The 227,866-nt window shown below is 40.2% G+C and overlaps 8 protein-coding genes, 1 long non-coding RNA gene and 15 other non-coding genes across 34 annotated transcripts; 20 read left to right on the top strand and 4 right to left on the bottom strand.

Moving 5' to 3' along the window:
* Nucleotides 1-11,193: 11,193 nt before the first annotated feature.
* dscama (Down syndrome cell adhesion molecule a) lies at nt 11,194-112,213 on the top strand. 3 transcript variants are annotated; one of them, XM_008428267.3, is made up of 33 exons: nt 11,648-12,599; nt 39,614-39,931; nt 40,099-40,248; nt 75,862-76,008; nt 77,122-77,400; nt 77,545-77,820; nt 78,075-78,371; nt 79,951-80,226; nt 81,774-82,052; nt 82,191-82,310; nt 85,698-85,877; nt 94,819-95,015; nt 95,524-95,620; nt 95,704-95,832; nt 95,940-96,107; nt 97,104-97,174; nt 98,289-98,532; nt 99,497-99,643; nt 100,620-100,775; nt 102,125-102,258; nt 102,369-102,522; nt 102,838-102,955; nt 103,509-103,672; nt 103,762-103,860; nt 103,942-104,130; nt 105,601-105,891; nt 105,979-106,155; nt 106,244-106,274; nt 106,648-106,763; nt 106,844-107,002; nt 108,940-109,137; nt 109,280-109,582; nt 110,947-112,213. In XM_008428267.3, the coding sequence occupies exons 1-33, from the start codon at nt 12,557-12,559 to the stop codon at nt 111,324-111,326; spliced, it is 6,087 nt and encodes a 2,028-aa protein (XP_008426489.1). In that variant the 5' UTR covers nt 11,648-12,556; the 3' UTR covers nt 111,327-112,213. The 3 variants fall into 3 exon arrangements, with proteins under 3 accessions (XP_081472078.1, XP_008426489.1, XP_008426490.1); XM_008428268.3 differs by having other exon boundaries at nt 11,649-12,599; nt 106,844-106,993; XM_081615952.1 differs by lacking the exons at nt 81,774-82,052; nt 82,191-82,310; nt 85,698-85,877; ... (20 more) ...; nt 109,280-109,582; nt 110,947-112,213 and having other exon boundaries at nt 11,194-12,599; nt 78,075-78,364; nt 79,951-80,067.
* Nucleotides 112,214-117,376: 5,163 nt separating this feature from the next.
* LOC108166850 (calmodulin regulator protein PCP4) lies at nt 117,377-129,648 on the bottom strand. 2 transcript variants are annotated; one of them, XM_081615959.1, is made up of 4 exons: nt 129,529-129,648; nt 121,162-121,213; nt 118,800-118,832; nt 117,377-117,504 (listed from the first exon to the last, which is right to left on the bottom strand). In XM_081615959.1, the coding sequence occupies exons 1-4, from the start codon at nt 129,535-129,537 to the stop codon at nt 117,377-117,379; spliced, it is 222 nt and encodes a 73-aa protein (XP_081472085.1). In that variant the 5' UTR covers nt 129,538-129,648. The 2 variants fall into 2 exon arrangements, with proteins under 2 accessions (XP_081472085.1, XP_081472086.1); XM_081615960.1 differs by lacking the exon at nt 118,800-118,832.
* Nucleotides 129,649-130,789: 1,141 nt separating this feature from the next.
* On the bottom strand, nt 130,790-143,766 carry igsf5a (immunoglobulin superfamily, member 5a). Of its 4 annotated transcripts, XM_081615955.1 has the most exons (10): nt 143,634-143,743; nt 142,192-142,292; nt 141,830-141,927; nt 138,677-138,859; nt 138,093-138,168; nt 135,537-135,851; nt 134,172-134,462; nt 132,232-132,351; nt 132,056-132,080; nt 130,790-131,962 (listed from the first exon to the last, which is right to left on the bottom strand). In XM_081615955.1, exons 5-10 carry the CDS (start codon nt 138,151-138,153, stop codon nt 131,806-131,808), a joined length of 969 nt encoding a protein of 322 aa, XP_081472081.1. In that variant the 5' UTR covers nt 138,154-138,168; nt 138,677-138,859; nt 141,830-141,927; nt 142,192-142,292; nt 143,634-143,743; the 3' UTR covers nt 130,790-131,805. The 4 variants fall into 4 exon arrangements, with proteins under 4 accessions (XP_081472081.1, XP_081472082.1, XP_008426484.1 ...); XM_081615956.1 differs by lacking the exon at nt 142,192-142,292 and having other exon boundaries at nt 143,634-143,749; XM_008428262.3 differs by lacking the exons at nt 141,830-141,927; nt 142,192-142,292 and having other exon boundaries at nt 143,634-143,763.
* Nucleotides 143,767-145,373: 1,607 nt separating this feature from the next.
* Nucleotides 145,374-149,309, top strand: hmgn1b (high mobility group nucleosome binding domain 1b). Its single transcript, XM_008428263.2, has 6 exons — nt 145,374-145,545; nt 147,689-147,712; nt 147,887-147,916; nt 148,006-148,047; nt 148,126-148,233; nt 148,313-149,309. The coding sequence occupies exons 1-6, from the start codon at nt 145,528-145,530 to the stop codon at nt 148,358-148,360; spliced, it is 270 nt and encodes an 89-aa protein (XP_008426485.1). The 5' UTR covers nt 145,374-145,527; the 3' UTR covers nt 148,361-149,309.
* Nucleotides 149,310-150,085: 776 nt separating this feature from the next.
* Nucleotides 150,086-161,686, bottom strand: LOC103476137 (glucose-6-phosphate exchanger SLC37A4-like). Its single transcript, XM_008428264.3, has 10 exons — nt 161,532-161,686; nt 160,241-160,621; nt 159,030-159,262; nt 154,822-155,068; nt 154,026-154,178; nt 153,860-153,945; nt 153,671-153,784; nt 153,527-153,592; nt 152,508-152,646; nt 150,086-152,421 (listed from the first exon to the last, which is right to left on the bottom strand). The coding sequence occupies exons 2-10, from the start codon at nt 160,386-160,388 to the stop codon at nt 152,255-152,257; spliced, it is 1,353 nt and encodes a 450-aa protein (XP_008426486.1). The 5' UTR covers nt 160,389-160,621; nt 161,532-161,686; the 3' UTR covers nt 150,086-152,254.
* Nucleotides 161,687-162,341: 655 nt separating this feature from the next.
* Nucleotides 162,342-165,305, top strand: LOC145554962 (uncharacterized). The gene is made up of 3 exons (XM_081615958.1): nt 162,342-162,503; nt 163,016-163,108; nt 163,195-165,305. The coding sequence occupies exons 2-3, from the start codon at nt 163,020-163,022 to the stop codon at nt 163,526-163,528; spliced, it is 423 nt and encodes a 140-aa protein (XP_081472084.1). The 5' UTR covers nt 162,342-162,503; nt 163,016-163,019; the 3' UTR covers nt 163,529-165,305.
* A 512-nt stretch (nt 165,306-165,817) lies between these two features.
* LOC145554963 (uncharacterized) lies at nt 165,818-169,560 on the bottom strand. The gene is made up of 4 exons (XR_014091017.1): nt 168,392-169,560; nt 167,864-167,969; nt 166,282-166,454; nt 165,818-166,115 (listed from the first exon to the last, which is right to left on the bottom strand). It is a non-coding gene; the product is annotated as an uncharacterized LOC145554963 (long non-coding RNA).
* Nucleotides 169,561-178,097: 8,537 nt separating this feature from the next.
* Nucleotides 178,098-207,224, top strand: b3gat1b (beta-1,3-glucuronyltransferase 1 (glucuronosyltransferase P) b). 5 transcript variants are annotated; one of them, XM_008428260.3, is made up of 8 exons: nt 178,098-178,468; nt 185,578-185,758; nt 187,669-187,810; nt 201,673-202,175; nt 202,315-202,332; nt 202,504-202,611; nt 203,223-203,328; nt 206,106-207,224. In XM_008428260.3, exons 3-7 carry the CDS (start codon nt 187,699-187,701, stop codon nt 203,307-203,309), a joined length of 828 nt encoding a protein of 275 aa, XP_008426482.1. In that variant the 5' UTR covers nt 178,098-178,468; nt 185,578-185,758; nt 187,669-187,698; the 3' UTR covers nt 203,310-203,328; nt 206,106-207,224. The 5 variants fall into 5 exon arrangements, with proteins under 5 accessions (XP_008426482.1, XP_008426483.1, XP_008426481.1 ...); XM_008428259.3 differs by adding an exon at nt 187,334-187,415 and having other exon boundaries at nt 178,100-178,468; nt 202,315-202,611; XM_008428261.3 differs by lacking the exon at nt 202,315-202,332 and having other exon boundaries at nt 178,099-178,468.
* Nucleotides 181,822-181,894, top strand: trnar-ucg (transfer RNA arginine (anticodon UCG)). The gene has a single exon. It is a non-coding gene; the product is annotated as a tRNA-Arg (tRNA).
* On the top strand, nt 188,974-189,046 carry trnar-ucg (transfer RNA arginine (anticodon UCG)). Its single transcript has one exon. It is a non-coding gene; the product is annotated as a tRNA-Arg (tRNA).
* trnar-ucg (transfer RNA arginine (anticodon UCG)) lies at nt 189,850-189,922 on the top strand. Its single transcript has one exon. It is a non-coding gene; the product is annotated as a tRNA-Arg (tRNA).
* Nucleotides 190,382-190,454, top strand: trnar-ucg (transfer RNA arginine (anticodon UCG)). Its single transcript has one exon. It is a non-coding gene; the product is annotated as a tRNA-Arg (tRNA).
* On the top strand, nt 190,735-190,807 carry trnar-ucg (transfer RNA arginine (anticodon UCG)). The gene has a single exon. It is a non-coding gene; the product is annotated as a tRNA-Arg (tRNA).
* On the top strand, nt 191,978-192,050 carry trnar-ucg (transfer RNA arginine (anticodon UCG)). Its single transcript has one exon. It is a non-coding gene; the product is annotated as a tRNA-Arg (tRNA).
* Nucleotides 192,681-192,753, top strand: trnar-ucg (transfer RNA arginine (anticodon UCG)). Its single transcript has one exon. It is a non-coding gene; the product is annotated as a tRNA-Arg (tRNA).
* On the top strand, nt 193,034-193,106 carry trnar-ucg (transfer RNA arginine (anticodon UCG)). The gene has a single exon. It is a non-coding gene; the product is annotated as a tRNA-Arg (tRNA).
* Nucleotides 194,276-194,348, top strand: trnar-ucg (transfer RNA arginine (anticodon UCG)). Its single transcript has one exon. It is a non-coding gene; the product is annotated as a tRNA-Arg (tRNA).
* trnar-ucg (transfer RNA arginine (anticodon UCG)) lies at nt 195,683-195,755 on the top strand. The gene has a single exon. It is a non-coding gene; the product is annotated as a tRNA-Arg (tRNA).
* trnar-ucg (transfer RNA arginine (anticodon UCG)) lies at nt 196,036-196,108 on the top strand. Its single transcript has one exon. It is a non-coding gene; the product is annotated as a tRNA-Arg (tRNA).
* Nucleotides 197,279-197,351, top strand: trnar-ucg (transfer RNA arginine (anticodon UCG)). The gene has a single exon. It is a non-coding gene; the product is annotated as a tRNA-Arg (tRNA).
* trnar-ucg (transfer RNA arginine (anticodon UCG)) lies at nt 198,332-198,404 on the top strand. The gene has a single exon. It is a non-coding gene; the product is annotated as a tRNA-Arg (tRNA).
* trnar-ucg (transfer RNA arginine (anticodon UCG)) lies at nt 198,677-198,749 on the top strand. The gene has a single exon. It is a non-coding gene; the product is annotated as a tRNA-Arg (tRNA).
* On the top strand, nt 199,744-199,816 carry trnar-ucg (transfer RNA arginine (anticodon UCG)). The gene has a single exon. It is a non-coding gene; the product is annotated as a tRNA-Arg (tRNA).
* A 2,440-nt stretch (nt 207,225-209,664) lies between the features above and the next one.
* On the top strand, nt 209,665-224,722 carry LOC103476132 (beta-galactosidase-1-like protein 2). The gene is made up of 20 exons (XM_008428257.3): nt 209,665-211,214; nt 213,625-213,740; nt 214,121-214,315; nt 214,398-214,466; nt 214,869-214,964; nt 216,840-216,948; nt 217,032-217,124; nt 217,229-217,310; nt 217,380-217,444; nt 217,540-217,624; nt 218,589-218,726; nt 218,888-218,968; nt 221,066-221,178; nt 221,261-221,407; nt 222,927-222,998; nt 223,093-223,171; nt 223,276-223,363; nt 223,445-223,556; nt 223,741-223,857; nt 224,526-224,722. The coding sequence occupies exons 2-20, from the start codon at nt 213,649-213,651 to the stop codon at nt 224,610-224,612; spliced, it is 1,920 nt and encodes a 639-aa protein (XP_008426479.2). The 5' UTR covers nt 209,665-211,214; nt 213,625-213,648; the 3' UTR covers nt 224,613-224,722.
* The last annotated feature ends 3,144 nt before the right edge of the window (nt 224,723-227,866 follow it).

The raw sequence follows: 227,866 nt of genomic DNA, 5'->3' as shown, positions 1-227,866 counted from the left end.
TGAATGTTCTCATTTCAAAGCATAAGCAATGCTCCTTAACGCGTCCGAGGAGTCGCGTTGACGTTAAGTCTGAAGCACGGCGGGTGACGTGTAAAGACAAAATGACAGCACCGTTACTCGGGGCTAAATGCTAATCTAAGTGGAGGGAGGAAACTGCTCAATTCTCCTCTGCAGATATTTAACTAAAAAGAGGCTTAGCTGTGTGGCTCTGCCCCAGTTCTCAAGAGGAGTTTGTCAGTGCGTCATTGTGATGTTTAATTATGTGAGGGTGACAGAAAGTCCATGTGCACGAGTGTGTGTCTGGTGCTCACAGAAGCTAGTGTGCATCTGTGTTACAGAAATCTTGTCTATGTGGTTATGCACAGTGAAAACAGTCAATGCAACATTCTTCTGCAGCCAATGAGCATAGCGCCGCTGTTACTGGGCAGTTGTGTGTTTATTCCCCCTCCTGTTCCTTCGTGAGGTCGATGTCACACGTCAAGCCTCATAGCCTCATAGCCTCTCGGATCAGCGTGAGTCTTTACGACACACCGGGGTCCTGCAGTGATGGTGACCATCAGTAGTCTCGCTGGTTTTGTAGGTCAACCAGTTTTGAACAGGTGCTGCTTCTGTTTTCCTGTGTGAAACAGGAGCTATTCACGGATTCCTCTTCAACCTGAACACTGATGACAAGGCAAAACAGAAAGCAGATTTCTTTTTTTTTTTTTTCCGGGTTTGATCATATTTAATCAGCAACCAGACGTGAGCCTTATCTGGATCTGGGTATTAGCGTTGCAACTCATTTCACATCTTATTGGCCAAATCTGAGTTTGTGTCTAATATGTTCAAAAATATAAAAACTCGCTGTAAACAACAGAATCTAAAGTTTAACTTAAATATGTAATTCAGACTTAGTGTGGACAATTCATTAAACTGTCCACTGACAGATTTTAGCTGATTCAGATTTCTTTTCTAACCCTTACACAGACAAGAAATGATTTTATTACCATTTTCTGGTGTACCTGGGCTAAAATGACACATTTTCATGTTTGTTTTAAAAATAGGATCTTTATTTTTCAATGTAAGGTTTGAATCCCCCATGATACAATGACCAATTGTGGTATAAAAAAGTATTTTTTCCATTTTTGTAACAAATCCTAAAACATGCTAAACAGTGAATCAGCCATGTTACTGTACATTTTGCATTTAAAAAAATGCCGTGGCCAGATATTCTCCATTAGGATCTCTGTTTCAGAGGAAAATTTGTGGTTCCATCAATAATGGAAAGTTGTCCTCGTTCTGAAACTGTTCCTATTAGTCTTCATGAAGATTTTTGTTAGAAAATCTGAGACATTTGTTTGTGTTTTTTTGGTCACCCTTTCACCATAGGGCCAATGTATTTCTTATAGTTGAATCATGAAGACGGACGTGTAGATGTGGTTCTTTTGTGATCCTTTTCTCAGCAGTGTTCCATGTTTTCTCAGTTTGCTGGAATTCCAAAACCTTACAAATGACAGTAAAAGGAGCTCAGATTTATTTATCTTAATCACAGGGAGTGGATATTAATCACCTGACCTGCAGTTTTTCTAAATATGGTAGATTGTAGATCTGCCATATTTAGAAGATCAGATCATTTCCATTTTGGCATATTTATGTTAACTTATAACATCTGCCTTGTATCTGTTTTGCCTTATGTATAGATGGTATCTGGATAAGCACACAGTAACCTGATATTGTAGATATAATGTTGGATCAAAAATGATTTATTTCAATATTAAATTCTCTCTTTTACATATACACACTTTACAGTCTACATACACACACTTTACAGTCTACATATTTCCTTACCCCTCTGTACCTCCCTATCAATAACAGCTGCTGGCCACACGGTGGCGTCAGTTCTCAGTGACTGAACATACGTTCAGCACCTCTGATGAGCTTGGGTTTGAGAAATCCTCTTTGCTGAGGTTTTAATAGTAATCTCAACAATCTCTTTTCTCCTGTATGTACAGCCCATACCATCACTACAATGCAGAAAAACAAATGACTGATCCTTCCTGGATAAATAAGCTTGAGGAATAACAAAAGGATTTCCATGTAAGATAGCTACTTTCTCATAACAAGATCCCTCCATACAGCAAAACAAAAACATTTCAGTATTGTTTTCAGGGTAAATATGTGTGTATTATATATGTAAAAAAGTGTATTTTGTACCCTGTAGGGATGAATTTTTGAGTCAGAATGTAAAATGAAGCCTTGGAGATGGTGCGTTCTCGTTCCACTAAATGCCGTTTTCCAGGTTAAATGTTTGTCTCCCCAGAGTTCTCTTTGGTTGGTCACCATAGCATTGTCGTTGACAATTTTGTATTTAGGTCAGTGGTGCCCCCTCAGGGTCTGACAAAGCACGTTCTCCCAGAGTCTCCATGATTGACAGTTTTCCTTATCACAGATGAAGTCCTGCTCCTCCGGTTTTAAATTCTTGATGAGTAACATGTTATAAAATGCAAGACTAAATGCTGCTGTTGGTGCATCCTTGTTTTGCTATCCCTGAATACCATTTAGTTATGCCCTTAATGCCACTGACAATACTATGTGGACAATATTAGAATCTATCTGTGTGTGCGGCATTTGTGTTGAATGATGGGAGTGTATCTCCTAATATACCACACACGGACATGTTTCCCTCTGGGGGAGTCGCATCATGTTTTGCATAGACAGCAGAGCCATGTGACCGTGCAGAGACTATGGCTACCTGTTGTTCTCTGTGATCCGTCTCCTCCACACACCACACAGTCTGCAGAAAAGAAGCAGAATTACCAGGACATCCTCTAAGAACATAATGCCCGTCTTAGACACTGGGCATCTGGTGGCATTTCCTCGCTGTATGCTCCAAACAGGGGAGGGGGCTGAGGTGAGGAGGAAGCCTTAGGCTGGGATTATAAGGGAGGGGAGCTGCAACGGGGGATGGGTGAGGTTGAAGACATCGGGTTGACCTGAACCGACCACATGTCCCTTCCGTAAAGCGCTTTTCTTGTGCATTGGCCCTGTGCCCTGGACAGCCAGTCCAGGTCAGGCCTGGCACCCCCACTGAGCAGCACCCCATGCTGCTGTCCAGAGCCTTTGGGATCCACAGGTCTGTTCAGTGAGCTGGCCTGCGGGGCATTCTCATGCTCAGTCTTTAGACATTGTCTGGTCAGGTCTGCAACTTGGCATAGACTTGAATGTAAACGATCTTTGATGCAAAGAAAGCAGAATGTAAATGCTGTACTGCAATGACCGAACCAGGAAATCTTAAAAATCCTAACTTGTGTTTAAATTTAGATTTCAGCTGTAAGAATTTGTTTTAAAGTTATGCTGATGATTTCCAGACGAATAGATTTCGGCAAACAAGTAAGTTTGTATTTGACTAGGCATATGCCAATCAACATATTGACTACAGCCCCACTAAATGGTACAAATATAGTTTTATTCTAGCTTATCACTAGCTACCCTCATCAAATACAAAATAAAAAATAATAATGGTTTGAACAATGTAAAAAAAACCCCTGATTTTTCAGTTTGTATACCTTGACAATAGAATCTAAGACCTCATCTAAGGCTTATTCTTATGACTGACTGACTTGGTGGATTTCAAAGTGTTCAAATAGATTTTACTTGTGTCAATGTGACAAACTGTAGTTTGAAATTTGTAGTAATTTCTTGAAACAACCTGACATGTATCTTACTTAATCCTGCCGTGTGGTTTGGCAGTCAAACTGTCCGATATTGTTGGAACTGTTCAACTAAACAGAACTTATGCTGGGAGAAACCCTGCTCTTCCTCTTCACAGTGAAGAGGAGCAGCAGGACAAAGGACATTTTGTGTGTTTAAGACCGTAGGATTCATAGTTCAGTCGAGGAAATTCCTCATAATGAATGAGTATCTTTTTACCCATAATCTGAGGGGTCCTACTGAGTATTTTTACTTCTGGGAAATATTAAAGTCTTAATAGCCCATTGATGTCTATAATGAAACATTTTTTTTATACAAAAGTAAAACTGTCTTGACATCTAAATTAATTATCTTTACATCTGTGAGACGCCTGAAAGGCGTGGAATGAACTTGGCTGAAATTCTACCAAGAGTCTTTAATAGAGCAGTTGTACAGCTTATTTTGAACAAATTAGGTACAGTTTTCATGTAGCTCCACTGTCTTATTTTTTCCCATGTCTATTGCGAATGTGCTCAAGTTGCCCATTTCTCATCAATGTCCTGGATGGAGACTTTGTTTGACCAGACAGTCTCTGAGCTGGTATGGTTCTCGGTTACTTTGCTCTCATTTAATCAGAGAGGCAGTCAACATTGATGGTCTTGATGGTTTCTAAGGACCAACACTGGATGATGGTTGACATTCATCAGCTAAATAACCCCAGCCTTGCGCGGCGAACCCCAGTCTCCCAGGTTGGGGTCTGATGCCTCGCCAACTGAGCTGTCCAGCTGCTGGTAATGACCGACAGATCCAAACATTGTGATCATTGATAAGCAGCAGAGGAAAGCCGTTATGAGTGACTTAGCCATCCCAAATGATGAAAACATCAGAAAAAAGTAACATAAAACACTAGAAAAATACCATGGGCTAAGAGAGCCAAGAGCTAGAAAGATCCCAGCAGGCAAAGGATCTTTCTAGTGCTATGCTGCCATTATGTGAATATTTTTAGCATAGACTAAAACAAAAACTGTGAACCAGTATTTTCTGGAGTCAAGCATTGTTGAAACGGTAATGAAATAGGCTACTTATTTCCCCAATGATTTCCAAAGTCTACTTTGTAGTGTTTAAGTAATAACACCGATTGTGTCCGACTCCACCCCTGCTTTCCCCACTTGTCTCAACTCTGCATAAACATTCTAGAGAATAAGGCATTTTGCACAAGGTGACTTCCAGCTCCTGACAGGCTGTGTGCTGAGGAAACATTGAATATGCCCCAGGGTCAAACTACCAGCACCGAGGCCAGATGGGAGCCCCTACCCGTTTCTACCTGCCACCGCCCCTCCATCCCCCCGCCCTTCCACCACCTCCACCCGGTGCCAGTCTCCTGACAGCCCCTCTCTGCCATCTGTGCCGACCTGCCCCTAGCTGTCAACAGTTCAAGAGCGGCGTGCGACGCTTCGGCCCCGACAAACACAGCTGTACAGATGTTTTCGGGGAGAAAAGATGGCCACGGAGGCGACAGCAAGGCTAACATCTGTGCTCCCTGTGGGAACAACAGAGCAGCACTTTGTATGAAAGCCAGTCGCTGTGATAGTACGAGCTGACAGATGCTGTGTTTAATGTCCTGTGTGTTATCATTACTGCCGCTGCTGCTGGCTTATAAAGGCCTTGGAAAATCCCACACATGTGTACACACAAAGCCAGCGCTGCCTAGCGATCTGTCACTTCAATAAATATGTTTTGGGGATTAAATCCAGATTAAGACTCTAGAAACCACTGTGCACAGATTTACATCCTGTAAGTCTATCAGAGATTTGATATGGATAGTGGTGCAAACATATAATCCAAATATCATTATGGATTCCTAAGCCTCTATGTGCCTTTTTGTACTTCAACTAACATCGCAGGAATGTTCTAGTGAAACTAAACATCCTCTGAAACTGTGCTGATTTTCTTGTCGCTGGATGCAAACCCCCCACCGCCAACTCCTTATGCTGCTCCATGCGGTCTGTGGCATGTGTCAGGTACAGCCTTTCATTAACACTCTGCTGCTCTGTCTCTCTCTGTCTCTCTCTGATGCACACACACACACACACACACACACACACACACACATATGTACAAAGGACAGCGCGTTTAGGGTCTGTTCATCTGGACTACGTGTCTGTGTCGATGTTTGTGTGAGACAGAGGGAGAGAGAGAGAGAGGGAGAAAACGCAGCACACAAGAGAATATGAAAAAAAGGACTTCATACATTTTTATGACCGCACCGATAAGGTCACTCATGTGCTGTGGTTACTAAGCAACACTGACACCCCATGTTGGGCAGTTATGGACCGAAAGAGTCAAATTCAAAGATGTTTACTTTTGCTTTATGAATGACTGCTGACCAGTCGTTGACTTCTGGCAGGTCTGTGGAATATCATGCCAATAAGACAAATGCAAATATACAGAAACACGTCTTACTGCTGCTTCGATGTGATACATGCATTAAATCATCTGAGGGGAAATAGACTTGCATGGAAAATCATGTGCATGGGAATGGCAGGATTAAAATTATTTCTATTTGACTTCACCACACAGGAGTAAATTTAAAGACTAATGTGCCAAGACGTCACCCTTGGGGAACCTCAGAGATAACCGTTTCCTGACATTCAATAAAAAAAAGAGTAAAGAAAAAGAACACAAACTAAAATGCTGTAAATGTGATACATTGAAAGCAGCAGTAGAAACTTAACTTACCTAACTTATCTTAGCTGAAACTGAAGTTTTACTTTGAGGAGTTAGACACATTTCTTTGCTAGCACTAACCTATGAGCAATATGTTTGCAGAGAGCTAATATAATGGTCCAACCAATTACAACTACACTAAGAAGCTGAAATCAGCTTAGCTCGTTTTTGTGGATAACTAAAACTTGACAAGCACATGGATTTGAGGGGATAGACTGTTAAACCTGCATCTGCGAAGACACTTAACTCTCAACCTCAAGATGACCAGCAATATTAATATAACATTACCTTACACTGGCCAAAGAGGTTTTGGCTTCGTTTTATTCTTTTCCACATATTAGATGGTGCACATAATTAGCTAGCTAAATAATGCGTTCTAAACTGAGCAATCACTTGCGTCAGTCCACTTTCAACAACCAGTCTCCTTAAGAACTTTGTTTTATTAAATCATAAAATCTGCCCAACAGCAGTCCTGTGTTTTACTGATAATGTTTCAAGATGCTCAATCATCAGACTAATAACAATATTAGAAAATATTCATGCCCTGTCATTATTATTTTAAACATCCTCTATAAAATATCATTAAATAAATTACCATATTAACAGGGTTTATATATTGTTACATGAGTCTATAATTTTTCTTCATCTTTTACTTGTTCAGGAACCATTGAATGAAGATTTTTATCTTTGCTTTCATGCTAAATTGGGACAAGTGAAAATGGAAAAGGTCCATATTTGAAATAACTGCACGTTAAAATTGTTATTGTGAACATGCTTATGTGTTGCTAGCCCAACGCTCTGTCTACACCTTCAAAGTGACACTATTATCTTGTCTTGTTCCATTTTCAATCTAATGTCCAAATCTATCGAAAAGCAGGTTGAAGCTTGAAGGAAAAATAGCATTTCCATTCTGAAAAGGCACAGTTAGAAAAACAGTAACGGCACTAGTTTTGGAAAACCCCATTATATGAATAATCTTTAGTCATATTTGAACAGTTTTTTTGGTTGCTTAGAAAAGAATCAAAATGTTGTGCACTCATTTAGGGAAAAAAAAGCTTTCAGAAAAGTCATTTAATGAACAGAAAAATATAAAGAGATTAATGCCTTTTGATTTGATCATGACCTCACAACATGTTGGAGACCTAAAGAAGGGATTAGGCAAATAAGGTTGGAGCTCTGTTTGACCATACTGCCAGTGATTTTAATCCAATCTCTGTACAGCATCCGCCGGGATAAACGCCGGCGAGAACCATTCAGCATATGGCTGAAAGATTAGATAAACAAAACAAAACAAGAATGATTTGGAAGTGGATCAGATCACTTCGGGAGGAATGTTTGAGATTTCTGAAAGTTGGATAACAAAATCATGGTGTTGCTATTGACAGTTTTGGTGATAGTTCAGCTATGGATTTCTGGAATTAGAATGTGCCAATCCTGATTTTGTTTTGTTTTTTTCCGATACTGAACTGAGTCTTTCAAGATTAGAGATTTACCAATATCAAAATCACAGTTCAACATTTTGTCAAAATAAAAAATCAATGGCATGTGTATGCCCGAAAACTACGAAAATGAAACTACAAAAACGAAAATTACATCAGTGTAACACATATATACTTACCAATGACATTCCAGGCAGTCTCTTCAATCCACTGTACTTGAGAACAACAGACATTTTGTTTCTGTATTTAACTCGGTTAGGAAAGCTTCTGTATTGTTCCAATTGGTTCCATGGTGAGTACCCTGCTTTAAACTAGGCTAATATTAGCATGTTGCATTCTGTTTTGATATAACTCATTGATAATATAGCTTGTAGGATGTATCAGCTAATCAGGCTTGACAAAACATACAGAAAAAAATGTTATTTAGCTGAATAGACTTAGAGCTTTGATTTGATCAGAGTAAAATGAAATGCTTGGTCTCTGCTCAGCTCTCTGTCCTAAACCGAGAAAACGCAGTAATGGGGGACCCTGTTCTGCACAACATATGTGGTTAACCCATTAAATGTTAAAACAAATTAAGGAAAAATGAATTAAAGGGACATCTCAGTACAATCTCTATGGGTTGTGAGGATCCTAAAATCTTAATTTTACAAGCAAGATTGCCATTTCATATGTGTTTTTATTCAACTTTGAGTGGTAAGAACGCCATTTGGTGAAGTATGAATGCTGCAGCTGATTTCCAAACAATACTTTGAGCTAAAACTCTGGATTGATTTTGTTAAAATTGGCAGCAGAGGACTGAATCTGAAAACATTTTTACTCAGCTAAAGGGAATGAAATCCAAAAGTGGCAGTCCTAACATTCATTAGAAATAACATGTCTGTACTTGAGGCATTTTATGGCCTTCTAGGAAATGAACTTTAACTTAATAAAAAAATAAACCAGCAGAAAAATCTACCTTTGCATGCACATGTATAATGAGCAGTATTAGTAAGGATTTGATGTAGGTGTGTACGCGGAGATCTGTTTTGCTGGTGGGATGCATCGGATTGGTTTGTCAGTCGGCTGGAACAAAATAAAGAAAGCAGGGTTTCAAATAGTAATGTGTTTAAAAATGGATAAAGGGCATTGTACAGCACCAATCTGCAGATTAGAGCTGTGCACAATGAGGGGGGATTTGGTATAATCTTTACAAACACTGAAGCAAACACTACTTGCTCACACACACACACACACACACGCACACACACACACACACACACACACACACACACACACACACACACACAGAGAAGCACTGCATGTTTCATCCACGCTGTCTTACGCCTGGTGGCAGCAGTGATAATAATCGGTTTTATTTTGGGGGACGCCTGGCTGGGAGCGTATGCAGGGGCCAGACAGGCGGTGGCAGGTTGTGCATTCCTGGTGGAAAGAAAAAAAATGTTCATGTCTGGTGTGGATGCTGAATCTATGTGACTGATGTGAGGCTGGGTTTAGGGTTGGGGTTAGTTAGCGTAACTGGGTTGTGGAAATGTCACAAGTATTGCTTTTTTTGTTTTGTTTTTGTGTTGCACTTCTAAAAAGCTTCGTCGTTTGGTGAAATTCTGCCTTCGTAGTTTGTGTAACCAACTGAGTTTTTTGTAATAACGGATGAAAAATATCTCTCGTGTGAGTTTTGTGGGAAAAAAAACAAAAAAACCCCCCAGCCCCACAGCATGATGCTACCACAGCCATGCTAGGCAGATACGCTATTGTTAAGATTGAATTCGCCCAATTTTGATGTACAACTTAGACACTCACTTATAACATTCTTATAACACGCACATGTTGGGTCTTGGTTTGTTAATCAGCCTCTCCTCTAGTGTATAGTCAAATTCAACTAATCAGGAAATGTGTTCTGATGCGACTCGGTTTGTCAGATAAAAAGTATCTTTTGAAAATAACATCCTAAAAGTAGGTATTAAACACACTTTTCCATAAAGCCCATTTCTCTATTAAAAAAACGTGCAAGGTGTTTTGCATGAAGATGCTATTTTAGGCCTGAATAGTTTGGTTATAGGCCAACTCCTTTTAAACACAACTCAAACACAACAACGGTCTTTTCCAGCGTCCCATCAGATCGTTTTTTGAAGTAAAAATTAGCTCTCAGTGGGCCAAGAGAAGCGGCTTCGCTGTTCATCATCGTCGTTTGCGAATGCAGCGTGTGCGTCTGATTTAAGAGTGTTCCAGAAACAATTCAAAATTGTTCAGGCTGGAACCTTTGTATTTAGAAAAAAGAAGGGGGAAAGAAAGCAATTAACTGCATTCAAATTTTTAACACGTTAAGATCTATGTAATTTCTTTATTGAAATTAACACGCTAAAGTCCCAAACTTAGTTACAGCACAATGAGAGTAGTTGGAACAAAAGTTAATTAAGATGCAAGTAAGTTTACATTTTTTCAACAAAGAAATCAACCAATCATCAATTAAGTTTACTCAGATTTATTTGCATGGCACGTTTCATCAACAAGGCAGTTTGAAGTGCTTTACATCATAAAACCACAAACACACAAAGTCGTAGAACACACAGTCAACAACTGAAGCATCACAGTGACGAATAAAGGTGAAATTGACTATTGATTTCAACGTAAGAAGATATTTGTAAAAAAGAATAATAGATTTTATGCATTCCTAGTAGCGTTTAAGCAGCGCTGTTGGAACAGAAAAGATTCAATAATTTTACATCCTAATATCAACTCATATCTAGAGTTAGTGTTGTTAAAGTTGTAAATAAACAGACCGTGTTAGAGGAACTAAAAGGTCTGAGGATGATCACTTGATTGGCTGTAGAGTAGGAAAAAAACACTTTTACAGGATCCTGTTGTTTAAAACTGAGCCGGCGTTCTAGTTTCACAATCAAATTTTTTATTTTTTTTTACTTCATTCTGTGAAGTAAGGAGATTTAACGGAAAATATTAATTGCCAGGAAGTTGCCTTTGTACATCACACCAGTCTATTTCCCAAAGAGCCACCTGCTCATTACTAGCTGTGATATGTTAATGTGGAGGTCACCTCTAATTATTTCAAATAATCAACATTTACCTCGCAGTTTAGGCATTTAGTGTGCGTGTGAATCCCCTCTCATATCCCCCCCAGTCCTCATGTGCAGCTGGAATGGACCAGAAGTCATGGAGTGGGTCTGACATGGCTGCTGTTTGATGCCCCCTGCTGCAGAGGGGGGGATTGCTACTCATATTTGTCAAGGTCAATTATTGAATGCAAGGGGGTTACAGCTGGAAGGATCCCCCGGCCCCCCTCCACATACACACCCACCCCCCAAAACCGCCCCAGGGAGTCATAAATTATCCAAACAACACATTTATTTTAAAGTCAGGATTTAGATCTCTCCCCAATTACGGTAATTTAGCATGTGTGTTTTTTTGGTTTTTTTTGTTCTCTCTCCTAAATGCTTCCATAGCATCAAGTCAGGTGTAGGCTACATCACTACCCCCCTTCCTCCTTCCTCCAGCCCTACACACTAGCAGTGCCAGCAAAAAAAGAAAAAAAAAAAACCAGAAGGATGTCCTGAATTGCTAGATCTCTCTCACCTATTAAAGCAGCCCTGCCTCTGAGTGGGGCACCTTGATCCGTCATCTCTGTGATATAGGGAAAAAAAAAAAGAAAAATAGATTTTTTTTTCTTGCTTTCTAACGCTCCTTCAGAGGCTCAGCTGCGCTCCCCCCCTCCCCCCCACCCCTGCACCTTTAAGGCAATGGAGAGGGACAAAAGCGTCTGCGGAGAAGGAGGCGCGGGTTTATTCCAGCGCGCTCTGAGGCAGGGCAGGTTCTGAGCGCAGGGAACCACAGCAGTGCGCAGTGTGTGCGTGGAAGATGCGTGTGCTTGTTGCTCCGCGGACGGAGAGAGGCGGCGAAGAAGAGAGAAGGAGTTTCCAGCGCAGCTAACAATCAACTCCATCCTCTTGATTTTTTTTCTTCTTCTTCTTCTATCCAACTTTTCCCCTCTAACGGCTGGGATGACACATCTGGCTTCACGCTTCTAATTTTTATTTTTAAATCTCATATTATTTATTTTCCTTATTTTTAAAAGGCTTTTTTTTGGTTTGTTTTTATTGTTCTTGTAGTTGGGTGAGCGCAAAAAAAAAAAAAGAAAAAAAAAGAAGGTACTTTGTCCTATGCGTCTCCAGCCTCTGACTCAGCGGCAGCAGCAGCGGAGGTGTCGGCACTGCTCACCTGGACCGGAGCGCACCGAGCCGAGCTCGCTCATGTTCCCCGCAGAGCAGCGCTCCGACACGGGCGGACGGCTGCTCTGAGGCCCGGAGCGGTGCGGTCAAGTCCAAACGGCGGCGTAGGGTGTGGAGGGGGGGAGAAGCAGAAGAGACGCTACAGTTGTGGATCTTATACAATATCTGCGGCTGTACCAGGAGACAATCACCAGCAGGAAGAAGCTCTAACCTCCTCCTCTTCATCTTCTTCTTCTTCTTTTTCTCAACGTGCAGGATTGAGGGAGAGAGAGAGAGAAAGAGAGAGAGAGACAGAGAGAGAAGGGAGAGGGAAAGAGATTTGCAAGCTCCGCTTTCTTTCATTGCAACTGACTTGTTGAAGGGATAATAATAATAATTATAATAATAATAAAAATTAAAAAAAAACGGAGAAACAACAAGAAAGAGTGCGTGGAGAGAAGAAGAAAAAGCATTAAGATTGGATATTGAACGGAGCGGGGCATGTGGATATTGGCTCTTATCTTTTCCCAGTGCATCTTGAATGGTGAGTGATGCTTATGCGCACGTCGGAACTTCAAGTTTAGCCTAATTATCACAGCGTCAGGCTGCGGTTCTGCACGGTGCCGGTGCAGGTCTGCGGAGAAAATTCGATTATTTCCTTTTTTTTTTTTTTCTTTAGTGGTGCTTTATAATCAAACGGATGAGGAACAGGCTGTTGCTATGTCCTGTCACAGGCTATGGGCTCTGTACGTGTGGGGGGCTCAGAGGGGTGGACTGACAGTTCAGTCCGCAGGAGCCCTCATGGAGCTCAAGTGTAAAATTGTTCCAGCATTTCTGCAGGTTCAACATTTACAAATAACCCTTTATGAAGGGAGAAGTGAAGCAGAAAGAGAGGAGAGGGGAGCAAAAAAAAGAAAAAAAGAAATGTAGGCTGGTGATAGGTGCAGCCTGTGCTGCAGAAGCAACATTATGTATTTCCAAAAATATTGTTTCAATTCCTCAATTAAACCTTAACTTTAAGGCTTGAATGACATTTAACAATTATTTAGCTTCATTATTAGCAGCTTCTGAGTGCGATTATTTAGTCCCCATGCTAAACATGCACAGGGCCTCAGTCTGTGTGGCTTTTCCTGCATTTGTTTGCAAATCAACAGCAAATAATCAATTTCTGTTTATAAAACCTGCCTCATGAAGGGATATTAATTGGCAAACAATTTTTTCCTCAATATACTTCAGTGCTTTCTTGGTGCAATCAGCAAATTGTTTAAATCTTGAAGCTGCATTTCTAATTTATTTCAGACAAATCAGTTGTGCCCCTCAGCCCCCCTTATAATTAGAACAATAATAATTGTTTGAATTCAACATGATAAATTGAGTCTGGAAACAAGCAAGTATTTTGGTGGAAATGTGATCTATTTACATGCATTATAAAAATACATGCATGCATTTTTATTGTTTTAGGTTGTTAATAAATTGCTGTAACATGGGATTGCATGTTTCCATGTTTGTTTTTTATTGTTTGTTTTTCTTGCAACATCCAGTGTGTAGCTTAAGAATTACGAATACATAGGTTGTCTGCGCTTTCTTTTTCTTTTTTTTTTTTTTCCGGCATTGCACCCGCCATATTAGAAGCACAGACGTGGAGTCATTTTGAATTGGGGGGGAAAGAAAAAAAAATAAGACAAACCCTTTTATAACCCTTGCCTAAGTGCATATCTAATTAAATGAATCCATGTATCGTTTTTGAGCACAGCAAAGTCCTCGAAAGACTGGCTGGATAAGAAGCTTTCTGCTCACTTTGGAATAAGGGTTACTTTTTATTATGATTGTTACGGCGAATACAAGAATTGAGGAAAGGCGGAGGCTGTGAAGGGGGGGGCAGTGGTGTAGTGGGTGGGATGTGCGTGTGTTGGGGGGCAGATATCAGTTAAACAGAAAAGAAGGATGTTTAAAAGCTCTTCTGGGAGAAAAAATTGAAAGAAAGGGCTTAAAAGTGGCCGGAGTGTGGACTGAGATCAGAGGACGATGCGTCAAGCAAACATGACAGGCAAACCATTTTGTGGCCATGCTAAGGGCTCAGCGAAGACAGACGTTATTTATTTGCAGGGGTAGACTTAGGGAAAAAAAAAAAAAATCAAACATGATTTTCTGGAAACAGATTCTGGAAACAAAAGAGGACGCCGCTGGTTGCTGCAGGACTGTCTCTCTGTACCGAGCTTAAAAAAAAAAATCCCTCTGTTTGCTTTGCTGGTGAATGGCTTTTTCAGTCTCTTTGGTCCAGGCAACAGTGTTGCAAAATGGCTGCTGCTACAGACACCTAGAGGAAAACTTTGAACGGCAGACACAGCCAGTCGTGCAATAGTGATAAATGTTATATAGATAAATGTTATATAAACCTTGCTCTGTTTGACGCAGACCTTCTGTGTCGAGTCGAAGAATTAAACGCAGCTTTTTTTTTTTTTTTAATAATGAAACACCCAGATGCACCATAAACAAGCCTCCCTTTGTATTTTCACTCCTTTTCTTTCATTCGCAATAAGAAGCTGTGACTGCTGATCTCTGATAGCTTTGTTTCTGCCGCCTGTTTGTTGTGCTTGAATAGGCCTGCAGAGATTAAGGGGCTGGTGAGCAGCCTCCATCAGAATGTTTTTTTTTTTCTTCCTTTTTTTATTATTATTATTTTGCACCTCTTCTGGACTGAGAGCTGCAGCTCTATGAAATGAAAGCTTTTAGAGCTCCGGTCCAGTGCCGGCTGCTGAGGTTGTCTCTATGGAGACCCAGGTAATGAGTGCTGCTGCAGTGTGGGCTTTGGGCAGGAGAAAAACGCTGCACTCCGTTCAGGTGACCCGAGCAACGCTTTCCACTATATTACAGCCCTTTTACTCCTTCCTTGCAATTACACGATGATTACCTTTCACTACTTGGTCTGATTTGCTTCAATGATCGCATTGATTTGTTTATATTTTGTTATGCCTTTTCATGAAGGAAGAAGGAAAAAAAAACATCTAACTCTGCAATGAGCATTTGTGAGCCCGTCACACGTATCCCCTCCTCGCCCTCCACATCGCCTCTTCCCCGTTTAGCTCCGAATTGCTATTTGCCAATTTGAGGACACATTTGCAAGCTCATCTCCAGCGCATATAAACAATCCACTGCTGCAGAGAGTGAAAGCTGCTGTGGAGTTCACTTCAGCGCCGCTCGAGCCTTTGAAGTGCTCTCGCAAAAGCGCCTATTAAAACCATAAATGTAATAGGAACAAAATATTCTGGTTATTAGGGGACAGAATGGAGGAAGTGGCATAATGTTGTTTTTTTTGGGGAGGGGGGGTTTTGCCCGGCCATGCCGGACTGAAGCAGATGCTCCACCAGACCCTAATAAGCTCTGTAAACATACGGTGGAGATCCTCTGTTGGCTTTTGAATACATTTGTGTCCAAATTTACCTTTCTGTGTGGAACTGAGAGACACATTACGAGATTAGATCTTTTATTATAAGTTCATCATGTAATAAAGTTGAATTTAGGTTGTTGTTGTTTCACTGCACTTGGGTTTAGTGACAGTCTCTGCAAAGTGAACTATTTATTGGATCGTTCATGTTAGGAAAATGCATCCGAGTTGTCTGTCATCAGTAGATAGACTGCTCCCGATAGAAACAGGGAACATCAGAGTCAGTGAAACCCAGAGACAGGAGACGAGGTTGGAATAAAAATATCTGAGAAATGGCCTTCTGTGTTCTTAGATTGGCTTCAAGGAACCTATTGATCACAGTGATTGGTCAAATGATGTGTTACTATGGTTGGATGGTACAGACTTAGGATTTTGTTGTGATTTTTTTGTGGTGCTATTGTGATAATGATAAAAATTATTATAAAAAGCCGATTGCTTTTTTTTTTTTTTTTAGGTAACTGTATATGTATATTACTGCATTGTAAATTCTTCAGAGCACCACAAACACATTCCAGTTTGAAATAGGCTTCTTTAGGATGTCAACTACTTACAGAAGTGTGATTTATTATGTCATCAAGCCACATACAGTAACTACATTTAATCATATTTTCAAATGTTCTGATATTTATTGATGCTCTCGTAGAACAAACAAGTGGAGAAAATGGTAAAAAAAAAATCTTTCCGATAATACTGTCAGTTTGTCCTTTTATTTTACGTCATTAATTGGAATTTATAGAGGCAACAATAAATCAGATTCTTATCACGATAAACGGTGTGATAACTGCCCACCCCTATGCGTTCCATACTGAATGTGTTTCTGACATGTTGACAGATTCGTGTTTAATTTGTTTCCCCATCAGTTCTTAATCCTGGAGAACAAGACTAATGTTCACTTTAGAAAGTGAGGATCTTACTGGGGTCGGGTATCTGTGCTCTGTGAACGATAAAATATGTTTATCGATACATTTCCTGCAATCCGATATAAGCGACACAGGAGATGCAGTTAAGCCTAAGGCTTTTATCACAGGAGGACCTTGTGTTATTTTCCATATCGGTGAACATCTGACTTCTATGAAATTTCTGCCTTAAAAGTGTAATTCTCAGCTTTTTGGTATCTTAGTAGAAAGCAAAAAGTTTATTTTCCAGATTCTCAATATTAAAGAATAGGTAAATCTCTTCGACACTGTTCATCGTGGAAAATGTCTCGACCTTTACAGAATACAAAAAGTGTTTATTTTTTTCAATTAAAGTGGAAAAAAAAGTTTTGATTCACCAAGAAAACAGAAAGAGACATAATTCAAAAACATTGACAGGAGATACTCGCATGATTTGCTTGATTTGGGTGAAATGGACTAAAGATGCACTTTCAGCTTTTATTTTGGCAGACTTGCTGTAGTTCTACTTCCAAACGGTAGGGGGTAGTGCTGAGAAATAATATTGATGTGCTGCTGGAAGGACGGCAGAAGAAAAGCCTCACAGCAGTTCATTCACAAACCCAGTTTTTCATCAAAATTATCAGATTTTACCAGAACAAACGATTCACGTATCTAGATTTCACCTCAGCATCTAATCATGGCTGCAGTGCTGATGCACTGGTGTTAGAAATGTGTCAGAGTTTTGCTCATATCTGGTCAGAAGCTACTAAAAGTGCATCAAATCATATTAGATTATTATTATGATTTTTAGGGTTGCACTGGCTAAACTTTTGTGGGCTGGTTCCAATATTTGAATATTTTGAAGTTCTGACTTTTCCAGATTTTTTTGTACTAGCTAAAGACGGAAAGGTAATTTTCTTCTAACTTGAGTTCAGCTACCTCTACAGCAAGTTTACGGTAATGGGCTTTTACATATTTTAGTAACAGGCAGCTTTACATGTAATAGCTAAACTAAGACGATTGTAATATTTTGAAGCAGGAGCCCAATTTTTCTTGGATGTTTTCCATGTTTTCTGGTTGAATTTGAAATTGCCTACATCTCAAAAGTTAATATATGTTTACTGAAGTCAAACAAAGTTAACTTAAACTTTGCTGATTGTGTCAAACACGGTTGTTTCATAAATTATGATTCATCAATATTATTTGGAAAACTTTTCTGTAAGGTTTCTTAAGAAACCACATGATAGCAACTTTGATTTTTCAGAAACCCAGGGCAGCCACTTTGATAGAAAACATTTTTCTACAGACGATGATCCCCGCTCGACGGTTCATTTCACAGCAATTGTTTTTTTTATTATTCTTAGATACCGTATTCTGTTCTATTTTATGGTTTTAAACAACTATCACCAGTCGAAACAAGGATGTCTAGAGGTCACGCGAGGGCCAGAGAGAAAGTGGGTCTCTGAAGACCCACGTCTTTTGGTTTACATCTGTCACTTTGCATAGAGGCAGGAAGGGTTGACAGAGTCGCGGCAACACACATCAGCAAACAACAGCCGAGCTCAGCTCTTCAGTCGCACTTTAAAATCAGCACACCAGTCAACTGAATGTAGGCCACGGGGAGCAAAGCTTCAAAACGCTCGGTCTGAGTAAAATGGTGGTCATATTTCCATTGGTTAAATACAAGAACACAGTGAAACAGGTTATTATTTTAAAACTGGACACAATGATTCATTCTTAGTCACTTTTGAGGATTTATTTAAGACTGCTCATGACGACGAATAAATTAAAGAGGCTTTAATCCTTCTGTAAACATGAGAAGTATCATAGCTGGTGCTCTAGGTGGCAGTAAGAAGTAAGACCATTTTTATTTGTTTTAATAAGATGCTGAAGATGTGACATCAGAAAGGATTAGTGACTCACTCTTTTCGTGGACAGAGCGGCGGACTAATCACTTCGGGATTTGTTGGTGCCGTCGGGTCAGGATTCTTTTTGGTTTCTTTGAGGCTCCGCAGTGCGTACGTGTGCCTCGACTTGGCTGTGAGCAGACTCAAGCATATGTTAATGGATGCACATTGAACTGTTAAAGGTTTCATTTAACCCAGACTGGAATGCTTAAGGAGATGATTGTGTGTAGTGAGGCAGAAAAAGAGGGGGAGGCAAAGGGGGGAAGACGGGACACGCAGAGACGGATCATCTTATTTTGCATCTAAAGCTCAAAGAGTCGGATCAAATCGGCTTGTTTTCTTTTTCTTCCAGAAACAAGATGGTGACACAGTCCTTATTCTTTGTACGTGTTATTGTAAATGCAGCAGGCCACCATCTGCAGGAACTACACTGAACATTGGTTGTTGCGCTTTTTACCTTAGTAGTGTGGGTTAATTTAAACAGAGATGCTCTTTTTTTCCTGTTGCTGAGGTGTAAACACTGTGTTGTGTTTTGAATTAAATATGGGAAAGATATTAGGTTAAATTTGCTAAATTGAAGTGAAATAGGCTAGAAAACAGCTTCCAGATGTTGTAGAGAGAAATATTGCAGATATTAGGAGGCTGTAAGCTTGGTTAGGTTTGTTAACGAAACTGCCCACAGTTTACCAATTTTGCGGTAAACCACCAAAATGTAAAACATAAACAAAACGTCTTAGCAGTCATTCCACCTTCTGCAAAAACTATGGAACATTTTGTCGCAGTTACAATAATGTTGTTTAAGGTATTTATTAATGTTGTTTAAGGTATTTATTTGCAGTGTTTTGATTTTGATAAATAATTTTGCAGAAGTCTGGAACTAACCCCTAATATATCTTTATCAAATAACACAGACATGAAAAGTTAATATCAGATTAATTGACTGGGCTTTTGGCTCAGCTATCTAGCCTGCAGTCTGCTGCTTGTCAGAGCTGCTGATTGTAGCTTGCCAAATATATCTTTAAAACACAATTTCCTGCCTTAAAACACAATGTAAAACACGCCTTAGTTTCCGAACCATATGGAAACATAAACTAGCCTTCTGGTTGGCAGTGTTCAGCCATTACTCGACACAGCTGATGAAAATTATTCTCACTTAATGACTTTCTCTTGCTCATTTTTCCACTTCAGCATGACTTCACTCAGCTCTGTGCAGTTATAAAGGTTTTCCCACATGCAATGTTTGTGTGGTACCAGGTCCATTTTTCAGAACCTGCTTTGCTGGCATTCTAAGAGTGCAGAGTCGGGCTGAAGACGCATCAAAAGACTGTTGGTCACCGATTGGCTAGAGGTGTAGTCATAAGGGCGACTCCCTTACCATAAACCAATACGCCATTTGTAAAAAGTCACAAGTGAGTCTGACAAAAAGCCATAGACTGAGCCAAATAGTCAACATGTCCTCCGTTGTTGGGTTGTGTTTTGTTTTTGTGTGGGTTACAGATCACGTCACGATGCTTCAGACTCTGGAGTCACCCAGCTAAATGAAAAACCCACCCAGGACCGTTTCTCAATCATAGCAGAGAACCATTTAAACTGTGTAGTTACTACTGCTATTGGCTGTCCTAAAAGTTGCTCGATGATGTCATCGACTAATCTGCATATTTCGTCATGGGCTTTAAAAGGAAAAAAAAATATTGACGTCGGTAAGACAAAACGTGATTAAAAATACTTTAAATATATGTTTGGTGAATAAATGACTGAGGCTGCGTGAATCAAAAGCATAAATTCATTTTAGTGTGGCAGTTTCAGTAAAAAATAAACATTAGGCAACATAAAAATACAAGTTTTAGATTATATTTACATTCTTTGTCAATCAGAGTGGGATCAGCAGTAGCTTTGCACATACATGGAATGGAGTTGATCTCCTCTCTGCCCTGACTGCAGGCTGGGTTTGCTGCACAATGAGGCTGCTGTCAGACTGACCACCTGCAGCTGTCGGGCTGGGAGGGTCTCAGTGCAGCTCTCACTGCCGATGTACGATTTGTTCTTTCATGTGCTGTTGCCAAAATCTCAAATAACATGGAAAAAAGTTGCTAGATTTATCTGTAGCTGCCTTTTTGAAAAAAAAAAAAAGTAGCTAAATATAGCAACAAAGTCACTAAGCTGGCACCGATGTGTAGAGTCGAGTTGAGTCTAGCCGTGCTGCTAGGTGCTTTTGGAAAAGGGCCAATAGAGGAATTTAACATGTAAGAGAGGTATGAAGGCGAGGTTTTGCAGTTTTGATACAGTAACTTTTACAATCTTCAGTGTATAACTGATAGCCAAGTCATGCTTAATACAGGTGCTCAGTATGGCTGACAAGACATATGTAGGGAAGGGCGTGGCATTGTGGACTTGCTGGGTTAGGCGAGGAACCCGTTGATAACTGCTTGCAGTTCTCGTTCTAACTACAACCCACGAGGCGATTTGCTAATCCTTGCAAACAGTTAACAACAAACTTGCATACAGAAACAGTAGAGCTTCCTTTCACTGAATTTTGGCTTGTGTGTCTCTCAGGATAAAGAGAGGTTAAAGTTCAGCGTGATGGCAAGCCTCATTAGTTGAATGTCTGTGAAATTTTCTGTGGTGTTCTGCCTGCTCTGAAAATGTCATGGCTGTGGCACCAAAAACAACTTGGTCCAGTCATGCGCTAAAAGGAAAGGTGACTTAACAGGATAACAATTAGGTGTGTTATTTATGTCTGTGGACTTTTACATAAAGTAGGGCAGTAGGTCAATGCTGCGACCAAGCAGGCAGTTGTTGTAAATGAAGGACCCGGTCACTTTTTCCTTCATTGTTTGATTTTCTTTTTCCCACAAAAGACAGATTTTAGTTGAACCTATCATGAAATAAAGCTTGGTGATTAACCTAAACGAAGCCATGTAGGATTCATTGTGCTTTCTTCAGTTTTTCAATCGATAAAACAATGAGTATATAATGGAATTTAGCATCCATCCATTTCTCTTACCTTCCCAATTCCTGGTATGGTTTTTCAGCAGTGATTGGGTAAAAATGTCACAAAAGATTTCTATGGCAACTCAGAAACAAACATCCTTGCAGACACACACATTTACTGTCATCCACCTGAGAGCCATGCCTGTTTTAGACGGTGGGAGAACTGGAGGGCCAGGGTACCAGCTGGAAACACTGTATCGAAAAAAATGGCAAAAGATTTACACCACAACTCTATCTTGCAGCGATCAGCAGTGCTAAGCATCACTCCGCCATGCTGACGTGAGTTTGAATAGCCAAAAATAAGTAGTAGAGTATTAACAATCTTACATATCTTCTAAGAACGTTGGCTGCTTTTGTGTTGGGGTGCTGAACTAAGGATACGATCACGAGTTTACACAGTCTGGAAATTTAACCAGCAGAAGGAGAAAAACCATCAAACATCACTAATAAACCAGTTATCTTGGACTAAGCTTCCAATCAACTGTAAATTATTAAATCTTTTATTGTATTGAACCTGAATCTTTAGAATAGTATGTAAAGTTCTGGGAAACATGTTGATTAGTTGATTAAAACGTGTTGCTGGATTATTAATTAATTTCCTCAAACACGTTTAGTAAATGTTTATTATTAAGCACATTTCTGTAAGATAGGGACTACTTCCTGCCGTCTTTGTGGTTTGCGCCATGCTGTGGCAACATCTGGTTGTTGATCATGTGACTCATGTGATGTTATCATTGCTGTTTTGCAAAACTTAACTAATTTTGATACAACCAAAACAAAAACAAAAAAAATACCTCATGCTAGTGCCAAAACTTTTATTTAAATTGAAAACAGGATTTTTTTATTTTTTTTTCAAAATGTGGTGTATTTCTTTTAAGTGAATTTATTTTTGAAACGTCAGCATTGTCCAATGGAAATGCATCTACTGTTCTCACCTTCTTCATTTACAAGATTGATCTCTTTTCCTAGTTAACTGTCTTTACTTCTGCGCCGTTGCGGTACATCTGGGCCAAAACACGTTCACTTTCATCTCCAAAATTGCAGCGGACACATAGAAGATGATGCGCAAGAAAAAGTCGGGTACTCTGGGGCTGATTTCGTGCCCCACTGACTGCCTTACTGGACATGTTCATTACGCAGAGGCAGAGCCAAACCCTCGATTAGCATTCCTAATCCAGCTCCGTTCCCGCAGCCGGGAATGTGTAACATTTTCAAACATTCTGCCGAATGTTTCATTAAAGCGCTGTTAGCCCCCCAGCTCCATTCCGCTCCAGTCTACGCTCTATCAGGCCTTACCCAGAAGTGATTATGCTAATTGCTGTTTGATCAGATGATTAAATTATAATTTGATTAATCCCGGGCACTAAACGCTCTGAAAACGTTGCTGTGTGTTTTTGTTTTCCTTTTTTTTTTTTTTTTTTGCTGCCTGGCGGTGTTTGCCAGGCCCTCTGTCGCCGCCGAGCTGCCGGTTTAGCGCAAGCGACCCAGGTGTCGGACGGGATGAGGGATGCGCGCCGGGCTCCGATGGGAGGCGGGGGCGGCCGTGAGTGAAACCCCCGGTTTCATGTGCTGCGGCTTCGTTATCACAGGAAACACGGCGGTTAATGAAAGCCGCTTCTCATCTCTGTGCAGATTGAGTGCAGCGCTAATGCAGACAGCTGCCATTTTCTCAGTAGCGTCTGTCTCTGTTGCTCTCAGCTGACAGTGTATCCATCAGGGTGATTTATTGTAGCGGTGCGTCAGGCTCCCTTCCACAGCGCTAAATGATTAGATTTCTAAACCATATTCCCAAATCACACAGTGGGCTTCTAATGCACCGTGATGTAAGGAAAATGCAGACAAAGTGATCTCGCTTGCTTTATGAATAACATAAAAGCAGAATATAGATCCACCCGAATTCAGAATGTACTCTGTAGGTTTTGCATGGTGGAAGTAAGTGAGGAATTGATCCTGTTGCGTTTGAGGGAAACGCGAGGCTGAAGATGGGAGTTGCTCTGAAAGTGGAAAGTCATCTGACCCACAATCCTTTCTTAACCCCAGGACGTTGATTTACCCTCCACTGTCACCTGTGTCCTGTTTTTTTGTTTTATTTTTATTTTTTACCTCTTTCTTTGTCTCCTGTAGATAGCATGAACTGCACTGAGGCTTCACATGAATAAGAAGCAAAGTGGTTTTATTAAAAGGAAAATCTGTTTCTTTGAAATAATTCTTCTTAAGCTAGAACTTTCTGATGCCATGAAAGCATCACAAGGACTTTCAAATCAAAAGAATAAGCACCAATCAGAGATTTGTGGCCAATTTTTGATCTCTGGTGTTTGTGAAGCTGTGACCCCACTGATACTGATGTTAGCTGAATTATCTTATAATAAATAGACTTGAGAAGCATCCAAATTGTTTTCTTCTAGACTTCCTATAAATGCAAAATCGCTCAGCGAGTCTGTGAGAGCTAATTTAATGCAAAAAGATAGGATTGGAAGTTAACATTTTAAACTGCCTTTAGTTCCATAAATTGGCTGTTGTACACTTTTAGTTTAGTAATCAAGTAATCTGTTGATTATTCTGACGATTTGTTGAGTAACCAAAACATTTTAATGCAGTATTATTCAAACCCTTTGTCTCAACCTTGAGTAGGAAAATTTTTCATCAACCTTTCTTTTACATGTGTGAGATGCCAGATTCTGCACCAACAATCAGATAAGTCTTTTGACGACAGGGAAACAAAACAATCACCTGATGCATGTAGCGGATTGTTCCTGCTGAGGTGTTCTTAAAGTACTTGATATTGTGAAATGCTGATTCCGTTTTGCTGTACACGCACCGAGTTGTGTTGTCTGTGTTCTTGGACTGTTCTTTAGTCTTCATGCTGTGATCGAAGCCAGGAATACTGATTAACCATGAATGGACGTGTCCAGACTCAGGTGTATTTATAATGCTATTTACTTGAGACCGTCACTGCACTCAGCTGATCCGTGAGCACCATTTGGCTGGACCTCTGTTAAATTAGGTCAGCCATTTGAAAGGGTGTAAATATTTTACACAGTCACTTGCATATTCTTGTTGTTTAAGTTACATTTTAATATATGTCAATATTTTGTACAATCTGTTTTCTGTTTGATTTTAAAGGAGAATTTGTTAATTTGTTTTGGTCAAAAACTGATTTTTGTTGCTCATGACTAATTTGTTAAAAGGGTATTAACGTCCAAATTGGTTCAGTACCTTTTGTAGGCAGTGTATTAAGAGCAGCTTCTTTACAGCTGCAGAAGCTGGTTCATCAGAAAAATGAAAATAATTTAGATTCTTGTCTAAAACACTTTCAAACCTCATCCTTATCTTCAGTAATGTTGCAACAAAATCATAATTTATCATTTGCAATTTTAATCCCTTACTTTACTGATTATTTTATATGAAAAGTAATCTGATAGCATGTTACTTCTAACATATTACTCCGCATCACTGGTTATACCTGCATTGCTAAAGGAAGACCTAACAATGCAGCTGCTATTATTGCAATTATATTGTAATTTGAAAAACGAGTGCTGGTGACAAGTTTCTTTCATGGAACGAATGAGCTTTAATTAAACAGATGACACCAAGAGTGGACAGACAAGCTGAACATTGCACTGTCATAAACATTTTCCGCTTGCATTTTAGGTGCCTTGGGATTAATTAAAACAGATATGGTCACAATCCGTCTATCCGTCCATAAATCTATGGGAAAGGAAAACCTGGACTTATAAGAAGCTGCTTCTCCACTGACTTCATAATTGCACAATTTGACATTTTGAAAAGAAATTTGCTTAATGGAAACACAACAATTAAAAAAAAAAAAAACTTTCTTTTTTGATTAAAAGCTGTGGCACTAGGATGAGGTGGAGATTTCTTTGGCAGCATCAAAATTGGTTTATTTCACAAAACTGCAATAGGAATAGTTTTTTTTTTCTCACATCATACGAGTCACATGATCACCAACCGGATGTTGCCACTGGCTCAAACCACAGAGAAGACGACAGAAAGTAGATGGACGATGATGACATGGCATATTTTTCAATGACTGGTCACGTTAACAAATGTATTCTTATTTAATCCCAATTGCAGAATTGTGATCTTTCGACATTAAGATTCACAAAGTTTTGTGCACATTTGTAATGGAAACGAACTTATTGTGCCTTTTTATCAAGAAAAGGAAGTCAATGAAAAGTGAACTTTTATAAACCGTCGTCTGCTGGCTTCTGGCAGATTAACGACACTGGAACTAAACATGTAGCGCCTCAGGTTATATTACGTATGTGCTGCAACATCGCTTACGTAGTGTAGATTATCTTCAAGTTGTCAGCCGTCCTCCTTAAGCTAATCTCTCCATTCAAACTCACACACTAGGTTTAATGTCCTCCTCCTCTTCCTACCTGATCCACTCTCTCCTTCCGTCTCTTTTTCCCCCCTCCATCTGCTCAGTCAGGCTGTGGTTTAGCGAGCGAGCAAATGTGGGTGGAATCTTTAATGAAACAGAAATAACGCCACTCATCCACTCTCTGAAAGCATGCACGGTGTATGCCGCACTTCAAAGTATTACATACAAATTTAAGTCAAGTACTGTCGAAAGGTTCAGAAAGTCAGAGACTAAAGAGGACATCTCTAGCAAAAATGCTCTGTGTGAAACGCGGCTCTGGTGGTGCTGAACGGAGGTAGGGAATTTAGGACTCCAAAGTTTCTGCACCAAAGCCAGCAAGGTGGTTGGATCAACATTGCTAATCGCCCATCGCGAGCGTGAGCGTAACCATGGCAACACACACGCAGGAATGCTGGAGAAAGCAACAAAGTCAGTTACTGAGTGAAATGAAAGTGTTTTTAAAGAATGGTTGGAATTTATTTGCAAAATAGACCCATAGAAGATGTCAGAGAGAAAATGTAGTCTGTCTTATGAGTCCTCAGGCTGCAGAGCGTTTAATTCATTAATGTGGTGAATGAAGCACAAAGTGTAGTTAGGAAATAAACTTGTCAGGGTTCTGTGTAAAACACGGCCGTTGTCACTAGGAAGGTAAGAAAATTCACAGCAAAATCACAAAATCTACTAAGTGTTTTTGGACTAGTTTCTAGTGCAAATATCTTGGCACACTAAGATAACAAAGCTAATCTAAAAGTAACTTTTCATTAAGAAAAGTTACTTAGAAATAGCACTATAAGTAAAATAACCTGCTAAAATGTCCTGTTAAACTGGCAGATTATGTCATTGAGTTTTTCAACAATATTAAGGAATTATTGACTTCAACAAGCTCCTGCATTTTGCTAAAAAGTTACTTGTAAGTCACTTTTGTCGTATTTCAATTGTACTCATAATATATTTGGACTAGAAACTATATCAAAAACGCTTGATAAGACTTTGTGCTTTTGCCGTGTTGACTGTTTTTGTTCAGATATTACGAACTAACTGGGCTAAACCATTATTTTCGAGACGTTTAAATCTTGTAAATAATTATCACTTAGACCTTGTGAAGCCTGAAGATGACCCAAAGACAATAAGCAATGTTACACTGGGAAAATATGAGTAGCAGTAAAACATGTAACAGGTCGGTTTATTTGTCTTTCCTTAAGGCGTATTTGTTTATCACAGAAAACATAAAGTATAACACCGTCTCAGGAATAACTTGATTTTTCAGCTGTTCAGACCGGAAATAAAAGGCGAGAGCTGCTTTCCCCAGAGGTAAAACAATCTGCCTCAAAAGCTCACCACGTTGTTTCATTTACTGAAGTAAATTGATGAACAGTTTTCGGTAAATTTGGCTGCTCTGGTGTGTTTTCTTGTATGTAGTCTACATTAACAATCTAAATTGGTCAAAAACAGAAATGCAGACATTTATTTTAGAACAGTGATTTATTTAAAACAAATTGAAATCCATTTTCATCCTACCCTGACTGTGAGGGAATCATTCACTGGACGGTTTTGCACATGCACGATTCATTTATGAGTCTGGACGAGGAGAGAGCAGCTCTGACTGGATCTGGGAGGCCGCTGCTGTGCGAGGACTGGGCCACCTGTGAGAACTCAGGGTGCATGAGGGGCCCAAAGCAGATGCTCGTAGGAAAGGGTAAGAAGAAACTGTGGTTTCACGTCAGTCTCCACTAATGTCAGAAAAGTCACCAGATCTGTCACTGGTTGCTTTTATTTAAAGGTGCAGATTTATGCGTTTTCCAGGCACATAGTGCCATTTTACAGCACAATCAATTAACTATGTTAATTTCAGTTGTTATAGAAATGCTATATAAAAGAAATGTGACATTTAGCACCTTGAAATTTGGCCTGTCTCTTTAAAAAATCCTGCTCTTTCCAACACTCCACCTACAGGAAGTCATCACATCACTCCTCTATTAACTGTTTAACATTTTTATCAGCGTTGCACTGAGAAGTAGCTCGTATAATGATGTGCAGATGTGCTCATCAGCAGATGTTCAGTTCCACCAGGTGTTTGCTAATTGTTTCTGGCTAGTCTGAAGGAGCTGAGTGGGGAAGTTGCAGGTTCGGGGTGCTCTGTGAGGCAGAATTGCGGAAGCTTGGAAACTGCAGCTGTTTTTGATGAGGAAATAACATGATGTAAAGCTCAAAGTTGTTTTTACGTAACACTGCCCCTTTAAGAGTCACTATAGGGGTTCAAAACTGGTGACCATGACTATGCATCAGTTTTTCTGTCCCAGTCAGACCATCTATATTTGTTTATCTGAAGTACAAGTAGTATGACTGCGACGCGCAGGATGTCTTTGATCAGCCTTCGACGGTCCTTAAAGCTCCTTTTGTCTAGAAAATGGAAACTTTCACTAATGTTATGAGATATAAGAATTCATAATGTAATGTTAACCCAAATGCAAAGACGTATATTTTATTTTATTTTTTAAGTTTTAGACCTTTTGGATAATGAAACCTGCTTTCTCGTTGTTCTGTCTGTGTAGAGGGTTGCTTGGGTTCATATTCCCAGTCTGTGACACAGAGTACTCTCCAAAACGCTGATGTTGGAAAAAGTTTCAGTGATAGTACTATCTGTGTCCCCTAGAGTTGTAGTCGTATGCAAAAATGATGGTTCACTACACACCCCAGTTTTAAGGGTCTAGTTTGGTGTGTTTTCAATGCATTACATATTGAATTACTGGAGATTTGGTTACCAGCTGTGGCTGAATACAAAATAGAAGGTCAACTGTCTGTGAAAACGTGTTTTATATATTGTACATAGGTAAACAATCCAGTTGTTGTGCACAACCCCAATAGTGCAATTCAATAGATCCAATAGAGAGTCCTAAACCAACATGGCTTGTGATGTCGTGAGTTTCTCTGGTCTCTACTGAGTGCTTGTGTCCTAACTCAAAAATGACTAGCGTCTTCTTTAATCAGCCTTTGTCCATTTGTTCAATTATTGGGGGTTCTGTCCTCAACTGTGTTTTTCTTTTTCTTCTTCTGTAATTGGGTACATCCACACCAGCCCTGTTTGGTCCACTTTAATTGAACTCTAGTTTGCTTGCCAAGCAAACTCTGGTTCGATTACAAACCTCAATCTCTGTTTGATTGGAGTGAACTCTGGTGCAGTCCGAATGCATATATGTGATTGGGCACCATTCCAAAAGCAGGAAGCGAACTATAGCGCAGGGCATTCTGGGTAAATGCAGTCTAATCAAACACTGTGTCTAGCACTAGCAGGAGAAATGGCTTGTGATCAGACATGGATTAAAGAGGAGCTAATATTTTATATTAAGACAAAAGAGAAATCCTACAACCCCTAAAATCTGACACCACTCCATTTTTGCCTACATTTCATAAAGAAGGAAATTGCGCTCAGTGTTTTCTTCAAATGTTTTTGTGCTGTTTCCTTCAGTGGTTCTTGGGTCTTAGATGTGAAAACACCCTCAGTCAGTTTGATGTCACACATTCGTTATATATATTTGATCAAAGTCTTCTAAGTAACAAGTGGTTGGGGACGTTGCTGTGCTCTGCTGGCGTTCATGTAAATGAGCGTTCACTGCCATAGACCACTCAAAGGTGACTCTTATTTTGCCCTCCAGAGAGCTGACATCAGAGGAAGGTAAAATTGGTTTTACATGGCAGCTGCATAGCGCTGAATGGGGATCTTAACATTATTCATGAGAGCAAATTGGGCACCGTTGATTTAGAAGAGTGGGGGGACTCTTGCATGCACGCATCCATGCTCAGTGCGGTGCTTATCTTTGTCGCTTATTGTGTAATCCCCTAGGGCGAAGGGGGAAAGGGTGGAGGTTTGGGATGTCATCATGAAAACCAGCCTGTCCTCCACCCAATCTCCACCCTTCCCCATCAACTGGCCTTGCCCCTTCCCCCATCACCCCCCCAGGCAGCTCCTTCAGAGTTCTGCCTTAATTACCTGATTTGCCTGCCATGAGCTGTCAGTGTGACTCAGTGCTATAGCTTACCCCAGTGGAGTCGCCCTAATGCCTTGATGCCTCAGTGCAAGTCGTAGCACAACAAAGATCTCTGACCTGGTAAGGGGCACAGTGTGGCTCTGAGCCAATCAGACCCTGCTGTTTCAAAATGTTATCAGCCTTGAGCAGGGAGGACATGTTAAGGCTAATAGCTAATTTAATGTGATAAAACCCAGAACAAATGGAGGAAACCAAGTTGTTGTGGCAGACAGCTAAGCAGTCAAACACAGTGATATGGCAGAAAGATGAAGCACCATGGAGGTTTTTTTTATTTCATTGCTACAGGAATACTGGAATACTCTGCACAGGTTTTGCATAAGCTGATTAAAGTCGTATGGTTGAGGTAAATATAAAATGAGCAGACTTGAATTCTTATGGGCTAATGTATGGGTTAATGTATAGACCTTTTTATGTTGCGTTTAAGTGGGATGTGTATTGATCAGATGCTTACTTAAATAAATTGGTGAGGTAATTTTGAAAGCAACCACTGATTGACACTGTTAGAGTGGAGGATAATGGGTTGTATACTGCAGGGTTCCAATGCCTTAAGGAAAAGATTGTAATATTAGTGTTATCCATGCCTGGATGCACCTGGGAAGAAAAAAAATTTAGTTTTGAAAAACATTTATATTGCCGTCCTTCCATCCATCCATCCATAAAAAGGTTTGTTATATAAATTAAAACTGTAAATTTTAGTTTTAAAAACTCTGGAACGTCATTGTGAAAAGTGCTTCATACAGTGATGCCAACATGCAGCAAACAGCGAAACGCACTGTGACACATGAATGATGTAAACAAAAATTCAAATGAAACAGAAAAATACTGTAAAATTTAAAAAATAATAATGATTGCAAGCGCAAAAAATGGAAGCTAAATCCTAAAAGCTGCAAAACAAATTAAAACAAAAAATGCTGCAACTGCAGGAAATAAAAGCAGAAGGGAAAATGCAGCAAATAGTAAAAACAACAGCAAATATGAGTTGTTGCAAACTCACTCCACAAACGGAGGTGCTTCAGAGCCCTAGCTGGAGTCGACGCCAAATCATATGGGACCAAACCCTCAGTAAAGATGGAATGTTACGATTTAATAGGATGTTCAGAAAAAAAGAAATAGGAAAAGTTGTTATAATTCATGGAGTCTTTTACAATATTATAGAGCTACGACATATTCACCTAGGTAATATTACTTACTCCATTGAGAAGGTAATCTTACTCCCCCTAGTGGTCTGAATGACTTCCGTTTAGTGGACACAGTGTTTGGTGTTACACATACTGATGTTTTTGCTATTTGCTGCATTTGTGTGATACTGCTATGGTGTTTAATACTCCACCAAAATACTCTAGCTATCTATAACTGTTATTATTATGGCAATGATAAAAAGTATATATGTGTGCGTGTGCTTGTGTGTGTATTCTGCTCCCATTTCCTGTGGTTGGAGCATTTTGTCTGTGGTTGCAACATTTTTTGTTTGCATTTGTTTTGTTGATAGTAGGTTTTTGCTACTATTTTCTGGGAGTGCAGCAGTTTTTGTTTTTCTGTTTCTTTTTTTTTCCATTTGTTTGTTATGATGTTTTGCCTTGTTTCACGTGGTTGCTTTACATTAACCTAAAACAAGAAGTGTATTTTTTAGCTTGTTTGTTCAGGAGCAGCCAGAACAAACTGGTGTAACCTTATTTCTAAGAACGTTGCATTGTTAAAACATTTCCTCATTCAGACACTTCTAGATGAATCTTACGATAGCAGGCTAAACCCAACAAGATGTCTCTCTACCAAATCTGACCTGATGTCTTGCCTGCACACCAAGCCCAAGTCAGTATCTATGTTTATCGGCTTCCAGACATTAACGCCCACCCCCTCGCACATGCACTTCCATCTGACACGCCTGCATACACTCTCCTTGACTGAAACACGTCTGGTGCCCTTGAGCTCTAAATGGTGTAGCAGCGGCTCCACAAAGGGGATGACTACACGAGGAGTCACCTGCAATCCACGATTAGAGGATTTCAGCAGGGCCTGCCACCAATAGGTGCTGACATGTGGAACTGTGCTAAGCATTATTCCACACAGCTAGTGGAGGAGACCTACTTCACTGGCCCAACAGGACCCCGTCTCCCTGCTGCTGCTGCCCCCTCCTCTGAGACTTACCAGGGCAGACAACGCAAAAAGAGAGTTCATCATTTATGCATGTGCGAGATTTATAATTGAACAAATGACTTCTTCTTTTTGGTGTGTTTTTCAGCAAAGCTAAAACTAACATTAGGACAGCCTAATGTTAGTCGGAAGTGATTTGATTTTGGTGTTTTCATTAAGCAATCAAAGGTAGACTGCACTTTAAAGGGGCAGTGTTATGTATTTTATAGCACAATTAAGTAATATTAACTTCAGTTGTTCTATCTATGATTTAAAAGAAATTTAACGCCTTGAAATTGGGCATTTATCTCTTTAAAAGCTCCTACTCTTTCTGAAACTCTGCCCCCAGGAAGTCATCCCAACAACACTCCTCTATTAACCTTTTAACAACATTTTTACCAGCATTTCACTGAGAAGTAGCTCTTATAATGAGCTCTGCAGATGCACAGTTTGCTAATTGCTGCTGGCTAGTCTGAAGGAACTGAGTGGGGGAGTTATGAGGGAAGGGTGCTCAGCCGAATGGTTGCGACGGGAGAGTAAATAATTTCTCAAACATGCTTGAAAGAATCAAAGAAACACTTCAGGTATGTTTTTGATGAGGGAATAACATTATAATATTATGTAAAGCTCAATAAGTTGGATGTTACAAAATACTGCCCCTTTAATGTGTCAATGTTGACAAAAGAAGAGAAGCTTTATGAAAAAAGAAAGAGGAAACCTTACTGTACGAAACTGTTTTCATCTATTTAATAAATGCAAAGAAACATGCTTCAGAGACAGCCTTCAGATATTTCACTATCAGCCTGAGAGCCGACCGACTATCGACAGAATCCACATGAAAATTTCATCACATCTCTCCAGATTTTGTTGCCAGCCCCCGCTTTTGATCTCACGCCGGTGTCTCCGGAATCATCAACGCATCTTCAGAAATGCGCTCCGCCACTTTTACGGAGTGCATCTGCGAGCGGCACATCTGTTGTGCGCTGCATCTGACTTTTCATGCCAGCCATTAACGAGATTATCATTTAACAGCCGTGCACACAAACACACTCGATGACAGCCAACAGCCGCCCACATGTTGTCTCTCTTGCTCGCGATCGTTATTAAAATAAATTGTCTGGAATTCGCAGCTGCACATTCGAATAATATGTCATAAAAATACAAATTGGGTTTATGTAATTTCTGCTTTATTAGATAATTCTCAGGGAAAAGTCACACACTGTTAGGGTTGTCTTCAAACAAACAATCCTTGTTATTTAACAATGAAAATGAAAAGTGTCTGCCTGCAGGTGTCTTTTTCATGTTTCTTCCCTTCTTCAACTCCAGGCTTTGTTGACATTTTTGCGCTCATGTATAAAATCTTAATATCTGGATGGTAGATATTAAGGTTATGGTATTCGCCAAAAAATATATGTTAATTGATATTAATTTTTGTCAGTTTTCACAAACCACACTGATAGGATCAGGTCACCAACTGACCCAGTGGTTCTTTTTTTCTTCATTTTGAAGCATTGCTGGCTCAGGAAAAGTGTTTATGCCTGAAATGTTCTGATATTTGTTCTGTCCTGCATTGCGCCAATGTATTTTGCTGAGATTTGAATACTTAGCCTAACTGTAAACACAAACCACATTAATGGAGTCAGAAATGCAGTTTAAAAGGTCTGTGGTAAGATATCTGAAGAAACAAACTGCAGCTTTTTGTTTCTACTCACTTTTGATCTGCTTGCTCCATAACATAAGCGATCCAGTCGATGATAAATACAGCTCCGATAAAATTTTTTATTTTTGTCGTTTTCTAAAACGGACATCTGCAGAAACAATGTTAATTAAATTTAAACATAGTTATATCTCCCTGCCTTGGGTTTTGCGAATGTTGCCTAATGTAAACGACGATACAACATCAGCTTCCTAAAGGTGGGATATTACTGCTGTCAGGCCAAAATGTTGCATCTCCACTCTTCAGCATGTTCTGTGAAAATCAGCTCAGTTGATCCTCATCCACATCTTTCTGTGGTTTGATTGGTGCACATCTATCATTGTTGCAATTAATCAATTAATCGCATAACCAATTAAAATGAGCTTGATCATTTCCACTCTAATGATTAATATGTTTTGTGGGCCAATTTTGTTTACAGACACCTGGCCAGGCCTGCACATCTGTTTAAAAGTATCAAAAACAGCATGTGACTTTGAACAAAAAGGATTGAATTTATATTTAGAAGACAAATGTTGTGGGGGGGTTTTTGTCTTGTTTTGTTTATTTTAACTTTTTAAAGGGAGGAAGGAGAAGGTGGAGAACCTTAAGCTGATTTTTTTTTTTTTCAACTTGAACTCAACTTGTCTCGTGCCATCCTGCCACAACATAGTGTGGAAAATACATATTTTTGTAAAACTTACATACTGCAGCTTTAATGTTTATTAAAATATGTGTTTTCCTTCATATTTAGACCCATGAAACATGTTTCTTGATATACACCTGAAAAATAAGAAATAGCAGCTTTATCAACACAGGTCATTCCAAGTCGTCTTCTTCTTTTCTTTATGGTCTTTCCTTTGTTTCTCCTTCACTGTTAGATTTTACCTACCTCCATTTTGAAAGCTTTCCTGTTCCCTCCTTGCCCTCTCAACCCCCCACACTTACTATTTTTCGTGACCCATAAATGCACCACCGATGAATCCAGGGTGAACCGTTGGGATCTGGGTGGGGTTCGCCTCCCCATCAGTTGCCACCGTCTTTACGGATCAGCCAGCTGTAAAATGCTGATGGTGGCGGCGGAGGTGGTCTCCATTTTTTATGAGTTGGTGCAAATCATTTTATTGAGACAAAAGCAGTTATGAGGCAGGCTCTCCTCTCCTCATCACTCAGTCACTCTTTAAACATGCTGGGACCAAAGCCCGCCTGATGGCCGCTTGTTCTCATTTGGAATACAATTTCTCTGATGGATGATTACAGCCAAATGCTACTATACTGGGAAGGTGGATGAATGTGAATACATTATTCCAATGTGAAGAGATAACGTACTCTAAACAGATCCAGACAGCATCTAAATTGGGTTGTTATTTCCTATGATTTTACGACGGTTTGTATTATTACAAACCGTCGTGATCCAGATCTGACACCTAAGGAATTTTCAGCTTTTTCTTGTATAAAAATGCTGATTGGCTTAAAATTTTAACTGTTTAAACTCGTTTATAATCAAGTGTGACAAATTGTAATTTTATGTCCTGTTTTCTTACATTACCGTTAAGTTATTTAGTCCATAAAACCACTTATGGAGTATTACCTGAAGTCACATAAAATTGCCCTCTGTCCCAGTAACAGGCAGTTGTGTTTGCTTTCGCGGGGCCAAGAGGACTCAGCGGTATTTAGGAGATCATTACCAGAAATGTGGGCAGATGGTGAGAGCCAATACTGAACCAGTCATACACATAAATGCCTCAAGCTCCCCGCTATTCCTAACAGATGCTGTGATTTTATGATCATCTTGATGGCAGATTTTCCTACTTGAGAAAACCCATGACAAGCTGTTACTCTGTGTGATTACAAGGCCGTAAATTAACCACCGAGAGGGCCCCCGTGCATCGCTGCAGGGAGAGCGCGATGTTTATTAAGCTCGCGTCTCTGATTTTGCCTCAAACGCTGGAGCTTTCTTGTGCCTAAACCCTGTTTATGCAAGAGTGTGGTACAGTGCTTGTCTGTCAACGCAGTCCATCTCTGCGAACACCCACAGCAAATAGTTCTTCATCTAAACAGTTCCTGAAAGCATAGCATGTGCAGCATTTTGTATTATATGAAATAATTTTTTCCAAGTCAGGATGATTTTTGCAAAATACAACTGCAACAAAAACCTAGTGCACAAGCTTGAACTCTCTGGATGTTCTCTATTACACACAATGTCAAAATGGCATGTAAAACCTCAAATATATGCTCACATTTCCCTAAATATTGTAGTGCTGCAGGTTCAACAGGGTCTTCAACATTAGGCCTTATTGTCATTAATACTCTCAAATGTCTGTGGCCTGTAGCTTATCTTGGTCCTCAAAAAAGGATTTGATTGCCACCACTCATTCGACTGACCAACGTGTAGAACAACAAGAAGATCTAAAGAGCTCAGTGAAGTGAAGGGGAACTTTATATTTATCTTAAAATGACAACTTCTTTTCTTTTCTTATAGAACACCTTTTGATTGACCGTCAATTGAAACAAATGTAGAGGTTATTCAGCTGTGTCACCCTTTCACAAGGTCCAAAACTGTCAACCTCAGATTAAAGGTGGCCTATTATGATTCCTTGGATGGGTCTATATGGGCTATATAAAGCATGTTCATTAAATTTTTTTGTGCAAAATCCTTCTTAAATAGTTATATTTTAGTCTAGTCAGTTCTGCATATTTGGAACTGCTTTAGGGCCTCCTGTCATTTTAAATCTAAATAAGCTGCTGCTAGCCAAACCCCCCACCAATATATTATACAGTATTAGGGATTATTCTGATTATGCATATGTATTATATAAATATTAATACTGAAATCAATTCAGAATGAGGACCCAAACTAGCAAAATACTTCAAAAGGTATGCGGTTGGATTGCTTGGAGTATTTAATCAAGTATTAGTGAAATATATGAATGTATGTGAGCCTCTATGTATAATTCTGAACCTGTATGTTTTAGAGAAAATTCACAATTACTTCATAAGCTCAAATTTTTGTAAGTCACTCAAGTTTTACATTGTGTAGTCAGCACCCCGGAAAAAGAACGGTTCAAATAAATCATTAAAAAGTCCAAGTTAAATATGCTATTCATGCCTATTACAAATGACTATGTCCAAGTTTGTACCGCGATTTCCTTTTCGCCTTCTTCGCCATCTTCTGACACCTTTTGGATCAGAAGCGGCAGCCTTGTATCTGTCGACAGGCCTTCCTCTCAACACCTCCGGGCCCGGCCCTCGGAGTACTGCATGTGTGAAGTGAGTCTAGCTCTAAATGTGCAGAAACATGTGTTCGCCACATTGTTTGTTTGCTGTAGCAGGTTGAACGACCAGTGGGTGGAAGTGGCTGGTGACTCGAGAACGCTCATTAGGAATTTATGAAGCGCTAAAATGTTTGGTCTCAAGGGAGGGGGGATTGGCAGCTGTCGCGCAGCCAAGCAAGTGGGCTGGCGACAGGAGGAGGGATCCCACATTAGCACAGAGCGGAGACTGTGGTGTACGGCAGCGGCGCCTGAAATATTTACAGTAGGTTACTGACACTGGTGGTTTATGCAACAGCTTTACAAGGATGCTCCTATCACAGAGCACGCAACGTAGAGGCAGCATTTGAATATTAACAGATTTTATGTTGTTTGTAGCTGCTCAGCAGATGGCATCAAAATAATTCACCAACTTCTGGGGTGTTGTAAATCCAATCGCTCACATGATCTTCAGCTTTGACTCTAAACATGCAATTATCCAGAATTATCGGATCGATCTTTTCAACCACTTTTTTTTGTTTTTGACAGATGTTTTGCAGTATTTATTAGGTGCACTGTAGTAAAAAGTTTAGTATTACTTGTTTAATGACCTTTATAAACTGCAATTTAAAAGACCTGTTGAGGTACAAAATGTCCAAAAACTGGGAGTATTTAAACAAAGTTTTGTTCTCAATCAACTAACTGGACAATCCTGCATTACCTTGTATAATTCATAGTGGTTACGGGCAATTGCTGTTCCAAGGTGAATAAGTGGCTTGATCTTTGTGGGTTGACTTCAGCTTACCATTCCACTTTGAGACCTTTTGACACTGATTTAATGGAAATGACTAATAATACATGCGATTTCCTGATAGATACCCCTTATTTTCAAAAGAACACGTAACACTGGAACTGATAAACTAAATAAAACCAAAAACAAAAATAAAATGGATTCTTAGTCTCCATTAACAAAAAACGTACTTCAATAAAAACTAAACAACATAAAGCCAAAGTGGAAATAAATACTGCATTCAACCAAAAGAGTACAGATTATAAATTCTATATTGCCCTTCAGTAATCACTAGATTTAAATAGAGAAGATGAGCACATCCCACAATCCTAATGCAATAGTTCATACTACACCATGTTTTTGCCCTTATGACAATCTTAGATCGTTGGCCGATCTAACCGATCATCCTGCAGTGTGTGGTGGGTTACAGGATTGTCCAGGTAGATAGTTGTGGCCGCTCCGATCTAAATCAGGGGGTTTCCCCGAATGGGAGCTTAACGCTGAATGTGACAGGTAGTCAATCAGAACGCGCAGATTCTCCTCCCCGCTTTCTGATTAGAAATTAAGGAGGGGAATCCCAAACAGCTAACACGGCGCAACACAAAGTCCAGCGGACATTTGAGATGATATATGGTATCATTAATGTTTATTCAACATTTCGTGCAAAGAATATAGAAATGACATGGGGAGGAGTTGGAGCCAAATTACTACCTCAGTTGATAAACCCGGTAGGTTTTCAGCTGTTCTTCGTTAACGTGACATAAATAGGTTATAATGGTTTTCATTCAGTCAGGACTTCACGCTGACTCTAGCCACATACATCACAGGTAGATTCTAGTAAAGCATTGATTAATGCCTGGTTTTAAAATTAGTTAACTGGACTTGTAGCCATCATTTTGTGCCCATGTGGCTGGACACCACACGGCACGACGATCCCGATCAAACCGTTATACCTGGGATTTCTAAGGTGTCTCTGAGGGTTTAAAAATGGGCCGACAACTCGTGTAATGTGCGCTGGACATTAGACTAAGGAAATAGGAAGGGAGGGTCAGTGGAGAGCACCGGAGTTGAGCCTTTTCTCATTCAGTGTCATCAACAGAAAGAAAAAAGGCTGGAAGAGACGATAAAGACAATAATTAAAATGAGGACAATAGGTTTAATTTATCAGTATAAAATATATATATATATGGATAGATGGATGGAAGTACCTTGACATTTTTAAATACATAGTTGCCCTTATCAAGTAAACGTCGTGCTTTGAACTCTTCAACAAATGTTTGACAGATATTTTTTTAGGCTGTTGTTTCTCTTGTGCTAAAAGTGTAGTAGGAGTATATTTAACTGTGGATCTGTCAATAATTGCTGACAGTTATGGTGAAGGTCCTGGCTTCACACTGGCAATGTGGGTTGACTAATGTATTCAGAAGTGTATCACATCACATTGACTGCTGTGAAAACGAGAGTCTTGGCTGCATGTTGTATGTATGCACTGTTAAAGAACTGTATTAAAGTGTGTTTTCTGTTCTCAGTGATTGATGACAGTAATCTTATATGCTAGTAATATTAGAGATCTGCTGAAGCTTTTGGACTCATCAGATTCCCTCGTGAATAATGTGGAGATTTACAGTAGCTCTAGCTGATGAAGTTAGAGCTCGAAAAATATTAACATCTCTACTGAAGAAACTTTTCATGTTTACATCAAAGCATCTGGTTGTGGGTACATTTTGCTTCGTAGCCAAAATGAGTTCACTCATTTTAGCTGGAATGTTTTTTTATAGAACAAGGATCCTTTTTCAGACAAAATAAGATGGTTGCAGTCTAAATCAACTACTTTAGTCCATGCAACATGCTGCCCTAAGTAGCATGTTGACTACGACACCTGAAGTAGTCAGCATGCTAGTAGTAGGCTACAGGTGGAGTCCTGCAGTTAGCACTAAAAAAACAATAAACTAACACTTTATAGGTTCAAAAAGCAGGATTAGAATTACATTTTCTTACAATTTTGTAATCTTATGTTCCCTCTCTTTCTCTCTCTCTTTGCAGTTTTCTGTGAAGATCTACGTTCCAGCTTATATTTTGTCAATGCATCTGTGCAAGAGGTAGTGTTTGCCAGCACCACAGGGACATCGGTGCCCTGTCCCGCTGCAGGCGTGCCCCCTGTCTCACTGCGCTGGTACCTGGCCACCGGCGAGGAGATCTATGACGTGCCAGGGATCCGCCATGTGCACCCCAATGGCACCCTTCAGATCTTCCACATCCCCCCTTCCAGCTTCAGCAAACTCATCCACGACAACACTTACTATTGCACAGCGGAGAACCCCTCAGGGAGAATCAGGAGCCAAGATGTCCACATCAAGGCCGGTCAGTTTTTTGTTTTCCCCCTCTCCTCTTTGAATGTCTCTGCCTCCGATTGATTTGCTGTAACCCTGGAAATGAACGTTGCACTGAAGAGAGGTTGTTTGTCTGAACTCTGCCTGCGTTGTTTTCTAGCGTAAACACTGCACACCTCTCTGTCCCTCTACCTGTAGTCCTACGAGAGCCGTACACTGTCCGGGTGGAGGACCAGAAAGCCATGAGAGGCAATGTGGCGGTCTTCAAGTGCATTATCCCTGCCTCAGTGGAGGCCTACATCACTGTTGTGTCCTGGGAGAAAGACACAATGTCAATCAATGCTGAAAGTAAGGCAATTCACCTCTTTCTTCTATGACAACCAATGCGAGGATGTTTGCTAGCCTGTTACAGGCTCAGATAGTGGTATACATGCTGATGGGAGTGCTTGGTGAGGTTTGTCTTGCTTGGACCTCTCGGACGTTCTGATATTGATATTTAACTTTTGGTTGTTTTTTTTTAATTCTCTTGAAATAACAGTGCTTCCATGAGTGTTACTGCAGAGAGGGCTGTTTCTCTACATCTGTCTGACCCGATGACGGGAGGGTCCTGCTCGCCCTCCTTTTGCCCAGTCTTCCACGAGAGCGCAGGCTGCCAGCCGTGTCACTTAGTCTCAGTGTATTGACCCATTTCTCAGGCTGATAGGATGCATTGCAGCGCGCCGATCATTCAAATCACTTAAATGGAACGCTCTTCTGCGTGATTGTTTCCCAGCCCTGGGGGGAAAATTCACTTTATGTGGGGCATTTAGCAAACTCAATAGACGAGTGCTAATGTCATTTTGCTTTTGGATGGAGGGCAAGTGCTGGCTAGCCATTGCTTTTCCCTTTTTTTTTTTTGTTGACGTTTCACATTTGTCCACTAAGGAAATATCGGCCATGTTGAAATCTATATCAATCTCTAAATTGTACACAAATTGATTTTTGTGCTAGCATGTTCTATGATGTCCCTGAACTGTTTGTTGTCTCGCTGCTAATGGTTTGACAGTGCAGAGTCTGAACTTGCCACAACGCTGCCAGCCGCAATTGTACTTCAGCTGCTGAACTTATGGACATAAAAGTTTGCTGAGGGTTAAAAAAATTGATGTTTTTCACTGTACTGCCCCACGTTTTTACAACCTTTTACTTAGATGCCAGATAAAGTGCCTGAGTTGTTTCCAACTGAATGTAGCACAGGTGTGGTAGGAGTGTTCCCTCTCTACCTGCTTTTTGCTGATGAGCTGATGGGAAGAAAAATATGGAAGACAAACTGAGATTTTTTAGGAATCTTTCTGGTCAAAATAAAACAGAAATACTTGTGCAGAAAGAAAAAAAAGATGTAGCACTTTTATTGAAGTAATGTTGTAAGTTTAGAGCTAGCAAATGAAAAGTTGATATGTTTGTTGATCGATGGCTCATGACTGGGGCTTAATCAGAATATAGCAGCTTATTGTAATCCCTGCTTTACCCCCGTCATTCTTTTGTACATCAGCCTTTCATTCCAATGGTGCCGGAAGAATATAAAACCCTACAAATGCCTTTACTTCTCTACCATACACAGGTTGTTTATGAAATTAGTCAGGATCCCTTTGATGTTTTGGACGAATGAAAACAATTCAACCACATGAGCATCTCAGCTCTCAGAAGTCCCATAAACTCCACCTTATCAATAAAGTTGTGACCCAAATCTATGAAAAATACACCGAAACGAACAGTATGCTTTTCAATACTTGTGTAAAAACTGCTCCATATTAAAACTTGTCTAATTGTGAGAAAAACATACGAGCTCACGCCTCGTGGAAACTAAAAATGTGAATCTTTGACTGTTTGAGAATTTGAAACATCTTTTCCTCATTACTTTTATAGTGAAAGTTGCACATTTTAACAAGGTGCTCATCTCTGCCAGTAAAAAAAAATCCTCCCATCTGGAGCCATCAGCCATGTAAATGCTGTCAAAAAAATCACCCAGCCACCAATCCACTGCTCTCTCCTGCATACTAAATAATGGATGACAGAAGCCTATGAATCTATGAGCAAGTGGTCTTTATTCACGTCTCAATGCACGCACCCTGCATCGCATCGTCCATTTCCCCCATTCTCTGCTACACAGTTTTTAAGTGCACTGTCTACGTGTGTGTGTGTGTGTGTGTGTGTGTGTGTGTGTGTGTGTGTGTGTGTGTGTGTGTGTGTGTGTGTGTGTGTGTGTGTGTGTGTGTGTGTGTCTGCGTGTGTGTGTGAGTGACAGCTCCACATAAGATGGCTCAACCCCTCAACCTCAAGACCAACCTAGGGCATTTCACAATTCAATTATTTAAAATTGTATCAACACTTTGACAAAGACAAAAAAGCTTTAAGAAATAAAGCTTTTCTGTCTCCAGCATAAATAATTGACTGAGACTCTTCACTTTAAGAGATAGAGCCCAGTGCGCTGCACCGGTTAGACATTCCTGCTGCCGGCCTCGCTGGACTGGACGTTCTCGAGCTGTCGCAGGGCAGACTAACTGAAGGCAAGGATCCTTTTGTGCATTTAAAAATATTTCCAATTTATGATGAAAAGCGCTTTAGGTCATCGCATACTGGCAAAGCAACTGACATTACTCACTTGTCTTTCCCTTCTTTTTTTCAATACAAAGAACCATCAGAAAAGTCTCTTTTTGGAAAAGATGAGTTTGATTTATCACAAAGTGAATCCCTGAAAAATTTTACCAGATTAGATCAAGAGAACAGAGTTGCCTGTTGATTTAAAATAGCAGTTCTCAGCGTGGGCGGTACCGCCTCCCGAGGGGCGTTCAGAGGACGGCAGGGGGCGCTGGCGGCAATTTTTACAAAATGGGGGCGCTGGGATTCCTTAGGGGAGCGTTTGATCGAAAGTAAACTTTACACCTTATATGCACAATACCAGTTTAGACTTTGAGCAACTTTGTAAAATTGTATTGTGTAACATTAAATCATGCTTGGCTGCAACTGTATCAATGGCAGCTCTTCTTCTCTTCAGTGTTTGTAGCTTCTTGGCGCAGCTTCTCTCCTGCTACTGGTAGCTTCACTGCATCAGTTCAGCGTTACACCGGCTGATGGCGTTGCTGTGATTCACTTTGTCTGGTATTTTTGTACATATGATTTGGCAGTTCTGTGATCATGTCAAAGCAGCAACTTATATTAAAAGGTGTTTTTAAAAAACAGATATATTGATACCACTGGCAGATTTTGGTTGGAGGAAATCTTTACACTTTTCCTCTGATTTAAGTGAATATTTTGGAGTTTCCTAGTCAGATTCCTAATTTGAATCTGATAGAAAATCTGTGGAAGGAGCTAAAGATGAGGGTGATGGCAGTGAAGCCTCCAGCCTCAAAATCTCTCAGCTCATCGCCAGGTAAATTGTGAAAATATAGAAAATATGCACACACAAAAAAAAAGATAATTAAGTTTGGCAACTGTAATGCTTATATATATATATATATATATATATATATATATATATATATATATATATATATATATATATATATATATATATATAAACTGGGGGAAAAACTGAATTTAAATCTAAATCTACCATGTGTATTAATAATTTTGGTTTTTATTGTAGGTTTTACATGTATTTGTGGGATTAAATCATGCTAGTTACCTACAGCTTCAACACCTTTATTGTGCACCTCAGTGGCACCATTCTGATGAAGCTGTTCCTGTTACGTGAACGTGGCTTTTTTAAAATGGATCTCCTTGTAGAAAATGGCTGGTGCTGGCAGAATGGTGGAAAAGCACAAGAAATTTGTGTGCATATGTAGGTTAGAATGAAAGGGCAGCAAATACTTCATTTTAATCATTTGTCCAATGTATTCCTTAGAAGTTAGAGAAAACAAAAAAAAAGCCCATCTAAATGCAGATTGTACCTGGTAGAGCTGTGTGCCTTGTCTGCAGGGTTGGCTCTTTGGATGTATTGGGGTGATGTGTGTGGCTGCGGCTGTGCTGCTGAGCAGGGCCATTCCCCCAGGTGCAGCCTTTGCTGCAGTCACTGAGGAGGCCTTGTAGTCATTTGCCCCAGCCTGATGCTGTCTGCTCTGCATTCAGCACCCGTCGGGGCGAGAGGGGGCCAGCCCCCCAGCAGTATACTGCGGACACACACACGCAGGCACGCACACACACACACACGCACACGCACAAGGGTCCTTTTTTTCATTCAGCACACGACCAAAACACAAAGGCCATTGGCCATCACACAGATTCTCTTTGCTTTGCTCATCTCTCCCTCCACTTCCTTTGGTTTCATCGTTCGGGTCTGAATTTATTACTCTGCTTCTCCAGCTTTTTCAAGCCAATATATTGTTACATAAACATAGTTCTAAAATCCAATTATATAAAATTGTCAAATAAAATTATGGAGGCTTATTTGATATCTTATAATAAGCGCCACTTTGCTAGCTTGGAGGTAGATTAGCATATCACTTTACCACTTTGATTCTGGAGCCAAATTGTTTGTTGACGATTAAGATACGGTATGTTCTCTTCGACCCCCAGTCCTTCACCAATGCCCCGAAGCTCCAAAGCATCCGGTACTTCTCTCCAGGTGTAGTGCACCCTGGACAGGTTGCCAATCCATCTCAGGGCAACATGGAGACATACTGGAGAAACAAAAATCAGAAGGGCAATGTAGCATAGCCAATTAACCTAACACGCATGCTTTGTGGAATCCAGAGTAGCCAGAGAAAACCTATGCATGCACAAAGAGAACAAGCCAACTCCTCGCTGATAGACGCTGTTTAGATAAAAGCAAGGTGCTTCTTGATGCAAGGCAACAGGGTTAACAACTGTTCCATCGTTTGCCTAGAAAGTCCACAGGACCATAGAATCCTGATCAGTTAGTAGCTTGGTGGTCTGAGTCCGATACGTATTTTAAGAAAGATTTCACTATTGAAGACTGATGTGGTGACTGGATCGCACACCAGTTTCTAAAACATGCAGTTGCACCGTTTTAATGTTTGCATGTGCGGTGGAAACTTTTTCTCCATTTGTAAATGAACTATCAAATTTTAAAGACTTTTTTTTAGCTTTACATCATCTTATAATGCTATTCCTTCATCAAAAACAAATCTGGAGTGCTGTCGTGATTCTCACGCATGTTTGAGAAATCTTGCCGTCTCCCATGGCAACCATTCAGTTGTGCAAAACACCTGTGTGGACCTCGTGTCACCTTCGAGGCGAGGCTCCTGCAGTTTCCGAGTGTCCAGCTTTCACCTCACAGAGCAGTCTTCCCCTCGCAAATCCTCCACTCAGCTCCTTCAGACTAGCCAGCAGCAATTCGCAAACATCTGGTGGAACTGCGCATCTGCTGAGATCATTATACGAGTTGCTTCTCAGTGCAACGCTGGCAAAAACTTTGTGAAAGGGTTAATAGAGGAGTGATGTTGCAATGACTTCCTGAAAGCGGAGTTTCAAGAGAAAGAGCAGACGCTTTTAAAGACACAGAGACCCGATTTCAAGGTGTCAAAAGACATTTCTTTGTAATTTAAGTCATATTTGATATGTACAGTATTTTTATAGTTGCGGAAGGTAACGTAAAGTAAAAATGCCTCACACTCTTTAAGATATTCCTGAAAAAATATGTTTAGCCATCTTCTGCTAACATGTAGAGGAGATTTGCCATTTATTCACTGACGAAATTTCCAGTAGCTTTATCGAAGTGTTTGTGAAATGCTTTGGTCACTAACCAATGTAAATACAGAAAACCCTTATGACCTCTTAGCTGTTCTCGATAGATCGAGTCTATTCTTGATTTAACTAGGAACCCAAGGCAGCATTGCGCTCCGATCTGAGAGTGAACAAAAAACAATTATACCACAAACACCAACAATACAACAACCAGCGATTCACACGTTCTTCTTCATGGCTACCATCGTTACAGAGCAGTAAATATATATATAGAAAGTAGGACTGGAGGTAATCCTCAGCCCACAGGTAGTGTGGGATAATGACCGGCTTTTGTTGAGGGAAGCTCTGCAGCTCACTCGCTGTCAGTTTTGCCCTTTTCTTAGAATTCATGTAGGAAGCGTCGCCATTGGCTGAGCACAACCTTGAGCTAGGGGGCTGGAGAGGGTGTGTAATGGCTTTACTGGTCCCAGTGTGGAAGGATATATATGGAGGGGGAGGAAGAAAAAGGATAACTAAGTCCTTCTTGCTCCCTTTTTCGTTCTCTCCTTCCTCTGCCTTCTGCTGTCGACAGGCAGGGTTGGTAATGTGACGTGTGACAGCCAGTATGGCGTTCTTTCTTCGGCGTTCGTCGTTCCGGCTGCTGTGACTGACCGGAGCGTCGTTATCCACTAGGAAAAAATGGGTCAGGTGACCTGCGGAGAATGGCGAAGGGGCGGACGTACCTACACATGCATCCCGCTCAGGGTGGGGCCGCGCCGCGCTGCGGAACGGCTCCCGACGTTGGAAAAATCAAAATAAATCCGGGTTGCGTTTGGCGAGCATGCGAGTTGCGCCTCTCCTCACACCCATTGGCCGGAGCTTGGCGAGATAAATACAGGGTAGCACTGAAAGGAGAGGGGAGGAAGAAAAAAAAAAAAGCTGGGAAGAAAATCAATACCTGTGTGCATAAATCTGGCTGCAGCTGCCACAAAGGATTATGGGAACATGACGGTTGGATACGGTGGGGCTGGGCAGTGTGCAGGCAGCATGATAAACACAGAATCAGGACCTGAAAACGACAGGAGATTAAAAATAAGACCTCTACAGATTAGGACTGAACCTTGTCAAGAATTACAGTAATGGTTTGGAAATCCAGATGGGTACGGTCGTTTGAAAAGTAAAATTTGCTTCCATGATTGGGTGATGAACTGCGTTACAGTGTAGCTGTGCTTTAAAAGGCTTCCTCCTGGTGGAATACATGAGTGCATATGTAACAGCCTGCCGACCCTCAGTGAGCTTTCCACATTACTGTTCTCCACGCAGCCTGCTGCTCCAGTCGTAGCCTGAGACTGACAGAGATATTAATTAAATTGGCTGATGCTCTCTCTCCTTCTCTCCCTCTCTCTCTTTATCTTTTTCTCTCTCTGCTGCAATGATCACGCTCCCACCTCCGTACTGTGCTGTTTGCTCGCCAATAACCGCAATTTGTTCTTTATTAAACTCTTGGGGCTGCGAACAATTAGGGTGTGAGCTGGAGGTGTGTGTTGGTGTGTGTGCGCGCATGCATATATTGGAGCACATGCTGGGCTGCAGCAGGAGGAGGAGGAGGGGATTTTGGGGGGGAAGAAGCTAAACACTGTTTAATCTTTGATAAACAGTGAGGTCTCCTTTGTGCGGCTGCAGTTTGGCACGTCTTCTTCACCATGCCGCTCAGCGCGGCGTTGGACCGGCTCATGGCTGCTGCCTTCGCGGCTCCTCAGCCTGGACGTGAGCCAGGTCATGTGTGGCTCCACGCCAGAGCACAGATTAGCTATAAGTGCAACATGAGCTAACAGTGGAAGGAGCCACCGATTAATTGGCACTTAGACTTTCTGCGGCTCATATGGGCTCAGGACTGCAGACTATCGCCTGGGTCATAGATGTCCTCTGGTTTCTAGACATGTTCTCGCAATGTGAGGGCTGAAAGTATGTCAAATAAATATTGCTGCTAAAAATAGCTTGAGTTTGAGGGTTAAAATTGCAGTGACTTATAAAAAAAAACCCATATGTTTATTTACATATCTGTTAAAGCTGTCACTTTGTCGAGACAGAATAATATGAGATGGATAAAAAAAAAACCTATTTTCTCTATCATCTCCCAGTGCTATCTGCACAAATACACCTCTCGGTCAGAAACAACCAATCAGAGCCAAGAGGCGGGTCTTACCGCTGTCAATCACCCCCTCCCCTGTGGCTACAGCCACTTCCACACAGCAGAGCCTACCGGTGGTCAGGCTATAGTTAGCATGGCCACCGATAACCAGGAGAAATTACTTTCCTGTAAAAGTAAGTTGTTTCTCCGCCATTAAGCACATTGAGCAGGGGATTCATGAGCATGACTGATGGCCCTAAGACCCTCCTCCTGGCTCTGATTGGTTGTTTCTGACCCAGAGGTGAACTTCTGCAGATGGCAGTAGAAGCACTGAGTGGAAGTGATTTTACACAGATTATCTGTCTGATACCAGACCAACACGAAATAGTGACATTTTTAATAAATGTGTAGAGAAAGCACCATCTTTTTGAATAAAAGCTACACACTGCAGCTTTAAAGGAATAACAGATTTGTCAAATGAGCTGATGTGAAATTAAACAAAAAACTTCACATTAAAGAAAGTAGGGGGAATCTCTAGATTTAGGCACCTGTTTTTGCTTATTTTAGTTATTTAAAGAAAAACACTGGACACATTGCCGGTCCATCACAGGGACTGGACAGTTGTGAAACAAATGACATGTGAACATGCAATATGCAAATTTTGCAGCGTAAAATTACTGATGTTTTCATGGTTCTGTAGTTCTCAGTAGATAATACAGACAGGTTAAGATGTTGTTGTTTTTTTTTTTTCACCAAGCCAAGAGTTTTTATTCATTTTTAAAGCAAAACTACAACAGCAGAACTTGAAGAATGAAGCGTTTCTTTTAAGGCTTGGGCCCTGAATATGGTAGGAATTTAAAGAGGTTATTTTTTTTAATTACCTTTTTTTTTCATCATAATCAAAGTCAGGAAAATTTCCGTAGGCCTGGTAAATATTTACCTTTTTTACAGATCATACAAATATCCTCATTGACATGGCATAGGCACAATATCTCAGGACACAGTGAATCTCCTCAAAATGCACCAAAAGGTCTTTTGGGCATTTACCCATAATCCAACAGAAAGTCGGCCATTTTGGACCGAAACCACCAGCTAATTAGTTTTGTTTTTTATTTTAATTTTTTTATTGTAGACATTGTGGTGAACTTAGGACACCGTCCTAGAAAAAAATATATAGTTGGCAAACATTTAGGTGCATAATTTTATGACTGAATCTTTACCAGCAAACTTCACATATCAGACTTTTTAAGAGAGTTCAAACCAACAGAAAAAATGTAGTAATGCTATTACTAACAACACAGTGTTTTGTATTTGTACATAAATGTATATTATTTGAAGTTACATAAGATCTCATGTTGCTACTGTATTTGGCTGTAATTCGTTTTGTTTAGTTCGGTTTTATTTCAGACTTGAGCCATTCCAGCAGCTGGAATATGACAGAAGCTGCAGCTGAAGGGAATCTGAAGCCTGTGCAGCTGCTGACTACATGCTGGTGATTACTCAGACACCAGACTTTTTCTTTTTTCTTTTTTTTTTTAACCAAACAAAACAAAATCATTTTCTGTGACTCCCATCGATTTATCACAAAGGCGGCTTGGAGTAGCCAGCACCGTGGAGGAACCCGCTGAGAGAGTGATGTGCGTCTCAGTCTGCGTTGGATGTGTGTGTGAGGGAAAGAGTATGCCGCTGTATGCGTGTGTGTGTGTGTGTGTGTGTGTATGTTTGTGTGTAGGAGGAGGAGGGGTTGGGGGGGCAGACTTGGCTGTGAATGACTGCTCTTATCGCGCGCATGCAGCTGCTGCAGTGTCTTTGAGAGACAGAGGGGCTGTCCATGCATGCCACTCACTCTGCCTATTCACAGCCATCCTCCCTTCCCCGTGTCCCTCAGCCTCTCTCCGTCTCTGTCCCCGTCAGCGCTGCATTTTATGGCAGGGAGGTAAACAAAAGAAAGACGAAGAGCAAGAAGAAGAAGATAAAAAAAGAGAAGAAGCAAGCAGGGCTTTAATGCAGACTCATATGGAGCAAACCCTGCGATGATTCTCACGATAAGGGACAGGCAAGAAATTAAATGTCACCAGACATCAACGCATCACCTCCTCTGATGTGTGACTGTTTGCACACCAGCATACCTCCCCTCCCACCCGCCCGCCGCCCCTCCCGTCTCTGTTTGACACGGACATTTTAGTGGTTCCTGGTCATGGAAATCCTTGGTCAGCCTTGCATGCAGCACATAACGTCTGATGATTGTGTTTATAGATTTCCTTCAAAGGAGCAAATGTTCAGCTGATGCTGCGGAGCGAGGGCAACGCATCGCAGGAGCAGAGCCAAGAGAGAGGGACGGAATATTTAAAAATAAGACGAGTTAAAGATGCTGGTAGGAAGGTGAAATAACTCAGAATTAGAAGAAGTGATAGGCAGTGCTCTGTGGCAGCGGCAGAGGAAGTGATGTCTCCATCCAGCGTTTGGTGCATGCGGCGTGCGTTCTGGTTTCTGTGAACCTCCCCCGCCGTCTCCCCCACTTTCCACCGTTCTGTGCCCACGTTTCCTGTCATGTACGGCTACCCTCCTGCGGCACTTTTTTTTTCTCCTTCTCTCCTTCTCTCTCTTTTTTTCTTTTTTTTCGAGCTGTCATATGTAACCTTGACTCTGGTGGAGCAGATGGTGAGAAAGGGTGATTATGAACATGGGTGGCTGAGAGGCCTGCAGAAAGAGACTTTGTATTTTTATCCAACGAGGGTCGCTGCATCCTTTGGTCGCCAGACTTTTTTCTTTTTCTGCAACTGCTACTTTCAAAACTGACAACAAAAAGGCTTTTTTAAAATATTCAAACGCTTAAGGAGTTTTTATTTATTATTTTATTATTACCCTCACAATTTGTATTAAATCTTTGATAGTTAGCCACTCAATCATTGTGTTGCTACCTGCTTTTTGCCATCCACTAATAACAAAAATATTAAATAAATTTGTTTTTAAATAAACACTTGACATGGAGTTGGATGTTTACATTACAAGTAAAGTAATTTTTTTGTTTCTTTGTTGTTTTTTTTCATATTGAGAGGATATCCTCATCAGGAACTTTAAAGTCTCTAAGCAGCAGAAGCTGGAAGCGGCGAGTAAATTATGTTTTGGATCATGAAAAATGAAACTCAGTTTTGGGACCTGGTATAAATAAAATACTGAACGGTGAATTTAAAGAAAGTCGTTCATTTCTAAGCAAAGTCTTTCTGGAAAACCTTGGTTTCTTTGACACATCCTGATATCTTTATGTGACAGTACCTTGATGCATACCACCTATCTAGAGATGGGCAGTAATCAGACGCTCAATGGAAACATGATAATAAACAAGTAAGAAAAAACTGGTAGGTTTGATGTCTGAATGGGAAAACGTCAATGTTTGGTTTCTGCGTGGCAGTGCTAGTACTGCAACTTATTTTTATCCAAATTAACAAAACATTAATTTCTGCAAAAGAAATCAAAGCAATTATAAATGTAAAAAAATTTTTGATCATCATTTTCAGTTAACACATCTGTTTTTATGTATTTATTTCAAAATAGTACCCAAATAATTCGTTTTTGTCCTCCTTTGATTTTTTAAAAATATTGTCCTTGTTTGATACAAACCATTTAAACAAACAAAAATCTTCAAATTCTTATTATTTCTAAGAAGAATTAGAAATATTTATGTTATTAATTTATTGTTGGCTGATTTTATGGTTCTCTTCACCTTAAACTAGTAGTACGAATTAAACCACATTAATTCGTTATTATTTTTATTACATTTGCTTAATTGTCAAATGGATTACAATTTTATACAGTTCAGCCATGAATAGACACAATTCTCTTTGATTTTATTTTATTTTTAAATTGAGCTTTATTGATATTTAAATGACAGAAACAAGAAGCGTTTTGTAGGAAACCTTTGTAGGAAAATTAAGCATTTTTATGTGCAAGCAAAAATAAATAAATGTGTAACATTTTTGCTTATTAAATAAATAGATGCAATTAATTATTTGATCTGAGCGACTTTAAGGCGACTCTTTGAACTGGGACCGTTTTTTGTTTTTTTTTCTCTCGGCCCTGCCAACAAACGACATTACTTTGTTTAAGTTGAGGAAACCTAATTTTTGTGGAAGTGCTTGCATAATCCTTTGGTTCCGCTAACACAACACTGAGGGGAGTGTGTGTAAGGGGGTAGGGGGCGGGGGGGGGGTGGACGATTCAGAGGACAAAAAAATAAAACTGATAAGCGAGCGCATGAAAGGTTGTTTGCATAATCCGAGTTAATCCACAATGCAGGAAAAAGTGTTTGTCATAAAAAAAAAAGAGCATCTTCCTCTACCTACAAAAAAAAGAAGGAGACATGTTTAATTAGCATGTCAGGAGCTGCTGCTCCTTCTGCAGACGGTGGTAATAATAATAATAATAATAATAATAATAATAATAATAATAATAATAATAATAATAATAATAATAATAATAATAATAACTAATTATTATTATTTTTATTATGTGAGATTTCTCAAGTCTGTCTTGACTTCCATTGTTCCTCATTCAGTGGGAAGAGGAATGCAGAAATCTTAAACTGTGGCAAAATTAATTTATTCTCTCTCTGTGTCTTTTTTTCTTTATTCATTTTACTAATTTCTCCTCATTTTGTCTGGGATTTGCTGGGTGAGCAGCGATGGAACCCAAATAGATTTTCCTCTTGAATACAGTAAATAGTCATATTGTTGCTGAGGGCCTGAGTTGACGCTGACAGCTGTACCTGATTGGCTGGAGCGCGCTATGACTCGTCATGCGCTTGGCCAATGCGGTTTGCTCTACCCCCCCCCACGCGCCACCACTCCTTACACACACGCACACATGCACACTAAATAAATTGCCTGGAGAAATTTAAAAAAAGAAAAAAAAATTAGAGAAAGGAGAGAGAGGCTTTCATCTAATTGAGAAGCTCATTTTAGCTGTGCTGGGAAGATAAGCTGCTCTCTCTCAGCAGCTATTAAGCTTACTGTTGGTTTGCCAGTTTCTTCCTTCTTTCATGTGAGTTTGATGTTTTTTTTTTTTTTTTTTGAGCTGTCAGCTCTCTCTGCTATCTGTGTCAGGCTTGCAGTTGCATGTGTAGGTCACCGATGGGCATCTTTGGGCGTCCCAGGTGGGTCTGGCGGGCCACCGTACCTGCAGACTGGTGCAACGCTCCAAAATGGAAACCAGGTCAGGTGACCAGTGCAGCAGCCTTTTAGTCATAGAGGGTAAAAAGAAAAGAAAAGGATGAAGAGTGCTGAAATATTCTCCTCTTATCCTTCTTTTAATTATTATGTTTTGAGCAAAAATCACAAATTTTCTGTTCCAGTTAAGCCTCTGCTGGGATTCATACCCTGTGGTCTTATTCTAAGGGTGCGGACCCTCCTCCTGCTCTTCCGTTGTGTCTTTCTGGTGCCTTGATCCCCTTCTTTCTCCTCCACCTCAACCCCCATTTGAGGATTACATCTCCACAATCTAATCCTGGTTTGGTGGCCTGAGGGTGGGGTGGGGGGTTCACACTCTAATGCCTGAAATGTCCTGGTGTGGAGGTGAGATTGTGGAAATTGTTGAAAGATGGGATAAAAAACAATCAGTCAAGACTGTTTGATTTAACAAATTAATTTGTTGATATTCTTTTGTCTAAAATAAATGCGTTTCAGTGTCAATGTCTATAGAACAACTTAAAAAACATTAGAATTTGACAGCTGTTCTTTTTTATGTGTTTATTGTTTAAAGAACATAAATATATATTGTTGTCCCTCGGTGGGGAGATTCATCTGCACCAGCAGCAAAGTGAAGCAAAACGGAAGCATGTAGATTCACACAAGTGTACAAAAAAATTGCAGAAAATTATATAAAATCATAAGACCTAACAGAAAACAAATTAACAGTTGCATACGTGGGTTCAAAGAGGAGATCTCCTGAGTAGCATAATTTAAAAAATGTGCAAACTGGGCCACTGTCTGAAATTTGAAGGTGTATCAGCTATCCGATACAAGCTTTACTGTAGTGGAAGTCTTTGTTGTTTCTTTATTTAAATAAAACTGTTGATCGATTTGCTTAATTTTAACATTAACTTTTGATGATGTTGTTTGGACTCGACAGGGACAGCTTTAAGATGTCAAACACAAAAAGAAAACAACTTGCTGTGTTATCTGTGACACACTTCACTCATAAATTGGAGTTTTTTGGAAAGTTGGAAAATGGACAGGAACGCTCCTCCACTCCTGGGCGTTGGAATCCTGATTTGGAAATGTTTAAATTGCGCATGTTATTTTAACTTATGACTGTCTCTATCTCCTTGAATCAGTCACACGTTTGGCGCCGTTCAAACTCTGTCAGTGAATATAGCTGAGTTTCCACTAGAAATGTGCGCAAAACTTTGCCTATTTCCACTAATGTAAAAAAAAAAAAAACAATTTTGCAATTGCGGTGCGTCCATTAAATAAGAAACACAATTAAAGTTGCACATAAATAAGTGTGTTCATGTGATAAACTGTTAAAAAACAACAAGTTGCGCTGTTGTCTTCCTTCCACTTCCTGTTGTTTCTGCCAGTTGTAACATCTGGTTGTTGCTCACATGACTCGTGTGATGCAAAAAAATGATTCCCTTTGCAAATTTGCAAAAATAATTATGAGTCAGCCGAAAAACCACTTGATCTGAGCTTTTTATCAAAAAAATGTATTTTTTTTATATCGGCACGTTTCCATTAAGATAATTTATTTTGGAATTCAAATTTGCACAATAATACAGTCGATGTAAATGCAGCTTGTGTCTCTGTAGCATTTGTCAGCATTAAATCCCAGGGATTGTTACTGACTTGTTTTGTTATCCTGATCACTGAGCACAAGAGTGAGTGGATGTTACAAATTTTAATTCCCAGATTAAGTTTGGTAAAGGAAACGTATTTTTAGCAATAAGAGACTCAGAAACTGCTGAGTATTAGTCTGTTTCTGACACAGATATGAGCTCTAACCCTTAAACAAACCTGGGAAAGGTCAAAGGTAAAGGCCCCTATTCTGAGCTGAAACTAAGAGGTTGTGTTACCACTACCTCCCATAAGCACACACACTCACACACACACACATCTATGCTCTCCAACAGCAGGTGCACTGCTCATCACTGCAAGTCACCTTCCTTCAGTTCAAACAGAGTATTTATCTGGCTGATAACAGCGGCGCTCTCACAGCAGTATTGTGTGTCTGCCTGAGGCCTGAGCAAACACGCCATTGATGGAAGTGTCCGTCGGCTCATTCATTGAGGCCTCTTGATGGCCGCCATCGTCCAGTCTTGTTTGCACGACGTTTTTGTGGCCTTGTCGTCTGGCAGATGTTCCACCAGGGATTAGACCTGCAGATGTAGAGATGTGGAGGGGAGAGGGCGGGCTTGAGGTTCACACAAAGTTACAACCATCATAAGAACAGTCGGCTGACAGAGCTACAGGTCATCCTTTGGAACTGATTGACGTTTAAGTAGTGGATAAAATGGCCAAAGTGTTAATTGATAACTGGTTTGTGCTCAAATTTCATAACTTCTAAGGGGCAGTATTATGTAAAATCCGATGTTTTTTAGCTTTACATCATGTTATAATGTCATCTCCTCATCAAAAACATACCTGGAGTGTTGCTTTGATGCATATTTGAGAAATATTTTAATCTCCCATGGCAACCATTCAGCTGTGCAAAATGCCCGGGTGGACTTAGCACCGCCATCCTCCTCAGAGCTGTTGTCTCCAAGCTACCGAGCTTGGAGACTCACAGAGCAGCCCTCCACCGCATCTCTCACACTCAGCCCCTTCAGACTAGTCAGCAGCAATTAGCAAACACCTGGTGGAACTGCGCACCTGCTGAGCTCATTAAGTGAGCTACTTCTCAGTGAAACGCTGGTATAAACATTGATGAAGGGTTCATAGCAGAGGGATGTTGTGATGACTTCCTGAAGGTGGAGTTTCAAAAGGGCAGGCGTTTTTAAAGTGTCAGAGGCCCAATCTCAAGGTGTTAAATTACAAAGTAAAATATATTTGAAGTATATTCTCATATTTTAGCAGTTTTTAACAATTGAAGTTAATATAGTTACTTGATTATACTAAAAAATGCATTACCTGCCAAGAACACACATAGTTGGAAGTTATATCAGTACCGCAAGGGAAGCTTTTTTGCTTGTGTTTAACTAGAGAGTGACAAAACCTGGGCCTTCAGTCTGTAATCACACTGGAAAGGCATATGTCCTGGATGGCCTAATCCCTAAACCCTCCACCCCGTCTGCCCCTCAACGCCTCAGTCACCCCCTCCCCACCCCTCAACATATGGAGACGGGTGGAATTAGTGCAGCAGAAGAAAATAAATTAGTTAAAGAGGCCAGAAGCTTAGATCCCTCAGTATTCATTCCTGGATGACCCGTCTGTGATTTCTTAGATAATGCAGTCAATGAAGGCGGCGGTGTGCTGCATGCTCCCTCTGGAGACGTTATGCTCTGAAGTGTTTTCAGAATCGGTTAACGCACAATATATCCACGATTGAATAAGTCACAAACAATTCTCCGTTGTCAGTGGCATAGCCCAGAAAAGGCGCATTGTTTTTGAAAAACACAATACTTTTGGTGGTGATACCCACAAACTAACAGCTTGAGCCCAACGGGCTCCTCATGTGACCCTGTGATTCGCCCCAGCCCAGTTTCAGACCAGATCTTGTTAAATAGGATTAGGCTGGCTACCTGCCACTGAGTGACTTGGACTGGACCTCTTATCTCCTGCCTTCAGATGGCTGCCAAGGACAACGTATTGGACAACGACCTACATTGAACAATACCTCATGCAGCTTTTGTAAAAGGCTTATATCTCACTGCCAGCGTCAGTATTGTCTTCGTGCTTCTAATTTTCCATGAGTCAGGGTAGGTTACTAGGCCACTTACATGCCTAATTGGGACCTAATGGCTGGGCTCTTGCTAAAAGGCACAGAGACTCAAGCCAATTAAATGTTTTGATGCTCGCCTTTACCACTCATGTGTAAATTTGGGTGTCTGGTCATTGATCTTGCCTTGGTTCTTTTCAAAGCCACCATTAACTGTATGTCATTTAACGCATGTACTCTGCACTCTATATACTGTACTTCGATAGTAGAGGTTTAGTCTGTGTGTTTAGTAGGACAGGACCCCGAGGGAGGCCGTTAACAGCAGGGGAGCCCGTGTCCTCCAACGCACATGTGACAAGTTTCGAGCAGCGCCCTACTCTCCCTCGAAGTAGAGGCACCAATTCAGTGGCGTAAGAGGCTTTGTGGCCAAATCCCCTGTTGATCTTCATAAAGTTTGTGTCTTACAATTAAGTGCAGATGGTTTGCAGCTGGTTGTAAGGCTAGTAAATAACTTGGGTCGCTGTTTTCGCCAAGGATTTGGAGGGGTAATCCCTCTCCCTGACAGTTTACCAGATTTAAATCAGTTCAGGCTTTGCTTTCCTTGCTCCATTTCTTCAATCATTTTTCTCTCTTCCCAGCCCTCCCTCGTTCTGTCTAAAGCTCCTTATCTTCATTTGAATATGCTATCTTTTAGCACACACACACCATTCGTTTCCACCTAACAAGACGAGGGCAAAAGGAGATTGTCTCCCAAGTTGAACGCCTTGTGTTGTAACAAGGCCAGGGTATAGTATGATATCCTTAACTTAAATACTACAGTTAAGATAAAAATGTACACTAAAACTAGAGATGATCAACATAGTTTGGACTAGTCTAATAAGGTTGTGCTAGTTGGGACATTTAGGAAAATGCCCCTAAAGTAAAGACGACCTGGCTTTAGGAGTCTTGATGATTCCACATTCTATATTGGATAAAAAGATAAAAGCATTATTCTTTGTAGCAACGTCACTTCATGAGTGTGAGAGGGGCCTTTTAACGGTTCAGTTACTAGTTTTTCACTAAAACAAAGTAATGACACAATAGACATTTTAAGCTGTCTTTAACTGCATAGTATTAGAAATTATCCTAGTGACCATGAAAAGCTCAGTCCCAAAGTTTTTGAGAATGCTAATCTTAATTTCATAGATTTCCTAAAGTTGCCAACATTTCCAACATGTTCCATATCAGAGATTCAGAGCTCAAAGGGTTAAATCAAAGCAACTTTGATGCTCACAGCTCAGTCCTTCCTGTTGTCTGCTGGACATCTGGCTCTCACTCATATCCTCACTGAGCTGCAGACATGTTCTGACGGACCATAAAAGACACATTAGCTTGCCACTTCTTAGTGCTGGGTCTCACTCAATTCTGAGCACATTAACGAAACAAAAAAATAGCTACCCTGGAAGCATCTTAGTTGCAATGTTACTGCGACAAAGTCGATAGTTTTCTTCTCTTTTCTCTTTCTTGTCATTTATCTCTCTTTTCTTATACCACAGAATTTACACTCAAAGTTACACATTCTTGTCTCCATCTTCAAATGTTGTGGTCACGATTGCTTCTGTTATGTTGTGATCCAGCTCTTCTCAAGAATCAATTGTAGAATTTTTCTCCATTTCAGCTCTGGTGACCTTTGATCTGGTCAGACTTGTGCATAGGTCAGACACTTTCAACAACAGATTCTTGAGTCTGTGTCAGGCTTGTCACTATACATGGCCGTAGAGTGAAAACGGTCAATTCTAGTCGCCAGCTGATTCCTCTGTGCATGGATAACTTCTATTCCACATTCTCATGCCTGCAGCTCAATGCAGTCTCTATCAACACTACCAGAAGTACGACTTTGAGTCATGGATAGGATTTTTTTTTCTTGTCATTTATCTCTCACAGTTGTCTGTCAACTGGAAAATCAGGGTTTCAATCCATGACTGAACAAGTCAACATTACAAAGAGCCCTTGGGCAAGAAAATGAATCCATCTTTTAATCTGGTGCATTCATTTGTTTTTCTTTGACAGAGAAAGACAGCGTATTGGAATAGTTCATGTAATGCAATTCAGCGTGCAGAGAGGACCGCCGTTAGGCAGATCTCTCTCCTGGGACTTTGCTGCTGCCAAAAGGCAGGCAAATTCTAATGAGCACATAGTTAGGGCACTCGTATATCTAGGCGGAGCTGTGATCATCAGCTGGGGTAAAGTAAATCCTCCCTAGGAAACAGCTTGACCTCAATGCTCCTTGTTTCTCCGTCTTGACATTGCTATTATTCAGACACATTTATAAATGTATATTATTCTTCATCTGCTGCAAGTCGAAGGAGCTGCTACAACAACACCTCATCTGCATAAGATGGGTAGGTAAGTGATCTAAAAGTGCCTTGGGACACGAACAGATGGGACTGTTTAGCAACCTTGCTCACCAACTAAAACAAACACACTTTCGCAAGAACCCACACAACCCTCGTTTGCCCCACCAGCTCCGGATATCCCTATCCAAATGTTCACTTAACCTGTCAGCTTGCTTCGCCTGAAATCCAAGATGCCATATGCCTCGCTTTTGACTTCCAATCTTCAACTCCCCCTTTTCTTTTTCTTCCTCTCTCTCTCCTTCATGGTGACATGAAAGCTCCCCTTGAAACATGAGCATGTGTCTCCTCCGTCGTTTGATTTGGAACGCGGGACTGAGATCACAGTAGATGCAGGCGTAGCTTGTCTTGTAGAATAAAAGAGGTCGCTCAGAGCCGCACCGCAGCACTGTGGCAGCCGACATCAGCGAGACTTTTGATAATTTATCTCACGGAATACAGTTGGAACAAATGGCGTGTTGCGAAAGTTATGTTGCAACACGCCGAGTTGTAAAAATGAAGGATGACTGATGAATGTGACGTCCTACGGGGAGTTCATGACGTCTCCTTCACAGGTGAGGTGACTAACGGTAAAACATAGCAGCTTGTCTTGTCTGATATTGTGTCTTCTGTGAACAGCGTCTGTCCCGTCCAGTGAATCTCGGGCCGTTTGCCCTTCCTCAGAGGGCATCTCCCAGCAGGCTTGGCTACAGCCATAGAATGTTGTTGTTTATAAGGTCATTTCCACCACAGGGGGCAGCATATTCATTACACCCACCCCATGCTTCTGTTTGTCTTTGGCAGTCTGTTTCTCTGTGGGTTTCTGTCATAAGGTCAGGTAGTTCTTACCGTCACCCCCATCATGTTTCGCAATGGGCCAGCTAAGTCATGATGGCAACAGAAGTAGAGAAATGTACGACGGCGTATGAGATGCAATAAAAAAAGGAGCAGGTTTTTTTTGTTTTTTTGGGGGGGGGGTTTTCAGATTTTCACACTAAAAAATCTGAAAACAGTGCCCTTTTTAGAGTTATGTACTACTTTGTTGTGTTTCGGTTTTAGTTTGAATGAAACATTCAAAACTTTTAGGAGAGCATGAACGCCTTGCAATGAACTTCACACGTTACATCGCCTTCGGAAGCCAGATAAGTTACAGAAATTCAAACATAAAATCGCTTCAAAGAGATGCACGTGAGCGGTTTTGTGTCTCGTCTCTGTGGAACAGAAACGGAGTAAGAGAGAGAAACAGAGTTGGGTATAGAGTCGGGGAGTGGGAGCTAAGTGAGGTTGTTAGGAAGCGGCGCTGACAGTCCAATCCAGCGCTGCGACCGTTCAAAAGACAGCTCCTTTTGTTTCTGCCTCCCCTTTTCTCTGGCAGTGCAGGAAAAAAAAGAGAGAGGGTGAATCTCTGTGTGTGCTGTAACCCACTGACACCTCCCTCTGATCTGCCTCCTGCACGCTAACCCCCTCCCTCCCTGCTGCATCCCTTCACCAGCACTCCAGCCTCACCTCCACCTCCCCATCCTCCCCCCACCCAATCCCTATGCTTATGCCATTGCCTAGAGTCACTCTCCTGGTTGCCACAGTAACCAAGCTCACCTCTCTTCCCCCTCGTAGTCTTCCTCCTTCTCACAATGCACCTAAACTAGAGAATCTGTCTCAGTCTGACAGAGACGCAGACGAGGGAAATTGGAGGGAGGCATATTTCAGAAAGACGGCTGTTGTGCAGTTGTCTTCCCGTCTCCCGCTCCTCGTCCGCACGTACGCACGCTGCCGAGCGAGACAAAGAAAGGTAGCAGGAGGAAGAACAAGGGGAACACTCAAAACACGGGGGGGGGGGGATAAAACAGGAAAGTGGAAACAAAGTAAGCAATCTGGGAGTGACAACCTTTTTTTGTGTGTGTTTCATCTCGTATTTTCCAGGCGCTGTAGGATAGGTAGCATCCTCCACCTGCTCCATCCACCCTGACCCATCCCCCCTCTACCATCAAGCCACCCAACTCCCCCATCGCTCCCAACCCCCACGTTGGCCTGTCAGGTGGTGGAAATGGTGTCCTCCCCTAGCCTCAGACACGTTGAGCACCTGAGCTTTCTGCATGTCTGTCAGCGAGCTCGTCCGCTGCCATCGCTCCATCTCTAATAAGCCCACCGCCCAATTACAGCCCTATTACCTCCTCATTACCCTGGACACAACAGCAACTGGTGGCACAATCACAAAGAGAGCAGAATGGAAATCACTCACATTCATTCAGACATTATTTGCTGATTTTTTTTTTTTCCTCTACTGGGTAGTGGCATGTTAAATGCTCCCACAGTGATTGTGGTAATTTAGTGCAATATGGTAATATGGTGTGCTGATGGCTATTTCTCTCCTCACCGACTCTCCGGTTTTTGTCCTTTTGTGAGCTGTTGACGGCCGGATTACATTGAAGACGTAATTGGGTATTTTAAATCGCAGTTGATGAACGATAGAAATCAGCTCAGTCATCATTGATTATCACTTCTCGGTGCACGCATCATAAATTAGGCCGTCATTTACTTGAGTGGATTCATTTGCATATAGGCTAAAACGGGATAGCGGAGCGCTGCCTGCTCTTAAAGAGGCGATCTGTCATCAGGGAGCTGTCCTAGCACGGCGGACATCATGTCTCCTGTTTGCATGTGCTTATGATTTGTGTATGTCATTAATGACAGTAAGCAAAAAATGAAAAGCTCTTTATATTCTTATGCTTATCAGAGTGTGTTGTATTTTACTGGTTGGTATTTATTACTTGGTCTGTAACAATAAATATTTAAACATAGTTACACGTGAAGATTTACTGTGTTGCTGTGCGTTTTTTATCCAAGTCCAAATCTGATGGTTTCAAACTAATATTGAATAAATGTTAGACATTTAGAAGTAAAAAAAGCGACATAGCTACATCCATCCAACCATCCATCTGTTGTTGCATCATCCATCCAGCTGTCCGTCTGTCTGTCCGTCCATCCATCCATCCATCCATCCATCCATCCATCCATCCATCCATCCATCCATCCATCCATCCATCCATCCATCCATCCATCCATCCATCCATCCATCCATCCATCCATCCATCCATCCATCCATCCATCCATCCATCCATCCATCCATCCATCCCTGCAGTCTTGTGTGTGGTGCTCGGTTGCTTCCTCAGCGGGCGAAGTCGCTTAACGAGAACGGAGGGACAGCGTGGCACTAATTGCAACGTGTGATTTATACCAGACTGGGCCCGCTGCAACACAGGCAGACGACGATACTCTGAGAGCAGCTGCTTTGCCCAATATTTACTTAACCCTCTGCCGGCGGGCCTGGCACTAGTGCGGCTGATGATGGGTCTGCGGGGAGTCGTTTCGCCACTGAGTGCTTTGTACAGCAGCCGGGCCAGGGCGGCGCGCGGGGACCGGCTCAGAGTGGGAGTGTACGGGCGGTAGATTGGAGCAATTAGCCGGAAGATTGTGATTGGTCCCCTGAGAATGTCGCTAATCCGTGAGGAATGGTTGCCAGGTGATGCAACATTTTTTTTAAATGCGCATAGCCTTCCAGCTGGGTTTGACAAATAAATAGAATTAAAAAAAATGTTTGTCAATGGTTTCACCTCTTCTTCTTTTTTTTTTTTTTCAAAAGAACAGAAAAGGCCTTAATGGTGAACAATTTTTACAATTAGCATGCTGCTACATTTGGCTGCATTATTTTAACCACATTCACTTCTCTGTCATGAGTTAGCAGTGACAGACACTTCCATCCCACGCCTGTCTGTGTGGCTCATCTGGAGTGATGGCCTGAAACATCCTCGGGTTGCATCTGCAACTCCATTAGTCACACCTCTAAGAAATTAGCAACTGGAGGTGGCAAAACGGTGTTAGAAGTTAAACTCTGTGTAAACATTTGCAGCCTTTATGAGGCTGATGATTTATTTAGACTTTAGAGAGGTGAACACACACTCTTGATCGCATTTTGCCTCATTGCAAGAACGATGTGATGAACGGGGGAAAAAAAAGAAAAGCAGAAGAGAAAGCGGGCGGGGTGGGGGAGTCAGAATCGGTCTCCACAGCAACGTTGATTGATATTCTTCAGGTGGAGCAGCTGTCAAGCGGCCTGACCGCTGCAAGCTAATGTGTTGTGGGGCTACAGGGAGCAGGGGGAGGGAAGGGAAGAAGACAAAAAGACCAAATAATAAAAAAATGGAAGGAAACAGAAGGGACCTGGTGTGAAATGGAGGAAGAGATGTTCTTTCACTGTGATTGTGAGTCTTTCTAAGAGGGAAGGAGCATTTCATGGCCACCTTTCAGTCAACTCACCCTGCAAAACAAAGGGAGTGTCTCCATTCTGTCCATTGGAGAGGCTGGACATTGAAATGTTTCTACATCAACACCGTTAGTTTGCTGGCATAAAATGGTTTTAGTTGGTTTTTGTACTTAAACTGGGCTGCAGTTCGCATCTGCTTCACATCTTGATAGACAATCATTCTGTTCTTGGAATGAATTCTAGGCTTGGAACTTGTTTGTTTCAGTAATTTAGAGAAGCACCAAGAAATTAGATTGTGACCAGAACAAGATGACTTTTCTTAGCTTGACTGGCCCACAGCCGCCATTCAGAAACAGGAAAAAAATTTACGGAATAGCATTAATACTCTTTGGAGGTGGAGAGGGACGGGAAAGTGAATGAGGAGGTCTTGAAACTAAAAACTGAAGTCAGAGGAACTACAGAGGTATCAAAAGTTATTTAAGGGAAACTGTGTTTTATGAAACACGTCGACACGTGACTGAAGTACATTCAGGCAGAAAACTGTTCTGTTTTTGTCTTTTTGAGCTTTCAACCTTGTCCTGTCAAACAACGTGCTAGATTTGGAAGTGTTGGCAACTTTTGGGAAATTCCAGAGTTAAATTATAGATCTATGTTCGCTTTAAGTGCTAACAGTTTGAATGTCATCTCAAATCCATCTGACTTTTTTAAATGTGTCAACTCCTGTTGGACGTACTTGCGTTACTTCTCCTCTGCTCCTAAAATAAAGAGAACATTATGTCTGAAAGCAGACGTAGCAGATGTATTTCTAATGGCTCTTCCACTTCTTTCTAAACCTGCTCATCTTTGTGTGGTCACAGGTCCAGATCTCTCCTATAACTTATTTTATTAAGAAAAAATCGAGATTGGCTTACAGTCTGTCTCAGGTTTTCACAGATGAACAAAACCTGTACATCAGAAACCTTGAGACGACCTTTTCCTCAATGTGTTATGGATTTGGTGTTTGTGCCTAAAGGTTGCAGCACTAATCGCAGTCGTGCTGTTTATATTTTTTCCATTTAAAACATTCCCATTGAAGTTGTTTTTACAGAATGTCTTTTCCAGAATTTTCAATATAGTTTAAACCCGTCAGATGCGTGATCAATTCCCCGAACACCCATTCAGGTGACTTTTAAAACCGGTGAATCTCACTGTGATTGGGAACTCTGTCTGGTTCAGCACCATGGACAGCACCAGCCAACCAATTGGGTCCTGCTGAGTCGAGTGTAGCAGCACAAATGCTAACTATCTATAACCCTCTGATTTAGTCACTTGTTCGTATCTTAAATGTTTATCTTCTGAATTGATTCACAACAAAAAAATTACTTTTTATCTCTTGACAGCAGCAGAAAGTCTAAATGGTTTCAGGACTTCAATGTAGTTAGTTTTTTCTGATGGTTCTCAGTGATCATTAAAGGTTAGTCCGCCACCCGGACCGCTCCTCTGTCCCAAAGCGCAGAGAGAGAACTTTGAAACTATTGTTTAAGCATAAAAAAAAAAAAATGAAAAAAACTGCTTAATTCAGATAAACAAACACAGCTTCCCATTGGCTCTCTGTTGTGCTGCAGAACCTTAATGCTAAGGCTAGTTAGCATGGCCACCGATGTCAGCTTATAAATGGGTTTCCTGTAACAGCAAGTTGTTTCTGCCATTAGCGGAGACAAAGCTGTCAATCAATCTTGCGTACACAATATTGATTGACAACGCTACGCCCCTCCCCCTGGTTCTGATTGGTCATTTTAAGACGATAGCAACCGAATATAACCGTCTCATGTTATATTGCCATGACATGGTGATACCTTCAACAAATTTGGAAAATCACATTTGTTGTTTTTTTTGTTTGTTTTTCTAAGTCACACACTGTAACCGTAATTACATAAAACAAGAGTTTTTATTTTATTTTTTTTTACATCTGGAATGAAAACATCTCGTCCTGACCATGTCTGGCTGCTCTTACCTCAGCATTGTTCCACCTCCTCTCTCCTCCTCACGGCTCTTCAGCCTCATCTCTCGGCACTCGCTTCCCCTCCCTCCTCAGTGTGGTTCCTGAATATTTAATAAGCTTGAATTACTGAGGCCCTCAACTGTAATGATGGGAAAATCAGACAATTAAAGCAGAAGGGCTCTGGCTTTAAGTCTCACCTCCCCCAGAGGAGCCAGAGATTATTTAAAGTGGCACACTGTTTGATTATCTAATCCTCCTCGTGCCCCCTCTGCTTTACTCACAGAGCAGCGTCGCCTTGCTCCACTTGCCACCACAAATTACCATGAAACGCCAATGAGCTCTGTGTTTAAACCCATTTTCACGAGCGGGAATGTTGTGCCAGGAAATCCCAAAGGGAGTATCCGTATATAGGTTAGCTCCTTTACATTTAGGTTACCCCTGTGCTGCTCCCGGCCTTCCAGAGTGTTCCTCCCTGATTCACACTTAGCAAATGCTGAGAGGTGCACAATTGAGTAGGAAAAGAAAAAAAAACGCGTTACTTGGAAAATTGACATTTTGTACGATCAGATACGTTTGCTGGTCGAAGAAAACGCTGCGTCTAGTCGATATATCTTTTTCCTCAGGTGGCACAAAGGCTATTTGAGCCTGTTTTTTTGTTTTGTTTTTTATTTTACCTATCTTCTTTCATCAAGCAGAAGTAAAAGCGATGTAGAAAGACAACTTTGACCTGCCGATGTGTCGTTTGAAGCTGAAGGACTGGAAACGAGCTCTGTTTTCCCTCCGACAGAGTCTGTTTGGCTTTCCCGATGAGCTCGAGTTATTTTCCGGACATAGTGATGGATCGTGATGGAGCAGACAGTTGCAGCTTCCTTAGTGTCTGCCAGAACTACACACACACACATGCGTACACACACACGCACACACACAGAGGGAGGTTTTCAGAACACGCAGATGAATATTCATGCTTGTACAGCTGAGGCTCAACACTGGCTCATTTAGTCTTGGCCAGAGAGAGACCAATGATACCATTGTAAACAAAACAGGGTTTAATAGCCGGACTCTGGCGCTGGCTAATTACCCTGCACAGTTCGTCATATAGTGGCACGCAGAAAAAGATTTGAGAGCTATTGGGGTGAGATTTCCTCTCAGATTTGACTCCGATTGGGGAAACTTCTTGTGGCCCCTTTTGGAATAAAAGGCGAGTATCCAGCTGCTGCTCTCAGTCTCAGGGAAGAGAGAGATCTTTTATCAGAGCTTCCTAATGAGTTCTGCACAAATGGACTCCAGTCTACAAATATCATTTGATTGTTTGCAGCATAATGGACGAAGTATCTGGCGAAGACTGCCGGTGTTGGTTTTATTTTAGACTGGGTTTCATGTGCAGAGAGCATTTCACATCCAGTCACCACGGACAGGATTGAGATCTACATTTTTAGCTTTTTAATTTATTTGCTAGGGTTACTTGATATGACGTGACTTTAATTAGTTTAAAAATATATATATAATTGGATAGGAATGTTTGAATTGACTTTGGATTTTCTTTATAGACCTACATAAGTCTCACATGCTCAAATATACTAGCGTTCACCTACGTGTTTAGGCTACTAACCTTTTAGTTTACAGCACTAATTTGATTGACCAGTACTCGGAACAACAATTTTAAACAAATTTCTAAATAACAGCAGACTGGATTTTTATAAGTTTACATCAACATGGATTGAGAGACTTCTGACAAAGAAATAAGCCTCTGCTCTAAAGGAAGCAGCTTGGAGTTCAGCTGCTCACGTCGACAAGCCGAATGTCTTCTGCTGTTGTTTTGTGAAATAAAGGCTGAGCTGTTTGGACAAGAAGCATATTTTGATGTCTGGTTTTGAAATCACACAGCACTGTTCAGGCTGTCCGACACGGCGGTGACAGCATCATGCTGGGGTTCTGCTTTGCTGCCAGCGGTACTGTTGCATTGCACATACTGAAGGGCATAGTAAAGAAGCTCAACTTTCATCTCATCTCATCTCAGGTCTACAGCAAAATAGTTTAATATTTGACATAATTGGATGTTTCAGAAGCACAGGGATCCCAAACACATCCAAACTGCTTTTGAAATGGATAAAACAGACCAATAAACAGACCTGGTCTCGACCCTGTTAGAAATTTATTGACTATGAGTAAAAACTTGATTGTGTTTGGAAAAAAACAAAACAAATTGAACAAATGTTACAAATTCAACCTGAAACCTGGGTGAAATTACGCCCAGCTTTTATTCTTGTTGTGTAAAAACGTACCGTTTACGTATTTGTTACAATTGTGTCTAAGTCATAACGGTGTAAAATGAGTCAGAAGGTCCTCTGGCTCCCCCTAGTGGTCTCACAGCTGTTTGCAGAAGCAGAAACAACCAATCAGAGCCAGGAGGAGGATCTTAGAATTGTCAGTTAAGCTCATGTACGCGCTGCTCACACCCTTCCCCTACGTTCACCGCGTAACATAATTTAAGCTGTGGTGGGCTTGTTCAAATCTTCAGCTCACTGTTTTCTCAGAACTTCCTACTGCAGCTTTAAGGGCCTTTTAACCAACCATAAATATATATATAAACCTAAATGTATAGTTTTATTCTGCATAAATTGAAGAAAATCCACATTAAATTCAAACTTTTCCACATATTTCGTCTATTCATAAAAGTTATATCACGCAACCCAAATATTGTAAAAAAAAACAAAAAAAAAAAACTTTAGATTTAAGACCCAAATTGAATGTATCATTCATGCATTTGATGAGTTTAGATTTCTAGCTCTACTCAGAACATGAACAGCTTGCGATTCGCTGAACCTTTAAATACCTGGACGTACCCTCCACCGTGCTCCTGGGTGAAGCTGTGAAGACGGAAGATACCTCGGCTCCCTCGGCCCTTTAGTTTGATACGAGAATGTGGGGCAACTGTGTGGCTTCGGGGTTTAAGCTTTCTTTCAGCCTGCTGATTTGAATATCATTCAGCGTCTATTTGCATCTAGTTTTAATAGCAGTTTACTCAGTGAAGCGGAAGATGACATCTTTATCTGCGGTTGACACACGAGGCCGTGCGCCTGCGGCTAGCGTGTGTCTAGTTAATGAGCAGAGGGATGCTGCTGCTGATTAGGGGCGGCAATAAAAATGAAAAAAAGGAAAAGAAAACGCTCAGCCTCCTGCACCGACTCGACTCCAGAGAAGGAATAAAACCGGGCCCAGGCCCAGACGGTTACAGACCGGGTACTGCAAAGAGGTCCGCTTGTTTTTCCCCGTTTGTTTAATTGATTCTGAAACGAGAATTAGAGAAAAGAATTTAAGATGATATTTAAAATTGTTGCTAAATGTTTGGATTTAGTCGTTTTAAAGGGAAAATGGTGAACTGAATTTCAGAGATATGCTGCAGATGTAGTGGCACTCCTGGTAGAGAAGTGTAAAAACATTTAATAATCCAACTTTAAATTTCAGTACTCTTATTTATGTAATATTTGAATTAAATGACATCGTGGGATAAAAGTTTATCCACAGATTGTTAAGAAAGGTGAAGGATCTGGTTGTTTTCTGAAGGTTATGAAAACCTTTAAGGTTAATGACGTCATGAACTCCTTTAAATATTTTAAATTAAGACTTAAAATTGAAAAAAACAAACAAACATATAGAATCAGTCATCACTGGGTCTTCCTTCATGGTAATGAACTAATACATGTATATAAAAAAGAAGGAGGAAGCGTTGATTATTTATGTATGTTTCTGTCCACTCTAATATTAGACTGGACAAGCCTGATTCCAGGTCTGCCTGCTGCTGCAGCGCTGGGAATACTGCACACTAAGCCCAACGTGTTGTCATGGCAACCGCAGCAGCTGTCAGAGCACCTCCTGTAAGAGTGACAGATGATTTTTATTACCCGGGCTGCGAACACCGGAAGGGTCCCCCTGCTTCCAGGGGCGTACGTATGCCAGCCTGATCAAATCGCACTTCCAATGCCAATGATTGAGACGAGGCCTAATTAAAGCCCAGGCCCGCCTGGGCTCACAGTCCACTCGTCGTTACACACGGCCCATTCTGGCAGTTCTGGCGCCAGTCCCCGTGTCACATTATCATACTGGGAAACAATGTGGCGTCGCATACGGCAATATTATAGCACCAATTACAGATTGATGAAAAGACAGCTGCTTGTAAATGTTTATTATCATGGATGAATTTCTACTTGTTATTCTGCGATATACTGAAGCTCATTATAAATAACCAGAATTTAAATTGGCTCTATTTGCAGTGAGCTTATATATTAGGCTGAGATATAAACTGCAACAGCACTAGCTATAAACATTGGCTATAAAACTGCGCAAACTGGAATTGCGAAAATAAATTTGCTCAATGGAAACATGTCAATTAAAAAAAAAAAAGCACTAGGATGAGGTAGTTTTTCTATGACTGCATACTAGGGTTGTTGTAGATAGAAAAAAAAATCTTAAATCTCAACAAAAAAAATCAGAAATTTTCAGACATATTTCTGAAATTTTGTAGAAAAAAATCCATGGACATTTCTGAATTTCAAAAGTCAAAAAGTTTAGAATTTTCAAAGTTTTTTATCGTAACGTGCTCCCCTTTTTTCCTACTTACTTTGCTGTTGGTAAAGAAAGTTAGCACACAAAACTTTTTTATATTGGGGTCTAGCATGTCAGTGTGTATTTAATTAAATCATATAGTTGGACTTGTGTGCTGGTGTAATGAAAACATGTCACATGGGTCTAAACGTAAGAAAATGAGCTGAATATCTTTCTCACTGGGTTCAGTGGGGAGAAATTCACAGTGTTCTTCTTGACAATATAATACAAACTAGTAACACACGTGTTGCCTTCACTGATCTGGAAAAGTTGGAATTTTTCCATTTTAGCCAGAAAGCAGCTGACTCAGGTTAGAGCTGTACCAGAAATTGACGCCTAGTTCAGAAACAAAATCCAGGATTGTTTTCAGCAGTTTGTGTTCTGATCTTCAATCAGTCAATCAGTTTTATTTATAAAGCACCCTTATATACTAAAATCAGCTCAAAGTGCTGTATAGATCAATAAAAACAAACCTACAATTGCCCAACTCTACATTCAGAAACACACATTTTTATTGAAATTGCACAAACTGCGTGGAGATGATCCAATTCTGGGAGTACAATTAAAAAAGACGGGTCTTGAGCCTGCTCTTTATCTTTGTAATTAAAATTTTCCCGCACGCACGTTGCAAAACACATCTCTAAACAAAAGGGAGGAGTTAAAAGGTTTGCTGGTAATTTGGCCTCAAGCTGCGAAAGCGCTGCGAATTATTATCCCCGGTTTTCTTCTCTCAACTGACTTTGAGTGGCCAAGGTTACGGTGACACCATGGGCCCGGGCTCGTCTCCTGAGACCGCGCTCCGCTCACTAGCACACTCGAAGACAGCTTCGCAGCAGGGACTCCGATAGCAGAGTGATGAGGAGGCACTTTTTATCCGTGTGGTTTGGCTGACTGCACCGGTTTCCCCGTCAGTGGGCTCCAGACTGCTGTTGATCAAGTTCAAGTCAAAGTTTTCCAGGCGCTCTGGGGGGAAAGTTACTGCCGCTTATTACTACCAGCATGTTTTTTGCAGATGTAATTACAATTCAAAGAATAAGCTTCCTTTCTGGTTTTTTTTTTTTTAAACCACACCACTGAGTTACAGTGAGCATTTGCCTTTTCGGCAGCATGTTTCCAGTTGGGGTGAGACTCGGAGAGATAGAGGTGGCGGGTTCCCGTTGCGATCTGTCAGACAGACAGGGCTGACACTTTTGTTGATAATTGCTCTGCCTAACCATGATCTGAATTAGCATATGAAAGTTGCCTCTTTTTTTTTCCTTTTCCTCCCTCCCCTCTCTCTGGAAGCGCATAGCTGTAAGCCAATTTGTAAGTCATTTAAGATGACAGAAAGTGGTTGTATCCCAGAGGTGCTCTTTTCCTCTTGATCTTTAATTTTTTTTGTCTCTCTCTCTCTCTCTCTCCTTCAGTGTGTTTTCACCTCCTCACCATCCTTCCTCTTTTCATGTCTCAATTAGAACCGCAGTGGAATGCCGTCAGCGGTCCGTTCTGATCCTTTCGGGTTAAAGCGGGGCAGTTCGGGGCAGATGGTCGCCCAGCAAGCTCGGGTCAAAGTGCTCAGCTACGCCGCCGTGTGTCATTGTGTCCCATGGAAACCCTCGCTCTCTCTCAGTCCTCGGTGCGCGTTTTTAACCTTTGTGTCTTCCGATGACACATGTGCAAACTGTCCTTTGTCAAAAAGTGCTTCAACAGCACACAGGCGGGATTCTCACTCTTTCTGTTACGTTTTCCGAGCAATTAGGGTTTCGGCGGCAAACCGCAAAGTGTCCTGGAGAACAAAACGTCTACTTGCAGGCTCAGCATGGCTTAAACAGGGATTAATTGAAGCTATTTAGTGAGGAGCCACAGAAAGAGACTTGTGTTTGCGGCACCAGCGATGCCAAAGCAGCTGGGTGGGCCGGGAGGAAGGGAAGAGGAGGCAACCGATGGTCCTGCAAGCCACCTGGGCCGAAACGAAGCCGTAATTTACAGAGCGTACGCACAGGTGTGAACAGAAACCCTCGCTCGAACGTCTGACATGTTCTAACACGGGCTGGAGGCGGGAGGGGTCAGGCGTGCGGTGGGCAGAGCAGGGAAAGGCGGCGGCGAGCATCTTCAGTCGTTATTATTGACCGTTGCTCCCTGCTGCTGCAGGAGGCTGTTAGCGGATTAACACTCTCTTGCACGCACACGCATGTGGAAATACACAGAAAAATATTAATATACAAACAGAAATCCCTACAGCCCTCCAGGACGCAACCACATGTTTGCGTCCTGGAGGGCCCGCTGTACGTACGTTTGGGCTGCAGCTTTTTGTGTTAGGGAGTCTGAGCTACTGCTGGGTAGAGAGGGGTGAAGGTTCATTCACAGAAGCAATGAAAATTGGTTGTAAAAAAAAATTGACACAATTGCACAAAATATTGATGTTTTATTACTAAAATGGGGTCCAAACTTCTTTCTACAGGAGCCAAAACTGTCACGTTGACAGTTCAGAACTTTTTTCTGTTTCTTGTTTTTCATTTTACCTACTTAAAAATGTACTTCACGCAAACTACCTTAATGCAACTAACTAACTTTTTATGAAAAAAAGGCATCTGTTCTGTAACACTCAACATTTTCCATTGTAAGAAGATTTTGTCGGTGAAAATGCCGAGGCCAGGACCTCATCACGGTGCGGTTCCACTCAGCTCTGGTGTGTGCATCCCCCATCCTTGTTCCTCTGGTTGCAACGACCAAGCACCTAAAAAGACGAACACACAGTTTCCACACCCGTAAACATGAAAGGCTTGTGAACTTCTTCTCCTGCTTCACCTGTCAAAGAAGAAGAAGACGGATGAGGATGAGGAGCAGAAAGATTAGGAAGAAAAATAATACTCACAAGCTAGCAGTCGACCAGGACAGATGAGAGCTCAGCCTGGATCTGCTGCCGGTTCAAACTGCAGTTTTCCTTTCCACTTTCACCACATGCATCCTCAGCAAGGGGGATTGTTGCAAAGTTAACTGTCCACTGTCAGCGCTTGTTTTAATGAGGAGGCAAAGTCAGCGACTCAATGCAAGTCTTCTGGATGCTTAGATAGAAACCTTTTTGCAAATTTAAGTTATAAAATAAATTATTTTATGGTAGGATTGAACTGGAATGGATTTAATTGACTTTGAACCTGTCTGTATGATTGGACTGAATTGTACGTTTTGCTAAAGTACTTATGGTATTGAAAGAAGATAACACTGCTTAGGTCTGTCTGTACATATGAGAGCAGATTCCTCTAATTGAACTAGAAACAAAATTAACTGCTCCTCATACTGGACTCCAAATATGATCTTTCAGAATTGTGTTTTGTCCCTTTCCGTATGTTACCATGAAAGCTGCTGCTGTTTTTGCTGATGCCAGACAATGTTCCTAGAAAAGGAAAGAAAGCGGGAAAGAGAGGAACAAGCAATAGCCTGCTGAATGTAAACACCCCCTCACATGTCCTCCTCTTCCTTCTGATTGCGTTTGTTGTGGACACTTTTACAGCGTCTGAACAACTAGCGAACAAAATACCCTGCAGGGTGTCAAATCCATGGCCTCCTGTTTCTAACTAGGTCAACACTTGCTTACAATATAATGGCCATGGCTCTTTACTCTTCTCCTCCACCAGTTTTATTCATTTTTCTGTCGTTCGTGTCTTTCTTAAAGCTGCGGTGTGTAACTTTTATTAAATGTTTGTTAAAACCGTCCAGTTTATGAGACAGACAAATAATCTGTGAAAAGATCAATCTCCGCCACCTCTTCTCTGAGTTGTGATCTGACGAAATGCACCGCTCCCGGTCAAAAACAGCCAATCGGAACCAGAAGGAGGGTCTTAGCGCTGTCAATCAACATTATGAAGGCACTGCTCAATGTTCTAATGGCGGAGAAACTACTTATTGTTACAGGTAAACCATTTGTCTGCCGTCATCGGTTGCATGCTGGCTAGCCTGAGGGTTCACACGGGTTGTGTTTCCTGAAGCCTAGCAGAGAGCGAGGAGGAGGAGAAAGGGGGAGATGAACAGCGCCACATGGACGGTCACAGGCAGCGCTAAGACCTGCCTCGTGGCTCTGATTGGTTGTTTCTATGTTAGCTCTAAGAGAAGGCAAAGGAGCTAAATTTTTCCACAGATTATGTTTCATACCATTCTGTCACAACAAAGTGGCAGTTTTAGCAAATATGTAGAAAATGTTCTTCATAAAAGTTACACACTGCAGCTTTCCTTCGCCAATAAACTCAAGATAGATGCCGTCGCGTGCTGCGTTTGGTGATCTATATTCCCTTATTTTAAGGATGTGCTGTGTAAGAGTCTCCCCCAGCAGTCTTAATCAGTGTTAAACTGGCATGACAGGACTAAACGAGGGTAATTCAACACCCCATAAAGTCTGCATCATGATGAGCCTCGCAGTACCTGCAGAATCCCCCCGCCATGCGCCAGCCTCATTTGATCACCCTCCCTGATAGGCCTCTCCATCATTCGTGACATAAAATACTCCGGCAGCCACCGGCTACGGCGCCGCACATCGCCCCCTCATAAATATTGACTACCTCAGTCTCCTTCCACGTGTTCATGCAAATTAGCGTTACATTACCGTCGTCCGACCTGCGCAGCCGTGCCGTATCAAAGAGCTCTGTGATCCCAGGCTCCTCGCACTTTAGTCTGGAGCGGGAGGAGAGAGAGAGAAAAAAAAAGAAGAGCAGACCTGTGTGTGAGAGTTTCCCCCAGGAGAGAGAGGGAAGAGCGATGAGCTACATGATAACGAGCTGTGTTACACTGCTACACAGCACACAGTCTTGTCACTGCGCCTCAGAGCTGTTCGGAGCTAAATGGGCTGCAGCAGATGTTTGGTGACTACAATCACACAGGGCTGCGTACCTCACTTGACTTGCAAATATTTGCTAAGTGACTTCAATATTGGATCTTCTCTGTTCCCCGCTTCTGCGATGTATAAGACGAAACGAATACACTCGGCTGTCTTTCTCCGCTACCGTCTGCGATTGTCACGTCTTCTTTTGTTATTATTATTATCATATAAAGCCAACCTTCTCCTGTGATGAAATCTGGAGGCAACTGGTCCTTCGCTTATTCCTTCCACATGTCGATCACGGTTCTTTAGACTCCAAAAGATGGCAGTCCATGAAAAAATGGACCGTCTTTTTCTCAAATGTCTTCTGGTATCCTCCAAATTATTGACCAAAACTAGAGCACCACGCTGAGCAATCCCAAAGCAATGCTTTGATTTTAATGATATTTGGAAGACCATATTGCTCGGATCTGTGGTGTGTTTACAAAGGCAGAAGAGCAGGCGTGAGAGCTACCATCCTGCAACATTTAGATGCATCCCTGCTTCAAAACACCTGAATCAAATGGTCGCTGGATACCAGGCCTCTGCAGATCTCAAATGAAGGGATGCCTTAAAACTTTGCAGCACAGGAATCCTCCAGGAACAGAGGCACTGGAGCCTCCGTTGTGATACTGGAGCCCATTGAGTGGAGCCGTTGTGTTGTAGGTAGCTGATGGCTCACCTGACAGTCGGTCAAATCAGGGAAGGTGACCTGGCAGAAGATGTTTTGTTTAACACATTTGGACTTACGGCCCCTTGGCTGACAGACTTCTGGTTTTACGAGAAATGCCGTACGTTTGTTTTAGTAGGTGAATCCTTACACCACGGTGCGTTTGTGTTTCTGTTTTGGTTAATTTCTTGGCATGAGAGTGACGGCGGCGGGCCAAACCACACGTGAGAGACTCCAGTTGTATTTGTCTAGTGTAATACAGTGGTTTACTATTTCTTTTAATGTTTATTGCACAAGACAATTAAGCTGAGTGGGAGCACAGCAGGGACTAATGAATCAAGAGAAGATGCTTCATGGGAAGAAACGGATAGCTTTTCCACACTTTGCAATGTGGTGCACTTACCTTGTGGGCAACATAAATACGTCACATGTTGTAACGGCTTCCACCACAGGCATTTAAAGCATTTATGGGTGTCATTTTATCATCTGTGTTTCACTGATTTTATGATTTCATTAAGGTACATCTACACTTAGAAATGCTTCATAGTGTGCTGATATTGCTTTCTGAATGTGTCTCCTCTCAGTGTCACGGTTTCTAATTACATCCACGGGTGCCCTGTATATCCTGGATGTGCAAATGGAGGACGGGCTTTACAACTACAGGTGTATGACACGACATCGGTACACAGGAGAGACCCGTCAGAGCAATAGTGCCCGTCTCATTGTCTCAGGTGAGGAACCAGAGTCTTAAACTTCTCCATCATCAGTGTAAACAGACAACTTTTCTAAAAGTGAGTCGATTCTTTTTGTTATCTGTTTACCAAGTAGAGATTAAAACACCAGCGTGTGGGAGATTTTCTGTCCAAATTAACAAAGATAAGATAAGATAAGATATTCCTTTATTAATCACGCAGTGGGAAAATTTGCATTGTTACAGCAGGACAGAACAGAACCAATATAAAAAATATAAAAATCTATATATACAAAAAATACAAGCGAATATAGAAATACTGTAACAGTATAGTAAAAAATAAGTAAATTCCAGGTGTATATGTTAAGGTAGGCAGATGTTACACATAGATTAAAGTAAATAAATAATAAATTAAATAGTAATGTAAGTCATATTGCACATTGACAAATAGGCAAGTTATGTTACACATGGTGAATTTTGATATTGCACACAGTTTAGCACTATACCAGTGAGAAGTGAGTAAAGCTAACAGGTTTATTACCTGGAGTAGAGAGTAGTGAACTACTGAGAGCAGCGCGTATGCTTTATACTTTTGATTTACAAATTAAAAGCATAAATATATGCATATGTAACCAAGGAACATTTGGCTGTAAAATTGTGCTAGTGACAAATCCTGTAGGTCATCTGAATAGAAATGAAGCTGACAACAGAAGAGAAGAAGACGTGCCATTAAGGTCATTTGAACTTGGGTGAGAGACAGCTGCGTCTCTTCAGCAATATAAAGGAGCAATTCTGCAAAATGGAACTGGGAAGTAAAGAAATGCAAGGATACAAAAAGGGGGTGCGAATTCTTAAAGATGTAAACGGATCCGAGTCTGGGGTTCTTGCTCAAGGACACTTGGGCATGTGGTCAGGGCAGAGCTGAATCTGAGCTCTTGACCTTGCGCTTGCCAGATGACTTATTTGTTCACAGTGTCCTCAGTTCATTGCAGACAAGTCTGGTCTAAAGTTCTTGGACCTAATGACCACCAGTTACTTAAAACATTTCAGTAGATGCTCTTGACGACCAAGACAAGCATCACACATCGGGCAAATCTCAACCTGTCGCAACAGAGTTCACAGCCCTAACTTACCTCGCTCTTCTGCCCTTCAGATCCAACCAACTCAGCACCGCACATACTGGACAGCTTCGAGCGTCGCGAGGTGATGACGAATCATCGAGTGGAGCTGCCCTGCAAGGCCTCAGGTCACCCGGCACCCAAATACCGTTGGCTGAAGGACAACCGACCGCTGGAACCAGACACACGCTTTAGGCAGAGCGTCACAGGCCTGTTGATAGAGCGAGCCCAGCCCAGTGACACGGGGGCATACGTGTGTGAAGTATGGAACGGCTACGGCAACGCCGAGGTTGTTGGCAGGTTGCACGTAAAAGGTCAGTGCTCAGTGTTGATCTGCTCACCCACCGTGGGGAGTTGAATCAGTTTTATCAGATATCTAAAGTGCGTAATGTGACAATGTGCATATTTCTCCTTCTTGACATCGATCACTGATGTTTCATTGCCTCCCTAAAACACAGAACCCCTGAAGGTAACAGTGAGTCCAAGGAAGGTGAAAGGCAGCGTGGGAAGCCAGGTTTCCTTGACCTGCAGTGTAACTGGCTCTGAGGAGTATCAACTGTCTTGGTACCGCAATGGAGAGCTCATCTACCCCAGCAACAGTGTCCGCATGACAGGCCAAAGCAGAGAGAACCTGGTTATGGCTGGAATGGCCAAGAGCGACGGAGGAGCCTATCAGTGCTTCGCCAGGCATGGCAAGATGTCCGCCCAGGACTTTGTTCAAGTGATACTGGAAGGTCAGAACCCGCAGAAATGAATGGGCGCTTGGGAGTTTGTATCAGTTTGTGAATCTGTGATCTCTGAATGCAACTTCTGTGCAGTTTTTAATCACAGTTTGCTGTTTTGAATAATTATTTCAGCACCGTAATGCCCAGTCCACTGAATTTTCAATACCATTTGTTCTGTAGATGTTTTAAACTGGATTTTCTAGCATTCTTTGATGACCTTAGCAGACACTGTGTGACTGTATTTAAATCCCGTCTGCGTCCAGATGGCACCCCAAAGATTCTGGTTTCATTCAGCGAGAAGGTCTACAACGTCAACGAGTTTGTGTCACTGTCGTGCACGGTGAAGGGCACGCCGGAGCCTCGGGTGACGTGGTCGCTGGACGACGAACCCGTGATCCGGGACAGTCGGCACCGCATCTCCTACTACGCCAACGCCGAGGGCCACGTGGTCAGCCACCTCAACATCACCCAGACCCAGGTCCCCGATGGAGGGGTGTACCGCTGCATCTGCAACAACTCGGCAGGGACGGTTTCCTACCAGGCGCGAATAAACGTAAGAGGTGCTTGTCAGATCAACTCTTCCAGCACACCATCACATACACACATCAACATGTCTTGAGACGTTTTGTTTTGATGCGACCCTAAAAGCACCGAGATGTGCAGACGCAGAAGGAGTGCCTCACTAAGTTTGTGGAAAGGGTTCAGGTCTTTGGGAGAAAGAGAAACATTGGTTTCAACTGAAACGGTTCAGTGCTGAGAAAGTATGTCGGTTATTTCTCTGATATCTACAGTTGTTCCAAAAATGATAATCTAAATAGGAGTTGAACTAAACTCCGCATGTGATCTCAGCTGTGTAATTTAGCTAAATATTTTATAGATGTGTGTTTTACTTGCTTATACAAAGTATGAAAGTTTATACCAGTGGATATTTTCCGGTAATATGGTTGGAAGGTACTCTCTTTTAGAGAAAGCAAAGGGTTGTACTCACTGCAGCACCAGACAAAACAACACACAAGTGAGTAGCGAACCAAACTTGGATGCAACACAACATTGAATCTTGTTTAAACTATTTCTGTTCAAGCTTAGACAAGCTACTTGGGGGTAGCTGTTTACTGGTTATATAACTACTAAACATGTTTAAGAAGTAAAATTCAAGTTTCTACATTATGCAAAAGTGGCAAAAAGAAAAAAACTGAAGATAAACAAAGATTGACATATTTGATGCAGTCATTTTTGTTCTTGGTGGCAGATGAAGAAGTGCAGTCAGAATTAGGCAGTTGGTTGCATTCAAATCACATCACGTTACTTTTTGGGCCATTTTGCTGTGATGATCCCACCCACATTGCAATGGAAATGACCCAACCTGTGTAGAGCCAAGTTGAGTTGAGAAGCGATATCATTGCTTTCTAATATTGCAACATCTTGTTCCACAACCAGAAACAATTGGATTGAGCACTAAAATGGTAGAAAGTTGTTGTTAAGAAGTCATATTTAAATATTTGTATTGTGCTGTCAGATGGACCTTGAACAAACATCTAATGTGTCATAAAAGCATCAAGCTCCACAGTGAGAACAAAATGCTTCCTGAATATCATGAGAGCCGGAGTTGATTCATACTTATAAAAGAAAAAAGGGTCATTTTTCAACACAAAACTGTTATGTACAACAGAAAGTGCCACCTCATAAACTCTAGAGTGGGACAGCCAATCCTTTCTGCAGCCGTGGAACTTGCCAAGTTTTGGGTAGTTCTGCTAATACAGAGGGAAAACCGTGTGGACATTAAGTGTCCTATGGAACCGGATGAGGTACGGAGTTAAATTTGTGTTTGTAGAAATGGAATTGTAATCAAATTATATAAAAAGAACTTCTTGCACGACTTATTTTGTGGTAGTGCAAACAACTCAAATCACGTTTCTAGCTGAGATCAACGCTTTTTCAACGTCGTGAAGTAAACGTAGTGAGGCATTCTGGAACGCCCTTGCAGGTTTTTGTTCTCTCACGTTGTTTTAAGAACAAACAAGGCATGTAATCTTTGTGTTGTTTTTAGAACAAACACAACACAGCACAGCTATCATTCAGCCAACCCCACAGGCCTCAAAATCATTTTAAGAGAGTTGTCTCTCCAATGTTGTCCTCAAGGGCCTGCCAGCATCAGACCTATGAAAAACCTCACTGCCATTGCTGGGCGGGACATGTACATCCACTGCCGCGTCATCGGCTACCCTTACTATTCCATCAAGTGGTACAAGGACTCCAACTTGCTGCCATACAACCACCGGCAGCGGGCCTTTGAGAACAACGGCACCCTGAAGCTGTTTGATGTGCAGAAGGATGTGGATGAAGGAGAATACACGTGCAACGTGCTGGTGCAGCCTCAGCTGTCCACTCACCAGAGCGTCTACGTTACTGTTAAAGGTAAGGCCCCGGTCGAAACTGGTGCAATGCCTGACATGCAGTTAGAGTGTCAGAAATATCACCGAAATGTTAATAATGCTATTTTTGATGCAGCAACAGTTTGTAGTTATTGCTTTCGCATCATGATGGATGCCAACATGTGGTGCTGTTTGGGGAACGTTGGTGGTGTGTGTGTATTTATGAGAAATGATGAGGTAAATGAGTGCACCATCATCAATGTCCCAAACTGTAGAGATTTCTCTGCATACAGGTTACACACAACCCAAAACGGCTTAATGGATTCGTGTAGCACATTTCAGCAGCAAGGCATGATGAGAACAATGACACCAACTTTGAAACAAGCAGTAAACACTATGTTTGTCAAATCCCATCATGTGTTATACTGAGTATATATTAAACAATTACCTCGTTGTTTTTAATCGACGGCAACTCGATTCTGGAAGGTTATTTCAGAGTAATGAAGCGCTAAGACTGAATGCTGCTTGGTTCTTGTTCTGGGGGATGCAGAGCAGAACCAGAAGACCTGAGAGGTCCGAAAGGTTTTTAATATGTTTTAGTGACAAGCCATTCAGTGATTTATAAACTAGGAAACATATTTGAAAGTTTTCTCCAAGGTTGAAAGCCTCAACATCCATTCTGACGGGTTTTTGCAAGTCTACAAATTTTTTTTTATCTGTGATTCAGAATGAGCTACTTAAAAAAAACAAAAAAAACAAGGATAAACATATTCTAAACAAACTTCAGAGTCATATTGTTTTATGTCTCCAAACCTTTCCTTTTTCTCACTCGCACAAATGAGTATTTATTATAGATCTATACCATGTTTAATGTACGTGATTTAGAACATGCATTTTATGGTTCACACAGAACAAACAGATATTTGTTGGTTGCTCTATGTAAAACACACATAGCAGCGCTCCATCTCCATCATCCCAGCCAGCCGGTTCATCTGAAATGCATCAAAATATGCGTCGGTGCTGAGCACAGCCAGATGAAGATAACCTCAGATGGCTCTCTTTCCTCAGTGACGCTGGATAATTTGCATCATTGGATGGGCAAGCCCGGCCCCTCCCTCGCTCTGGCGGGCCCTGACGAGCTAACGAGTGTGCGAAGGGGGGAAATCACACAGCGTAGGCAAAAGCTACACTGCGATTCCACCTTGGCTAATTTGCCTCTCGGCTGCTTAGCATTCCTCCGCTTGCGAGAGGGAATCCCCAGGAGCCTATTATGCCTATTTTGTTGTGAATTAAATAAGCACTGAAGTGCTGCTTATTCCAATGCTATTTTAAATCATTAATTTTCCAAAGGATCTGCTTCTCACGATGGCTACAGCGTCCCCAGAGAGCATAAAAAAAGGGGGAGGGTAGAGAATGTTGTCTCTGCGTGTGATTAGAGAAATTTCAGCTGATTCACAGAAAACAAGCAATTTTAATTCCTGCATGGGATGGGGAGGAGGAATGCGAACATGTGCTGATGTTAAACTTTAATGAACAGCATGTAAGCCACATGCCTGCAGGGGAAATACATTTGCATGTCTTCTTCCACAGTCCCACCTACCATCCACCCGTTTGAGTTTCCCCGGTTCTCCATTGGCCAGCGAGTCTTCATCCCGTGCGTCGTCATGTCCGGCGACCAGCCCGTCTTCATCACCTGGCAGAAGGACGGCCGACCGATCCCGGCCAGCCTGGGCGTCACCATCGACAACATCGACTTTACCAGCTCGCTGCGCATCTCCAACCTCACGCTGGCCCACAACGGGAACTACACCTGCATCGCTCGCAACCAAGCTGCCGCCGTGGAGCACCAGAGTCAGCTCATCGTCCGAGGTGAGGACAGAACAGGGGGACGATAGGTGTAGAGATGCAAGCAGTAGAAGTGCTTAGATTTGCTTTTTTATTTTGCTTCAGAATCCTAAACTAAAACACATTTCAGCATCAATAATGAGAAGTCTGTTTTACTTGCAGTTCCTCCTAAATTTGTGGTGCAACCAAAGGACCAGGATGCCATCTACGGGAAGGCGGTGATCCTCAACTGCTCAGCTGAAGGCTATCCAGTTCCTACCATCCAGTGGGAATACTCCAAAGGTAAACAAATGCTTGAGATGTGGCCATTTATGTGGATCTTTTGTAAATTTTAGTTTCTATCAGTTTAGTTTTTCTTTGGGTAGTTAGAATATACTTAAGTTAGTGTAAAACCAAAGTCTGTAATAATTTTTTATATTTGGAACTGATTAGATTACTTTGGTAACTTTTAGACCCGTCCATTCATTTAAGGGATTAAAAACACACCAGCTGTGTGGTGGTTGCGGTGCTTTTGTTTGACAAATGTCCAGAGTGAAGACGGGAGGTTTTCGTAAGATGAATTTTTTTGTCCACTTTTTGAACTCGAAACATCAGATTAAGTTAACTTTGATGTTCAACTAAATTGTAAATAATTTTTTAGTAATTGTCTAGATTTTTGTAAGAAATAAAGGGTGTATATTTTTAAAACAATCAAGTCGGAAGTGAGTCCAAGAACCTTTTTCCACCCACTGCCTTGATTGGAAATTTTTGATTTTGGATCTTAGAAGCTCAAACTTACATGAACAAAGCAAAGATGTGGAAAAAAAAAGTTGCTGGTGGCAGAATAAAATGAACTTTTTCATCTGGATGCAAAACATCTATGCGAGGTGGGAAACTCAGTGCATCAGCACTGTGAAACACGGTGGTGGTAGCATGATGCCGTGGTGATACTATTCTTCAGCAGGGGACTGAAGCTGGAGCTAAATACTGGTCAATTCTGGAAGGAAACCTCTTAAAGGGGCAGTATTATGTATTTTCCTGACATATAGTGCCATTTTATAGCACAATCGTGTAACTATTCTAGTTACAGTTACTTTAGTTTTTATGATTATGCTGTGTACATCAAAAACAACTTAAAAGGCATTGAAGTTGTTATCTGATGCCTTGAAATTGACTTCTGTGTCTTTAAGAAGCTCCTACCCACATCATCACAACAATACTTCTCCAATGATGGCATTTACAAATGTTTTTAGGAGCACTGTAGTTTGTATGACCAGCTCCACCAGGTGTTTGCTAATTGCTGCTACCGCTAGTCTGGAGGAGCTCCGTGGGTTGGGAGCTTTGGGTAACAGACGATACATTGTATGAACAGGGATTAAATTGCCCCCTAAGTCAGTGTTTCTCAACCTTTTTTGTGCCAGTGCCCCTCTAGCCTCTATCCAGGTCCCTCACCGCCCCCCACCAAAGAATTTGCAGGCTACTTTCCGCTGACCATTATTTTATAATTAATATTAATATCACTATTGTAGATGTTTTGATTTTTATGCTTGTTTCTGTATTTGCCATCAAAAATAATTTCCCAGAGAACAATAAAGCCATAGGAATAGAAATTATTTTCACAAGTGTATATGAAAAATGCAAAGAATATTTAAGTTAAAATTGGTAGGCCTAACAGCAGCCAATCAGAGTGGAAAAAATATTCTTGCCATTTTCTAGTTGTTAAATATTCCACAAAATGACCAGATAAAATGCCAATTTAAACTTTGATCTATTTGCAAACGACTGAGCTCTGCAACATTAAAACATGGATAGAACTGTAACTATATTAATCATAGCTCTTCTTCTCTTCAGTGTTTGTCGGTTTCTGGTGGTGCAGCTCTGTGCTGCCTTCAGGAGAATGGGACATCAGAGTATCATCCATAAAATTTCACCCACATGGCATTTATTGTGCAAACCAGAGCTTTCATTGGAAAAACAAAAGTCCCAGGTCCTTTAAGCCCCATACAAATAAATATGAGATAGAAACATGAATTATATCTTTATATAGACCTGTCTATTGATTTATAGATTAATAGTTTTACTGGACAGAAATTACAAATAACAAATCTGGTTCTTAATCAAATCCTAATGAGTCAAATTGAAAGTGTCATGGAGTCATCAGCCTACGACATTAACACTGACATGAAAAATAATATTGCAGAGATATATCAAATCTAATTAAAAACATAAATAAGTGATCAGTTCTTTACTGTTATGGTCTGTAAGTTATATTTATTCTCAGTACTAGATGTGGTCTCAACAAACCCATGACATTTCAACAATATTATTTTACCTTTTATGTGGAAATGGTGTCTGTTTATTCTTGGCATACAGTCCTCTCTATTAATTATTGCTCGAAAGGTCTTGCCATACCAGTTTATTCCTCTGTATTTACTTTAGTTTCTTAGTTTATTCTTGCATTTTGCTCTTCATTCATTTCCATTTAGTTTCATTTGATTAATTTTATCCTCTCTTGGTTTATTGCTATGTCCACTTTAGTTTCTTTCCTGTTGCTACATTTATTTTATCATTTATTGACGCTCACCATCAGTAATCTTCACTCATCACCTGCTGCGCCGCCTAATCGTCATGTGTTTCACATCATGTGTTGATTTTTCACTGTTCAGCGTCGGATTCTCTGTTTTTATGCCATAATTCACATCTAGTTTGTCGTTCCGTTTTATGTCCCGCTTCTCCTGTTTCAGAGTTTTGCTTAATGTGCGCGTCTTCTTTTTTTTTAAGCCCCTAAGGTGCAGGGTGGTCGGGAAGCGTATCGATGGGGAAAAGGCAAACTGACATAAACCTTTTAAAACAACGGAAACAATTTCTGCATTCTGATTATTGAAATTTAAAAGTGCTGTGTTGTTCTATCACACCCGTTTCATACCGGACCACAGTACCGGTGTTAACGCTATAAAATGAACGCTCTCTATCGTGGTATCACACAGGTAGGGATTTCTTTATTTAAATGGGTTCATTTTTCAAAGGGATACACAGTGAGGGTATCGTGATTTTAGTAATTACATGTTTATAAGAGCGATTTTCTGTTGTCCTCCCGTGGAAGCGGGCAGCTTTCAAACGGAAATAAAACACTTTTTAACATAAGTTGCTGCTTAACATGATCACAGAACTGCCAAAACATATGTACAAAAATACCAGACAAAGTGAATCACAGCAACATTATCAGTCGATGTAACACTGGATTGATGCACCACAGCGGTGCTCCTCTCTCCTGCTGCCAGTAGCAGGAGAGAGGAGCTGTGCCAAAAGCTAACAAACACTGAATAGAAGAAGGAGAAGAGTTGCCATCAATACAGTTGCAGCCAAGCATGTTTTAATGTTACACAATACAGTTTTACCAAGTTGTTCAAAGTCTAAACTGGCATTGTTGTGAATTTAAGGTGTAAAGTTTACCTTCGACCAAACGCCCCCCAAAGGAATCCCAGCGCCCCCCTTTTGTAAAAATGTCCGCCAGTGCCCCCTGCCGTCCTCTGAACGCCCCCTGGGGGGCGGTACCGCCCACGTTGAGAACCGCTACCCTAAGAGGTTGCCATTGGACCCCATATTAGCAGACGACACAAATATAAATTTTTTCACAATGACTTTCACAGTCTAACCCAAGTGACCGTCCTGCTCTGCTTTCTCCAAAAGGTGCCGGGGTACCTCAGTTCAAACCCATTGCCCTCAACTCAGGCTTTCGCATTGAGGTTCTGGTGAACGGCTCTCTGCTCATCAAGCACGTACTGGAGGAAGACAGCGGCTTCTACCTCTGCCGGGTCAGCAACGACGTCGGGGCCGATGTTAGCAAGTCCATGTATCTGAACGTCAAAAGTAAGTCTCACCTTCAAATGCCTCCGTTCTGAAAAGACTCAGGGAGCATTTTATGCCTTTGGGTGGTTTGTCCCTGTCTGGTTTTAGCTGCTGCTAAAACTCAGAGGTGAATCTGCATGTCTAGGAGATAGCACCCAGCCTATTGCTCTGTACAGAGTCTGTACTTCCTGTTAACTGCTGCTGTTGCATTGGTGAAAGTAAAGAATTTAGTTGCTGAGTGAGAAAGTAGGGATTTTTTTAAGTACTTTGGATTAAGCCCTGGATTCTGCTTATAGCCAGAAACTGCAGTAAGGACTTTTTGTGGAGCAGGCGTTTGAGAGAACTGTGGAGATTTCTTCACCTTGTATTTGCTAAAAGACAGAAACATTTTCTTGATGGTTTAAACAAACACCTAACAGTACAGCTTAACATAGAGAACGTCAAAGTTTTTGGGGGGGGTGGGGGTTTCCAGAAAATGCCAGAGTTGTTTTTTTTAAGCACAGTGTGCCATCTCCAGCTTTATTCTGGCTGGATGCACATTTTGATCAGTCATTGCTAGATGAGGCTTAGGACCCTGCAGCTCTTATCAACCTTAAGCAGAGGACTTCCTGCCGAGATCCTCACTGTCTGCTAAACGGCAGAGTTCTTCTGCAACTCTGTCTCACCGAAGGCTCAGAATTAGAACTACATGTCTAAAAATATTATAACAGGGCAACACTTTATGATGTGGTAAAAAAGTGTTGCTCCTCTTTGCAGATTTCTTTCTGTTTTGCTTTTCATGATGTTCTGATGTTATTCCCTCATCATAAACATACTTTCAATGTTGACTTGATTCTTGAGAAATTCTTTAATCTCCCATGGCAACCAGTCAGCTGTGTAAAACGCCTGCATGGATCTAGCTTTGCTTTCATCAATCAATCAATCAAATTTTATTTGTATAGCACATTTCAGCAGCAAGGCATTTCAACGTGCTTTACATAATTAAAAGAAAACAGCATGTGACATTGAATAAACAGTGAGAAAGAGAAAGAGATTTTGAAAAAAAAAAAAAGATTAAAAAAGATAAAAACATTAAAACCTACACCCCTTTTTGACCAGGGGGGACGACACCCGCACCATGGTGCGGTCTCCAAGCCTCCACCTCACTAAACAGCCGTCCCCCGCGACATTCCCACTCATCTCCTTCAGACTAGCCACCAGCAATTAGCAAACAGTTCAGTTGAACTGCATATCAACTGACCTCATTATAGGAGCTACTTCTCAGTGCAACGCTGGCAAAAACCTTGCTAAAGGGTTAATAGAGGAGCGATGACTTCCTGAAGGCAGAGTTTCAGACAGAGCAGGAAGTTTTAAAGAGACAGAGGCCCAATTTCAATGTGTTAAATTACCATGTCAAATTTCTTTGTTTATATATATATATATATATATATATATATATATATATATATATATATATATATATATATATATATATATATATATATATATACATACACACAGACCGGAACTCAGTGTCCGGTGTGCACAGCTTCTCCCTCACAACGACTGTGAAACACAGTTTTTATGTTACCATTACGTTCGCTTAGCATATTCTGCCTTATACCTTCTGATTTTAGTCACCATGGAGTTCTCAGCATTTTTTTGCAGCAGTGTTGACCACAGTGAGGCTGCTGGACGATTCGTTTGGCCTTTTTCTTGACAGAAACTTTTCCGTTTCCCACTTGCAACGCTAGCTTGAGGAGCAAAGCAACTTGACAATCAGCCAATCAGAAGGATGGACATTTCAGTAACTTATTTTATTTATATTGATTGAAAAATGAAATAGTTTCTTTTTTTTTTTTCATTTTCTGCCTCATCTTCTCTCTAATTTTCTGAGACCTCCAGAACTCCGTGTTTGGTCCCCCATGGGTCCCGCTACCCCCACTTTGGAAAACACTGTAGTGGAGTATCATCATAGTAGAAACTGTGAATAAAAGGCATGAAAACCCACATTAACTGTTCTCTTGGTGCAGACTGCTGCGTTCGCTCTGTCATGCTTGGCTGTTTTTTAGCAATAGATCTCCCAGAAGCTTGGAGACGCTTTCATTACTTTACCTTCTTTTTTTTTTTTCTATTAACCCACATTATCAATAACATGTCAAGTCCTGAAACCTGGGCTTCATATCACAGAGTATTGATCTCCGTTGTGTTTCCTGTTTTTTTTTCTTCCGGCCCTTTGTGTGTCTGTTTGAGGCCCCTCCGGCTCGTTCTCCGCTCCGGAGCCATCTTGCTGTTGTGGCACTTTTCCCTTCCTGATTTGTGTCTCCTCTCTGCAGGAGGAAGGCCCCTGGGCACAAGGAGAGCCACACCTTGCTGCATGTCCCCTGTGGGTGATGTGTGTGTGTGTGCATTCAGACAATGAGCTCATTAACCTTTAAAGCTTCTCCCTATGTTTTCTGGGTGTAATGTGGACCATCTGAAGCTATGATGTTCTGTACGCTGCGTGCTGTTTATCCAGGCCAGCCTACGCCACTCCATCAGCCCTGGCTACTTAAGAGGCTTAGGAGCCAATTAGGGTGGAACGCAGGCTGACGCGCTCATGTGATGGATAGCATGGTGCGTGTGCGTGTGTTACCGGCTGTCCAAATGTGGCTTGATGTGAGTAAACACACAGGAGAAAAATCAATAGAGCGAATCTGAGATGTATGGAACAGATGCATGGATGGCAGAGATGCTCTCAGGTGAGCAAACAAGCACAACACAAAGGCGCCCATTTCACACAGGAGCGCGCCATTTAACATAAAGAGCTGGCTCCGCCGCAGCCATTACAAAGGAATAATGGCCCAGACGAGCGAGCTAGCGCTTCCCCGTAGATCCCTCTCCGCCACGCTATTGTGGTGGACTCCCCAGGAAATGAATTGCTGCTATTCTGATGTCATAACTTGGCACTTTCATTGTTATGAGACGTGTGTGCGCGCACAAGCTAATGTCTCGTCACAATACGGCATGCACCGCGCGCCGGCTGCTCCAGCAGCTTGCCCTCGCTGCACCAGAATTAAAGCTGCAGTGTGGGACGTTTATGAAATGTATATCGTTTTTAAATGTTTGTTAAAACCGTCAGTATGATATGAGACAGATATTCCGTGAAAAGATCGATCTCCTTCACATCCACCCTGAGCTATTATTGCCGCTGGAAGAAGCACAACACTTCAGACCAAAAACAACCAATCAGAGCCAGGAGGCGGGTCTTATCGCTGTTAATTATCAGTATGCTAATGGGGGAGAAACAACTCACCGTTTAAGGACAAGGATTAGTGACCATGCTAACTAGCCTTAGCATTAACTACAGGCTCTCCTATCGGGGATGAGCAGCGTGTACATGAGGGTGGTTGATGAGCGCTAAGACTCTCTTCCCAGCTCTGATTAGTTGTTTCTATTTAGCACTGGGAGAAGGCAGGGAAGCTTGATTTTTTTTTTTTTTTCACAGATTATCTAAAAACATTATTTTATAAAAGTTACATGCTGCAGCTTTAAACCTCGTGAGAACTCGAACGAGCTCCTGCGTTTGGGTTTGCTCGGCCTCCGTCAGCGGCCATTTTTTTAGTGGATCCAGTTAGTCTCCAATCCGGCTGCAATTGGAGGCTTGAACTGATGGTTTTAACGCAATTTTCAGTCAAGCATCTCCAGTGAGGACCCAAAACAGATGCAATTGAGCCAATTCATTACCAATGCACAGTGGATGCTATCAGAGTCAGTCAGCAGCCACTCAGTGTTTATCAGAACCAATTAAGACCAATCAAGCCCGCTAGACATCATAATGTCTGAAGACGGTGATGAGGGCAGAGTGTATGATGAGGCTTTGGCAGAGAGCGGCGCTAAATGGTCTCGTGGTCACTGAGCTGTCCCTTAGATTTCCACGCTGCACCGCAAAAGTATTCACACCCCCAGAGGTTTTTTCACATTTTGTTTTACGTCCCAAGGAAAAGTAGGGGAGGATTTATTTGACGGATGACATCATTTTTAAAAATAACAATCTAAAAAGTGTGGCATGCATTTATTATTCAGTCTTCCACAAGGTTGTTTTTTGTTTTGTTTTGGGGGTTTTTTAGGAAGTCTACCAGCTTTGCTTTTCTAGGGACATGAAAATTTGCCTGGTCATCTTTACAAAATAGCTCAGACTCACTCGGATTGGACAAGAGCATCTGTGAGTCAAGTCTCAGGGGTTTTGATTTGAATTTACGTCTGGACTTTGATTAAGCCTTTCGAACATGCTTCAATCTCCATGTTTGGGGTTGTTGACCTGCTGGACGGTGAAACCTTAAAACCTTCAGACTTTTTTAACAGGTTTTCTTCCAGGATTGTCCTGCATTTAGCTGAATACAAGCTCACGCCTTTTAGGTCATTATTTGCCAAAACCTTCTTTCCACTTTATCATCATGTGCTGCCATTTGAATAAGAGTCCTGAAAATATGTGGTCGCAACATGACAAAATACGAGAGGTTTCAAGAAGATTACATATTTATCTGTGACCTTCATGTGATGTTATCATTATCCAGCCCTTCTCTGTGCAGCTCTACTGCCAGGCTACAGGCTGCTATCATGCTCCATGTCCGAGCCAATCGTGCAGCTAAGGGAATTATTTCAGTACATTGCAGACGGCCATTGAACCAGTCAATGATGTGCGATTTTGCTTTTTTTACCCCTGTCCCAACCCCCACCCCGCTTCAGCACCCACATACAGTCTGGCCCCCAGGGCAAAAAGCCGCATGTTCTTGTTCCCTCGCCTAGCGCTCTCCATGGCGCCAGGCCGCCGCCTGGCCCAACCTACGGACTCCCAGAATAGGGGAAACAGCTCAGCATGTCTACCAGAGAGTGTGTTTTAACAAAATTGGATATTTATTTTAAAACCAAAATCCAAACAAACGAACAACAACAAAAAAAAGACTACTCCGATTTTGCCTGACTTTGAAAAACGACATTTTGACTGTGATGTTTATAAATATTGTAAATATTTCTTTAAAAAAAAAGAGGAGAAAAAAAGAAAAAAGAAAAAATTAGAACATGAACACAGGCTCCTGCAGTGCGACAACAAAGATTATAATCTCAGATAGAAAGTAAAGGAGCAAAACCTGGAGGTGTAACCACTTAGTCACTCTATTACAGAAGCACTGTTTTAAAACTACAGCAGGCTAAAAATAGCATATTCTTCCTATTTAGGTTAAATGTAGATTACAGTCACACACTCACTTAAACTAATGAACAGTTGTTTATAGATGAATTATGTTACCTCTATACTGGTAAATTGTTTTCTGTTGTAGTAAGTTTATAAAAAGACACTTTTATTTATCTAAAAACTTTTATAATAATAATAAACTAACTGAAATCCAATCACCAAATTATTCAATTATAATGATTGTTTTTTTAGTATCGGTATCGGCGATATTAATCATACTTGGTATCAGATTGATCCCAGTATCACAATACCAACTGGAGAATTTGGTTTGTCAGAACTCTGTGTAATCTGCAAAGTGAAGAACAACAGAAAGGCAAATAAATGCCAAATTAGTAACGGAATAATTACTAATGAATGTAATGCTCTATGTAGCTTAAGCAAGAATGCACACTACAATTGGATCTTGTTAAATGTTTTTGTTTATATCGCTGTGAAGTCAGTGATTCGATGTAATCACCTGGGTTTCTTTAAATAGATTTTTATTAACTCTGCATTGTGTTTCAACTAGAACCAAGTTGGAATTTATTCTGTAATTGAAATATGTGTTAAAACCGACATATATTTGGATATAAATTGGGTCAGTTTTCCTTCTAAAGTGCCTTAAGGTGACATTAGTTGTACATTTTTCACTGTACAAATAAACTGAAGTGAATGAGGACATTTATAACCACGAAAGGCCACCAACGGTTGAAAAACAACAGATTTCTACAATAGCTAAGTGGAAATATGATGTTTCTGTCCTTTTGTTACAACTAACAACTAATCCCACTCAAATGAAGATGAAAATAACCATAATCTCACCCCAATCACCCGTGTTTTTTTTTTTTTTTACCTCCTGATCGCAGCTGAATGGCCTGTCACTGAATTAGCCATCCACCTGTAATTATGTCGTATCATTACCATCTTCCCGTCTGGCCCATCTGGATAATTTTGTTTGCCACATCACTAACACCGGCAGTTAGACACATTGGCAACATTTTTCTTTTCGTGATGTTTTTTTTTTTTTTTTTTTTTCTGCACTGCGACATTGCAGGACGTGATTGTGCAATCATCCCACTCCAGTGGAAATCAATGGCAGGTCCATTTTCTATTCCTGGCTACTAGAAATGGCCCTTTTTTGCCAGGAGTAGAGTCTAGAGAGAGAGGAGCCTGGGCGAGGTGGGGAGAGAGGAGGAGAGACTGTCCGATGCTGGTTGGCATGGTAACCTGGCCAGGTGAAAGGGAGCCTGGGAGAAGAGGGAGGGAGTATACAAGGGGGTTGTCTCAGGGGAGTAACCTATCAGCAGCCAGCCTATCCCCCACAATCCCTTGCAGGCTTAAGCGTATCATCACTGCCCTCTGGGTTGCTGTGGAGGAACAGGGCTCTCCTCACCTCCAAATAAAAGACACTTTGTGCTGCGCAGCAAACATGCGCTACACGTTCGGCTGTTTCTTCTTCACTTCCCAAACAGCCAAACTGCTGATGTGTCGCTCTGCAGCACAACGTGAAGGACATTCACCGCTCTCCAGATGTGTGTGTCAACATGAACACACCGGCCCACGAGGATCCAGGAGAACATAAACATTAAGTAACATTCAGTTAAGATATCTATATATCTATCTATATATAGATAGATATATAGATATATATGTTGATTTTGACTGTTGGTTTGGCGCCGTCCTGCGTCACAGCTCTTCTTTTCTTCTTCACTTTTCGCAATAATTCTGCAGCATATTAAAGAAATAAATCAGCACAACAATCACAGGGTCCAGCCGCTGCCTCAGGGCTGCCTCAGCTGCTCATGCACACACAGAGCACACACACTTTGCTGAATTTACATGCACACACACAAAGCACTTCCCAGAGGCCTCGCCATGTTCCACACACTCTGATTGTTGAGTCTTTCTTTTCTGCTCTTCATGGACGTCATTTTGGAGACGCGTTCAGTTGAAACCGAGGCCTTCTCAATGATGCCAGTGTCACAATTTTAATCGAGGTTGGAGAGTTTTGAGCAGCTGCTTTTAGGAATTATAAAATAAAATATCTTACAACCCTTGGTTTTCTTCTACTAAGAATATATGTAATAAATACTAATGTAAATATCCACTGATGTGTTTATCTGCGTTTCTGTTGTGCACTTGTACTTGTGCAATTTCACGTTGGAAATATAAATTTGCATAGTGGAAACTTGGCAATTTAAAAAAAAAAAATCTTTTATTTTTCAATAAAAGGTTTTTGCTCTAGGACGAGGTATGTTTTCAGCTGTATTTCACATTGGAATCACTTTTCTTCACATCAAGAGTCATGATCAACAACCAGATGTTGGTACTGCTGCATTGAGCCATTTTATACCACAGTCAAGTAACTACGTTACATTCAGTTGTTATGAAAATGCTGCATGTGTTAAAAAAAACAAACTTAAAACAAATTTGAATCTGCTTCAAAACTCTATAACAGTGAAAGCAAGATTAACTCTAGACGCACCAGTTTTTGGTGGAGGGAAGGATTAGGAGATGTCGGAGCAATCTGCCCTTTTCTAACTCTGATTGGATGAAATCATGAATATCAGCAGTTCATTGGAGCCTAAGATAAAAAGTAAAATTGACACAAGTACATGTTTTCATCTTGTGGAGGATTTAAGAACCGTTCTTAATATTCGGGCTAACCACAGTTAGTGATACAAGTCGATATTAACGTGTTTCTATGTTTAGAAACGCGTTAGTATCAAAAAAATTTACAAATTTATTAGTGGTAACTGATTGATGAGGCAAAAAAACACAGATTGTTACTGTTTTATAAACTGTGGCAGCCATGTTGAATTGTGAGGCTGGAGTTTGATATGTTCCAGTAGTACTGCTTCTGCTACTTCCACTTTTCAGCTTCTATTTAATTTTTTCTTCTGCAATCTGATCGTTTCCTGTTATGTCACACATCGGGACAGTACCTTGACAGACGGGATTTTCCCTTTTAATCCCCAAAGTGTTGGAAACGTGTGAAGTTCGCCCTCCGCACATCCTCTACAGACCTAATGGCTGGAAAACGTATCAGCCTCCCGTATCGCTGTCCCCGTATTTTGTCACCTAGCGGAGTACACCGCTCTGCCAGAGGTGTCAACAAATAACCGAGCCTCTTTCAGGGCGGGATCAAAGGAGCCGCGCTCGCTAAAACGAAAATGTTTACATAAAACCCAGGCAGCTGTTTCTTCCCCGCCGCTCGTCCCAAATGTGTCTCACGAAAAATTCATACTTGTCATGCAAAATAAATCAGCGTTTGTTTCCGTAGCCGAGCCCCAAATGGCGGCGGAGTGAATAAGAGATGAGGCTTAAATGTTTGCAACCTCTTGCCTGACACTTTCCATCACATCATTGGAGTTATGCTTTGTGTGTGTGTGTGTGTGTGTGTGTGTGAGGCCCAGACTGAATGTGTGCGAGAGTGTCTGGGAGTGCAGGCTTGTTATACACTCCGCTGTGGGTGTAATGAGCCATGCATGTCGTTATTGTGCGTTAAGTGTGGTGTCTTCAGAGGGTTGTTACAGCCTCCCTGCACCATTAAGGAGCCTCTGATACAAGATACGCAGCGGGGCCACACGCTTCCTTAAAGTCAGCATTAAAGCCAAACCTCATGTGTGCTTACAGCTCATTAACTATGCACAGGACTTTCAGAAAGTGAGCTGTTTCTGACCGCCTGCGAGCGAGAAAAATAGGATTCTTTCTGTGCCGCATCGGCATATGGAACCAATCCTGACAGACTCGCCTGTTTTGTCTCCTCAGTTCCTGCCATGATCACGTCCTACCCAAACACCACGCTGGCTACGCAGGGAGAGGAGAAGAAGATGAGCTGCATTGCCCACGGCGAGAAGCCCATCATGGTGCGCTGGGAGAAAGAGGAGCGCATCATCAACCCGGAGACCAGCCGCTACGTCGTTTCCGTTAAGGAAGTGGTCGACGAAGTCATCTCCACCCTGCAGGTGAGGACGGAGCGGCTCCCAGGTGAAGAAATGATGCTGGTATAATGATGGTGACACATATATAGATAGAGATATAGCTACATGCAGAGAGATGTATGGTTGGCTTTAACATCAAGAAAATTACTGGAAGAGAAGAAAGCAACTAAACTTTCATGCAATTGAATATTTTAAACCTAAAAACAAAAGTAAAATTGTTGATTTGGAAATTAAAAATCTAAGCAAATGTCCTATTGTTGATATTAGAGAAAACCATTATTTTGTTTTGTTGCTTTTATGGCTCTAGAAATGTTTTCGTCGAACTGGACCGAGATCTGTATCAATATAAATATCGCCGTATTTACTTCCGATCGATACCAAGAACATGCAGCATCACAGTTAAGCTTCCATGGTTTTACAAATAGGGAGAGAGCGAAAAAGCCTTTTTTTGTTTTTTTTAATCAAAAGCTGTTTGTACACCATCCACCTCTCAGCTGATGTCCGTCATAACGCCTCCTTCTGCATCCACCAGATCATGCCTACAGTGAGGGAGGACTCAGGCTTCTTCTCCTGCCATGCCATCAACTCCTTTGGTGAAGACAGAGGAATCATTCAACTCACAGTGCAAGGTAGAACTGACCCGCCGAGAACTTGCTCCGGTCAGATCCATAACTGAAACACTGCATAGAGTAAACGACTTCCTGCTTCACAGAGCCGCCGGATCCTCCCGAGGTGGAGATCAGAGAAGTGAAGGACAGAACCATTGCTCTGCGATGGACCATGGGGTTTGACGGCAACAGTCCCATCACAGGCTTCGACATCGAGAGCAAAAACAAATCAGGTGCAAAACCCAGTCCCCGGAGTCGTAAATATCTGGATCGGTGCTGGGATTTAACGGGACTTACTTTAATCTGGCCCCAATAAAAACCTCCATGTTTCCCCACTCAGCCTCCTGGGACACGGCTCAGAAGACCAAAGACGTTTCGCCTCAGCTGAACCAGGCGACCATCATCGACCTCCACCCCTCTTCCACTTACAACATCCGCATGTTCGCCAAGAACCTCATCGGGAAGAGCGAGGCCAGCAACGAGCTCACCATCACCACAGATGAAGCAGGTGAGTCGGAACGGACGGCATGTGTATGTAAAATCAACTTTTCAGCGTTAAAATGCTATTCAATCATCAGATGCGCACCTGAAGTGTCGCCTTGATTCGTCCATGAATGTTTGAGAAATCCTTGAATCTCCCTTGTCAACCATTTGGGTTTGTAAAACGCTCAGGGAAGCCACGCAGCTGCAGTTTCCAGGCCAGAGTTTGTGCCTCACAGAGCAGCCCTTTCCCCAAGCCTCCACCACTCTGCTCCTTCAAACTAGCAGTAGCACCAGTTAGCAAACACCTGGAGGAACTGCGCAAATGCGGGGCTCACCATACGAACGATTTCTCAGTGCAATAATCGATATTTGTAAACGTTTAATAGAGGAATGTTGAAGTTACTACTTGGAGACGGGAGCATCGGACGATGCAGGAGCTTCTTAAAGAGACAGAGTCTCAACTTAAGAGAAAGTGAGAGAGTTTCAATAAAATTTTGCAAATTTAATTTAAGTCATATTTGATATACGGCATTTTTGTAACAAGTGAAGATGACATAATTACTTGATTGATACTATAAAAGACATAATACTTTAAATAACTCATAGACTTGGTCTTCTTTATTAAAATTTTATTATTATCAACTATAATCACACAAATAAATTAGGTTTCAGAAATGAGAACCGAACTGAGAACATTTCCAACCCGGAGCCCCGTTTGCTCTGTTGCATTACTGAACACACGCTGACCCGGCGCTAAAAGCAGAACTTTTCAATTAGCGGCCGCAGTAGTAAATGTCACACCACGGTCGACAGATTGAGGCTGGACGTCTTTTTGCAAGTCATCCCCTTTCTCCTTCGTCTCACCCCTCTGTGGGCGCTGCGGGGCGCTTCTCCTCACCCCCAGGATGTACCAGCAAGTCCAAGCGTCCCATCTGTTCGCACACTCAGTCTTCATACTCTGTGTTTTCTTTTCTTTTCTTTTTTTTTCCATATCTGAACGGTGCGGATGATGTGATGGCAGCTCCCGATGGACCTCCTCAAGACGTGCAGCTGGAAGCCCTCTCCTCTCAGAGCATCCGGGTCACATGGAGGGTAAGTCCCTCCATGTTTCTACCAGACGCTGAGGATGCTAACGGCTGACTTTGAGAACAGACAACACATCCCATCAAGTGTTTGCAGAAACTGAGGATTTGTTACGTCACTGAGGAAGAAAGTTGGTGTTTCCTTCTGTGAAGAATTGTTTTAACTGAGATCCATTGGTGGGTTTTCCATCATGAACGCCCTGATCATGGTCATATTAGTCAGAAATAACTACAGAATTTGACTAGGACTTTCAACATTCTTCCTTTTTTTCCCTGTTTTAACCATTCAGAGATGAATTTGCTGGTGGTTGGATTAAAAAACTCATGAACTGTTTCGCTTTCAGGATTTTCTGCTGGAGAACAGAATTCACTGTTCCACAATTTACACCAGCAACCCAAAACCAGCGTACTGCCAACACTAAAGTTTGACGTTTCTGACATGTTGTGGTAATTTGCTCCAGATGTAACAGGACATTCGCCTTCCCAGAGTTTTTAGTTTTGTCCCAAAGTTCATGAAAATCGAGATTTTTTTTTTGTTTGCTTTTAAGGACAGGAAATCGATTTTAAGGCATTCAACATTTTTTATTGCAATTAATCACTTATATATATGCATTCAAGGGTTCCAGTCGGAACCTTTGTATTTGTGCATTTCTCATACACTCATAAATTAAAAACTTGAATCAAGTCCCACCACCAGTTTTTATTTTTTTGAATTATTTTTCAAATGTGAGACAAGCTGTTAGTCGACAGCAGGTTTTAGTTTTAAATGATGTTCTGGGGTCTTTTTGTAACCTCCAGGATGATGCTTTTTGGTGCAGGTTGGCCATTTTCGTTTTTTTTTCTATTTGTGGATAATGGTTCTCACTATGGTTTAAGAGTCTTAAAATTGGTTTTGTAACTCAACTTGAAGTGGGCGAACACAGGCATGCTTGTTTTTTTCTTCTAACAAAAGTATCATGAAAATAAAACACAGCTCGGTGACGAACTGGGTGGATTTCCTCTCCAGGATTTAAATAAATGCAAAGTACACACAAGAAAATGTAGGGAAAATACTAGTTTGTGGGGATCTGGGTTGTTGTGTGAAAAACCAACGTTCAAATCAACTTGTGTGATTTGTGTGCCAGCCGCCCAAGAAGCACCTGCAGAACGGGGCGATCCGCGGCTACCAGGTGGGCTACCGGGAGTACAGCTCCGGCGGGAACTACCAGTTCAGCGTGATCAGCGTGGAGACGACCGGGGACAACGCCGAGAGCCTGGTCCTGGACAACCTGAAGAAGTTCACCCAGTACGGAGTGGTGGTCCAGGCCAGCAACAGCGCCGGGACCGGGCCGTCTTCCACTGAGGTGGCTGCTACCACTCTGGAGGACGGTAGGAAAACATTTTCCTTTCAGACTAGATGAGGGCCATTGTACCGAAATGTTTCGATCGTTTAAAAAGCGGGATAGAATACAGTCCTTGTTTTAGGATACAGTTATTATACAGCATTAGACGGTTGTCCTTTAGAAGCCTGAGAACCTGTCGTCCTTAAAGTTTCGGCATGTAACTTTTACAAGAATAGACTTTTTACATATTTGTTAAAACTTTCACAATGTAATATGAGACAGATAACCTGTGAAAAGACGGAGCTCCTCAAACTCCTCCCTGAGCTACTGCTGCTGTCTGAAGAAGCACACGGCTCCCATCCAATCAGAGCCAGGAGGAGGGGTCTAAGCACTGCCAATCAAGCATGTGTACGTGAAACTCAGTGTGGTAATGGCAGAGAGAGACGGCTCACAATTCCAGGAAAACTGTTTATCTTCTGCAGTCAGTGGTCATGCTAACTAGCCTTAGCATTCAGGACAGGCACCGTTGTGTGTTGCTAGTTGTAGAGTGACAGAGAGAAAGGGGGAGGCTGTGAGCAGCGCATACGAGAGAGTTATTGACAGCGCTAAGATCCTCCTCCTGGCTCTGATTGGTTGCTTCTGACAGAGTGTTATATTTCTTTATTAGATGAGATTATCTGTGTCATGCGTTCACAACATAATGATAGTTTAACAAATGTGTAAAAAAAAAAAAAGAAAAAGAAAAACATTTTTAAAAAAATGTAAACCGCTGTTTTAAATCTTTCAAATATAATTGCTCTCCAAACTGGATATGATCAAATCAATTTTCAAACTTTCCCAGACTTTTTTAAACTATTCAAAGAAACATCCTAGTTTGCATTTGTTTAACACAGCTAATAAATGTAGGGCAGGAGGCTTCGATGTGTGAAGATCTGTCTCCATCTAGTGGCCGCTGGAGGGTACTGCCATGCATTCTGCCCTCTGAACCTGTCCTGCTTCTCCTCGCTCAGTGCCGAGCCGTCCTCCTGAGAACGTCCAGGCCGTGGCCACGTCTCCAGAGGTCATCTCCCTGTCCTGGCTGACTCCTCCCAAAGACGCCCTGAACGGCAACCTGCTGGGTTTCAGGGTCATCTACTGGGCCAACCTGCCTGACGGAGGTACGCAGTCACACTTTGGCTTTAAAAAAAACACACACACACACACACACACACACACACACACACACACACACACACACACACACACACACACACACATAAACACGGTACAGCTCTGAGAAAATATTTTTAAAACTGTGAACAAAAGCAGCTTAATTTCTTGATTCAGTTGGACGGTCGGTGTGTGTGAGATGTCCTCTGCTGGACGTCAGACAGCATGGCATGGTGCTGTCACATGCTGCGTTTGTGCTGGTGGGATTGGTTGTGACAGTGTGATTACCTTTGGCCCCTGCACTGTCACATCATGTTGGCCCGCCTGAGCAACATGAATGCTTTGGACTTGACAGCCAGAACCGGCTTGCATCGTAACAGTGGGGGAACACTCGCATTATAATGTTTTTAGATGATTATTTGACTGTTAAATGCAAATGAAACTCAGGATCAAGACATTTGGTATATTCTGTTTATGTACAACAACAAACAAAACTCTGAAAAGGATCATCTTAGCCACTTGCTTCCTCGATTGTTTTATTTGGTAGAGGATAAAATCACAGATACGACAGATATGGCCAATTTATTGCATTTATCAGATGAGCTTCCTGGAGGTCATCTAAGAGCACGTCTACTTTCAGATTGAGTAGAAGAAACAGTTTTGGAATCACTTAATGTTATCAGAAGTAATGCAATTCAGCTGCAATTAACTTTTGAAAGGCGAGGATGCTATATGTTGTGTAAACATATAGCAACAACATGTAGTTTTAGAGTTAAGAGAAGAAGTGGTGGGTACCTGAAGTGACATTGAAAGACAGAAAGTAGCTGGAGAACAACAGAGACCTGACAGACGTGTTGCTGGGCCAACGGTGGTTAGCAATATTGGTGTATTCCTGATTTCTGGGTCAGAATATAGTTTTGGCTGAGGAACAGAGTTTCTTACTGCCCTCTTTCACTCCTTCCTGTTCCTCCTTTGCCTCTTCAGAGCTCGGGGAGATCAGGAACGTCACGACCTCTAAGCCCTCGCTGGAGCTGGATGGACTGGAGAAATACACCAACTATAGCATCCAGGTGTTGGCCTTCACCCGAGCGGGAGACGGCGTCCGCAGTGAGCAGATTTACACCCGCACCAAGGAGGACGGTAAGGAAGACGAACACACCTTTTTACAAGAAAAATAAACAAGGCGGCTGTCAGATGGCAGGATCTGTTGTCTTGCAAATACAGTGAAGTTTTATAAATTAACTGTAAAGCAACAGTTTCTTAATGTTTTATTCAATTTCCTATGAAATTCTAACACTGAATATGTGAGAAAGTTTCAAAAAGCTTCACTCGCTTGTTTTGATTAAGGAGGCTTGAGTCGGTTGATTCCTCTCTGGATGTTTATCAGGAACACAGAGGCAGGTAGTCCGAGTTCAAACACTGACCGATTCCCGGCTGGAAAAGACAGTTTTCTAACATTCACATCTTAGTAAAATACCTCAGAATGACACCAAACAAGAAGAAAATGTTGTGTTAGTTTCACTGATGCGTAGTGTAACCAATGGCAGGATATAATCGGTGAGCATCTACATACATATTGCACATTATCAGTGTATATTCATAATGTGTTTCATTATTCATATGCATTGTCTGAACACTGTTTAGGATACACGGCCATCTTCTCTATGTGCTGCTGGTTTGTTAGAGCAGAGACAGACAAGCTGGCCAGCTATCTGTCTGATCTTACACGACTGGTTTGGGTCTTAAACTGGCACTAAGAAGTGTATTCATATCCTTCTTTAAGAAAAATTATCATTTTTCGAGTTCATCGTATGTTTAACAGGAGCTTTAGATTTCCTATATTCAGTTTCTGTGCACCTTTCATCTAATAGCTATTTTTTTTAACCAAATTTCATTTTTCTTCAAGAACTAGAATATAAAACGATATGAGAAGAGTTACTAAAGATGTTGTTTTTATAGCCACCCTGCGTCTTAATTTAGCATTAGCCTAGCCAGCACTGCAGGTTGTAGGAAAAAAAAATAGCCATCTGCGTCTGCATGTTCTGGAGAATATAGAACCTCCCTTTATCTCTGAGGTTGCCAAGATTTTCAGATTTGGGGTGTTTCACGACAGACAGAGGCTAAAAGCTCAACAGGATGTAAAAGCAGCTCAAGTTGACGTCCCTGTTATCTGCTGACAGCGATGCTATCTCACAGCGTGACAGAAACGCAGACATGTCTCAACATGTTGCATGAAATAGTTTCCACTCATATAGCTACTTGGATCTCTCGACTTCCTCTGACTAAAAAACAAACCTTGTGTGATCTTTTCTTAATAGTAACTTCTGCAGCAAAGACAGTTGTTGTCTCAGGGTTCTAGTAGCACAATGGTGCGTTCACTTATTGAAAGAAGACTGTTTGTTTATTTATTTTTTTGGTTTCTTTCTGGCCGGTCACTCATCAGGCCTCATTAAGCGTCTCTACTGTAACCAATCTCCTTCTGCTTTCAGTTCCTGGTCCTCCAGCTGGTGTGAAAGCTGCAGCTGCATCCAACTCAGTGGTGTTTGTGTCCTGGCTCCCTCCTCTCAAAGTGAACGGCATCATCAGGAAGTACACAGTTTTCTGCTCCAATCCACACCCTACGGTAAAACCGATTCCAACAACTCTCCTGTTCCGTCCTGCTGAGCAAATGGGATTTGCACCAGGTTCAGCACGCTTTAAATGCTTGTCCACCCCCCCACCTTCCTCCTGCAGGTGAGCAGTGAATTCGAAGCAGCTCCAGATGTTTTCTTCTACCGCATCCCTAACCTGAGCAGGAACCGACAGTACAGCATCTGGGTGGTGGCCGTCACGGCCGCAGGCCGCGGAAATGCCAGCGAGATCATCACCGTCAAACCCATGGCGGAAGGTCAGTACCAAACACATGCACATTTCTTTATCGGAGCCCACAGTTAAATTCAAAGGTGATCCATTATGGCAGACTGAGGTGGATGGAAGTAGAAATCTCCTTTTTTGTTTCTTCAGTTGAATGTAAATAAGCCTGCATTCATGTATGGTACTTGCTTGTGGTGTCTGGAGTCGTAACCCGCAGCTCCGCATTCTGCCTGATCAATGTTGTCTCCATTGAGCTTTGACTCGGTTGGCTTGAAGGGTCACAAAACGCGACCTGTGCTGACCCAGGAGGGGGCTGTGATGTCACAAACCTGCGTGTTTGTATTTGCAGCTCCGGCTCGAATCCTGACCTTCAACAGGACAGTCACAACTCCCTGGATGAGGGACATTGTGCTCCCCTGCAAGGCGGTCGGAGATCCGTCCCCAACCATCAAGTGGCTGAAGGAGATGTGAGTGCGGTACAAATAAGAACAAAAGAAAGAAAGAAAAAAAAAACAATTTCAGATTTTAATGCATTGTACCTTGCAAAAGCATTCACGTTCCTAGAACGTTTCATGTTTGTGATGTTTGAACTTCAATGTGAGCAACTGGGAGTTAAAGGGTAAAAAGCCATTTCTGTTCAGAGGTGCTACCTCTAAACAAATGTGTGATAAAGATAAAAACAAGGTTAGGCGTTATATTGTCTGAAAATGTATCAATTATGGGAAAACTACAACTAAACCAAGAGATGGCGGCCAAACTAAGCTGACAAGTTGAGCAATGTGACAGAAAAATAACTCTGGACAGTCCATCACTGTGGCCAAACATGGCAACCATAGCAACATGGAAATGCTACATCAGATATAGGATGTGTTGTACGTGCCGACAACACACGGACGTACAAACAGCCAATTACCATTTAGCATGGCACTGTAAACGTCCAAAACACTGGTTGTAGTTGGTGAATACATTTAACGTTGCTAGTTTCCGAATGTTAACTGTGAATATCTGTCTGCGTTCCAGCAATGGAACCCCTGCTCCTGTTGTGATAGACAGCCGGCGCAGCGTCCATGGAAACGGCAGCCTTGTTATTCGCACAGTGAAAGCAGAGGATTCTGGGAATTACACCTGTGTGGCCAGTAACAGCTTTGGCTCAGAGAAGATCGTCCTCAATCTGCAGGTTCAAGGTGAGCTTCACTAACCAGAGCCGAAAACATTGACGGGTCACTTGTCTAAAAACGTCCATGTAAGTCTGACTGCGTTGTGGTTCCTCTAGTTCCACCCGACCAGCCTCGCCTCACCGTCACCAAGACAACCACAACCTCCATTACCCTCTCTTGGATCCCGGGAGACAACGGCGGCAGCTCCATTCGAGGTCAGACGCGGTTCAGCGTTCCTGTTCCGTAGAACCGAGCTCGGCGGCTGACCGTTGTTGTTCCCGCCTGGCTCTTTTCAGGTTACATCCTGCAGTACTCGGAGGACAACAGCGAACAGTGGGGAAACTTCGCCATCAGTCCCAGTGAGCGCTCCTATCGGCTGGAGAACCTCAAGTGCGGTACCTGGTACAAGTTCACCCTGACGGCCCAGAACGCAGTTGGTCCTGGTCGCATCAGTGAAATCATAGAAGCAAAGACCCACGGCAAAGGTACCCGCTTTGTTTTACTTCCTGTACTTTATCAGGCATCTGCTTTGCTGCTGATTGGGATTGAGACCTATTAAGTGTTACCATTTGATTGAAACGGACTGTATTAATTTGGTATCTTAAGTCGATGGAAAATAGATTGAATTCACTTCTCTGAGCTTTTTCAACTAAATTTTTAGATGATTTGGTTTTCATAGCTAGGAGTTGGATTAGATTCCTGGATATCAGGAGTCTAATCCACTTGATAGCTAGAGGATCAGCTAATTTACATTACAATTGCTAATTTACATTAGCAATTAATGTAAATTTGATTGATAAAGATTGTATTTAATGATCCGAACTGCAATTAGTAGCATTATTTTATGAATAATAAATCAATGTCATGTATATGTTGAAAACTTGGTAGCCTTAAAGTGTGATAAATTAACGGAACACATTTTCTCACCACCACACCTACTGACCTTTGACCTTATGGATGTTGATGGATGGATGAAATAGATGAAAGTCCAGTTTCCTTTTTTTCTTGGCCGCTACTGATGTGTTGTTGTACCTGCTTCAGCACAAGTTTATGAGGTTCAGAAAGATACAATAATAAACTCACAAACACATCACCTGAGACAGATGCAGCTTTATTGACAGTTTTTAGAGACATATCTGATGAAACACACTTCACGCTCCTTCTGACCATTTTTGTACCGTATTTTCCGCACTATAAGGCGCACCTAAAAACCTTCAATTTCCTCAAAAGCCGACAGTGCGCCTTATAACCCAGTGCGCCTTATATATGGACCAATATTGAGCCACAACAGGTCTAGCAGCTACGGTAAGCAGCCGCCGACTTCATTTTCCCCCATAGAAGAAGAAGTACGCGGTGCATGCTGGGATAGTTGTCAGAACGCTGGTTTGTTAATAAAGTTTGATAATACATTTAAAGCCAGGGGGGCGGAGGGGCGGGAGAAGAGAGACAGAGACTGCGGCAGCAGCGTGTCGGTTGGTCTGTGTTACCCAGAAAGCAGTTGGACACAATATCACAACACCAACACCGTGAGTGAAACAACGACTGGGGCAGCATAGTATATAAAGTACTCGGGGACCACTTCTTTACAATATGGATGTGTAATAATAGAGTATGGAGCAAATTGGCAACCCATATGCGCCTTATAATGTGGTGCGCCTTATATATGAGAAAAGTTTTAAAATAGGCCATTTATTGAAGGTGCGCCTTATAATCCGGTGCGCCTTATAGTGCGGAAAATACGGTAGTTTATTGAATTGCTATGCTAACGTTAGCATGCTAACTCCCTGTATGATTCATTAGAAATGCAGCTTGTACTATCTTTTACTGAGTGAACTTTCAGTTCTTAATCTTTCAACAACCCTCCACCAAACAAGTTAGTGACAAAAGATCCTTGATGAGGACAGAAGCAACATTTTATATATATATTTTTTCTTTCTTCGTTGTATTTGCAAAAGAGCCTCAATACTCCAAGGAGCAGGAGCTTTTCACCAGCATCAACGCCACTCGCGTCAAGCTCAACCTCAACGGTTGGAATAACGGCGGGTGTCCGATCACCTCCTTCACCCTGGAGTACCGGGCCGTCGAGGCGCCCACCTGGACCACGGCGCAACGCACTTCCCTCACGAAGAGCTACATTCTGTACGACCTGCAGGAGGCCACCTGGTACGAGCTGCAGATGAAAGTCTCCAACAGCGCCGGCTACGCTGAGAAGAGAGTCAAGTTTGCAACGCTCAGCTACGATGGCAGTACGTCGTTTTCGGTGTTTGCAAAAAATTAAATAAAAAATTTAATTCAAAGCTTATCCTTAACGCCGCACCACAACCTGTCCACAGGTACCATCGCCCCTTTGGTGAAAGCGCCCAATGTGAGCGAGGATACGTCTGGAGGAGGCGAAGGCTTGAAGATGATGGTGACCATTTCCTGCGTGTTGGTGGGGATCGTGGTGATCTTCATCGGGCTGCTGGTGCTGAGGAGGAGGAGGAGGGAGCAGAGGCTCAAGAGGCTGAGAGGTGAGATGAACCAACGCTCAGGTCTCTTGCTGCTCGTTTGTTTGCTGCAGTTTCAAACACATGAAATACGATTCTTCTTGTTTTCCAGACGCGAAAAGTTTGGCTGAAATGCTCATGAGGTGAGTGTTGAACGTCATTGTCTTTTGATAAAATACGGCTGAAATAAGATGTTTCCATGCACGGGTCAGAAAGACGTACCTGTTTCTGTCTCGCTCTGATGTTAGACTTTTCTGGACCGGGTCAGGTAGGATCGACAGGATTGTCTCCATTTCCCGAAACGCCAATTTCAAGGTGTTAAAATAGAAAGTGAAATTTCTCTTGAGTCATATTTGATATATTTAGCATTTTCATCACAACTGAAGGTAACACAGTTACTTGATTGTGCTACGACATGACACAATCTGCAAACATTACAAGCTGTGTCTTTCTTTTGAGAACAAAATAAAACGCTCTTCACATGTTGCCGTTTCCGTTTGTTTTCGTGTCCCTCAGTAAAAACACGCGTCCGGCAGAACCAATTAACAAACAGCAACAGACGCTGCGTATGCACATCGACATCCCCAGAGCCCAGCTCCTCATCGAGGAGAGGGACACCATGGAGACCGTTGGTACGCGTCTCCCTGTGCAGCCGGTTTATTATTCACAAAGCTCTGTTTCGGCCCTGACCTCGTGGTTTTATGTCCCACAGACGACAGATCCACTGTGCTGCTGACGGACAACGACTTCGGTGAGACGCAGAAGCAAAAGTCGTCCACGGTCACCCACACCGTCCACTACCAGTCCCTCTCCCAAGCCACTGGTCCACTGGTAGACGTATCAGATGCTAGGCCAGGAACCAGTAAGTCCAGTACGGAATCTTTTTCTTTAACATCATTTCATGTAAACGCCGCCGGCTTTGCTGTTTTGCGCTGTAACTTTTCTTCTTTGTTCTTTTGAATTCATGTTTTTTGTTGTCTGATGTTTGCTAGGTACTTAGGATAATACTTTTACTCAAATAGTTGTCCCTTCTTCATGTTCGGGTTTATTGTTTGAAGTCTAGTTCCTTTGAATGTGAATGCTACTCCTTAGCATGTGGGTTTAGTGAAGTATCTCAGAAGAAACACTAAATCTTACAGAATTCTCTAAAATGATACATAGAAAAACTTTTGTGGTTCGTTTATCATCTTTCTTCCATTGAAACCATTTAATAATTTTTTTTATAAAATAAATTCTTATCTTTAAAAAGGAGTTCAGACACTCTTACCTTGGAAAAAGAGCAGAAATTTCCTCACCGAGGAAACAATCTGCACCAACCTGTCGCGCTTTCAGCCTTCCACAATTACTCTTAATAACTATTTCAAAAAGGTAAAGAACCACCTGATGTTTGTGAATATGGATAAATGTAGACAAATTCAAGCTTCAGCAGTTAAATTTTTTTTCATTGAATAATAATACCAAATTTCAACAGTAGTATGACACAAAAAGTACCTGTAGTCTGTTTTTATGCCCAGTTTTCTTGTCGTTAGGTTGGAAACTTTTAGCTTTTCCTTTGCAGAATTTTCCACAATTATTAACATCCCACAGAATAACATTTATTGACTCACTTTTTGCAAGCTTACTTTTTTATTATTATTTTAAAACCACAACAGTGGAAATAAAATTGCGGTTGATCAAATATGACAAACTTCCTGGATTACTAATCAAATCTTTTCTTTTTTTTCCAAACGGTGACTTAATATTTGTGACTCAACGAGTTTTATTTAACTGGACCGAAGGTAAAAATGGCTCTTTGCATTGTCAAGGTTACGGAGCCTTGATCAAAAGTTGAGGCTCCGAGAAGAAATGTCTCATCTAGAACAGATGATTTCTGTATCAGAGCTGGAATAGTTAGATCAACCACCTGAGGGCACAAGTGGTCAGTACAAGTAAACAATAGTGTTGTCAGTGGTGTCAGGCGTCCAACAGTCAGCAAAAACTGTGAGTAACACACAGTTCGACTTTCCTGCTCTTGTACTACCTTTTGTTTTGTTATTTTAACCCTTAAAGGTACCTGGATAATTGTTCTCTTCACCTGCCTGCCCGTCGTTAACAAGAGACCGTCCATGTTTTTTTGCTCAACATGGACGGTCTTACACTGTTTGCTCTCCCCCAGCAGTGTGTCATTTTACACCAACTGTCCCTTTATTGTTTGTTGAATTTTAACCTCTTCTGTTTGCTGCATGTTGGGGAAAATATCTCCTTGTAACACACTTACAACATGGTAGTGTTGGAGTTTATAAGTTCCTTATGCTTTGGTTTTTAACCACATTTTATGCGCTGAACAAAGACGTGATAATCAATTTATACCAGACACAAAAAAACATTTGGTAAGATGCTGTGTTTTATTCAACTAAAACACTTCAAAAGCAACATACAAAACATGACTGGAGCTGATGTTTAACAAACAGAACGTCATTTCTTCATATTTAATCCCACATAAACATGAATCGACATAAATGGCAGAATAAAAAACTGTGTGACTACCTGTACTCATAAGAAATGTTGAATTGGTTGTTTAATTTCTTAATATTGTCACCTTCTGAAAGTAATGACCTGAGACTTCTTCTCTTTGCCAAATGTGATTGTTTTCTTTTGTTTTGTTTTTTTGCTTATGTCACCTTTTGGCAACAACAATGGGGTGATTTTTTTCTTTTTTTTTTGTTAATGTCACTTTTCGCTCAAAGTGACTTGGGCCATTATTTTAGGAAGGTGGCGAGATCCTAAGTCAGACTCTGAATGAAGCTGGGCTCTCCTCTTTATCCTCAGACCCGACCGCCCGCCGTACAGCCAAAGCCGGGCCAGCCGCCCGCAACCGCTATGCCAGCCAGTGGACTTTGAACCGCCCCCACCCCCCCGTCTCCTCCCACACGCTCAGCACCGACTGGCGGCTGCCGACACCCAGGGTCGCAGGTTCTGTTGACAAGGAGAGCGACAGCTACAGCGTCAGCCCATCTCAGGACACAGGTGAGCTTCACATTGACCGCTGGAGCTGCTTTCTAACATCAAGCGCGTACAGTCGGATCCGTCTGTAACCGAGCTCTGAGGTTCCTTGTTCTGCCACTAACTCTCGGCACTAATCCTCCCACTAACTCCTCGCCGTGTCCAGACCGAGCGCGGAGCAGCATGGTGTCTACAGAGAGCGCCTCCTCCACCTACGAGGAGCTGGCCCGGGCCTACGAGCACGCCAAGATGGAGGAGCAGCTGCGCCACGCCAAGTTCACCATCACCGAGTGCTTCATCTCCGACACTTCCTCGGAGCAGATGACGGCCGGCACCAACGACTACACAGACAGCCTGACGTCCAGCACGCCGTCCGAGTCGGGCATCTGCCGCTTCACTGCTTCCCCGCCCAAGCCTCAGGACGTCAGCCGGGTCATGAACATGGCCGTGCCGAAGGCCCACAGACCGGGTGAGTCCACGGCGGTCCAGTTAGCGCAGCCTGAAAGGCCGCAGTGTGTCGGAGCTTCCTTACAGCTAAATAACCTCTAATACAGACATGTTCTACTAACACTAACTTTAAGATATCTCGCTGTTTATGGATTTAGAAAGTATCGCAGAATGAAGTGGAGGTTAATTTCTTAATGTGTCGTTATCAAGTAAGTTTTCAGGATTCAATTTTGTCTTTTTAAAGGGACGGTGCTTTCTAAAACCGACTTTTTTTAACTTTACGTCATGTTATAATGCTATTCCCTCATCAAAAACAGGAGGGGTGTTGCCTTGATTCGATCACACATATTTGATAAGTCCTTGAGTCTCCCGTGGCAACCGTTCGGGTTTGTAAAATGCTCTTGGGAGCCAAGCACCACCTTCCACGCTCAGCTCCTCCAGACTAGCCAGTAGCAATTAGCAAACATCTGGTGGAACTGCTGAGCTCATTATACAAGCTGCTTCTCAGTGAGTCGCTGGTAGAAAGGTTGCTAAAGGGTTAAAAGAGGAGATGGCTGTCGATCACTCTTGTTTGCGTCGGTAAGAAACGTCTGTCTTTTCATCTGTTAGGAAAATTAGTATTAAGGAAACATTGGAGGCAAAATCAAATCAGAGACAGATTCCCCCAAACGCTTGTTTCAAGGATTTTCTTGAACAAGAGGAAAACAAGAGTTCAAGTCATCAGATGTCTAACTAACACAGGAAATACTCTCATGTTTTAAGTGGGGCTCTAAGCAACACGTCCTTATATGTGGGACAAGTCTCTGTCTCATTATGGGAAATGATGAGTTGCTCTTCAGTTCTCTGTATTTTTATCGTCCTAAAACTGTACTGCTGTGGAAATATAAATAAAAGGGACTCAAGCACACAACAAGAACATAATGACGCAAATGATTGAGAAAATGAATCAAGTAAATGGATGTACAAGTAGATAAGTGTGAAACTAAATACTAGATGATTAAAACAAAAATAACAAAGGTGATCGATTGTAATTTTCTCCATATACAAAGTTGTTATTTGAAAAAATACATCAGTAGTATTGTTCTTTAGGGGTGATCTGATGTCACAATGTTTGTTTTACAGTAGGAGGAAGGATTGGGTCGGTCGGCATGCTTTTCTCTCTGTCTGCCATATTGGATTTAAAAAAATAATTTCTTGCATTTGCAGCTGATGGCCAGTAGTTGATGGTGTATTTTATGAAGCATTAGTGTCCACTTCAGTGGTCTGTGTGTATTTATAACATAAAAATCCACAAGAAGCACAAGAAAATGGCTTCTAGACAGCTGTCCACTGTAGTGACCACCATGCATGAAAGGGCTAAGCTAACTGTGCTGTGTTGTCCTGCAGGAGGCGAGCTGGTTCACCTTCCTCCGTACCTGCGCATGGACTTCCTGTTGAACCGGGGCATGTCCTGCTCGGGCTCCTCCAGGGGGACAGCAGGCGGCGAGAGAGCCGCCATGGGCCAGACCTGTCTGGAGCCCCAGAAAAGCCGCTCGCTAAAGCGGCCGTCCCGCATGGCGCCGCCCACGCCCACAGAGGCCCCTCAGGCCAGCAGGGACCCGGCGGCCCAGTGGCAGCCCGGCTCGGCGGCCACGCTGCCCCACAGGGAGGGCTCGGAGCTGGCCCAGGCCGCCAAGCTCAGCACCTCACAGGAGTCCCTGCTGGACTCCAGAGGACATCTGAAACAGAGCAGCAACCCCTACGCAAAGTCCTACACGCTGGTATAACAGCAGGGGCGCCTGGGGCGGGACCAGAACTCACTCTAACGCTGGACTTAACACTCAAGTGCAGTAAACTGACTCTCATCACGCAGTTCTGTATATACGTGCCCTCCCTTCATGGCTGGGGGGGGGTCACTTTTACTAATCTCCTTTTATTGATTTTAGAGTTTTCTTTAACAGTTTATTTGTATTTTTATTTTGTTTCACCTTGGGAGGAAAAATTCACCCATCCGGATCGACTCCAGGTGGAGTTTTGCCAAACTAATTGAGCAACAAGGGAGCATTATTTATTCTTGGTAATTCTTTATTATTAATCAGTGATTATTAATTAATTGCCAGCTATTAACGATCATTAATTACCAAGTACCAAATGATCTATCGTCACCATTACTGCTCTATGTTTTTTATAAGATCCAAGACATTGTTCATTCCTCTTTTTTTTTTAAGTTTCCTGCAGTGGAAGATGACAATTTGGAGTCATTTTTTTCCTACGGAACGTTTTTTTTTTCCCCTCACCCCCCGAGACGCCGAACGAAACCTCGGAGGGAACAGGGGCGGCGGATGAGAAACCTTGGAACGAAAAGCAATTGACACCAGTCCAAACTTTTCAGCTGCTCTCAAATTGTTACTTTTTTTGAAGAGAAAAGAAAAGAAAAGAAAAAAAAAATCTATTTCCTATGGATGCATGGGGACTGACCAACTAAAAAGACAATGATTACGGCCGCGGCTGGGTTGTCCAGTCAGGCGTTTTGTCACACTATGAAATGATCCAATGTGAAGATTTATTATTCTTATTACTATAAATATATATATAAAAAGAGAAATCACTTTTATTTGTGGATATTACAGGGAAGAATTTGATTTGGTTAATAAAGTCCTTAGTCATGTTTGCACATATCTTGTTTTAATTAGGAAATGGAGTCTCTGTTAATCTTTCTCTGTGTCCCATTCTTGATGGTGCAATATGATAAAAAGATAAGACAAGTATATGAAAACTATTGATCTATACTGTACTGTAATGATGAGAAATAACTATGTTGTGAGTATAAATACAGGGCTGGACGCTCTCCGGCTCTTGTCTTCAGGTGTAGTTTGCCACTGCTTGTTCGCCCGGGTGGTAAATGATGTTAGCTAGAACAGGGAGGCTTTAGAGAACTGAGGGTTTGCACTTCAAGTGTGTCCAGATAGATCCCCCCCCCTTGACCCCTGACCCCCTGACCCTCTCCTTACAGTGCACTAGGTAGAGTCGTCGTGGCTCTCTCTCCTCTCAGTAGATTTACCGTTGCTGCGTTGGCAGCGATGCTCCTCGACAGGGAAGATAAGACATGTGAGACAATCCAGCAGAAATCCCCAACGTCAAACCAAACTTCTAATGTCTATGGGAAAAAATAAAATAAAATAAATGAAAATAAAGATGAGAAAAAGAACATATGAATAATGTGGATATACATAAAGAAGCTGTTTTTAATTCCTGTCTGCCCTGGCCCACTTCTGTTTGTTTGTTTTTGGGGTTTTTTTTTGTTGTTGTTTTTTTAGTTAGTCTGAAGGGACAAGAGTTTGATACAAAACGCTGTGAGGTCATGCTGTCGGTTTCTACGATTAGTTTCTATTATTAACTGTCTTCATTCTGATTATACATTTTAACAAAATACAAAAAAAAAATGTCACTTTTTTTTTTTTAACATTGGTGTTCACCATGGTGGCACTGGAATAAAGAGAAACTAACACAAAGGTTCAAATTTGACTAATAAAATGGCTGTTCCCCAAAGTGTCCCGCGCAGGTTTGACATGACACCCCATGAAACTACAAGACTCTAAACATTTGCACACACTTCATAAGAAAACACATCTCCGTTATCTCCATCCTGTCAGGCATTAAAGTGAATGAAGATGTTTTGTACTTTAGTTCAAGTAGGACTATCACAAAAACATTTGCAAATGCCGGAATAATTCTCTTCAACTTCAAATTCAGAAGTTTATATAGTATTTTTCGGACTATAATCCACTACTTTTTTCCTAAGCTTTGAACCATGCGGCTTATAACCCGGTGCGGCTTTTCTGTGGATTTTTCTTCAACCACCAGGGGGCTCTTTAGCAGGAAGTGAATAGTTGGAAGTCAAAATTGGAAATCAAAGAAGAAAGTGCTGATTTTTATTTAGAACAAGCACATGCTAGCAGCAGGTACGACGGAGAAATTTCTTTAAAGTCATACTCCCTCATGGAAACAACTCGAAGAAAAAGATGCCGCCTTTAAGTTGACAGATATCGATCTGGTAGTACAGGAAGGAAATAGAGCCGCTGTACGTAAACTCGGTGTGAACAAATCCATGTTTCGGCGTTGGAGACGCAGGGCTGAGATACCAGCGGCTTATAACCTGGTGCTGCTTATATAGGTACGTTTTCAGGTTTTTTTGGGGGGTGCTTTTCAAAAAAATGTGTAGGTGCTGCTTATAGTAAGGCGGGCTTTATAGTCCTGAAAATAAGGTATACGTCCTCAATGTTTATCAGAATTGACTTTTAAACTTTGTGACTGGAGTCAGACAAATCTGGTTTCCTTCCACAACAGTTTCCTGGAATTTTGGCCCATTCCTCTGGAAAGAGCTGGTGTAACTGAGTCGAGTGTTGAGACCATCTTGGTTGAACACATTTTAAGCTCAGCCCATTAACCTTCTGAAAGATTAAGATGGGGGTTTTTGTGATGGTCACTCCAAAACATTGACTTTGTTGTCCTAAAACTACTTTGCAACCAATTTTGTGGCATGTTTAGGGTCATTGTTCATTTGGAAGATCAATTTGTGCCCAAGCTTTAACTTCCTGTTTGATGCATTGAGATGTTGTTTGCTTCAGTATTGCCAAATAATGTTCTTTCACCAATTCCACCAGCAGCAAAACACACACACACACGCGCGCGCACACAAACACACACAACATGATGCTGGCAACCCTGTATTTCATATTTCTGAAGGTGTTTTAAGTTTTGAAGATCCACCTTTTCCTCCAGGTGTAACAACTGTCATTATGGAGAAACGGCTTCAGTTTCACCAGACCACAGGTCACATCTTAAAAAAAAGTCTTTGAGTATTTGCAAACTACATATCTATATCATTATCAGTGTTTTTAAGGCAAGTTTTTAACAATTAGAAATCATTTTCCTTTTCTAAAGCTAATCTGAAGGGTCTAAAACAAGCCAAGTTGTGACTGATTTAATGTGAGGCAGTGAGGAATATACTTTTTTTTAATTGAGTGTATAAATACGTGGTTTCATCTGTAGTTTTGGAAATTAAGCTACATGTGGTTCCCTGAAACGCTGCTAGTTGAAAGTGTTTTGACAAAAACCTGAAGATAACTGACCTGCTGGTTGCTTATTATTGTTCTCCAGTCCTGTAGATGGCGCTGTTGTACAATAATTGAGCTGGTTTATGTGAGTGTAGTCACATAAACCAGATGCATTTTATAAATAATCAGCTATTTACAATAAGAGAGGGAAAAAAATGGTGATGCAGCAGCTATTATTCATATTCATGCTGCTGTGCATGTGCTGATCCTTCAGCTATGGACCCAGCTGCTAGTCTTAAGCAAGGTGTCATGACAGCAGTTTAAAACAGTCACATTACATTCACTGAAACAAACAAACGCAGTCAATAAACTGTTGTGATATGCAGACGCTAGCTGTTGAGCGAGCGAGCCAACGTACTACAGTAATGGTTGTATTAAAATGAGATGTTTTACCTGAGAAAATTAGAGAAGCAAAGTTATGATTTTTTTTTTTAATTAACACTTTTGTAATAGTTTTTGTATCCACAATAGTCAGATGGTTCTGGGAAAGGATAAATCCTCAAAGCAGATGAAGGCTAACAGCTATACAGGCAAACCTTGTTCCAGCTGATTTTAACTATTTAAAACTGAAAACATGTACATCAGAGGCACGCAGAGCCATATTAGCAAACATTAAGCACCCACGCTTTTTCTAAAGAAAAATCATTATAAAAATGTAAAAAAAAAAAAAGAAAGCACTTCAAACCCATTTTTAAATATAATGTAATGCTGTGTTCGTTTCCTAAAGGTCTTGTTAGAGTGGATGGCAAACTCTAGACTAACAGGAGATTTTCAATAAAACTCTGGTGGAGTTTGTCAAAAAGCTATAAATGGGTCGTCATAAGGTCTTTCAGCAGGGAAATTTGTATGAAAATATGAAAGAGTCCAACATTATGCTACCTGAATAACTTTTTCTTATACTAAAAGGTGATGAATGAAGCTGAGTTCAGCTGCAGGTCAGAAATGACTAAGAATGTGAAGCGACAGTCATAGTACTGGATCAAGGTGCATTTCTGTAACACTAGGCATTGTTCATGGACTTTCGTTGGATTTCAAACTCATTTTACCTAAGCTGTTAACTACACCAACTCACCTAAGTTTGTCGGCTACATCAGGATCTTGCTGGGGCTGAATGTGTTTTAAGTTGGACCGGTATCACAGTATAATTGGAAACTTCCACTTTGTTATCCGTGATTTGATTATTATTGGGCTTATAGACAAGTACATGTGAGTGAAAATTCAAACAACCTGCTAGTTTGGAGAGATAAAAAGTAAACTAAAAGATTTATGAAGAAATTTAACTGGGGTGCCAAAGGGTTGGAACCCAGAGTTCTGATGCTAAAAATTAGCATCAATGCTAAAGTCAGCTACAATGTACTCAAGAGCATGTAGAGTCACAAGCATGTTGACATGGACTTACTCCATTCAGTGTGTTCAGCTAAAATTAGCCAAAATGCTAATGCTAGCCTAAATGCTGTCAGTAGCATGTGGGGCATCACTTACGTTCAGTATACTAAAAATAACTAATACTTAGAAAACAGCTAAAATCCTTATTATTGCTCTAACTATTGCGAGGCAGTGAAATGCTAATTAATGCACTGCCTTGCATATTTGTTAAAATTATGTTGTGATAGTATAATGTGAAAAAAATCGAGCTCCTATTCCATCTCCCAGTATTAACTGCAGAAATACACCGTTCAGTCAGAAACAACCAATCAGAGCCAAGAGGAGGGTCTTAGCACACACTTGTCCCCCTTTGCTGTTTGCTATGCTAAAGCAGGTTCACCACAACGTAGCCTGCTACAAATGCAAAGGCTCGTTAGCATGGCCACCAATGACAGACGGCGGATAAACGGTTTCCCTGAAACTGCAAGTTGTTTTTCTATTTAGCACATCGAGCAGCGAGTACATGAGATTGATGGACAGCACTAAGATACTCTTCATGACTCTAATTGGTTGTTTTTGACCAGGAGTGGTGCATTTTTGCAGCTGTAATCCTGTCTGACTTCCTCATAATGCCAACACAGACATTGACATTTTGCCTTAACTAGTTGTGAAGCAAAGGAAAGCAACTGACTCATCAGCGTTTTTTAAATTTCTTTATTTGTGATTTTTTTCTTCTTCTTTTATGCATGTGTGCAAGCTTGCGTGCATAACTCTGTGTGTTTGTAAACTAAACATATACAGGAAAACTACAGGAACATTGAATCAGTTATGTCACAGCAGCAAAACACAACAACACACACCAGGAATTACGACATGACGCACACAGTGTTTGACAGCTGTGATGATGTTAAAGGGGCAGCAGAACGTTCACATCAGAACAACACAACGGCGTGAAAGTAAAAGCTGAGGCTGCTCATAGTTATAGCTACTCAGACATTCAGTGGATTTCTTTATTAAACCATTTATAATCTGAACTGCCAGCGACTTTGTTCTCCAATTATTCCCAATTATTTGCTACGTGTAAATTTGCACCTTACACGGTTCTATAAGACTCAACAAGAATGACCCATTCAGAGTGAAAACTGACCAACCCAATGATGCTTATATCAGGTGTTTTAGTGTTTGTAAAATGTACAGACTTTTACAGTGATATTTCCCCACCCACCCTCACCTCCAGGACCCCCTCATCCCCCATCTCAGCCTTCTCGCCTCGCAGCTCTGGACAGTGCAGCAGTTTGATCGACATGCAAAACCGAGACCATATCAGGAGAGCGACGAGTCTGACGACGTTTGCTCTACGACTTCACATCCTGCTTCTTTTTCTGGAATTTTCTGAACTGACACTGGATAGCCACGGCGGCCCTCTGCGTCTCGGGGTCGTCCATGTCGATGTCAAAGTCCTGGGGGACGTTGTTCTTTCCGTCTGGGGTAGACAGGAAGGGAAAGAGTGAAAAGACATGCTGACCCATTCCAGACCCGGAGTGACCGCATATCTGCGGACAAATGTCCAAACCTAAATGAACCCAGATATTTACATACACTGAATTTAAGAGAAAATCTTGTTTTCCTCAACTGTCCGACATTAAATCAGACTCATTGTTGAAGGGAAAGAAACTCATTAAACAAAATATGACATTCTTACATTTGGTGAACTGTGTATTCAGCTTGAACGACTAGATTTTGGGAAATGAAAAGAAACTTCTTTTATGGTTTAAATATAGATGTAGAAAAATTTATTCCAAACTGTCATTTTATAAACAATGCTGAGCCAAAAATACTCAGTGAATGAAAAAAGAAGTGTCTGAATGAAACATTAGACATCTAGGTGTCAGAACTGGTGAATCACTTCAGCTTCATTCAAAATATCTTTATGTTGAGTGGAACACAGTGTAATGACAGTGAAGAAGAAAACAGGAGCCGTTTGTTAGACACAAGACGTGTCTATGAACAGAAATTTAACATGCAGCCATTTAACATGCAGTAAACAAAGATATCTCCAAAAGAACCCGGAACTTAAAATAAGGAAACATTTTAAATTATTTTATTCTGTTTTCTTCTAAAGCAAACAGCTTAAGCTCTCGTGTTTGCATCTTCACACCACAGTTTTCTCCAGACATTTCGCAGAGTTACAGTCTGTAATGACGAGATATTTAAATTTTTTTGGCCATTCTTGAATCCTTTCGATGAAGGTTTCCCGTTGGGTGACGAGTGGCCCGTGTTTGAGTCCAGAGGCTTGTGAGCTGCAGAGATTCACGGATCTCGGAGCTCCAAAACCAAGCAGAGCCGCCTGCTTGGTTTACAGTAGATTTGGTCCCTCATCTTTTAAAACTTACATTTTTCAGTTTCATAAAGAGTGTTGACTGACCAAATAGCCCCAGTTTCTAAGGGATATCCCGTCTGAAACTTTGGGGCTGATCAACATGCATTTTGTAAAATTCCAGTCAAGCAAAGCCTCATTCTTTGTGCTTCAAAGGGTAAACACAGCGCACACGTTAAACTTAAGGCAGTGTTGATTGTTCACACATGCAAAATGTGATCAATAGATCAGAAAATATTCTGCATTTAGATCCGCGGCTTCACCGCTTCCTCTGTAATGTCTGTTCATGCATCACAGTGGGTCGTACAGTGCAGAGCTCCATGCATGCTGTGCTGGTCCTGGTGAAAGTGGCCCATTTGGCTGTAAAAGGGATTTTTTTCCCCCCCAAACGGTTTACTCACGTTTAGACGGAGCCTTTTGCTGGCCCTGCGTTGCTTGGATGACAATAAAAACAAAACCATATTTCAGAATCGCAGGGCAGACTCTCAAAACACGCACAGACTCTTCCCAACAGTCCCGTCTTCTCTGGAAGGCCAAAGGTCATCTCACTTTAGCTGGACTTCAGAGACCTGGCACACTTATCCAACACCCTTTGGAAAATAATTTTAAAGAGGGTTTGTGTGAGATTTAGTTATTTTTAATAGAGCTCTATCAATTAAAAAGGATTGGATTTTACCAGAGAGATGCACTAAGACGTCAGCTGGTGAAGGGAACCAGCGGATCGTTCACTTGATTGGAAATGGTACGTATGTATTGCACAAAATGCCTAGGAAAAGAACTGTTTATTACCTTTACATTTAAAAGCATCGACTGATTCTTTTGCATTTTTGGGCCAAAGTTACTAGAACACATTGGAGGGTCTAAAAGAGCCACGTGGAACTCTGCAGCCGCTCCCTGCTTCAGGGAATATTCAGGTTTATTAATTAACTGCACACCATTGGCGTGGTTAGCATTGCTAGCAGTAAAATAAAGGCTGAAGATAGTTCAGAATGAGAATTTTCTTTCATTCCGTCTTTGCTTATAAGATTGTACTTAAAGAAACAGTTCCTAAATGCAGACACAAATAAAAAATAAAAAAACTTTCATTCCCAGAATCAGAAGAAAAATTCAGCAAAATTGCATTTGATTTGATTATAAAACATCAGATTTTTTTTTTTTATTATTATTCTTTTTTATTTTGTGTAACATGTCAGAGTACCTTGCATTTAGCTCAATATCGGCAACTCGAAACCACGTCATGGAAGAAAACAAGAAAGATGACAAAAATAAGCACATTTCACACTTGTGGGAAATTGAATCAGCCGTCTCAGATCTCTCCCCATCGCCTCTGGGACGTGTGCCTGCGGGATGAACCTGTGCTGTAACGCCCCTTATCTACTGGGACAGAAACCCAATTGAGCAGCGGTCCTCTCAGGTTTATCAGAGAGAAGAGACGTGCTCCTCCTCCAGGTGTGCTTCTCTCAGTGGGCTGAGGTGATGGAGTCATTCAGCTGCCACTGACCTGCTGCATGCATTGTGTTAGCAGAAAGCTCTCTTGAAGACGCTGAGAGAATTACAACAGGAGATTTCGTAGTGTATTGATATGGAAAATAATTTAGCGACAGTAGCTGTGTTTTTATTGACCACAGAATTGAATTAATTGGAAAAATGTAAGTTTTTTAATAAAAAGTTTTTGTGCTAGGATCAGGTGCTTTTTTTTTTTTTTTTTTTTTGTCCGCATCAACATTAGTGTATTTCACTAAACTGCAATAGAAACACTTTCTTTGCATCACGAGTCATGCGATCAATAGCAGGATGTTACCGCTGGCGGAAATGACGAAGACGACGACAGGAAGTGGTGGGAGGACGACGTTTTTTAATGAGGGACCAAACGTGTTTCTTATTCAGTGGAAACACGGCAATTGCGAAATTTCTGGTGTTTTGTGCACATTTGTAATAGAAACGTGCGGAAAAATCTCACTGAAGGAATAAAAGTATTTGCGGTTATGAGACAAGAAATCCCACTAGAGGTGGACGGTTGTTCGTTTGTGTGAAACAAACTCGAATTTTAGTTTTTATTACATAAAATTAAATACTGTAGGAGAAAGAAGTTTTTCTTGTCTGTTCATAAAAGTCAATAAGCTTCAAATCTTTGGATTTAACGGCAAAAAATAAGATAAAAATATAATAAATATCAGCTGCACTGAAACGTGACCATGTTTTAGCTCATAAGTGAATGAAAGAATGTCTTAAAGGTGCAGTTCAAAGAACATTTTTATAAAACCTAAGCAATATCAAAGGGTTTTGTTTTACAAAAATCTTAAGAGTATAAAAATTACACCATAATTTAAAAACCACAAAAGGTGGAAATTATGCGACCTGTTATTAGTATTTGCTGATTCTTGATAGTTTTGTGATTCAAATGAGGCTGGAAGCAAAATAATTCACAAACGAAATGTTTTACTACATCAGCAAAACTTGGATAAAAAACCCCCTAAAGCATCTAGTAATGGAAAAACTGAACAGAAACAGACCAAGAAACTCAGGAACAGGAGAGACAGAAAACAGGAACTAAAGCGAACCACACAGAAATAAAAACAGGAAACTGGAAAGGAGAATCTCTAAATGCCACCTAGACCAAAACAAAACAATTACAGAATTATACAAAAACAATCCTCATCATCATCACTCTTAGTTTCAACCAGAAAGTTTTTCCAGAAGGGCCTTTTGTTCTCGATCCGTACCAAACCAAAACGAGAATAAAACATGGCGCTCTGAACATACCGTGGCCAGCAGATGGCTTGGTGTTTCCAGTCATTGCTCCGGGTGTTTTCCTCTGTAGAGTCAAAGAAGGAAGGAAAATGTTTTCAACATTTAGGGAGACAAAGAAAAAAAAAAAACAGAGCCAGGTATGAACTCAAGATTTTTCTCTCTAAGACATATAGTTATTCTAGCATGTTTAAAATTAAATCCAAACTTGGTTAAAACTTTTAGAGGTCATTGTGGTTTTTAAGTGATTTTCAAAACCAAGAGGCAGCCCAAGTATTTTTACTCATTTGTGCTGCATATCAGTGATATTCGATGGGCAAAACATTTCCAGTGAGGCGTTTGTTTCACACTGCGAGTTCCCCCTATTGTTAACCAAGGTGCACAGAGAAATCAGCTGGTGTGACCACTATTGGGTGATTGGTCCCGACTGATGAACAGAACTTCAGAAATCTATTGTTTTCGTTCCGATCACTGAACAAACCAGCGCTTGTGGCCAACAGCAGCAGGTAGAAGGTCGATAAAATCCAACCGAAATGGAAAAAACCTCCCAATAAAGGAAGTACAGACTTCTGCTTTCTTTCATTGTTTTCATTAATAATACAGGGAGAGAGGGAAACGGTTTAAACAAACCCTTTCCTGAATAGATTTGAAGATTTGGTCCTGTGTTAGAAACCAAATACCACTCACAGTTTGAAGCGATCACAACTGACCAGGACTGCTGATCATTCACCAATGTTGAGTTTGAATGGAGTGTTACAGACTGTGTGTTATTCTTCCTACAACGCCCGTCAAACAGGCTCTAAATATGGATTTAATTATTATGGATTATTAAAAAGCATCCATTGTGGACATGAATTGGGACTCCACCAGAAAACTGGCAGGTTGAATTTATTACAGCAAAGTTTCTCTATTTGAACCTCTGAATGTACAGAATTTAGAGATTGTTGTCTGTTTATGAAAGCACTTTACAGTTAATATCTGGTCATATAATATTTTACTCCATGGATATGAAGACATTTTGTTGTGTTAATTACCAGACCTGTCAGACTTCCCCTGCTCTGAGTATTTATGTATTTCAGTGATTCTTGAGAATAGGGACAAAATGGGTTTTAATTTTCCCTTTTTTTTATCATTATTTCTCAACCTTATGTATGCAAATATGATGAATTATGTTTTGGAAATGTAAAGATGCTAAGGTGCAAGTTCCCAGTTGCAACATTTTTTTTTAAATTACATTTTTAATCAACCTGACCCAGAACTTTGTCATCACAATCTGACAAAAATAAATATAAAATGATTTTTAAAATACCATATTAGTGATATCTTTGCTCGTTTTACAGACAAGAAACAAAATAAATATTATTTAAAACAAAAAACAAAAAGTCCATCTGATGGAGTTGACACTTCATGATGGAGTTGACACAGAACTGAAGGTGGTGACAAACTAGTGAGTAAAATGAAAAACTTGGTATATGTGAAGTATTGCAATTTATGTAAAATACATTAAAATGAATTAATTGCACATTTAAGTGAGATTTGTCAACAATTTCACTGAAAGAGTCACAAAAACTGATGGAGTTGACATCTGACGGAGTTGACGAAATGCCAAACTACCTCAATTTATATGATGTTATTCTGAAGGAGGCCATATTGTAGCTAATCAGGTCCATGAAATCTTTACAGTATCCTAAAATTAAGCTTTTATTTCACAAAATTTCATCAAAGTTTTGTAAATCGTCAGTTACGGAGTTGATGCATCATGGTTGTGACAAACAACTTAGGAATTAAAAGAAGAAAAAAACTAAAGAATAACTTAAGGTAACCAGAGCTAACTGGCCCTCTTAGCAAAGGAAGAGAAAGGAAGTGGTCATGGGGTCCTCAGAAGTTCTGGTGCCCCCCAAAAATACCAGATTTTTAAAAAAATTCTTTTCATTTCTGACGGTGTTGACAAAAACTAGGGACAAATTTCAATGGAGTTGGAAAATATATTTAAAAAATTTTTTAATTCAATTTATTGATACCTTTATAATTATTTATGTGACTACTTATACTTAATTGTCATAATATATAATTTTAGTATTTCTTTATTTGTTTTAAACTATTATAATGTATTGAGTTCTGCTCCTGGACAAGGGATTTTACAGGCATCATCTACAATGTTCAAAATTAAAAAATATTCAGCAAATACCTGGAAAATATACATTGTTGTGCTCACATGACCCAGGTTAGTTTAGTCAGATTTTTGAAAAATATATATTTTGTGTATATTTTATTACAATTTTGTGCTTCATCCATAGGACCTGTTTTGTCCCTGTTCTCAAGAATCACTGTGTAATATTCAGTAAATTAGGCCTGATGAGTCTTAAAAGTACCTTTTGAAAAATAACCTTAAGCGTACTTTTTAATAAGCCCACATTTCTAATTTTAAAAATATGTGGGGGTGGGGGTTATTGGTCTGATGTAAGATTCTACTTTTTAATTTGTTTTCATTAGCTATAAGTGGAAACGTATTAATAGAAATAAAGGCTTTCAAACATCCATCTGTGTGTAATCAATCTACATAATGTATTTCACTTAGTCATAAATCTACTAAAACAAATGGGCTTTACAATAATCTAATTTATTGAATGGATCTCGTCGATAACATTACATTTGCTCATAAATAATTAACCACCATTCATTCCAGGAAGGTTAGGAAAAGTAACTTATTGAGTACGGTTGATTATAGTTCTTAAGGAGAAATACTGAAACCAACACAGACTTCTCAAAGTTTGAAACCGCAGCTTTTGAATCCAGAACCCATCTGACAGCGAGTTTCAGACGTCCAGCATTTGCAAAGTAATCTCGTTTGCGTCAAGTAAGACCAGTGGCGCAACTACACATTATTCAGGTGGATGCGAAAACATAGATCGCCCCCTCCAGACGGGGTTTTGGCGCCCCGTCTGGTGCTGCGCCCCTATGCGTTGCATACCCTGCATATCCACTTTTTGCGCCACTGAGTAAGACAACTAATACGTCCTTGAGACTACTCAGTTTATACAAAAGCGCCACTAAGGTTGAACATTGAACAGGCGTCACGTGATATGAAGCGAATCATTTTTAACAGATGGTTTCCAGCTGAGATCGTCGTTTCATCTCACAATGTTTGACTTGAATTATTAACTCCGCGCTTTCACTTCCAAATGCCAAAGCACTTCTGATGTGTGCGAGTCAAAACGAGAACAAAGTCAAAGTAAGACCCGACATCTGCCTCCCGCTCCATCACGAGATGGAAGCAGTGCGAGCAGAGGAGGTTTGTTTGGCATGCAAAAAAATAAAAAATAAATAAAAATCAAAGCTAGGTTGTGCCGTTGGGACTCAGGGCGTCATGCCGACTTTCATCTGCTTAATATGCGCTGTGGTGATCAGTCGACAGACAGACAGACAGACAGACAGACAGACAGACAGAGAGAGAGAGAGAGAGAGAGAGAGAGAGAGAGAGAGAGAGAGAGAGACAGACAGACAGACAGACAGAGAGAGAGAGAGAGAGAGAGACGCTGCGCAACCAAAACATTTGTTATTTTGGTTGTTCATCAGAAAAATGATCCGGGTGAGAAAAGTGACTTGGTCTTCCATCGCTGTTGCTTGCGGATTCTGCTTGCGCGTCCAACATACGAGCGAGCCGGAAACGCGTGAGCACAAAGGTTCCGGCAGAAGGTCTCCAATGAAAAACTGCCATGGAAACATCCGGGTGTAGAAGTAAAAGTTGAGTCAGCGTGGTCTGATCTTCTCCTGCACAAATGAGTCGTGTTGGTTTAACGATTGCTGACGGGAACTGGTCAAATGAATAAACCACCTTGCTGGTGTGTGGCTATTTTTGGTTCTTTTACATGGACTCCCCAGGGAGACGCACCGCGCTGCACTCAGGATCTATTAAGAATTTAACAAGGAGAAAGAAAATGTAGGTCAGCGGCAGCTCATCCCAGCGCCGTCTCTGCTCCGGAGCGGCTCCCCCCCTCTCCCCCTCCCAGCGGCGGACTGGAAACGGGACGGCAGCGAGGCCAGGATGCGGTGGCTGATTGAACGATGGGCCGTCGTCCTCTGGTCAATAATTCATTCCACCTCAAAGGCAGTTTTAAAACATTTAGACAGGACACCACACACAGTTAGTTACAGATCGGGTTAAAAATAGAATTTAAAGATAAGAATAGATCTTGTTTGAGCTGAAAGAAAAGAATAAAAATTTTTAAAAAAAAAGAGCACATACTGAAACAACCGACTCAAACGGGACTGGGCCTTGTACTCCACAGTTTATTTGCTACATACTTATATCGTACCGTTTGACAACAGCTTGGGTGTTGGCTACACGGTTTGATGGCAGGGTTTAAACATCCAGTTTTGACCAAGAAGCAGATTAAATAAAGTACTCAGCCTTTATTTTATCAGTTAGTTCATCAAGCATGAGCCTCTTTCAGAACGGTACGGCCCACATTAGCTGCTTTCTGCCATTTAACATTTGCATGTATAAAACTGCGCCACGAGCGAGTTGTGTGTTCATTTTCATGAATACTTCATGAGGGTGTAGCCTTGCATATGATTGTGTTTATTTCGCAAACGATCACTGCTTTCTGTTTTTTTTTCTGTCAAAAGTTTGAGCAGAGAAACAAATAAAAAGCAGAAACTCTATCATGTAGTTTGCCTTTAATTTGATCCCGTTTCCTCTGTTTGGCTACTGTTTAAGTAATTACAACAGTCAGATTTATCACTAAAATTGCACAAGTTAGTGTTACTCCATCAGTTAAAAAAAATTTGAGGCAATGAGTTTTCCTAAATTTTATTTTATGTAGAGAACTAATTAGGTTTTAAAAGGAATGATTTGAAATGTTTTTGCTACCGTTATTGCAGGGCTCTGCAAATATGAGCCGTCACCATGGAATTACATTCAATCCCCCCCAGAAAAATCCCAATGAAACATTTTGATGGCTTTGGTATGAATTTATCCATATGGTTCTTTGCGAGAGCTCAAAATTCAATCCCGTTTTGGCAGTATGTACGGCATGATGCGTTCCATCTTAATCTGTTTTGATGATGTACACTGAGCGACGGTTGTCTGTTTGTGCAAAGCCCTGCAGAATCCAAGATTACCTAAAGAACAGGTTTCAGCAGCAGCAAAGCCTGCAGACGGTTTAGATGGATTACGGATCGAACTAGATTAATCTCTATCTTTTAAAGGAGGTCGGGGGGTCGCTCAGTAAATCACTATGAACCATTTCCAAAGCTGTATTCCGAATGTAAACAAAAACATTTTCGATTTCCTGGTTTTTCACGTTCAGTCACATTTTAATCTCTTTAAGATGTTTTGAGTTAGATTGAGGCAATATAAAAGAAATCAATGCGTGAACAGTGTTTGCTACTAACCGTGCAGGTTTTTTTTTTTCTACATTGCTCAGCATCTTTTAACACTCTAATATCATTAGACAAGAAAAAAAAAAGGAGGCCGTTCCTCTTTGGATGATGGAGCTAACGGCTTTGCCAAGTGGTCACCATGCCGCCCCCCTCCAACTCTTAGTGTAATTAAAGTAAAGGCTTTGCTAACGACACAGCAGGACATCTCAAGACCCACTCCACTCCAGAACTGGATGTTTTCATTAAAAATGTTCACAGGAATCTTTTCTCTCATTGCATTCTTTGACGAATTTTAAAGGTGTGAAAGAGAATTTGGTCATTTAATTGTCGAGATGAGTTCAATGTAAAAAAAAATAAAAACACCTTAATGATGTCACATGTGTTGGTGGATGGTCTAATGGCAGGCAGCACTCAACTCCAATTAACCTGCGGTGGAATTACTGCAACATTGTCAGAAAATTACATCTCAATTTCTGGTTGAAAACTTTTTGCCCGGGGAAAGTTCTCATGTGCGGAAATTTGATAGCAAATTATGTCAGCCGCACTAATGGGGAAGTAAAAAATACATCAGTTTTATTGCAGCCTCAGTGTTAATTTGGCAATGTGTGAAATCTCGCCAGCCGCTGAGATTTACAGCGTCACACACGACCAAATTAAAAAGATGGAGGAGGGGGAGAAGACGGATGTTAGACATTAAGTGTCTACAAGCCATGCAAGGAGTTTCTGGTGCAATATGGAAGTTTTTGTGATCTGGCCATTATTCGACATGGAGTTGAAGCAAAGGGTTGTTTTGCATTTACAGCATAATGGACATGGCAGCACAACAGCAGCAATACGAATACACTGAACTTACTTCACCTCTCATTACATTTCCAGACCTTTTTTGCAGCAGTGTTGGACAACTTTGTGATTTTAGTTTAACAATTTTGTAAAAATACGTGAATTAATTCTATAAAATTTGTAAGAGTAGGTGTTTTAAGCAGCAGACTGGTAAGTGTTTTTGTCTAATAATACTTGAACCTTGAAACTTTACACTATTTCACCAGTTTGGATGACAGTTGGATGAGTTCATGACATGGTTATTGTTTTTGAGTATCGTCACAGTATTCCAGGTACTGTGAACAGGAACAGTCTGAACACACAGCTCTGTGGAGCTCCAGCATCGACGATGTGAACTGGGGATGCGATCAGGCTGAGCTGTCAGTTTCCTGTTTGCCAAAGGAAATCGTGTGACTCAAATCAGTCAGGTGGGAATGATGAAGCGATGCAGCTTCTGGTTCATTGGGATAAATTAAAGGCAGAGCTGCAGTACCTTGTTTTTAATATCGGGGGTTTGCTGCTTTTGGAGTGACCAGGGTTTTTTTTTTTTCTCGGATGTTTCATTTTAAGGCTTTTGTGTTTTTATTTAAGTCATTGCTCAATTTGAAGGTTCATTCATGGAACCTTGGAGGTAAAAAATGTCTGATATTGCTGTTGGTATTTCACAGCTGCTAGCAGGAGATGAACATTTTCAACGCAGTTGTCAAAAATGTTGGACAATTAATTTATGTTGAAAAGTATATATGTTTGTAAAAACCCAGCATGGTTTTTGACTCTACCCTACATGTGGGCTGTTATTAAAAAAAACAAGAGGATGTGCATTTCTGGTTGAAATGACGGAACACAGCGCCCCCTACAGGCAACAAACTAAGCTATTTAAGAAAAAATGTTTAACTTCTAAGTAGGAATACTTAACCAGAAAAGAAACAAACTGAAGACTTAATCCTATTTTTTTTCTTTAGGTCTAACATCCATTTCTCTTTGACTTGCACACGGAAGACTAATTATTTAAAATTGAACCACTCAGCTACATTTGGTATCTAAAACCAGGTGGTTCAACTTTCATACCTTGAGTTTTAGATGACTTCTAACACCATTTCAGACCAGAGGAAACGACGGCAGCCATGTTGAATTTCTGTTTCGTTGCTTCTTTGCTTTCACGGAGACGAAAACTAGCCTGGCCAGGTCACGTTTCCACCATTTGTGAGAGTCCCAATGATCATAATGTTCTTTAAAATCCAAACTGAGTCGTAGATTAGGAAACTCATCCATTCTCCCGAGCATTCAAAGTTTCCTGACTTTTATTTGAACGTCACTCTGTAAGAATTGCAGGGAAGAGTAAAGAATAAAACCTCTATTGGATGTTGTGTCACATTGTACAGAAAGCTTAACACCAGACCACAAGCTGCTCCAAGGAGCAGCTGGGATGTTGGAGGAAAAAGATAAAATATGTATCCTCATGCTCTCAGTCAGCGGTGATCCTCAGGGTGAGCAATTCGTGATAAGGTCTTATTGGAGGCTGTGCTCACAAATGCACACTGACAGAATGAGTGTTTTTTTTTTGTGTTTTGTTTCTTCCTCCGGCTTCGCAGTTACTCTGAATAATTCAGTAACTGAGCGGTGTGTGTCTGGAGTCTCCTCTCGCTCCGCTCTCTCTCAGATCCTCCAAAGACAACGTGCAAAGTTTGATTTTTGGACCCCGATAAATGATGCATGAGCGCGGAGGTCGGAGCCATCTCCGCTTCATCACACCGGATCCGGCTTGAAATGTCACGCAGAAACATGTTCAGAACTTTATCGCAATGTTCTGGTAAGGAGTTGTTTGACGTCGACTTGTCCTTCAGATCTGCAGCCACTCGCATAATAATCTTGTGAGCAAATTTTATTCTGATTATAAAGCCAGAAGCACACCGAGTATATGGCTGGATTTTAACTTCTGCTTTCTATCAGCATAAATTTGACATAATTTTAAAGGAAAAGTTCAGTCGGCTCACTGTAAATCGGTTTGTCAGCTAAACTTACAACCACGTAAATAAGATTTATCACTTATAAAGTACAAAATGTCAACACCTGAGCCTGTAGTAGTTCAGCTGACTGCACAAAAGTCAAAGAAAACCTCATAGTCATGAATCTAATTTATAAAATGAGAAGCTTTGCAGCTCAGTGAAAGGCTCTTACCTCACTCATGGCTGAGCTGCGTCTCTCGGTGAGGATTCCAGCTGTGTGTGATGCTGTAGCTCAGGCCAGCTGCTGTAGATTCCCTCTGTGCTTCCATCTGTGTGCAGTGGATGCTTTTATAGTCTGCAGGGCCCCCTGCAGCCCGCAGCACATCCGCAACAATCCAATGAGCAGAGCTCCTCTGTCTGAGGAGCAGCCGTCTGTCCAATCAATCTGCTGCATGTTTGGCTTGTTTTGCAGATTCTGACGTGGTGACAGTGGAAGCTGACAAGATAAAAGTAAAAAAAAAAAAAAAAAAAAAACCTTCTGGTAGCCAAGAACCTGTGGTGAGATAAAAGGAAAAGATATCAGGAACCCCTCACTTTAATGTTTTTGCTTTGCATTAGAAATGGAAAAATAAAGACTGACATGTATATTTAACATTAATTCGTTTTTATAATGTATAATTTTATCAGATGTGTATAAAATGTGCTTATGCAAACATTAGTTTTTGAACCATTAAGCCATTTGAGATTTGGATTTACAAGAAAGTCAATGGTTACTTACAGGGAAATGGCTGTAGGAGGCAGTGCATCACCAATTATCTTCCTGTATGAAACGCACACTGAGAACAGATCATGTAGTTTGTTTTTTTTCCTTTTCTATCAGAGTGATTATCTAAGAGAATGTAAAAGGGAATAACTTCACTTCAACAATCCTGAACGATTCCTTCTTGTTGTGCTACTAACATAATTATCAAAGTGGACAAAGATTCGAGTTTCTTTTAACAAGTCCAAATTTCAATATTGTGATTTTTCTTTTTTTTACAACTCATGCAACCATATATCTACAGATTGTCATCTCACCAAAACCCAACCAGGCATTTAAAGCTACACAAAGAATGGTCACAGAATACAAAACACAAACTAAACAGGACCTTTTTGTATAAAAACCATTTGTCTCATTTAAACGAGTCGACCTGGCAGAAGACAAAACTGGTACTGATGTCATTTCCAGTTTTGAGACGTAAAGACAGCAGGTGATCAGATTTACGTTGCGTTTCTCAGACTGGAAGGGTTTTTACTGAAGGACGCTAAACCTCCGGCAGCCACACTGATAACGGCTGCTCCGTCTTTAAAAACTTCAGGAGTCATTAAAGTTTATATTTAAAAAAACAGTACAAAATTTTATATTATTTAAAATTTCTTTTCAGCTTTCAAGCAAAATGTTTTAGTGCACTTTTCAAAGGCCTCTTTCAAGATATTCAAGGACACAACACATATAAATATGAAAACTAAGGCATAAAATTGGCAATTAAAGCACCGTTACAGAAAATTAAAAAGTCAACAATACAAAGTCAAACAATCCAGGTAATTTTCCTTTGTCCATTATCATTTTTCCAAGCAACACATAAGATATGGTGTCATGTCTGTAAAGTGTAGAAATTGCGTTTCCTTGTTAACAAGACAGTAAAATCGTTAAACTACAACAAATATCTAACATAATCTTATTTAAGGAGATTTCTGCAATAATTTTCTAAATGAAAGTGAGATTTGTTGATATTTTTTTGCTGGCATGTAAAAACAGAAAATACTGAGGATTAGACCATTTTAAGGAAACAGTTGCAGACATCGATAACAGAACAGAAAACATTCTGTGTTAACAACAAAAATAACTTAACCATGAAAATATATTCAGTCAGAAATTTTCCCACAGTTCAAGAGACGACTGGTGTTCTTTAGGAAATTGTTTGGATTTTTCACACACACACTTTGGTTTCAGCTGATGTTAGCACATCTACACGACTCAAACCAAAAATGTTTTTATCTTTGGGGTACAGTGGTATATTAAACGTCTACACGTTCATAAGAGACTGCTACGTTTTGTTGCCATTTCTTCAGGTAAAAGTAGCTAAAACAGTCTTACAGCTGGAAGTCTTCCAACACTCTGAGGATTTCTTCAGCGTTGTGTGTTTTTATAGCCTTTTATAGCACAATGTATGTTACCTGCAGTAGTCATAAAAATGCTACATGTTTCAAATATGACTTAAAGGAAATTTGACTTTGTAATTGAATGCCTTGATATTGGTCCTCCTTAAAAACTTCTGCTCATTCTGACACTCCGCTTTTGGGAAGTCATCACAAATTTGTTCCTCTATTAACATTTTAACAATTTTTTTTTTTTTTATCAGCGTTGCAAATGATCTCTCCAAACTTTAAACAAAACAGCTGAAAAACTTTAAAGTTCCTTCGAAAAGCCTGTCAAACGTCCGTAGAGCTCTCCGTCCTCTGTGTGTCGTCACACGAAGGTCATATGTCTGTGTTTCATGAAGCCGGACTCGGTCCAGTCGCCTGTGTCGTTCCTCTGGTTCTCCGACTCGTAGTATTCATTTGCCTGTCCCCTGACCTGTTCGGTTGTGCTGATGACACTTAGCCGACTGTGTGTTCTCACTCTCCTGTCAAGACAAAAACATCTGACCATGAATCTCTGCAGCCCTGGACGCTTTCACTCACAAAACTGTGTACAGCAAACACACGTGGTCATTTACCTCATTTCATCTTGGTAATTTTGTTCTAGAAAGGAGCATAAAACAACACGTTACTGGATTTGTTAAAGACAGAAGAGAGCATTTTTTTACGTTTATTTTCTGAGAATGCGTTTTGGGATTACACCGATGTGCCATGCAGAGTGATAGGAGTTGGGCTAAGAAGGAAAGTCTCTTACTTTTTTCTTTCCTGTGTTTGTAGCAGATGACGATTCCGAGGATGAGAAAAACCAACAAACCACAACTTCCAAACGACACGACTATGGCTATCAGCACTGTCCAGTCTGGAGGTTTGGGAACTGTTGCAGGGAGGGGAATCAAATAAGTTAACGTCCCACAAAAGGTTTTGTTTTTCAACAACAAAAGCAGTAAAGCTCTGTTCTTACATCTAGTTAAATTCTCTAATGTAATTTCATTTTTTTACGTTAAAGTTATTCCTGTGTTATCCCTTTTTAATATTTAGTTTATTATGTATGTATGGATGGTTGAACATGTAAAAAGAAGCTATCTACGGTCTACATTTTTCAAAGACACCCAGGCTCAAATGAAGCCAGTTTTTTTTCATGAAGTAAAACTTTTTCGAAACCTCAGTTGAAATTAAATGTGTGACAGGAATCACATGAACTCATCAGATGAGACGGGGACAGAATATGAAACCAGCACCAGGGACGGCAGTCGTCCACTCCTTGTCCTCTGCGTTTGCTCAGCGAGCTCATCAGCTGCGCAACGAACACGACATATCCAAATCAAGACTGGAGGAGAAAGCCGGGGTTCTTCCCACCAAACCTGTGCTTCTCTTTTGAAATCATAATACTTTCTTAATGCGGATAAAAGTTACCCCAAAATCTGTGCTCAGAACTTTTTATTTTTTACACTTTGTGGCTGAAGGACGACTCCAGACTTCCTCTCTCGTGTCATCATTTCGTGATCAAGCTATTTCTGTGTCTGGCTCACCTGAAACCTGACTCTGGAAATGTAATTGCCACAGATCATATGTTGAGTGGATCCATTATTGAGTTAAAACTGATGCTGTTGTGTTTGTGTTCAGCCCAGCTGGGTTTTACACAGCTCACTCACAGGCCTCCTTACAGTCATTATCTAATTTACAGATGTTTTGAATGCGGAGAAAGATACGCACTATAAATGTTTCTCTTCAAAACCTCATCGCTTGATTAACAAAACTAAAACACATGGAAACCTGTTAGCATCATTCCTACTGAGAAATTACATATATGTGCTAGCAACGTTTTAATACTTTTATATTGCTTCGTGGTTCCAGCTATTGTTCTCGTTTAGTACCTTTAGAAGCTCTCCCCTCTTTCTTGTGTGTGTGTGTGTGTGTGTGTCTGTGCGCGTGCGTGCGCGTGCGCGGGTGGGTGTGTGTGTGCGCGCGCGTGTACCTTACTCTACACACAGTAAAAATAATTGAAAGATGTTTTTTGTAAATCTGCTTCCATCTAGATTCTCAGGGTAAACAAGCTTTTGTGCTTGGTCTGTTTGTTATTGACATGTCTCCAAACCCTGTAAAGCGTCTGGATTTTAAATGCTTTATAAATATGCCAATAAACTTTAAGCTTTAACCACATCTTAGAATTATTTACTGTTTTGTTTTTGTCATTGAATGGGAAATTTGAAAGGACAAAGCCAAACAAACTCCTGAAATTAATAAAAAGAAATAATTGTCTATTTTAATCCTAAAGCTTTTTTCTTGCCTTCATAGAAAGTTTACTGCAGCACTGATGTCGCTTTAATATGAATCCTCTTCTGCCCTCTGAGCAAAGGGCTTCTTCTCAATAGCTGCGTTTCCATAACAAATGTGCGCAAAACGTTGTCACTATTCCACTAATGCCCCCAAAAAAATTCCAACTTCGCAATTGATGTGTTGTGAGGGAATGCAATGGTTCACGCAAATGAGGATTATTCCACATCTTGATCCTCAAACTACATCCATTTGAATTGTGAAATTGCTCAATTATATGGTCAATGGAAACACGGGTATTGTCTACAGGAGATATATATCAAATCTCTTTTAGTCGAGCACAACAAAAAAACAATGAAGTCCCATTCAGTTCAAAACTAATTCCCAACTGATGGCTGGCAGCAGTTGTTCAGAACCTACCAATCTCGATGTAGACGGAGCTGGACCGTGGAGCGGTGAGCGTTGAGAGAGAAGCCAAACACTCCACTCTTGCGTTCCTGCTGGCCGTGAGCCGGACAGTGCTGGTGGAGTTGAAGGAATCCCCATGAGCTGTGCTGGTGGTGTTGTAGAGGCTGCTGTTCACAGCCTGACCGTTTTGGGTCCAGCTGATGGTCGGAGCGGGGAACCAAGCAGTCGTTACGCACTCCAACTCCACCTCCCCGCCCTGCTTCACCGTCACGTTCCCGCCCGGGATGCTGACTGTTCCACTCTCTGATAGAAAGAAAGCAAATACGGTTTTAGATTGAAGAACTTAAGCACATTTGTTAGGAATCGAATATTGGATTTATTTGATGCATTTATTTTAGTGTAAGGTAAAAAAAAAAAAAAAAAAAAAAAGGGATGTGAGCCGAGGTGGGTGCTTGGTGTCATATAAGGTTTACAATTTGCCAATCAAACAATGAAATGTTTGCAGATTTCTTTAACAAATTAATTATTCTACACATACCACAGATGTGTCAGCAACTGACACATATCTTACAGATCCTTTCCAAATTGTCTTTGGAAAATATTTTCCAACTGTTCAATTAATTTATAGACCAATTCTTTTTTACAAAGGCTTTTCTAAAAGAAATGTACTCATCCTCACGTTTATCTGTTCACTTAGATCAAATGTGTCAAACTCGAGGCTCGGGAGCCAAATCTAGATTTTAAAAGAACCTTCAAAGAACAGTTGTTTGCTTAAATATTTTTTTAATCAAACAAATCAAAATAGTTTTTATATGGCAAAACTACATCAATGTGAAAAGGAGTTTAACTTTATTTAATTATAAGAGTGCAGAGACAGACAGTATTTTAAGTTCAACAGGGTTTTTTTTTTTCAGGATATTCGTGGTCTTGATGTTGCCCAAAATGAAAATGAATTTGACACCCCAGACTTAGATTATTGCACACAAGCTATAATAATTTATAGCTTGATATCTAAACTTTATTGTGTTTCTTAAAAGCATTCTTAGCAAGGCTGTCGCATGTTCAGGATTATTGGATGGTTTCTTTAAAAAAATAAAAATAAAATAAATAAAATAATAATAATAATAATAGTCCTAAATAAACCAGCGCTATCACTACAGTAGTTTGTCTTTTGTGTTTTAATCTGTGTTTAACTATTTTTGGTACTTTTGATGAGTTTGCGTAAGAAGTGCCTCAGACGTGGAAAATTGCTCATTATTGACCTCTAGAGTATACCACAGGAACTACAAGGCGTCTGCAGCTTCATTTGTCATTTCTAAATTCAAGACCGTAAAAACATAAAGTAAAAATATAGAAAAAATAATGTAACGACCTCACCTTGTACATAAAGCTGGGCTGTCACTGGTTGATGACCTTGTACATTACACACAACTTCCCCAGCATCAGCGCGGGTGACATTATGGACAGTAAACTCCACACAACTTCTGCTGGTATTGACGCAGAATCTGGCAGAAAATCTGTCCTCTGATGGGATTATGCTATTTGTTGAGTTGATAATTGTGAGGACTTGAATCCCTCTGACACCCCAGTTCGTGACCTCCCAGTGTCCCTGAATGGTGGCGATAAACTGGACGTCAGAATCTCGCAGCGCTGTTGAGTTCAGAGGCTCCAGTTGGACCTTCTGCGACGCCGCTGGGTAAAGGACAAAGAAATCATACAACAACCTAGATGCTGAATTTTATCTTAGTGTAAATCCAGCTGACAAATGTAAAGTCCACATTTGTCAGCTGGATAGTAAATATAATTTTTTACCAAAATGTATTCTGTTAGATTTAGCTCCAACTCTTATGTTATGTCTATGGTTGCTAGCATAGACATAATATAAGAGTAGACCCCGCATTGGCTGCTCCGGCGCAGGAAATACGGCGGCCATCTTGGAGCGGTACTCCCTCCTACTTTGCTCAATCAAAACAGCAGAAGATGCCTCAGCACTGAGGGATATTGTTGTTCTGATCGATGGACCATTCATGTGAGGGCTCCACAGACAACATTTCACAAGTAAGATGGACATATTATTGTGTATATATTGTGATTCGAATATTACTTTACTGTATTTACGTCCACTGGCGAGATACCAGCTAATATTAGCTGCAGTGCTTGGTGTAATACTGGGTTCAGCCCCGCTATGAAGGCTAACCGAGATTCCGTAAATCTAAAAAAATTAATTATTCTCCAACATTGACTTAGATTATCTGACACAAGAGCCTATATTAGACAGACAGACATGTATCCAATATATATTATTCAGTATTAATCATTATTTATTTGTGCCATTATTAATCAATATTTGTGTTTGTATAGTTATATAAATATGTATTGATATTACTAAATAATTTATTAAATAAATTATGAACGGCTGTGTGCTTTGTAATATGCTCATCATACATCAATATCAGAATATTCCATTCTATTGTTATAGCCACTAAGCATATTTAAATATGTTGAACCATGTATTAAAAACATACTTAAACAATACAATTGTTTATAAATGTAGCTTTGATAGATGTTTGAATAAGGTTTCCAGTAACAAAAAAGCGTGTTATGATCGATTAAATGCGCTGATACGTCATGGTGCCTGCTAAACACATAAGCTGAGAGGAGTGGTGTACCGCTCCAAGATGGCCGCCCTAAATCTCGTCAGTGACAATAGGCGAGAGCGGTCCATGAGCTGTCTATCCTTATATTATGTCTATGGTTGCTAGACCTGTTGTGGCTCAATATTGGTCCATATATAAGGCGCACCGGATTATAAGGTACACTGTCAGCTTTTGAGGAAATTGAAGGTTTTTAGGTGCGCCTTATAGTGCGGAAAATACGGTAGGTTAAAATGTGTGCTTAAGAGGAATGTTACTGACAGTTGCGTGGCAACAATAGTTAAATTATTTTATGTTTTCAGAGTCATTACTGTAAATGTTAGGTCAGAGAATGGAAACAGGGAACAGGCAGCAGCAAACCAAGGAATGCTGCTTTGTTTACACTGTGCTTGAAGAAAATTGGTGTTTGCTATGTGAATTTAGCAAATAAATTGCTTTGTTAGCATTTGAATGGACTGAAAGTCAAACACAAAGTAATTCTGGAAACCATTTGTCCAGCAATGTCAAGTTGAGAAATATTTTCCGATTTGTAGAAGAATTCCATTGCAGTTCATTAAAAATAACTTGTAAAAGTAATAGTTGACTGGAAATGATGTATTGAGGGATCAAGTTCCCCCCCACCCCATTTGCTGGGAATAAAAAATATTTTCTGAATTTCAGCCATTACTTTTGCTGAAATATTTTGATTTTTTTTTTCTTTAAGAAACAGCTAGACGAAACAGCTAGATGTTTTCACCAGTCCTCTCAATTAAGATGGACAAAAAAAGAAATTTCAAATGTCAACAGAATGTTTCAAAACATATTTTTTTTAAAAGTGTTACAAAAGCTAAAACTGGTCGCAGGATTAGATATTGCATTGTTAGCTTTAAGCTTTGTTAGACTTAAGAGTTGAAATCAAAATAAATTTACTCCAAAGCAAACGGTGGAAAACAGAATTTTGATGCACGAGTCTGTTAAAGTCACACACAATCAAGGGTTTTTCTGCAAAATGTCAAATAAAGACAAAAATAGACCCTTGTTTTACAGTATGGTTTTTCTCTGAACAATAATATTTTAATTTAACTACAGAAGAGTTTTTATGGTCACATATCCATGTCTGCATTGACTGTCAGAAAATATCAACACATCATATTCTGGCAATAAGGTTATATCACACATCCCTCATTCTATCTCTATCTGCTCCGTCTTGTTTTTTTTAATATAAAGTCAAGATCTAGAAAAAGACCAATTCAACCGCACAATTTATACATTTCTAAATACATATAAATGAAACACTGACCTCTGCATTGTAGTAAACAAATGGACATGAGGCCAAAGCTTATTTTCCAGGAAGCAGTCATTGTAGTGTTGTCACTCTAAAGAATAAAAGCAATAAAATCAGTGTAATGACGGAAACATAGATGAATCTGAACCATATAATCTAAAATAATGAAGTACATTGTAACACCAAAAATCATTTGATAAAATCATGCATTAATAGAAATTATGGCAAGCTACAGGTGACACACATCAAGTTGTCCCCTGCACTTGGTTGGGAAAACAACTCGAGGGAAAAGATGCACACGGGAAAAATGTTAAATAAAATCCATACAAAGAGAGGATTCCATTATTTTCCTGTTCCAAAGGATCGATCTCACGTTTCATTTCAAATGAAAACAGCACAAAGTCTGTAACATCCAGCTGCCGTCTTACAACACCGTACCATCAAAATGTTCTTACGTCCTAAACCGAAATCAGTTCAACTACAACATTTCTGTTTATCGTATCTATGTATTAATCATTTTTAAGTTTCAGAGTAAAAATAGAAGAAAAAAAACATATCAAAAGTTATATTTTTCCACAACTCAAATGTGATCGACTTACTGCGTGACGATTCCCGCTGTGGACGGTGCTGCTGATCAGACCTGCATTTCCTGGACCAACAGGTGGGACTCAAACTGACACAGGAAACAAAGTCCAACCTTGGTTTCTGAAAGCCAACCCTTATCTGCTCTCCACACACGTCACCGAGTCATAAAGCCTCCGATGTTTCACCTGAAGACACACCTGACGGATGAAGTTGAGGTGTGACAAAAGGCAAGAAATTAAGTGTTACATCTGAGGTTAAGCTCAGGTTAGACATTCTTATTAAGCTGCTTACCAACATGAGGAACCCTGTTTCGCCTTATTTTTGTTTTTCCAACTCTTCTTTTAACAAATGGATATGGAATAATGCTAATGCTAACATGGAATAAAAAGAAAATGAAAAAGCAGAGACCAGAATGGTTTCTCATTTAAAAGGGCTTGAAAACAGCTTCCCTATTTACCCTCACAGTGTGGATCAGTCTGAAACTTTTATTGCCCTGACAGTTACAAATATGCAGGGTTCAGTACTAATGTTTAGAAAACTAGATGATACATCCAATGATACTCCTTTATTCATTCAATTACTTCAAAATGTATACTTTATTAGAGATTATTGAAATTAAATACAGCAACATGCGAAGACTTCTTCAAATCCTAGGTTGAAAAGAGATTATATTCTTTGTCCAAATACCAAAAGTTCACCCATACATCCGATTTGTGTGTATTTATGTGTTTATTTATGTATTTGTGAACTGGGGCGTAGGCAAGGGGGTAAAATGAGGAGACAGAAAGTCGATTTCCACAACTGCCAGAATGACCTCCTTCCGGGATATATCACCTCTGAACACTGATAAAACTAACCACTAGAGGTCAGTGTAGGATAACTGAAGCGTCACAAAGGACCTTAAATTTGAAAGGGCTTCCATTTTGAGTGGTTCTGGCTTGACACATTTTATATGATACACGTTGACATTAAACATTCATTGTCATTATTATCCATACACATACTAAAACGTTCATTTATAATGCATTGAAAACCGAGATGGAGCAACTTTTCTTATAATAATAATAATAATAATAATAATAATAATAATAATAATAATAATAATAATAATTCACTCACCCATGTTTGGTCACTGGGTTTTGCTTATTACTGTGTCTAATGAACAGGCTGAGATGTTCAAAACTACATAATAATGTATTTCTCTGCATTTTATGTGCCGAAAAGCTAAAGAGACTTTTTACAAATAACTGTTTTACACTACAGTGTGTGCCAGATTTACTGCGACACAAAATATCTAAAGTATAAATAAATCACTACAATTGGATATTTGCGGTCATCACCAGCTTTGTTGAGGAACCTCTACTTTCCTAGTTGTGATCCTAAATTTCAGAGGACTTTCAGGTTTTCTTATTCAAATTAGAGCTAAAATATTTGATGTTATGAGTACAAAGGTGAAGCATACACAACGCCTAATAAATCTCTCTGGTTTTCCTGCTGGCGACTTGAACACAGTTAGGTTGGGGGAGATGTCATTCCTACTGGAATGTACTGGTCCATACAGAAGAATTAAAATTAGACATTTGCATGGAATCAAAAATTTATTATCAACATGGTAACCGTATCTTGTTTAAGGCCAAAAATAATTTATTACCAGGACGCTTTTCTTAAACCAAGGGAAGACTTTATAATTTAAGGGGAAAGTATGAATTTAAAAAATTTAAATACGTGGGGTGAAGCTGTGGACTGGCTAAGTATGGAAAACATAAAACAGTTTAAATAATCATTTAAGAAGTTGTCACTGCATATAAATTTGAGAAACAATCACTGATATTACTGCTATTATCAATGTTATTGTAACCATTTAATGAAGTTGTCAATTATTATAGAATTTATTACAAAATTACAAATTATTATTAATATAACCAAGCTAACATGAATAGTAATTTAGTGGATGTTGCTATAAATTAGTGTAAAAACAAACTTTACCCACTCCCTTTGAACCTGTAAATCCCTTTTGCTTGCTTTTGTTGTAAGTTTATTTTGAGTGTGTGTGTGTATGTATATTTTTGGTTATCCTCTTATTAGACTATGTCCAATAAAGGCAAACTCAAATATACCAATTGTTTTTTTCTAGCTAGAGAAAATGATTTTTGTAAAAATGAACTGAAACTAGAGAGTTAGTGACTAGTGAAAGCCATCCCTTGGCCTGCTCAATGTTCAGCTTCCAGGATCCCTGGGCGCCATTTTATGAGTGTTGCTGTATGGCACACAGTGGAATGTCTCCAGACACAGCTTGTATTGTATAGGCAGAAGCTGTCAGACAACCATGAGAAACAGGAAGAAGATAATGGGGGCGGGGGGAGGGTCAGGGCTCAGATCCCGCCGCACAAGGCCAGCAGTGGAAGCAATATGGAGGCCCCCCTCCGTCACCAGAGCCTCTCTGTCAGGGATCATCAGTCATAATGTATGCCACACGCTCTCGGGGTGCTTCACTTAACCATGCCCTTTGTCTCACTGTACCAAGCACAACTGCAGAATAACTCCACTTAAATGACCCCCCCGTTCCCCCTTCTCCCGGAGAAGACGATGTGACTTTAACAGCGGATACGTCGCCAACAATAAAACTGCGCAAAGTCTGGAGCGCGCATCAATCGCTATTGTTGGATTTGCTTTTGTTATGTCAGCTGCCGCCTCATTAATGGTTAAAGCCGACTAAGGTTTATTGTTACTGAGCTTGTTAGGCCTTGCTGCCTTCAAGGGGCGAGCCTCCGCCCTCTCTCACATGTAAATGACTGTTAAGGGAAGGTCAGGCGCACACCTCTGCTCACGCCTTTTAGAAGCTGAAAGAACAAATTCTCACCTTTGTAAAATAATTGTCAGAGTTTTTTTTCTTTTTTTTTCCAATTCATCTTTTGGCTAAAAAAAAAAGGTGGTTTTCTTTCCCCCAAAAATGACTTGGGCCGTTATTTTACAAAGGTGACGAAATGTAACCAATTTGTTGTCCTGCGAAGGGTTAGATTTTCTAAGCTCCTTGTTTTATTTTTAATTTTATAGTAACCGAACTCATTGTCAGCTTTTTGAGAATAAATATTTAACTCATCTTCTGTTTTTTTTTTTTGTTTTTGTTTTTTGTCTCAAAAAATGTAAAGGCAGTCGCACAAACGTACCGTTCAGATTCTAAGTGCGGGCAACAATATCCTTCCTCTCTCGTGGACGGGTACATTATAGCTTCACCTGCTGCTCCATATGGGACAGCTGCCATTCGCTGCATGGGAGAAATCCACTTAGTAACCGGGGAGAGACTAAGCTTTTCCTTACATCCATTCACTCATCTCCCGTCTGCACAACTCAAATGGCTTCATAGGTGGAAGCAAACAGAAATGCCTGTTGGTTTTTTTTGCACAGCACGCAGCGCAGAGTCACCATGTTCCCTCTCATTAACACAAAACGTAAGACTGTAAACCACTAGAGGAACATACGTGAACAAGTTGCCCTCTGTCAAAGAGGCTTTAGATGAGGTCACCTTTACCTTCATCCCGTCACCTCCCTTGGGGATTATGCCAACGCCTGTGTTCTGGTTATTGCACAGGCCTGGGAACTCCGCTTATTGTTTCTCCTAATCCAGCAGACCTATCATACGAGTTTGAAATGAAAGCTAGAGTCATTAAGTTAGCTTTTACCCTGGCTTATTCATTATTTTTGCAGGTCAGATTGGAAAGAGTTTGAATTAATAATCTACACACTGAAGGTCTGCAGACTTCTGCAAGAGGGAGGAGGAGAGGGAAGTGAGATCTCCGGGAAGGAGCCGTTATGGAAAGAGTCCATAGCGAACACAACCGCATTGTAACCTGTTACACAATCATTGCCGTTTTTTCCTCCCTCTGGTGTCTATGCAGAGGAATTCCCACAGACAGATGTAACTCAATCCGCTAGGCTATTAATAGGACCATTTTACAAGTTTCGTCACAGTTCAGCTACAATATGGGTGTTTTTGTTGAACTTTCACTACACATTAGTGCTTTATATTTCTTTTTTATCTATCAGACAAGCATTGACCGACAGCATGATGTAAAATTACACAGAAGTTCACGGCTGAATTTAGAATCCAGAAGCTTTATTTTTTCTCTTTGACTTTGCTTACGAGATTATTTTTCGTTGCGGCAACAAAAGCACAAATTGTGTTAAATTCTTGTTCGTCGTTGCTATCATGCTAGGAGATGAACTTGAGCTAGGTCTTTTGAAACCATTTGAAAGGTTTCATTCCAGTGTTGCCCTCCGTTTACAGTAGCTCTGACCATCCTCCCCACAGCATGATGCTGCCACCACCATTGTTCACCATGTGGCTTGTTCAGTGTTGGTTTTACAAACTTCTTCCAATTTTGTAACGGTACAACAATAAACTTCTGTATTTTGTTAGATTTAATCTGATAGAGCAAAAAGCAGTTTGTGATGCTTGTGTTTTCAAATGTTTTGCAACCTAATTGCAGCTCTCTCCCAAGACTCCCCAACTCAGCTCAAGACTAGCCAGCAGCAATTAGCAAACAGCTGGTGGAACTGTGCATCTGCCGAGCTCTGTAAGCGAGGTACTTCCGAATTCAACGCTGGTAAAAACTTTACCGGTGTTAATAAAGACGCACTGTTGTGATGGCTTCCTGAAGGCGGCAATTCAGAAAGAACAGGAGTTTTCTAAGAGACAGAGGCTCATTTTCAAGGTGTTAAATTAGAAAATAAAATTTATTTTAAGTCATATTTGATATATATAGCAGCTACATAACTAATAAAGTTAACATACTTACTTGATTATGCTAGAAAATGGTACACTGACACTGACCAACGCTCCTTTTCCTCATGTGGTTGATGTGTCCCCCTTCACAATTTGTTTATATATATACATATATATATATTTATATTCCCCCCTCCCCTTTGGACAGATTTGTAGAGAGCACAATTAATCAGAACAGATTTTCTCACCTGAGCTATGGACATCTACTACTCTTCCAGAGTTACCATGGGCCTCTTGGCTGCTTCCCTGATAGATGTTCTCCTCGCTGGGTCGCTCTGCTGCAGCCATGCCTTGTCTGGATCTGCCACACTCTTAAATTTGGACTCCTGCACAGGGCCCTGGATTTATAATGAGACTAAATCAAACACAGGTGGAATCTATTCATTGATAATTATGTGACTGTTGAAGACAGTTTTGTACTGGTTTTAGTGGAAACAGGATAAAAGTGTGAACAACAAACTTTCACAAAACTGCTGAAACACTGAGTTCCTTTGAATCACGGCTATAAACCCCACCTGTTTGGAGTTGCTTTTTAACCATAAAATGGAGCATTCACCAACATATTTGATGTGTATTGATAATTTTGACAATGGCACGTCACAAAATGTGATGTTTAATGGTGTCACGTTTGGAAACTGTATGATGTATTTTTTTATGTTTTTATTATGTAAAGCACGATGAACTGCCTTGCTGCTAAAATGTGTTATGCAAATAATCTTGAAATAAACTTCTGTTGATAATTTCTCTCAAGCTAAGAGAGCAACTGCGACGTCGGAAGGAGCCGATTGTAAAAAATAAAAATCAGCCATAATGTGCACACAACAGGTTTGTATGAGAAGCATGAGGAGGTTCTAATAGTCAAAAGCATCTAAACTGGATCGGTTTGCTTTTGTCTGATTACAAAATGCTCCTCAAAACTTTATTATGCAATGAAAGAGACAAAACGGATGAAAAATATTTAGTGCCTGGTTGTGCTTTGTTCACTATTTTTGACTAAATGTCAGATGCTCTGGCAGCTGCCTGTAACTATTCCTCCTCCTATGAGTTTACCATTTATACCTTCTGGTGCATAAATGTGCAATGATCTTTCCAGATGAGCCAAAATACATCTTTATGCAAACATTAATTCTGGGTGCTTATCTGTTTTTAAACATTAGGAGTGCATAACATAATTAATCGACCAGCTACACATTTTGAAAACGTAATATAAAATGCATTGCATTTGATTTTTTTATAGGCCATGGGAATGTAAAAGTCAACAATCAGGATGCTGTTGTTTCACTCGTAGAAAGTGAGAAAATGTCATGGAACGTGTTAAAAGCATAACGTACTTGTTTCCACTGAAGTCATGTTTGGACACTGTACACACCCTGCAGTAAACGACTCCAAGAACACATGACAAGCAGGTTGCACAAGAACACGCACACACACGCACACACACTAGGAACTGTACCAACATGCACCGTGTCGCCATTTTCCCAAGCTAAACTGCTTTGCCCAAGATTCTCGACCAAGAGAGTACACACCCCTCTCTGAGTTTTCTAAACAGACACATGCCAATAAATGTGGTAAAAGTCCGCGACTGCACGAGGAAGAACGGGTTTGTTGTCACATATTCCTGGAATATGTCCCTAAACGTGTTACTGGGGGAAGCGAATATTTTTTTCGACGCGGTTGAATGGAGCTTTAATAATTTTGCCTTGTTATGGCAGACGGCTGCACAGAGACACATAGCATGTCTGTTGACTGGCATGTGACGTATCCACACAGGTAATAGCACAGATTTCAAATCGTGCAGTTCCCCACCTTGTCGTCCAATCAGCACGCGGAAAGGGCGGGGTTTGACGCCGTCAATCACGAAGGAAGCGAAAGGGTTTGAATAGGGAGGGAGGGGGAGAATCCAATCCGGTTTGAGCTAGTTTTTCCTTCCAATGGAACAGTAAAGTCTCGCTGCGCTGTATTAGACTGTATTGGCACAGCTTTATCCAGAATATACCACTGTATTTTGTTTAATTTACTTTAATTCGGCTATTTTTTCCCCTTTTTTTTAGTCAAAAAAAAAACTCCCCACACAAACCAACAATGCCTAAAAGGAGCAAAGTGAGTAGACTGATCTTTCATCCATTTAGTAATAAGGTTTTATTATAATACACTGTTGCAATTGTGAATTCAGCTGCTTTCGTGTTAGGTTCAGAGCTGTTAAAATACTGTTGCAGATGCGTGTTTGGTGCACGGAGCGAACGCGCTTGTAAAGCTGTAGTTTCGTTTGTGTGTAGTGGTTGCTTCTGTTGCATGGCTTGTTGTTCCTACGTGCTGTGATTATCTTCATGCGAAGTGATTCCACTCCGCCTGCCTATCTTTCTCTCGATTTACAACATAATGTGCTTATGCCACAACAGAATGTACCGATTCAGAGCTGTAGTAGCGGAGCTTTAAACCTTCTTGTTGTGTCAGAAAGAGCTGGGTCGGGCTACTGTATTGCTGGACAGCGTTTCTGCAGAGAAAGTTGGCGGCATATTGATTGTTTTCTCTGGGGGTCGACACGCTGGAAGCCAAAGTTTAATGGAGGGAAAACGACAGAATGATTAAAAGTGGAAATATTGCATGTATCTGATTGGGTTAGCGTGATAACCGTTGGGGGTTATTTTTGTGCGAACTTTTTTATACAACTAAAAGCTTTAATTCGACTTTAATTCGAAAATAAAAACATTATTGGTTTGCCCGTTTGAATGTTATCGTGTGGCTGCCCTCATTTCTCTGCGAAAACTAACGTGTAGTCGGCATTCGTCGTGTTAACGGAGTGCTTCCCTGTGTTCAGGACGGCTCAGGCCACTCGGAGGTTATGCAATGGCGAGCCTCCGTCATCGTAGCGCTGCTCCTGTTGCTGGGGGTTCTAGCATATTCTGCTAGCAGCAGACCGACAGAGTCACTGAGCATCTCTGACTCTTTTCAAACTCCTGGCGGGAACACTCTCGCCGCCGCTCAGTTCAGCCACAGTCCCATTTATTACCAGAGAAAAGATGGAGGCGGAGTCCTCCCTCTCCCTCCTTGCCGGAATTGCTGTAGGCAAGCAGGAGCTGGAGGAGCGCCACCGTGCGACGAAAAAAGTCAACTTCAAACTCTTCCACACTTCAATATTTCTACCTTCGCACTTTTCATGGGCTACCTTTCGCTGTTTATGCTGCGTTTGATTGGCGTCGGAAAATGACGTCATGTCCAAAGCGAGCGCGTTCTAGCCGCATGCCGGCTTTGTAATGGTGATACTCGTTAGCAACATGAAAAAAAACATTGATTTCTTTTTGTTGTTCCGAGTTTAGACACCAAGGAGAGCTGTTCTCAGCGATATATATCGAGCAGCATTATGCGCGGTAAATGCTGATGGTTTATGCCAAAAGCTTTCACTTTTTTTTTTTTTTTACATCCGCGGCAGTCATTGGAACTAAACTCGTTGCTGAACCTTCAACTTCAATAAGCCATACTGTATTTCCTACTTGAAACTCGAAAATTCGACTTTGAATACACATAGAACGCACCATTATTTGAAGTAGTTTCTCAATGAGCGTTTTAGATTTACAAATCAATCCAATATGCACTAATCACTTTTACAGGCTGATGTGGATTTTGGTTTACCTGCTGCAGTTTTGTCGTGTTTGATTTGCTTCAGTGATGAAATACAACACATTTTGGACATTACATTTTGGCCACTTTCACCTATAAGTGATCACCTATCAGTGATAGTGAACTGATAGGTTTACTATCAGTTTTAAATCCAACTGAAAATGAAGGGGTCACAAGATTATCCCCATTTGCACACCATCCTGCCTTTATCTAATTGTCAACTCAAAGCAAAGTGCATAAAAGCTAATTGTGCTCGTTCATGAGTTTACATACCTGCAGGAAGGAATTTGATTTTTTAATCATCAATTTGGGATGATCACAAAGCGATTGAAGGGTTATTATATTCAAAAATACATTATTAATCCCAAAGGAAAACAAGATCTTAATTTTAAGTGATTTACACCCAGCAGTCCTCTTTAGATTATCTTTTTTTTTTATTTTTGTTATCTGCATGCCTTGGTGATCATTTTAAAGCACATTTGTTAGAGTGTGATATAGGGCTGAAAGGAGATGTCCTCATCTTTAATAAAGAATATGAATATTCTAAATATTCACATCTTCTACACAGCCACTGAAAATAAATGTGACTAAAAGTTTTTCTTCTTTTCTGTCTCTTCCCTCACAGGCAGCATCAGGAGGCGACTCAGCGGTAAGAATAAATCCTGACGGCACAATTTGATGTAGGACATAAAATGTTGGGGGGGATAAAACTACTGAAACAGTTTGTCCACCCACCCAGTAGGGGTCAGTAGCAGCCCAGTTTGTCGTGTCATTTGTCCTGCAAGAATCTTAAAAGTAATCAAACTGTGTGTTCTGTCCACAGCCTAAGAGGAGATCTCTTAGGTTGAAAGATGTAAGTGTGAAAAAGCGCATCATCTCTCTCTCAAAATGTTTATGACTGACAGTGCTTCAGTTCATCGTTTTATATATTTATTTTCACAGAAACCCGCACCTGCAAAGGCGGAGGCCAAACCCAAGCCAAAGGTAGTTTGAATTTTTTACTTCTATGAGCAGGTGCCATTATTTCAAAATGACTGATTTGCTTGATACTTTCTTTTGTAGAAGGGACCTGCTAAGGCCAAGAAAACCAAGGAGGTGGAAAAGGCCAAGCCTGAGGAAAAAGCACCAGAGGCCCCAGCTGAAAACGGTGAAGCCAAAGCTGAGGAGGAGGTGAGGGTTTAAACTTTATCGACAAAACGCATCTCCTCTCGTCTGGGACGTTTCTAATCTGCATATTCTGTGTTAACAGGCTCCCGCTACGAACGCAGCCAATCAAAAAGATGAGGCAGCTGAATAACATCACTCCAGCTCTGTCTTACACCAGTGCTCCCTGTACCTCTTTTCTTGTACAATTCAGGGGAATATTTTTATCAACTATTTTCTAAATACAGGTTTTTTAGTAGTTTGATTGTAGAGAACACTTTTTTTTAAAACAAAACAAAAAACACCAATTTGGACACAGGGAAAAGAAGAAAGAAAATAAAACTCATCAAGCCCCACAATTTTGCATCAGCGTAAATTTGCGGTCGTCGTTACTGTCGGAGGATTTTATTTCAGTTTTAAATGTGAAGGAGGGGAGGGTGCGGGGTGGGTCCGCGCGTCAAACATGGAAGCTTGACGAGCGGCGGCGGGGGTCGGGGGGGCAACAACTGGAAGAGCTTACCTGTGTGGAGTACATTCCATGAGCTTTATAAGGGACGGCTTGTAGTGTGTGCTGGGGCGGGGGTGGATGTCACTGTACAACTCATTGTTTTCTTGTTTATATTGAAGAACAGTGTTTTAGAATGTTTGTAAGTTTTTTTTTCCTATTTGGTTATTCTTGTATTCATGCAGTTTTCTTAACCAATCTAATCAATAAATCCTAATATTCCTAGTTCTGCAGCTCTCCCATTTGAAACTGGGCATCGCATGTGTTGTGTCTGTCGTGTGATAGCATCGCAATAAATTTGTATAGCTGCTGTGAAAAGACTTCTCGATCCGCAGTGTGTAACGGTACGGTGTATGGATGGCGAAAAAGGAACTTGTTCTTAGCCATGCTAACGTAGGATTTACACTGACAAAACTACCGAGGCTGGCTTCTCTAAAGCCAACAGACAAACTGTACTGTCACACCAACAGTAGCCATATTTCTGTGGTTTTAGGTGTCTGTATCAAAATCCACATGTGCAGTTTTTTTTTATTATTTGTCTAGAGTTGTACTTGTGTGATAATTGTTAAAACCAATAAAACTCAGTTGGTAGCCGTTATGCTGTTTCATTCCACACAGTTCATGCAAAAACTGCAGCAGTGAAAAAGACTGACGATACAAACCTCATATCCTTTAAAAAATGAATTTTGAATTCAGCCGTAGCATTTAAGAGTCACTTAATATCAAAGAGAAAACAGTCGAGTTCTCTGGTGAAATATGTGGAGTCCAAATTCTACACTTATTTTTGTGTGTTTTCTTTGTAAGTAGAAACTTTTGATATAATTTCATATTGTTTGGGTGCATTTATTAAAGAAAATTATCACTTATATCCTTAAGAAAACCATAGCTTGATGGTGAAATGGTCACACCGACTATAAGGGTTAGAGTGGTGCTTTTGCAAGTTGTGCACCAAGAAAAGTATGCAAGGCCCATATCAGGACCATGGACAGCTCCACAGTAGCTTGCAGCTTAAATAACTGCTTCTCTTTTTGATGAATTGTTGCTTTCTGTGGTATCACTAACTACATGAGGATTCAGTCCGAGTAAACAAATGATGTTTATCCTTTTCCATCTTCCACTTTAATATTCTGAGAGTGTATAAATACAAATCTAAATCTGCATTTCCACACTCCATCTGTTCTCTATACTCACTTATCCTTGCAGGTTCACAGGAAAGCTAGTGTCTTAATTTCTCATACTTAACGAAACCTGGAGAACACACATTGATTTTTCCAGATTATGTACAAATCCCTGGAAATAAAAGACAACAGTTATGTTTATGAGGAAAAATGAAAAACAAATCTTTGAAAATACAGATGAATAAAAGACTTGACATTTTGACTTTAAAAAAATATGTATTTATCTCAAGTTTATTGTACAATCACAGAAAGACTGAAAGAGTCCATGTAAAACTTACATTTTGAGATGAGTAGACCACCACACAGAGTGACACCTGCTCAGTAATAAAAAACTGAAATGATCAAGTTTTCTGGGGTCAGTTTAGCTGTTCTGAGCCAACATGCTTTGTTTTACAAAATAGGGATATTTAAGTGTCATTAACAAGAAAAACTAAATTAAATCAAATGTTTTCCATGCATCTGTTGAATACTGAAGTTGATGTTGATGAAGTGAATGATGAGACAGACTGTTGAAAACACATTATGTACTATAAAAGGTTCCAATCACAAGTTCAGAAATAAACCAACCATGGACATGAATGATCTGTTCAGTTGGGGCTTTTAAGTACTTATTTAAAGTTTTTCCCTAAGGTAGATGATTATACAACTTAATTTATTTTGTGTTTTGTCAATACATTGACATTTATTACAGATTTTCTCTCTGAAAATGAAACAGACATGATTAAATACCCTAGCATTGATGTTTAGCAAGGTTCTCTTTAAACATGCTTTTGGTAGCCGTCAACACAGTTCTGGTTGTGATTGCGTTTTTGACGCAGGATTTGGTGGAGCTCATTAAAGTTGGTTGGCTTCATGACAAAACCCAGCCTTTAAATATCATTCATACACTTTTCTCTTGAGGTAGGGGCTTTGGGAAAGCCGTTCAAGAACATCACATTTTGCTTTGCTTTAATTATTCGAGCCCTAATTATTCCAAAAAAAGCTTTGATGAATCATTGTTCACGTTTCACATACCTGGTTCAAGGGGTTCAAAGTTCCCTCCGAAGGGGCCGGTGCCAGTTTCAGACACTTTGCTAGGCCAACATCCCCAAGAGACACACTAATGACCTACTTTATTCACTCAGCACTTTTAAAGGAGACATTAATGTCTCTTTATAAATGTTGTATGACACTAACCTCCCCAAACACTAGAATTTTACATTCCTGGAAGAGCTGTGGAAAGAAATTGGAGGTTAAATAATTTTTATCCATTTTAGGGCTAACAGCAACTAACAATCATCGCAGTAATCGATTATTCTGATGAGTAATCAAATTTAAAAAAAGGCACCTTCTGTAGATTTTTCATTTAACCACTTAAGCCTTTGTTATACAACACTAGAAACACATTAAAAGATCAAAATAAACAAATAATTCAGTTTGCTTTTTAAAATAATTAACATCTTATTTTCTAAAAAGGAATAACAGAATTCCTTTATTAAATCTAAACCTGGTGAAGCTAAATCTAAAAGCTGAAGAGTTTTGGCTAACACATATTTATAGACATGTATATATAAATATAAATAGTACAGTTTTGGCTTAATTACTGCTTTAATCATTTAGTTATTTGACTGATTATTTAGTTAACGATTATTTCAATAATCGATTCATCGCGACTAATGTGATGAATCCATTTAATGTTTCAGCCCTAATCCACTTATTGCATTGCATCCCTATTGCTGGCAGTAAAACAGACACACAGAATGACACTAGCACCACCGTGCTTCACAGGTGGTTCAGTGTTCTTTAGGTTTGAGAAGCTGCAAATTTCAGTCAAGCTAGAACGGGTCGGTTTTGGACCAGGCGCCCTGGTCTTCCTGGTGTTTGTAAATCTCATTGCAGTTGAATATTATTCATTCATTTCACCAAATAAATCAGTGAAAGCCCCAGATTAATATGACATTCATCTCCACAATGGATCTAAACATTCGACTGAAACTTTCGATGGTGCATAGCCACATTCTTCAGGAAATTAATGCTGTGAACAGCACAAACTATTCATCTTGAGAAAGAAAACAACACATCAGTACAGACAATCATGCTAGAGTGGCTTCCTTTAGAGAGCATCATACGTCCAGAGATCTGTCCAGAAGCTTGTGAACAAAAGTGATCGACTGCATGGCTGGTGCTAGTGAAGATTAAATCTGTCTAAGTGACCATTTCATTACAAATATAAAGTGATTAAATTACAGCCACCCTGAGTATCTACAGATTTATAATGGGAAGATCTTCAGATTAATTTGTGTTTCACATTAGTTTGTACAATAAAGCTCCTATTAAATCACTGCGCTGTACTGTGTGAATAGTTCAACCCCTAAAAAAATATGCACTAGTCCAGTTTCTCTGCGATTCGCCCCATTTTGGTGCGCATATTGCGCACAAGGAAGAACGCAATGGTGGTGATGCCCATTATGACTTCAGCTACCCAGAAGGCCGTGTCCCAGCTGTGCTGCTTGGCAACAGTGCTGAAGGGAAGCCCTGCCATGAAAGCCCCCACTGCGACAAACACAAAGACACTCCAGTTACATAAAAGAGTTTCGTTACTATACGTCACCTTCTGGTCACGTGACCCAGCAGCTTACCGTTTGCCATCAGCGCGACGACGGCATGAGACGTTCCACAGAAATTGGAAGGAGCACTTTCGCTTGCTATCACTCCGTACAAGGCGATTGGTCCATACGAAGAAAACCCAAACATGGCACCAAGGAAGAGAATCCAAATCTGTCAGTGAAACCAACATTAGGAACTCGTCAGTCCACTGATGTGCCAACAGACACACACACCTGTTGGAATTAATTAATCACAAATTAAAATGAGCCTGATCATTTAAATTCTAATCATTAATATTTTTGTGAGGGGCAAACCTGTTTAGAGACATCATAACTCGCTTTATGTATAGTTTCAGTTTTAAGTGTTTTATTTCCGTTTAAATTATTGTTTTTGGTTGCTGTGTTTTATTTTGCATATTTTAAATACCTTGCAGTTCCATTGCTACATGTTCTTTACAAGAGTTTGCTGGTCTTTGAGAGGGCATCTTGCATTATTATGCCAATATCAATATATCACTTAAGAACCGCCTCAAAAACAACAATGTTGTTATTTATCACAACAACTTCTGGGACAATTTATTGTTCAGCAAAATTGTGACAGGCTCAGTGACATACTAGTAAAGACACACCATCAAACACTTGCAGCCATGACGACATCAAAAGGTGGCTTAACAAAGTATTAGCTTTGCGCTGAGTGCACAAAGCACTTTTCAGATTTTTGATAAAATGGTTGAAAACCATATAGTTCATACAGCCCTGGGTTTTCTCCTGGTATGGTCGAAAACTAGCCTGGTAAAAAACAGCCACTTCTTCTATGCTTTACTTTGCACAGAGGGTCTGGACCCTCAACTATTCAGAAACGATTGCTTTCTGGAGGTGTGGATCTGATTTTACCTAATCACTAACTTTCGGCCTTGGCACTTGAAATTCTACTGGAGAAATTGAGCTTAATGGGAGAAATCCCAGACAAGGCACTGATAGGACATGAGAATTGAGCAGAATTGCATAGTAAAGTTAATCATAAACACAAGGGAAAACATTTCATAATGTACCTCTTTCTCTGAGACTCCAAGTAGAACAGACACCGGATGGATGACCTGGACCCACAAAGGAGCTTCCTGAACAAAAAGATTGTTTCAAGCTGACTTGTGACGATTAGAAATATTTTAAATTATGTCGTCAAGCGTTAGACTTACCTTTGGTACTTCAGGTGTGATGGTCACTCTGAACAGATACATGGACACGTACATGCCAGCCATCATGAGAATGAGCAGACCATGACGGGGGTTGCCATGAGTGCTCAAGCCTTTCTGAAGAAACAACGGGAAGACATTTCAACAAGAGTAGCACTGAAACCACAAGCCCTGTCGCTTAGTGGTACTTACGCGGGCAACGGCTCTGTCCGAGATGAAACCTGCCGAGAGGCTGCCGACGAACCCTCCAACCTCCAGCGCACTCATGTAGGTGCTGCCTGTTGGCGACAGAGCCTCGGTCAGCACCAGTTAGGTTTAACCAACAATCAAAGATGAGGCGAGAAATGGGAAAGCGCACCCATGAGAACAGTTTGGCCTTTCTCCTGCATGAGGAACAGCTGCCCCCAGTCAGTGGCTGCCGTCTTCACCCCAAAAACAACCAGGTAGCCCAGAGAGAGGACCCACAGGAAGGGAGAGAGGAGAAATTCGCTCAGGGTGCTCTCACTGTTGCCTGCAGAGCATATAACCAAGAGGTAAGCTCACTGTAAAACATCTTAGTTATACCTTCTGGTCGTCTCCATCTATAATCTGTGGAACTGTATTATAAGAGTAACACAAGCTGTGTTTCCATTAACCAGAGAAATGCACAACTGAAATTACAAAAATACATTCACTTAATGGAAACGAGACAATCTCCAAAAAACACACGTTTTTCGATAAAACGTTTTTGCGCCAGGATGAGGTGGTTTTTCAACCTTTTCAAAATAGATGTATATCATAATACTGCAATGGAAACAAATTTTTTCACATTACATGGCTACAGTCGAATGCTACTTCTGGCGAAAACCATGAGGAAGATGACAGAAAGTAGCAGGAGGATCATGGCTTGTTTGTTCTTTTGGACAATGAGCCGCTGGCTCCGCCAGAGCTCTCACAGCATCGCATTCTGTCACTGGCGCTAGAGCCAGTGGTGGATTATAAATATATCTCATGTAACTCTTTACATCCGTCACTGCCATGATTTTTAATGACTCAACAAATGAAACAGCTTATTTGTGTGTGATGTTAATTTTTTATTTAAGAGAAACACCAGAATTTCAACAAAAGATTTGCGCACATTTGTAAAGGAGAAGCAGCTTACGTGTTTTGCTTACCTCCTTTCACACCCTTCTTAGCTGCAGCTTCGATGCTGGGAAGGCCCACGTCCTTCGGCTCGTTCTTTACGAATACCAGACAAACTAATGAGAAGGCAGCACAGAACACGCCAGACATGGCCAGAATCGTCCTCCAGTCGTAATACTGCAGGAGCACCGTGACCATGAGCGGACCCAGACTCCCAGCCAGGTTCATGCTGCAGGACAGCACAGACCACCATGTTCCAAACTGGGACGGCTCATACCACTGGCGGGGAGGAGACGCAGAGAGATGTTAGCATTTCTTCAGATCTGACCTAGAACATTTATTTTTGAAGAAAATGTTGAAGTTAGGCAAAAACATACTGAAGTTTAGTACATTATACCAGAGGTGGAAGAAGTTTGTCTGCAGAAATGCAACGCTCCCGGTCAAAAAACAAGCAAAAAAAATTAAAAGAATCAAACCCTGGCAGAGGGTTTTAGTCTTAATTAATGGTGGAGAAATGACTCAGCGTTACAAGAAAACTATTTATCCAGCATCATAGGTGACTATGCTAGCTAGCTTAAGTAATTATGGCAGACTGTGTTGTGGGAAACTAGCTGTAGGGTTTGAGCAGCATGTACACAAGAGTGATCAGCAGCACTAAGACCTTCCTCCTGGCTCTGATCCGTTGTTTATGGTTGAGCGGCATATTTCTGCAGAAGACAGTAGAACCACGGAAGAAGGCAGAGGAGACTGATTTTTGTCACAGATCATCTGCTTCATACTACATGAGAGATGTCATGATGTAGCGACATGATGTACCCATTTGTGTATTTGTACCTATTTGTATTTTTTGCAAATAGGTAAAAAACATATTTTTCTAAAAAAGTTATATACTGCAGCTTTAAAGGGACAGAACTATGCAAAAATCGTTTTTTTTTTTTTTTGAGCTTTGCATAAGAAATTCCCTGAAAAGGAAACAGTAAACATGAGGAAGCAGGTGCTCTGTCTGCTTATTTGAGACCAAAATATAATTTTTTTAAGATGCATACATAATAGTTACTATGGACGAAAACTAACTAAACATCTCCCTGAAACCACCAGCTTCACAGTGAAACCTGGTGACAGCAGCACCAGGTTTCACTGTGGGATGTTTTCTTCAGTGGGGACAGGAAAACTGGCGCTGAACACAGGACAATCCTGGAAGAAAACCTGTTAGAATCAGTAAAGATTAAAGACAGGGGTGGAGGTTCACCCTCCAGCAGGTGAAATACCAGAGCCAGAGTTACATAACTTAGATCAAACCCTATTCATGTATGTCCTAGTTAAAGTCCAGAGTCTAATCCAACTGAGAATATGTGTAAAGGCTTGAAAATTGCTGTTCAAAGATGTTCTTTATTCTAACTGACTCAGCATGAGCTGCTTCTGAATGAAGAATTGGTAAAATATTTCAACCTCTAAAACCACTGTGAATATAGTGAAATGTGTTTCCATGAAGTATTGTCAAACATAATCTGCTGTTTAGATTAGATTTCCAACATAACCTGCCAAAAGTGTCAACCACGGAAAAGAACTGAACCTTTTTCCTGATGCTGAAAAAACAGGATTGAGCCTGAAATTACCTCACTAAGTCACTGATCTCACTCCATACAACTGACCTTTGAACTGTGGGTTCAGGTACCAGTTCCTGCAGGCTGCTACAGTGAAGCCATGCCCTTATGAATATGGACAACATTATTCTGACACCGACTTGCTAAGAAACTCAGAGCAGCTGTTGCTAAAAGATGCTACCTGGCTAAAATCATCCTTCCTTGAACAGATTGGCTGTTTAAAAGATTTTTTTCTGTCATTTTGTTGCTCCAAGAGAAAAAGCAGGATGAAATAAGAGCCACATGCCCCCAGGCAGTAACTCAGTTAAAAGACAGCTACGAAAGTCCCTTGCACAGCATACCCAGTAAAGCTCTAGTAACCTGAGAAACTGCTAGGAATACGCCTAAGGTAGCCACAGACTTATCTAACACCATGTTGATCCATAGCGTCGACTTCAACTTAGCTGTCCTGCAGTTAGACCTGCTAAATATATTTGCACACAAATATGGGGGAAGACGTCTTTTAGCAAATTTGCTCTTCTTTTCTGGAGATCTACTTAGAATAATCTATAAATACATACTGTCCTGTAATCTAACCCCCCCACCACCACCACATGCTGAACACATGCCAACAAATTGTTTTTTTTGTTTTTTTTTGATGCATCAGTCATTCGAATCCACGAGTCATTTCTAACAATATGATCCATTTGCTTTCTTCAACAGACAAACACCCGGAGATGTCTAATTAATATTCAGACCTACCGAGAGTTAAAAATATGCATGGAAGAAATCCGACAGCTATTTATAGATGAGACCTTAGCAGATTATTAGGTAATCCCTTAATTTCTCAAACTGCTGCCGGCTTTCCTGCTTTCGATTCGTCCTGGACAATCAACACTTCATACAGGAGGCTAAGATCAGCTCACACCAAACACAGCTGCCCCGCTCCTAAATGTCAGCACTGCTTCGTGCCTACAGGCCGCGGCCTCTCCAAATATAATCCACAATTAACATGTTGGTGTATGTACATCTGAGACTTCAAACTTATTTTTCTCAGCAGGTGGCGTCTCCGGACAGACAACAGGCATCATGAACAGCCTGTGAGCTCCAAAATATTGGACTCGTCAAGTTTCAAATTCAAATTCGAAAATACGTAACTGAGCCCAGAGGAAAATTAAATGTTGCTATAACTCAGTAGTTCAAAATCCTTCAAAGAGTTGTTGTAGATGATGATGGCTGTGGGCAGGGAAGATCTCCTGTAGCAATCTGTTCTTCGGCGAACCTGAAGAAGCCTCTGACTGAAGACACTCTGTTTTTCTAATTCAGTCTCATGAAGTAGATGGTGAGGGTTTTCCACAATTATCTTCATTTCTTTGTTTATATTCATATTCAATGTGAAGATGAATAGATTTTTTTTTACAAAAAAGCTCCAAAAGAAACAAAGGAGACACCAGCAGTTTGAAGCTACTCAACCTGACAGGAAACTGGGAGCAGCTGATTAGTTCAATTACATTTAGGAAGACTTATAAATCCCAGAGGGAAATTAAACAAACCACCAATTAGGATCTCAAAACCTCACCGTTACAGGAAAACCGCTGTCTGCCATAATCAGTGGTGCTAAATAGCCTTAGCATTCATGACAGTCTTTGCTGATGGGGAGAAACTATATCGTAGTCAAGAGCAAGGAGGGGCGAGAAAGTTGTGAGCAGCATTTAGACAGCCATGATTGAAGGTCCTAAGACCTTCCTCCTGGCTCTGATTGGCTGTTTCTTGTTAGAACTGGAAGCACTGGGAGAAGAAAGAGGAGAACTATTTTTGTCACAGATTATCTGTCTCATACCATACTATCATACTGACAGTTTCAACATGTATGTAAAAATATACTTTTATCAAAATTACATACTGCAGTTTTAAGCTCAATTTCAATTGAGATGCTACACTTAAACATGATGTTTGTGTTCAAATTGGAGACACTTGATACAGAGGTGGTAACCAAGGATGCTACAACTTATTTGAGTAGGAATAATATTTTCCCATAGGGCCAGGTTGTTTGATAGTTTTTTTTTTCCTTAATAAATTAAATCATCATTTAAAGCTGAATTTTGTATGTAATCCGTTTGTGTTTATCAGTAAATTACCTTAATGATCTGAAACATTTAAACATGATTTTTTTAAAAAGGAAAAAAATGTGGCACTTTTATATCTCTAACCTTTACACATTTTTTAATGTGACGTATCTAAATACTTGTTTGTGGTTGAGACAATGGTGAAATTTCAGACCATTATATGTATAGAAGAAAAGAATGGCGACACTGATCCAGGCTGATCAAGAAAAAAAAAAGGTCAAATTCCAGTCTCAAGTTGACAGATTACTGCATTTCTATTTCTCACTCTGGTGTTCATTGCAGAGAAATCCAAAGAGATCCTTACAAATCAAAACATGTTCATGTGAGTCAATGTTGTGCCAACAAAGCTACACCCAAATCAGACCAAATCCTCTTGCTTCTTAAGCTGATTAACAGTTTTTTCCTCTATCAGTGTACTTTTAGCATTTCCTTCATTTACATTGTCTAAATGTGAGGCAATAACGCCAACACAAGTCCAGCTAACGGCTTTCAGACCCGTGATTTAAGATCCGACAGGCAGGATAATATTACCTTCCGAAGCACCTTCCCACATGGGGGCCACCCACAGCCCTGTCCCAGGCCGTTGATGAACCAGAGCAGGGAGAACATGGACACAGTTGAAGACCAGGAGAAGGCCACGTTGATGCCTCCGACCAAGAAGAGGCCGATGGAAAAAAGCCAGCGGGCGCTGATCTGGTCCGACAGCACGCCGCTGATGAACTTACTGATGGCGTAGGCCATGGTTTGACTGCTGGTGATCATACCTGCAGAGGAAAAACGGAACAGTCCCCGTTGAAGCAACAAACTGGCTCTTCAAGGCACATATTTAATTAGCTATGTGGACTTCTTAACAGTTGAGGATGAAAAAATCTCTAGATTATTAGTAACAACCGAGAAGGCCACCATCACCACTTGAGCCGTTCACTGGTTAACAAGAATTTAACTGAATGTCATGAAACTTTATGCAACCTTCACTCATAATCGTAGGAAAACCTGAAACTGCAAAATTATATGTGAAAATTACAATTAATTGTAATTAATCCATCCTGACTATTCAGTCATTCTCGATGATCTTTATGGAGTGTTAAATTTAATGAGTATCTGTTGTACAAATAAAAACATAACTACAAAGATAAATTGTCTAGCCTACTTAATATTGATCTAAAAAGTCCCTTGTTAGACTATGTGGATGATCAGATCAGAATAACTTTATTAAAAATTAAAGAAGTGCCAATTTAATAATTATTTATTTATCCCAAAGGAAAATTAAATGTTGCCCTAACTCAAAACATCCAAGTCTCTTCAAATAGTTGTTGTACATGGTGATGCTGTGGCCAGGAAGGATCTTCAGTAGCAGTCAGTCTTGCAACAAATCTGAAGAGGCCTCTGACTAAAGACTGTGAAATATTCAAATATTTTCAATAAGAAAATTATGATTTTTCCTATTTATTTTGTGCACATAAAATAACATTTCCTACCATTTTTTTCCTATAAACACATAAAGTAACAACTGACATGTTGATTACAGACATGCTTAGATGCATAAATGGGTATAATTTCTTTATATAAGGCACTTTTTAAACTTTTGTATGTTATGGTATTTTAAAAAAATAAAAGAACAATCAGAATCGGAAAGGAAGAAAGTCTCATCAGTCCTAAAAATGTTAAGTGAAGCAGCCAACTGTAACAATAGCCACATAAAAGTAGTAATAGTTGCCAGCGTAAAAGTAATCGGTCCTTACCCAAGTCGTCTTTGTCCAGTTCTATCTCCTCCATCACAGACGGCATGACAAAAGAGAATGTCTTCCTGTTAAAGAAATACAGTGAGTAGCCAGTGAACATGCACAGGAAGATGACCACACGGTAGTAGCCGTAGCCTGTGGCCGCCATGATTACAGTCAACTGATCAAAATGTAACAAATTAGCCTTTTTCTAGTCCTGCATTTGGGCCCTCTGGTCTTTAAATCATAGCCAGCAAAAGTAGCAAGCTGTAGCATCCGCCAGGCGGTTGAGGTGGAGGGTTTTCCATAAGCAGAACTCCTTGCCGCCTTGAAGCTCTGTACGTCTGAGAGAGTTGCTTGTGTGCGAGAAGGAAGGACAGAGGAGGGAAACCTCACACCAGCCTGGAAATGAGAACATACCAAACATGACTGAAGCGAGAAGCAGCCACACTTAGCCACACTCAGTGCACCAGACAGAAGCATATCCACAGCTGTGATTAAATTAAGAATAGTTAAACATTTCTGCTAAAACAGGAAATTTTGAGAGTAATAAACATATAAGGTGTAAATTATACAAATATAAACAAATATCATACATATCATACAAATATGGTATGATAAAACTGTCCCTTTTTATGTGTACAGTATTGAAAAGATTTTTTTTTAATGTCTGTGAAGATATTAAGAAAGGTGTATAAATTAGTTTTGCTCCAAATGTATTGGACTGAATGTTAGAACCAGGCTTTTAAATTGTTGTGACTTGTGAAATTGAATCTTGGTGAAATAGTCGTTTTGTATTTGTGAACGACTGAAATTATCTACAATTACAAAACTCCTTTAGGATTTTTCTCTGCAACTCCAACTTCTCGGCTACACGTTTGCACCAAAAATACCTCCCGGGTTTCTGAATTTAAAAAAAGCTGAAGCTGACAAGTGGGAAGGTCACGTAAAATGTCGGAACTGTTTCTTTATGTTACAGACGTTAACACATTAAACCTGGAGATATCACAGCGTATCAATGGACATTAACTTTAAAACTTGTCTTCAAACCACCAACGTTTGTATAAGAAACGCTAAAACCTTCAAGAGCCTCAAAAGGCGAAAATGTGGAATTTCCAACCGGTACATATTTAGTGGGCTACTGGGCTCGTGAGGGAAACTACATCGGTTTGTTTTAGCAGATCTCTGTATCTCTAGGCCTAAATATTTAGCACACAAAACCCGACCCGGCTCGGCAAGCATGGAAGTCCGCTTGTTATCAGAGAGCAGCTGCCCTCTGTGAGATGCCGACAGACGCTCTGGCAGCCCTTACCTTCATCCACGTCTCTGGTTCGTCCCATACGCGTTACAAGAACGGAGCGCGCTCACGAATCAGCAGCTCAGCTAGTGCGTCCACGAGCGGAGGCACGTAGCAAACACACTAACGCACGAGCGCGAATGCCCCATTGCTGAGATACGTCAGCGTGTCCGCCATATTGAATGTGACTTTGGAGTTTTCTTTTTTCATATCTTATGCGTTTCGTTATACTCATGTTTATTATTTTTACTTTAGCTCTTACTGTAGTAAACAATGACCTCCTCACATTCATTTACTGTAGTTAAACAATACATCCTTACAGAATATAGCGAAAATAGTTGTATTATTTAGGTTAAATATAAAACTAAAGTCCCTGAATGCTATTCGGACAAAAACGCTAGATTGACAAACACTTTTATTCATTTATTTTTGCTTCTCTCTGGAGTCAAGTTGCTTCTTTCTAAATGTGACTGGAAGGATGCTGTTTTTCTATTATCTTAATGTGAGCATACACACGTGTGGGAAACCTTAGAAACACTAGTCCTCTCACTTAAAATATAAAAAATATAAAATGCTAACTGTATTGTGTTATGTGAGTAACGAAACTTTTACCAATTATTCAGGATTTGCAACATCTTTACTCCAGCGCCATCATGTGGCGGAATTCACCACATCTCAAAAAAAAACAAAAAAAAAAAAAACGATCCCTTCACTCTGCCTCATCAAAAATACTATCTGTCGCGTTTGTGAGCATGTGACTGGAATTTTGGGTAAAATCTGACTTCGACGTGACTCATCTGAGAACTTAACGCAACAAGGTTTCTCTGTTCTCTGTGCGTTCCAGTCAGAAGCAATAAAGTCTTTGGAGAAGTTGGACAAGATTAGATTTAGCAATCTGCTGATATTTTTAAAGAAGTAAATATTATTACTATCTTTATTTTGACAAGAAGAGATTTTCTCTGCAGCTTTTAACTAGATTGAAACAAAGTAAGTATAATGTGAGCTTTGTGGACTTCTTGCAGGGGGTAATTCAGGTTTTGAACACGATGTGTGCAGAAAAAGCTATACGTTTAAAATATGAAATGGAGCGAAAACGTTAGTAAAAGTTAGTAAAAAAAGTTTTTTCTGTTATCACAGTAAAAGTTTTATTCAACTAAATGCTTTTAGGTCTTTTGTAGATGATGGATAATATAAACATTGTAAGAAATTGCAGATTTGTTTTAATTTAGAACTCTAACTTAATAAATATAAAAGTGATATTTTTGGTTCGTATTTATTTTTAACTGTTTCTTTTGTTTTGTAAATTTATATTAAAAGGTGTGCTAGGTTTCTGTACAAGTTTTCTGATCAGTTTTTGTTATACAGTTTCTTGGTGAAACTCCTGCTGACTAACTTGTGGCCTATTGTATAGAATAGAGACGTGCTGTGTGACACACAGCACGTCTCTATTCTATACAATAGATCACTCACTGTCTCTATATGTTTCCCTTTCCATTTAGAGTCATGTTGAGAAGAAGCGCTCGACTGCAATCATCGGGTTACTACAACTCAGAGGGAGTGCCGACCATCTCCTACAAGGAGTATTCTTATAGGTAAGCTGGACGAGCACCTTTATGCATATTTTTAATTCAATAATCCCAATGTAACTACTTTCACTTGTTTTATTTAACCCATGCAGATTTAAGAAGCGAAGGAGTTCTAGACCTGCCCACTTCGGCACATATTATAGACCAGAACCCATCCCTTACGCGTACTCGGATGCAGAAACCATCCCATACGCGTACTCGGATGCAGAAACCATCCCATACGCGGACTCCGATGCAGAAACCATCCCATACGCGGACTTCGATGCAGAAACCATCCCATACGCGGACTCCGATGCAGAAACCATCCCATACGCGGACTCCGAGATGGAGTCAGAAGCAGCACCCGTCTCCCGCACAGGTTACTTTCTCAACACGGTTCTCTCATTCCTAGGCCTCCAATGGATTCTGCAAAGGAACAAGAAATGATCCACTTGAGCTGTTGGAAGGTTCTAATGGGCTTTACCACAGCAGATGACTACCGTCCCCCTCCATACAATCACCGACTCACCTCGGTTAGGTAAGGATAAGTAAGTATGGAGGCAAGTATGGAGGTAAGTACGTCTACACGAGTTCAATCAAGCTGAAAACTTTCAAACTTGTGTGGAATCTGTAGTTTAACAAAAAAATACCAGCAGAATCATTAGATTTTCACTGTAAAATTCATTTTGGAGGGCATAAAAGCGTAAATACTTACAATCTTAAATATTAATTAATAGTTCAATTGGAATAAGTTAGCATCTTCATTTTAGTGAATAAATGTTTAGTGTTAATTTGAGAAAGAAAGGGCTGCACAGTGGAACAGCAAGAAGGTCTTTCTGCATGGTGTTTCCATGTTCCCACTGTGCATGCGTGGGTTCTCTCCAGGTACTCTGGCTTCCTCCCACAGTGCCAAAACATGACTATTAGTTCAACTGGAATAAGTTGGCTTCTTTATTTTAGTAAATCAATTTGTAGTGTTAATTTGAGAAAGAAAGGGCTGCACAGTGGACCAGCAAGAAGGTCTTAATGCATGGAGTTTCCATGTTCCCACTGTGCATGAGTGGGTTCTCCCCAGGTGCTCTGGCTTCCTCCCACAGCGCCAAAACATGACTATTAGTTCAACTGGAATAAGTTGGCTTCTTTATTTTAGTAAATCAATTTGTAGTGTTAATTTGAGAAAGAAAGGGTTGCACAGTGAAACCGCAAGAAGGTTTTTTTGCATGGAGTTTCCATGTTCCCACTGTGTGTAAGTGGGTTCTCCCCAGGTGCTCTGGCTTCCTCCCACAGCGCCAAAACATGACTATTAGTTCAATTGCTAACTCTAAATTGCCCTCAGTTGAGTGGCTGTGAGCGTATAGTTCACAGTCACACAAACTAATGCTTCAGTTAGTTTTATATGACTAGATTCATATAAAACTAATTAAATAAATGGATGTGAACTGTTACAACAGTTTTATTGATTCGCATAACAGATCATCAGTGTAAATCTGTATTGACTTTACACTGGCAACATAGCTTTACTTGACTGGTGGTATTTTCAGTTTCTAGCAGCTCCACAACACAAGTGGGGAAGTTTTCAGTCTGATTCAGATCCTCTGTAGGGGTAAAAAGGTGTTTAGAGTTTTAGCCTAGCTTGGTGATTAGCAGCAAACCAATGGACTGCAGGATGCGTCGTCATCCTCCTGGTACCTGAATGGGTTTTCTCCAGGAGCTCTGGTTTCCCCACCCAAAAAAAAAAACTAATATTTTAAAACTATAGGTTTTAAAATGTCTTTTAAAAAATGTATGCATTAAAAGACATACATTTAATACAGGCTGGCTAAATTATACCTGTAATTTCAGAACTACTAGCTAATATGCTAAGCTAGACTAAAGTTCTCAATTAATGCTAATTAAAACAAAACATTAGCATTACATATATATTTGTCGCAGGTACAATGTCTCCTCTCTTCATTTTCTTCTCTCATCATGTGTGTTCAACAACTGTACATTGTCATTAACTCTGTTCTCTTAGCTCCAGAAGCCCCGTTTTGCACCTCCATTCCCCAGTCGGTCGAGGCAGATGGCCGCCCATCCTGAGCCTGGTTCTGCCGGAGGTTTCTACCCATTAAAAGGGAGTTTTTCCTCCCCACAGTCGCCCAGTTCTTGCTCACGATGGGGGATTGCGTCATAAAATGACTGCAATCAGCTGGTTTCTTTAGATAAATAAATTTAATTACTTCGACCTGCGTTGTCTGAGTTTTTTGTTTCTTAGTTGGGTTGTAAGACTTGGAATCGACTTGATCTCAAGACACAAATTTAAAGACTATTGTCGAGTTAGTAAAATCACAAAAGGCTCAGGACTTGACTTGGACTTTCACACCGACTGTTTTGGTTTCAAGGGTTTTTTTCATCAAAACAATGACTTTGTCACATCTATGTTAGTAGCAATAAATTTAAAAAAGTTAAAGAGTTGCTTGATTTAATCATTGTTTAAGCTTTTTGTGATACATTTTGTAACAAGCTTGGTGAACATTTTATGAGACTGGAGCAATCAATAGTATCAAACAAATATAATTTATGAAGAGAAACTAATTTAATCAGGAATCTATTCATGTGTATGTGGCGACACTAGAGGAAACTCAGATTTTGTGGAATTTTAGTTTTAATAAATTGCTCAACAATGCCACCCTGGGAATTTCACCCAGAGAATATTACCTTTTGTTTAAGGCACACAGGTTCGGTTATGCAAGGATTGAAACATCTGAGACAGTTATAAGTTTACAAAAAACATTTATTAAATTATTTTTAAAATGTTCTTTTTAAAACCAGTTTTTTTTAAGAATGAAAAACAAAGAAAATCAAAAGGAAAACATAGGAAGTGCAGTAGCTGATGTTACCGGCCGGAGGTGGCGCTATAGGGACGGCATCCACCAAACACAGCAAACCAAAAAAAAACCTTTAACCCCAGACGCAGTGAGACAACCCAAACTCAAGAATCACAGCACGCAGAAGAGGAAGACACCGTCACCACACCAACACCGGACCTCAGCAACTGCAAAACAACAAGAAAAACAGTTAACCAATATACCAATCTTAAACCTAATAAAAGAAAAACAATATCAGCCCGACTAAATAAAGAACAAAAAGGGCCGTAAACAAAATAAGAAATAGAAACTAATTAACAATAGAAAATACAAATTAAAAACATCAGGACCAACCGTGGCCCTCTTGCCACGGCACAAGGTGAAATGGGCGCGCCGATGCCACACCCCAGACACCACTTCAATGAAGGCGGATGATGCCGCCGCAGTCCAACTTTAAAACGAACTTGCAGAAATCAGGGAGACGAACGCAGACAGAGCAGAGCAGCAAAGGTCCAACTGTGGGGGACCTATGAAAAATTAATTAGTCACCATTTTAAATAAAAAACAAACTGGAGCAGGGCCGTGCTGAGGCCACTAAAGGGGCAGGTGCTCAACAACAAAAAAAGGTCCCATCTAACCACATTCTAGGACAGAATATTAACAAAGCCACTCAGCTTTCAGAGTTTAATAAACAATAATAAATTACAAAATTGTGACATTTACAATCAAAGCTAAGGAACATCTTCATATAGAGCATAACACTATGCCTATGTAAGATATTTTATTAGTAATTTCTTTCTGCAGGTCTATTTTGTTATAGGAAATTATTGCAATATTCAAACCCGCAATTTAGCAAGATATGTAAATCAGAGCTAGACCACCAGACATATTTTGTCTTTACAGAAATACACTATTAAAAATATAAACAAGGACACAATGCAACCTTTTAGTGACTGTAATCTATAAAAAGAGCTGCCCGTTTGCTGCAATGGAGATGAAGATGGTCCAGGAAAGCAAAGCTGCATCAAACTTTAACGTGCAGAAAAACGAAAAAAACTAAAGCAAAAATTGAATTGTTAATGCATGTCACCATGAGAAAAGCCTACTGAGTTTTGCTTTAAAAACATTTAAAATCACACATTTTTGACTCATGAAGTTAATTTTTTTGCAAAACAAACTTATCTGCGCTCGTCAGAAATCTTTTCTTGCTATTCTAAGTTTTTGTTTGTGACTCAAAGTTTTGCTTGTGATTCTCACATGACGTCTTGAGCAAGGTCCAAAATCAAGACAAAAGATTTATGATGTGTGCAAATAAATGTTTGTTTGGTAAAAATGAGTTATTTAATTAAAAAAGTCTTTTAAACAAAACTTTTTTTTTAAAGGAATCATTACAATTCCAAAAGTTTTGATTACAATTTTATTTTACTTAACTGAGGTTAGTTGTTTTTTTTTCTCCATTGAATAATTAGTAAACAAATTTAACTTCATACTCTGTGAACCAGACCCTAAACTTAAAGTCTGGGTTGAGTTTTTTCCCCTTCATTAATGACACTTTTATTACATACATTATATCTATTATGGTAATTCAGGTTGAGTTATTTTTAATTCTAAATTAATATCCTTGTTGGACTATTTAAGCCTTCAAGATACATTTACCTAACGCCTGAATAAATGTAATGTACATTATGCAGCAAAGGAAATTAGAAGATCGGACATATATCCATTATGGAGATGATCGGTTTTGGACGGGCGATGTGCCCTTATTGCATAATAAATACTGAAGAATGACTCATATCATTAACGGTACAGGGGAGAAGCTTTTTAGTTATCTAGCTTTGCTAGCAAAGTCGTTAGCTAGCAGCTAATAGCACAACAACAGCCTAATATCTGTATAATTGAAATACTGAATCAATAGATAAGAATAGTTTCTCCTCACCTGGCTGTCTCCTCCCGCTCAGCAGTTCTTCAGAGAAAGGCAGACGCAGAGGCCTGTCAGTGTCTGTTGTATTTCATTACCTCTCTGCTTAAACTGCGACTCCGAGCTGAAGCAGAAACGATACTTCAACGTTTTCCATCATCTGACAAGCAGCAAGTTACTCCACTTTATTCACCAAAAACTGTTCTGTAATCTGGAACGTTCGCTACGTTTAGCTCCAGTTAGCCGCTTTGTCGCACTGCGCGAGAGGCAACTGCGTCATGCATCACGGGCAAAAGGTCAAAGGTAACAAGGTGACCGGAGGGCTTATTATGTTGTACAAAAAAGAAACAAAAAAGCAAATAATTTTAGCACATGTTTTTATGTGTCAGAAGAGGGCTTAGGAAATAATACCAAAAAATAAAAATAAAAAAAATGACCAAAAGAGCACTTGGGGGCAAGGAGCAAAAAGGGCAGGTGCTCAAGCACCCCCAGCTCTCCCCTCTGCACGTGCCTGAACTGGAGTTTAGATGAGCATTAATTTCTTACCTGCCGATCCACAAACACACTCGCAAAACGAGGAAGAGAAGGAGCGCGGCACAGTGGCGTTTTACCTATGATCACATTTCAATTTAGATTTTCTGACCAAGATCAGTTAAAGTGCAGGGAGAGAGAGAACACCTACCACCAGGATATCAGCGTAACATGCACCAGCCGGCGATTTGTTGCCTTTCGCTGCCAGAGCCCACAAGACGCAAGCCACACAGTGGGAGAACAAAGACAACACATCTCTGAATGAACGCCGCAGCTCCTTATATACACCACGCCCACTTTAAGAACCAACCAGAACTTCTCACCTGGAAACTATTTATGTAGAATTATGTATATTTCTATACCACTACACGTACAATTGTAAAACCTACTATATGTATCCCGGGGTTTCTTTTAACAGTTATGTGTTGCAGTCTTCCAGCCAACAGATGGCGCTGAAGGATTAAGTTTATTAAAATGGAGATTTCAGATTACAGTTACATATCTTCCAGATTTGTATTCTGGCTGTTTCTTCTTTTTATTTTTGATTAGCTTGGGAGTTCAGGGCATTTTACTTCCACAATATTCTGGTAAATAAATAAATACACAAATAAACAGATAAATAAATAAATAAATGCTTCAGTTACATTTACTTTAGATGGGTTGTTTTGGTACAAATAATTGTGCCAGAGAGGTCTTTGTATTATGTACTGTGAATATCTTCAATGCTCCAAATATTAAGTGATATGAACTGATGGAAATCAAACTGCAGAACATTAATTTATGTATTTTCTAGCTCATGGTTTTCTATGCTTTACATTATTATGTTTTTATTCTTTGTAAAGTATTGTGAAGTGTGGATCGAGACGACAAAGGGAGGCCCTCCCACAATCTATTTTTTTTATTTTAAAGATTTGATGGGATTCTAGCTGATAACTGTCGTCTTTTGTGTGAAATTAGATATGCTTTACTGTATTAACGTGAGTTCTGGTAAAGAAGTAAACCATTATAAACCTGAAATTATCTACGATTCTTTGCTCTATTGGCTGAATCTTTAGATTTTGTTTCCATTTCACATCATTTTTTTTTCCATCAGAAAGACTAAAGCTTCCAACTCCTCATCAGGATGAGAGAGGAGGGAAGTAATCCATCAGCTGCTATTATGCACATCCAAATGAACTTCAGAATGGATACAAAAAAATAAATAAATAAATCACCTCATCTTGTTCACTCGACTCTTTCCGCAAGCAATCCCGGTTTCACAGCAGGAGGCGGCTTGGCTGCGGGTTGAGGATAAGCTCCACATTTCAGTTCATGCATCCGACTCAGTCACTGCTGCTTGACGCTGTGAGCATGGCCATTGCAAATCTCCGTCCTTCTGTTTTACTTCTCTTTGGGATTTTGGTAGAGGGTTGCTTCCAGTCATAACCCCACCCCTGTGCTCTGGAGTATCAGTGAACAATACAATCTGGATTTCAAGCGAAAAACAAATTGCTTAAAATGTTAATTTAAAGGAGAGAAAAAAAAGTGCAAATACACACAAATAATTCATGAGTTCTACATTACAACCAGCAGAAGTATTGTTCTCGAAAGCATTTCCTCGACTTTCTGACACAAAGCTACAGGGCAGGGACTTAAAAATGTAGAGAGTGCAGCTCATAGCTGCAAAGACGCATGATGAAGGAAAAGATGAAATGTAATGAAAATGTAAATGTTTCTCAGCTGCTTACAGGAAGACATTCTGTATTTGCAGAAAAAGTCCCATGGGATTGTGCTGACTTTGTCTTACTCAGCATCCGCAGCAGGACTTGTCTTGGTGTTAGACACTGATGTGTTGAGAACTGGCTGAAAGCCAGCTGTATTCGTATGACTGAAGGCACACAGGTCCAAGAATACATTTATTTTGAAAAAGAATAAAAAATCTAAGAGATATTAGACAGGAATAAATTAAAGAAAACAGTGTGTCTATAACCTGCAGGTGGAAAAAAAACCCCAAAACAAAACAACAACAACAAAAAAAACCCAGACTCCTCTGCATGCAGGTACACATGTTTTTGTCATACCTGCGCAATAAAATTCTAAATAATCTCTCATGCAAACGTCGGCAACCAAAATCCCCTCTGTGGTGAAGCATTTATGCTGCAGCCAGCCAGCACCGAAGAGGCCCGTCAAGAACCAAATCATCGTGTGCAGACAGAAATGAAATTGCCACATAATTACTGTGTGGAGTTGGAGCGAGTGGCCGTAGCGCTGATCAAACCAGGCGGCTGGTTTAAATGTCAGGTAGCAGCCTGACCTGTCACGCTGAGCTGCGTGGATTTGCACAGAAAAGAAACCGTCAGGGAGTTTGCCGTGTCGACAGGAGCATGTGAGGATGAAGGTCACATGAACTCCAGCCCTCATCAAACCGTCAAATTAAACCGGAAACACTTTGAGGAGCATCAAATTTGCTCAAGTCCTGGACGTTTGAGTCCAAAGTCATGAGACAAACAATCATGCCAGCTACAAATGCAATGGAAAGTCAGTTTTTGAGCTTTGGCTCAAATCCATTGCATCTTTTTGAAGAGTGGAAGAAAACCAAGCGAGCTTAAAGCTGATATTTGAACATGTACACTTGATTGGGAAAATGTAAGGTTTTTTTTCTTTATGGTTATTATCATTTCATGCACAATATATCAGCCAAGACAGTTATTCTGGTTTAATCCCATATGAATTCCTTGTAAAACAGGATATAAGTCATATTTTCACTGCCTCCTGATTGGACAGCTCTTATAGACTTAATCCATGGCATGATTTAAACACCTCTTAAAGCTGTACAATGTAACAAAACACAGTCGCCATAGCAATATTAATGGGTGCAGCAAAGTAAAATTTATTTTAAGTTATAGTCGATATTTTTAACAACTGAAGTTAACATAATTACTTGATTGTGCTATTAAATGGCACTACGTGCATGGAGAACACATAATGCCCTCTAATGCTCATGACGGACGGTAACCACAGAGGGGATCATAACGAATCATGTAAATTGTTGAGTCAAATGATGCAACTGAAGAGAAAATAACAGTGCATGCTGTTATTTTATGATGAGACTCGGCTCCATCAGCAGTTTCCAGGAAGCCGCCAGCAATAGAGCGGCGGCAGGATGATGATGATGATGATGATGATGATGATGATGATGATGATGATGATGATGATGCAAAACAACGGACGACAAACATGTTTCCAGCAGAACGCCGCATGCAGCAGGAGGAAGAATGTCAGGTTGATTTCTGGACCTGCACTCGTCTTCAATAGCTGAGTCACCGGGGGTTGGATGGGGGGCGGAGCAGGTGGCCGTGACAAAAATAACTTGTCTCTCAACAGCTCATTTAAAAGCAGACGTTCCCCCATATTGGCAGAAATCCTCCGAGGCTTCTCTTTCAGGAACTGCAATATCCAACATGCACTTCTTTTCCGATTGAAGATAGAATTTGTTCTATCTTCAGCTCATAGTCAATAAATATTAATGTAACCTAAGTGGAACATGCTGACCGGCCCTATCTGGTGCGTGCCAAGGATCGTAGCTGCCTGAGCTGCATGATGACTGCTCCCTCCGTTTTGTTCGTTTTCATCAGCTGTGTGCGTGTGCGTGTGTGTGTGTGTGTGTGTGTGATGGACCAACATAAATTGATAATTGCAAATTGAAATGAAGATGAGACATTTTTTCCGATATATGCCACAAAACAATCTAGAAAGTGTGGTGCTCTGATGCATTCAGTTCCACTTCTGCCTCCTGTATGATCCAACGGCCTTTAGATGTCAGCGATTATTAAACAGAGTTCAGTCGTGTATAATAATGTCAGTGTAAGTCCAGCTGTTTCTTTGATAGGGGCTGGTCAAGCTTAATGGATACAACTTAATACCAAACAATACTGGATGAAAACCTATCAGAGGCCACAGAAGACTTTGGATTGGAGTTAAAGGTTTGGCTTCGACAGACTCTTGTATGCAGACTCTCCATTTAAGCTGACAGATCTTAAGCAATTTGGCTCAGGAGAATGGGTATTAATGTTCCTCTCTGCTAGACATGCTGTTGTAATTGCACTTTTCAGACTTTTATCTGTAGAAGATGTTGAACACTGTCTGGCTTTATCCCTTTGCCTCGCTATTTGCTCTTCTGGTGTTAGTCTGTCACAACAAAATCTGAGTAAAAACCAGTTGGCGTTGGTGACTGATAGGTTCAAGGGACTTGTGCTGTAGGTATTCATTCACCGCTTCACCGCGGCAGCACAACTACTGCTTTTGGGATCAAACCGTTTCCTTTTGCTGCTTTGTTGTGAGCAAACATGTCGCACTGTGCAGCAGTCGGAGAGGAAAGGCTGAAAGACTGTGGGAGAGCTCCAGAGGAATAACTAGGGAGTGACTCTCAGGTAATTACAGCCATTATATATCCAGTCTTCTCCCAAGAGAAAGGTCTTCTTCCTTCAGTTGGCATTATTAAGAACTTAGCTGATTGTCTACATTAGTGAACAAACAGCCACAGATGAATGATGAAGGAATAAGGAAGATTTTTACGCCTGCAAGCGTACTCCACAGAGTGAACGGTGAACATAACTGTTCCTACTTTTACCGCAAAACCCATTAACTAGAAAAGGTTCTAGAAAAACGAGGACATTCAACATATAAGTCTAAATACTTGCTGGAGAATGTAAGTCTGTGTGATTTACTTTGGGCCTCTCTTCAATGGTAGCCAAAATACATAACTGCTTCTTCAAATAGCTTCACCTTTTATTGCTAAACATGATTAATTTTTCTTCTCTTCTTCTGATTCCAATGTTGCTGCATGTAGACCAAATCACAGGCAAATTGTCCCTTTCCATCAGGTTGCTTAATGTTAAGCTGCTGAAGAGTTGGTTGTGGGGTTAGCAAGTGGTCTAAGTTATTAAATGGAATCACAAATGTACTGCATACATATTTCAATAGCATAAATAAGCTATTAGTGGAGCTTTGCTGAGCAATATTTGTTAGACGTCCCAAAACGTCTGCCCTTTCTTCGTGTAATCACCTGTCTAGTACACACAGAGGGAAAAATATGAGCTCATGAAAGCTGTTTTTGTGGGCATCTGTTGATGAGGAGGATGTGCTCTGTGTTTAGCGAGATTTGTGTTTATGAGCGCAGAGCTGATGCCACAGGTAGCGACAGTGAGCTTAGAAGCCCATGATAAAGGCTTTGTATCCGAAGCCTGTCATTTAGCAAAGTCCACAAGAAGAGACTCCATCCAGCGTTGGCATGTATATGATAGACACCGGTGTGCCTAAAGATCATCAAGATGGACATTGGAGCAGCAGCTAACTTTGCTAATAAAAATTGTAGTTTTTTTAATTCATTGAAACCCCAAATTTGAAAAGCCTTCAAAGAAAATCAATTTCACATCAACTTGCTCGAGTCAAAGAAGGTAAGCACCGAATCCAATCATGCAGAAAATCTGTGGGAATCTGCAGCTGTCATCATCGGAAAGAGCTGCAGCTTCTTAAAGAGACAGAGACCAATTTGGAGGCGTCAAATTGGAAAAATTTCTTTTAAGTCATGTTTGATATGTACAGCATTTTTAGAGCAAATGAAGGTAACATATGATTGTGCTATAAAATGGATCTATGTGCCTGCAAAATTCATAATAACCCCCTTTAGCCATGTTTCTTTCCTTCATTTTAATGTCAATGTAAATAGGGCACCCAGTAGTGTTTGCTCACTACATGCAACAACCATGTGAACAGAGACACATCCCGAAATAAGAAAACTCATCTAATATCAGCTGTTTATTTCATGGATAAGCAGGTAAAAATAAAATCAAATATTTGTGTCCAACAATTGCTATCAACCTTGTGAATTTTTACGTCTATTATCATTCTTATAAGTTTTCTTTGAAGTGATGTTTTTTTTTTTTTAAATGACCAAACACTTTCATACAGACAAAGTGATATAACTCCAAAAAGCTAATTTTGTTTTAGTGGGTTTGCAACCTGTAACTCACTAAAACCTGCTTCTGATTGCGTAACAACTACTCTCCTCACTGAGCCACAGTCTCTTCCAAGTGAAAAAAAAACATTAAAAAAAACAAAACGAAAAGAGCAAGCTGTCTCTGAACAGAAGGAAGCGAAACGCAAGCAAGCAACAGAGAAATCCAGTGACCTAAAGTACTGAGTAAAGGAATGACCGAAAACAATAACCAGAACACAGGGCTCCGACAAACTGTGAACTTAACATTTGCACCTTGAACCTGAACCTGTTGTTATTCTGCTGTTCACTTTGCAGCACAAAGAGCAGAGAATTGTCCCCGGAATATTAATTAAGCTTGGGAAGGGGTTTGTTTGCCAGTTTGGGAAAGCCTCTCTTCCCGACGCTTTGAGCCGGCTGAATTAACACACTTTGTGAGTTGCCCATTGAGACGCACATGGACAAAATGCCCGGCCATTCAGCCCGGCTTAGGCGTTTCTTTGTTTCTGTCCGACTTCCCTTTCCTCGCTCTTTCTTCCTCTGCCTTTTACCATCATAGCTTCAGCTTGTGCAAGCTGTTGGCTGGTAACAGAGGTAGCAACGAGGATAATAGGTGGGCAGTAGTTTTCTTCATGCCTTATTTTTATTGAACTAGAAATAACTCGATGCGTGCCGAGCACCCAGTTACCTCATAAGCCCAGTTTTGAACCTATCTGTATTTTGTTTTTCTCTCCTTCACATGTCGACGGCTTCATCACTTTTGTTGTTCACGGCTAAATTTCATGCTCTTACATTTCAGACAGACTTTCTGCTGTTAAAAGGGATCACTGCCCTAAATGCTGCCTTCACCCGTCTGGGGAGCAGCTTAGACAGGATGTGGAAGTTGTCAAAGTGCTCAGAGGATCCCCAGGCGCTTTGGCCTACTTTGCACCTCACAGAGTGACCCAAACAGAAAACGCATCAGAGACGTCGCATCAAGAATTACTTACATATAAAAAGAGAACAAGACGACAATGTTTTTGCCCATTAGTCGCTTCCGCAAGCAGAAACTTGAAATCACTGCTGGAAGTCAGACTTTCTTGTGCTTGTTGGTAGTAGACTGTTTGTTCATTATGAAAACAGCTGTCATATATGAGAACAGCGTTAAGTAATGTACATTGTGTTGATAAAAAAAAAAAACACGTTTGTGTCAGAAAGCAGATTTAAACTTAAGGACAGAGTCACTTTATACAGTCTGAAAGAATTTCCTCCTTTGTTTCAGTTGTTATATTGCAAAATTAATATGAAAATGCAAAAAAAAAAAGCAGACTATTTTTGTTTAATTTATAGGCAAAACCGAGAAAAAGAGAGGTGATTACATGTTTACGTGTTTGTACGCTCGTGTACGACAGAAACAAGGCACATTTTCTTCTTCACTTTTTTCATGAAAGCAAAGAGTCTGTTGTTCTACAAGAATCCTAATTTCCAGCTTGAACATGAGTTAATTAGAACCTGTGAGAAAAACAAAACTATGACTTAAACTATGACAGATAATTAATCCTAAACTAAAAACTACTTTTTCACACATAATGAAATGAATGCTCATCTTAAGGACAATGTTAGCAGGATGGGACAACATTTTCCCAAAGCTAGTTTAGTCTGAGAGGCCCAACATGATTGGTCAAAAATCAGAAATATGTGTAAAATGGGATTAAGTTGGTAAACAAGTTTATAAGACAATATAAGAAAAGTTTTGAAACACCTTATATCCACTCTTGTGAAATAAAAACAACTTCAACAAATTGTAGTTTTTTTCAAGTATACAGAATCTGCATTGTAATCTTGTTCATGTTTTATATCAATGTTTCTTTTCAGGGGGAAGGTTGCCATTTTCTCAGCTGAACATCTTCCATGTACCCTGGCTAAGTGTTAGCTGAAGCTGATACCTGTATCAGTCTGACTGGCTAGGCATGCGTAACTCCCTGGCGTAACTTCAAAACAACAAGGGGAATAATTTCAAAGGAGAAAAACACTATATTATAGCATATTTTTATAAAACGCTTTTATCCTCACCCACAAGTTGAGCGTTTCAACAAAAGGTTGTTTCAGTGTCTTATCCGAGGACAGGGCCCCACTGTAATCCCACAGACTTAAGACACAAAATGTCGTGGATACACAGACAGACACTGCTTTGAAAGCCAATGCCTGACGTAAAAGAGGCATGTTCTGAAGGCTGATGACATGTTACAAGCTGGCTAATGAGAACCCAGCATCATAGAGAACAAGCGGTCTAAAGGAACATTTTCATTTGTAATACCATGGGGGGAAAAAATACTTGACATAATTATGCCGTGATGTTCATGGACGCGTCCATGAACTGCAGTTGTTTGTTGCCTTGCAGTGAAAAGGTCGTGGGTTTGAACCCCAGCAATGTTTCTGAATGGACTCCTCACTGGGGATGCATGTTTCCCCCTGTGACTGATTAAGCCAAGCAATACAATCGGATCTACTGTCACTTCCAAACAAGCCACTTTTGAAATGCTGCACTCTTTAAAAAGTAATTATCAGAAAATGTCAACACAGTTTTGTTTTATATATTCTTCTTACTAAGCATGTTTTCAAAGGGCCAACATCTCTCCTGACCTCACTAGGGATAAGCGTGTTGGATAAAGGATGGATGTTTTTGATGATGAAAGCGAAATCAAACGAACAGGCAGAGCCGAGTTGGTTGAGACCAAAACGGGAGTTTTCCTGTGGAAGCAAAATATAAGTTTGGGTTTGGCTCCATTAGCTTGGTTTGTTATTTTTTTCATTTATTTAGTTACAAAGACCAAGTGTCCCCAATTTATGGATTTCAAATAGGCATTACGTGTGATTTCTGGGTTTCTCTTGAGCTTTAGATGTACAGTACATAACATAGATAAAGCATTATCATGACAAGTTTTTGAGCTGGACTTGAGTTTTGCCTGGGAATCACATGTAATCTGGGGGTTCCACATGATCACCTGGTAGTTGGGATTACATGTAAACTGTGGGTTTTTACATTCTCAAATTTCACATGGGTATCAATCAATTGAATATGCTGTAAATGTGGATGAAATTAATTTCTTAAATTTCATCACGTGTGATCCCTTGGATCACATAATCAAAATGTGATTTTTGCACATGTGAAACGCATGTGTATTTTGGCAGTGGGAAAACAGTTTAAATGTCAATTTATGACATTTAGACTTTTATCACTTCTTTTTAAGAAACAAAAGTTCAGATCATGGCAAGTTAAAGCCGTGTAAGACACATGATAATGTTAATCGGCGGCTTTCACTGTGAAAAACACATTTTTAAATTGTTTTCAAGCACTTAGACGTCACATGATGCAGAGCCAAAATCTATTATCCTGTAAAGGTTAAGTCAAGTCGGTGGATCGTCTTCAGTGGCTTAGCATTTCCTCTAAATGTCACACTTCTCTAAAAGATGAAACGTAGCAGTTAATGACTAAAAAACAGTCATCTTTGACTGTGCAAATCTTATTGTGTCCCCCGTGTTTTCGGTGTTTATCACTGGTAATTCATTCAACATGCACCTACTTTCCAAAATAGAGGCTTCTGTCTATGCTCCGGTGTTCCTCTGATTGTTAGTCTGTCTCCTCCTCACTCTGTCAGACCCGTTTAAAAACACACACGTACGTCTTCATGTAGTGTGTGTGTGTATCTCTCTCTCTGTTACACAAGCACTTTCGCTGGATTCACACAGACTGGCATTCATAACAGCAGCAAGCCAAAAGGAAGCAGATGATTGGCTTTGAGGGAAGCTGCTGGCAACAATTAACAAGAGGGGAAGAAGAGAGTGAAGAGGAGCGATGGGAGGAGGGTAAAACGGAGGGAGGGAGAGAGAGACTGTGATGCCAAACGAGCTGTCCTCTCCAACGTCTCAGTCTGACAGCGCCGGAGCACAGAGCGCTGCGTTCCCACCACCTTTTCAGTCATCCGTTCATTCATGGATGGGGCGTCTGTGGTGATCGGCAATAAACTGCAGCTAAACATGTGTGAAGTAACCCCTATTAAGATCCTCCGTGTGGCAGAGACAGCAGAAGAAGAAGGAGGAGGGATGTGATTTCTCAGCTGCTTCAGTCTGCAATTAAGGTCGGTAACCGTTATTTTTTTTCCTCCTTTAAATTTTGTCTTTAACACTTAAAGGGCAGGTGTGCTTTCCACCTGTTTTCATGTGTTTTGTTTAATATCAGAAGGGGTTTGATTAAAATAGAAAAACGTTTGAGTTCATCTAAGGGAACTTTTAAAATCACTACAAGAGAAGAGGAGACGAAGATTAAAATATGTACGAAGTAGAGATCTTGCTTTCTTTCCTGTTAAGTAAAATGGCTATGATGAGGCTCTGTCACAATGCAGATCTTCATATTGACTCTGCTTAGTGGATGTGAAATCTCAGTATTTTAATTTTACTTTGCTTTTTTTTTTTTTTCTGCTGCCAGCTTATCAAGTGAAAACTCTTTGTATCTCAAACTACCGACACAAATTAGGGTCCAGCTGAAGTGGGCATCGTTTAAAGTCTAAGAGATATCAGCCTGGCAAACAAACCCCTACAGTGGTGAACGCAGAACCAATGAAGTCTAAGCAAATCATTACACTCTAAAAAAAACAACTGAACAATTGATAGTGAAAACTTGTATAATACCAACTGTTATAGACTGTATAAACATTATTCTATGATAGAACATACATTGAATTACCCTTAACTCAAAACACATTCATTTCACATGATTTTTACAGTTATGAAATGTATAACAGAAATTTAATGTAAAAATCTTCCATAGAAAACCACTACAATGTTGCTAGCAATTAGTTACCCTAAAATTAACTGTATTAAGAAGTTACAGATTTTTCTGATGTTTACATTTAAATCTGTGGTGTAAAATGGTAAACCAGACAGCAAAAATCATTTTTACAAAGACAAGAATATTGGCATGATATGATGGTCTAATATAATTTTCCTACATGTTCCATATAAGTAAATAAAAAGAATGAAACAGTTCATATAGAACTGTTCAGTATTGAGCTATAAATATGCTGAGTTCACTAATGACTAACACTACATCTCCCAACGTATGAAATTTCTTGGCTTTTGGAAAAACGCAAACAGGAAAATGTTGTCTTCCTTTAAATTGAAGATTTATCGCATGTTACAGTTTACAAAACTGAATTCCTCACCGTCAGATTAGTAACAGACTTTAATAACAAAAAAAACCTATAGGTTTATTTATATGTTCTTAAAAATGCGTTCATCAAATCCCATTAAGTTGTTCCCAGTTTTCACAAACTTTAATGAATTGTATTGAGATTATGTGACAGACAAATAGAAATGTTTTAAAAATTATTTTACAAAAAAATGAAAATATATTCAGCCTCCTTTAATTTGATATCCATAAAAAGGCCTTGCTCTGCCAGTTCAAGTCAGAAGTCAAACTAAAAAGTAACCTAATAATCATGTATGAAAATCCACATCCAGTCTTGCTTGAGCTATTCTGCATTGATGTTCAACTTGTTAGTCTCTAGACGTGAACAACTGGTAGAAGACTTGGAGCTGCTGTGGCAGCAAAATAGTTTAAAAACTAAACCACATCACTCTTTTTAACCAATAAATGATAAAAAGTCACAATTTTAACCTCAGATCTAGGAGAAAGCTCTGTATGCAGCTGCAGCTTTGTTTCATGGGTCTTTGGAAATCTCTTCCATTTTTCTCTCTGCATTAGTTTGTGTCTAATCTATATGAGAAGCTTCAGCTGAATTAACATTAGCTCAGATGAGTAAGTCATGACCCTTTGAACTACTAATGGTGGTTTATCTGTTTTTCATATCTGTTTGCCCTGCTGCCTGTTTGATGTACAGTATGAAAAGTGCCTATAAATCAGATTGCTTGTGGGAGATTTGGAACCCCGTAAAGCTGGTTGAGGTTCTGAAGCTGGAAGCAGAGGGGGAATGCTTCATAAGCAGCTCAATAGACAGAGCGGGTCCCAGCCAAAGCAGCATCATAAGAGGCAGCATGCTGACTCTTCCTACAATGCTCTACAATGTTTTCTTCTCATTTTTATGAGGAGAAAGAAATGTATAGTAGGGGTGCACCGATTTATCGGACAGCCGATTTATCGGTGCCGATATCCTTAATTTTGGGAGATTGGTTATCGGCCGATTTTTACATGTGAATCCGATCTTATCCACCGACGTTATCAACCTCGGCAAAGGTCTAAAAATCAACCAATGGTTTTCTTTTATCCTGTGAGAGAGGTTTGACTGACAAACAGGCAGACCAGGTCATGTCTGCACATTTAGAGTTAACACTAGTCACCCCATTGTTGCTAATTCAGCAACTTTCTTGATATATTGAGCAACGTTTCAGACAAAAAAATGATATTGGCCAAAATCAGAATCGGTAAGTTAGGCTTTTTAAAAGATCGGCGATTGGCCAGAAAACTGCAATCGGTGCATCACTAATGTATAGCAAGGCACCTCCAGTACCATAAGAATTTATCCCCACATAATACTATGAATTTAATGTCAAAATCAAAACATCCGACCCAGCTTGAAGACATTTGAGAACAGACTCATCTGTGTGTCAGGGGTCAAAGAGGCATCTCAAAACTTTGGGAATGCCAATGAACCACAGTGAGAACCATTAACCACAAATGGAGAGAACATGGAACGAGTCACAAAAGAACCCAAGACATCTAAAGCACTGCAGTCAACACTTACCTCAGTTAATGTCAGTGATTCAGCAACAAGAGAAAGACTGGGGAACATGGCCTTCACGGGAGAATTTTAAGGCAAAAACTAAAACTAAACTAGTTTATTAAGTTAATAATTCAATAGACTAACCAATCTAAGAAGTCCTGATGTTTTTCCACACTGATGTAAAAACAATGATAGTCATTTTTCATGACAATGCTGTCTGACGTTTATGCCAATTGTACAAAAATTTCAGATGAACTTTCACAGCAATGTTCAGTTTGTGCTTCTGGCACACACTTTCAAAAGAACAAATTGTGTAAGCAGTTCTCAAATGTAAGTCGAACACTTTTGTCACTTTATGTGCAGTATAGTCATTACGAGTTTCCTGAGTTCTCCACAGCTTATATGTTTTAACAATCTGTAGACTGCTTGAAAATACCTTGTGGATTTTTACTGCAACCTCAGCATCTTGTTAAAATAATTACCTATATTACAATGGCATATTGGTGTAAAAACTCTAATTAGTTCCTAATATTTTTCTGGTTCAGCCATCATATCCTAATAAGAAGATAATAATAATAAGAAGAAGATTCTTCTCATTCTCTGTCCCTTAAGATTTAGTTTGTCTTTTTTAAAATAGAATATCAAGAAGTACCACCTATGCTTAAGCTAATAGCAGTCAGTCACTCTCTTAAATGTTTGGGAAACTGCTCAGGACTTGGCCGTTTCAATCACCACATTTGTTTAGAAGCCAGGACCATGTGGCCTAATGGACAAGGCGTCTGACTTCGGATCAGAAGATTGAGGGTTCGAATCCCTTCGTGGTTGCTTTTAAAAGAGACAGTACATCGCCATGTCCACTGAAGAGTTGTTAATCAAGTAGGAGTTGCCCTTGCATTAACCAAGAAAAAGAGACTCAACACATTTCATGTGAGCTTTCATTAGCACACTCCCTCTTCCAGTGTTCATGCAAGACTAGCTAACTAGCAAAGCTCTTCTCTGACTTGTATCTTAAAAGTACAAGCTAGTGGCACCAACTCAAAAGAGTAATGACTGTATAATTTAAATATTTAAGAAACTGCTCAGGACTCAAATACCACATTTGCTTGGGAGATTGCGGGTTCAAGTCCCTTTGTGGTTGCTACTAAGCAATGTTTACATTACTCCATGCTAAATTCAATAATGTTAGTGAAGTAGGTCATGCCTTTAATGTAAACTAAGAAGACTGAATACATTACATGTGATCCTTCATTAACACATGATGTCTGACTTAATTCATGCAAGAACAGACACCTCAGGAAGCAGATTTTCAGGTGTGAAAAAACTTTTATATTATGAAACATGAGGCAATTCTACTGTCACTTTGGGTTAAACTGTTTTAATAAATGAAACCATCATCGGTGTATTTGCTCAGGCTTTTTTTTTGTCTGATATTGAAATTTGCTTGAGTGTATGGTCTGAAACAGTCAAAAATGGAACAGTTCAGATGGAAATTAGCACCCACCTAAAAGTAAAAGTATGAAGTGGCGTGTAAATCGGAGCAACGCACCCGCTACAGTGGCGGGTTGACAATTTGAACTTGAGGAAGGGTTGAAGAAGAGTTCAGGTTAGCTGAAAATTTTCATGAAGAAAGAGCGTTTCATGCAGGCAGGGAGGAGGGCAGATGTGTGTGTGTGTGTGTGTGTGTGTGTGTGTGCGTGTGTGTGTGTGTGTGTGTGTGTGTGTGTGTGTGTGTGTGTGTGTGTGTGTGTGGGCGTGTGCGTGTGTGTGTGTGTGTGTGTGTGTGTGTGTGTGTGTGTGTGTGTGTGTGTGTGTGTGTGTGTGTGTGTGTGTGGGTGCGTGTGTGTGTGTGTGTGGGCGTGTGTGTGTGTGAGTCCGGGAGGGGGAAGCTAGCAGCCAGTCAGAAAAACACAGGAATAATGTGAATAATTGTGAATTTTAATAGAAAACATCCTAAGTAAGGGAAAACAAACAGAACAGTCAGAAAACAGCTATTTAAAAATATTTTATAAATGACTAGACACATCTTTAATAAATACTATCATGGGAGTTGTAGCCAAAATATGTGAATGTTCAATATAGGAATTGATTGCAAGAATGTCGCAGTTGTGTAGTTAAAGTTTACTGTTAGTAATTACTTAAAGTGAACTTATAGCACTACACCTCTGTTAAGGTGTCCATGCTTTTTGTTAAATTAGTCTGTATGCATACATATGTATGGTACACTTGCTGTTAGTAAATCGGTTGTCATAGAACTCAGAATAAATCATATTTTACATAATTTGCTTGTACTGGTGGGGTTTGTAGTCAAAAGAAAAAATCAGTGGCTGGTGAAATGTCTGAGTGGCTAGCCTATGTTCTGTGGCTATGTGGTTTACTCTCTACGGAGGGAGGAAGGGGCCATTTTCCGTGTTCTCAAAAGCTCTCCGTTGCCAGTTCTCATGGCAGTAAAGCTCTGTGCACAGATTTATATTTAGCACCCAATATATAGGGAAGTAACAATATTTCCCAGCAGCTTTACAGAAACTAATATAATTTTTCAACACGTATTTACTGAGAGCCAATGTACAGCAGTGGTCACATTTATGGGGAGTCCTGAATTATGAATTGAGACTTTAAATGTTTTTCTGAGACAAATTCAAATAAACAACAATTAAGAAGAACATCTTTTTTGTTTTTAAAAAAATCCTAAAGCCTACCTCTTTCTCCAGCAAGCCACTACTTTCTAAGTTTGTTATATATCTAGAGTCCACAAGAGCTATTTTTGCCTGGATGCTGACGAAGTGAGGAGACTCAGCAGGGGTTCTCTCAGTACTGCTGTTTTCTGACGTCAGCTTGGGATATAAGAGCCTTCGGACCAAAGGGAACAGAAATAGAAATGCCAGCAGAGATATTCTCTTGCTTAACTAAAATGAACCTTTTTGAAGGAACTTGGACTACTTGGAACTTATTGCTCTACTTTTAAAGTTCATCCCCAGAGTCCAACAAGACCAGTAAACAAGTTATAATGTATGCAGGTTGAGTGAGCTTTTATAATTAGGTTTGGAAGCTCGCAGGAGTGTTAAATAATGAAATCTGCTCTTGCTCTGTGGTTCTGATTTAGTCAAGGTTATGCATAGACATGCCTCTTGACACGCACTCAGATGGTGCCATGGATGTGGCTCTGATTGTCTGAAGATGGAGGATGAAGATGCTGCACAGTTTTTTCAATTGGTTAAATTGCTCATGTTGCATCGACATTAACTGTTAAGTGCAAAACATTTAATTTTAAATGTTTATAATAGCATTGACAGAGTCACAGGAACTCATTTTAGCAAGTCTGAACAAATATTTGGCTTGTTAGCTCAAAATAAAATTCTAACTTTTTAACTCATTTCTAACTTAAGTCAGCTCTGTAATGTTTTTTTTTACTGTATGCTTTTTTTTTCTTAGAACTCTAAAATTCCCATTCCTTTAATATAAGTTATGTTTATGAGTCTAAATGAGAAAGCTTTATGGACATCGTTTTATTCAAGTCAGGAAAATGTCCATTTATGCATGTAAATGGACGGACGGACGGACGGACGGACACCTTTGAGGCACAATAAAACACCACTTAAATTCATGAGATACTAGTCCTTATATTGACTTGTTTTTTTTTTCACTAAGTTAATTACAGTTATATCTATGTAGTTTAAAGGTGTAGTATTGTGTAAAATCTACTTTTTTTAGCTCTGCATTGTGTAATGTTATTCCCTCATTTGCTATAGAAACATGATGTTAATGTTTTATAAGTAATGCACACGTTCTAAACCGTCCTCCTGTGACTTCTTTTTCCCCTGTCAAGCAGTCTGATGGTTTGACAGCTTAACTTGAAGGTTTGATGCAGTTGGGTTGTTTTTTTTTTTTTACACATTACCAAATGTTTAATGGGATTGTCAGCAGCGCAATAAGACCCTTATTACTTTTACCTCTCATTGTAAACATCCACAAAATGTGGAGCAGCAGAACTTCATATGTACAGGACCCCGCATTTTAGCCAAAACGGTCATGTGATGATTATGTATGGATTAGATTGTGTGCAGACGATAGCTCTCCAGGTTAAACTGGATAATCAGTGGTAATCCTCTGAGTGAATTTAATTTCATCACTGCCCTGGTTTAAATACATACACATAAAAATTGACATCTGCACAAGCCTTAGAACACTGTTTTTAATTAATTAAAACCGATCAGTGTGGAATCCCGGGGGTGAGCGGGTGAGCTATGAACCCGGGTAAGCCCAGTCAGTCAATGCTGAGTGATCAGATAAGATTCCCTTTCTTTATTTTCAAACCCATTTTTATCCTGAAAGAAAAAAACATCCATTTGTGTTGCTGAAAATTTTTGATGTGATTTATTCTATTATTCCGAGTTCTGTGGCCATGTCTGCCCCCTCGACCTAACCCCATGCCAGCTTCGACAATGCCTGCCTTTGTTTCTGCAGTGAGAAGCAGCATTCTTTCATTGGGATGACCGCCTCTGTTTCTACAGGGGCCGGCACCGAGGACGCGACCCTGGGACCCGATGGCTTAATAGCCCCCACTGGAAGTCTCCAAAGAGGAATTGAGAGATTGCTCTGTTTATGTGTTTACTACTGTATGGCACAACACTGTAGTAGAAAATGTCCTCACACTTCGAAGGGATTAGCCTCGGTGGATCCTCGTTCATATATGTAAGTTTCCGTCTTTTATGTCTACTTGTTTTAATTGTGATATTCATTGATAATGGTATGTGTTGTGTATCTCAAGTTAGCAAAGCACATAAAAAATCGGAGCATTATAAGGCTCAAAATATTTACAATATTTTCACTCAACTAACTGGTATCTGGAACTTCGTGTTATTTCTTTGTCAAGTTAATTGCTGCTTTGACATCAACTTCTAGGTTAGTCTCAGGATTTCTGTTCCGTTACAGTTTATGAAAAACAGGTTTTGGGATTTATCTGACTGACATCTAGATATGTTGTTAAATAAAAGGATGTTCTTTTCCTTTTTCTCCGTTACAATCAGCCTGCTTTCACTTGAGATAAAACAGAAAGCTCGGAGCTCCGTCTGACCTAGATTTCTGCTTTGCTTCTTCAAAAAAATCACTCCTTCCCTGTAGTTTATTCCTTGTAGCTAAAAGATGTTGGTGGCCTTCAGAATTTGATTCACAATGTTGGCCTTTAAAGAGACCCCATCACACTCCTAGTACTATGAAGGAAGTACTTCACATTACAACATGGTAATCGGGATACATAAACAATGAATAATGTTAAATTGTATCATCAATGTAATGTAACATGTAATTATTGGAAGTAACGAAATGGAAGGTAATCCACACATTTTCAGACTATGATTGTAACTGCAAAAAAAAACAGGTCAAAACATCAGGTTACAGTACAGACGGGTTCTGTTTAAAGGTTTTAAATCATTATTTGTCACGGCGTGTGGTTGGGGGTGGTGAGAATGAACGCAGGGACCCAGGTTATGGTGAAGATGATGATGATGTTTAATGATGAAAAAAACAGTCCAACACAGGCGGCACGGCAGAGAGTTAGCACACAGCTAATACCGGTAGCAACTGACAAAGACTGAAGACTGAAACAAGCAACCTCAGGACTTCACAGTTCGACTGACTGACTGACTGACTGACTGACATAGACGTTAGACGACTGACGAGGATCCGATGAAGTACACAGACAACAGGTGCGACTAAAAACACACGGGGTAATCAAGGTAACGAGACACACCTGGGAGACAATCAACGGGGAAGACGCAGAGACAGGACTCACAGGGAACAGGATCACACAGAAAAACTCAAAAGTAAACACACAGAAACACGGATCATGACATTATTGTTGTACCCCCATAAGATAATTGTCTTGGTATCTTCATTTAATATGAATCCAGATTAGTGGGTCCCAGAGGTTGAAGGTTATGGCTTCCCTGAGAGAACAAAAGAACAAAGTGGACTTTAACCTTCTTCAGTTAAAATTATAGTTTAGTTGCCTGTGACTTTTTAAGAAGTCCAAGCAAATATATATGTGTTGTATATGTTTGAATATGTTTATATACAAACATATTTTACTGTTGTTCTCTGTTTATTTACTAAGCCAAATTTGGATTGTTTTCTTTCTGAAGAGACACTGTTCAAAACTCAAAAGAAATTTCTAGATTTTTGCTTGGACTTCTTAGAAAGTCACAGGCAACTAAACTATAATTTTAACTGAAGAAGGTTAAAGTCCACTTTGTTCTTTTGTTCTCTCAGGGAAGCCATAACCTTCAACCTCTGGGACCCACTAATCTGGATTCATACTAAATGAAGACACCAAGACAATTATCTTATGGAGGTACAACAATAAAGATTTAAAACCTTTAAACAGAACCCGTCTGTACTGTAACCTGATGTTTTGAGCTGTTTTTTTTTTTTTTTTTTTGCATATACACTGATTGACAACGGGGACCCTCGTCGGGTCAATTAGTGTTGCTTCCTAAGTGGACAGTTTGATATCACAGAAGCTTGATTTACTTGGAGTTATATTGTGTTGTTTAAGTGTTCCCTTTATTCTTTTGAGCAGTATATATACTTCTTATTTCTTACAGACCATGAGATGAATCAGGGTGACCCAGGAGATGCCGAAGAGACGAGACATTGTTGCCATTGTACTGATTGTGTTGCCTTGGATGCTACTCATCAGTGTTTGGCACCAAAGCAACATCACATCTGTCCTAACTGCTCAAAAAGGTAAAAAAAAATTAAAATAAAAAATGGGTTGGGAAAAAATGTTTACATTTTCTAATCTTTCAGGATGCTGACTCATCTGTGTCAGATATAACATCAGATGAAAAGTAAAACATATTGGGTGATTTTGAAAATATGATATATAAAGATACAAACAAACAATAAAAATTTTGAGGCCAATTTAAAAAATTTGGTTTTCTACAACTCCAACATATATCCATCCATTAATTCATTATCCTACACGCTTATCTCTTGTGGGATAGCGAATGCTGCTGGTGCCCATCTCCAGCAGTTAAGGGAAAAAAGGTGGCGTATAACCTGGAAAAGTTGCCAGTCCATCGCAGGGCAAAACAGAGACAGAGAGGACACAGGACCTGCAACAGTGTAACTAATTCAGCCACTCTGCAGCCACAACCTTGACCGGCTGATACCAACTTTTGCAGATTCTAATTTATTTTGATAAAAGGAATTGAAACACTTTTTTACAGAATTCACATCAGCAGTTGTGGACAGATATTTATATTAGCACCAGAGATTATGTCAAAACCCTATGTGTGTGAGAGGAGTTAGTGGAAAAAGTTTCACTGTACTAAGACCTTCTTACTACAGAAGATCTTTGAAGATAGAGGGTTTTCTGTAATGAGGAGCTCTTATTACAGTAAAATGTTTAGTTCGCTGTAAATAAAACAGTAATTTGTTTTTAGGATTGGATTGTGAAGTTAGTACGCTTAAGTAACTATTACAATGTGACTGAAATGTTTGGAATACTGCTCAGGACTTGAACATTCCAATCGCTACATTTGTTAGAAAAACAAGACCAGGTGCCATAATGGCCAAGGTGTCTGACTTCGGATCAAAAGGTTGAGGGATTGAGTCCCTTCATGGTTGATTTTAATAGACCAAGGATTCCTGACTTTGTCAAACCATATCTTAAATGTTTGGAATACTGCTCAGGATTTGAACATTCCAATCACCACATTTGTTTGGAAAACAGGATCATGTGGCCTAATGGACAAGGCATCTGACTTTGGATCAGAATATTGAGCAGTAGAGTCCCTTCATGGTTGATTTTAATAGACCAAGGATTCCTGACTTGGTCAAATCTAAAATGTTTGGAATACTGGTCAGGACTTGAACATTCCAATCACCACATGTTTGGAAAACAGAACCATGTGGCCTAATGGACAAGGCGTCTGACTTCGAATCAGAAGATTGAGGGTTCGAGTCCCTTCATGGTCAATTTTAATAGACCAAGGAATCCTGACTTTGTCAAATCTAAAATGTTTGGAATACTGCTCAGGACTTGAACATTCCAATCACCACATTTGTTTGGAAAACAGGATCATGTAACCTAATGGACAAGGTGTCTAACTACGAATTTGAAGATTGAGGGTTCGAGTCCCTTCATGGTCATTTTTAGTAGACCAAGGTTTCCTGACTTTGTCAAATCATATCTTAAATGTTTGGAATACTGGTCAGGACTTGAACATTCCAATTACCACGTGTTTGGAAAACAAGACCATGTGGCCTAATGGACAAGGTGTCTGACTTAGCATCAAAATATTGAGCTTTCAAGTTCCTTCATGGTTGATTCTAATAGACTAAGGATTCCTGACTTTGTCAAATCTAAAATGTTTGGAATACTGGTCAGGACTTGAACATTCCAATCACAACAGTTGTTTGGAAAACAGGTTCACGTGGCCAAATGAACAAGGTGTCTGACTTTGGATCACAATATTGAGCGGTAGAGTCCCTTCATGCTTGATTTTAAAAGACCAAGGATTCCTGACTTTGTCAAAACATATCTTAAATGTTTGGAATACTGCTCAGGATTTGAACATTCCAATCACCACATTTGTTTGGAAAACAGGATCATGTGGCCTAATGGACAAGGCATCTGACTTTGGATCAGAATATTGAGCAGTAGAGTCCCTTCATGGTTGATTTTAATAGACCAAGGATTCCTGACTTGGTCAAATCTAAAATGTTTGGAATACTGGTCAGGACTTGAACATTCCAATCACCACATGTTTGGAAAACAAAACCATGTGGCCTAATGGACAAGGCGTCTGACTTCGAATCAGAAGATTGAGGGTTCGAGTCCCTTCATGGTTGATTCTAATAGACCAAGGATTCCTGACTTTGTCAAATCTAAAATGTTTGGAATACTGGTCAGGACTTGAACATTCCAATCACAACAGTTGTTTGGAAAACAGGATCACGTGGCCAAATGAACAAGGTGTCTGACTTCGGATCACAATATTGAGGGGTAGAGTCCCTTCATGCTTGATTTTAAAAGACCAAGGATTCCTGACTTTGTCAATACATATCTTAAATGTTTGGAATACTGCGCAGCACATGAACATTCCAATCACCACATATGTTTGGAAAACAAGACCATGTGGCCTAATGGACAAGGTGTCTGACTTTGGATCAGAATATTGAGGGGTAGAGTCCCTTCATGCTTGATTTTAAAAGACCAAGGATTCCTGACTATGTCAAATCTTATCTTAAATGCTTGGAATACTGCTCAGGACTTGAACATACCAATCACCAGATTTGATTGGAAAACAAGATCATGTGGCCTAATGGACAAGGCGTCTGACTTCGGATCAGAAGATTGAGGGTTCAAGTCCCTTCATGGTCGATTTCAATACACCAACGATTCTTGGCTTTGTTCAAAACTTAAGAGTTTGGAATACCACTCAGGACTTAAACATTCCAATCATCACATTTTTTGGTAAACAGGACCATGTTGTCTAAATGACAAGGTAGCTGACTTCAGGTCAGAAGATTTAGGGTTCGATTCCCTTCGTGGTTGTTTCTAATAGACTAAGGATTCCTGACTTCGTCAAATCTTATCTTAAATGTTTGGAATACCGCTCAGAACATCAACATATCAATCACAAGATTTGTTTGGAAAGCAAGATCATGTGGCCTAATGGACAAGGCGTCTGACTTCGGATCAGAAGATTGAGGGTTCGAGTCCCTTCATGGTTGTTTCTAATAGACCAAGGATTCCTTACTTTGTCAAATCATATCTTAAATGTTTGGAATACTGCTCAGGACTTCAACATTCCAATCACTACATTTGGTGGAAAAACAAGACCATGTTGCCTATTGGACAAGGCATCTGATTTCAGATTGGAAGATTGAGTGTTTCAGTCCCTTCACGGTCGATTTCAATCGACCAAGGATTCTTAACTTTGTCAAATCATATCAAAAATGTTTGGAATACTGTGCAGCACATGAACATTACAATCACCACATATGTTTGGAAAACAAGACCATGTGGCCTAATGGACAAGGCATCTGACTTCGGATCAGAAGATTTAGGGTTCGAGTTCCTTCATGTTTGATTTTAATAGACCAAGGATTCCTGACTTCGTCAAATCTTATCTTAAATGCTTGGAATACTGCTCAGGACTTGAACATTCCAATCACCACATTTGTTTGGAAAACAGGATCATGTAACCTAATGGACAAGGTGTCTAACTACGAATTTGAAGATTCAGGGTTCGAGTCCCTTCATGGTCATTTTTAGTAGACCAAGGTTTCCTGACTTTGTCAAATCATATCTTAAATGTTTGGAATACTGGTCAGGACTTGAACATTCCAATTACCACGTGTTTGGAAAACAAGACCATGTGGCCTAATGGACAAGGTGTCTGACTTAACATCAAAATATTGAGCGTTCAAGTTCCTTCATGGTTGATTCTAATAGACTAAGGATTCCTGACTTTGTCAAATCTAAAATGTTTGGAATACTGGTCAGGACTTGAACATTCCAATCACAACAGTTGTTTGGAAAACAGGTTCACGTGGCCAAATGAACAAGGTGTCTGACTTTGGATCACAATATTGAGCGGTAGAGTCCCTTCATGCTTGATTTTAAAAGACCAAGGATTCCTGACTTTGTCAAAACATATCTTAAATGTTTGGAATACTGGTCAGGACTTGAACATTCCAATCACCACATATGTTTTTAAAAAACAAGACCATGTGGCCTAATGGACAAAGCCTCTGACTTCGCATCAGAAGATTGAGGGTTCAAGTCCCTTCATGGTCGATTTCAGTACACCAACGATTCTTGGCTTTGTTCAAAACTTAAAAGTTTGGAATACCGCTCAGCACTTAAACATTCCAATCAGCACTTTTTTTGGAAAACAAGACCATGTGGCCTAATGGAGAAGGCGTCTGACTTCGGATCAGAAGATTGAGGGTTTGAGTCCCTTCATGGTCAATTTTAATAGACCAAGGAATCCTGACTTTGTCAAATCTAAAATGTTTGGAATACTGCTCAGGACTTGAACATTCCAATCACCACATTTTTTAGAAAACATGACCATGTGGTCTAAAGGACAAGGTAGCTGACTTCGGGTCAGAAGATTTAGGGTTCGATTGCCTTCATGGTTGTTTCTAATAGACCAAGGATTCCTTACTTTGTCAAATCATATCTAAAATGTTTGGAATACTGCTCAGCACTTGAACATTCCAATCACCATATGTTTGGAAAACAAGACCATGTGAACTAATGGACAAGGCGTCTAACTTCAGATCAGAAGATTGAGGGTTCAAGTCCCTTCATGGTCAATTTTAATAGACCAAGGATTCCTGACTTTGTCAAATCTAAAATGTTTGGAATACTGGTCAGGACTTGAACATTCCAATCACCACAGTTATTTGTAAAAAAGGATCACGTGGCCGAATGGACAAGGTTTCTGACTTCAGATTACAATATTGAGGGGTAGAGTCCCTTCATCATTGATTTTAAAAGACCGAGGAATCCTGACTTTGTCAAATCATATCTTAAATGTTTGGAATACCGCTCAGATCTTGAACATACCAATCACCAGATTTGTTTGGAAAACAAGATCATGTGGCCTAATGGACAAGGCGTCTGACTTCGGATCAGAAGATTGAGGGTTCAAGTCCCTTCATGGTCGATTTCAATACACCAACGATTCTTGGCTTTGTTCAAAACTTAAGAGTTTGGAATACCACTCAGGACTTAAACATTCCAATCATCACATTTTTTGGTAAACAGGACCATGTTGTCTAAATGACAAGGTAGCTGACTTCAGGTCAGAAGATTTAGGGTTCGATTCCCTTCGTGGTTGTTTCTAATAGACTAAGGATTCCTGACTTTGTCAAATCTTATCTTAAATGTTTGGAATACCGCTCAGAACATCAACATACCAATCACCAGATTTGTTTGGAAAGCAAGATCATGTGGCCTAATGGACAAGGCGTCTGACTTCGGATCAGAAGATTGAGGGTTCGAGTCCCTTCATGGTTGTTTCTAATAGACCAAGGATTCCTTATTTTGTCAAATCATATCTTAAATGTTTGGAATACTGCTCAGGACTTCAACATTCCAATCACTACATTTGGTGGAAAAACAAGACCATGTTGCCTATTGGACAAGGCATCTGATTTCAGATTGGAAGATTGAGTGTTTCAGTCCCTTCACGGTCGATTTCAATCGACCAAGGATTCTTAACTTTGTCAAATCATATCAAAAATGTTTGGAATACTGTGCAGCACATGAACATTACAATCACCACATATGTTTGGAAAACAAGACCATGTGGCCTAATGGACAAGGCATCTGACTTCGGATCAGAAGATTTAGGGTTCGAGTCCCTTCATGTTTGATTTTAATAGACCTAGGATTCCTGACTTCGTCAAATCTTATCTTAAATGCTTGGAATACTGCTCAGGACTTGAACATTCCAATCACCACATTTGTTTGGAAAACAGGATCATGTAACCTAATGGACAAGGTGTCTAACTACGAATTTGAAGATTGAGGGTTCGAGTCCCTTCATGGTCATTTTTAGTAGACCAAGGTTTCCTGACTTTGTCAAATCATATCTTAAATGTTTGGAATACTGGTCAGGACTTGAACATTCCAATTACCACGTGTTTGGAAAACAAGACCATGTGGCCTAATGGACAAGGTGTCTGACTTAGCATCAAAATATTGAGCGTTCAAGTTCCTTCATGGTTGATTCTAATAGACTAAGGATTCCTGACTTTGTCAAATCTAAAATGTTTGGAATACTGGTCAGGACTTGAACATTCCAATCACAACAGTTGTTTGGAAAACAGGTTCACGTGGCCAAATGAACAAGGTGTCTGACTTTGGATCACAATATTGAGCGGTAGAGTCCCTTCATGCTTGATTTTAAAAGACCAAGGATTCCTGACTTTGTCAAAACATATCTTAAATGTTTGGAATACTGGTCAGGACTTGAACATTCCAATCACCACATATGTTTAAAAAAACAAGACCATGTGGCCTAATGGACAAAGCCTCTGACTTCGCATCAGAAGATTGAGGGTTCAAGTCCCTTCATGGTCGATTTCAGTACACCAACGATTCTTGGCTTTGTTCAAAACTTAAAAGTTTGGAATACCGCTCAGCACTTAAACATTCCAATCAGCACTTTTTTTGGAAAACAAGACCATGTGGCCTAATGGAGAAGGCGTCTGACTTCGGATCAGAAGATTGAGGGTTCGAGTCCCTTCATGGTCAATTTTAATAGACCAAGGAATCCTGACTTTGTCAAATCTAAAATGTTTGGAATACTGCTCAGGACTTGAACATTCCAATCACCACATTTTTTAGAAAACATGACCATGTGGTCTAAAGGACAAGGTAGCTGACTTCAGGTCAGAAGATTTAGGGTTCGATTGCCTTCATGGTTGTTTCTAATAGACTAAGGATTCCTGACTTCGTCAGATCTTATCTTAAATGCTTGGAATACTGCTCAGGACTTGAACATTCCAATCACCATATGTTTGGAAAACAAGACCATGTGAACTAATGGACAAGGCGTCTAACTTCAGATCAGAAGATTGAGGGTTCAAGTCCCTTCATGGTCAATTTTAATAGACCAAGGATTCCTGACTTTGTCAAATCTAAAATGTTTGGAATACTGGTCAGGACTTGAACATTCCAATCACCACAGTTATTTGTAAAAAAGGATCACGTGGCCGAATGGACAAGGTTTCTGACTTCAGATTACAATATTGAGGGGTAGAGTCCCTTCATCATTGATTTTAAAAGACCAAGGAATCCTGACTTTGTCAAATCATATCTAAAATGTTTGGAATACTGCTCAGCACTTGAACATTCCAATCACCATGTGTTTGGAAAACAAGACCATGTGGCCTAATGGACAAGACGTCTAACTTCAGATCAGAAGATTGAGGGTTCGAGTCCCTTCATGGTCAATTTTAATAGACCAAGGAATCCTGACTTTGTCAAATCTAAAATGTTTGGAATACTGCTCAGGACTTGAACATTCCAATCACAACAGTTGTTTGGAAAACAGGACCATGTGGTCTAAAGGACAAGGTAGCTGACTTCGGGTCAGAAGATTTAGGGTTCGATTGCCTTCATGGTTGTTTCTAATAGACTAAGGATTACTGACTTTGTCAAATCTTATCTTAAATGTTTGGAATACCGCTTAGAACATGAACATACCAATCACCAGATTTGTTTGGAAAGCAAGACCATGTGGCCTAATGGACAAGGCGTCTGACTTCAGATCAGAAGATTGAGGGTTCGAGTCCCTTCATGGTCAATTTTAATAGACCAAGGAATCCTGACTTTGTCAAATCTAAAATGTTCGGAATACTGCTCAGGACTTGAACATTCCAATCACAACAGTTGTTTGGAAAACAGGATCACGTGGCCAAATGAACAAGGTGTTTGACTTCGGATCACAATATTGAGGGGTAGAGTCCCTTCATGCTTGATTTTAATAGACCAAGGATTCCTGACTTTGTCTAAACTTATCTTAAATGTTTGGAATACCGCTCAGATCTTGAACATACCAATCACCAGATTTGTTTGGAAAACAAGATCATGTGGCCTAATGGACAAGGCGTCTGACTTCGGATCAGAAGATTGAGGGTTCAAGTCCCTTCATGGTCGATTTCAATACACCAACGATTCTTGGCTTTGTTCAAAACTTAAGAGTTTGGAATACCACTCAGGACTTAAACATTCCAATCATCACATTTTTTGGTAAACAGGACCATGTTGTCTAAATGACAAGGTAGCTGACTTCAGGTCAGAAGATTTAGGGTTCGATTCCCTTCGTGGTTGTTTCTAATAGACTAAGGATTCCTGACTTTGTCAAATCTTATCTTAAATGTTTGGAATACCGCTCAGAACATCAACATACCAATCACCAGATTTGTTTGGAAAGCAAGATCATGTGGCCTAATGGACAAGGCGTCTGACTTCGGATCAGAAGATTGAGGGTTCGAGTCCCTTCATGGTTGTTTCTAATAGACCAAGGATTCCTTATTTTGTCAAATCATATCTTAAATGTTTGGAATACTGCTCAGGACTTCAACATTCCAATCACTACATTTGGTGGAAAAACAAGACCATGTTGCCTATTGGACAAGGCATCTGATTTCAGATTGGAAGATTGAGTGTTTCAGTCCCTTCACGGTCGATTTCAATCGACCAAGGATTCTTAACTTTGTCAAATCATATCAAAAATGTTTGGAATACTGTGCAGCACATGAACATTACAATCACCACATATGTTTGGAAAACAAGACCATGTGGCCTAATGGACAAGGCATCTGACTTCGGATCAGAAGATTTAGGGTTCGAGTCCCTTCATGTTTGATTTTAATAGACCAAGGATTCCTGACTTCGTCAAATCTTATCTTAAATGCTTGGAATACTGCTCAGGACTTGAACATTCCAATCACCACATTTGTTTGGAAAACAGGATCATGTAACCTAATGGACAAGGTGTCTAACTACGAATTTGAAGATTGAGGGTTCGAGTCCCTTCATGGTCATTTTTAGTAGACCAAGGTTTCCTGACTTTGTCAAATCATATCTTAAATGTTTGGAATACTGGTCAGGACTTGAACATTCCAATTACCACGTGTTTGGAAAACAAGACCATGTGGCCTAATGGACAAGGTGTCTGACTTAGCATCAAAATATTGAGCGTTCAAGTTCCTTCATGGTTGATTCTAATAGACTAAGGATTCCTGACTTTGTCAAATCTAAAATGTTTGGAATACTGGTCAGGACTTGAACATTCCAATCACAACAGTTGTTTGGAAAACAGGTTCACGTGGCCAAATGAACAAGGTGTCTGACTTTGGATCACAATATTGAGCGGTAGAGTCCCTTCATGCTTGATTTTAAAAGACCAAGGATTCCTGACTTTGTCAAAACATATCTTAAATGTTTGGAATACTGGTCAGGACTTGAACATTCCAATCACCACATATGTTTTTAAAAAACAAGACCATGTGGCCTAATGGACAAAGCCTCTGACTTCGCATCAGAAGATTGAGGGTTCAAGTCCCTTCATGGTCGATTTCAGTACACCAACGATTCTTGGCTTTGTTCAAAACTTAAAAGTTTGGAATACCGCTCAGCACTTAAACATTCCAATCAGCACTTTTTTTGGAAAACAAGACCATGTGGCCTAATGGAGAAGGCGTCTGACTTCGGATCAGAAGATTGAGGGTTCGAGTCCCTTCATGGTCAATTTTAATAGACCAAGGAATCCTGACTTTGTCAAATCTAAAATGTTTGGAATACTGCTCAGGACTTGAACATTCCAATCACCACATTTTTTAGAAAACATGACCATGTGGTCTAAAGGACAAGGTAGCTGACTTCAGGTCAGAAGATTTAGGGTTCGATTGCCTTCATGGTTGTTTCTAATAGACTAAGGATTCCTGACTTCGTCAGATCTTATCTTAAATGCTTGGAATACTGCTCAGGACTTGAACATTCCAATCACCAGATTTGTTTGGAAAACAAGACCATGTGGCGTAATGGACAAGGCGTCTGACTTCGGATCAGAAGATGCAGGGTTCAAGTCCCTTCATGGTCAATTTTAATAGAGCAAGGATTCTTGACTTTGTCAAATCTTAAACGTTTGGAATACCGCTAAGGACTTGAACATTACAATCACCACATATCTTTGGAAAACAAGACCATGTGGCCTAATGGACAAGTTGTCAGACTTCAGATCAGAAGATTAAGGCTTCAAGTCCCTTCGTGGTCAATTTTAATAGAGCAAGGATTTTTGACTTTGTCAAATCTTAAACGTTTGGAATACCGCTCAGGACTTGAACATTCCAATCACCACATATGTTTTGAAAACAAGACAGTGTGGCCAAATGGACAAGGTGTCTGACTTCACATCTAGAAAATTGAGGGTTCGAGGCCCTTCATGGTTGCTTTTAATAGGCACGGATTCCTGACTTTGTCAAATCTAAAATGTTTGGAATACTGGTCAGGACTTGAACATTCCAATCACAACAGTTGTTTGGAAAACAGGATCACGTGGCCAAATGAACAAGGTGTCTGACTTCGGATCACAATATTGAGGGGTAGAGTCCCTTCATGCTTGATTTTAATAGACCAAGGATTCCTGACTTTGTCTAAACTTATCTTAAATGTTTGGAATACCGCTCAGATCTTGAACATACCAATCACCAGATTTGTTTGGAAAACAAGATCATGTGGCCTAATGGACAAGGCGTCTGACTTCGGATCAGAAGATTGAGGGTTCAAGTCCCTTCATGGTCGATTTCAATACACCAACGATTCTTGGCTTTGTTCAAAACTTAAAAGTTTGGAATACCACTCAGGACTTAAACATTCCAATCATCACATTTTTTGGAAAACAGGACCATGTTGTCTAAATGACAAGGTAGCTGACAGAAGATTTAGGGTTTGATTCCCTTCGTGGTTGTTTCTAATAGACTAAGGATTCCTGACTTTGTCAAATCTTATCTTAAATGTTTGGAATACCTCTCAGAACATCAACATACCAATCACCAGATTTGTTTGGAAAGCAAGATCATGTGGCCTAATGGACAAGGCGTCTGACTTCGGATCAGAAGATTGAGGGTTCGATTCCCTTCGTGGTTGTTTCTAATAGACTAAGGATTCCTGACTTCGTCAAATCTTATCTTAAATGTTTGGAATACCGCTCAGAACATCAACATACCAATCACCAGATTTGTTTGGAAAGCAAGATCATGTGGCCTAATGGACAAGGCGTCTGACTTCAGATTGGAAGATTTAGTGTTTCAGTCCCTTCACGGTCGATTTGAATCGACCAAGGATTCTTAACTTTGTCAAATCATATCAAAAATGTTTGGAATACTGTGCAGCACATGAACATTACAATCACCACATACGTTTAAAAAACAAGACCGTGTGGCATAAAGGACAAGGCGTCTGACTTCGGATCAGAAGATTGAGGTTTCGAGTCCCTTCATGGTTGTTTCTAATAGACCAAGGATTCCTTACTTTGTCAAATCATACCTTAAATGTTTGGAATACTGCTCAGGACTTCAACATTCCAATCACTACATTTGGTGGAAAAACAAGACTATGTTGCCTGTTGGACAAGGCATCTGATTTCAGATTGGAAGATTGAGTGTTTCAGTCCCTTCACGGTCGATTTCAATCGACCAAGGATTCTTAACTTTGTCAAATCATATCAAAAATGTTTGGAATACTGTGCAGCACATGAACATTACAATCACCACATATGTTTGGAAAACAAGACCATGTGGCCTAATGGACAAGGTGTCTGACTACGAGCTTGAAGATTTAGGGTTCAAGTCCCTTCATGGTAATTTTAATAGACCAAGGTTTCCTGACTTTGTCAAATCATATCTTAAATGTTTGGAATACTGCTCAGGACTTTAACATTACAATCACCACATATCTTTGGAAAACAAGACCATGTGGCCTAATGGACAAGTTGTCAGACTTCAGATCAGAAGATTAAGGCTTCAAGTCCCTTCATGGTCTATTTTAATAGATCAAGGATTCTTGACTTTGTCAAATCTTAAAAGTTTGGAATACCGCTCAGCACTTAAACATTCCAATCAACACATTTTTTGGAAAATAAGACCATGTGGCCTAATGGAGAAGGCGTCTGACTTCGGATCAGAAGATTGAGGGTTCGATTCCCTTCGTGGTTGTTTCTAATAGACTAAGGATTCCTGACTTCGTCAAATCTTATCTTAAATGTTTGGAATACCGCTCAGAACATCAACATACCAATCACCAGATTTGTTTGGAAAGCAAGATCATGTGGCCTAATGGACAAGGCGTCTGACTTCAGATTGGAAGATTTAGTGTTTCAGTCCCTTCACGGTCGATTTGAATCGACCAAGGATTCTTAACTTTGTCAAATCATATCAAAAATGTTTGGAATACTGTGCAGCACATGAACATTACAATCACCACATACGTTTAAAAAACAAGACCGTGTGGCATAAAGGACAAGGCGTCTGACTTCGGATCAGAAGATTTAGGATTCGAGTCCCTTCATGTTTGACTTTAATAGACCAAGGATTCCTGACTTTGTCAAATCTCATCTTAAATGCTTGGAATACTGCTCAGGACTTGAACATTCCAATCACCACATTTGTTTGGAAAACAGGATCATGTAGCCTAATGGACAAGGTGTCTGACTACGAATTTGAAGATTGAGGGTTCGAGTCCCTTCATGGTCATTTTTAGTAGACCAAGGTTTCCTGACTTTGTCAAATCATATCTTAAATGTTTGGAATACTGGTCAGGACTTGAACATTCCAATCACCACATGTTTGGAAAACAAGACCATGTGGCCTAATGGACAAGGTGTCTGACTTCGCATCAAAATATTGAGCGTTCGAGTCCCTTCATGGTTGATTCTAATAGACTAAGGATTCCTGACTTTGTCAAATCTTATCTTAAATGTTTGGAATACTGCTCAGGACTTCAACATTCCAATCACTACATTTGTTGGAAAAACAAGACCATGTTGCCTATTGGACAAAGCATCTGATTTCAGATTGGAAGATTGAGTGTTTCAGTCTCTTCACGGTCGATTTCAATCGACCAAGGATTCTTAACTTTGTCAAATCATATCAAAAATGTTTGGAATACTGTGCAGCACATGAACATTACAATCACCACATATGTTTGGAAAACAAGACCATGTGGCCTAATGGACAAGGCGTCTGACTTCGGATCCGAATATTTAGATGTAGAGTACCTTCATGGTTGATTTTAATAGACCAAGGATTCCTGACTTTCTCAAATCATATCTTAAATTTTTGGAATACTGCTCAGGACTTGAACATTACTATCACTACATTTGTTTAGAAAACAGGGCCATGTGGTCTCATGGACAAGGTGTCTAACTTCGGATCAGAAGATTGAAGGTTTGAGTCCCTTCGTGGTTGCGTTTAAAAGACTAACACCACTATCGGATGGAACCTGTCCACATAATTCTGTGCCTATTTCAAAGTTTTTTTGGCAGGTATGGTGGCCATTGCATTAACCAGGAAAAAGAGACTCAACACATACTTTCTCTTACAATTTTCATCCAAGATTAGCCAACTCGCAAAGGCGTTTTTTAAATTTTTATCTTAAAAATATCCACACCTCTATGTTTAAACTAGTGGCGGTACTTCAAAGGAATCTTGATTTGGTCACTCTATGGCTTAAATGTTTATAAAACTGCTCAGGACTTTGCCATTCCAATCACCACAACCATGTGGCGTAATGGACAAGGTGTCTGAGTTTGGATCAGTAGATTGAGGGTTAGACTCACTTCATGGTTGCTTTTAAAATACTAACCCTAGTAATGAATGGGGTATCTATATGTAATCCTGTCCTTATTTCAGTGATGTTTGGCAAGTAGGACTATCTGTTGCATTAACCAAGTTATAAACACTAAATAAATTACATGTAAATCTTACTCATGTTTACTATAAATATTCTCATTGTTGAGTAAATAATTCTGGTGTCAGAAATTACAGTTTATTTTCTTTTTTCTCCTCTGTAGCTGACACAATTGGTGGCCGCTCAGACTCTCGGGCCTTACAGAAATCCTCCTCACTGCAGAGCCGTGACATTGTGCATGTGGTGCGCACTGAGTACATTTACAGCCGGCCTCCGCCTTGGTCCCAAAGACTTCCTACTCTCCACATCATCACTCCCACTTACAGTCGCCCGGTGCAGAAAGCTGAGCTGACCCGCCTGGCCAACACTCTTCTCCATGTGTCAAATTTGCACTGGATTGTCGTGGAAGACTCCCAGAGGAGGACCACTCTGGTTAGCCATTTCCTTCAGGAAAAGGGTCTTAACTACACCCACCTCAACATTTTGACACCATTGACTCGTAAATCTAGAGGAGACGGGAGGAACCCCAGAGTACCGCGGGGTACCTTGCAGAGGAACCTGGCCCTGCGGTGGCTACGAGAGACCTTCCCCTTAAACTACACCCAGCCTGGAGTTGTTTACTTTGCAGACGATGACAACACATACAGTCTACAACTGTTTGAAGAGGTGAAGGGATGTTTTAAAAGTAAAAGTTTTCTCTTTTTGCTCCCTTGCCATCCATTAACATCTTAGTCCTTGAAACGAAACAGGAGCATTTCTGTCAACTCCAATGAGTAATTTGTATGTCTGTGCTTTCATCTAACAGATGAGGTCGACTAAAAAGGTATCTGTGTGGCCTGTGGCATTTGTGGGTGGCCTACGATACGAGTCACCCAAAATAAATGCCCTAGGCAAGGTGTATGGCTGGAAAACAGTATTTGACCCACACCGGCCTTTCGCTATAGACATGGCTGGGTTTGCAGTAAACTTGGGCCTCATTCTGTCTAAACCTCAGGCTTATTTCAAGCTTCGAGGAGTGAAGGGAGGATATCAGGAGAGCAGCTTACTGAAGGAACTGGTCACTCTGAGTGAGTTGGAGCCTAAAGCCTCAAACTGCACTAAGGTAAGAGAAGTTCTCTCAATAACCTTGATATATTTCGACAATTTGAACTTTTACAAATTTGGCAACATTGCAACTACAAACTACAGTGTAGTTTACTGGGACTTCTTTTGACTGACAAAGCTGCTCTTCACACATATTCATTATCTTACCTCACTGAATATGAGCTGTTTTTCAAAGAACATTTTCAGTGTCAAAATGTGCAAAGGTGGATACTCCCCAAGAAACTGCAGGTTCTTCAAAGTAATGACAACAGTGAGAAGAATGGAAGGACAGGATGGGGGAGAGCAGGAATACAAATGTACCCTACTCTTCAGATTTTTATTTACATACAAGACAAAAATTGAGAATCCTCCATAATGTAGTTCTACATCAGTGTAATGCATTACTTTGTGATTGTCCATCACAAAATCTCAATAAAGTTTCAAAATGTGAAACCGGGTGATTCACAAGTCAGATTTGACTGAATCATTAACCCGATGCCACTTCTGGATATTTAATGCACTTCCTCTAAACCAGTGGTCTCAAACTGCAGTCCTCAAGGGCCTGTGTTCTTAGTATTTCATCATTTCGACTGGCTTTCTGCTCATCCATACCTGTCTTCTTATCCCCAGGTATTAGTGTGGCACACACGGACGGAGAAGCCTGTGCTAGTAAATGAGGGCAAGAAAGGATTTACTGACTCTAACGTAGAGATATGACATTCTTCATCCGACACAGGTAATAGCTGAGCTTTAGAAAGATAAATTAATGCAAATCTGCACTGTGATTAGTTTTGCGAAACGGCCTGAGGGGGAAGAGTGTAGTTCTTACAGGACATGGATGTAATCATCAACGTCTATGTTCTATAAAGACTTGAGTGAAGAAAATACTGCATTTCTGAGAACATAGAAATGATTCATCAATAACAAGCACTTTAACTTGTATGCCTTCATGGTAAAATTATTTTTTATACTTTGATGTAAAAATTTGGATGGCTGCATTTATTTTTTTTTTGGCATGCTGTTTGCTCTCATTTGGGATTCACACGTTGCTATTTTATCCTTTCAGTTTTATTTAAACTTTTCCATATCAAGTATTTTTATGAATTATAGAGAAAAGTAGTTGAAAAAATGCTCAATCTTTGCATATTTAATTATATTTTATTTTAATTAAAATTTGTATTTAACTTTATTTCTATTTACTGGGGCTCTGATCCCAGTTTAATCCAATGAAACAGACAGATTATCACGCTTGAGCAGACAAAGTACCTCCCAGCGACCTCCTGCTGTCAGATATTTATTGGAATCACATACGCAAGAGGCTAGAATATAAAATATGTATCTATTTTCACCTAAGAGGACGCTAAATATTTCCATGGGTGGCTCAAATTTAGTCCCATGGCAGCTGAGTATGAGTCTGTCAGTGTTGACTGTAGCATGTTTGTTGAGGACATATCACAGATGTTTTTTTATCAGGCTTTTTGAATAGCATGGCTGCATTATTTTTTCTTTCTTCTGAAATGGCTTAGCGTAGTTCTGGTCTCAGATCAGCAACCCACAGTGTCACCATCTCTCTTTAAAGAAACAAATATCCAAATATGTGTTTTATTCAAACGATAACTATTGGATAATGACAGCAGATGTTGGTGTTTGTAAGGGGTACTGATCACTTCATCTTCTTATTATTTTGTGCAGTCACCAAAGATGTTTTCTACCAACTACGTGACATTTTGAGCAAACTGTGGGAACAATCTTTATCTACTTTGGGGACTTTTTGTTCCTACTTTGCAGACAATTTCGTACCCCGTGCTTTAGGGCACCAAAACCAATGATAACCAATGATTTAAAGTTTCTGTAATATTATGAAGGAGTAGGGAAATATGGTTGTATAATTCCACTACATGACATCCGGAAGGGGTTTCTCAGATCTGCTTAGTTTGATCAGAGGTGTTATTCTGTTATATTTCATTATGATGAACTGGTCCAAATAAGGAAATGAACCAGAAACAATGGATAGTGTACCATAAGATATAGATTTTTTAAAATACAGTTAAATAAAAATAAGTTAAATTTAAACATTTTGATTACTTATCTGCTTATCTGGATGCTTAACAAGAGACATACAGTGACCAGCAGAGCAGTGGCGGAGCCAGAGGGGGACCAGGGGGGCCAGTGCCCCCCCTGTCAACTGATTGGCCCCCCCAGTGCCCCACCCTGATGATTGACATGTAACAGCACCAGGTCATTCCTGTACATTATTTGGAATCATTCTAAGTCAACCTAATATCTAAAGAAGAAAAACAATAATAAATATATAAAAAGAAAATGTATAAAACTTTATATAAGTCCATGTGATGACATAAATAAATAGATTTAGATCAGGCGCTATACCAGCCTCCTTTATACTCATAAAAAAAAGCTGAAATTCTTCTCCTGGGTGTTTCAGTTGTGCTGCGTTGTGGTGCAACTCAAAGGCTAAAGCACTTCATACCTGGTGGTGATGGTAAAACACCAATAAGTTATTTACTGGTCCTCTGAAATAAATAAATAAATAAATAAATAAATAAATAAATAAATAAATAAATAAATAAAGGAAAAACCGAAGAGGGGCCGACAATGTTCGTAGTTTGAAGCAGAGGTGGCGCTAGAGTTTTTTCGTTGTCCGTCAAAGAAAAAAAATAATTTTATTTCCAATTTGTAGTCATCAAACGAAACATTTATTATTTCTCTGCAAGAAAATTTTTGAAATCAGGTAAGATTTCACAAAATGACGTGATTAGAAGACGGCAGAACTCTGATCGTTTCCTGATCCCGCACTGACTTCCCTCTGCGGGAGAAAAACCCAGCAGAAGCGGATCAGCTGCGCTAGGCGCTCCAAAGCCTCTGGTCCGTTAAAGCGTCCAGATCAGAGATGATTCTCTGACAGATATTGTTCGTAGTATGATTAATAATGAGCTTCATGATGTTCTCTGTGCGTAAAGTTGAAACTGTCTGCGCACCAAGTGGTCAGCTGCGCTTGATCACATTCTGGACAGAAACCAGCGAACTGCTCTCTGTTCTTATCAAGATGAGGCTGAGGAGGGAATCTGACATATTAACTCAGTTAAGTTTTTACTGGAGGTAGTCCTGGCCCCCCCAACTTTAAAAGTCTAGCTCCGCCACTGCAGCAGAGGTTGAGTAAAAGGTTGCAGTATGGTTGTTCACAGGTATACAACTGAAGACGGAGGAGGGCAAAATGTAATGTGAGTAAAGAAGAAGGGTAACAATTGGCAAAGAAGCCAATAGACCTCGAGATGTCATTTGAAGACTGACATCATAATGTTGTATTAATTAAATCAGCCGTTAAACAGAAAAAATCAAGATAATAATGAAATCATAAATAACGTTTGCTGATACAGAGACAGAACATTTGTGTAGATGACATACGTAGACCCCCAACGCTCTCCCACTGTATCTTTACCTCCTGTCCTTGTTTCTTTTCCTCGGTCTTAATTAGGTGTATACCTGTTGTTTCAGGAAAGGAAGCTTTGCTGGGATCTGTCTGGGCTCAAACCACCCCTCAGACCTCCGGTGGCCAAAAACATAACAATAGCTGCACTTAACCTCTGCTGCATAAATGGAAGCACCGAGCTATGTGCATGTACTGAACTCAACATATCAAAGCACAACTGCACAGGAACTTTGCTGCTGGGCGGAACTGAGTCGACAGAGGAAGGAGTTGCCAAATGGATCTGGCACAGTAGGAGCTGAAACAAAGGAGGTTACCCGACTTAAACTCCAGAAAGAGATGAACCAGTGTGCAATAAAGAAGCCTCTCTGCACAGACGCCACCAGCCAAGCATCCAATCAGCACTTAATAGGGCTCTTTTGTTCTGAGGTCAGTGGGCTGTTGGGCACAGGGCTGCACATAAAACAAGTCCTTGTTTGAAGTAACACAGCACTGACTGGCAGATAGTGCTGATGGGATCCAAGCTCCTCCCAAATCCCCCCCCCCTGTATTAGTACTATACAACACTAGCCTATTTAGATAGCACCCTGAACCCTTCACTAATTAGGAGTTGTATTTCTGCTCAGCACACATTCACTTAACCAGCTGACACACACACACATGCACACACACGTGCACTGATTTATTATCGTCAAACACAAACAACCTTTCACATTCATGTATTATCAGCACTTCCTGGTGTGCTGCAAGGACTGCTGAGCTGTCCTATTAAAGAGATGATTCTGTTTCGTTAACAATCTCTGGACTTTTTTTATTTGCTAATTTAAACAACAATTTCTTTGTAAATTCTGTTTGCTGATTATTTATTATGAACATGTGGGGAAAACTGTAGAATATGGAGCCACGACTCCAAGTAGTAGAAGTGAAAACTCTTATTAAATGTTTTGATTCTTCCCAGCATGGCTTGCAAGTTGTGATTTCATACACCACCAACCTGCAGCAGAACCTCTTTAGCATGTCAACACTCTGTCTGGTACTGGCTTTGAAGAGTTTGCGCAGCTCTCCGTGTGCCCTGTAGGCGGCACCATTGCAGTTCACATGGACATAACTGTATGATGTTTTAGTGATGTCTGAGTAAGGTGAGAAAGCCATTTACTTCTGTCCCATAAAGCTAGTTTTTTGTTTTACATACATGTTTGTATTTATTTAATTCTTTTGTCGTTTCACTCATGCAGCAAAAAAGTCAATCTGTCAACCTAAACCTGGGTTTTTCTTGGGAACTTTTCCAAGGTGCCTGATAAACAAAAGGCTTTCTTTAAACAAATATTAAGCACAGCTGGAAGTTAAATGCAGGTTGTTGGGTTCAATAAAGTACACAAATCTGACAATAAAACTAGGTTCCATATCTAGATTTGGATATTGTAAACCCCCGCAAGTAGATGCTGTTTAAGAAAATGTCCCCCAAAACACCTAAGAGAGCAAAAATGAAAAGTGGACTCATCAAGTAGCCTCTGACAATGGGAGTAATTTTATAGCAGGTAAAGCAAAGAATCTGCAGGCATTGCTGCTGGTCACCTTTACGTTGCTAGTCAAGGTCTTTTCCTTGGTGAGCTCGTCCACAGTTTTCAACCAGGAAGCTCAAAATCCGCTCTTCCTGTGGGGATGAAACACTTCAATGTTTACACCCAATCAGACACAACTTTGGGTTCCATCGCAGCCAATAAAAAAGGGACCTTCATTGTTCATACCTTACCATCAGCGAGCTTGGGGTTTTGTTGCTTGAAAAGCACAACATTTCAACACTGATTTTGTAAAGCGAAATTTCAAACATCATTACCTGTCATTTTATTAAAGGGGAAATGTTACATATTTTCTAGGCACAGAGGGCCATTTTACAGCACAATGAAGCAACTATTACCTTCAGTTCTTATAAAAACGCCATATATATATATATATATATATATATATATATATATATATATATATATATATATATATATATATATATATATATATATAAAATATGATGTAAATAATGTAAAACCAATTTGACTTTAGTAACTTTATTGTGCTATAATATGATTCTATGTGGCCGAAAAACACATAATATTGCTCCTAACTGAAACCAGCTAATGGAAAATAAGCCGCCATCATTTGGATTCAGTTTTTGCTTATTCAAATCAACATACTTCACAAAGCAGTATGAACAGATTCTATTAAGCAGAAATGCTGGGTCAGATCTGTGTTTTTTTAAATCAAACCATGTCTGATTTGACATGTTTTGTCAAATCAGACAAACCATGTCAAATTAAGGTGTAATTAACCCTTAATTAAGGGTTAATTACACCTTAATTTAGGTGTAATTAACACAGCTGGTAATGGTTAGACATACCAGGATACAACCCCAAACATTGTCACCTTACTGTAGCAACCCTGTGATGGTGGTCTCATACAGAGTGTAGCCATGTGACTGGCCTTTGGCATTGTTTGCAGGTAGGTTCTTCATGTTTATTGGCTTTAAAGATTTTAAAGGCTCCAAAGGAAAAGTAACTCAATAATATGACTGGGAAGCTAACTTCTACCCAGTTATAGTGATTTACCTATCACTGTAATAAAACTCACACCCTCAGTGAAGGTGAAGTCATCCCATAATGACAGATGCTGGAACATAATGGCAGGTTCGTAGGGCTCCTTGTAATGCAAAGTCGGCATGTCTGGAAGGCTGTCTGTCTCCTCTTGCTGCACAAACGTGAATAAACTAATCAGGCAACAACATCTTTCAGTTACAGCACTTTGCAAAAGTTATCATAGCCCTTGAACATTTTGTCACATAAGAAACACAAAACCCAAAATATTTCATTGGGATTTTATGTGACAGACCAACACAAAGCTGTACATAACAGTGAAGTGAAAGGAAGAAGATGAAGGTTTTTAAAAATATTTTACAAATACAAAAGGTTTTAAAATGTGTTGCTCTGATAAGCTTGAATAAAATCCATTGGAACCAGTTGCCTTTCAAGGTTGCCAAATTCGTTAACAGAGTCCATCTCTGTGTAATTAAATCTCATTATATATGCAGATGCTTTGTGAAGGCCTTTGACATTTGTTAGTGAACGTTAAATAACAAACAGCGTCATGAACAAGACAGATCATGGGGGAAGTTGTGGACATGTCTAAAACTATTTCCTGAACTCTAAGCATCACACAAAACTCCGAGGTTCATGGAGGTAGTTGAGCTCTTGGCAGGATCCTAAATAAAACCATCCTACCAGATCAAAGCATCTTCATGAGTTATAATGATCTGGTAAAAGTGCAAAACTATAAGTTCAATCGAGACAAAACTTGAAAATCAATATTCATGGAAGCTTTCAGTCCATCTTCATGGCACCTGAGGTATTTAGCAAACAAAATGCAGAATCATGTTAGTCTCCAGATTAGGGCTCCAACTAAAGATTTATTTAGTAATCTACTGATTAATCAGATAAAGAAGTGGCACATTCTACAGAATTTTCATTTATGCCTTCTTATTCAATATTAAATACTCTTTAAAATATACAAATAAATACATAATTCAATTCATTAAAAAAAAAATAAATTCATTGCCTAAAATAAAATTCTGTAGCAGGTTAAGCTAAAGTATCCCACTTGAGGAGTTTTGGCTAAAACATTTAGAAACAAATGTTGTTTTATTACTATTTAAAATGCAAAATGTATATTTATCTGAGAATGTTTTTTTCACAAATTACCTTTGTTGAGTCTATATACTCCAGTTAACGATTAATTGATGACTAAATTAGTTGATAATTATTTCAGCAATCGATTAATCACAATTAATCTGATTCATTGTTTCAGCATAAACTCTGTTAGAGACATAGCCTACAAGGTTTATGTTTATCATTTTCACACGCTTATTATTTTCCTTTCATTTCACTTTATGCTGTTGTATTACATAGAATACAACAAAATGTACTGAAATTGTGGTTATTCTCTGACTAAGTGAAAACAAATTCAAGGGGTGTGAATAAATTTGCATGCCACAATACCTGTACTTCGTACTAGAGGCTCAGATGGACCTTTACAGAATATTCCCCAGTGTCAGATAACGGAGCGTCATAAAATGAAACGCATGTAATTGTTCTCTACCGCCATCTGCTGGCTAATGCAACAGAATGACTCTGTGCTCCATATTTTAGACAGCAGAACTTCGTCATTTCAGCCACATCTGTGCATATTTGCATGAACACCACGGCTGTTTTGTTTATGCCAGGACTCACTCAACATAGCTCTGAAGAAGGACCAGAATCTGCTCCGTTCATGAAGCCAAAACTGGATCCTCCATGGAACATGCTCAGATTGACAGACATGCCTTTTCTCAGGTTTTTCCTCAATGTGGACACCATGTCTGGAAGAAAATTATATTTTCACAAACTCTTTAGAACTAAATGTGGTGACATAAGATCTGACAGCGGTATGAAATGTTTTAGGCTTAAATGTAGATTTAATTCAAAAGGTTACTCCAAAAACACCACATATATCACGACCTAGAGGGAAAAAACAAATAGAGCAACTTAAAACAAAAGTGATGAGAAAGGTTGATTATATTCTTCGTAAGCTACTGTGTGATTGAAATATTACGTTTTTTAAAGTACACAATAAACATTTTTAATCTGAATGTTTTTTTTTTACCCTAAGAAGGCATAATAGGGTCCACATGAAGCAAATCACCTCTGCCACAATTATTTACATCTCTGCTGCCCACACTTTGTACAATCCCCTTTTGCCATCAGTTTATTTCATAAACTTGGAGGATACAGAAATATTGATCTTGTTTGGAATGAGGCAGTTCCTTTTGACATGATCCACTATTGCTGATGTGGCACCCAAAGACTATTTGACCATTAAAAAACACATCCCTCCAGCTCCTTTCTTCCCCTTCCCCAACATTTTATTTATTTTAATACTTGTGTTTTGGTTGTTTATTTTTTGTGGCACTCACATATACTTGTAAGTTTATTTCTGGTGCAATACTAATTTATTCCACAAGATGGCAGTAGTGGCGCATAACAGAGACACTGACTTCCAAACAGTACGTAGGAGAAGCTCAGTGGAAGCCTAAGCTGAATAGGTAGCATCGCAGCAAAACCTTTACCGAAGAAGCTATTTTTTGTTTAAAACAGGTAGGATAAGTGCACAAGTAATAGATGTGTACCATTATTAGAAGTGTTTGTACATTTATAACAGTATTTTATTGGCGCCGATTCTCTGTTGTTGACTATCAACGGTCGCTAGCCTAAATCCAAACTACCGTTATTTGTATCCCCATTAGCGATTGCCGTGACAATGGCGACTCTTTGTGCGGTTTAGGGTTAGTTTAAAGATATCGACCGTTAGCTTCTAGGCAGTTTTACGGTCGTTTTCTACGGAAGCGTATTGCTATCACGGAGCAAAATGTTCGAATAATATCTCTGTATAACGGGATAATTGCTGTACAAATGTGATATTTATTGTATACCTCTGACACTTGAGTTGTACAGACGCGATAATATATTGTACTAACATGATACGTTCAGAGTTAGGTAATAAGTAGTTACATTTACTCAATTACATTTACGGTACCTTTTCAGAATTTTTTATTTTATTTTAGGAGTATTTTTTTTTCTACACTGTACTTTTTACTTGAGTAATTTCATTATGAAGCGTCACCTACTCTTACTTGAGTAAAATCTCTGGATTTTCTACCCACTGAATGAAAAACAAGCATGTTTTAACCAAAAATTCACCAGACAAAGACACACCTGCACTTTTTGTTAAAGTTCCATACTTTTTATTTCAAAGGAAACAGATTTGGAAATGTTCTTTTGTCTGATTTAATTTTGTGTTACTTATATGAATTATTCTCATTTCAGTCCTGAAAATACCAAAATTTCAATTTAACTTTATATTTTGACCCGTTCGATAATATTTTTAAAATATTAAGTGAGTGATAATCTGATTAGTTACGCAGTACTTCAGTAGACTTTTTACCAAATACTTTGTTACTGTTGCTTAAGTAAGTTCTTGTACGGCTACTTTTTACTTTAACTTGAGTAAAATATGTTGAAGTAGTGCTACTCTTATTTGAATGCAATTTTTGGGTTCTCTACCTACCTCTGCTTATGGTATATAAACATGATAAGTATATTGCATAAACATGACAATTATATTGTGTAGGCATGAAACGTATACAGTAGGGCTGTAGTGATACAATAATCTCACGATACGATACACAATATTCTGCTCACGATATGATATATATATATATATCGTATCTAATTAATTTAACTGAAAACTGATTAAAAGCAGCAACTATACAATACCTGGCTCTGGTTGGACATGGACACAGACTTAAAGTCGACAGCTGGACAAAATGAATCAATGAAGTGGTGAGAAAACATGTTTCTTTTAATTGAAACAGTACAAACAGTATCTTACATGCATTTGTAAAGTAAATAAAGTGCACCAAGTACCCTGCTCTGAATAGTTTGATACTTTTTTAACCTTGACACTTAACATCTGAAGGAATCACTCTAAGCCTGATGACCTAATCACTCTCCCGGCATAGCAAGCAGTGAGTGAGCAAGGTTGGATGTTACGATACTTGCGGATGAATATCGATTTTTTTTCTAGAAAAGAAAATATCGATATATATTGCAAAATTTATATTATTAGACAGCCCTAGTATACAGAGTACTTCACATCTCAGTGGAGGGTGATATGAAACAGCTTCACTCTTGAGACCTGGTTCCAAAAAGAGCAAGTGTGAGACACTGCGTTCACAAGTATTGTGTAAATGCGGTGCTGGATACCAACAAAAATGTTATGGTTTAACCGAAGAGTTGCTCTGTGTAAACTGGGCCTTAGCCCAAGCTTAGGCCCAGTTTACACGGAGGCTCATTAAACAGTTGGAAATCTGAGTCTGGTAGCTTCATGTCCCAGTTTATTTTATCAGAGGTCCCACAATACAAATGGAATACTCGTTATTAAATACTGCATTTTGTTTGTTTGTTTGTTTGTTTGTTTTAAAGGCAAATTAAACTTGTTTTTTATCATGCAAACTACTTCTCTGTGAAACGCTGGCAAAAACTTTGTTAATGGCTGAATGGAGGAGGGTTGTTGTGATGGAAGGCGGAGCGTCGGAAAGAGCAGGGCCTTCTTAGGAAGACAGAAGCCCAATTGAAATTGCAAAGTCAAATTTCTCTTAAGTCATGTGTGACATATACAGCATTTTTATAAGAATTGAAGACAGCAGAGTTACTAGATTGTGCTTTAAAACAGCAGCATGTGCCTGGGAAATGTGTAATTCGGCCCATTTAAAGTTGTAATTCAAACATCAAAAATACAGAGAAGATAGTACTTGGGGATTACGTACAGTAAAGCAACATGTAACTATGTAACTAATGAACACATGGTAGTCCAGCCTTGTTACTAAGGTGAGCTCCTTGCCTTGTGAGCCACTCCCACGAGGCGGTGCGTGTTTCAGGCAAGCTCTGTGAGTTGATCTGCACACAGATGCTGCTATCAACTCAGTACTACTGCTTCCTGTTTTAGAGCAGGGGAACCAACAGCTCACCCATGGGTGTCCTGAGGACAAGAAATAAACAGAAACGGGTACAAGCATTCATTTGCTTGTGCATAGTTTGCTTCATCCTCTACAAGTATCTGGGGTAAGTGTTGTCTGTTTTTCATGTGTCAGTTGATTCTGATATTAAGCTATTTTTGTCTCTCCGGTACTTGGAGATTTGTGTAATTTTCCCAAAAAAATGTAGCTTAATGTCTCTCTGTTACTGATATGTTTAATGTTATTACACAAAGGATAAGTAGTAAAGAAATTATTTAACAAACCTGTCATGAACTAAATACATTTGTCCACATGAGTGTGTCAAAGTCTGTTTTGACTTCACAAAAATGTGTTTCTGCTCCTTTGTTTTATGCTTTTTTGCCAATTCAAGACATCTGCAAATTCCTACAGAGCACATCATGTGGTCAGTTCAAGAACAATAGCCTGTATGTCCCTTAACCTGATTGTGACTGGAACTATGCACAGACTCTTTCAGAGCGTGCCACAAATGGACTTGAAGATCAGGAAGATGGGCCTGAACACCAACTCCTCCCAGTTCACCCTGGAGGGGAAGCCCTTCTGCATCCTCGGGGGATCCATTCACTATTTCCGCGTGCCCAGGCCATACTGGAGAGACCGGCTGATGAAGATGGTGGCCTGTGGCATCAACACCCTAACTACGTAGGGAGATAACTTGCACTGTGTTTGTTTATGTCACAAACCCATCGCCATCACCTGAATGGTAATTAACGCATCCTGACAGATATGTTCCATGGAGTCTGCACCAGCCGGAGAAGGACGTGTTCAACTTCCACATGCAGTTGGATTTAGAGTAAGGAGAACATTGGTGTGCTTGTCTTAACTGTAGAGCCTGTAGGATTAATAAGAGACCATAGATGTTGCTGATTAAGCTATCTTGCAGAGGTCCAAAACAAGATTCCTGCATCACTTTCCTTAGCTTTCCTAACAATATTACCTGTTTTGAAACCTGGTTAGATATATTCGCCTTCCTCTACCATCATGCAACCTCTAGGACTCAAGCAATAAAGGGAAGGGCAGAGGGAGTCCCACCTGACAACTGCCTAATCTCCACAACAGCAGTAACTTATTAAAGCAATTATCCCCACAAGGAGATATGACACTACTGTTAGCTACTGTTGTTGCCAGGCACTTTTCATGGCCCTTTGTATAATATTTTTAGATCTTTTTAGCATGGTCTTTCTCTTCTTTGCAGAGCATACATATCTCTGGCAGCTGAGCTGGGGTTGTGGGTTATTTTATGTCCTGGTCCCTATATTTCTGCCGACATGGACCTGGGAGGACTGCCAAGGTAACACTTACAATGTTTACATATGACCTCCTAAGACCATGACGAAAGACATCCTCAGTTTTTTGAAAGTTTGCTTCAGTACGCCAGACTTGCTTAGTTGTTTTCTTCTTTTTGAAGCAGTAAAAAAATCTGAAGTTGCATTCACAGTTTCCTATCTTGTCATGCATGTTTATGTTTCAAGGAAACACAGCGGGTAAGTGGGTGGGTCTAAATTTGACGGAACGAAGAGCAGTTTGTGTGATTTGATAAATCCTTAAAATGCATGTGTTGCTTTTGACTTTCCTCTGTTCTGTATAGTGTTTGTGTATTGGGATGAATGGTTTAGAGTAGGGCTGTTGTAAACAAATATTTTAGTAATCGAGTAATCTATCGATTATTCTTACGATTAATCGAGTAATCGAATAAAAAAAATTTATAAAATAAAATATTGGTAAATCTGGCATAACACTAGTGTTGCTATCGGATATCAGTCCAGTTTTTCATATTTGAGCATCCCCAACAATTACGTTTTTGTAGTTTAGAAAATTAACTTGCAACAATAATAGTTCACTTTAACCTGAAGAAAAGTTAAACAAAGATCTCAAATTATATTCAATTTAATAATAAAGTGGCAGGCTCACAAATACGCTTATAAAAATGTCTATGCTTCAGCTTTTAGTTTATGTATTCATCTTCAGTGAGTTTAATAGATGAACTCTCACCTTGACCCATACCTGTCGAGCTTTGACCTGATTGTGACACCAGGTCTCATACGTGAAATGACACCTGGAGTGAGGGGCTTAGAGTGGTGGTGGTGGGGGGAAAGGCGAGCGAACGAACGTAAGACGGGGGTGGAGGGGAGGAAATAGACCAGGGGGTAGACAAACGTAAATCCAAGTGGGAAAGACGAACGAGCAAACCTAATGGGGGCGGGGGGGAGAGACACACGACCGATAGACCAGGAGACGAACATAAGAACAGGGGGGAGAAACTGAATATTTACGGCACCTTCGTTCGTCACACTCAGAAACTCATCTACAAGCCACGTACCGCGGGTGCGCTCCGTCACCCGTTTATTCATACCGGGATGAGATGAAATTTATTGTGCGGTTCGTCCGTAAAGCTACACTTACACTGAAAGCATCAACAACTCAGCCGGCCGCCGTGCTCAGTCTATCCGCTTACCTACTCCTGCAGCGCTCTTCCCGCCGTTCGGTCTGAACCAGCAGGTCCTGGAAGAGAAAGGCTGCCGTACTCCAGGCATAGCGCCAATCTTTTCGGTCCCCAAAAACGATGAAAACCCGGGCATTATCATCAATCAATAAAATCCCCACAGGCTGAACTTGAAAATTGGACGTTATGCCACTAAAACTTAGCTTTGGTAAACAACTCAGAGGCGGAAGTGAGAGCTCCGCGCACCGCAAATAATGTTATGGCTGCAACACGGTATGCTAGCATAAATTAACGAAGCTTCGAGGCAGGTAAATTTTCCTCAAAGAATTTTAATAATCGAGGTACTCGAATTATTCGAGGAATCGTTTCAGCCCTAGTTTAGAGTGAGTCAGGATAGGATATGTCAGCTTTGATGTGATGTCACCGACTCGTTTACATTTTTGAGGATGAAAGTTCATAGAGTGCAAACAATTCTTAGCTAAAAGTAGTCAGAAAATAGGTTAGGCTGTCGTTAACTGGAGCCTCTCTACACATGGCAAGGTGCGTAGTACACACTGGAAGTCTCAGAGTTCAGACGATCGTGTCGCAGAGTTCATTGATATGTCTTTAAGAAGTGTCTGAAGATTAGGAAGGCGATGTTGCAATATTATGTATGTAAAACTGTCTAAATAAAATCCTGAAAAAAAAGGCAGATAAGTAGCAGTTGGAACTTTTTTTATGCAGCTGGCTCCTCAGAGATGAGAATATGAGACTAAGGACCATGCACCCTGGCTTCATTCAAGCTGTCAACACCTATTTTGACAAACTTATACCAAAAGTGGTTCCATTACAGGTCAGTTTTAAATTGGAAATGCGTGTATTGTATGTAGCTCTACTTTGTTTCTATAGCCTAAAATACTTGTTTGTGAATTCCAGTTCAACAAAGGGGGTCCTATTATTGCGGTGCAGATTGAAAATGAATATGGATCCTTTGCAAAGGACCAAAGGTACATGTTATTCATTAAAGAGGTAAGGTTATTAATTTTTATTAAGACTATTTCCCCAAAATACAGGCAAGTGTTTTGCCATCAACAGACCATTCTGACGTGTTTTATCCCTTCCTGTGTTGAAAGGCTTTACAGTCCAGAGGAATCCGTGAGGTCTTTCTCACATCAGATAAGAGCAACTCATTTAAGTCTGGGGGTGTTGATGGAGGTACGTGTCAGTGTGCACACGTATACGGACAGAAAACCAAAGTTTAACGAGTTGTCTGTTGTCTCAAAGCTCTCCGGGCAATAAAGCTATGGAAATTGAATCAGAGAATCGTCCAGGAGCTGAACTCTGTCAAGGTCTTTAATATTTCTTTTCACGTCAGCTCTCTGATTTTTATTGGACGTAATCGGTGTTAGCTGACACTTCAGATTCTTCTTGTACTGGTTTTCAGCCCGTCAAGCCTTCCTTTGTGATGGAATACTGGACTGGCTGGTATGATACATGGGGGGACCTTCACCATGTGCTAGCTCCAGAAGGTAATTCATGCCAGCACCGACCTTTTCATTAAATTGTATCCTCTCTGCTGATGTTATGCTGCTTAGCAGTTTTGTTTTGTACGTGCATTGTCCAGTGTTAGATTTTACATGTCTTAAATCTTTGTTATTCTCTGGAATCTCATTCTTAAAACCCAAAGTCTTCTACATTAAACTACAGCAACACTTGAATCTTGAATTTTAACTAATTTATAGAAATTAGTTTTTATAAAGTATCCACACCAAGGGTGTGAGTACTTTGACACTGTGACAAGATATTCATACAACCAGCACTGTACCTTTTTAGATTTAGAATAATCCTTTAACTTTTCCAACATGTTACTTCTTACTTTAAGTAGTATTAATGTCTTAGATAGGCAAACTCCTGACTTGAATCTGTTAAAGAATTTGCGAGGAAAACAGCGATAAGGTAGATGTGAAGAAGACCTTCAATCTTCCTTATCGGAGCTCAAACTTGGAGCTCATATCAAAAGATAAATCACCGGAACACCGATGAAAATTGAAAACTAAAAACCTACTCAGCAATTGTAAGAAGGATTTGATTACTGTGACGCTTCTCACTGATTGCTGAGATGGGTAGAAACTACTCAGCATGCCTTTTTAATAACAGTTAAAAATCAGATATTTTTAAAAACGTTATATTTTCTTGAATGAATGAGTGATTGGTGAGTATCAGGAACACAAACCTGGTTAATTTAAATCTAAATCTGATAGAGGTATGAATAATTTTGGACTGAATTGGATTTGTTACTATGAGAAAGCAGATGTTAAAACAAGGAGTCATACTACTTTAACACCTGATATTAGGTCATTATTTAAAACCTTTCTTAAAGAGTTTTAAATATGTAAAATTGCTTTGTACCGCAAAGGTAGGCTAATAAAAGGTTGATCTTTATGCTACTAATGCTAGTTCTGATGAGTTTGTGAAAATATAATTTTGTTCCAGACATGGTGTCAACAGTGAGGAATATTCTGAGAAGTGGCATGTCTGTCAATCTGTACATGTTCCACGGAGGATCCAGTTTTGGCTTCATGAGCGGAGCAGATCCTGATCCTTCCTACAAAGCTTTGGTTTCCAGCTACGGTCAGTGAGCTCTGGCATAAACAAAACAGCCGTGTTGTTCATGCAAATGTGCACAGATGTGGTTGAAATGATGAAGCTCTGCTGTCTAAAATATGGAGCAGAGTGTATTAGCCAGCAGATGGCGGTAGAGAACACTGACTGTATTTTTTGATGCGTTTCAGATTATGACGCTCCGTTATCTGAAGCAGGGGGATATACTGCAAAGTACCACCTTCTACGGGATTTATTTTCTCAATTCAAACGTAAGTTAACCTTCAGCATGAAGTACAGGTATTGTGGCATGCAAAATTATTCACACTCCTTGAATTTGTTTATATTTCGTCAGAGAACAACCACAACTTCAGTACATTTTATTGTATTCTATGTAATATAACAGCATAAAGTGTAGAATAATTGTGAAATGAAAGGAAAATAATAAGTGTGTGAAAATGATAAATAGAAACCATCTTTTACTATTCTAGTGGCAAAACTTGTAGGGTATGTCTCTAATAGCTCACAGCATCTAGAGTTGGGCTGAAACAATTATTCAGATTAATTGTGATTAATAGATTATTGAAATAATTATAAACTAATTTAGTAATTGATTAATTGTTATCTGGGGTATACAGACTAAAAAATGCCATTTGCTGAAGAAACAACCATTTCAGAACATTTGCATTTATAAAGATATTTAATTACACACAGAACCTTTACAGGCAGCTGGTTTCACTGGATTTTATTCAGAGTTATCAGAACAACATTGTCACATTTAAAAATGTTGCATTTGTAAAATATTTTTGAAAAGCCTTCATCCTTTTCCTTCCACTTCACTATTATGGACCACTTAGTGTTGGTCTGTCACATAAAATGGACCTTACCAAGCTCCGCCCAGAAACGCCCCTCGAAAGTCTCACGTGACTGCATGTCTCACAAACAAAGCCTCGCGGTGCTTAGTTTCTATGTGTAATTTCATTTCGACTGACTCTATGCAGAGAATTTCTGAGTCGATTAGTGTAGCATTTCTGCCGGATTTTCAAAAAATATCAGCCACGACAATGGACAGGGGAACCAACAAGTTCATGTCATCTTTTTTGGACGACATCAAGGTGTTTGAGCCACGCGATGCCTCCAAGATTGTGCGTTTCACAGCTAAATGCTACCAGTCGATGAGGAACACAGCAGATCCTCAGACCCTCAGCATAAATATAGCTGTGGGCAAGATCACTGACGCCTATTGTTCTTGCAAGCCTGGGTAAGTCGGGCATTCATGGTTTTGAGGGTGATTTCTGTTGGCAAATGTTCGTATGTGCCTAGGCCTGATACACGGTACTCGGAGGCTAACACGATTAGCCTGGCTAACACGATTACAGTTTGGTAAAAAGCCTTTTCAGGTCAAATAAAATCTTTAATGTATGTCAGATACGGTACACATGGCATATTGATCTGTTCAGCTAACGTAAGACTGTAACAGACAGGCTTCAAGGTGTAGAAATTGTTATCGGTACTGCCATTATGCTGTACTTGGCTAAAAGGTTTTCATAATGGATGTGTTTATTATTGACTTTCTTTTTTTCATTCACTAAACACAAAGAAAGCAAAGCAATAATACTTACACCAGCAGACACTCCTTTGTTCCTTATCCTACGACGGTTGAGCTGCAAATGCGGTCGTGCACAAGCTTTAATCCAAGCAAGGCTTTCCGTTTCAGATTTTGGAAAATCTGTGAACTTTAGTTCCACAAATTCGATCAGGATACCTGACATCGCCTGTACAGATACCCCACTGACAGTGGAGAACCATTCTTTTTCGAGTCTTGACGCAAACTTTCTGCCGGTCTGCTAGTCCACAATGTACATTAGCATGTGTTTACTACTGTAGCTTGTGTTTGTGAGACGGTCACGCACGTAGTAGCTGCGCTGTGACGTAAAATGGGCATGGCTCTGGTGACTGTGGCTCTGTGGGTAGAGTAGTCGTCTTGTGATCGGAAGGTTGTAGGTTCGATTCCAGCTTCCTCCTGCCACGTGTCGATGTGTCCCTGGGCAAGGCACTTAACCCTAAATTGCTTACCGAGCTGCATATCGGTGTATAAATGTGTGAGCGTTTGTGAGTGCGAATGGGTGAATGTGACTCTAGTGTAAAGCGCTTTGAGTGGTCAAAAATGATCGGATAAAGCGCTATATAAGTTCAGTCCATTTACCATTAACCAATGAAACGCAGCCCTTGTGGTAAGGTCCATTCCAATGAAATATATCGGGGTTTGTGGTTCTAATTTGACAAAAAATTGAAGGGTTAAGATAACTTTTGCAAGGTGCTGTTACTGAAAGACATTGTTGTCTGATTTGCTTTTCATGTTTGTGCAGCAAAAGGACACAACCTCCCAGACATACCGAAGTTGCGTCACAGTGATACCTACGAAACTGCCATCATGTTCCAGTATCTGTCATTATGGGATGCTTTAAGCTTCGCTGAGAATGTGAGTTTTACATACAGTGATAAGTCTAACGAAGTAGAAGTTAGTTTCCCAGTCAGATTATTGTTTTATAACTCCTCTGCAGCCTTTCACGTCATCCAAGCCAGTAAACATGGAGAACCTACCTGTAAACAATGGCAACGGCCAGTCATATGGCTACACTCTGTATGAGACCAACATCACTAGCGGAGGGATGCTACACTCAGGTGACCATGTTCGGGATCGTGCCATGGTGAGTCCTCGTTACTGTCCACAAAGCTGTGAGCAAAGACTCTGTTGAGGTTGGGTTACTTTTTACTTAGTAGAATTATGGTTCATGCACTGAAAAACGGCTGGGTGAAAAATGGCAGCGCATCTGCATGCATGGTGAGTCGAAGACTTTTGGGCAAAGGTGGTGTGACAAGAACTGCAAAGAAAAAAATCCCCTTCAAGAACAATGCACAAGGACGGAGAGCAGAAGATTGGTGCAAAGCTAATATGAGTCGCCACGAGGACTGCGCGATGCTAATCGTGAGACGTTCTGATGAGATCTATTTGTTCTTATCCAAGGGAGTGAGTTTCCTCACAGTTCTGCCAAAAAACACTGCCATTAATAAAACATCCGCAAGTTTTTTCTCCAGTCAGCGTCACCAACTGATTTGTGTTTTCTAACATTATTTTATCATATGTTAACATAAAGGCTCGTTTTGAAGTATAAGCTGCTACTTACAGGCATTGCTTCGAAGAACGCGACCTGGAATGCGGCGTTCATAACAGACACGTGTGTTCATCTGCTCTACCGCTAGCAAACAACCATACTGATTAAATAACATAAAAGTCAAGCAGTTCCCTAAAAGTCCAACAGATGGCAGCAAACAAAACACCCACAGTTTACAGGACACACTCCCTGCTAAAGAGCCCCCTGGTGGTTGAAGAAAAATCCACATATAAACCGGAAAATACAATATATGAAAAAAAATCTGAATGCTCTGGTATTGTTCAGGGGGCCGGACCAAATGTGGAGGTGGGCCTGATCCGGCCCGTGGGCCATAGTTTGGGGACCACTGGTCTACACAATTCTGCTCAATTCTCATCTCCCTTCAGTGCTCTGTCAGGGATTTCTCCCATTGAGCTCAATTTCTTCTACTGAATTTGAACCGGGCCAATCAGCAAACAAAAGGGGGGAGGTACGAATGATAACATCAATTTTGTGTGCTGTTTTCAAATTGTAGTCAGCCTCTACATGGTTGTAGTTTGGCAAAGGAAGTGAACGAAGCCATTCAGTCCGTGTTGGGCACTCTTCCAAATATTGGGCCATTAAAGTCTGAGCAAGAGGAATGTATGGAGACATTTTGTCTCTGGAAAGATAAAATCCAGTGGCCCTACTACCCACAGGATTGTTTAAAGATCCTGCAGTGGCTTCCTTAGCAATCGAGCAAGCGCATTACATACGTCATGGCCAAACGTTAGCAGTTGGGTAAAATCAGATCCGATCATTTCAAACGTCAAGAGAGTCCACGCCTCCAGCAAGCAATCTTTTCACAATACCTGAGGGTTCAGATCCTCTAGATGAAGCAAAGCATAGAACAAGTGGCTGTTTTTACCAGCCTCGCGCTGGGTAGTTCCTTTGTCGTTTTGGTTTGAGTAAACTTTTTAAGTTTTATACATTGCATGAATGCCACATAAACTGTGGCACAGAACCACTTTTCTTGTAGGGAACCAGAACATGGGTATTTCATAAGTAAATTGAAAAATCCCATTTTGTCCTGCAGGTGTTTGTAGACAGAAAATATATTGGTCTTTTGAAGCGCCAGATCCTTGAGCTGGCTGTTCCTGATGGTAAGGTATGAACAATGAAGGTCCCTTTTTTATTGGCTGCAATGGAACCCAAAGTTGTGTCTGATTGGGTGTAAACATTGAAGTGTTTCATCCCCACAGGAAGAGCGGACTTTGAGCTTCCTGGTTGAAAACTGTGGACGAGCTCACCAAGGAAAAGACCTTGACAAACAACGTAAAGGTGACCAGCAGCAATGCCTGCAGATTCTTTGCTTTACATGCGATGAAATTACTCACATTGTCAGAGGTTAGCTGATGAGTTTCTTTTCATTTTTGCTCTCTCAGGTCTGGTGGGGGACATTTTATTCAATGACATCCCCTTGCGGGGTTTTACAATATACAGCCTGGATATGAAACTCAACTTTATTGAAAGGTTTGTGTGCTTTATTGAACCCAACAACCTGCATTCAACTTCCATCTGGTTTAAAAATGTGTTTGAAGGAATCTTTTTCAGTCTTAATCAGGCACCTTGGAAAAATCTCCCAGAAAGCTCCAGCTTTCCTGGATTTTTCATGGGAAGGTTGTTTGTGTACAGCTATCCGAGTGACACATTTGTGAAGCTGCCAGTAAGTGAAATAAGACTTTAGTTTTTTGTTTGTTTGTGTTTTAACACTGAAAAACTGATTGAAAAACTAAAAGCAGAATAGCAGAGGTTTCTTTAGTGTTTTGTTTGTGTGAATGATGCTGCAAAGCCAACTTATGCTCACTGATTTGTCTGTGTTGTTCTGTTTGCTAATGCAAATGTTTTAGGGCTGGGGAAAAGGTGTTGTGTTCATAAACAGTCTGAATCTCGGTCGCTATTGGTCACTGGGTCCACAGCAGTCCCTCTACCTCCCTGGGCCTTTTCTCCACAGTGGAATGAACCAGGTAAAGCTGCTCACAGACAGTCTTTTATCAATCAGTCAAACAGGTTGTAAAAAGTGATATCATTTATTTTAAAACATGCTCTGAAAAGGTTGATGTTATTATAGTTAGGTGTAATATAGTTACAGCAGCTATTCCTTCTTTTGTGAGTGTAACAGTGTAATGTTTAGGACTGCAACTTATGACTATTTTAGTTATCGATTAATCTTAAGTAATATTCAATATGCCTAAACAGCCCAACAATTCACTATACAGTGGTTATTCAATTCAATTCAAACATGCCTTATTGATCCCAAAGGGAAATTAAATGTTCAAGATTCTTCATAGAGTTGTTGCAGAGGTTGATGACTGTGGGTAGAAAATATCTCCTGCAGCAGTCTGCATTACAGCGAATTTGAAGAAGCCTCTGACTCAAGACACTCTGTTTTTATATTTATGTTATATATGACAGTCACATGAAGAGGATGCTCAGGGTTGTCCATGATTTTCTTGAATTTATGTAAAGTCCCTCTTTACACTGTCATTTCCAGGGGTTCTCCAGCGGTGCCCTACTCTAGTTAGTTATTCTATCAGTCCTTGTGTTAATTTGTTTGTTTTGGACATAAAATCATCAAACATAAATCAGAGCAAATGTTTATATGTGTAATTCTTCCCTTTGTTTAATTCATTAGATTATTGTATTTGAGGAGAAGGGGGGAGACTCCAGTGTCCTGTTTGAGGATTCACCTGATCTGGGCATGGAAGCAGAAATTGGGTGAACATCTTGGTGTGAAATTTATCCACATCTTGATGTATAACATGTTTATTTTCTTATTTTTACAAAATGTTTTTTACTGTAATTGTATTTGAATAAACGGTCATCAATGTTTACGGTCTACAGTTATGTTGTACAACCATAAATTTTAAGTATTTTATATAGTACACGTCATGCACAGCTTTCCAGTTTTTAACCTACAAATTTGAAAAGTGTATTTTTATTCAACCCTTTACTTGAATTTCCATGAATAGACCTAATGAGTAAATTTGTGTGTAATGTAATCAGTATAAATTCAGCTATTCTGAGATTTTCTCAAAGTTTTTTAGCGAACGTTGGATAGCAAACACCATAATGAACACCAAGGAACGCAGCACACAGATCAGGGAGAGAATGTGAAGTTTAAGACAGACTCTTTGATCTGTGTAACCCATGGAAATAAAAACAAAAACAGGAGTATTGCTAAAAACAAACCTACCAATATGCAGAGTGTCTGCTTGAACATCCTTAAAAAGTTTTAACGTTCTAATCCTTAAAAAATCCTAAATTCTCTGATCTGTGGAACCCATTGACATAAAAAACAGGAGTATTGCTAAAACCACAACAAAAACACATGCTTAAAAAGTATTAAGTTCTAAATTTAAGGCCGTAAAATGTCTTAATTGCATTTTTCCCTAAATTAAGTCAGCCTTAATGCATAGGTCTTTAATGTTGTTGTGGCCGGACTATTTAATATTGTATACTGGTCATGCACAGGCATCTGTACTATGTTCTTTTGGCTACTGGTAACTGTGAAATTACTTCAGACATCCATCCGTCTATTTTCTTACACCCTTGTCCCTTAGTGGGGTCGGGAGGGTTGCTGGTGCCTATCTCCAGCTAGCGTACCGGGCGAGAGGCAAGGTACACCCTGGACAGGTCGCCAGTCTGTCGCAGGGCAACACAGACACACAGGACACACAACCATGCACACACACACTCACACCTAGGGGCAATTTTGAGGAGGCCAATTAACCTAACAGTCATGTTTTTGGACTGTGGGAGGAAACCAGAGTACCCGGAGAAAACCCACGCATGCACAGGGAGAACATGCAAACTCCATACAGAAAGACCGGGCCGGGAATCGAACCCAGAACCTTCTTGCTGCAAGGCAACAGCTCTACCAACTGCGGCAGCCCACTACTTCAGACTTGTATAGTGCTTTTCTCGACAAAGATGCACATTCACACTGCATGTGGCAAGCTACAGGACTGTAGCCAAAGATGCCCTGGGGTAGCCTGACAGAAGTGAGGCTGCCCCACACTGGCGCCATCGACCACCATGATCAGGCAAGGTGAGTGAAGTGTCTGGCTCAGGGACACAAAAACAGACAAAATATGGAATAGTTCAAGTTGTACGAATACTTTTTCAAGTCACTGTATTAAGTTTTGCTGCATGAGTGAAAAGGCAGCAGAATTACCGTAAATGAATACAAACACGTGTAAAACAAAACCTTGCTTTATGGGACAGAAGTAAGTTGCTTGCTCCTGAAACCCAGACATCACTAAAACAGATGTGTCCACGTGAACTGCAATGGTGCCGCCTACAGGGCACACTGTGAACTGCACAAACACTTCAAACGTGACCTGTTCAGCAGAAGAGGCCTCAAAGTTCCTGTGCAATTGTCTGATATGTTGAGTTCAGGACATGCACATGGCTCACTGCCTCCATTTATAGAGTGAGTGAAAATAGTCTCAAAATATCTGTGCGTGTGTAAAAGGATTTGTTCGTGCATAAAACGATTTGTGCGTGTGTAAAGATATCTGTGTATAAATTCAGCTATTCTGAATTTATACGCATTTTACTGGATTTGTAAACCTTAAAATCACATAGGCCTGTCAGAATAATCAATCAATCAATTAATTGGATGATGAATTAAAACAAACTCAATCAAATGATTTAGTTTGATTGAGTTTGGCCTGATTTGGCCTGATTTATCGTTTCTCTTTTTTTTTTTCTTCTTTCTACAAAAAACTGGATGATAAAAGTCTTCAGTTTGGTACTTTGGTCTCAACTAGACCTTATTTTGAAAAGCAATTTTGTTTACGAAGACTTCAAAATTCATTAGTTATTTTATTTATTTTGGATTTTAAAAATGTCTTCCAGTTCCACTATTAAATGTTCATTAGAATTTGAGAATGTGTTCTTGCAATATTATTTTGTCATTACCATTATAATACTTAAAAATGGTTTCAAAAGAAAACAATATTATTGTTTGTCGAGAATTTCTAGAACAACTTATCGTACAGTAAAATGTTTCATGGTGGCAGACCTATTCACACATCCTCTGGAATCTTCAGATTAAACTGTGTTTGTATCTGGATCTCTGAAATCCACAGAGACCCCATTTTATCGGCCCTTTAACAAATATATACCTCATCTGCAAACCAGGACAAACCTGCTGTTCCTGTTTGTCTTCATTTCAAGTTGACTAATGTAGATGGTAAAATGTATTCAGACGGTTTAGATTTTCACAAACAGTACATTTCTTTCTCAATTGATATTTTGAGACAATTAACAGCTAATAAACACATACTTAAGAAAATAATTATTTTATGCTAATTTTGTAGCCTCCACAGAAAAACATTTAATGCATACATATTTGATCAACATAAAAAGAAACATTTCTACATACATTGTGATGATTCAAGTAATTTTCAGGTTCAGTGATGTTCTGTCACAGTCAGGTCTGTCGGTGCATCAGCTGTTCAGGATCATTTTTTTCTAACACTACTGTCTAATTGTATTTTTTTTTTCTGCATCTTCAACCAATCTGCAGCAGCTGAAATTCTGGGAGGTTCAACACCAAAACCTGAAGCTTCAAACTGAGCCGTCAACTGAACCAAGACACCTTTCAAACAACTACAGTAGTTAACCTTTGTTAAGTTTAGGTAGCTGTGAAACCACCCATGTTAATCTGAACCTATTTTGTTAAAGATTCAACAGATTTGTTGCAATCTTAAATATTTAATCTGTCCTTTGTGTGCAGTGGAATGAACATTAAAGTTGATTCAGGAAACACTTTTGTCATCTTCTTTCTACATTATAAATCGAATGATGCCTCTTAAAATCATATATTTGTGACATCAAACTTTTTTCTGTCCTAAACCCAGTGGTCAAACTAGGGCTAAATGTTTGTAATTTACTTTCAACAAATAGAAACCAAAATGGTTTTAAAGTAAAGACACTATGTGAACTCCTCATCTACCTCAACACAGG

The sequence above is a fragment of the Poecilia reticulata genome, chromosome 14 (assembly GCF_904066995.2).
Source record: "Poecilia reticulata chromosome 14, P_reticulata-male-v2, whole genome shotgun sequence".
NCBI lineage: Eukaryota > Metazoa > Chordata > Actinopteri > Cyprinodontiformes > Poeciliidae > Poecilia > Poecilia reticulata.
The sequence above is the reverse complement of the archived record's forward strand: the minus strand, read 5'-3'. Positions and strand labels throughout refer to the sequence as shown.

Bases quoted from the DNA above. Each gene is read 5' to 3' on its own strand.
- b3gat1b (XM_008428259.3), top strand. From the start codon at position 187,699: ATGCCGAAGAGACGAGACATTGTTGCCATTGTACTGATTGTGTTGCCT. The intron at 187,811-201,672 runs GTAAAAAAAAAT...TCTCCTCTGTAG, and splicing joins TGTCCTAACTGCTCAAAAAG to CTGACACAATTGGTGGCCGC. The intron at 202,176-202,314 runs GTGAAGGGATGT...TTCATCTAACAG, and splicing joins GTCTACAACTGTTTGAAGAG to ATGAGGTCGACTAAAAAGGT.
- igsf5a (XM_008428262.3), bottom strand. From the start codon at position 138,153: ATGACTGCTTCCTGGAAAATAAGCTTTGGCCTCATGTCCATTTGTTTA. The intron at 134,463-135,536 runs GTGAGGTCGTTA...TCTTTCTATCAG, and splicing joins AGCCCAGCTTTATGTACAAG to AGAGTGGAACAGTCAGCATC. The intron at 131,963-132,055 runs GTAAATGACCAC...TTGTCTTGACAG, and splicing joins AATTACCAAGATGAAATGAG to GAGAGTGAGAACACACAGTC.
- hmgn1b (XM_008428263.2), top strand. The intron at 148,048-148,125 runs GTAGTTTGAATT...TTTCTTTTGTAG, and splicing joins AGGCCAAACCCAAGCCAAAG to AAGGGACCTGCTAAGGCCAA. The intron at 148,234-148,312 runs GTGAGGGTTTAA...CTGTGTTAACAG, and splicing joins AAGCCAAAGCTGAGGAGGAG to GCTCCCGCTACGAACGCAGC.
- dscama (XM_008428267.3), top strand. From the start codon at position 12,557: ATGTGGATATTGGCTCTTATCTTTTCCCAGTGCATCTTGAATG. The intron at 99,644-100,619 runs GTACGCAGTCAC...TTGCCTCTTCAG, and splicing joins GGCCAACCTGCCTGACGGAG to AGCTCGGGGAGATCAGGAAC. The intron at 106,275-106,647 runs GTGAGTGTTGAA...CGTGTCCCTCAG, and splicing joins TTGGCTGAAATGCTCATGAG to TAAAAACACGCGTCCGGCAG.
- LOC145554962 (XM_081615958.1), top strand. From the start codon at position 163,020: ATGTTGAGAAGAAGCGCTCGACTGCAATCATCGGGTTACTACAACTCA. The intron at 163,109-163,194 runs GTAAGCTGGACG...TAACCCATGCAG, and splicing joins TACAAGGAGTATTCTTATAG to ATTTAAGAAGCGAAGGAGTT.
- LOC103476132 (XM_008428257.3), top strand. From the start codon at position 213,649: ATGGGTGTCCTGAGGACAAGAAATAAACAGAAACGGGTACAAGCATTC. The intron at 214,316-214,397 runs GTAGGGAGATAA...GCATCCTGACAG, and splicing joins GGCATCAACACCCTAACTAC to ATATGTTCCATGGAGTCTGC. The intron at 223,858-224,525 runs GTAAAGCTGCTC...TTAATTCATTAG, and splicing joins TCCACAGTGGAATGAACCAG to ATTATTGTATTTGAGGAGAA.
- LOC108166850 (XM_081615959.1), bottom strand. The intron at 118,833-121,161 runs GTATGTTCAGAG...TTGTCATCCAAG, and splicing joins CAAGCCATCTGCTGGCCACG to CAACGCAGGGCCAGCAAAAG. The intron at 117,505-118,799 runs GTGAGTAAACCG...TGTCTACCCCAG, and splicing joins GCAAAAGGCTCCGTCTAAAC to ACGGAAAGAACAACGTCCCC.
- LOC103476137 (XM_008428264.3), bottom strand. From the start codon at position 160,388: ATGGCGGCCACAGGCTACGGCTACTACCGTGTGGTCATCTTCCTGTGC. The intron at 155,069-159,029 runs GTAATATTATCC...CCTCCCCGCCAG, and splicing joins GTGGGAAGGTGCTTCGGAAG to TGGTATGAGCCGTCCCAGTT. The intron at 153,946-154,025 runs GTGCGCTTTCCC...TGTCGCCAACAG, and splicing joins AGGCCAAACTGTTCTCATGG to GCAGCACCTACATGAGTGCG.